At 52.0% G+C, this 270,961-nt stretch overlaps 21 protein-coding genes and 1 long non-coding RNA gene across 48 annotated transcripts in view; 15 read left to right on the top strand and 7 right to left on the bottom strand.

Moving 5' to 3' along the window:
• The window catches only part of MEX3D (mex-3 RNA binding family member D), a 9,520-nt gene extending 6,812 nt beyond the window's left edge, over positions 1–2,708 (top strand). The window contains exon 2 of the mRNA XM_030466433.1: positions 1,324–2,708. Within this exon, the coding sequence (XP_030322293.1) occupies positions 1,324–2,591 (1,268 nt within the window). The 3' untranslated portion in view covers positions 2,592–2,708. The remainder of the gene's footprint in view (positions 1–1,323) is intronic.
• A 2,498-nt stretch (positions 2,709–5,206) lies between these two features.
• On the top strand, positions 5,207–20,317 carry LOC103532643 (unconventional myosin-Vb). Its single transcript, XM_030466650.1, has 38 exons — positions 5,207–5,233; positions 6,976–7,086; positions 7,482–7,644; positions 7,712–7,856; positions 7,984–8,140; positions 8,324–8,464; positions 8,679–8,760; positions 8,924–9,031; positions 9,987–10,099; positions 10,212–10,477; positions 10,671–10,752; positions 11,031–11,171; positions 11,254–11,376; positions 11,729–11,812; positions 12,136–12,138; positions 12,410–12,559; positions 12,687–12,784; positions 12,914–13,000; positions 13,077–13,188; positions 13,407–13,618; positions 13,789–13,945; positions 14,024–14,263; positions 15,022–15,231; positions 15,368–15,461; positions 15,574–15,719; positions 15,901–16,083; positions 16,159–16,350; positions 16,427–16,524; positions 16,854–17,040; positions 17,242–17,335; positions 17,512–17,652; positions 17,798–17,949; positions 18,240–18,329; positions 18,489–18,639; positions 19,294–19,564; positions 19,646–19,820; positions 19,988–20,068; positions 20,159–20,317. The coding sequence occupies exons 1-38, from the start codon at positions 5,207–5,209 to the stop codon at positions 20,315–20,317; spliced, it is 5,226 nt and encodes a 1,741-aa protein (XP_030322510.1).
• Positions 20,318–21,266: 949 nt separating this feature from the next.
• Positions 21,267–23,716, bottom strand: LOC115599847 (DNA polymerase epsilon subunit 4-like). The gene is made up of 4 exons (XM_030466649.1): positions 23,480–23,716; positions 22,366–22,450; positions 22,028–22,069; positions 21,267–21,675 (listed from the first exon to the last, which is right to left on the bottom strand). The coding sequence occupies exons 1-4, from the start codon at positions 23,714–23,716 to the stop codon at positions 21,662–21,664; spliced, it is 378 nt and encodes a 125-aa protein (XP_030322509.1). The 3' UTR covers positions 21,267–21,661.
• Positions 23,717–23,789: 73 nt separating this feature from the next.
• Positions 23,790–31,917, top strand: PRAM1 (PML-RARA regulated adaptor molecule 1). 5 transcript variants are annotated; one of them, XM_030466589.1, is made up of 11 exons: positions 23,790–23,978; positions 24,566–24,991; positions 26,570–27,222; positions 27,995–28,066; positions 28,434–28,546; positions 28,866–28,920; positions 29,220–29,313; positions 29,569–29,731; positions 30,576–30,609; positions 31,217–31,251; positions 31,484–31,700. In XM_030466589.1, the coding sequence occupies exons 2-11, from the start codon at positions 24,989–24,991 to the stop codon at positions 31,522–31,524; spliced, it is 1,263 nt and encodes a 420-aa protein (XP_030322449.1). In that variant the 5' UTR covers positions 23,790–23,978; positions 24,566–24,988; the 3' UTR covers positions 31,525–31,700. The 5 variants fall into 5 exon arrangements, with proteins under 5 accessions (XP_030322449.1, XP_030322446.1, XP_030322448.1 ...); XM_030466586.1 differs by having other exon boundaries at positions 24,106–24,991; XM_030466588.1 differs by having other exon boundaries at positions 23,790–24,327.
• Positions 31,918–33,312: 1,395 nt separating this feature from the next.
• Positions 33,313–48,010, top strand: LOC103532618 (excitatory amino acid transporter 5). The gene is made up of 11 exons (XM_030466434.1): positions 33,313–33,489; positions 35,719–35,798; positions 37,715–37,927; positions 38,599–38,641; positions 39,495–39,720; positions 42,371–42,470; positions 42,678–42,911; positions 44,310–44,504; positions 45,469–45,603; positions 47,654–47,753; positions 47,876–48,010. The coding sequence occupies exons 1-11, from the start codon at positions 33,313–33,315 to the stop codon at positions 48,008–48,010; spliced, it is 1,638 nt and encodes a 545-aa protein (XP_030322294.1).
• Positions 48,011–64,248: 16,238 nt separating this feature from the next.
• On the bottom strand, positions 64,249–95,680 carry ELAVL1 (ELAV like RNA binding protein 1). Of its 2 annotated transcripts, none has more exons than XM_030466148.1 (6): positions 95,569–95,680; positions 85,769–85,952; positions 73,961–74,064; positions 73,361–73,514; positions 70,628–70,853; positions 64,249–65,821 (listed from the first exon to the last, which is right to left on the bottom strand). In XM_030466148.1, exons 2-6 carry the CDS (start codon positions 85,938–85,940, stop codon positions 65,497–65,499), a joined length of 981 nt encoding a protein of 326 aa, XP_030322008.1. In that variant the 5' UTR covers positions 85,941–85,952; positions 95,569–95,680; the 3' UTR covers positions 64,249–65,496. The 2 variants fall into 2 exon arrangements, with proteins under 2 accessions (XP_030322008.1, XP_030322009.1); XM_030466149.1 differs by lacking the exon at positions 64,249–65,821 and adding an exon at positions 66,982–67,181 and having other exon boundaries at positions 95,569–95,649.
• Positions 95,681–105,629: 9,949 nt separating this feature from the next.
• MATK (megakaryocyte-associated tyrosine kinase) lies at positions 105,630–112,501 on the top strand. Of its 6 annotated transcripts, none has more exons than XM_030466547.1 (14): positions 105,630–105,803; positions 107,331–107,427; positions 107,691–107,749; positions 107,950–108,063; positions 108,220–108,335; positions 108,686–108,905; positions 110,048–110,141; positions 110,242–110,307; positions 110,463–110,562; positions 110,655–110,739; positions 110,917–110,990; positions 111,107–111,302; positions 111,627–111,713; positions 111,839–112,501. In XM_030466547.1, the coding sequence occupies exons 3-14, from the start codon at positions 107,741–107,743 to the stop codon at positions 112,019–112,021; spliced, it is 1,344 nt and encodes a 447-aa protein (XP_030322407.1). In that variant the 5' UTR covers positions 105,630–105,803; positions 107,331–107,427; positions 107,691–107,740; the 3' UTR covers positions 112,022–112,501. The 6 variants fall into 6 exon arrangements, with proteins under 6 accessions (XP_030322407.1, XP_030322404.1, XP_008496619.1 ...); XM_030466544.1 differs by having other exon boundaries at positions 107,328–107,427; XM_008498397.2 differs by having other exon boundaries at positions 106,278–107,427.
• A 616-nt stretch (positions 112,502–113,117) lies between these two features.
• On the top strand, positions 113,118–114,704 carry LOC103532642 (complexin-3-like). The gene is made up of 3 exons (XM_008498428.2): positions 113,118–113,468; positions 114,097–114,184; positions 114,489–114,704. The coding sequence occupies exons 1-3, from the start codon at positions 113,314–113,316 to the stop codon at positions 114,702–114,704; spliced, it is 459 nt and encodes a 152-aa protein (XP_008496650.1). The 5' UTR covers positions 113,118–113,313.
• A 4,241-nt stretch (positions 114,705–118,945) lies between these two features.
• On the top strand, positions 118,946–124,364 carry RAX2 (retina and anterior neural fold homeobox 2). Of its 2 annotated transcripts, XM_008498396.1 has the most exons (4): positions 118,946–119,125; positions 120,454–120,480; positions 121,957–122,207; positions 123,823–124,297. In XM_008498396.1, exons 3-4 carry the CDS (start codon positions 121,965–121,967, stop codon positions 124,264–124,266), a joined length of 687 nt encoding a protein of 228 aa, XP_008496618.1. In that variant the 5' UTR covers positions 118,946–119,125; positions 120,454–120,480; positions 121,957–121,964; the 3' UTR covers positions 124,267–124,297. The 2 variants fall into 2 exon arrangements, with proteins under 2 accessions (XP_008496618.1, XP_030322327.1); XM_030466467.1 differs by lacking the exon at positions 118,946–119,125 and having other exon boundaries at positions 120,447–120,480; positions 123,823–124,364.
• A 4,188-nt stretch (positions 124,365–128,552) lies between these two features.
• MRPL54 (mitochondrial ribosomal protein L54) lies at positions 128,553–129,681 on the bottom strand. The gene is made up of 3 exons (XM_030466373.1): positions 129,571–129,681; positions 129,101–129,257; positions 128,553–128,811 (listed from the first exon to the last, which is right to left on the bottom strand). The coding sequence occupies exons 1-3, from the start codon at positions 129,644–129,646 to the stop codon at positions 128,679–128,681; spliced, it is 366 nt and encodes a 121-aa protein (XP_030322233.1). The 5' UTR covers positions 129,647–129,681; the 3' UTR covers positions 128,553–128,678.
• A 116-nt stretch (positions 129,682–129,797) lies between these two features.
• Positions 129,798–136,569, top strand: APBA3 (amyloid beta precursor protein binding family A member 3). Its single transcript, XM_030466372.1, has 10 exons — positions 129,798–130,931; positions 131,354–131,390; positions 131,838–131,983; positions 132,138–132,224; positions 132,792–132,950; positions 133,279–133,458; positions 133,667–133,879; positions 134,458–134,577; positions 135,371–135,511; positions 135,619–136,569. Exons 1-10 carry the CDS (start codon positions 129,867–129,869, stop codon positions 135,688–135,690), a joined length of 2,220 nt encoding a protein of 739 aa, XP_030322232.1. The 5' UTR covers positions 129,798–129,866; the 3' UTR covers positions 135,691–136,569.
• Positions 136,570–136,788: 219 nt separating this feature from the next.
• On the bottom strand, positions 136,789–147,554 carry TJP3 (tight junction protein 3). Of its 2 annotated transcripts, none has more exons than XM_030466370.1 (21): positions 147,268–147,554; positions 146,784–146,883; positions 144,036–144,224; positions 143,826–143,950; positions 143,520–143,622; positions 142,895–143,348; positions 142,513–142,616; positions 141,425–141,587; positions 141,257–141,335; positions 140,974–141,038; positions 140,729–140,789; positions 140,429–140,585; positions 139,922–140,030; positions 139,294–139,513; positions 138,768–138,964; positions 138,455–138,550; positions 138,108–138,178; positions 137,672–137,983; positions 137,354–137,590; positions 137,146–137,195; positions 136,789–137,051 (listed from the first exon to the last, which is right to left on the bottom strand). In XM_030466370.1, the coding sequence occupies exons 1-21, from the start codon at positions 147,477–147,479 to the stop codon at positions 136,952–136,954; spliced, it is 3,204 nt and encodes a 1,067-aa protein (XP_030322230.1). In that variant the 5' UTR covers positions 147,480–147,554; the 3' UTR covers positions 136,789–136,951. The 2 variants fall into 2 exon arrangements, with proteins under 2 accessions (XP_030322230.1, XP_030322231.1); XM_030466371.1 differs by having other exon boundaries at positions 137,354–137,554.
• Positions 147,555–148,279: 725 nt separating this feature from the next.
• On the top strand, positions 148,280–195,864 carry PIP5K1C (phosphatidylinositol-4-phosphate 5-kinase type 1 gamma). Of its 2 annotated transcripts, none has more exons than XM_030466153.1 (18): positions 148,280–148,654; positions 171,276–171,307; positions 173,593–173,661; positions 173,995–174,125; positions 174,708–174,825; positions 176,756–176,908; positions 178,930–179,229; positions 179,743–179,948; positions 180,621–180,704; positions 181,165–181,213; positions 182,208–182,292; positions 182,684–182,845; positions 183,804–183,945; positions 184,237–184,269; positions 186,633–186,737; positions 187,016–187,148; positions 191,337–191,420; positions 191,781–195,864. In XM_030466153.1, the coding sequence occupies exons 1-18, from the start codon at positions 148,555–148,557 to the stop codon at positions 191,781–191,783; spliced, it is 1,989 nt and encodes a 662-aa protein (XP_030322013.1). In that variant the 5' UTR covers positions 148,280–148,554; the 3' UTR covers positions 191,784–195,864. The 2 variants fall into 2 exon arrangements, with proteins under 2 accessions (XP_030322013.1, XP_030322014.1); XM_030466154.1 differs by lacking the exons at positions 148,280–148,654; positions 191,337–191,420 and adding exons at positions 152,714–152,780; positions 154,172–154,282 and having other exon boundaries at positions 191,781–192,187.
• Positions 195,865–196,404: 540 nt separating this feature from the next.
• On the top strand, positions 196,405–201,735 carry CACTIN (cactin, spliceosome C complex subunit). The gene is given in 17 exon segments (XM_030466481.1): positions 196,405–196,555; positions 197,077–197,557; positions 198,094–198,189; positions 198,608–198,753; positions 198,839–199,001; positions 199,133–199,250; positions 199,498–199,529; positions 199,531–199,569; positions 199,571–199,692; positions 200,031–200,154; positions 200,309–200,354; positions 200,357–200,377; positions 200,380–200,480; positions 200,482–200,575; positions 201,046–201,321; positions 201,324–201,440; positions 201,443–201,735. Coding segments are annotated over 17 exon segments (2,199 nt in total). The 5' UTR covers positions 196,405–196,418; the 3' UTR covers positions 201,529–201,735.
• Positions 201,736–204,521: 2,786 nt separating this feature from the next.
• Positions 204,522–210,977, top strand: TBXA2R (thromboxane A2 receptor). The gene is given in 7 exon segments (XM_008498422.2): positions 204,522–204,669; positions 209,140–209,648; positions 209,651–209,721; positions 209,723–209,881; positions 209,884–209,994; positions 209,996–210,037; positions 210,451–210,977. Coding segments are annotated over 6 exon segments (1,050 nt in total). The 5' UTR covers positions 204,522–204,669; positions 209,140–209,239; the 3' UTR covers positions 210,709–210,977.
• A 259-nt stretch (positions 210,978–211,236) lies between these two features.
• GIPC3 (GIPC PDZ domain containing family member 3) lies at positions 211,237–213,696 on the bottom strand. The gene is made up of 6 exons (XM_008498394.1): positions 213,439–213,696; positions 212,797–212,982; positions 212,298–212,478; positions 211,762–211,874; positions 211,470–211,551; positions 211,237–211,388 (listed from the first exon to the last, which is right to left on the bottom strand). The coding sequence occupies exons 1-6, from the start codon at positions 213,694–213,696 to the stop codon at positions 211,237–211,239; spliced, it is 972 nt and encodes a 323-aa protein (XP_008496616.1).
• Positions 213,697–214,957: 1,261 nt separating this feature from the next.
• On the bottom strand, positions 214,958–221,672 carry HMG20B (high mobility group 20B). Of its 5 annotated transcripts, none has more exons than XM_030466472.1 (10): positions 221,642–221,672; positions 220,066–220,152; positions 218,126–218,231; positions 217,671–217,874; positions 217,445–217,565; positions 217,275–217,327; positions 216,302–216,377; positions 215,824–216,039; positions 215,253–215,385; positions 214,958–215,063 (listed from the first exon to the last, which is right to left on the bottom strand). In XM_030466472.1, exons 2-10 carry the CDS (start codon positions 220,101–220,103, stop codon positions 215,051–215,053), a joined length of 960 nt encoding a protein of 319 aa, XP_030322332.1. In that variant the 5' UTR covers positions 220,104–220,152; positions 221,642–221,672; the 3' UTR covers positions 214,958–215,050. The 5 variants fall into 5 exon arrangements, with proteins under 5 accessions (XP_030322332.1, XP_030322330.1, XP_030322334.1 ...); XM_030466470.1 differs by lacking the exon at positions 221,642–221,672 and adding an exon at positions 220,712–220,790; XM_030466474.1 differs by lacking the exon at positions 221,642–221,672 and adding an exon at positions 220,712–220,740 and having other exon boundaries at positions 220,066–220,120.
• Positions 221,673–221,875: 203 nt separating this feature from the next.
• MFSD12 (major facilitator superfamily domain containing 12) lies at positions 221,876–232,307 on the top strand. 2 transcript variants are annotated; one of them, XM_030466469.1, is made up of 10 exons: positions 221,876–222,202; positions 225,899–226,109; positions 227,934–228,057; positions 228,296–228,493; positions 228,731–228,823; positions 228,932–229,024; positions 229,707–229,877; positions 230,111–230,205; positions 231,069–231,199; positions 231,806–232,264. In XM_030466469.1, the coding sequence occupies exons 1-10, from the start codon at positions 221,920–221,922 to the stop codon at positions 231,898–231,900; spliced, it is 1,494 nt and encodes a 497-aa protein (XP_030322329.1). In that variant the 5' UTR covers positions 221,876–221,919; the 3' UTR covers positions 231,901–232,264. The 2 variants fall into 2 exon arrangements, with proteins under 2 accessions (XP_030322329.1, XP_030322328.1); XM_030466468.1 differs by lacking the exon at positions 231,069–231,199 and having other exon boundaries at positions 231,806–232,307.
• Positions 232,308–234,908: 2,601 nt separating this feature from the next.
• On the bottom strand, positions 234,909–256,259 carry FZR1 (fizzy and cell division cycle 20 related 1). 6 transcript variants are annotated; one of them, XM_030466420.1, is made up of 15 exons: positions 253,559–253,737; positions 251,772–252,020; positions 245,342–245,487; positions 244,208–244,333; positions 243,902–243,965; positions 243,368–243,495; positions 242,826–242,908; positions 242,241–242,424; positions 241,998–242,063; positions 241,425–241,527; positions 240,660–240,844; positions 239,548–239,781; positions 239,362–239,466; positions 238,460–238,552; positions 234,909–237,653 (listed from the first exon to the last, which is right to left on the bottom strand). In XM_030466420.1, exons 3-15 carry the CDS (start codon positions 245,408–245,410, stop codon positions 237,612–237,614), a joined length of 1,482 nt encoding a protein of 493 aa, XP_030322280.1. In that variant the 5' UTR covers positions 245,411–245,487; positions 251,772–252,020; positions 253,559–253,737; the 3' UTR covers positions 234,909–237,611. The 6 variants fall into 6 exon arrangements, with proteins under 6 accessions (XP_030322280.1, XP_030322283.1, XP_030322282.1 ...); XM_030466423.1 differs by lacking the exons at positions 251,772–252,020; positions 253,559–253,737 and adding an exon at positions 256,242–256,259; XM_030466422.1 differs by lacking the exons at positions 251,772–252,020; positions 253,559–253,737 and adding an exon at positions 253,950–254,047.
• A 231-nt stretch (positions 256,260–256,490) lies between these two features.
• Positions 256,491–259,480, top strand: LOC103532633 (protein ANTAGONIST OF LIKE HETEROCHROMATIN PROTEIN 1). Its single transcript, XM_030466411.1, has 2 exons — positions 256,491–256,597; positions 258,144–259,480. Exons 1-2 carry the CDS (start codon positions 256,511–256,513, stop codon positions 259,260–259,262), a joined length of 1,206 nt encoding a protein of 401 aa, XP_030322271.1. The 5' UTR covers positions 256,491–256,510; the 3' UTR covers positions 259,263–259,480.
• Positions 259,481–259,893: 413 nt separating this feature from the next.
• On the top strand, positions 259,894–263,684 carry DOHH (deoxyhypusine hydroxylase). Of its 4 annotated transcripts, none has more exons than XM_030466413.1 (5): positions 259,894–259,986; positions 260,457–260,785; positions 261,160–261,236; positions 261,414–261,651; positions 262,560–263,684. In XM_030466413.1, the coding sequence occupies exons 2-5, from the start codon at positions 260,512–260,514 to the stop codon at positions 262,874–262,876; spliced, it is 906 nt and encodes a 301-aa protein (XP_030322273.1). In that variant the 5' UTR covers positions 259,894–259,986; positions 260,457–260,511; the 3' UTR covers positions 262,877–263,684. The 4 variants fall into 4 exon arrangements, with proteins under 4 accessions (XP_030322273.1, XP_008496640.2, XP_030322272.1 ...); XM_030466412.1 differs by lacking the exon at positions 259,894–259,986 and adding an exon at positions 260,149–260,231; XM_030466414.1 differs by lacking the exon at positions 259,894–259,986 and adding an exon at positions 260,150–260,235.
• A 4,521-nt stretch (positions 263,685–268,205) lies between these two features.
• Positions 268,206–269,007, top strand: LOC115599839. The gene is made up of 3 exons (XR_003988639.1): positions 268,206–268,300; positions 268,454–268,492; positions 268,685–269,007. It is a non-coding gene; the product is annotated as an uncharacterized LOC115599839 (long non-coding RNA).
• The last annotated feature ends 1,954 nt before the right edge of the window (positions 269,008–270,961 follow it).

Genomic DNA, 270,961 nt, shown 5'->3' with positions numbered 1-270,961 from the left:
GTGGGAGGAACATTTGTATGATTGCAACAAGTGCTTGGAGGTGTCCTTCAAACACCTCCAGCCTGGCTTGGATAAAATCCACAGGGTTTCTCCCCTTAGGATGAAGATACCAGCAGGTCTCCTGCCTCACAGCTCTGCTTGCTCCCCTCCCAGATTTCCCTCCAACCTGCCTGTCACAATCCTGGGATCTGTGTAGGGAGCAGGTAGGGCCTCCTGGAGCTGCCTGCACCTCGAGACAGCCTGGAGCTGGGCAGGGGCCATACTGGCCCATGGAAGCTGCTTCTGAGGGTTGGCTCCCTGGATGTGGCTATCAGAGGGGTTAGTGCTGCTGAAAAGTTGGGCTATGACACCCAGGACAGCTGCTACTTACTTGGACAGTTATTTGCTTGTTATTTGTGATGCTCAGTGGCCTGGTAAATGCCCTGTGCTCAGTTCTGCAGGAGCTGTAGAATCATGAAAAGTTTTGGGGGTGAAGAGACCTTAAAGCCTCCCCAGTGCCTCCCCTGCCATGGTCAGGGACACCTCCCCCAGCCCAGGGTGCTCCAAGCCCCATCCAACCTTCAACACTGCCAGGGATGGGGCAGCCACAGCTTCTGGGGGCAACCTGGGGCTCAGCACCCCCAAACCAATTGTGTTCCTGATGTGGGGCAAGCAGGTCTGTTCATAACGGGGAGAGCTGGGGCCCTGTGAGCACCCCAGGGGTGCATCCTCTTCCCTGGGGGCAGGGAGGCAGGGAGGTGTCAGTGCCACCTGGCCAGTAGCAGTCCCAGTTCCCCCAGTCCTCCAGGTCATTGCTGCTGCTCTTGGGGTGTAGCCATGGCTGTTTCGGGTTTAGCTGCTATCTGGGAGGTGCTGACAAACCTGCAGGATCCAAACCAGCCTTTTCCTTCCTTTCATCTTCAGTGTCTTTTTTTTTTTTTTTTTTTTTTCTTGCATCTCCTTGAACACCTCTCCAGCAACCCTCTAGCCCACGCCCCCAGAGCCCAGGAGGCCCCTCTCTGGCTGCCAGCCCCAGCCCCTCTCACCCCATGCCTTCTCCCAGCCCTCAGGAGCTGCCTGTGTCCTCAGGATCCCTGCTGTGTTGCACAGGAGGTGGTGGCAGAGGGTCCTGCTGGTGCCAAGGACCTGGTGTGTCTCAGACAAGCTGGGGCAACCCCCCAGCACCAGGCTCTGAGCCCCTGCCTGCCTTTGGGGTGGGAGAGCCCCTCCGAGGTCTGTGCTGCAGAACCCAAGGGACCTGCTGAGTCCCCATCCTGAGCAAGCAGAATGTCCCTAAAAGGTTCCAATTTGATATCTCATTTTTTTTTCCTCCTTGCTCTGCAGGCTGCAAAATCAAAGCCCTGCGTGCCAAGACCAACACGTACATCAAGACGCCAGTCAGGGGCGAGGAGCCCGTTTTCATTGTGACCGGGAGGAAGGAGGACGTGGAGATGGCAAAAAGGGAGATCCTCTCAGCTGCCGAACACTTCTCCATGATCCGGGCAACACGCAACAAGGTGAACGGGCTGACGGGAGCCATGCAGGGCCCCCCAAACCTGCCGGGACAGACCACCATCCAGGTGAGGGTCCCGTACCGGGTGGTGGGGCTGGTGGTGGGGCCCAAAGGAGCCACTATCAAGCGGATCCAGCAGCAGACACACACCTACATCGTGACCCCCAGCCGGGACAAGGAGCCTGTGTTTGAGGTGACGGGCATGCCTGAGAACGTGGACCGGGCTAGGGAGGAGATTGAGGCTCACATCACCATGAGGACAGGCTCCTTCATCGACATCAATGCCGACAACGACTTCCACTCCAACGGCACTGACGTCTGCCTGGACCTGCAGGGCAGCACGGCCAGCCTGTGGGCCAAGGCCCCCCACCCTGCTCGCCGCCCCTCGGGTGCCCTCCGCAACGACAGCATCAGCTCCTTGGGCAGCACCTCCACCGAGTCCTACTACAGCGGGCGGGTGCCCGACGCCAGCCCCACCAGTCCCTACAGCACCAGCAGCGGCTTCACCTTCAGCGAGCCCCCGGCCCCACTGGGCTCCGAGGAGTGCGACTTTGGCTTCGACTTCTTGGCCCTTGACCTGACGACGCCCACCACCATCTGGTCGCCCTTCGAGCGCTCGGGCAACCCCTTGCAAGCCTTCAGCAGCTGCTCCTCCTCCGTCAACAGCTCGCAGAGACGCAGCAGCGGCACGGCCACCCCGCGCCACTCACCCACCCTCCCCGAGAGCGGCGCTGGGGCCCTGGACCACCCCTTGGCCCGCCGCATCCAGAGCGACCCGGTCAGCACCTTGTCCTGGCTGCCCACCCAGGGCTCGCTGTCCTCCTTCTCCAACAGCACTGGCTACTCCTCCTCCTCCTCCCTGCCTGGCAGCATCTCGGCCACCTCGGGCTCGCCTACCGACTCCAGCAGCTCCGAGGGGCAGCGCAAGAGCTCCCGGGAGTGCATGGTGTGTTTTGAAAGCGAGGTGATCGCCGCCTTGGTGCCCTGTGGCCACAACCTCTTCTGCATGGAGTGCGCCATGCGCATCTGCGGCAAGGCCGAGCCCCAGTGCCCCGCTTGCCACGCTCCCGCCACGCAAGCCATCCACATCTTCTCCTAGCCGGGTCGCCAAGGTGGCTAATCCTCCCCTCCACCCCAACACACAGGCTTTTTAAGGATTTTAAACTGTTTAAATCGACATTTTTATTTAATAATGGATCCAATGGGTGCACGGGGTGGGGGGGGAGGAGAGGCTGCTGCTCGCTGGCCGGAGAGGAGGAGAGGGCAAGGACGGCGGAGCGGGAGGTGGCCAAAACACGGGGGTCGGGAGGGGTGGGTTAGAAGGGGCCAATGGAGATGAGGAGGAAGAGGGGCATGAAACTGCAGAGAGGAGGAAACTCTGATGTTTACAGAATAGCTTTAACTCTTCACCCGGCTGTGGCGGCTGGGAGGAGGAAGCCCAGCTGTTCTTCAACAGTCCTTCCCAAATAACAGTATTCAGTTTGCAAAATTAAATAAACAGAAAGAAAAGGTCCGGTTGCACTTTTTTATTTTAGGACATGCAAGGGTTGTCTTTTATTTTTTTAAAATCATTCTATTATTATTATAATTTTTTTTGTTGTCCTTTTTGTATGTAGTTATTTTTTTGGATGATTCTTGACAATTCTATATATATATATATATATATATAATTATTTTTTTTGTAACACAGGTCTATCTTCTATTTTGCCAATGTGAAAACTGCCCAAAATATGTGTGATGTGAAGTTGGGGGTCATGGCTGGAGGGGCCAGGCCGGGCGGGGGAGCTGGAAGGACAGAAGGGGCACAGTTAACACGCCACGTTGCAAAAAACAGACAGATTTCTATCTCTTTGTTTCATGGTTGTTTTTTTTGTTTGTTTGTTTTTTATTTTTATTTTTTTATTTTTTACCTCTTTATGTATATGTAGGGAATTTATAGGAAAATATGTACTTTATTGAATAAATTTTAAAAACTAAAATATATTTTATTTTAAAAAGAAAATAACGGACCTTTAACCTTACATGGCTAAAGTACTGATTATATATTTGCTGAGCTGACTTGACGGTTATGAAAATTGTATCAAGAGTTTTATTTTTTGACTTCAAAGCCTTCTTAATAAAGACTTTTTACTATATATGAATTCATGTGCTTCCCATGGTGTGTCACTGCCTGCAGTCTCTCAGTGCCCATGCCGGCATCCTCAGGAGCAATCGCCCTGCTCTCCATAACCCCCTGGGGCACCCTTGGCAAGTTTCTTGACAACATGAAGTTGGGTGGTGTGGTGAAAGCCTGGGGGGGGGGACAGGAGGAGCCCATCTGGGGGGATCTGGACAGGGTGGAGAGTTGGGACCATGCAGAATTCAGCAAGGTTGGGGCAATCACCAGCACAGGTCTGGGCTGAGCATGGAGGGCAGCCCTGAGGAGGAGGCCCTAAGGGTATTTATTGGTTGATGGGAAGCTCAGGATGAGCTGGCAGCCTAGAAACCAACCCTGTCCTTGCTCCTGTCCGTGTTGCACCAGCAGATTGGGGCAGAGGATTCTCCCCCTCAGCTCCACTCTGGTGAGACCCCCATCCCCTGCAATGCTGGGCCCAGCTCTGAGGTCCCCATCAGCAAAAGGACACGGAGCTGTTGGAGTGAATCCAGAGGAAGCTCTGGAAATGCTGGGAGGGCTGGAGCAGCTCTGGAGACAGGGGGAGAGAGTTGGGGGTGTTCAGGCTGGAGAAGAGAAGGCTGCAATGGGGAGACCTTGGGGCACCTTCCAGTGCCTGAAGGGGATCCAGGAAAGCTGGGGAGGGACTTGGGACAAGGGCCTGGAGGGATGGGATGAGGGGGAAGGGTTTCAAGCAGAAAGGGGAAATTGAGATGAGATGGGAGGGAAAAATTCTTTGGTGTGAGGGTTCTGAGCCCCAGGTTGTCCCCAGAAGCTGTGGCTGCCCCATCCCTGGCAGTGTTGAAGGATGGATGGGGCTTGGAGCACCCTGGGCTGGGGGAGGTGTCCCTGCCCATGGCAGGGGTGGCACTGGATGCATTTTAAGGTCCTTTTCAAACCAACTTATTCCTTGCAAACTCAACTCCCCACTCCCCCCGGGCCTTGCTGCATCCCCAGGTGCCATCACCCAGCATTAAGCACCTGCAGGACTTTTTCACTTGCTGTAACCTTCTGCTGCAACCCCCCAAGCATGGACCACATCCATGGCACTCTGTGCACCACTGCTCCATCTCTATGGCTGCACATGGCTCAGCCCCCTCTATGTGATTGTTAATTACCAATTCATTATTTTTTCATCAGAAAATGTCTTTGTGTATTCCCTGTTGCAGAATGTGCTCAGGTTTTTTTCGGTTTTTTTGTTTTTTTCCTGGGGGGTGGGTGTTGGCGGGGTGGGGGTGGGTAGGGAGGGGGACAGGGTGGCGGAATGGCAACTTTCATGACCCCCCTTGCCCTGATCTGCTGGAAATGGGACTCCCCAGAGCAGGTTTGGCCCCCCTAGAGTTAGGCGGGTGCCAGCTGGGGTGCCTGGGGCACGAACTGACATCTGCCACCTCCTGAAGGGGTTTGTCCCTGTCTCAGCACCCCGAGGAGCCCCCCAGGGCGGGAGGAGGAAGGGGCGGGAACCCATAACCCCTCCCTCTGCCTCCAATTAGCGGCAATTAGCAGCTATAAAGGGGCTGGGGTAGGGGCAGGGGGATACCGGCAGCAGCGGGGGTGGCACCATGGCCGCAGGGGGTCCGTACGTGCAGGTGAGGGAACCCGGGGGTTCTGGAGGGGCTTGAGCTCTGCCCGTGGGTCTGGGGGCTTCTGCCTCCCCGGAGGTTCAGAGCCCTGGCTGGATGCCGGTGGATGGCTCAGTGTCCCCCTGGGTCACCTTTCCACTGCTGCCTGGCTTAGTGGCACCTCGGGGGTGGGGGTCCCTCTGCCGTGGGGCGCAGTGCTGCTCATAGAACTCCGGGCCACACCGGCACCCATGGCCGGGCAGCACCACTCAGGGGTGCTCATTGAGGGTGGGCTGAAGGCGTTGGTGCTGCCCAAGCACCAACCTGTCCCGATACTTTGCTCCACCGGATCCTGCCCTGTGTCCTCCGGCCCCCAGCTCTGCCTGGGGTGGGTGCTCCTGGCTGCAGGCTGGGCTCCTGCTCCTCGTCTTTGCTGCGAAGTGGGAGAAGTGAGAGCTGCAGCTGGAGAGCAGACCCGAGCTGGGGCTGCTCCTCCTCTCCCTGGAGTCCTCAGGGATGGAGGTTCCGGTGGTGTTTCTGTAGAGATCAGAGGTGCAGTATCTGCCACTGTGGTGTGACTGAGGTGTCACCAGCAAAGCACGGGGTTTTCTGTGCGTTGCCGTGTCCCGTGTCACGGCCGGGCTGTGACCAAGGCAGGAAGGACAACGAGTGTCCCGGGTTTGTGCCGGCTTCAGGGCCAGCTTGGGAGCGCTGGGGAAGGCGGGCAGTGCTAGTGAGGATGCTCTTTTGTCCAGCTTTGATTTCAGACTAAAATCCCTCCGTGCCTTCCCGGGAAGCTGTAGATGGTGCAATTTTCGCTCCCCCCAGTGGTTACTGCTCATAGAAGATAATGGCTCCCTGCCTCTGCTCGGTCTCTGCAGCCCCATCTCTTTCCTTCCCTCTTCATTTCAGCTGAGAAGTCAAGACTTTCAGTCCTCTGATGGTTCCTTGGATGTGAACCCAAAGTTCAGCCCTCTCCTTCCCCCTCCCCAGCCTTCCAGCTCCTTCGCTGCTTGTCTGAGCAGCTCTAACAAGGCATGGACACCCGTGCTTCACACGTTGCAGAGATGGAAAGGTTTGCTATAAGCCAGGTTCCCTGGATTTGCAAACCCAGTGAAACCAGGATGATTTTCCAGACCCCAGTTTCTAGGGAGAGGCTGGTCCTGGCTCGCTGGGGTGGGAGCATAGGGATTTTGAGCACTGCTGCTGCTCCACAACAGCTCCCAGAGTTTGTGGCTACATCTACAGGCTCCTAGCTCAGCCTAAGTGTTAGGCTGTAGCTATTATATTTTCCACCCTCCCTTCCCTATTTTAGGCTTGCAATATGGCCTCATCTCTGCCTGCTGGGAGCTGCAGGAGGGAAGCAGCTCCTGGTCCCTGTGGCTGGGCAGTAGCTGGTGAGATGGTGGCTGGCAGAGCAGGGCTGTGGGTGCCTGTGCCTGGAGAAGGGGCACCAGGAGCTGCAGTTCCCTGGCCTACAGGTCCTCCTGTGCCAGCTGGGGATTCACCTGTTGACCTTAAGTTTGGTTTTTTGGCACAGGTTTTACCTCTACCCCCATGGTGCTGTGCTGTTTCAGCCATGCTGAGTGTGGCATCACACTCCCTGTGGCATGGCTCCAAAGAGGGATTTTGGGGCATGAGGAAGGTGCTGAGGCTCAGGTCTGAGAGGTGCAGAGGGAAGTCAGAGCTCTCACTTCATCAGCACCTGCTGTCTGCAGAGGGAAGCTGAGGCTCTCTCCAAGGGTCCCTTCCTTCCCATGTGCCTGCAGGGTGCCTGGGTGTGGATCCCTGATTGTGCTGAAGTCTGGAAGGTGGCAGAGATAACCAGAGGCTACAAGGAAGGAGATGCCATTCTCCATCTCCGGCTGGAAGATGGCTCGGTAAGGCTGGAGCTGTGCAGCCCAGGAGGTCCCTCCTGTGCTTGCCTTGTGGTCAGAAATCTCCAGGTGGGAGAGAGCTCTGCACCCCAGACCAGCCTGGGCTCCTCAGCAGGGTGCAGAGTGGCTCAAATGCTGCTTGGATGCATCTCCTCTGGTGTCTGAGCAGGAGCCCAGGATGCTGTGGCTGTGTCTGGCTCACGTGCCCTGTGTCCCCTGACTGATGAGCTGCTCCTTGCTGCCTGCTCCTGCCTGACCTCCCCAAAGGCCTCCAGCTCAGCTTGCCCTGACTGCTGGGCTGAGATTCCTGGAGATGAACAGCCCCAGCAGACAGCACCCCTCCCCCATCCTGCCTGACCCCGCTCAGAGCTTGTCCTGCTCCATCTCCATCCCTGCAGGCACTTGCCTACCCCATCGAGTCCCAGCTACCACCTCTCTGCAACCCCGAGTGCCTCTCAGGTGCTGATGATCTGGTGGCCCTGAGTTACCTGCATGAGCCCGCCGTGCTCCACTCGCTCCGATGCCGATTTCTGGAGGCCAAAGCCATCTACACCTACTGTGGTGAGCCCCCTCCCCTGGCTCCTCAGCCAGGTGCCCCACAGCCCTTTGCTCAGCCCTCTTCCTCCAGGTATCATCCTCATCGCTATCAACCCCTACGAGCCATTGCCCATCTATGAGGAGGAGGTGATCCATGCCTACAGCGGCCGTGAAATGGGGGACATGGATCCCCACATCTTTGCCTTGGCAGAGGAGGCCTACAAGCAGATGGTGAGGTGAGAACATCGCACAGGAATGCCCTCAGGGTTGCAGTAGGGAGGGGTTAAACCCTGCCTCTGGACCCTGTGGAGAGTGGTTCTGCTGAGGTACCAGCTGTCCTTAGCTCCTGTTCCTTTCTGGCAGGTTTGGGAAGAACCAGTCCCTCATCATCAGTGGTGAGTCAGGCGCAGGGAAGACTGCGACAGCCAAGTATGCCATGAGGTACTTCACCACTGTTGGGGGCTGCCTGGGCAACTCCAGCATAGAGGAGAAGGTGCTGGCTTCCAACCCTGTCATGGAGGTGAGTTCCCCTCAGTCCCTGAGACTCTGCATGGGGATGGCTGGGGTACCACTGCTGGCCCTGTATCCCTGAGGTGATGCTTTGTCTGTCTCCCTCTGTACGATGGGTGGCAGGGACTGAACTTCTCCAGAGCACCTGGAGATCTGGGGTCAGCTAAAATCTGCTGCTCTCCTTCCCCACCAGGCCTTTGGGAATGCAAAGACCACCAGGAATGACAACAGCAGCCGCTTTGGGAAGTACATAGAGATTGGCTTCAGCCATTCATGTGTCACTGGGGCCACCATCAAAACCTACCTGCTGGAGAAGTCCCGTGTCACCTTCCAGGTGGGTCCCCAGGATGACATGGGGACAGGGCTGAGTGGGAGGATGCTCCTTTAGGGCATCCCCCTGTGGAAGCAACCCCAGTGCTGCTGAGTTGAGCTGGGAGGGGAAGGTGTCCCTTGTCACCAAAATCTGGGGCTGCAGCCCTGCTGCAGGAGAGGGAGCAGGGTGGCCCGATGTGACCTGGCTCCTCAGGGATTTTCTTGCTCGTCTGCAGGCAAAAGCAGAGAGGAACTACCACATCTTCTACCAGCTCTGTGCCTCAGCTGCCCTGCCTGAGCTCCGGGGCCTGGGTCTCTGTGAGTGCAACCATGTCCTCCTGGTGGCACAGCTTGCTGCCAGCATATTCTGTGCTTGGCAGTGTCAGGACATCCAGCCCTCCCCAGCTGGAGAAGGTTCCTGGGGGTGGGATAAGGGGTGGGAGGGTGTGCTGGTTCACAGCCTGACAAGTCTTGCCCACAGGTGGGGCAGAATTCTTCCACTACACCCGTCAGGGTCAGTGCACTGCTGCCCACAGTACTGAGGATGAGGCTGACCTGGACAGCACCCGCCATGCCTGCTCACTCCTGGGTATGGGGCTGGGAGGGCAAGGGTGGGACCCAGGGCTGGTTGTTATAAAATCATCGAATTTTTTGGTTGGAAAAGACCTGTAAGATCATCAAGTCCAACCATTCCCCCCAACACTGCCAGGGCCACCACCAATCCATGTCCCTCAGCACCATATCTCCAGGGATGGGGACTCCACCCCTGCCCTGGGCAGATGGGGTCAAGGGCTGACAACCCAGGGAGAAATTGTTCCCAAGCTCCAATTTAATCCTCTCCTGGCACAATTTAAGGCTGGTTCCTCTTCTTCTATCTTGTCCCAGCTGGGGGGAGCCATGGGGTAGGAATTGGCTGCCTGTGTGTGTTAAGAGGAATGAGCCCTGGCTCCAACCTCCTCTCAGGGGGTTGCAGAGAGCCAGGTCTCCCCTCAGCCTCCTCTGCTCCAGGATCAACACCCCCAGGGCCCTCAGCTGCTCCTGGGCAGATCTGTGCTCCAGACCCTTCCCCAGCTCCATGCCCTTCTCTGGACACACTCCCTTTGAGGTGCCCAGCACAGGGGGATGATCCCTGCCCTGGTCCTGCTGGTCACACCAGTGCTGGTATCAGCCAGGATGCTGGTGGCCTTGTTGGCCACCTCGGCACACTCTGGCTCATATTCAGCTGCTGTTGATCAACACCCCCACGTCCTTTTCCACGGGGTACTTCCCTTCTGCTTTTCCCCAAGCCTGGAGCATTGTGTGAGGTTGTTGTGACCCAGGTGCAGGACCCAGCACTTGGTCATGTTGCACCTCATGCCATTGGCCTCTGCCATCTCTCCAGCACTTTGCTGTGGTGCTGGTGTAGGAGTGCAGACATCTGAGGGCTGGGTCACCTGGCTGTCTACTGACATTCCCATCCCTTGGGTTTATGCAATACAGGGGGTCAGACCAACCCAGGGTGGGGGGAATCTGGAGAGTCCCTCACACCTCTGCTGTGTCCCCAGGGGTCCCTGAGGCTGAGCAGCTGGAACTCTTCAGCATCCTGGCTGCCATCCTGCACCTGGGCAATGTTGTGGTCAGAGGGAGGGACCGTCGTGGTGACAGCTGCTTTGTGGAGGTGGGGGAGAGCTGCTGCCTGCAGCCTGTGTCCCAAACTGTCCCCTGAACTGTGCTGGCTGCAGGAGCCGTGTTGCAGGACCACTGCGGCGACAGGGGTTGTCCCTTTGCAGGCTGCTGATGAGGCCCTAGGGCTGTTCTGCACGTTGCTGGGGGTTGAGGCCTTACAGGTGACACGCTGGCTCTGTCACCGCAAGCTGGTCACTGCTGGGGAGACCTTCCTGAAGCCCCTGTCCAGGCAGCAGGCACTTGAATCCCGGGATGCGCTGGCCAAGTACATGTACGGGCAGGTCTTCAGGTGGATGGTGAGCAAGGTCAACCGTGCCCTGCGGTCACTGGAGGGACACTGTACCTCCATTGGCATCCTGGACATCTATGGGTAAGAGCTGCTCCCCTCTCCTGGGTTTCCTGGAAGAGCAGGGTCCTGCTCCTGCATCAGCTCTGCAGCCACCGACTGCTCCAGCTGGAGCATGGGAACATCACTGTCCCTGCAGGGGGGACACTTGGGTGCCTGTGGCTGGTGGGGTGGCTCTGCCCAGGAGGTGCCTCAGGCAGGTCTCTGCTCCCCACAGGTTTGAGATGTTTGAGCTCAACAGCTTCGAGCAGTTCTGCATCAATTATGCTAATGAGAAGCTGCAGCAGCTTTTCAACCTGGTGAGTGTCACCTAACTGTGTCCTCTTGTGAGCCCAACACATCCCTGTTCTGCTGGTCCTTTTGGAGCTCTCTGCCTTAAATGTGGTTGGTTTTCCTGTTCCCCAAACATGGGCTTGGGGAAGTTGCTGGAGCCTGGTGTGGTCTTTTCCTTCCCTCCCAAGTGCTCCTGCTCCAGAAGGGCTGCTCAGGTATCTTGTGTAAACCAAGCCACTGCCTGGTGTCTGGCCACCTTTGTCCCCTCCTGGCTCAGTCCTGCTCTTTTCTCCCTGCGTTCCAGCATGTCTTCAAGTGGGAGCAGGAGGAGTATGTGACTGAGGAGATCCCTTGGGTCTTTGTTGACTTCTGTGACAATCAGCCATGCATTGAGCTCATTGAGGGTCGGCTTGGCATCCTGGACCTGCTGAATGAGGAGTGCAAGGTGGGGTAAGGGGTTTCAGGAGCAGGCTGCTGTGGCCACCAGGAGCCCCCCTGCTTCCCCTTCTGACCTATTTGACTTTCAGATGCCCCAAGGCAATGATGGGAGCTGGGCCCAGAAGCTTTACCAGACCCATCTCACCAGCTCCCACTTCCAGAAGCCCAAGAGGCCCATGGATGCTTTCATTGTCTGCCACTTTGCTGGCAAGGTAGGGACAGCTGTGGCAGGGCAGCCCTGGGTGGGGAGGGCTTGGCAGGGGCTCTGCACTGATGGGCAGCCCGTACTAGAGCTGGTGGTGGCATCTCCTGCAGCCTCAGACTGGCAAGTGGATCCCGCTGGCTTTGCTTTTTCAGGGCTTGGCTGCAACTCTGAGTAAAAATATGGAAACTCTGTCTGTGATGGTTCCCATCAGTAGTCTTGCAGCAGGGCAGGAGTTAGCACTGTGGCCACCACTGGCTCCTCTGACTCTTGCAAAGACTTCTCCCAAAAGCCTTAAACCAGGAATCCCAGGATCTGGGAAGCTGCTGGCTATTGCTGATCCATGCCTTGTCTCCTGCCAGGTGGAGTACCAGTGTGATGGGTTTGTGGAGAAGAACAGAGATGCTGTCCCTGAGGAGCTGGTGGGGCTGCTGAGAGCCAGCAAGGTGAGAAACCAGCTCTGAGTAGGAGCTGTGTAGGACAGAGCCTGGCCAGCTTGTGGCCCCAGGAGCCTGGGGTTGGGAATAATGGGTGATGTAGGAGGTACAAACCATGCAGGGGCAATCCCTCTGCCTGCTGGTGCAGCCCCATGCAGTGCTGGCCATGGGCAGGGTGCCCTGAGGTGGGGGTATGCCCCACCCTGTTCCCCTGCCTTGAGCTTCCCCATCTTTGGGGTCACTTTGTCCATGTCCCTGCTGAGAGAGGGTCTTGCTGCTTCCTGGTCTGTAATGCTGTCACTTCTCCCTTCTACCCTGCATGGCCATGGCAGAAGGTAAGGGACATCATAGAGCATTCTCAAGCACACCTGGGAAGGTGCCCATGGCTTGCACTTTTTTCCTGGGAAGAGCAGCATGTAGGGCACAGCTGGATCTGGCACATCTGGATCTGTCACAGCTGATTTGCATTAGGGCAGAGGCCCATGCACTGGGCTGGCCTCTGGAGTCTGTGGTCTCTTGGGACTTTGCTGGTGGTTGTGGCTCTCTGGGTGCTGGGGGATGCTTGTGCTGAGGTGTGCCTGACTCTCATGGCTCTGCTCTGCACAGTCTGCCCTGCTCATGGAGCTTTTCCTGGAGGAAGGCTCTGGCCCCACATCCTTGCAGTCCCGCAGGTCCAGCGGGCACTGGGTCCCCGCTCGTCCCAGCCGCAGGTCGCTGCCGGGGAGCCAGAAGAGCAAGAAGTCCATCTCCAGCCAGGTATGGAGACATTCCTGGACAACCAGGGCTGGGAATAGCCCCAAGGGGAGGACCCTGGCCTGGGGGAGCCCCATCAGCCCCAGGATACTCCTGAGGGCCCTGACAACACTTGCCTTGTCCTCTGCAGTTCAAAACCTCCCTGCACCGTCTGATGGAGACGTTGGGCAGCACCACCCCCCACTACATCCGCTGCATCAAACCCAATGATGCCAAACTGCCCTTCATGTGAGTGCCTGCCTGGGGTGGGGACACTGCTGTCCCTCCCTTCTGTGTCCCTTCTGCCCTGACCCTTTGTAGCTTGGGGTGTGCCAAGCTGGCTGGGACCTGTTCTAGGTCAGCTCCTCTTTGCCCCAGGTTTGACTCCAGGAGAGCAGTGGAGCAGCTACGAGCCTGCGGGGTCCTGGAGACCATCCGGATCAGTGCCTCAGGATACCCTTCCAGGTACTCTCCTGCTTCAGCAGCACCCTGGGTGCTCCCAACTTTCCAGCACTTCTGATTCCCCCTTTGTCCCACTCAGGTGGACATATCAGGAGTTCTTGGAGAGGTATAGGGCTTTGCTGAGCAGAGAGGAGCTGATGGGAACTGATGAGAAGCAAATCTGCAGCCTTGCCCTTGAGAGACTGCTCCAAGTAAGGGTCTTGCTTGGGCAATGAATGCCTCAGCATGCCTTGCAGATGCTTCTCCCAATGTGTGGGTGCCCACTGGGATATAACAATGGCTCAGTTGGGAGATGGGAAGGAACCTGGCCTCCAGAGAGGCTCGGTGAGGAGATGGAGGCCACAAGGAGCACCATCCCTGGGGGGGATTCTGACTTTGTCCCAGGGACTGACTCTACCTTTGCCTGCAGGATCCCAGCAAGTACCGGTGTGGGAAGAGCAAGGTGTTTTTCCAGGCTGGCCAAGTGGCTCACCTGGAAGCACTGCAGTGCCAGCAGCTGAGGGCAGCCTGCACCTTGCTGCAGAGGCATCTGCGGGGGTGGCTGGCACGAAGGCACCTGGGACGGGCACGGGCAGCAGCTATCTGCCTGCAACGCCATGCCCGGGGCATGTTGGCCCGGAGGTGAGCAGGGAAAGGGGCTGGGCAGGACCTGCAATGAGCTGAGATGAAGCTCAGCCTTGGGAAGAGCTGGAAGTTTTCTGGGCTCTGGGCTGGGTTTTGACCTGCATGTCCCTATCCCTGGGCTGCTCTGCTTCGACACCCGCTGCCTGTTGTCTCTGCCCTCCCTGCAGCTTTGTCAGGATGCTGCGCAGGACCAGGGCTGCTGTGGTGCTGCAGAAGGCTCTGAGGATGGCTCTGGCCCGGCGCTCCTACCTACGGCTGCTCCAGGCTGTCATCACCATCCAAGCCTTCACCCGGGGCATGTTTGCCCGGCGCCTTCACCAACAGGTAGGAGCCTGGCAGGACACTGGGTGTCACCTGAAGGGGGGTGGCTGTGCTGCCATCGCCCCATCTCTCCCTCCACAGATGGTGTGGCAGCAGAAAGCTGTGGTGATCCAGGCTGCTGTCAGGGGCTGGCTGGCCCGGTCCCACTATGCCCGGCTGCGTAGGGCCATCATCCTCCTGCAGAGCTGCTACCGCCGGCTGCGGGCACACCGGGAGCTGCAGCGGCTGCGGGTCCAGGCCCGCTCAGTGGAGCACTACAAGCAGCTGCACAAGGGTCTGGAGATCAAGGTGATCCAGCTGCAGTGCAGGCTGGATGAGCAGGTGGGTGCTGGATTCAGTCCTTGGTGGCCCACATGGCAGTGGGGGGCAGCTGCCTTTCTGCTGGCTGCTTCTTATCAGCCCCTGGGCAGTCAAAGCCATCCCTGCCCTTGTCTTTGGGTTTCTCCTGGTCCTGGGGTGGGAGATAACCCTTCCTTATAGAGGTCATCTGGGTCTCATTCCTGGGTTCTCAGTGTTTCTGATGGATGTAGGGCTGGTAGCCCTGGGGATAGGTTGGGCACCCTTCTGGGTGCTTGGCTGGGGACAGCCTTGCAGCAGTGTCATGTTCTGGGGACATTTCTGGTGTGATGTGTTCTTCCACCATGATTCTGCTGGCAGTATCTGCTGTCACCTGCTGGATGAGTGCCTCTGCTTTGGCTGTCACCATTTCTGGGACTGTCTGTGGAGGGGTTGGGAAGTATTCTGTGGTGTGATCCTGTCTCTGGCCATTGAGGGAAGCAGGGATGGAAAATCCTGTGCTTGGGGCTGGCCAAGAGGTGGATATGGGGCTGTGGAGCATGAGCTCAAACCTGGCTCCATGCAGGATGGTGTGGCCTGGGGAGCTGCTCTTTGAGCTGAGCAGCTGAGCTTTGTTTGAGGTGACAGCCATGGCTCAGGGCTCCCAGCTGATGGGTGGGAGATGGATTATCCAGACTGGTTGCAGAGAAGAATCCTGAGCTGTGTGGGTTCTCAGAGAGGCAGGTGGGGATGTGCCCTTGCTCCCAGTTAGAGGCCTAACGTGCTCTGCCCATTGTCCCAAGGCCCAGGAGAAGCAGAGGTTGTTGGAGCAGCTCTCAGGGCTGAATGCTGCCCATGCTGAGGAGGTGCAGCACCTGCGGGATGAGATGCAGCAGCTGCGGGAGGACGTGGCCCGTGAGGCCCAGGTGCAGAAGCTGCAGGAGCAACTGGCTGAGCTGGAGAGGCAGCATGCAAAGAGCTACCTGGCCCAGGAGGTGGAGGAGCTCAGGCAGGTCAGTCAGCCCAGGGGATGCTCTCACTTTGCTGGGGCTTTCCAGAGAACTGGCAACACGCTGAGTGTCCTGCCCTGGGGTGGAGACCTCTGGCAGGCAGGGCTCTGCCTGTACCTTCCCCTCTGCTGTTCCGCAGCGCTTGGCAGAAGTGGAAGGCATGAAGCTGCAGCTGGGGAAGGAGAGGGATGCTCTGATCCAGCGCACCTTGGAGCAGTCGCAGGATCTCGAAGGTAAAGGGCTCGACTGGATCTCCTGACCTCCTTCCCTGAAGTGTGGGCTGGCCTTTGCAGGCTTTGCTCTGTTCCTGCCTGTCCCTCCTCCCTGCTGTGCCTGTCCCCACAGAGCAGCACCAGCGTTCAGCACGGGAGAGCCAGGGGCTGAGGCAGGAGCTGGAGGAGGAGCGGGTGCGTTACCAGAGCCTGGTGCAGGAGTACGCGCGCCTGGAGCAGGGCTACGAGAACCTGCAGGATGAGCTGGCCCTCCACAGGGTGAGGGGCTGGCAGGGACCCTCCTTTGGCTCCCTGTGGGCAGTGCCAGCTGGTCCAGGGCACTCTCCCAACCTCCAAGCTAAAGCATCCTCCTGGTGCTGTGTCTGCTCTGCTCCAGATGATGCACCAGTGGGTGCTTGGGGTGCAGGGGAACAACTTTTGTCTTTCTCTCCTTCCTCAGCAAAGCACCTTGAGACGGTCCCCTTCAACAGAGAGCTTCATGGGCTCTGAGAGCAGCTACTTGTCCTCCATGTCCACAGCTCCCTCCCGAGATGGCTCCGACAAGCAGGCAGAGGCTAGTGGTGACACTGGTGGGGCGGGGATGACAAGAGAACTGTCCCTTCCCCTGTCTGTGGGGACAGCTGTGCCCTGGGGCTCCTAGCTGGGTGTCTGCTTTGCCAAACCCTCTTCCTGCACCCAGGGGTCGGAGGAGCTGCAGCCCCAGCCCAGCAGTGAGGTGCTGCTGAATGGCGGTGTGGGCCAGGATCCCTTTGGGAAGGCGTACCTACTCCTCCTGGGACAGCTCAGTGCTGCCAACGAGGAGCTGGCCCGGACCCGAGAGGAGCTGAGGAGATCCAAGGAAACAGTGGAAAGGGAGGAGAGGAAACCCTTGGACTTCCTCAAGCGCAGGGTAAGCCCTTGCCCCGCAGCCATGAGCAGGTCCAGGCTGGTGGGGCCACCTTCACCCTGTGCTCCTCTCCCTACAGAACATTGTTGAGATGCTGGGGCTGGGCAGGAGCCCGGGGAAGGTGTCAGCAGAGGAGGACTTGAAGCATGCCTATGATGCTGTGCAGGTTGCCAACAGGTGAGTGTGGCCACAGAAGATGGTCCACAGCTGAGGCTGGGTTCCTCCCGATGGGATGTGGGGTCCATGCTACTGGTGGGGCTTTTCCTGGGCTCAAGAAGAGCCTCCAAAGTGGATGGTGCTAGTGTGGGCTGTGCTGGGAGTGCTGGAGCCCAGTGCAGCCAGATGGGAGATGGTCTGTCAGCAAAGCTGGGGCTGTGATGCTCCCAGGGTGCCTTGGGCTGGAGAAGAGTTGAGGGGAGAAATTCCTCTTCAGCAGCCTCCCCAGGGGCTGGGCTGTGGCAGCTAAAGGAGGTGGGTGCCTCAGTTTCCCTGGGTGCATTGTGCAGGCTGCTGGCCAGTCAGCTGCGGGAGGAGAAGCAGCAGCATGAGGAGGAGGTAGAAGGGCTGCAACTCGACATTCGCTCCCTCAAGCAGCTGAACCAGCAGCAGGCAGCCCTCATCCAGGACCTACAGCGGCAGCAGGGGCAAGAGGGGCTGCAGCACCATGTCCTGCAGCTCAAGGAGGAGAACTGGGTAAGGAGAGGAGATGGCAGAGCCAGGCTTGGGGCTGGCTTCCATGGCCGTGCCCTGGGGGGAGCTGCAGCAGCCCCTTAGGGAGAAATGTGGGGGAGCCTGCTGCAGCCCCCCAGCTCAGCTCCCCTTGGTGGGTGCTGGGGGGAGGTATGTCCAGCTGAGGGAGGCTGGCTGAGCCCTCCTGGGGCTGTTCCTGCCCAGGAGCTGGCCCAGAAGCTGGAAAAGCAGGAGAGGACCACACTGAAGCTCCAGAAGCAGCTGAGAGCCTATGCAAAGCAGATCCAGGAACTCACAGGCAAGTGCTGGCTATGGAGGGAGGTGTGGGGCTCACTAGCCTCATGGTTTGAGCTGTGGGGGGAGCAGAGTCCTGCCAGAGATGTTGGGGAGCATCTGCTTGGACTGATCTGAAGGGATCTGGTCAGATCAGATCCCCACAGAACACATCAGGATGTGACCTGTGTTTGTCTCCCACAGTCAAGAGAGATGCTGTTGGGCCAGTGCAAGAGCTGGCAGCAGCATCCCCTATGGTCCAGTCCCTGGCTGGGCTGTCCCAGGCTATGCTGGCATGGAGGATGGAGGATGAAGGGCGCATTATCAAGGCCATCATCACAGGTAGGGGTTGGAGAAATAGGGATTCCTTACCTCAGGTTTGTTCCCACTTGCCAGTCTGTGTGAGATCCTCCTTTCACTGTTGCTGGGGCTCAGGATCAGCTTTCTGTAGCTGCCTGGATCCCAACTGTCCTGCTTTTCCCTGCAGACTACAAACCACAAGGCAGTCCCTGGTCCCTCCCAGACCTGCCAGCCTACATCCTCTTCCTGTGCTTCCGTCATGCAGACCACTGCTGTGATGGGCGCCGGGCTCGCTCCCTCCTGGATGCAGCCATGGATGCCATCAAAAGGGTCATGAAGGTGCTGGGCTCTGTATTGGGTTGAGGGAACAGGAGCTTCACTATGAAAGGTGGGGGTGGCACTGGGACAGCAGCCTGGCCCCCAGGGCACAGCATATGCCTGGCTGCAGTCTTCAGCCTTGAACATCTTCTGGGGTGAAGGGTGCTCCTGGGTACTTGCAGAGCTCCTGTGAGAGGGTCCAGCAGCTCTGTACCCCCACAGCCCTCCTGAGGATCTGTGTGGCTCCTAGAACTGCCATTGGGGGGTGAGGGCTGTCTGCTGACCCCAGTGCTCTCTGTTGGTTCCTGCAGAAGCACAGTGACAACTTTGATGTGGTGGCACTCTGGCTGGCCAACACCTGCCGGCTCCTCAACTGCCTGCGCCAGTACGGCCAGGATGAGGTAGGGCTGGGATGCAGGGGCTCTGACACCTCCTGGGATGAGTGGGAGCTGGAGGGACAGGATTTGTCCTTACTGCTTGGGCTGATGCTGCTCTGTGCTTGCTGGGGGACCCCGCTGGCCTCCTGGTGCTTCTGTCTCTCACCCAGCCTGTGCCCACAGAGCTACGGGCAGGGGAACACGGCACGGCAGAACCAGCATCGCCTGCAGAACCTGGACCCCCAGAGCTCCTGCTGCAGCCTGGGTGCCCTGGCGGTCCAGCTCTACCAGCAGCTCATCTGCACTGCTGAGAAGCGCCTCAAACCCATGATTGGTATGGCCTGGGTGCAGGGTGCTCACAGGGTGCTGGTTTGGGGTGGAATCGCAGGGCTCAGCTCTGTGAACTGCTCACACTGTTAGAGGATACACCCAGGGGGGAAGCTGAGCTCTGAACTTGGGGTGGCTGGAGAGCTAAAATGGGCTCAGCACCATGGTGCACCACAAGGGAGCTCTATTCTGTCCCCTGCTTTGCAGCCTTGTGTGGCAGGGTCAACTATCCTGGAGGTGGCAGCAGCCTCTGCAGTCCCAACTGGGACACAGAATCCTAGGACAGACCAGCTTGGATTGGAAAGGACCTTAAAGACCTTCTACTGGCCCCTTCCTCCCTGCCATGGGCTGGGACACCTCCCACCAGCCTGAGTTGCTCCAAGCCCCATCCTTCAACACTGCTGAGGATGGCACAGCCACAGTTTCTCTGGGCAGCCTAGGCCAGGGTCTCACCACTCTTATAGTAAAGAATTTCTTCCTAATGTTCAACCTAAATCTCTCCTCTTCCAGTTTAAAATGATCACCGCTCATCCTATGACTCCATGCTCTTGTAAAATATCCCTCCCCAGTTTTCCTGTAGGCTCAGGAGCAGGGTAGTGGCTGCATGAGGCACAGCTCAGGGGCTCTGTCTGGTTCTGATGAGCCTTTACCTCCCCTTTAGTTGCTGCCATGCTGGAGAGTGAGCCCATCCAGGGCTTGTCCTCCTCCTGCCCTCCCGGCCCCCACCGCTCCTTGGCAGCCTCTGCTCACACTCTGCCCGAGCTGCTGCAGGTGCTGGGCTCCTTCCGTGCATCCCTGGATCACCACGGGCTGGCCCCCAGCGTGGGGCACCAGGCCCTGCGCCAGCTCCTCTTCCTCGTCAGTGGCACCACCCTCAACTACCTGCTGCTGAGAAAGGACACTTGCTCCTGGAGCTGTGGCATCCAGCTCAGGTCAGTCCCCACAGGAGCTGGGTGTCTCCAGGGATGCTGGGGCATGGCCCGTGCTCCCCCCCAACCCGGTGTCCCTGCCAGGTACAACATCAGCCAGCTGGAGCAGTGGCTGCGGGCAGAGGGGCTGCAGCAGAGTGGGGCCTGTGAGGTGCTGGAGCCCCTGGTCCAGGCTGCCCAACTGCTGCAGGTGAAGAAGGTGACAGAGGAGGATGCTGGAGCACTCTGCAGTCTGTGCACTGTGCTGTCACCCCAACAGGTATGGGGGGGGGGGAGGTTGCTGCCTGCCACACACTCATCCTCACCTAGGGCTCCTTGGCCTCCCACGTGCACCAGAGATGCCCTGGGGTGGGGACCACAGAACACCCAAGGGCATCTGGATGTGCCAAGCCCTTCCCTGTTCATGGTCCCCACTGTCTCCTCCAGGTTGTGAAGATCCTCCGGGCTTACACCCCAGCTGCTGGGCTGGAGGAACGCATCAGCCCCAGCTTCATCAGCAGGGTGGAGGTGAGCAGGACCTGGGGGGGTTGAGGTGCTGTGAGGGAGGGGTTGTCCTTTGGGCACCCTCCCTGAGCAGCCCAGGATGTGTCCCTACAGAAGCAGCTCCAGGAGCAGTATGGAGAGGGCCCCAGTCAGCTGCTGGTGGACACCAGCCACCTCTTCCCTGTGCACCTGCCCTTCACTGCCTCCCCCCTGCACCTGGATGAGCTCTGCATCCCTGATGCCCTCGACTTGGGCTTCCTTGTCCACCCCTGAGCCAGGTCTGTCCCTGCACCACTGCTGCTGCCTCCTCAAGGGGTGTCTGGACTTTCCTGTGGGGTGGTAATGTGGGGCTGCGGCACTTTGTGTGTGCTGTCCTTTAGGAAGTGATTTGTTTATTGAACTCGGGTGCTGTGTTCCTGGCACAAAGGCCCTGTGGCTGTCCTGTCTGAGGGGTATTGGTCAATTTTTAATTCTTTGGAGTTAATAAAAGTATCTTTGCATATAACTGCAAAGTGGAAAAAAGAGCACTTCCAATGGTAGGTTTCCAGAACTTCTCTGGAAGTGGTCTCACCACCTTCAGTGTGGGGTCCTTCAGTCCTCTCCCAAGCTAAAGTCTGATCTAAATGTTCTCTCATTTTCCAGTGAGGGGGCTGGGCCTGTGCAGTGCCTGGGGCTCTTTGGAGGGGATAAGGGTTCCAGCAAGCTGCTGGTGAGCTGCCCTACAGGCCAGAAGGAGAAATCTTCCCTGGGTTAGTGGTAGCCCTTGTCCTTCTGGGGCATTGCCACTTCCTCACCCTGCACCTTCTGCTGGTGCTGCAGCTTCCCCAGGGGCTGCACTGCCGTGGGGCTGTGATGGGAAAAAGTACTGGAGAGAGAGTAAGGTTCCAGGCACTTTAGGGCAAGGGCAGGGACTTTCATCAGTTGTTTGTTTTGTTTTTTTTTCACTAAGTGCTGGTCTTGCAGCTGGACAAGGGGCAGAGGGTCCATGCTGGTCCTGCAGCTCCCTCCCTCCCCCTTCTGGGGTGATCTGGGGCTCTCTTACAGTGGCAGTGAGGCAAGGTTGGGCTCCTGAGCAGAGGGTGGTGGCACCAGTGCAGGATTTTCTGGAGGTTTTGAAGCCCTGGGGGGATGCTGGTGATGGCCAAGCCCAAGGCTGTGCAGGAACAGCAGTGCTACAGGAATACCATCCCCTCAGTCCCAGCAGCAGAGGAATCAGGACAACTGTGCAACAACAACAGAAATTTTATTGTGTTTGGCCAATAAACAAGTACTTACAAAGAAAAACCCATTTCCATTTAAAAAACAAAAATTAAAAAATAACTATGCCTGGGAATGTGAGCCACACCACCCTCACAGCTCTGTGGCAGGGACTGCTCTCCTGAGCCACTGCCCTGCAACATGGGCAAAGCTGGAAAGCAGTCTGCAGCATGGCCCAGCTAAAGGACATACAAAGAATTTATGAAAAAATAGGCATTTTAAATAAGGAACTTAGAACAACTTAAAACATTTTATAAAATATTATGGTTGCCATTTCAGTGTCTCAATTCTAGGAACTATTTTTGAACCCACGTGCCTCTCTGCAGTCTCTTTTTCCAGGGAGCTCCATCTCTGTCCAGCTCAGTCTAAAGTACCTAAAAATGAAAAAAAAAGTACCATAAATAATATGCAGTTTCAGGACTCTGAGAAGTGCACTCTCAGAAGTGCAATTATGTCAACGAATGAAACTTGCTTATAAGCTGATAAAGGAACATGCAGTAACTTTTTGAAGTTTAAGCAAATCACAAGCAAGTAAAACGAAGTTTAGCTAAAAGGTATTGTAAGTGTCTCAGGGACCACTTGATTTGTGTTTCCCCTCTCAGAAAGGGGGAGAACAAGTTACGCTATTAATTATTAAAGATGTGAAAATGGAGAGTTCTGCAAATGAAGTCCTTTCTCCCTCAGGAAAGAGATTACACAAAATACTGAAACCAAATAGAAACTTACCTTCCAAAAAAGCAAATTCATCAATAGCTTCAATGGCATTATCTGCAGGAAAAATTGAAAATAATTAATGTAGATAAACCAACTCAATTTTTGCATCTGTTCCATACAGCAGCATTTGTAATTGCATCACAGTACAGTGACCAATTTTAAAAAGTTTTACTTGTTTAGGAGCTGGTGTGAGAAATTATTGATGTAATATCTGGTAGAAAAGAAGTTTTGCTCTCCCTTCTTCAGAGAAACAGAAGCACCTATGGTTGCTTCATAACAATGGGGCAGGTGGAAAAATCCTCCCTCCTAGCACCCCTTTGCTAAGGACAGCACAGAATATGCTCTCATACCGAGGTCTTTCCTCTGCAGAGTTTTCCTTTTTCCTTGCTGTGCGTACACATAGGCATCTTTAGCTATGGTCTCAACAAACAATTCCTGCAAAACAAAAACAAGACAGTTTCATACAGGGGATAAGAGAGAGAAGAGTGAATATCCTACGAGAGGGCAAGAGAAAACCAGAATTTCTTCTTGACATTTCCCCTATCTAATAAATAGCTCTGAAAATAAAATTGTTGGATGGTGATGGAGATGTGAAGCAACAATGGAGGAGAAAAGGCTGAGTGTACTGGATGGTGATGGTTCCTCGGAACACCTCTGGGAGAGCAGCTACAAACCAGCCGCTCCCGGGGCACCTTCTGAAGGAGGAAAGGTGTCTCATGCTCAGCAGATGAAGTGGATGGAGCAGGACAATCCTCAGCTGGCACCCAGCAGATACCTCAGCTGAGGAGTTACTGCAGGGGGGCACCAAAAAAGGAGAGAACACAGAGTCCACCCAGGTGCCACACGATGCCAAAGCCATCCCAACAAACACACCTCTCCTGAGACACGGGAGGCACTTTCCACAGGAGGAGAAAAAAACAAACAAACCCCAACCAAACCCTTTACAGGTTGCTCTGATCTCACATCGCAAACCTTGACGATGCAACCGGGGTAGGCAGAGAGCCCTCTGGAGGAAGCAAAGCCCCAGGGCACATTTCCACGCACACCCGTGTTCCGCCCCTCCCGGCGGGGATCCGTGCGGCCGCGCACCCCTCTCCTCCCGCGGCTTCCCGGCACTCCCGGGCCCTGCCGGGTGCTCCCGGGAGGATCCAGGGGCGGCCGGGCGAGGGCTGAGGGCACCGTCCCGTTTCCCGCCGGGAAAGCTCGGGAGCGGCTCACAGCCCTCCTCGCTGCGGCTCGACCTGCTGACCAGAGGACACCCCTCGAACCCTCCAGAACTCATTAAAACCAACCAAACAAAAAAACCCCACCCCACACTTATTAAAAACCCAAGCACCTCCTCCAGACACAGCGCAGCACCCGCCTGGAGCGGCCCGGAGGTTCGGCCTCCCCTCTGCTCAGGGCCGCCGTGATCCCCGCACCCACCGCACACCCCCGCGCCCACCGGCAGCCGCCGCCCCTCACCGTGGCCCGGGCCAGGACAAACACGGCCTCCTGGCTGGCCAGGGTGACGTCCGGGTCCGCCTTCACCAGCGCCTTCACCCGGGCCAGCGGCAGCCGGGCCAGGCGGCTCGCCCCGGCCGGCCCCGCGCCCGCCGCCGCCTCCTCCCCCGGACCCGCCGCCTCCGCGCCCGCCACCGGTACCGGTACTGGCACCGGTACCGCCACTGGCACTGGCAGCGCCCCCGCCACTGCCGCCATCCCGCGCCCAGCCCCGCGCCTGCGCCGGGCCGGAGGGCGGAGCGGGGCCGCCGCGGGTCAGGGGTGAGCCCGGCACCGTGGAGAGAGGGAGGAGGGGTACGGGAGGCGTCCGAACCGTAGAGGGGGTGAGCTGAGACCACCCCCGGCACAGGCCTCGGGATCTTCATCACCACCACATACGGCTTTTCATCCTCACCCCAAAGGTCCAAATGTGGCTCTTGAGCTTCCTGTCACCCTCACCCTGAGGGCTGTATTCCTGCAGGTGGGGTGTGGGACCTCTTGACAATCCCCTCTCTATCCTGCCTCCATCTGGTGGGGTCAACCCTCCAGTGCCCATCTAGGGCACTCAGCACCCTCCTGATGACCCTGGGGACTTCCTTCCCTGGCAGGTACGAGCCTGTCCCAGCCTTCCCCATCTCCTCGGTGTGCTGCCTTGTCCTTGAAACCATCCACAGGCAGGAGCCCCTGTGGGCATTGCTGGTGGGACATCTTCCCAGAGGCCAGGAGGGACAAGCAACCCTGGGACGGGGATATCAGCACCTGCCAGCCCATCCCTGCTTCACGCCGTGGCTCAGCCTCTCAGACCCTTCCTGCCTCTGAGGCAATAAACGGTAAAACCAGGAGATTTCAACACAGAGATGGCCCAACTTCACCCCACAGCATGCAGAGCACTTCCTCTGCTTTCTGGCAGGACTCTGTGCTTCAACAGAGCAAATGTCCCCTGGTTTTGGATACACTGGAAAGCCATAGCCCTCTCCCCAGCCCTCCCATGCTCCTGCAGAACCCACTGGTGTTGGGCCATGCTGGTTCTGCTGTGTGACCCTCACGAATTGTCTCTACCCTCTGCAGGTCCCATGGGGCTCTGAAGACCTGACCTACAGCAGGTTCTTGTTGGCCACCCTTGGACAAGAACATAACTCCCCCTCCTGATCCTCTCAGCAGCCCATCCCTCACATCCCAGAGCTGCTTCCTGAACCCCAGGTTCTTTTCTGGATGAGACTCTTATGGGGAGCAGGCTTTCGTGGGCTTCAAGTCCAAACAGCATTGCATCAGGAGCTCCACCTCCTCTTTCTCCTCCTGCTCTTTCACAGTCACTCTATAGCGACTTCCTGGCACTGCACACAACTTCTCATCAACCATTAGCAAAGAGCTTATGGTTTCAGCAGAGGAGGACTTTGGAGAGGTTTGCCTTGTACCAGTCCTTCTGCTTGGATGACTCTGGTGGCCTTCAGGAAGGAGGAGAGCACACAGGAAAGTGTCTGCTGATGGAAAATGGTGAGTAAGAACTGGACCTGGGCTGCTCTGCACCTTGGGGCAGAGTGCTGGGAGTGGAGCTGTGTGTCCTGCTTGGAAGATCCTTGCGAGGGATCCTTCTGGAAGAAAAAGTCTGCCTGTACATTTGAGGTGGTTGGAGCTTCGAAGGTTTCTGACCAGTTCTTGGTCAGAATATTTACTTGGTGATGTGGGATGAATATAAAATCTGTGGAAGAGGAGGAGGCCACACTCAGTCACTGAGCTCAGGAGAACGTCAAACAGTGCAAAACGTACTGCAAAAGCTGGGATTGATCCTGGTGACAGTGGTACTATATCCCACAGGTACACCTGGGGACTCTGCAAGTCTCTGGTCAAGGAACAGCTCCAGTGCAAAGGGACACTGTGGTCCAGGGACAAGGAGGTGGGAGAGAGATGGAGGAAGGCAAGATGATCATCCTCTCCCTCATCAGGTTATCTGAGCAGCTTAGGAAGATGTTGGGCCATACCTTGAGCTTGGCACTCTTCTTCCAGAAGTCGTCCACTCTCCTCCTGGCAGCCTTTGTCTGGAGGCTTCAGAAAAAGCTGTTTTTCAGTCATTCAGGAAGTCAGGGCAGCTCTGCACTGGGGTCAGCATGTCCCAGTTCACAGTGTGAGCAGCACAGGAAACCCCACTGGCCATGAAAGTAGGGCAGAGCTGCTGCCTCTGGGACTGGTTTTTCTGCACAGAGGCTTTGGCAGGATGAGTTTCAGTGGCTGCTGCATCTGAAAGTGGAAGGTCTTGAAGTCACTCAGAGAATCACCAATAAAGACATCAAGAAAAGGTGGTTCTAATATAGATTTATGAAAGTGTGACTTAACAGAACCTAGTGGCAAGGCTCCCTCTATTACTTTGTGGAAGGGATGTGTAGGGGTTGGAATTGGATAGGAATGACTTACATGGGGATCAGGGGAAATGATTTATGCAGTGAGGGGAGGCTGAGTCAGGTTGGAGTGATTTGCACAGGAATTAGGGAAAAGAATGAGGAAGGCCCTCCCGTTGAGTCAGGAGGGTCAGAGTGGATCCCCTTTTTTTCTAAAGTACTTCTCAGAAAGGAGTCTGGGTGCAGCTGGATCCTCTCCTGGTCCCAGACTTGATCAACATTTTACAGCTAAGGGGGTTGAGTGTAGAGATTTCAGTGTGGTGCTTTAAACAGGGAAGTGTGGGCCTGGTGTGATTTGCAATAGCAATAAACTAAGATTGGCAGACATTATTACAACAAATCACAAAATCTGATGATATGCTTTTCTGACAATCAATAATCAATACAGATTAATCAATACAGATGTGCAGCTGAAGATCTCATGAAGTTTCTAACCTAAAATGTGTATGTGCATGCACATGCAGACAGATGGAGAGGTTAAACACCTTGATGCCCCCATGGTGGTAGGACCTGTTCCTGATCTGGTGCAGCCCTGTATTTTTTTCTCAGGCATGTTCCAGGATCACATTTGATGGAAGAGGCTTAGTGTCAGCCCAAGCTGAAGAAATACTGCATTCTCAAGGGGACTCTGACTTGTTTTCCTCCATGGTGCTTTAACTGGAGCTTTTCTTGTTTGCAGACACATCTGGAGGGGAAAGAGGCCGTGGTGAGGCACCTTCGGGCAAAGTTCCAAGGGAACAGGATAGATCCTCCCAGAGGAAGTGGCTCTGCAGCATCCCCTGCACCAGGCTCCAAGGGTGAGCCACCTCCTGAGCCTGCCTGGGTCAGGAGGTTGGACTTCAGCAGAGCCTCTCCATCTCACAGTAAAGATCAGAGTGTGGGACAGCATTTGCCCCCTCCTGCTGTCAGTGAGACCCCGAGATGGCTGGTGCAACTGAAGAAGGGGATTGCTCAAGACACCAGTTCCCCCCCAACCCCTGCAAAGCCAGGAGGAGAAGACACATCAAGAAAGGAGGTGGCAGCCACCTCTGATCCTCCCCAGAGAAACCCAGCCCCACAGACATGGCCACTTGCCAAAGACAAGGGTCCTCCAGCAGTTCCTGCTAAAAGTGCAGCTGTTGCAGCCTCCTCAGACATTGTGAGAAGCTCTCCCAGGGCAGGGCACCCAGCTCTGCCTCGGAGGAAGCCTTTGCCCCATGCCAAGGTGCTGGGAGCAAGGCCAGGCAAGCCCAGGCGCCCTCCTGTCGTGGATCTGGAGAAGTTTTGTGTGGTTGCACATCCCAGGACAGCCATCTGGCCTGCCATGGAGCCACCAAGGAGAGCTTGTCCAGGTATGGCCTTGCACCTGCAAGTCCCTCAGAGAAGGATGCCACTTGTTCAGGAAGGAAAATCTCCCAAAATATCTCTCCAGTTAGAGTCTGAAGCTGCTGGGAGATGGAAATATTGTGGAGGGGGGGAAAGGAGGAGCTGATGGAGTGGTGGGGGCTGGTAATGCCAAAGGGGCTTTTATAGACAATGTGGAAAGGAAGGAGAAGGAGGGAAGAAGGTGAAGAAATGAAAGGGACTAAGTACCATGTCCCTGGCTGTTTAAGTGATTAACAGGAGGGATGCTGGCAAACTGGGCAGGGCACTGAGGTGGTTGGGAGCTGGAGCATGTGGGGAAAGAGAGGCTGAGGATGTGGTGGTTCTCTGTTCAACACGAGCCTCCACAGAATCACAGAAGTACTTTGGTTGGAAAAGACCTTTGAGTCCAACCATAACCTAACACTGACAAGACATTAACTAAGCCATATCCCTAAGCACTTAAATCTTCATTCATGAAGCCAAGCCATGATGATATCTATACCAGTCTTAAATCTCTCCAGGGATGGCAAGTCCACCACTGCCCTGGGCAGCCTGTTCCAATGCCTGATAACCCTTTCAGTGAAGAAATTCATCTAACATCCAATCCAAACCTCCCCTGGTGCCACTTGAGCCCATTGCCTCTTGTCCTGTCTTTTGTAACTTCATTGAACAGACCAATCCCCACCTCTTTAACCTCCTTTAAGCAGTAAGTTCTCCCCTCAGCCTCCTGAAATGTGAAATAATCCCTCCCTCTCCTCATTTCAGCCAAACCAGGCTGTGCTGCATCAGCTCCGGCACGGTTCCCCCCGCAGGATGCTCCAAGTGTGGTGGGGTAAGGATGAGGTGGCACTTTTATTCTAGGTGACTTTCAGGCTGTCCTCACCCAGTGGGAATGGCACAAGAGGAAACAGAAAGAAGGTCCTTGGGTTTTTCTGCCTGCTCTCAGAGCCCATGGTGGGACAGCACCTTGTGCAGGCAGCTCCATGTCCATTCCTGCACAGGTCTGGCTGCTGCCATCACACTCTGCTGCCCCTCCTTTGCCCCCCAGGATGTTGTTCTGCTCTGTCCCAGACCCAAGGCCAGACCACAGCCAGTCCAACCTCCTGTTGTCCACCACCCCCCTGCAGCCTCCATCCTACCCTTGGCCCCCACTGCTGCCACTGCAGTGGGGCTTCCTAATTGCTGTCTGCCTCATCCAGGGATGAAGATGAGATATATGATGATGTAGAGCCCATTGGTTTCCTCAGGAAAAGCCAAGATTTTCTGCTGCCCTCCATGTCCTGGCTGCCAGCACATCCCCACCCCAGAGGAGGTGGGTACAGGAGGGGCTGAGATGTTGGCTGGGGGGAGTGCTGCAGCTCAGAGAGCCTCAAGCCCCCATCCAGCCATGGGCAGCAGCGGAGCCCACGCTGAGGCCACTGCTCCCATGCACAGTGGGGTGAAGGATTTCTTTTCTGCCTTTTAAATGGGCATTGGAAGCCCTGATCCTCTCCATGCTCAATGTGCAAACTGAGGGTTTGGTCCCAGGAGGAAGCTCTTGCTGCTGTTTCAGCCTTGTGTCCTGTTTCAGTGGGTATCTGCACCTCACAGCAGCCTCACTGCAGGTTCTCTCTCTGGGTTTGGTTTTACAGGTGGTGGTGCTGGTCAAGCCTCTAACAGAGTTGCTTTCCTGGCAGCTGCACAGAGGTAAACAGGGGATTTTACTCTTTTTAAGAATCCCAAAATGGTCAGGGCTCTTTGCTGCTTTGACAAAGGTTGTGGTTTAATGGTGTCTGCAGAGCTTGCAGTAGAAAATCCCATGGTGAAGAACACACGTGGCAGGTTTAAACGTGGGCCAAGAGCTCCAGCAGCCCTGGAGGGAGGCATGGGGGGAGAGCTGGTGCAGGAAAATGTGATGGGGCAGGAGCCAGGGTGGGAGAAGGGGAAGGAAGGGAGCAGAACGTGGGGTCACCAGAGATTTCCTGAGACTCACAACAATTCTGCAGAGAAGCCCATGTCTCTCAGAAGATGAAGCCAATGACGCTCAAGGAATGCAAGAAGGAAGAGAAGGCAGACAGGGAATTTCAGAAGAAATTCAAGGTAAACACAACAAGCAATTGTTTATCCCTCTAATGTCCATCTCAGCTCCTGGAAAGGGTCCAAGGCAATAGCAAAGAGGAGCTCTGCTCCACAGAGATCAGCTGATACCCAGGTCAGACCTGAACCATCACCAGATCGGATCAGTTTGCCTACAGAGGGAGCTGCTGCTTCTAAGAAGGGAGAGAGGTAGGAGTGGCCCAGGTCACACTGCCCTGGGACAGGGGCTGAGCTGCAGCTCTTCTGTTTGTGTTTCAGTTTGAAGGAAGCATCAGTGTCCTGACTCGAATGATGGTCGACCCCGCAGCACCAGAGAAGAGGGGTGGAGGGAAGAACCTGCCACTGAGACGAGGAGAAATTCTTGATGTGATTCAGTTTACAAATCAAGAGCAAATCCTCTGTCGAAACAGCCAGAGGAGGTGTAAGTTGGTGGGGACTGAGGCTTTGCCCACAATGGGGATCACACAGCCCATGAAGAGTGCAGACACCCACTCCAGTAGACAGCAGGAGATGTTCCCTTGTTTTTAAGCAGAATTAACATGTACCTGGGTCTCAAATGTTCCCACTTCTCTCAGCACAAATAGAATGTCAGATTGGAAGGGACCTCAGGGATCATCAGATCCAACCCTTCTATGTAACACTGTAGTTTATATGAGATGTCTCAGCACCCTGTGGAGCTGAGACTTAAAATTCCTAAGTAGGGGAACCCAGCACTTTCCCTGGGAGATCATTCCAGTGTTTGACTGTCCTCATGGTGAAATATTTACCTCTTGTGCCCAATCAAAACCTCCCCAGGAGCAACTTGTGCCCATTGTTCCTGGTCTTATCCATGTCACTCCTTGGAAACAGGGAGTCTCCATCTTCTTTGGAGCCAACTTTTAAGTATGGAACATGGCAATAACATGTCCTGCTCTTCCTGCTGATCAGCACCAGCATTTCTGCTGGCAGCTGGGCTTCTCACTCCCCTCTGCTAAAAACCTTTGCAGTTCTCAGAGTCTCTCAGCCACCAGCCTGGCACATCAGCCTTTGTGTTAGGCACAGACTCCACAAGCTGTGTTGCACCAAAGGGAAACAAGGATCAGATCAAACCCCACCAGGCTCCTTCCCTGCTTGGCTCCCTAGAGCCCTGTCCCTCCTTGCTCCCAGTTCTCCCTGGGGATGTCAGACATTGCTAAACCTGCCTGTCCTGGGCAGGAGCAGGTGGTGATGTGAGACCCTGGCTCCTGGCACAACCTGACCAGTGTTTCCTCACTTTTGTGTTGCAGATGGCTACGTGCCCCGGGCTGTGATGCTTCACCTGTGAGTACCTCTTCTCCAGCCCCTTCCTCCTCACTCCGTAAGGTGTAGTAATTGCTCAGCAAGTGCCCAGAACTGAACCAGCCCTGCCACTGACTGTCAACTCAAAACCATCAAGCCCAGGCAGCGACCATAAGAATAACAGCAGCTAGTTACTCTGGGGTAATCCCAGGGTATGGGATGCCAATTCTAGTGCCTCCCACTGGGAGGAATTCCCAGGGTGCTGTAAGCCCTCCTCAAGCTGTGGTCCCTCACATGAGACCTGCCCAGACACTGTTCAGATGCTGCTGGTGGCACAGCACAATGGGCCAGCACTATCCCGCCACACAGCTGGGTCTGTGGCTCCCAGCAGCCTGAGATGGGGCCACCAAACATGTCCAAGGTGAGAGAGGCCAGAGCCCTGCTCAGAGGAGCTCATCTCATCTCTGTGGGGAGAGCACAAGGCTGGGAGGAGGTGAACAGGGGTGCCTGGAGGACAGCAAAGCCTGTAGACATGTTAGGAGAGATGGGACCTGCCCAGCAGCAGAAGTTGGGTCTTGTCTCAGTATTGAGATGTGGTGGGGACATGGGACACCAGACTGCTCACAGCACTCCCTCTTTTTCCTCTCAGGGACACTGACATCTATGATGACGTTGAGACTTATGGTAGGTGTAGCCCTTTCACCAAGTGCTGGGTTGTGCTCCCTGGCAGGGGCAGGCAGCAGCAATCCCCACACCAGCACCAAGGCCTTCCCTCCTACCCTCTTGCCCTTTTCCCACCTCCTGTCATTCCTCTCCCGCTCTCTGGGACATCCTTTCCTTTCTCTCAGTTCCTTACAGAGTCTCATGTTCCTCCATTCTCAATTATTTGGACTTACCCACACCCTTCCCTTCTCAGCTTGCTCCCTCCGTTTGCTGCCAGTCCCAGGGACCTTTTGATGTACTTGAGATGTCCCTGATCCCCCAGACAACTCAGGATGCCTTTTCCCAAGCAGTTTCTTACTCCTGGCATGCAAACTCCATCCCCTGGCTCTCAGATGACTCTGAAGATGGAGCTGAACAGACACCTGTATTTTATCTGTGCCAATAAGCAAATATTTTATCTGATTTCTGCCTGGCAGGTTGAGTGATCTGCACTAAAGGCAAAGGCACAAGATCGTTCCAACAGAGACCTCCCCAAGGGCTGAAACCTGAAAAGCACAATATGCCACACTCCTGCTTGGGAAGGAGCTCTGCTTCCTCTGAGATGACTGCAAAAGCCACCGTGTCCTTGGGCTGCAAGGACCCTGTCTCAGAGGGCAGGGGGGTGAAAAAGATCCTCAAGTCCAAATACTTCTCTGTGGCTTTGTTTTACCTGTGTAAAGTACGGCAATGGTCTGGGAGGGTTTCATGGTCTTATTTGTAGGTGGAAGATTTCAAATCTAAACCAGAGAGGTTTTAATTCATAGAGGTTTTAGTAGTTCCCCATTCCCAGAGCATCCTCAGCCAGGGAACAGTGCTGTAGCCCCAAGCCCACCCACCTTCTGCACTGTGTTTCTGACTCAGTGAGAGCCCTAGCCTGAGCTGGAGTCAAGCTGGACACAGAACTTCTCTCAAGTATTACGGGCAGCACTGGCTGCTGGCTGAGTATCCCACAGTGTCCCTGCCTTGGGGCAGCTTCCAAAGGTGAGCTGGTGCTGGAGGGGTGGATCTGTTCATAGGTTACAGAATCACAGATTGGTGGGGGTTGGAATCAGAGAATGGTTTGGGTTGGAAGGGACCTTAAATCTCATCCAGTGCCACCCCTGCCATGGGCAGGGACACCTCCCCCAGCCCAGGGTGCTCCAAGCCCCATCCAACCTTCAACACTGCCAGGGATGGGGCAGACACAGCTTCTGGGGGCAACCTGGGGCTCAGCACCCTCACACCAAAGAAGAATTTTTTCCTAATATCTGATCTAAATCTCCAAGTTTTAAACCATTGCTCCTTGTCCTCTCGCTACACACTGATGCAAAAAGCCCCACCCCAGCTTTCTTGTAGGACCCTTTCAGATACTGGAAGGGAGCTCAGGAGACTGGGTTTGAGATCATCAGTTCAAGCCCCTGCTCAAGCAGGTTTGCCCAGAGCAAGTGGCACAGGATGGTGTCCAGGTGGGCTCTGAATATCTCCAGAGAAGAAAACCACTACTCTCATCCTGTTCCAGTGCTCTGACATCCTCAAAAGCTTTACCTCATGTTCAGAGCAGGGTAGACACATCCTCATGGTGGATTCAGCATCAACTCCTGGTGCCTGAGGCTGGTGATCTGTGCACCGAAGATTACCCAACCAACATCCTCCCTTTGCCAGTGCTGCCCTGGGGAATTCATCTCAGATGTTGGGGTGGAGGGGGTTGTGCTCACAGCCGGTGGAAGCACAAATCCAGCAGTAGGACACTGATCCTTTTGGATCAGGAACTGTGATGGGAAGGGAGTTCTGGGGCTCCGTCCCTGCTCTCAGCACACGGCCATGATCTTGGGGGGTGGAGGGTTAACCTGGGAGGATTTGGCATCGATGCCAAGCCCAGATTAAGGAGTTGAAGACGTCACTTTCCATTATGGGAAAGGCTCCCAGATAGCCCTGAAGCTTTGGGTCCCAGGGATTAGCTCCCAGCAACTCAGCTCTGGCAAAGGGCAGGGCCTGTTAGCCCCAGGGTGATGAGGAGGGCTGGGAGCTGCAGCGAGGAACATCTCCTGGGCACAAGGGACCATCATGTGGGAGCAGGTCAGGAGAGCCATGCTGAGCCTGCTGTCCAGCACCTTTCTGCATTTCTGGAAATGGGTGCAGGCTTTCTGGGAGAAAAATGGCCTCTTGTCCATGTCGATGCTGTCAGTTGCTACTGGGTGCATCCTGGGATTCCTGCTGCGGGCACTGGAGCTGACGGATCTGGTAAGCCTGGCTGGGATGGGGATGGGAGTGAAGGGGATGGAAAGGGGCAGTCGGGGCATCCAGCTCTGGTGCTGGCAAGGTACCACGCCTTAGGGGCCCAGATGGGCAAAGATTCCAAAGGAAAGGTTCCTGGCCCAAAAAAACCTCCTCTCAGGGCAGGTTTCTCCTTATAGCTTTTTCTGTCTTTTTTTTTTTTTTTTTTTTTTTTTTTAAACCAAAAAGCTGCTAACAAATGCCAAAGCTGCAGGACAAATCTTGCCTCTCACCAGTGGGAGTGAGGGGCTCCAGGATGGACTGCATAGGGCTGAAGGAGCCTCCAGATGGGATGGGGATGGGAGAGGGGCAATGGATGCTTGGCTGCTGCATTCTGAGTAACTTCTGCTCCCAACACAGCCAGCAGCACTGAGGGCTGAGGGATGAATGAGCTCTTCCTGTCACTGTCCCCAGCTGCACGCAATGAGAGTTTCCACTCTCTGGAGAAGGCCCAGCAAACAAATATGGGGTTAATGGGGGGATGGAGGAGTTTCCAGAGGTCACTTTCCTCTGAGGACCCTTGGAGACCAACACAGTGGAGAAAACGCACCTAAGAGGTGTCTTGGCTCAGCACTCCCTAGGAGCACTGCACTGTGAAATGTCACCACATGGGAACCCACGTGGCTGTGGGGACATCTTGGCTGTGGCTCAGCCCTTGATCTTTGGCAGTGCTGACTGAGCCCAGGATGGGGAACACAGCCCCGGGGAGAGCTCAGCTGGAACACCCCGGTGTCACCCAAAAGGATGTCACAAAGTCATCCCTGGGATGTCATTTCAATTACCCCCCTCAGCATCACCCCCTGCTGCGGGGATGATCTCATTAATTAATTAAAAATGAGCTCAATCTCCCCGTGCCCTGTGCCCGTGAGCTCCTGGCAGCCTCCCACCCCAGGCTGGAGGCCACAGAGCTGGGGGCTCCTGCCCCAGTTCATCCATCCTGGGCCTCAGTCCCACCCTGCCCTCTTCCCACAGCCTTTCATGTGGTCCCCAGGAGCCACTTCTCCCCGTTAGAGATTTTTGTCCTGAAATCCCTGCTGCAGAAGAGGGGCTGAAGAAGCAGCTGGGAAGTGTCCCAGAGCTGAGAAACCCACTGACAAAAAATGCTCAGATTTCTTATTACTCCTTACACCCAGCTGGACCCATCACAGCTGCACTCCCCATGGGGAAATGGGCTGAGTTTAGGGCACATGGGTGAGTGAGCACAGAGACAGTGGTGTGGAGAACTTATTTTAATGGTATGCCTTGGCATCCCTTAGACGTTGGTGGTGTTGGTTACTTCAGAGTAACCAAAAGTACCTGCTTGGCTTGAGACCATCTCAGGTTCATTCCTTCCACCTCTACAGCAGCAACAGTGAAAGACTGAGGGAAGGTGGATGGATGGATGGATGGATGGATGGATGGAGGCATGGGTGGATGGTTGGGGGCATGGATGGAACTCAGCAGCCCAGAGTATGGTGGATGGAGAAATAGATGAGGGATGGATGTTGGGTGGAGGTAGGGATGGGTTGGAGGGAGAAGGGTGATGGATGAAGGGATGGAGGTGGATGGAGGGACACTTTCAGACTCCTCACTCCCTTGGTCCTGACTGTGGGATCTGGGCTTTGGGAGTCTCTCTCAGGGCAGTCCTTCCCCAAGCCCATGTGAGGAGTGTAAGGGGTGGATGGATGGATGGATGGATGACATGGGGTGAAAACTTCCTTCAGTGCACATGAGGCTGCACCACCAAGAGGCTGGAGGCCTGGGCACTCCCTGAGCTCAGCTTTGCCCTTTGCAGCCATGAGGTGTTCCCACTTCCTGCTGCTGGCACCAGCCTGCACCCAACAGCTCTGGAGAACTTCAGCACATGCAGCTGAGACTCTGCTCCCCAATAATGAGTGTAACAACATTCAGGAGAAGCCAGGAGTGGGGCTGTGGGAACTTCCCAAAGGAAGTTCTTGGGAGGGAACCAACCTCACACACCCCTCTCTGGTTCACAGCCAATTTTCCCTTGTGGACAGGATTTCCCATCCCTGCCTCAGCTCCTGGTGAGGGACAGGACCCTCTGAGTGCTGCAGGGGATGGCTGCCAGCTCCAAACCAAGATCAGAGCTGGGGCTTGTTGAGAAAAAAGCAAATTTATCATGTTTAAGCCCTTAACTCATGATCAGCAGCCACTTCTCAGCTCTCACCTAACACAATGGCTCTGCCTTATGTGCAGGCAAAGCAGTATTTTTCCTTTCCTGGGGAGCTCCTCATGAGGATGTTGAAGATGCTGATCCTGCCCTTGATCACTTCCAGGTAAGACACTGTCTTCTGTTTCTGAAATATCATCTCTCCATCACGCTGAGGTGATCACCTCAAAACTGCCTGGAAAATTACCCCAGCCCCAAGCAACCAGGAGCATTCTCTTGCTTGGTATCCATCTGATCCCATGATTTCCCAGCAATGGTCTGGGTCAAATCTTCATCTGGATTTGGTAGACACCTGCACCCAGGTCAGGTACCTGCACTGCTGGTGTCTTTCCCTTCTTTTTGGGTCCAGACATCTGGTGATGCCAGGACCATCCAGGGGAGGATGATGATGAGCAGCTGTTTAAATTCAAAGCAGATTTCCTTATTTAGAGGGTTTTAAGAAAGTTCAGGTAGAAACTGTAAATGTCTGTCAATGTTGTGTCCATGTTTGCAGCTCCCACTTTTATCAGCTCAGCCTGATCTAGAAATAAGAAACAGAGCCCAGAGAATCACACTCCAGTCTAAGCAAGGTCTTGAAAACCTGACACAGATTTATTTATTTTAAACAATTGCTGGCACATGCTCATTAGAAATACCCAAGCAGTTAGTTCTTCGTTCCTTTGAGGCCATGTAATTTCTCTATTGTTTTTCAGAGTTTTCTTGCTGTCCCATTTGCCTTTGGCTGGGTTTTGGGAGCAGTGTGGCCACAGTTGGCCTTTTCAGTATCAGCTCTTGTAGAGCTGCTTTCTTTACCCTTCCAGTATCTCACTCACCCTCCTTCCCTGATACACCACCTGGGTTTTATTTTGCTCTTGAGGTGCTCTCAGCCCTCCTCAATGATGCTGGGGCATCCCAGACTCTCCTGGTCATGAGGTCTGCACAGGGCTCCCAGAATTTTTCTTGCACATTGAATTGAACCAGGTTTTTTTCTTATTTCTTTATTGAATGACAGTGAAGTGGCATCTTCCATCTGTGCACCATCCCAGAGGGGACCAGGTGTGCTCTGGGGATGGATTTGTTCAGGTTTGGGTCAGCTCTGGAGCTCCCCAAGCCTCACATTGGAAAACATCACTCACTCCTGCATTGCCTTGGTGGCCTCTCTTGAGTTTCCCAGGAATCTTTGTCCTGCTGGACACCTGGCTGCTGGAGGCAATCTGTGGGCTGGCCACCACCTCAACCACCCGTCCCTTGTGTGTCCCCAGGGGTGGCATTCACCTTCACAGCCTCTCTTTCCATTCTGTCCCACCTGGGGGTCATCAGGACACTGCTGGACGCTGCCACCAGGCTTGGCCAGAGCTCTGCAGAGCCCTAGGGGATCTGGAGCAGTGAAAACCAGGAGCCAGCAGCTCAGTGGGGGGTCTACAGGCACAGGGGAGCCTACACCCTGCAGCCCCCGAACACTCCTGTTTGCCCCCAGTGGCAGCACTGCCACCGACCAGCTCTCTCCTGTAATACCCTCTCTATTTTTAGTCCAGTTTTGTTTAGAAGTAGCTTATGGGCTACTTCTTAAGGAACCTTACGTGTACATGAAATCTGAACCAGCAGCTCTCTCCTTGGGGGTGCCATTCATCCCCACCAGAGTTGTATAAACGTTATCAGTTCCTTCCTTGCTGTCCCCAGTGACTCCTGGCAGCAGGGTAGGGTGTAGAAGGTTTAAGAGAACAGGAGAGCACACACAAAAGAGAAGTGTTAGTCACCATAAAAATACGTGACAAATATTTACTTCTTATCCCTTGGAGAAAACAGAGAGCATGGCCAGACCTTGAACAGGGACTCAGAAAGGTGGCTCCTGCCTTTTGCAGCTCAGCCTGGGAGTGAGATCCTGCAGGCAGAGGAATATGCATGAGCTTGGTGATGCCCTTCAGCACTGGTTAAAAAGGTATCTTTGGAAAATTCTCTCCCACCTTGGAGATTTTGCCCATCAGATGCATCTTAGGCAGCTTTGGGAGCAGATGCTGACCATAATCATCTTTTCTGCTTCAGCCTCATGTCCGGGCTGGCCACCATGGACTCCAAGGCCTGTGGAAAGATGGGGTTAATCACCATCACCTACTACCTTTGGACAACCTTCTTGGCAGTGACCGTTGGGATCATCCTCGTGGTCATCATCCACCCTGGAGCAGCTGCCCAGAAGGATGACTACTCCGTGGGGAAAGTGGTGATGAGCTCTGCTGATGCTTTGCTGGATTTAATCCGGTAAGTCCCAGGATTTCAGGAGAAGTCAAGTTTGATGCCCTTTCACAGGGAAGACATGCCCATTCTCTTGGGTAATATCTCAAGGGAAATGGGCAAAATGTTGGCCAGGCTGAGCAGCCACCAGGGCCCCTTGAGCCCAGCAAGGGGGGTTCATTTCCCCCACCCATGTGCTCTGGCCATCCTCTTGCTCTCCTCCCAGATCCACCTGGGGTGCAGCAGCAGAGAGCAGAGGAAAATTTAAACTCCCTGCAAAGCTCCACGGTTCTCCCCCTGCAGCTCCTGGGACTTTGCAAGGTGAAAATGAGCAGGAACTGGGGCAGAGCGGGATTAAAGGGAGGGTTAACTGGGGAGGGGGTGCAGCAGGGACCCAAGGGCTGGGGGATAATGTCCATTTCTGGAGGTTGTTTGATTGCCTGGACGAGGCTCCAAGCATCCTGCTCCAGCTCTGCAGTCCAGCTCTGCAGTCCCTGCAGTCCTCTGAGCAGGGAGCTGGAGGTGGCAGATGCCTTCCCTGCCAGCCTGGTGTCACCCTCAGCTTGCACAGAGGACATCAACCTGGTGTTGGCTGTCACAGTCCCCCTCTTGACCTCTTCCTCACCAGAGGTGCTTCCCAGGTGGTTTCCTATATTCTCCTGACATGCTTTAACCCCTGCACCATTGCTCTCTTCCAGAAACATGTTTCCTTCCAACCTCATTGAAGCTTCCTTCCAGCAGGTGAGTTCCCCAGCTCCACCTCTCCGGGCACCCAGGTTGGTGCCCATCTCCAGCTCTCCCTCTCTGGGTGCTCTTTCCCATCCATGGCCTGGACATCAACCCCTTCCCTCCCCTCTGCCCCCCTCCCCATCCTGCCTGCTCCCTGCTCACCCCAGGGTGGGCACCCAAAGGTGGGAGGGTGCTGGTTGGGGGCACAACCTCCCGGGGTCACTCCTTCCTGCCTGGGTGGGTTCCTCTACAACATCTCAGCCCCTGCTCTGCTTCTGGTGGCTTCTCAGCCCCTGGGATTGGGGGGGGGCTGGAGACAGAGAGGTCTGGGCTGAGAGTTCTTGTGTCCAGTTCTGGGCCCCTCAGCTCAGGAAGGAGATTGAGGTGCTGGAGCAGGTCCAGAGAAGAGCAAGGAGGCTGTGAAGGGATCCAGCAGAATTCCTGTGAGGAAGGGCTGAGGGAGCTGGGGGTGTTGAGGCTGGAGAAGAGGAGGCTCAGGGGAGACCTCATCACTCTCTACAACTCCCTGAAAGGAGGTTGGAGCTGGGGGGGGTTGGGCTCTGCTCCATCAGTCAGACAAGAGGGCAGGGGCTGAAGCTCTGCCAGGGGAGGGTTAGGTTGGATATTGGGAAAAGATTCTTTGCAGAGGGGGTGCTCAGGCATTGGGATGGGCTGCCCAGGGAGGGGGTGGATTCTCCATCCCTGGAGGTTTTTAAGAGGAGATTGAATGTGGCACTGAGTGCCATGGGCTGGGAACCACGGGGGGAGTGGATCAAGCTCAGTGATGGCTTTGCCTCTGTGTTGAGGGCAGGATGGAGCCCCTTGCCAGCAGGACACTGACCTCACTGCTTTGCTTTTGTTCCAGTACCGAACGGTTATTGTCCCAGTGGTGAAGTCTCCCAAAGGCTTTCCAAAGATCCCAGGGAAAGCTTTCAGTTTTATTTACTTTGCACCTGATGATGAAAACCCTGAAATTCATCGACCTGTGTTCCTGGAGCTGACACCAGCACCTGAGATGACCTACAGGACCCTTCCTGGCAGCAGCAACGAGATGAACGTCTTGGGAATTGTCATCTTCTCAGCAACAATAGGTACCAGCTCAGGGCAATGATTGGTGCCTGCTCAGGGCAAGGATTGGTACCAGCTCACAGAGACCAGGGCACTCCTGGCCCAGCTGTGTGATGGTGATGCCAGCCCAGGGTAATCACTGCTGTGGCCACTGTGCTGTACCAGGAGGTAGGGATGCTCAGAGGAATGAAGTTATTTTTAGTGATTTTTAGTGATTTTAGCACTCCACAGAGTTTGTCCCTCCCCCCCTCATCGGTACCACCCATAGCAGAGTTCAGAGAAGGTGTCAGGCACTGAGCCAAATCACTGGTCCTGAGGGTTTTCAAATCATCCCATAAGCTGAAGGGTCCTTTTTGTGAATTCTACTGCGTCAGTTTTTGCTTTTGTCTAGACTACCTGGGTCACAGCTCGTTACAAATGGTCCAAACCCCTCAGGCCCTCAGTGTTCAAACTCCCTGAGCAGGCAGTGGGTGAACACTGGGTCAGGCTTAAGGACTGAGACAAAATGGATGGAAATTTATAACAGAACTTTCTGAGGAGGGTGAGAAAGCTTCCTGTGCTCAACAGGAGCAAACCCACAGGGACAAGGTGCCTGGCAGCAGTTTCAGGCAGAAAGAAGCAGCAGAAATTGGATGGAGAGCACATGGACAAGAGATGCAGAGGAAGGAGGTTTAAAGGTGAGAAAGTCACAGACTCACAGAATGCTTTGGGTTGGAGGACACCTTTAGAGGGCATCTTGTCCAAACCCCTGCAGTGAGCAGGGACATCTTCAATCAGATTAGGTCACTCAGAGCCCCATCCAAGCTGATGTGGAATGTTTCCAGGGATGGGATTATCTACCACCCCTCTGGGCAACCTGGGCCAGTGTTTCACCACCCTCATTGTAAAAAATGTCTTCCTTTGATCTGCTCTGAATGTCCCTTATTTTAGTTTCAAACCATCACCCTTTTTCCTATCACCTATCACCCCCTTACTGCTTGTAATGGGAAGGAGGAACTCAGAGCTGACCCCAAGTGGGAGGCAGAAGGACCCAGGGTGCAAGGCCAGGTGAGAAAGGGAGGGAGAGATCAAATGGGAGAGAAAAGAGTAGGAGGTGATGAGAATGGGGGCTGGATTATGTGCAGATTAAGAGATGAGGAAAAGAAGCTTGATTTTAGTGTACAAGGAACCGAAAAGCCAATTAGAGGATTTGGGGGGTGGAGGTGGTGTAGCCAGGACAGCCCTGGAGCTGCTGCCAGAGCCAGGGGAGTGCAAGAAGTTTTGGAGACTACAACACAGGGAGTGTCTGAGGGAGATGGGGCAGAGACAGAGCCACCCTGAGACCCTCACAGATCAAGGAGATGTCTATAGCACAGCCCTGTCCAGTGGCCACCACCACCCTCGGGGCAGATGCTCAGGGAACACACTGAGCTGCTGCCCCCAGGAAACCTCCTCCCCTCCAGCCCAGCCAAACCAGGGAGGAGAAGCTGCTTTTCTCCTCTGAGATTACCACCCCCTACCCTGCCAGCGTGGGTGTGAGGATCAGCACAGAGCCAGGACATGCTGGGAGGTCACCTGCACCCATCCTGGGCACCCAGCTGGCATTGCAGAGGGTGGGTGGGAGTTCCAGGGAGGCACAGACTGAGCACATCACCTGCCCCAGGGGCACATTCACCACCCACAGGGAGCATGACCCCTGAGGAGGGGCTGAAGGAATGGGACTGGACTGGCAGAGGACAGGATGGGGACAGGGAATGCTCTGCCCCATGCCTGGGAAAGGGGATCAGCTCCTCCTTCCATCCAGGCAGGCAGGGGTGGTGGGAGATGGTTGGGATCTCAGCAAAGGGGTTGTGTCCAATACCAAAATGAGGGACTTTGTGGGACTCAAGACCAAGGCATCCATGCAGCACCTGCTGACTACCCAGAGTGGCTCTGCTGGGGATGAAACCCTGCACAGACACCACAGTTCCAGAGATCACTGACACTGAGCATCTCCAGGTGTCTCCATTGCCTTTGATATCCAGAAAAGGGCAGAGATTTAAAGTTGCCTGAAGGAAGCTGGGGAATCTTTTCCGTATCATCTGTCTGTAGGACCTCAAGAGAAATTTATTTCTGTCAAAGCAGCTGTCGTGGCCACCAAATCTTGGATTAATATCCATGAAGCTGAGATTTAAGCATGTCAAGGCTCATCTAATTTCTAAAAGTCCTGGCAAAGATGACCACAGTTCATCTCTCTTCTGTGCAAGCCCAGAGATCCAACTACCTGTCAACGGTCTCTAGATGACAAGGCCAGATCCTGGCTACATTCTTCTTTTCTGAGATAAAGCAGCCAGTTTTACAGTGCTTCAGTTTAAATTTAGCTTAAATTCAGCTAAAATCAACCAAACAAACCCAATTTCATTTATGGAGCTTCATTATTATTGTAAGAGCAGAAAGACAGCTTATCCACCCCAAGAATCTTCCAGTACTGAGCAGCAGTTAAGAGTTTATCAGGTATCTGTGCAGTCCAAATCCTGGCTTTGGGCTTGGTGGGCTTTTTCTAAGGATAGATATTTGTAATTGCTCGGAGCAGAGAATTACTGTCACCTGTAAGAGCATGTGGAAAGCCTAAGGCTGTCCAGTGAAACCCACCCTGTGGCCTCAGGTGCCCCTCGAGGTGCTGATGAGTAACACAAACCCTGTGCTTGGTTTCAGGACTTCTCCTGGGAAAAATGGGTGAGCGAGGAGCTCCACTGGTTAACGTGTGCCAGTGTCTGAATGAAGCAGTCATGAAAATTGTCTCGATGGCAGTTTGGTAAATCTGTTTTTTGATTGATTCAGTTATTTTTCTTACCTGCTCTCTCGTGGCAATGCCAGCCACACATCTGCAAGTATCTGCTCTGAAGGCTGGGTTTATTTTTGTGTGGCTGTCCCACACAGGACAAACCCTGTCGTGAGTGTCCTGCAGTGCTGCAATGATTGCTGCATCCTCATAAATAATTTTTCTGCTGATTCTTTGCAGGTACTTCCCCTTTGGCATTGTGTTTCTCATTGCTGGAAAGATCCTGGAGATGGAAGATCCAGCGGTTATCGGGCAGAAGCTGGGGCTCTATGCCATTACAGTGGTATCAGGGCTTGCCATCCATGGACTTGTCCTCTTACCTCTGCTTTTTGTGCTCATCACCAGGAAAAACCCCTTTGCTTTCATCCAGGGAATACTGCAAGCCTTGCTGATTGCCTTGGCTACATCTTCCAGGTATGAAATGCACTGAAACAGCTCAGAAGGCAACTGGTGCCTTCAAGGGAAATGTGGCTGTGTGCACAGCTAGAAAAAGTACAATTCAGCCAAAGAAAACTTATATTCCAGCACTATTTGAAAGGAGATCACTTCCAGTTTTAGTAGGAAGTGGGATGCTGGGTACTGCCCTGGGCCTCAGCTGGGAGAGCATCCCTGGCTCTCCTGATCTCCATCTCCTGGGATTTTCCCAGAGTGAAGCAGCAATGTTTGGGCTTCTGTGTGCTTCTTTTAACTGCTGCAGTCTGTTTGCTTCCAAAGGATTCAAAACAAGACTGTTGTAGGTGCTTTATAAACAGCACAGGGTTATGATCCTGGGTTTCATTTGAAAACATCAAAAGTCTTTCTGAACACTTAACTGAAAATCTTAAATCAAATCCCACATATCCCAAATTCTTTCAAAGAAAAGCTTTGTCTACTTTGATAAGATTTTATAATTTTACATCATTTTAATCTGTTTTAATTTTAAAATTTTTCTTTATAACAATGAAGAAGGTTTCCATCAGGAAGTACAGCCCTCTGAAGACAAGCAAATTCAAACATTTTTCTTAAAAAAGCATTTGACTAGGCAAAGGGCTTTTCTGGCCCTTCTAATGTTGTTTCTTCACATTTAAACCACTTGGAACTGTCCTTCCCTCCCCCAGTGCCCACCAGTGCAAGTCTCTGCTGTTACTACCTGATCTCCTGCACTTTGGTTCTGGGCTCTGCCTCACCAGGCTTCAGCTGCAGAGATGTTTGCAGTGGGAGCCTCAGCTCCACCTCCCCAGCTCTGTGCAAAAAAGCCCCCCCTGGCCCCAAGGAACTATCACAATCCCACTGATTTCTTTTCCATGCTTGGTTCCTATCTTCCATTCAGTCTTCTTCCACATCTTTACCCCGACTCCTGCAGAGCAGCTCAGATCTTTGTGCTAGGCAGAAACAAGAGAGAAAGGTCACAGAACCACAGAACCATTCTGCTTGGAAAAGATCTTTAAGATCACTAAGTCCAACCATCACCTCAGCACTGCAGATGCTCCTCCTGTGTGCAGGGAGGAGGCCAACGGGGTCTGGCTGGACCTGGCCCCAGTCCTGATGTCTGAGGGGCTGCAGGACCCACGTGGGGCCAAAAAAGCTTTGTTGATTTTGGCCAACAAAGCTGGAACTATCACACAGAAGTGGTTTCTCCTCAGCCAGCAGCTAACTGACTCCTTGGCTAATTGTGTCTCTTTCCCAGGCAGTGCAAGCTAAAGCAGGACAGCAAAGCAATCTGTGGAATGCTGCTGATGCACTGACCTCTATTTCTGTCCCGTTAGGTTGGTTCCTGTTTATGAAGGTCAATGAAACAATGGAGGCAATTACTGACCATTTCTTGTTCTGCAGCTCAGCAACCTTGCCCATCACCCTGAAGTGTCTTCTGGAAAACAATGGGATAGACAGACGAGTGGCACGATTTGTCCTCCCCGTTGGTGCCACCATCAACATGGATGGCACAGCTCTGTACGAAGCAGTCGCTGCCATCTTCATCGCCCAGGTCAATGAGTATGACCTGGATTTGGGACAAATTATAACAATAAGGTAAATGTTTCTTTGCAGCATCTGAATTATTTCTCTCTATAGAATCGCAGAATGGTTCGGAAGGGACCTTAAAGATCATAAAGATCCAACACCCCTGCATGGGCAGGTACACCTTCCAGCAGCCCAGGTTGCACAAGGCTTCATCCAGCCTGGCCTTGGGATGGAGCATCAACAACCTCCCCAGGCAGCCTATTCCAGTGTCTCACTACCCTCACAGTGAAGAACTTTTTCCTAACCCTCTTTCAGTTTAAGACATTTACCCCTTTACCCTCTCTGGCAAAAATCCAAACCCCACCTTTCCTGTAGGCTCCCTTCATCCACTGGAAGGTGCTTGAAGGTCTCCCCAGAGCCTTTTCTTCTCCAGGCTGAACAGCCCCAACTCTCTCAGCCTATCATATTTGTAGACATCATAGCAATCTCTCATAGCAATCTCCCCTTTGGCAGAGATCTTGCTTCTGCACAGAATGAAGCCTGATGGAAAGCTGAGGAGCAGGGAAAAGTGGCTGTGCACTCACAAACCTGCTGCACAGTCACTGTCCTTGCCAGGGAAAAACCCAACAGCAAGGCATGAGGACAGCACCTGCAGTGCAGATCAATCACCATAGCACAGAAGGGGCTGTGCAGGTGTCATTTACTCCCTTTCAGGAATGGAACAGCCTCAGTTTACAAGCAGGGAAATAAAGCACCAATCCAGATAAATAAGTATAGTTGGAAATATTTAGCAATTTTATGCAGGGACCACTTGCACTGAAACAGAGGTTGTGTGCAAGCACAAAGCCAAGAGCAGCTGCTGCAAACCCCCAGCCATGGTGTGGATGGGCAGAGGTTCAGGAGAGCAGCAGGAGACAAAGATCCAATCCAATCCTCCCATACAGAAATAACCTCACCATGAAAACATGCTTAAGTTTTTTCTTTCCCCCCAAAAAACTTCCCCAGTAACTGTGCAGCCACCTTCTCTTTGCAGCATAACAGCCACAGCAGCAAGCATCGGGGCAGCTGGGATCCCCCAGTCCGGGCTGGTGACCATGGTCATTGTGCTGACTTCTGTGGGGCTGCCAACTGAAGACATCACCCTCATCGTTGCTGTGGACTGGGCTCTGTAAGTCCCTTCCAGACACAACGGCATGGGGAGAACCAAGGGAGAATTCCCAGTGCTGTGGGTGAAGCAGCTCTCAGAGAGGCAAACAGAGATTTAAGGATCATAGAACAAGTGTGAGATTGTTCATTTTCCAATGATTTGCTTGAAGTACCCCAGAACTATAGCAAACAGCCTCCTAAAGGAGGGTTTGGCTTGGCAGGTTTCTGTTGGGAGGTGCCCATCACTGCCTGGTGCCTCATTCAGGGCTGTACATGGAAAACGTGGTGCTTTACAGCCACTCTGCGAAGGTCCCCATTTTGAAATACCAGCTTGCCCTGATCTTTTATTTAAATGCCCACCCAATTGTAAAACATATTTCTCTCAAATAAGTAACAAAATCTATCTTTCTGAAAAATATATACATTTATGCTTTTAGGAGATCCAGAGGATGCTACTTTCCTCCATAGCAAGAGGTAGAAAAGGAGGAGAGCGGGTGCATAGTCTTGTTGTCATGAAGCATCACTGCCTAAGGCTGCTAATGCAATTTCTAGATACGCCTCAAGTCTTAATATTCTTCTCCAAGCTGTCACTCTTCATCACTCTGTGAACAAAGGAGGATGGACAGCATTAGAGTCAAAGCTAAGCAGTGGATGGTACAGTGGTTTTTTTGTGGAACGTTATCCCCAGAAGAGGATGAGGTTCGTAAGGTCAGGTGAAAGGTACCTCCCATCACACAAGGAGAAATTAAAATTAGCCACAAAAATGCTACAACAAGAGAGCAACAAAAGGAGTGGAAACTTTTAATTGTTTGGAGGGAAAAAAAGGTGATTTCCAGGGAACAAAACTCAAGTCTGAGAAACCAATAACAAAGCAGAAACCACCAGTGTTATTTACAATATATGCTCACCCAGTTTTTCTATTTCTGAAATGAGGGTGCTTTCACAATTAAAAAATAGAAAGTAGACAGAAATAATGTCACATCGAACCATCAGAACAATCATAGAATAAAGTGAGATGGTTCTTAGATGTAGCAATTGCAGCTTGCACGTAATGAGCAGCTTCTCTCTCACACCCACATCACTAGAACTAAAATATCACTGGAGTTTCTAAAAGTCAGGATGACATTCTCCAAGGACTGCACCCAACACCACAGAAATCTGTCATCCAATCAGACTGTTTTAATTTTGATGGATGAAGACCAGGTTGATCTGGAAACCAGATGAAGCTTGATTCCATTTGTCACCCAAAAAATGAAGTCAAGCATCTACAGCATGTGAAATGTGTTGTGCTAAAGTACTGAGATAAAAATGAAACAAATGAGCTAGGAGAAAAAAACCAGATGCTGACTGGTACATCACTGGCAGCTAGTTTGCTTATTTGTCCTTCCCAGACACCCTGGGCAGAGAGTAAACAGCATCACCTGCCCTGGCTGCTTTGTTCTCTTTCACAGAAAAGGAAGTTTAACTTTTCAGGTGAAACTTGTAAAATCAGAAGACGAGTCCCATCTTTGCAGGGTCCCCAGTCCCATCACCTGCCCCCTTGTGTGGGCACACTCACTGCTGTGAGAAGTATAGGATGAACAAGAGAAGTGCTGTGCCTGGGTAAAAAAAGATTTTCATAGAATCAGGCTGGGTTGGTTGGAAGGGACCCTAAAGCTCATCTCGTTCCAATGCTCCTGTGTGGGCAGGGACACCTCCCACCAGACCAGGTTGCTCTAAGCCCCACGATGCATCTCAAGGAGTTTCATGATTCAGTAAGGCAGCTCACTCCCACATGGAGCAAAAATGATGAGGCTGCATCAGTTTGGGAAGCAGCACAGGTCTGAGCACTGAGGAGACAAATACGAGGAGAGCAAAGCAGCCCTGTGGCCTTCATGGTGCTGGGCTCACACAGACATCACACCCACCATTTTCTCTGTTTTTGCAAGACCAATACTGCTCTTGTCTCCACCTGCAATTAGCACATTGGTAGCAATGTTAGGGATGGAGGCTGACATGTTTCAAAGCCCTAAAAAACCCAGGCATGTTGGCTCTGGCCAGCAACTGCATCCTCATGGCTCTCTCTCATCTAGGGATCGGTTTCGAACCATGACCAACGTCCTTGGGGATGCTCTGGCCGCTGGCATCATCGCCCATGTCTGTGAGAAAGACTTTGCCCCCAAGCCCCCCATGGTATGTACAGCTTGGGAGAATGGGGAAGGCAGGAGATCCAATGACTGCACAGGCACAATGCATCTGCTTGCTTAAGAAATTAAAATTGTATGGTTTGTTTGTTTTTTTTTCTTTTTTTGCAGCAAGATCCAGCAAGCAACACGGATAAATACCCTTCTGTGGAGACCTCTCATCTGCATCCCAAAGACAGCATGATTGAAATTATTGAAGAAAGTTTGTTGGAAACTGGAGCTCATTATAACATCTGTCAGGTGTAGATCACAGCATTCCTGCTCCCAGGAATGGGATCTTGGTGCTTACAGACACTGTGGATGTCGTATATGGATGCTCTGAGAGACAAAAGCCTTACTTGGCCCAAAAAGTGGAAAAATCCTCTCAATCCCTTTAAGCCTGTGGGACTTTCCAAGAAACACCCAACCAGCATGGGCAGGGGAAGGGACTCAACTCCTTGCAACCAGGGATGTGGCTGTGATCTGCTGCCCAGCCTGGAAAGTTTTATGCCTCATGTTTTTTCAAGCCTGGTTCTTTCCAAAGGTTAGGGAGGTCAAGAGGTATTAGAAAACTGGAACTGAAGTAGGTAAAAAAGCAGGAGAGATGGGACAAAAAGGCACCACATGAGCTCAGGCAGCCCCAACCTGCTGCCCAGGCTGCATGCAGTAAGGTTTTGTTCTCTTTATAAAAGAGATTAATTTTTTATAAAACCATTGCTTTATTTGTATTATTAGGTTTTCATCTAAAACCTAAAATTAAGTGAATTTTTGTCTAGATCTCTGAATCCAAGCTGGAGATAACTGGATTTCCCAGCTGTTACACAAGACAGAACAGCTGAATGAAGGCTTTTCCCCAGCGTGGGCAGTGAGGTTCAGGGAGGGCAGGACCAGCTCTGCTCCTGTTTTCAGGGGCTCTTTTATTACAGTGAACCCAACTGACCAGCCCAACTTGCAACTGTGTTGATTTTCCCAGCTATGGATCTGTCCCTAGGTTCAAATCCAGTTACAGCCTTAAAATCCAGGCTTCCCAGGGCAGCCTTCTCCACAGGAGCCTTTTATACCCAATATTCATGTCACTGAATTAATTTCCCTCTAGAAACCATATCTCACCCCCTTTCTCCCTCTTGCTTTGTCTTTACTGCCATGGTGTTGAGACTCACAGAAGCAGCTTAAGCTCCCACTAACGTAATTTAAATGCTCTCCAACTGCACATTCCTAAAAAAATTTCCTGTGCATAATCCTTCAGGCTGGAATCGGGGGTTTAAAAATATTTTCTAATTTAGAAGAAAGAGTAATTTCATTTTTGCTAAATGAAAAACAAGTTATTAAATGTCATAAACTGGCTTTGCAGTGGTCTACTCCCTACTGACTTCAAAAAGCTTGAGGTACTTCTACTTGAGGCTTAATACAGGCAAAAGGAGTCGTGGAAAAATTCAAGATTTACTGAATGCCCAAGTCACCTGGCCAGGAAGGCATCCACACTCTAAGCTGATGCACCAGCGATGGAACCATCCCAACCCGTTGTATTTCCAAAATCTGCTGCCAGAGGGAGCAGGAGCAGCAGTTTGTAACCTCTGCTCCATGGAAACAGCTGCCTCCAACTGCACAAACGGGAAACAGGCAAGAACCAACCCCCGCAACAGAATGTCAGTGTGATTTTATATAGGCAAAGAAATCTGATGTAGAGAAAGAACACAAGTCCACACCTAAGTCTCTTCCTTGGAAACGTTTTTTTATATTTGCAAGGCAAATATCTTGGCTGACATCAGGATCTGGATGTTACCTCAAGGGTGGATTGTGTGTATAACACTGTAATAAAGCTGAGAAGCAACTGGGGAGAGGAACTTGGTTGATATAAAAGGATTATTTTCACTGAGAAAACTATCACAGAAAGCTACCTTTGTAAACTAAAATCCTATTTATGGGTTTTGTGGTTACCAAACAATAGGAACAGCAGAAGCAGCCCCCAGCTTTATAGCACCTTGCAAGCACAGGCTAAGCTTTGATTTCACCAGTGGGTTTGGTGAATTTGAGAATGTGGTTCATCAGAAAAACTAAATTTAATCTGCATCAAACGCCCTTCAGCTCAACTTTAAGCTTTATACAGGAGACACCAGCTTGTTCCTACATTAGATGATTTAGTTGCCTTGAAGAACAAGCTCCTTTCTAGCTACTGAATGGCTTCCAGACATTATTTTCATGTATCTGAATTTGAAGAAGTGGTGAGTTTTGATGAGGGCACATTCACTTTATTATTTTCTACATCTTTTTAGGATTTACAGAGTGCCCAGAGCAGCAGTGTGGCACAGTAACATTTGAACTGTGTCAGCAGAGAGCGCTGCTGCCTTTCTGTCTTCTAGATCAAAGTGTATCTCGTTTGGGTTTTTACTGAAACTGAAAAAAAAAAATATAAAACAACAGAGGTGAAAACCAGCCCAAATCTCCCCCTTATTAATTTGAAATACCGTCAGTTTCAAAATCATTCCATGCGAGTTTTCTAGAACAACTTTTTGAAAATTCCATTCCACAAGTTTTGAATGTTTTATTTCAATCTGTTAAAATACCAGGTTTCTCTGTCAAGTCAGATTTCCAAAGCAGCTCTATGCAATACAAATGGCTTAACTACCTCTTTTTTTCTTGTTGCTTGTTTTTTAAATTATCAGCACAGAACCCACACTAAATGCTCCTTAGCGGAGCAAACGCCTCCCTCGTGAATGTGCACTAGGAGCTGTCAGCCTTTGCCTCTTCCTTTCTGATTCACTGTACATGCTTATTTCCTTAAGAAATTCCTTTTTTTGTCAGATGTGACAATAAAACTTTCTAGAAAATCTGAATACATGATGTCAGTCCTTCCTCTAGGCAGGTGCTGCTCACACACCACCCAACAGGATTCAGAAGCTTCTGCTGAAGATGTGGTGGCACGAGAGCAAAACCAGGCACCGCATGGCAACGCCTGTGCCTAAGGGTATCATTTGCAAACTGTTCCACAACAAAACTTCCAACCTACTTTGTAAACTCTGTGCAGTGTTTAAATACCCCTGGAATTCTGCTGGGCACCCAGGAGGCACGTTCAGACACACTTATCCCCATGCAGACACCAAGCAGAGCAGGGTCAACCTCAGCTAAGCACAAAGCACTGTGTTTGACATCCTCCATTTCCAAATTTCCCAGGTTTTCAGCACGGGGAAAAAGCCAAAACATCCCTGGCAAAGTTCCTCCAAATGCCATGTCAGGAGTCGACCAGTCCCTGTGGAAGCACAGACGTCCTGGGACCCCAGGGTGCAGAGTACACTTACCTTTGTTTTCTCCTTTCTCCTACAGAAATTAAGTTCCCTGTAGTCAGCAGTGAGACAGGCACCTTTAGGAGCAGGAAGTCTTTAGGAGCAGATGAATCACACTCTGAAGTCTCTGACTGATAGGCTTGGATGGAGCTATGATTTCCAATTGCTTGGGTCAGCAGGATGAACCCCACTCTGAATTACATGTCTGGGCAGAGAGATTTATTTTTAGAGTACCGAGCCTTCAAACTCAGTAGGACCAGATCTCAGCTTTTTAAGACACTAACAAACCAAACCACAGCTTGACACAGACAGGAAGGAATGACACAGTTGAAATATTACACCTGAGCCAAAACTTGCTGCTTCACTTACCTGCCCATCTCACCTCGGAGATACTCTGCTCACTGCCCAACTTTGAGCACTACCACAACAAAACAGGTATCTGGCCATTCTCCTCCTCCTTTCCTTTCAGTAAGTCTTCACTCATTTGCAAAGCATTACCTTAAATCACATTCTGGTGTTGAAGTATTAGTAAAAGCAGCAGCATGACCCCATCTTCAGGATACTGTGTCAGGGTATCTTAACTCCATCGTGCTGTATTTTTGTCTGCTCTCTGAATACCAAATCCCAACAGTAACTTGGCTGAAAAGGCTGCAGTCACTGGAGACAGAGTTACAAAAACAGAAATCCCTCTTTGCACTAAGCCATACCCTTGCTCTTCAACCGGGTACAAAAAATACATACAAGGACTGGTAAAAATGTTTCCAACCCTACAGACATGGGTGATTTCCCCTCCTGAATCTACAACCATAAAACCTCTTTCCCCTTGCACCTCACTGTGTGGCAGGAGCAGCAGCCCAGGGAAGAGGAGCCCTTCTGAGCCAGCCTGCTCCCCAGCTCCTCCAGCACCTGGACTGGAGCATTCCCAGTCTGCCAGTTCTTTGCTCACCAGGGTCAGAGGTGTACAGAGAAAGGTGCAAACCCCTGGTAACAGGCAGATCCAGACCAACCAAAGACAGAACCAGGCACATACAAAACAACCTGGTGCCTTCCTCCACCTTTCCCCACTCCCTCCTCTAAGCATCCAGCCACACAGCTCCTCACCAAAGTTGCCCCAGAACCCAAAAATCCAAAAAGCTCTTGTATCTCTTAAGTGATGTTCCATGTGAGATCTCCCTGCACAGCCCCTTGGCAGAAGCTGCTGCAGCCGTCATGCCCCAGGTTCAGGCAGGGGAAATGTCCCATTACTGAAACAGGTTACATACTACAGAGATCACATTAATGAGGTTCTACCTGCCCACACCACATCCCCTGATACACACTGTCTGGTATTTGCTTTTTGCCACTGCTACGACAACCCCAGGATGACAATTTCATGTATTTCCTACCAGAGCTCCATTGCTGATGATGCACTTGCACATCAGTCCCTTCTGCTCTACATCCATTAGCACAGCCCTTTCCTTGCAGGTACACAAACTCATACCACACATTCCTCTTTTGCCAAATTTGCACTTTCCCTTCAGCTGAAAATGAAGTCCCTATGGCACCTCACAGCATCACGGACAATTCCTTCCCTTCCTGGTTCTGTACACAAATCTTTTGTTGCTCACCACTACTCCCTCACCTCCACAACTCTTTTTTATTTTATTACTTTAGGTTAGGTTTTTTCCTGAGCAGTTTTATTTGCTATGGCCAGGAACACACCCTCATCATTGTACCAGCAATTTTAACCAAGCAGCAACGCCAGTTGTCCTTCACATCCATACAGCCACCTTCTGATCTAGCTGGTTTCCTACTGTTTCCTCATGCCACCAGCTGACACCAAGCACTCCAAGCATGTTTCAGTCCATCTTTCAACAGCAGTGCCACTTTACACAACCCCCAATTCAGCTGTTTGATCCCACCCTTTAATGGCCCCTCCAGCAGTGCTGTCATGTGTACCCTGAGGGATTACACAGAAAACAGCCCCAAGAGCTGATCTTGGTTTAAAGGAACTACTGATGAGGTTTATCTTTCATTTGAGTCCTACCAACAGCTTTATCAGCACAAGATGATGGTGGAGGGTTGGTATATAATGCTGGAGCATTTATAGCACCACCACCATAAACCCATATCCAGAACTCACCTTTGGAGTCTTACTTATGTCTACAATGCCATTCTACTACTGTTATTGGGTTGGTTTTTTTTTTAAATTTGAGCACCTAAAATAATTTCATAACACAAAAGAATTTCTGAAGCCAGATTAGATCATGTCATTTTAATAACCTATTAAGCTTACACAGCTTACATAGGAATGCCAACAGTATTTTTGGTGTGGAAGTGCAGCCATTGTATGGAATAACTCATTCAGGTGGCTCCAAGAAGGAGCAGAAGGCCAGGCCTTGGGTGACAGCACAGCTCCAGCAGCAGCACCGGCTGAGATGGGTGAGATGACCCCACTCTAACACATACACTACAAAAGATTAGAATGTTTCATCCTTGTTTGTATTAGGGCATCACACCTCTTCCCTCTCTTTGGTTTGTACAAGCAGCAGCTTGCTTAGGATGAGATGATGCTCAGGTGCCTCAGAGCTGGGTTCTCCCTACCCAGCACTGCTCACCCCCAGCACAGAAACCTTCCCCTTGCTGCCTCTGACACCCTGCAGCTACCAGACCAACCCCCAGTTATTCTTTGCAGAAGGAATGTTTCATTAATTTCATCAAGCTGCCTTGATGTCACCAATTCAAGACAAAGTCTGCCCTTTTCCCTTTGCATTCTTTCTTGGATCTGACCAGCTTGCATCATTCCCCCACCCAGACCCAGACAGGGACTGCCACAGGAATAGGGCAATCAGATTCCACGGAGTGGCTATCAGAGCTGTTCTTCTGCAATGTCAGCATTACTGAGATGAAGGTGGAGAGGCCAAAGGCAGTTCCTTCCCCAAGGCCACCAGCAGCACAGGAGGCTGAACCCTGCCCAGCTGAGCGTGCCCTGCACTGTGACAGGCAGGGAGCATCACAGCAAGCCTCCATCTTGTACTGTTATCTCTTGTGCTGCCTTTTGAGAATGACTGTGTTTATGTAATGTAAGATGCAAATGAGGACAGCCCCAAAGCTCCCCTAGGAACTATTACAGTGCTGCAGACATCACTGCCAGGAATAAAACAACTGGAGCAAGTCCAGATGAGCCAGCGACTGAGCAAGGCAAAGACAGCAAAGTGTGTCTCACTCAAAGCTTAATTTTGCCTTGTTCAGAAAAGAAACACTGAAGACATTCAGGCAAGGCTTTGGGATGGTTAGGCTAAGCTAGCAGGAGCAGCCAGGATGTCTATCCTGGAATCCAGAGAGAGGATGGGGGAGCAGGGCCCGGTGGTGCCCCCCAGGCCATCATGCTGTGTGCCAGGGCATGGCAGTCACTGCCAGGTCACTAGAACCACAGTCCTTCTTGAAGCTGAATTGTCTTCCTTCCTCCATCCCTGCAGCAAGAAAGGATTGAAACATTAGGGCCCGTGAAATATGATAAAAACAGAAAGGGGAAAAACATTGCAAAGGTGGAGTAAAACAAAATGAAAATAACTTTGCAACTCACTGAGTCTCAAAAAAGTGACAGCATTTTGTCTCGCAGGGAGAGGTGAATGGGAGGTGCTCCCTGAAAAGCAGTGGTACTGTGCATTGCAGGAGCACTGTTAAATATTAAGATACATCATACAGATGTGGTCATTCCCAGAGTTATTTCAAGAGAAACTTTTTAAAAATTTTGGTGTTAAAATTTTTACCCAGCTGAAAATTCATGTTCTTAAAAATTCAACAGCTTGCTCATAACATTATGAATTACTGTTAACAATACCTTGCATGTATAAAGTTTTCTATAAACCTGAATTTTTAAGGATATACATCTTTGTACTGTGCTGGCATGTGGAATAGCACATATGCAGGTACACAGCAGCTACACTGTGCTAACACAAAGAATCCATAGATACATGTATGTATTCTGAACAAAATGTCTACAAATACAGTTTACATATATTTTAGTACACCCACAGACACACAGGTACTGTGTGAGTGTCAGCACACACACACAAATGTCTACGTGTCCTGTGTCACTAGAAAAAGGCAAAGCTGAGGGAGCAATCTGGGAGAGGTGAAGTAGGATGCCTGGTCACAAGAATGCTTCACCTCAAATTCTGCAAGTCTGCTTTGGCCAAGACCAAAACCATTTGTGCCACAACCCTAGAGAAGCACAGGAGCTTACTTACCACAGGTGCTGGCAGGCTGCTACACAGCCCTGAACTCCTGAAAGTGCCACTGCCCACTCCTTCCACCATACCTGAGCTGGAGCCTACTGCAGTCTATGAGAGGGAAGCAGTTCAGCACTCTTGGTACTGACCCAGCACTGCTCCCAAGCCAAAATTTGGTCCATTATGATCTTTCTTTGTAGCATGCACAGGCTGGACTTGGGGGCAGAATCTGTTCCAACACATTTAAACAGAACTTCAGTTAAAGTAAGCTTAAGAGGTCCACTGATACCTACTAAGAGAGGAAGCCCTCAACTCTTTTTTAATAAACTTAGTGAAGCTGCTTGTAAGTTCTAGTTTAAATTGAGAATAGGCTCTTTAATAAGCACTCCAGCTCTACAGAGAGAAGTCAATCTATTTTGAGAAGTTCAACATTTAAACCATTATATACATTTACAATTCAAACAAATCAAATCTGTATTTTAGCTGTGACAAACTTTGCTTAAACTCACTTTACCGCAAAGAAAAAATATTTGCCAATAGGTGAGTAAAGTTCCATTCTGACAAACTAGCTTCACATTCCAGTTTTGCTAAATTCACTGCTTCTGTACCCGAATGCTTTAAAAAAAGGGGGGAGAAAAAAGGATGTATGTTGCAGTGCTGAGTGAAACATCACTGGTGAGAGCACTGAGGAAGCAGTAGAGGAATGAGGAGGGAGGGAGGGATCAGACCTAATGTGCTCAAATATCTGACCTTGCTGCCACTGCTGGAGCCCAAACCCTGAGCAAAATGCAGTGTTTGTAGGAACCAGGAGGACATTCCTTATATGAATTCTCTTCCATGTTTCTTGTTTGAATGATAGGAGATACAGAGAAAAAGACATATAAAGACAGGATGAAATGTTCTCCACCTTGTTTCCTGATGTACCAGTGAGATGGAAATCAGTGCAGTTTCACATCTTTTTTGGTTAGGGTTTGGTTTGTTGTTTTTTTTTCCCCCACAGTATCCTGGCAATACAGGGGGAGAAATTTAACAGCAGGATACCTCAGCAGTCCCAATAGCAAAGCAAGTGGAGGATGAGTCTAAACCCAGGGAGTCTATAAGGAATTCTGCAAAAAAAGAATCTCCAGCAAGGGGTTAATGAGTCTACACTGATTTTTTTGTTTGCTTTTGATAAAAAAGCCATTTCAAAGAGGAGCCCATACTTCCCATAGATGCATTTTGTTATTAAGCTCTTTGGTGGTTAATACATGTCTCCTTCATGATCCTTCATAGAAGAAAAACCTGGAAAATACAATGGTCAGAATTGAACCTGCACAAAATGAAGCACAGGGGACTAACACCTGGTGGAAGTAAGAATGTAGAAGCTGCCCTAGATCCATCCAAAGGACAACCTGGGAAAGTTCTGAAATTCTGTACTGGCAGCAGGCATCCCCAACTACAATGCATGCTGCACACTCAATAATCCATTACTGGCAGTAACAGAAAATGCTCATTTCTGTTCTTGACCAATTTAGTACAAATAATCCCAGCACGGTGAACATACTGAACTGAGCAATTCCCTTAGGAAGAAAACACAACTGGAAACAGTTTCCTACTGCATGAGATGCCTGAGCTGACAAAGCATCACCACCTCTTCCATGTTATCGTACACGAGACACTATTTTTGTCTTGTTTTACATCTTTTTTCACAGGTTAGTCATTAAGATGAAAGAAAAATCAGAGCCATGCCTCAGTGGTCTGACAATTACCCCAGCCGTGAAAGACAGAGAATTTCTGTGACTAAAGAACACAGCAAGGCACCTGCTGAACCTCAAGGCAGAGCTGACTTCAACAAAACTACAAATTCGTGTTAGTGAAAAAGGCTTGAACACAGCCTGTTCTGAGCCAACAGCAGGACAGAGTTTCATGACCATTTCTTCAAAATGTCACTTACAAAACCTCCCCTGGGCCACTCCACCAGATGCCTGCCCTGTCTCAGGGCTGCACCAGAGGAGCCCGAGTGCAGGGGAACTGATGGGAGTTCTTGTTCTCAAGAGCTCTCTTCAAAGGTTTCAGTACACATTTCTCTGTGTAGCTGGGCTTTGGTTTGATCAGGATATCGACACCGTAAGAGGAGAAAAGTACTTTTTTTTCCTGGAAATTAAAAAGGAAACCATGTTTCCGCTGCCTTTTAATTCCATCTTTCTAATACAATAAGTAACAAGATTCTTTACTGAGTAGGCTCAATTAACCTGTCCATAAAATCAGCTCAGATTCTTCTGAAAAAAACAAAAACAACAACACACCCCCCCTCAAAGAAATTCCAAATTGCACAATAATAATCCAATTCCTGCAGGGGAAAAAAGAATAATAATAATAATAATAAAAAGATATGACAAAGCATGAACAATTACATAAAAACCTAAATCTGTTTTGAAGTACATCACCTTTCATCATGGATCATTTAAAAAAATTAGTATGGTTCCAAACAAGTACTCAACAAAACCAGTAATGAACATGTGGCAAAAATCCAAAACTCCTGTGCAGTATTGACAGATTATTTCTTTTAAGTATTAACACTAGCAGAAAATATCTAGGGGTTGTTTCATTTAATTTTAAAAATACCATATAGAAAACATTGCTAATAATTCCACCCACAGGATTCTGCAAGGCTGCTGCTTCGTTCAACAAATCTTTGAAATGTTTCAAGATGAAAATTCCAATTTTTCAAATCACTCAAAAATCATTACAGTAAATTTCCTAGGACTTGTACTGAAGCACAATCAAAGTATGAACTTGGTGCATTTCTGCAGTTCTTTCTAAAATAAGTTAACTGAGTTTACAAAATCAGTCTCAAAATAACACAATGGGATTCAACTTCATTTTAGACATTTGGAAAGCAGTGTCATACTTTATTTAAAATAAACCCATGTAAAAACAAAGTTTAAATGAAAATGGTACCTGAAAAATAAATTATTTGATATAAAACAAATCAATAACTTAAAAACACACTAAATATACAAAATGTTTAACCATATACTGTACAGTATGGAAAACAATTGATAAAACCTTCTGTCCCACAAACAGATTAATTTATAAACAAAAGATTACATAAGTTAAGGGAAATTAAATCAGTAAAAAGACTAGAAGTACAGTATTATTCAAAATTACTGGTGAAATAAAGGTTTATCCCAACTTATGTTTCAAATGTCTCAAGTAATTTTCTTCTCAATGACCAAGTGAAAAAGTTCAGCTGTACCACTGAAAAGCTGGCTCAAAAATGTTTAAAAATAAGGAACAATGGTATGATAATAAAGACTGAAACGTGAACACAGTAGCAATTTTTCAAGGTTTCAGGTGGCAGTTCTACTACTGATTTTCCATCATAATCAACAAAAAAACCTAACTGAAGTGCTGATAATTCCACTCAACAGAAAAATATTTCTAGTTCAAACTTTGCAAATGTTTTACCAAGTGTGATACATAACAAATAACTGCAGCCAAACTGAAGAAAACATCAACAGGATTTAAAATCAAACGCACTCACTGGGTGTCGTGTTTTGCGTTAAGAGATCATAAAGGCTTCAACTGATTTGTAAATCATGCAGAAGGAGAAAGCAACACTTAAAAATGTTTTGTTTAGCTTTACTACGTAAGTATACTGCACAGAAAAAGCAATCACAAAAATGATGCTGTACCTGATTAACCTAAGAGTGGACACTTTAGAACTGAACTGCAAGTTCCAACTCTGCTGCTGCGTCACGGAGAAGTTGGGCGAAACGCGGGCACCGCCTCTCCCAAGCAAGAGGGAGGTAACTGCAACCCATTTTTATGAAATCTGGATGTTTTAAAATTAGGAAGGACAAAACAAATAAGCCATAACAAACGTAGAAAGAAACACTAGCCTTTTGATCTTCGTATTTAGCAGTTCTCTTGTGCTAAGAATCCACCACTGAGAAGTGCAGAGCTCTATCAGAGGAACTTGCCTACAGCACAGTAACTCTTCTGCTTCCAAATAGAGAGATTAAAGCATCTTGGGTGACAAATTCAGTTCATGAAAAAAAACAAGTGTAGTTCTACTAAGAGAGCTCAAAGGGAGCTGTGTTGTCTCAACTTAAATGTGAATTTGGTCCCTTCACTTTAAAGCTATTCTTAGGAGCCTAAAAGTAGAAACGTTACAGTAAGGTGCTTCACTGACAGTGTTATAAAGGACAAATTGCCTCATTATAGAAGCCAAAAATATGGTAACTTTATGATGGAGGTAGCATTAGGGCAAACTGCTCTGTATTTGACTTCTGTGATTGAACCATGAGATCACTGTCAGTAGTTAAAAATAAGCTGTATGTTAAAAAACTTCCCACAGACCCTAGCATTTCCACAGGTAGATAAATCAGCGGATCTACTTCAATAAATATTTCTTATAAGGCCTGTTTATTTGGTTAAAAAAGGTAAGTGTGGGGACATCCTCCCAAGTTTGTTGGTCTTTTTTTTTTTTTAAAGCACATATGTAATTATATCCAAACTGTAGTTATTACAGTTTCAAATAAGCTGAGAAAAAAAAAAATCTTCTGAAATATTTTAAGAATCTCTATTGACTTGACCAGAACAATAAAGCAACATAAAATTATAACAGATGTCTATGGACGCAGAGGCTGTCAATTCCAAAATCTGACATCCAAACTAATGGATCACCTAGAAGGTTATTTCATCATTTTGGTTTAACTGCTGAACATTTTTCCTAAGAATGCAGCTAGGCCAATTTTTTTATTTCTATATATTTTTTTAGAAGACTTTGAATTGCTTTGTGTAAACAACATCACTACAATGATGTTCAGTGCCCCTATAAAAGCAGGTGTCCTCTCCATAGTGACACCCTTTGGTCATCTGGACAAACTAAGTGATCATAAACTGACCAACTACTTACTGCAGTGAGAATTCTGTTCTACTTTAGTGACTTGTGTATCTCTGAATTTTCAGTGGTTTTCCTGCTCACTGATACAGGTGTACTGAAAAAAAACGTAGCAATCCAAAGGAAGGAAAAGGACGTGGGGACACACAGCACTACGGGGACGCTGTTCTGGGCAGTGGTGTTTCCTGACTCTCCTTCCTCCCTAAAAGCTGGATCCTCAAGGCTTTCTCAGTCCCAGATTTAGAGCAGAAGCGAAGGGGTTGCACAAGCTGGGCAGAGGAGGCACGTTAACTGCACTGCTCCGTTCCCCTCCCCTCTACACAGAGGAGTGCAGCACAGCAGCTCAAGTAAACCACACTTTATGGTGAAGCTTGAAGAACAAAATTCATTCAACACTTGAGTAGACATCATCTAAAACGGAGACACGAGAGAACTAAACACACTAAGCTGCTTTGATCCTGCTCATGTTTACAGCTTTGCTGATGTTGTCACCTCCTCATTTGAAGGAACTGTACTTGTCTCTGCCAGCTTACACAAAGCAAACAGCACCAGGAGTTTTCTGTATCTCCTGTGAAATGTCTCTATCTGCAAATGCTTAGCAGGTTTAACCTGGGATTAGGCTTGTGGCTGGCTTCCCACACAGGGGTGAATTCCATTCAGAGTGGATATCTGGGAGGCAAATGTAACTTACTGAGAAGGAATAAAAACTTCTTAATAAACCAACAGACTGGAAAAGACCAAGTCTGAATAAAGCCTTCAAGAAACTTTAATGTTGACAAAACTTAAATTATTTACATACTAAGAAAACTCATTTGATTTTTTTTTTCCCATTCTGTACAACACAACTAAAGCCCATCTTCAGAGAAGTTTGGAGGTGGTCTTCAACCACAATCAGGACAGTTTTACTATTAAGTAGGCATTGTCTCATTTTTAGAGTGAACCTCCACAGTCTTGCAGAGAATTAAGACTGCCCATGTGCAATTTTGGATGCAGCCTCATAACAAGCATGTTTAACAGCCATACCTTGACCTGGTAAGAGCCTTCTTGGAGTGCCAGATAAAAGCAAGAGAAAGAAAAAAAAGAGGAGAAAAGAATAGGTGTGAAGTACAGGCCACACAACTTCCCTTTCAGGAGAAAATACCACGAAAAACGAAAGTGATTCTAGAGCTAAAAGTGACAAACCAGTAATTAAAACAACACCAACCATCCACCAGCTGGTAAAATTTCCTGAAAAAAAAGATAATTGGCTTAACATTCAAAGTCCTGTAAGCTGATCAAGTCCTGATGTATCATCCTGCCCTCTCATAATGAGCCTTTTCAGAGCCCCAGCAGCCGAGGTGACTGATGTGCAGCCTGGCTTGGGCAGGAGGTGGCAAGGGGGGTGAGGTCACCACCGGAACAGCGGCAGAAGCAAAGGGCAGTTTCTGCTCAAGTGCTAAGGATTCACATACAAACAAGTTCTCTCTTATTTTGTGAAAATGAGTTGAGTTGGGGATGCCAGAGCCAACAGGTCCATTTGAAAAGAGAGCCCAGCTGAAGCCTGGCAACAGCATCACTGCTCCTGCTGTTCCTATTCCCAACTGGCGACTCAGCTCTGAGGCGAAGGGACCCTGACCACAAGGGGATCAATGAAATAGCTTTCTCTTCCTTTTTCTTTTTAAACACAGGCAGATAAACTTCTCATCTTGTCACTGTATTTGTCTCTGATCAAATAATGTAAAAAGGGAATGGTGTTGTCCAACCTGCACATTCACAAACCAGACTGAGCCCTTCAGAAACCCGACACACAGAACCGTGCCCTGTCCTGTCTCACAATCCTCTTCATCATCTCCCCACGAGACCCTGCAATAGCTCCATGTCCACCATCTGTTCTCATCAGGAATTATGCCTCATCCTTCAGAAGCAGGTACCTGGGCGTGTCCTCCAAGGTTTCTATCATATCCTAAAGGACCCAAAGCATTCCCACTGCAGCCACTCCCTGTAGCACATCTCCAATACAGGCCATCAAACCCAGGGGGTTTTAAATCCAAGCATCATGTCCTAATCCAGCAACCAAGACTTCCTAGTCCTCTCTACCTTACTGAACCTACTGCATCTCATAAAAAATGCAAGAGGCATCTGGTCTGAGACAGGCCTTTGGTTTTACAAGGATTTTGTAAGCACTGCCTGAGACACAAGTATCATCTGGAAGAAAAATCTGTATTTGAAGCAGAAGGTATCCATATCTTTTTCTAAACTTCCTGAGGACTAAGAAGCCAAAACCTCTCTCCAAACAGGTATTTTCGAGGGAGAACTTCTAATGAGTGTGTGCTTGATGACATGGTAAGAAAACTGTGTAGCTTTTGGGTAGAGAAACTGCTGGCAGATTACTTGGGTTTAGGATTTAGTTTCCATTGCCCTAAGTTTCCTTTTCGGTCTTTAAAAGACGGATGCGTAGGCTATTGTTTAGGACCAAAAGTATCAAGAATAGAGACACAATTTTTTCCTTACTTCAGCTATTTATGCCAAGTATTTACTGACTGCTGGAATGGTGCAGCCCATGCACTTTTTCTGGTATCAGCTCTTAATAATTTAGCAGGATTTCTCTTTTTCCTCTTTTCCTGACTCAAGCAGCAGTGCTTTGCTCGTGCAAAGCCCCTGGTAACTATTTTCATAGTAACCATCAAAGGAAGCTGAGATCAGAAGTTTCCTAAAAGAGAAGTTTTCACACCACTACTGAAACAATATCCTGCATCTCCTTCTTATTTAGTGAAGAATGGGAGAGGGAAAAATAGGGAAGCAGTTAGATGACAGCAATGCCAGAAAGCCTCCAAGAATTGATTTAATCAAGTGGAAGCCAGGGAGCTGACAGCTGTGCATGCCTGTAATGGTCACTGATGCAAACTCATATTTCTGGTGTCATTCATGGGAAGTCTGAACCCCCACCTAAATGTTGTGATAAAACTGCAGCTCCCATTTAGTTTGAAAATTAATCTTCTATGAAATCAGATTATGGAATGTATGAAATAACAGAATGACAGGAAATTGGAAATGCTTGCAGACCCACTCTAGAGAAACAGGGCAGTGTGAGGTTAGAGGTGATGGGACACACGAGAACTTCTCTATACCATACAGTTTTTAACTCAGGAGATATTCCTCAAATCCTTCTGAATTTCTCCTTGAACACAGAAGTAGTAATTGGTTGATTTGAGAAACTAATGATAAATCGGTGGAAACATCTGGAATAGACCTGGATAAAAAGAAGCACATTTTGTGGAGGTGGAAGCTGGTTTGCTTTGTCAACAGCCCACCTGTTTCAGAGACCATCATCTTCCCAGAAGAAAGGCCATGAAAAAGGACTGGTGGGAAAAGGCCAAGGCTGGATCTATTAATAACAAAAATCCCACTTACATTTACTACACCCAGCTCAAAACAGTGGGAGGCTGCTCAGTGTGCCAAGGCTTGTCTATAGGGTGTTAAATAGTGTGCCAGTTCTAGAAATCCCAGTAACAGCATTTTTTAGACAGTGCTGAAGGTAATTAATGGAGATGGGCAGCGTGCAGAGATGCTGATGCAGACTCCTTCAGGCTGTGCAAGACTGCAGAGCCTACTGCAGGAAAATAAGTAACGATTGTGAACACAAGGCAAGGGCATCCAGGGATGGCATGATACAAGGAGGTGGCATGGAACAGCATCTGTGATTTGGAAATAAACTCTGGGACTGGTAGAGGTTCACACAAAAAAAGGAGACACTGCCATCAAACTGCCAATCACCCCATTTTTGTGTTTGCTCTACACTCTGGCAACTGAATGTTCAACACTAGACCCCAAAGTTGCCCAGGCCAGGCATCTAGTCATGCACAGTCCTTACACAGCCTTTATCCCAAGAGAAATACTCTTCAGGTTTCCTACCCAAGAGCACCTGCAGGGTTACACCAGTCTGTGGCATACAGTCTCTATGCCACAGATTTATTGTAGTGCTCTTGTTTCACAACCCTTTTTCTTCTACTTGTCTGTCAAAAGGAGTAACTTAAAACTCTGAAAGAGGAGCTACCATTCTTTAAAACACTTGTTGAAAGCTGGACACCTTGTGCAATACTTAGCAAAAAAATAACAGAAAATAAAAAACAAAACAAAATTTGAGCAAAACAAAATCAAATTTAATGTTCTTAAATGCAAAAGTAAAAACAAACAAAAAACACAAAAAAGCAAAAGAAAATTAACAGAAACAGAACAACTCAAAGTTTCAAGGCAGTCTGCAGAAAACTTGGGGGATTAATCTTTAAATCTACAAATCAAAGGGGTTTTTTTTGTTAATATCTAACTTGCAAGTAGTAAGTACTTTTCTGCTGAGTGTTCAATAAGTAAAGCTAGTTGTCAAAACAAAATCCTATTAAAATAGAAAAATCTAGCACTCATTAGAAGGGATGCGAGAAATACAATGCTCAAATGTTTATAACTGTTTTTTCTTTACAAAACAGAACTACCAAAGGAATCCAAACTATAATGATCTTTGAAAATAAGTATCTTGCTGCATTATAATGTACCAGTAAGTAGTGCACCATGCATTAAATATTTGAACAGAAGAGATTCAGTTTGATAAAGTAGCAACATATATTCACACTCTCTTTTTGGAGTTTCATTTTGACTCTGAAATCTTCCCGGAGTTTCTTTGAAACTCTTTGGTCCATTCCTATTAGAAAGTGGGCTTTAAAAATAATGTTTCTAAAACCTTAGAATTTGACAGCTTGGCCACTGCTCAAGTGTGCAACTTACCTCATCAATGGTGTTAAAAGTTACGCTGGCATGCTACTACTTACAAGACCTTGACTTGAAAAAGCCTAATCCTCGACTATATACGTAGTAATGAATATTAATTGATCAAACAATTTACTGACAACTAAAACATTAGTATTTCTCAACTTTTCTTCCATACTACCAAGTCTGGGGTAGAGAAGTTCAGGGGAATGGGTAGGAAAAACATCAACAAAAAACAAGAAAATTAATTAATTCAGCCTGATATTTTTCAGAAAATTCCAGTTTTTGCAGACAACACTCAATGGAACAAATGTTAGTCTCATAAGTGAAAGCATGCTTCAATTTTACCACCATCCAGAGGGTCTAGTTAATGCAAACTACTTAAGATTTCAGGGAATTTTTAACATGTTTTAAATGAAATAACTTAAAGGAACTTAAAATTGGTCTAACATTGTGGGATTTCAAACATTTGAACATGTCAGTTGCATCCCAGAATATAAAACCTTTTTCACTTCTCATTTAGACTAAGACAAACACTTGTGAAAATTGGCGCAAAATGAGTTTTACACTAACAAAAATGTTTCAACTTCTGTCACTCAATTATCTATTTCATACAAAAAAAGCACGAGCAAGTTATTTGTGGGACTTGTTGGTTTTGAAGGAAACCTGCAAGATTTTGTCCCCCAGGCGGTAGCCATTAAGACTTGCTATGGCCATTGCAGCTTCTTCATAGTTTGTCATGGTCACAAAACCAAAACCTTTGCACTTGTTGGTGTTGAAATCTCGAATAACTTTCACATTGGTAACCGCACCAAAGGGGCCAAACATCTGCCAGAGGATTCCCTCATCAGCATCTTGACCAAGGTTGTAGATGAAGATACACCAGCCAGAAGATGCGTTTCCTGGAACATTTACACCAGAAAGCCCACTCATGTGATCTACACCCATAGGAGAGAACCTAGCAAATAAAAAGCACAACATTTCATGTAAAAGTTCAGTTCAATCAAGCAAAATAACTTGAATGGGAAGCAACTGAGAATGAATATTTTCTACATGGACATCCAAACTGCCAGAAAAAAAAAAATGTTTCCCCATTCAAATTGACAATCAAATTGACAGCTGCCAGGAAAAAAAAGTTAAATATTCCAACTGCTTTATTACTAGGGAACTATCCTTAGAAACAGGCAGGCAACAGAACAGTTGCAAGGCAAGATTAGGTGATCACCTCCACAGGGGACCTGGATTGATCTCTGAAATTCAGTTACACTGGTAAGTGCATTCTTGGGCACCTCCTTTTTATTTTGCTTAAGGAGGTTTGCATCCCATACCTTTCTTTTCTTGCCTCTAAAATAGCATGTTGGGCAATCTTAAGCTACGGCATTTCTTTGGGGTTTGCTGGGAGGGGAGAGGAGAGGAGAAATGTGTGTGTTTTAATTTGAGGTGTACTGATTGTGTCGTGGGTTTGTGGTTTTTTTGTGGAAGAGAAAAAAAAACTACTGTCTTTTCCACCATATGGCAAAAGATACAGGCAAAAATTCCCAATATCAACAGGCTACTAGAGAAGCCTTAATCATGCTGACTCATGGCTACTAAGCAGTTAATAAAATATCAGCAATTCTTCAGTAAGTGCTCAGTAGTGCAGTAGTTGGGATGTCCCACATCTCTGGCTAGAGAATTTGTATCTCAGATGTTTATTCCTTAATGTAAAGTATGCAGATATTCCAACTGCAGTAGCTTTCAAATATCAAAACAGTAAGCCACAGTGAAATACAGTTTTACAGCTTCACTATGAATGTATGGTTTTCTTCTTATGAATTTTACACCAACTTCATACTAGAAAACTTATCTGCATTTACTGAACTGCATTTTAAAAATTATCTACTCCCTGCCTCCTACATAGTATCCCAGCAGTATTTATGCATAACAAAAAGCAAAACTGCTCTCCCTTTTCATGTCTTGCTTTGTATTAATTTCTTTTCTCCTTAAACTCAAATCTCTAGTTCCCCTTTATTGTATTTTTGGTTTCCATCCTAGAAATTCAAAGCTTCAGAATATTTTAATGCAATGCTACAGTTGCACAGCTAAGCACTCAAAGGTCAGGGAATGTGAAAGTTAAGGTAAAAAAACTCAATTTGTTCCCTTGTGCTTATGTCCGATTTAAAAATGTGAGGTCATGTGATTGTAGAAATATAATGATACTATACCAGGGGTTCCCAAACTGTGGTGTACCACTGGTGATATGCAAACCACTTAAAAGCGGTACACGTGCTGCTCTCTGCCAAGAACATGGCGGTGGCAGTTCCTGATTCTCTGCTGACCTGGAGAAAACAGGGAATGGATGTCTGGGCAGTGAACGCTGCATTAAGTGCCAAACACCTCCCCACTGACTCCTTCTTGCCCTGCAGAAAGCTAGGAGCTGTCTTTATTTTGAAGGGAGAACTCGAGGCACTGTGTGTGGGCAGGGGGGGAACAGAGCTGCGGCAGCAGACAGCGGGCAGGGAAGGTGGCTCCTGGCAGAGTGGCCCTGGGGCTGATGCACTCACACAAGAGAACCACTCAGTCACCATCTCCCCCCAAAGCTCTCTGGTGCTCAGAGCTCATATCCTCAGCCACCTGAGCTACCTGAGCAGGGGGTGTCCTGGTGGCACAGCCCCCTTCCCCTCCATCACACCCTGCTGCCTGTGCCAGGGCCCAGCTGCCTCCCTGCACTGGTGGCTTCAGGGCAGAGGGTGTCACACCTGAACACAGGGTGACACACCTGAGTTCCCACTGTAGGGACCCACTGCTGGCCAGACCCAAGCCAATCCAAGTTTGGGAGTCCTTGTACTACAGTAAAACTGAAAAAGCTGTTAAGGACATGAGAATGTGGATGAGACGCACTAAGCCATGTGACCTGATGACTATTGTGACATTCCTAATATTTATTTTGCTTTTATAGAAAAATGTTCCTGTGTTTGCATACTTTATAGGCTTACTTTTTTCTGACAGGGACCTTCAGCTCTGTGGCTTCTTTCCATTTGAGTCATGATCTGGCAGAATGTATTTATCTCAATATCTGAGAAGTTTTCATCTCAACAGATCACCAGTCTTGGGGAGCAGAAAAATCACTGAGCTCAGAATTGCACGCTGTTGGTTCCAGCAGTCAGTGTAGCTCTGAACCTGCTTGCTATAAAACCTTGGGCTCTTCCCAGAAGCCCTGAGAAAAACACAAAGGACTGGAAACACTAGTAGAAGAACAGCTGGGGGTTGAACACAGTAAAGACAACAACCTAGTTGCACATTACAGGCAAAATGATACAAATAGAAAGTACCTATACTGCATGGATACACTAATTTCCAAAGAAATTCTCCTCTCTGCCTGTTACAATTCACAAAATGTTTATAAAAAAACCCCAAACCAACCAAACAAAAAAACCCCAAAAAACTAACAGAACAACAGGGTAAAAACATCCCTAGAAGACTTCAAAAAGTAATTTTGAAAAAAAAACCCCAAAACTATTACCTTACACACAGTATCCCTCGTACCCAGATTTAACCCAGTTCTTGAGTGAGGCTACACTTTACAAGTTTACAATTAAAAGAAACCTTTTACAAAAGTTTCTGGCTTGTTAAAAACAACCATCAAAAAAAGTAATTTGCCAAGTGTCAGTAAATGTGGTACAGGATTACACCTATGTGGAAGGTTAAATTTACATTTAGATTTGCATCCATCTGGAAGCACCACACAGCACATAAGCCATGAGTGAGAGCACTCCCAGGATAAGCAGAGTAGGCTCCTGCTGCACCCCCTGATCAATCCCTATGCTTACCTTGGGCTTAAGGTCTCCACAAGAGGGACACAAATCTCTTGGTCAGCTTGGGCCAACAGCCTGGATGCAGCCAGGCACAGAGCAGCTGACACATTACACCCCTTTGTCCTATAGGAAAAGACTTTGTTGACCATACAAATTTCAAAGGACTTGTAGGTAGGAAGGTATTGCTTATTAAGGATATTTAAGACTGATATGGGGAAACCACACTAAAGGCTTCAGAGACCCAAGATGTTTCAGAGAAAATAATTCCACTAATGCTATAATCTGTACCATCTCAGTCTCACCATGCTAACTGCTACCCTCTGAAATATAATGTGCCGGGGGATACTAGGAAAAATTCCTTCCCCAAAACAGTGTCCAAGACAACAGTGGAGTTGCCATCCTGGAGGGATTTCAAAGCCATGTACCATGTAGATGTGCTGAGGGAGATGGGATACTGGTGGCCTTGGCAGTGTTGGGTTAATGATGATCTTAAAGGTAGATTTAAGTTATGACATTCTTTAGTGTGAGGCTGGTGAGACCCAGGCCCAGGTTTCTCCCAGAAGCTGTGGCTGCCCCATCCCTGGCAGTGCTGAAGGCTGGATGGGGCTTGGAGCATCCTGGGCTGGTGGGAGGTGTCATGCAGGGGGTTTGGAGCTAGATGGTCTCTAAGGTCCTTTCCAACCCATAACACTCCAGGATGAATATATGAAGTTCTTTGACAGTTCACTTAACTGCCTACAACGTGGAATTTTGTTCCTTGGGTTGGCTTCTGAGGTTTGGTGTGGAGTGCTGCAGGGAAATGAAATCTCATTTGAGGAGCTGTCTCAATTTAAAAAATTAAATTTGCCTGGGCTACATCTGAAGAGAAACAGAGAATGACTGAGGTGGGCACAGACCTCTAGAAATTCTCTAGGAAACTTTCCTGATCAAAGCAGGAACACCCAGAGCAGGTTGCTCAGGCCCAGTCCAGACAGGTTTTGAGCATCTCCAAGGTTGAACACTCTGCAGCCTCTTTGGGCAAACTGATGAATCCTCTCTAGTGTAAAACTACAGATGAGTATATAGTACTAATTCTCATTGTAGACACATTACACCTCACTGTTCTCTAAAACACTGAACTAAAGCATTATGAAAAGGTCCCAGCAACACTGCCAACAGCAGCACAGCAAAACACGAGTTATCTCAGGAGAAAATAATTTGGTATCTCAGAGGAGAAAAAGAAAAAAAAGCAAATTCTCAGCAGGGAAACACCACTTTTAGAAGCTCTAACAAACATCTCTTAATAAAGCCAATTACATATCTGCAGTAATTATGACAGTAAATATAATGCATTTTCTAGAGTGCAGTCCAACTATCAACACCCTCCTGTAAACAACTAAGGTAAAACACACAGTAGCTTCCATGGCTCAGGAAGCAGACAGTATGCTGCAATTACTCAACAAATACTCTCACTGAACTTAAGAGGACTCAAAGAATGAGAGAACACTGCACAGCTTAAGATGTAGGAGGAAATGACACAAACTCTCCTCATCAGATATAAGGTTTTCCTATTTTGCTATGACACCTGCCTGCTGGAACCAAAGGCTCAGAACTTTAATTATTGCCAAATTACATCTGCATTCAGGTAATTAAGTTGTCAAATTATATCTCCATTCCAGTGTATGGACTTGTGAATGGGGATCTGTTGAGACAGACATCTACCACTACTCGTTTGGGATCTGCTAATTGTTATCATCTCACTACACAGAGATGGACACCGTAGTGTATGCAACTTCATCATTAACTTCAATATAAATATTACAATTAACTTTTTACTTTACTCATCTTTTAATTCAACGCTTTATTTACACAACACTGCAGGACACAGAGTGCACATGTTGCAATGAAGATATTACTGCAGAGCTGCAGGAGTACACTTTTCCCAGATGGACACGGGTACAGCCTTAAATGCATTTTTCTTCCTAACCTACCTGAATCTTTGCGCCTGGTGATGCACTGGCCCTCCAAACCGTCGAGCTGGTGAATGACACAGCTGCGACAACAGTGCCACATTTTTGTTCTGGTTAGGATTGGCTGCAAACTTCACTGTAATGGGTTCGGAGGAACCTGGGGGTTTGTGACCATTGAAATTTGTAATTGCCTCTTCTGCTTCTGACCTTTTGTCAAACCGGATAAATGCGACCCCTCTGGACAAACCTTTTAACCAAACCAAAAAAAAAAAAAAAAAAAAAAAGAAAAAAAATTGAAGTTCAGAATAAAACTCAAAATAATTTTGAAAGCAAATAAACAAAACGGTTAAATATCCCTATGGTCACAGCTTTCAAGTTGTCTACATTTATGAATGCTTCTTCAACAGCTAGAGGACTAGAGGACAGAAGACAAAATTAATAAAGAAAGGGCAAGTTAACACTAGCATTTCAGCTATAACAACCACAGTGACTAATAAAACAATTAAAGAAACACAGTGTGGTAGAATTCCACTAAATGCATCACCAACTGACATTTCCATTAATGAAAAACCTCACAACATTTAAAATAAATTCTATTTTAAAAATAAAGAATTAATTCAATTCAATTAAAAACAAAACAAAATGCTTACTTTGATTACTTTATCACTAAAAAGCATCTAGACACAAAATTGACACTGATTTTTTCCAAATGTTTTTCATGCTGAAGACTCATTGGTTTGTGGATGAGGGCATGAAGGTTCAACCTTCTGCAATGAAGAGATCAATTTCAACTGTATCATGACTATTATTTCTAACTGCCACATGCATGATTTTTAATTCATTAAAAACTAATTAAGAATTACCTCACTGTTAAACATTTTCAGCTGTTTTTTCTAGTTCCAGCCCCTGGATGCTGTTATCCTTCTAACTGAGGTAAAATTAATGCCTTAGAAAACACTCCCTCCTGCCAATCCACTTCTCATCTGTGACTTGACCATGGACCATGGACTGGAAATTCTGTTTAATCACAGCAAAGTTTTAAAGGGTACATTTTCTTTATATTTCATTCCAAAGCAGGTACTATGGCTGGAGTATTTCTAGGACTTCACCAGCTCTGTTTCAGAAAGGGCCATATCAAATACTTTCATATCAAATACTTTCAAAGAAATACAAGCTATCCATGCAATAAATTTTATCATGTAAGCAGAACATATTCTTCAAACAATACCTAATTAAGGTTATTTGAAAGCAAGTGGTATGTTCTGAGCTGACAGTGAACTGGACAGCATCTTGCCTCAGTATACACAATAAAAACTACACTATTTCTTGAGGGATTTAACTGTATGACTTCTGTCATCTCATTTGATAGCAATGCCACAGCCAGAGTTTGGCCATCTGGATTCCACTGGCAGAAGGTGCCTATTTTGGACATTTATATTTATCTGTGTCTCAGTTATCTTTTTTTTTGCTTCCACCTATAGCTGTCACCTAGAGAACTAGTTCTAGAGACAGAACCACAGAGAGACCAAAGTTGGACAAAAGAAATCCTCCTCTCTAGGAAAGAAGAGGATTTTCCTCACTCAGCACTGGAGTGTCTACAATGTCAGCATCCAGAACTTACCTACTCACCTTGGATTTCTTTCATGCACAGTCACATATTTACAGTGCAGTCTGACCAAACTGTTTTGATTAACTGAAAAGCAGCTGCCTACACAAGGAGCTAGCTCTGAAGGCAATACTTGACACTGTAGACTTTAGCATACAGTCAGATTAATCCCATCAAAAACTGCTGATGGCCTACTCTGAAGTACAGCAGATTCCTCACAGAGCAGAAAAGCTGCTGCTTAATTCATGTCTGTGGATAAATGCACATAGTACCATATGTAAATGTTAAATGTGGAACTGCTAGGATTAGATCTGCTCTATTCTAATGTTGCACATTTGTGATCAATGAAAAAGTGTATTTGTAGAAGTTCTCTCCAAATTCATACATGTCATACGAGCTACAGGAAAAAACACAACACACCTAAGGTTACTGGATAAGCCATGCTCTTCTGTTATACAGTCTGAAATAATTAGGTAGAACCTAAAACTGAAAACACTGTGACACTGAGTCAGAATTTACAATATAAAGGCAATCCTAAACTTTGTTCTCTCCTGAGTGCTTTACCAGGCAACTTCTCCCTTTTCTCTCATTTTTTTGTATAAACAAAAACACATTCAGAAAATTCAAGAGGGTGGTACTAAGTGTAGTAAGGTCATTCTTTGGTCAGCAGTAATGACTGTAAGATACCTCAAAGGTTTTAAAATATGAGGAAATTGTGTAAGCTCCAAGCTAGTATAAAAGACAAAACATATTATTGTTTTGCTTTTTAAATACAACTATGGCTAATAGTTGTGTTTTTGTAAAGGTAATATATTACTCCAGATTTCAAACAGTGCCCAGAAGCACGCTGCACTGCAGTAATACTGAGCATCACATGAGGAGAGGAGATCAGGCAGCTCAGCAGCTCAGCCTGATAAAACTGACGTGAGTAAGTTTAGCCTGTAAGCCAGCAAAGGAGGCATCAGAAGTCAGCCTGTGTTTTAAAAGTATCAGTGAAAAAAAATAGCCCATTAACATGATTTTGGTGGTTGACACCAGGTGTCATGGTTAGTTTATGACAGTCTAATTTAATTTAGGAGGACCAGTCACTGAAAAACATGAAACATTCTATACACTACTGTTTATGAAGCTAATGCAGCAGAACTCACCTGTAGTTTGATCCACAAGCACACGTGAGTTAATGATGCGTCCAAAACGTGAAAACATATCTTCTACATCTTTTTGTGTCATTGACCTTGGCAGTCCACTAATATATAAGTTAGCATCTTTGATTACTTCTGAACTTGGACGAGCGTAGGAAACCTTGAAAAAGAAGGTTTAATAAGAACAGTTTATTTTGTCATGCATTGTATTTCATTGTATAATGCATTGTATTTCTTATAAAGGGAAATTGTCACAAAAAGAGAAAGGTCTTGTCCCCATATCATTCCATTCATTTTGGGCTCTTCCAAGAGATAAAGAATATAGTGGCATTGATATAAAGAGACAGATGTGGACTAGGACCAGTGCTTCCAAGAGATGTATTTGCTTCATTGAAGAATTCCTGTCTGAAATTCTGACTCAGATACTGGACCTTCCAGTAGCCAGTAACTTGTGGTCCCAGTATATTTTTTAAAGCTTCATAAAAAGATTTCACCAGCTGGAGTGCAGTTTGTTACCTTAATTTCTACTACACACAAGCCTTGTCACAACAATGAAGCCCATTAGTGTCATTTTCATAGGAGACAAAAAAAATCTAGGCATCTTACCTTGATAGTTTTTGACTGAAGTCTGAGGCCATTCAGTGTGTTTATTGCTCTTTCAGCATCTTTTGCAGTAACGTAGTTCACAAAGCCATAGCCTAAGCTGTGTCCTACGTGGAAGAACATTTTTAAAAAATTAATCCTAACATAGAACTTATAAGCATCAAAAGTAAAAGGAAACACAAATGAGAAAAAATGAACTCCACATAAACATAATCCAAGAAGAAAATATTTTAAAAGGCCAAAGAAGTTCCTCAAGGCTGGCATACATCATATGAAGTAACTGAAAACTCTTTCATTTCCTACTTGGGACATCCCTGTTTTCAAGGACAGCGTGTGTCAGACAGCTGCAGATGATCCACCAGTAGTAAGATATTCAAGACTAAAACACTGATTCTGAACAAATCTTGTATACCTTGTGTACCTTGGCTCCTGGAGGCAAGAGGGGGAAAAAATGCTAATGAGCAGCAAGTCTCCCAAACAAGGGATGAAACTGAAGAGCAAAAATTCTCTGTAATGCAGACAACTGATATACTATTACTTTATGTAAGTTTAGTCTTAACTCTTACAAAAAGAATTTGATAATAATAATACCATAAATCTTTAAAACATTTAAGGCAAAGGATGTCTTTGGATGTCTTTGTTCTGCACAAAACCTCAGAGAAACTGAAGTGCAGTGTTGCAGGACACCACAGATTAACTCCATCTGCTGAAGGAACTGAGACCTACAAGTTTCAGAGGAAGAAGGAAGGCAAAGAACCCCCAGCCAGACCTCTGGGTTCCTCCTAACACCAGAGATGCAGACTGGCTGCAGGACAAATGCAACAAGCTCAACACCCTGACACGTCCTCTGCCTTTTGCTGGTTTGCTTGGATGTAATACACCAGTAACTCATCTAAACCTGAATAATGTCACTGCCTGTTTCCTAATACACTCCTTGTAGAAACAGTTCCAGTCAATTTTACTGTCTGCTAAAGCTCAGATCCCCTTTGTGTTCAACAGGAACAACACCTCACTCTCTTACTCACCCAGTGTTAAAATATCTCCAGTAGCACAGATCAGAATCTCATTATGTCAGATGCTTCTGCACAATTAGATTGGCAAATTCCTCTCTACTAGCCAAGTAGGACCTGAATCTCCATAGGAAACAAATACATGCAAGAAAGCAAGACCTCAAACACCACCTTCTGTACCTTTACAGATAATATTGTTCAGGATTGTGCATACCTTACATGTACCTTCAGCTTTGGGGTTTTTTTTTATTTCTTTATGATGTTAATTATCTGTTTTATTAGTCAGAGACAGGCAATCATTTAGATCAAATCTGGTTCCTTACCTACTGAGATTCTTTTCACCTAAGAAAACAAATAATGTAATATTAGAAAAATGCCTGAATCCTGACTTATTTCTCCAGAATTTGATGAAGAAAACAAAGATAAGTTTAAGAGGGAACAAACATCATGCAGACAGCAGGCAATTACTGTTTCACCTCTTATGAGGGCAGGAAGAGCCCATGGCCCTCACAGGTCTAGGATAGCAGCACCTGTACCAGCTGCCTTGTAAATACTTCCAGTCTGTCCCAAAAGCCACGTAAAAGTGAATATTTCATTAAACTGCTGAAAAGAGCCAAGTCCTAATCTAGTTTATGGAAACAGTTCCTTAGAGAGCAGGGAAACAGACCCCAGCAAGGTTAATTCCTCAAGTCTGAACCATGGAGCCCTGTCAGGTGGGGCCATTGCTCCCCAGGTGCCTGCAGCACTGGGGAGGGAGTGACTCTTCTCCTGGGAGAAGAGCAGGAAGATTCCACACTGTATGGATTTATAAAGCTATCTTTAGTACTCTGAATCATGGAGATCAGAGGCTCAGCCCATGACTAGTGCGAGTCATCATCCTTCCCTGTTTTCAGGCAACAAGCTCCCAGCCAAGGCAGTCAGCAGGTAACCAGTACTCACCCAGCAGCTCTCCTGCAAAGCACCAGACAGGTTATACATTTGTGCACTGTTTGAGCTCAGTGACAACGAAAATGAAGCTACTTTGGTTTTGGTTTATTCTGTATGTAACAGAACTCAGACACACTGAAGCAAAAGGGACCACACAGTCCCTGTAACTACAAAGTGTAAATACTCCCTTTCCCAAAAACACAAGCAGCTTCCCATTAAAAGCAATCAGATTTTCATCACAGCCTAAAAACACATTCCATAAGCCTCTTCCAATGCTCTTCTTTCCTAAATGCAGGTCTTCACACTTGATATCCACATGTTCTTGTGATTTACCTATCTCTCTCTACAAAAAACTAGACTATACATCTTCCCTTTTAGATTATACTTATTCCCTTTAAATTACATCAGTGTGACATGACTTCACAATCCATAAATGCTAAAAAAAGACCCCTAACCCACACAAAATTGACAACATATATTAACTTACCTTGTTCTAAACACTTAAGAGTCTCAGCCATCCTGCTATTACTAGTTTTCAGCTCTAAACAGGGTCCTACTGTTTCCTTGATAGATCATTGTTCAGGAACTCTCCCTGCTTCACAATTTTATTCCATATTCGTTCCTCCTAAGCAGTAAAAACCACCTTCCTTCTAGGGCATGCCAGAAAATATATAAGGAACCAGCATTCACATAGCATTATGATTTATGTCAACCATAGCTGCTTCCAGAAAGGAGACATTACCTGCTTTATTATGATAAGAACATATTATGCAAAAGGCAGTACTTCAGCTATTTTCACACTATTTTAGTGGATCGTAATTAAAATAAAAAAAACAAGCCAAACCACAAAGTTTGCATATACATAGATGCAAACGTAGACAAGCGATGAAGATGTAAAAAAAAAGAAACAAGTCAGCCCTTATCTGGATTAATAATTAACAAAGTGACCATAAAACCTAGCTTTAAACAAACTACTATACTCCTTCAGCAGAGAGAATCTTGTTTCGTTTCTGTGATAAAAAGCCCTTTCATGAAACAGGGGCACTCATTTTCTTTCTGTGCATCACTTGGTTTTCTGTCCATGTCCTTGCTTCCTTTCCCAGCTCCCTGAGATGCACTGCTTCAGTCACCAGCTTATTTCTTATTCTCCTCCCACCACTCATGGACAACTCTGCTTCCACAGAGGTGTGGAATACGAGACCAGAGCTCAGACTTAATTTCCACCTCACCACAGACTCTCTGCCTCCCCTGAAAGCAGCCACAGATTCTCCCCATTTTCTGCCCTTCAAGAAGATGTAAATTTAAACCTGGCTCCTACTGTGCCAGAGCCCCTCAGCATGATGGCATTTTAGTTTCGAATTTGTTTTCTGAACCAGGGAGTAGCGTTTTAAGATTAAAAAAGCCCACGTAGATAACACAGAAGGATGTAATGGATCTCAACAAACATCACTCAGGGCAGTGATTTGTTGTCTTGGAAAGGGTATTGAGTTTGTAGGATTTTTTCCTTTGGCTTTATGGAGCATGTTGTGAGTGGCAACCAGACAGCTTGGATGTTTGAATGCATGAAGAAATTCTATGTCCCAATACCTGGTATCAATATGCTGAAAAAGCAGAATTCAAAGCAGTGCCTCTGTAGTTTCAGAGGATGAGAACAAATTAAAAGTGCTCAGATGTGCCTTGTGTGGGCTTTCTTTAGTACAGTCACACTGCTGTACAGCTGGGGATCCAATCACATCAACCTTTAAAAAAAAATAAATTAAAAGCACCCTTGCTTCAAGCTTCAAAACAAAAAAGGGTTATGCCAATGCAGAAGAGCAGCAAGGTAGGATGAGCAGAGCCCTGGATGAAGAGGCTGTATTCTAACATCTTGAGATGAGTCAACATTATGCAGACAGCATCTTCTGTTTCCCAACATCCAGGAAACAAGCAGATGTGTCGACAGAGCAGCCTGGGAGTTGATGGCAGAGCTCCAGCAGGCAGCACACAGAAGAAGTGACAGCCTAAAAAAGGAGGAATTTCCAGTCCCAGGAAAATCAGAGGTCACCTGCAGCTGAGACTTCAAAGGAATGCAAACAAACAAAAAAATATATAACAAGGGTAGCAAGAAAAGTTTCCACTGCTGTCTCAGCAGCACAGGGCTTAAAAAGGGAAAATGTGGGAGAGGTGCTGAGGAAGGTGTGTGATTGGTGAGAGTGCTATGAGACAGACACCTTCTTTGCCTCGCTCTTCACCAAGGAACTCCAGCAGACCTCTGCACTTAGGGAAGTGTAGTGTAACAAGGCAACCAGGTGCTCCTAATTAGGCACAGGTGGGCTTAACACAAGCTCATGCCCACTCCCTGGCAATTAGGGGCACCTGGTTGCCTTGTTACACTACAGGGAAGGGTTCAAGAAGGACAGGTGGGTAAAGATCAAGGCTCAGACTGATTGGTTCTGAGAACTTGACCCATACAAATCCATGGAACAAGATCAGCTCTTCCTAAGGGTGCTGATCTTTGAATGAAAATTGGAAGTGGCCTCAATCAACCACAAGAAGACAAATGCCACATTCAGCTTTAAAAGACACCAAAACAAATTTTTAAAACCCTGTACTAATCAAGTGACTGCAACATGTGCAGTTCTGCAGGAATCTAACGTGGGACCTGCTGTTTCACTTCTTATCCCTGACCTGCGGGGAGAATGGGAGCTCATCAAGATTGGAGACACCAGGCAGGGAGGAACGTGTCAAAGCACTGGAGGGCAGAGCTGCCACCCAGAGGGACCTAAACATGACAGAGGAATGGACCAAGAGGCACGTTATCAAATGCAGCAAGGATAACCCAAAGACCTTATCATGGGAAGGAAGTAACCCTGGCAACACCACAGACTAGGCACTTACTGGCTGGAGAGCAGGTCTGTGGAAAAGCCCTGGGAACCGATGGTGTAGAGGAAGAGCTTGTGCCAGCAGCACAGTGTGACAAGGTTAGCAGCGTCCTGCCTTGGACTAAGACAAGTACTGCCAGAAGGAAAAAGTCACCCCCCTTTACTGAACACTCACTTGACCACACTGAGAATACTGCCTCCAATTTTTCATGTCCCCTAAATACAGGTAAGATATTGACAAGCTGGAGTGAGGTCAGCAAAGGGCCACCAAGATCCTCAGGGGATTTAGTCACACAAGCACCAAGAGAGTACTACAGAAATCCCACAAAACCATGCTTGGGTCAGGCTGAGGGCAAAGCTCATCCTACCTGGACAGGGAAACACTGCACTGCTGTGAGGATGGATGAGCTGGATCAATACTGCCCCAGGAATCATCACACCATGCTCCACTTGCACTTCAAACATATCCTTTTAGAGTACAAAACCAAAAGCTTAGGTTTGTATTTAAAGCACTTGCACAGGTTTTGTGCTTTAAACACCTCTGTGGTCAGTGTCAATGCAACAGCTACACACCTTTCTCCCACAGCCACAGAATTCATCTTTATTCCAATTTCCATGGCTAAGACACAGATTGCTACCTGAGCCAATTCCTGCTTCTGTTTAAGACTTAAACCCACCATGTCTCACGGGAAAACCTTTTGACTACAACAGAAGGGAGTCAGAACAAAATAATGTCCAGTTTTACAAATACAGAATGTGTTCCCACTGCTTCATTTGGTTTTATAAATCAAGACACCCTGTTCCATGGCCAAATGATAAACAGCTGCATTTATGGAAACTGAAGGGCAAAATTGCATTTAACAGGTTTGGAAAGCCTGACCTTCAAACAACTCAGGAAAACAATAGGAATGACAAATAAAGCAGCCATTCCTCCATTTGCAAAATAAATGGCATTTGTCCTGAAACAAAGATGACTACAAGCAATTCAGACAGTCACTTTTCAAAGAAGTCAAAATCTACAAAGCCAACTTGACAGAAGTCTGCTCTTTACCCCAGCTCAAAGAGACAGCTTCCAGGCATCTTACTGTCCCCACAATATTTAGCAAATTTAATCATATGCAGAGACAGCTTTAAACCCCCAAAACAAAAGGTTTTCATTAAATTAAATTAATTGCTGAAAAAAGTAATCTTCCATGTACTTATTTCTGTTCTCTTCACAGTTGTTCCTCTCTCTTTTCTAGAATATTTTTCTATTGAGATTTCATGCAAGTTGCTCCAGGGCTCTTTTTCTGGATGAACTGCCAGCATCTTAGATGCTTAAAGTGAAAAGGATATGTAAAGTGAACACAGAAAATACCAGGCCCAAAATTGTACATGAATACCACACAGGCTGATTTCTTGTGGAAGACTTTGGGAAGAAAATGCCTTACCCACTTACTGTAAAGATCTTATTTCTTTAAACATTAGGAGAGATTTCCTTAATCTGTGAATGGAACAGACACCTGACTATTCCAGACACTGAGTGAAAAATTCACTCCCCCATTCTGCTCCAGAATACATCCCAAATTTCACATAACGACACTTTTTAGCTGGAAACATTACAGTGCAAAACCCCACCATATGTTCAGTCAACACCACCATCAGTTAAGCTGAACTGAACCCTCATTCTGCAGAAACACACTGCTTCTCTGCTGGAAGAGAATGAAAAAATTGTAAAATGGTGGTTTTAGTGGGAATTATCCTTCTACATGCTGAGAAATACTAGAGTACAACTGAAGATTTTGCTACATGCCTCATTTTTATGGCATAAAAGAGCTCTAGGCCTGTCCAAAGCAATAGCTAAAAAAAGGTGTTTGAGTCCTGAACCAGGGGTCAACTGGAATAAAAGCTCCAACCTCCCTTTGATCAGGTAAACCTGACAGAGTTCAGAGCACCTTACCAGAAATCAAGGTCTCCTACTGGTATCCTTTCCTGTGAGCAGCAAGCACTCCAGATCCTCAAAGGTTTTCCAGAGTCTGTTGACAATCCCAAAGTTTCCAGAATATTTAGGAGCAAGCAGAGCCCAGGAACTGTTACAGCAGCTGCTGCTTCTGCTATCTGTGCTCTGAACCCACTTAAAGAACTCAAACAACCTTTATATTATGTGTACTCTCACACTCTCATCCCTTTAGTTATTAACTTCTGAGGTATTTATATGGCCAACCTTATGATACAGGAAATTAAGTGAAGCTGGAAAAAACTACAAGAGCATTAACATTTTCTGTACTTGGCCATTTCGTCTGCAAACCATTTGCACTTTTCATTAAGTTAACCATTGTTACTAAGCACTCTTGAATGCACATTGAAAGCAATTGCAAAGCACCAAATGTGATTAATAAGTAAGAAAAAACCCCTATGGGTTTTGATGTGTTCCAATTACACAGTTAACAGGAAAACTGTATAAGCAATGTCATGGCTGGTTTTCATGCAAAAGGAAAAAATTTCAGCCAATGAGAAAAACTTAAATACTTCCCACAAAACAAGAATTCTGTTTCTAGACTGGAGTCCACTGCACTAAGTGAATGAATGGTCACCCTGTCATGTGAGCTCGATTGCATCTGGAAGCAGCCCAGTAAAATCTTCCTTTCCTTTTTGCTTTCAAAGCTTACAAGCACACAGCCATTCATTTCTTCAATCCCATAATTTCTTTAAAAGCCTTCTAGAGAAGGCATCACAAAAAGGTAAAGACGAGGGAAATGCAAAGATGCACAGGGATCCCTGAGGAATTCCATTAAGTAGAAGTGAATTCTTTCTGGTCCTGTAAGCAACTTGCCACATGTACACCTGCCCTAACAACACTTTTTCAAAACAGATCTGTTTTCTGCACACAACCTTAGCAAGTCACCCCAAAATGTCCTTTCTGCTCCATATTTTTCAGCAACACTGAAGCAATACATCCCTGATAGCTGCTGGGCAAGGACTTGAACATCAGCAGGCTCCACCAGAGTTCAAACATACATAAACATGGGAGGAAGCCCAATGTCACAGTGTCTGCACAGAGATGGCCACATTTTGGTAGCTGACAGTCTTTGGCCCAGTCTGAAAGATCATATCCAAGATTTCCTAGAATAGAAAGCCATAAGCATTTTGCCCTGAGTATCTCAGAGATACCTTATTGCCTGGCCAAGCAATACTGAAGGTATGAGGGAAGGGAAAAACTTGTCACCAGGTACCCACAGCAGGCTTAAGGGTGTCAAGAGTAACAAACAGATCCCATAGCAGTCTGGGACCCTGAACACATGAGAGAAGTTGAACCCAACCTTTTCAGTGCTTTAGGACAGCTGGGTTTGAAAATGCCAAGATTTCAGCAGGGTAGGGAGACAGAGAAACTAAATACAATGTACATTCATGTCAGACTAACTTTCAGCTTTAGGTTTTTGTCTAGAAGGACTAAAAGTCTGTGCACACCTGCACAAGCAGCAGACTAAAAGACAAGCAGGTTCTCTCAGCAAATTCACATCTATTGAGTAGAAGCATCCACACCATGTAGTCAGACACCCTGACACAACACCTGTGCTTGGTGGTACCAAGGCTTGGAGTTCTGCACTAACAGAAACTAAAGAAGGAGAAACACTTTAAAAATGTTCACTTGTAAGAGTCCAGCACAGCAGATTGGCTGGAAACCCAGACTAGAGAATCTGGACATTACAGCCAAGTCAAGCAGCCCTAAAACAAAATATGGTACAGGACCTATTGCTGCTACTGAATCATCTATGGCAGGAGGCAGGGGCTCGAAGGACAAGAAGATTTAACACAATACACACTTCTGGGTAGGAAATCAGCACAGAGCAGGAGTTTGGTATCACTGTGTCTGAAGTTGGAGGGCTACAATTTAACCAGTGCTGACTCCTCAGCCAAACCCCCCTATTCTCCCTTACTCTCAGCCTCCTGAACCAGAGGCACAGGAAGAGAGGATTTCACCAACTGAACTGGGTCAGTGGCTACTCACAAGCCTCAAATTATCACAAAAGGCCAGGAGATATAACAGTGAAAAGTTAATCTCAGAGTGGCACTGTGCTGTACTATATTGGGAAGCAGCCTTAGTCTTAAAATCTGACAGAAAGAACAAAATCCAGCAGGAGTTCCACAGTTCTCTTACAAAAGTGCTGGATCTCCAAGACATACTCACCATAAACACAAGTACAGTGAGCAACAACAAGTCACACTATGCTTTGCTGCTACTTTCAACTTCCTATAGCATTCATCAGTAGCAAAATAAAGGATAAGTAGTCTAGTAGTTTCAAAGAGTCTCTCCAAATTTTATAAACATGATCTAATATATGGAACATGAGACTGTTCAGTGCCATACTGTATATGAAACAAACCCCAACGACAGAGATTTTGATGGTAATGAAATATTTCACTCAAACAAGACAAGTTTAGCTTTCAAAACTATTCTTGAATCAAAGCAATCAGTCTACAGAAAGCTAACACTAGTTCAATAAGTAATTAGAAACTGTGTTCTAATTCTTCTAATTAGAAGAACTGTGTTCTTCTAGTTCTTCCAGGCAGGAGACATTTTCTGTCCTACATGTTACATTAATAGAAAATTAAATTGAGAAAAATATACATATCAGACATTTTTAAAAATAAGCATTATCCAACAAACATTGACATTGAAACTCTGCAAATATAGTCAATAAAAGCAACTCCAACGACAAAATACTTTAACAGAATGTCATAGGGGCACCAAAGCTGTGATTTCAATGAAAAGAACTAAACTGACCTAAAAACGTCTAATTCCTACAAAAGGAGTGGTCACCACCCTCCTGTCCAACCCCACTTTGTCTCACATGCCAATATTCTGACTTATCTGACCTCACAGAAACCAAAGTCAGCAAGCTAAACAGGTTTTTCTGCAGCTCTTTTCCTTCAAGTCTGCCACAGGGTCAGAACAATACAAGTGGTGGCTCAAGGAAAGCAGAACTCTGTCACAAGACTGTTCTTTTCCAGGGCAGCTGAACATCAGATCTGCTTATAGGAGAGTTCCACAGTACAGAAATCTAAATGCCAACATGAAGGAGCAGAAAGAAGAGCAAAAGGAAGGAAAAAGCCCATGTTACTTATAGCAGGTTCCTGAAGATGATAATTCTTAAGTTACTGATAGTTCCCAACTGTCAGTGAGCACAAAGAACACTGGGAAATGCTCGTAACAGTGTTGCAAATGAATTAAAAATTAAGTAGCAACAAGATGAAATGGTCTGACCAACACAGCCATGCATAATTAAACACACACTGCGACTTCAAAGAAAGGGAGAATTTTATCCAAAGGCACTCAAAGAAATCACAAGCAGCATGACTGAGGAGGTCAAGGGAGGGGATTCTCCCCCTCTGGTGATGTCTCCCAGCAGTGCTGGGTCCAGTTCTGGGGTCCCCAACACCAGGAGGACACGGAGCTGTTGGAGCCAGTCCAGAGGAGGCCATGGAGATATCCATGGGCTGGAGCAGCTCTGTCTGGAGCCAGGCTGAGGGAGTTGGGGGTGTTCAGCCTGGAGATGACTGTGGGGAAACTTTATTGCAGCCTTTCACTACTTCAAGGATGCTTCAAACAAACTTTTTAGCTGGTCCTGTAGTGACAGGACGAGAGGTGATAGCTTTAAACTGAGAAAGGGGAGATTCAGACTTGATGGGAAGAAGAGAGTTTTTTCAGTTAGGGTGGTGAAATGGTGCCCCAGATTGCCCAGAAGTGGCAGATCCCTGGAAACGTTCCAGGTCAGGTTGGACAGGGCTCTGAGCAACCTGATCTGGTTGAAGATGTCCCTACTCACTGCATGGGGTTGGTGAGCTTTAAAGGCCCCTCCAGCCCGTTCTGTCAGTTTGTGACTGTTCAAAGCTAACAGGAATTTCACTTTGGATTTTTCAGAGGGTTATTAAAAATCCTGCAGCACACAAGTGTATGTTTTGGACTTTAAACTAGCCAGCACTGTCAAGTTCCAAGTTAAAGTTAACCAGACTTTACCAGAGTATTCAGTGCTACAGGGAACAGTGTGAAATAGATTCTCAAACTTTGGATAACAACAAGTCTTGCTTCCATTTTAAGATATCCTTACTATGCAAGTGATTTTGTGCTTATCTGAAAGTTCAAGGTGTGGATCAGCCATGACATTTCATAAATGCCTCGTTACTGTTAAAAAAAGTGATCTTCTCTCCTTGCAAAAGCAGCCTCTGGAGCAAAGCTCTACTTCTAATTATGACAATATCTAGGCTGAATACTCAACTAGCAAAATACTGAAAGACATACTTTATGTAGCTACTTTTATTTACAGAAACAACCATGCTCTCCCACTGAATCCAAGTGTCTGTGAATTCTGAGTAACAACCAGATTTTGTAGCTGATGGTTTTTACTTGTATAAGAATTAAAACATCTTCACAGAGCAGATAATCTCCTGCAACTAAAGAGATATAGCTTATGGAACTGGCTGCTCTACCAGCATGTGGTTGTTTTCAAGGAAACATTAAATTTCACAGATCTGAGCAATTCATTACTCTCATTTCAAAAGCTACTACTAACAATCCTATTTAAAGGATTCACAAGTTACATTCCTGAAGAGCGATAAGAACTACAACAGCTTCAAGACAACATTCCACACCTTTATTTGACTGATCAAAATCAGATCAGAAGGTTTGTTTGCATATTCAAAGCTCTGGTAAAGTAAAAAATGCTCAGTCTGGAGGAATAATTAAATTGGGGACCAAATTCAAACAAGTTTTAGAAATGGCTATTGCTATTGAAATTTAAGAACTGTACTAACTGAAATTCTTAACCATATACAAGGTAGTCATTATTTCCAGTATTCTGTTTTCCTAATGCTCAATATCTCATCTTAGCATTACTCCAGTCACAAACATATTTGCAATTAGTTTGATTACACACATACAGGTATTTATTATTTCACCATTAAACTGCATTCAATTGAGGATTTGCTTGAGCAGTCTACTAAAAAGTAAAAACTTCTTATGCAATAGCTGATACCTGCAACTTTGTCCCGGATAAGTTTTGCAGATTCAACTTCACCAATACTGCTGAACAGACTCCGTAATTCATCTTGTGTCATGTTCTGAGGGAGGTAGTTTACAATTAAATTTGTTCTACCAATGTCATCCCTGCAATCTTCAGCCATGTGATCTTCATAACCATTGGACATTTTATAATATATCTGCAAAGAGAAAAAATCGAGTAAGTTCTAGATCTTTGTATTTCAGTAAATCAAACTTCCTCCACCTAAGCTGGAATGTTTATTTCAAAAACCTGGGAGCAAGCAACTGTTTCAACTATGCATTTTTTTCCACTCACAAAGCAAAACATTATTTGTTGAAAATTCCAGAACAATTCATTCTTTCAAACTAGCAAGCATGACAACTTACAAAAATAAAAATACCACTAAAGAGCTCTTAAAGGGGTGGAGGTGCTAATAAAAAGCATCAAGACAGATTTTGAACACACTCCTGTCAACACCAAAGCATTCACAACAGCAGAGGTAAAAACTGGGGTCCCACATCCAAGCATCTGACTTGAATCAAAACTGACACCTCAACCTTAATTCCAGATGAGGTCTAGCAGATTCAGGACACAGAGACTGGTTTGTTTTTTCTGGATTTCAGGCAGCTGATTTCCTCTATGGTACCAGACTCTGATTCTGAAGTTTGATGTTGATTTGTTCATCCTCTTAGTCTGAGTTATACATCTTTACCTCCAAAACTTTTCACAGCTCTTAAAACAGCTGTTAAGCACACAAATAACAGAAAAGATGTTAAAAACCTGAAGTGAATTCATGGCTCCTGATGCTTGATGAACTCTCCTCCTCTAAAGCCATCACCATTTGTGCATTTTATTCAAACATTTTGGCCTATGAGCAGCATTTAGAATGTTAATTTACACCACAAAGTTGCAATAATGTTTAAGTATGAATGTATTTCCAATTCAGGCTCCACCATTAAGGGGCATAAGACCAAACACTTTTATATTTTAATGAAACTAAGGCTAAACCAAGAGGGTCAAGTTTTTTTCTTTAACCCAGAGGTTTCACTACAGAAATATCACCAGAAGCTTGGTTGGACAAAGCTAATTCAGCAGTGCCTGCCCAGCTAATAACCTTTCTTGCTATCCTCAGCTTACTCTGTAAATTCAGATTCACACCACTGTATTTCCAGAACAAAGGTAAATGAATGCTTCACCCAACATGAGAGCAGTCTAATGAAAAATTCAAGAACAGAAATTCAGCTTGCAACTCTTTAATTTCCTGCTTAAAGTTTAGTGTAAACTTTCCCAGTTCAACATGAAATCTGCTTCTCAATGAAGCTCTAAGTGCCATCCCATAAGAATGAATTACCACAGGTTCAAAGATTAGCTTGGTGTTTAATATTTTGGCCAACACACCCATTTGACCACAAGAGTAACATAAGATGCTGTACATGAGCAACTACCATTAAAATTCTTCTAGCTGCAGTTTGCTTGAGAACTGAGCAGATGAACTGAAGTAAGCACCAGTAGCAGAGTGATAATCCTGCCTGAGGGGATGATAAATTTGAGCTAAATCAGAACAGTTTAAGACACTGCTTCTCAGCCACCAGTAGAACATCAGGTGAGGCATCCAGAGGATGCCAAAGCTTCCAGCTCATCCCAAGGCTGTGAGCCAGCAAGCCTTGGATTACTTGGACTTCATACTGGCTCCATCTACCCAAGGTGGGTCAGAAGAACTCACATGACTACTTATGGATCTCAAACAGGGTGATTTTGAGATAAAACCATTAACACCACAAGACACCAGCTTACAGCTTTTTTTACAGACACTGCTGCCCTCTATGCTAAGGGCTGTGGCTTTATTTTATGGATTAGGATCTACTAAAGGATCAGCCTTTCCAGGGACTGCATTGCCACAACTGGAAGCTGAATCACGGAAAGAGTCCAGAACAGCAACTACAGTCCCTTCTCTAGCAGCTACTGTTAAGTCATGTTAGGTGCTTTTTTTCATATTTTCTTCTTGCAAAGGCCAGATTTTCATATTAAAAAAAAAAAAACAACAACAAAAACAGACCACACCATTTTAAAATAAACCATGACTACACTTAAGTTAACATTTAGCACATTAGAGATTTAAACTGAATCTTTTTTTTCATCTTTTTAATACTTGAAGTATTAACAGCTTGGAGAGAGAGGTCTTGCCCCACTTCACCTGGTGATTAATCTTCTACCCCTCATTTCTGTGTTTCAAATGGTAACTCAAGTCCCAGCACCCTTCTGCCCACGGGATAACCAACTTCTATCATGAAAGCAATGGAAAACTACACCAGAAGGGAAGCAACTTTTGTTGTGTCAGCAGTTTTAATCTGCTTTCCTTGCAGCACGATAAGCAGCAGAGCTAATGCCAGAGGATAGGAGTGCAAGATGAGAAACTGCAAAACCAGAAGCAGGAGAGGAGACTCTCCCACTGGGTGATTTTAAGCTGCAAGGCTGTCTCAGTTGTGCTGAGAAATTATGTCATTAAATACCTGTCTCTGTCACAGCTGATCAAGCTGTCTGAGAACAACCTCAGAAAAGCTTCTTTCTGCTAAACAACACTCAAAGCAGCTGAACCTTCTTTGTTCAACATACATGAGATATAAAACCAGACAATTTGTTTTCAAATTTGTTTTAATAAAAAGCAACTCTGCTTGTCCCATCCTGTAAAAATTCAAGTTCTACAAGCACAATGCAGCAGAACCTGGACAATTATGGAAGCTGTACAGTGCTATGAGAGTATTATAGTAAGCAAAGGAAGAAAACTTAAGATTCCTGTCAGGTTTACAAGACAAGTTCAAATTTCCTTCACTTTAACCACATTTGCCCAAGACATGGTACAAATCATTTCTGCTGCCACGATTCTCCTCCTGACAAGTTTATGAAGTTGCTATATATTTTTACACCTAAACCAACAAATAACAAAAAAAATTTTGTGTTTTCCATATCTGCCAACATGTATCTGCTGCATCACAACCAGATACCAAGCACAAAAACTCCCCAGCACACCATGACAACAGAGGAAAAGGAGCAGAGTGCTCAGAGAGATGTTCTTTCTTTTTCTTCCTGATCTTCCACTAAGCTCTTAAGCAACACGACTAACACTTGATGGCCATCCTGCAGGTTAGTGGGAAACCACTTCCCCCACTAGTGGTGAGAAGTTCTCATAGCGGTGAGAAGAAAAACAGCACTAACTTTCACATATTGAAAAGAATTCCAAAAGGGCACGGTGGTATAAGATGGTCAGTCTGGATAAAGTGAGAAATGCTACCTAAGAAAACATGGTTTTTGCTCTGTTCTAACTGATATATGTTGAATGAATCTCCTAATATTTCTTTATCAAAGAGGGAACAATCAAATTTCATCAGTAAATATTCCAGACTTGAGAACCAGACCTAGAAACTCACTTGCATCTATAATTTAATTAACTGATTTCCATCAGTCCACCTTGACATAAATCAGAAGCCTGAATGCAACTCAGTTCTGAGCAGGCAGGTCAAGGATGGAAAGAAAACTTAAGAGCTCCGTTTGGGAAGGCTACCAGTAATGAGTGGTACCTTGCAGCCTTTCTGTGAGGAAAAAAAAAAAGCCTTCAATGCTACGTCCCAAGAAAAGGTCATTTAAAGCCTAAATTCCATTGCAGGGCATTTCCTAAAATATTTGGGTTTGGTTGGTCAGTTGGTTTCTTTTTTTTTTTTTTTTTTTTAAATAAGCCACAGCTTGTTTGAAAAGGCAGCCTTGTTCTTCCTTGTGTGAGATGCCCTCAGACATATGATGCCAAGGATGCCTCACAGAGCCCCTTATTCTGAGGAAATCTCCTTGTTGGGGTCAATACTGATGAATGAACAGGGAACTTGCACCAGAAAAGGTGACTTTGGTAGAGCTCTGCCAGTGAGCTGCCCTGAGCAACTTCAGTCTCAAGGGTTCATTCTTAAATACACTGGTTGACTTCAGGAACCTTGGTGGGGTCCTTTAAGTAGAACTTCAGGGCTACACAGCACATGGATGAGATTTGTTAACATGTACCCTCCCCTGACTGACTCAGAGGCAAACAAATGCAGCGCTCTGTCCTAGACACTGCTCTACCACTCCATTTTAAAGCTGCTGAGCAGTCTTCCCTGGAGATCATACATGAAATACAAGAAAAAGGATACTGCTACATCAAGGGAAATGCCAAACCAATCCACACAGCTGCAAAAGGCAGATGCAGAGGTGCTGAGATGTTGAGGTTTGAATCCATGCCAAAAGCAACTCTGTACACACAGAAGGGCCTCAGGAGCCTGCAGAGCCTCTGCTCGTTGCAACCGTTTCAGGAAAACGGTTTTCAGGAATGATCCAGCACAGTAACACCAAGCAAAAAATTACTGTGGAGACAGGATTGAGAAGCCACAGAAGGGACAGTGACTGGGGGGAAAAAACAACCATGTTTTCTTTTCAGAATTCACTGTAAAATACAAAGTATGTTTAACTTTAGAAGCCACACCAGCAGAAAAACTTCCACCAGGCCTCTATGGCTCCCAGAAAAAATATTTCCCAATGCTCTACAGCCAGAATACAACTCTCCATTTTTTTAATCCAGACCTCCCTACACACAGCTGATTGTTACCCCATAACCTGCAAGAAAACTCTGTTTATTCCTTACACAAATTCCTTTCACATCCCAAACAACTCTCCACATTGCACCCCACAAGCACTGACCCCTCCATAAGCATCCGTACAGATTACAAGTCAACAACAGCACAGCACAAGACCCATTGCTATTGGACTCAAGCTGCATTCAATATTACTTCAAGTAACAGGACTTTCATCTTGATAAAACACTAAAAGCCAAGTGGGAGCAGGGGGGATGGGGGGAAAAAAAACCAGCACAAAATCCACACATTAGATCTCTAATTCAAGAATAACATTTCTACAGCACATGAGAAGACAAAAACCAAACCATGGAGTTTGACAAAAAAGGCTATCCTAGAGTGTGCAGATTAGGACACACACTTCAAATCTCAACTCAGATCTGCACTGCATGCTTAAGTCTTTCAACAGATTATTTCAATGTGTACTTGCAAAGGGAGGTGATATGCATAAGTTTTCCTAATGAATAAAAATAAATTACATACAAAGCAGTGTGCTTGTGTTTGAGAGATGCCTGATGCTGTTTCCAAAAAGCAAGTCCATAACCAGACAGTAGAATCCTGATCTCACCTTTTCTCCTTTATTGCACTTAAGCTGATTGGCAGCTGCTGGACCTCATGAGCATCAATCTTACCTTTCCTTGGCACAGCCCACAGTGTTTGGGTACACAGGAAAACTCAGGCAGAGAGTAAGGTGCCACAGATTCCATCCCACAAATTGGACTGCCACCCACTTCTCTTGTGATTGTCCCACAGTGATCAGTAAGGTCAGTATTCTCTCCCATAACTGCCTCAGCTGAGCTCTCCTCCACTGCCACAATATTTTAAGTCAGCAAACAGGAGAAATTTGATTCATTTGGCACGTGTACTCCTCCCAACTCCCATCCCCCAGAATACAGCAAACTGGTCTACTGAACCATGCTGTCATGGGGGTTTTGTCAAAAACGAACAAACAAAAAGATAGGAAGATTCTTTTGCAATCAAACTTTACCTGTTAAACACATGAGTTGCTTTACCTGTACAGGTATGTTCCTTCCACACTGATGTTTAACTTCTGTTTGTAAATCTGGCAACCAAATAGATCCTTTCTGCCTGACACTCCTTCAGATTTTTCAGAGTTAACAGATCTCACCTTTTCATAGAATCATAGAATCCTAGGGGTCGGAAGGGACCTCGAAAGATCATCTAGTCCAACCCCCCCTGCTAGAGCAGGGCCACCTAGAGTACCTCGCATTTTCATTGACTGTTTCCTTCTTCACAAACATAGAACAAAGACACTGCCCTCTTTCTCCTTAGCTTTGACTAAATTTAAGCTTCCAATATGTATGTCAGTTCTGACAATAAAAATATCACTGCACCAGAAGTGGCTAGTACTGAAATCTACTACTGAGTTTCAACAAACTTTATTTCCACATGCTAAACCATTCATTTCTAGTACAACACATTTTAAGCTTCTTTATTTTGTTTAGGTTTATAATAGGCATAAACAGTTCATATTACTAATGCAACACATCTCAACTAACAAAAATTTAATATTTCAAAGTGGGTTTATATGTACTGTAACAATCAGATTTTTCTAAATATTTTAAATCCTTCCCTTAGCTGGTTTTATTCATGTCCATATAATGATATCACCAAGGTAAATGTTTTTGTCAGTGCTTATACTGCCATTCAGAGACAAAAGTATTTCAGGTGAAAAAATTAACTGCACGCTTCAGAGGAATGACCTCACTTTGCCAGCAGTCTGATGAACTATACTCAGCTCATCAAAACAAAATTAATCATAGTTGGGATGCAGTCAGAAATCAGATTCAGACTTGGCCATGACTGCCATCCACTGCTGCTCCAACAGGAGGGAGGATCAGGGCCTCCCAACATCATCTCTGCTTGGAGTGTCCAAGCAAGGGCAACTGGAAACCATGAGGCTAAGACACTCCACATCTGTAGTGAGACTTCAGATTTCCACACCTGTAAAGGTTAATAGTTGTCCAGACAGAGAGCAGATTACAGACTACTCAGAGCTTCAAGTCAACACCTTCCAGAGTTATTTTGTAAAGATTCTGACAGTTAATATAACTGTGTTCTTACACAGAAGAGGCACCTGGACAACTTTTTGCATCTGAAGATTCTCACCTTCTGCACCGGTATTTTAAAAATTACAGGTTTATAATAAAAAGATATATTAAAAAAAAAAAAAAAAAGAATTTATCTTCCTTGTTCCAGACAGTGTCAGACTGTCCAGTAATTGCCTTCAGCAATTTTTTCACCTACAAAAAAAATATCTGGAGACAAAGAACTGTGCTTTGAGGGAACAACTCCTTTCCTACGCTCAGGATATTTGCTTTAGGTGAAGAGTAGATATAAGAACTTTGGGCTCCAGACACATCCTGACAGCAGCTGCCTCCACGCACTGATCCATCCTTGGATTAGCAGCTGGTACTTTCAATGTGATGGGACAGGAAGGCAAGTGCAGGAAGAGGAGGTGGCATCCAACTTGTTCACCAGCACAAACAAGTAACTGGAAAATAAACTCTGAAGGCTTCATGAGAAATCAAACTTACTACTGCCTATGGACATGATGGCTGAGAGGAATATTATACTTTACATGTACTATGCCATGCTACTAATATTAGGAATATAAAAAGTAGCAAAATCACACAGGTGAAGAACATCTGTGCCATCTCTGCATAGCTTACTTCCACCCAACCCCCTCAAAAAAAAAAAAACAAAACCCAACACCAAAAGAAGCTTAAAATCTATTTTTGCATACATCACCTACATATACCAAGGTTGTATAATCTAATGGATCATTTAGGCCAGCAGTTGGAAGCTTGCAGGTGCCTGGATTATGGAATCATCCATGAAAAATGAGAAGTGCCCTGATCAGTTCCCAACAGAAGGCAAAATTTAACACCTCTCATTTCCTGAACTATGTCACTCTTCCTAAATGCTTACATTTTCAGCAATCACCTGCAGCTGCCTTCCATGCTTTTTCAAAAGTACTGGCAAGTGATAAAAGAACAATTTACCTAAATATCTCTTTCAAGTCTGCAAATATAGCAATATATATGTGTGGTCAGTACAACTCTAATGAATAGAGTACAACTCTAATGAATTCACAGAGGGTTTGAAACAAACAAGCAACCAAAGCAACAACCAGGAAACTTTGGTTTTCCTGAACCAAAGCTTCAGGAAAAAAAGCAGGCTGGCCCAACAGCTTTAAGAAACAGATTCTGTAAGCAGAATGATTGTCTCTGACACATCAAGACATGGAAGGGTTTTCTTAAGGAAGAAGAAAGTAACAGAGCATTCAAGAACAGGCAAATAAAAAGAGTGTTTGGGTAAGGAGTGTGCAGCACGTTTCATGGCACACTAAGACACCGACCACATTCAGCAGACACGAAGTTAAGAAAAATGCTATGCACAATATTCATATTTATTTAGAATGTGCTTATTACTACTCTTGTTCCCTCAAACCTGGCACTGCATCAGACAACTCCCAGAGGAGAGCCATGCAGCCTCATCTACCTGCTGCAGAACCACCCACAGCAGGCCCAAATAATGAAGGCTATAAACTCACTATACAATATATTTAACAACGATACCAGTTTAAGAGGTTCCTGTTCACATTCCAATCCAACCAAGGGAAGAGCCTACTGCAAGAGGAGGCAGGAGTTCTGTAACTCAGGCTGCTCAACACTTTGAATCATGAAACCACAGACCCATTTGCATCACTATATAAATACAGTTATACTATTTCAAAACAGAAACGAAGACAATCACAGAGTAAAATATCATGCTGTGGATACTTACAAGCTCAGGAATCTAAATCCAGTTATCTATCATACAACATAGACATAACCCAAGAGTAAGCAGAAATCTAAGAACTGGCATCGACCACACAGGTTTTATAAAAGTCTATGGAATATGTGCATTGCCCCAAAGAGATACAGACACATCTAGAAAGACGAGTGGTTAACACATGAGTACTAGGGAACAGCAGGCTGGTAAAGAGGAAAGAGCTGAGCAATGTGATCAGTTAACATCCACATTCAGAGCAGAAAAAGGAACGGAAATCCAGAGACCACCAAAAAGTGATGAAATGCCAACAAGATTAATAAAGGGAATGAATCTCTACCCTTCCCATTTCTTTCCTCCTTTTATCCGCCTCACAGGTACCACAGGATCCCAGTGCAAGTTCTCCATGGCACAAAACATGCTTCCCTTCTCAGCAAGCCTCAGATACAACAAATAACTGCTCCACTACCCAGCACTACAGAACGCGGTAGCCTGCACACTGTTACACATATTTCCAACAGGGCTCGGTGGCCCTTTTTCTGCACTACCTCTACACACGTTCCTTTCACCCATGTCCTGCCACTGAATGGCTCCCTAACACATTCCTGCCTCTTCAATCGCTAAAAAATGGTAAGTGCCCTACTTTGAAAGGCCTCCCACGAGTACTAACAATAGTGGGCTGCTACTTTAGTCACGATTTCTTCCGGCCAAAAGCACTTAGCACAGGATTACTTAACCCTGTTTCTAGGCTTAGACCATATCAGCCAGACCATTTGAGCATTAATATCACCGCATATCGTCGACATTAGCCAGCGCACCCTCAGACGCGCCAATCAATAAAGACATACCAGTCTTAATCAAGGTGGGAGATTTAAAAGCTCTGTCAATGGCGACACAAGCTAAATAAATACGAAAGACAACAACGTTACCCTGAAGAACAAAGTCTCCGAACCAGGCGCAGGCCCAGGCCGCACACCTGCCGCCCGGGGCCGGCCCCCTCCGCGGCAGCCCCAGGCAGCGAGACCCACGGCCTTGTGGCCTACGAGCGCGAAGGCCTCGGGCCCCTCCTCCACCGCCCGTGCCCCATCCACTTCACAGAGGCCCCCGCAGTCCCGCACGCAGCAGGCCCCCGCAGTCCCGCAGGCCGCAGCCCCAGCTTGGCCGCCCCAGGCCCGCGCTCCCCCGCCGGCTGGCCCCTCCCCCCCGCAGGCCCAGCTCTCTCCGTGCAGGCCCAGGCCTCGGCCTCGCTAGCACGGCCCCAGCCAACCCGCTCCTGCCCGCGCCGGCCCCACGGGAAGCGCCAGGGGTTCTGCGGGCACCGCGCCGGAGCCCGGGGCTGCGCGGCCTCACCTGCGGCCGGCTCGGCGGGGCCTGTGCAGCGGGAGGTAACGGCTCCGCAGCGCGCACAACAAGCCGCTCGCAGCGCCTCCGGCCACACCCCCGGCCCGCCCACCGACTCCCATTGGCTGCTCCGAGCACGTGTCCTGCGCTCCATTGGCCCGGAGGCCCGTCCGTCAAGCGCGGGATGAGGGTGGCCCCTCGCCGCCCGCCGTGGGGAGGGGGCTGCGCGTGCGGCGGCGGCGGCCTGAAGCGGGGAGAGCGGGAAGGAGCCCGGGAACAGCGGGATGGGGGCCGGGAACAGCGAGAAGGAGCCCGGGAACAGCGAGAAGGGGGCCGGGAACAGCGGGATGGGGGCCTGGAACAGCGGGATGGGGGCCTGGAACAGCGGGATGGGGGCCTGGAACAGCGGGAAGGGGGCCTGGAACAGCGGGATGGGGGCCTGGAACACTAGAAGGGGGCCGGGAACAGCGGGGGGGCTCCAGGCACAGCTTCAGCCTCCCCTCCCTCAGTCTCTCAGGGTGTGCGCGGGGTCTGCGCCTCCTGCCTCGTCCTCGGGCCTGAGGGGAGCTCCCGGGGAGGCGGTGGGTGCAGAAGGCGGTGGGCAGCCTGGGCAGAGCCATCCCCGGTGCCAGGAGCACAGCCCGTGCTCTCCCGGGCTTGGCCTGCGCCGCTGCGGCCTGCTGGGGCCGGAGGAAGGAGATGAAGGAGAAGGTGTGTGCGACCCTCCGTGCTGCCTCTGTGGAAGCAGAAATGCAAGTTAACTGTCTGCAGCGATAGTGAAGCTCCCAAGCTCTGGGATGGTTGTGGTCACAGCCTCCCTGTTAGCTGAAGTCTTTCCAGGGGTGCAGAGTGCCAGCTGTAGCAAGCGGGAGCCTCCCTGAGCCGTGTGACAAAGGGACCTTGTGACTGATTAAAAGATCAAATTGTTCCTGTGTAAACGAGGTGTAAATGTTGATCTGCAGAAAGTGTGGTGGTCATGCCTTTGCTGAACTCCGAGAAGGGATCTGCTGGTAAAGAGTTTTCCCTCTGTCCACTGCCAGCTATTTTATTGGAATCTGTTTATTATCTAAACCTATTTCCACTGCCCAGGAGGGGTCTGTGAATATGAAGTTATCCCTACCTAGACATATAGTGAATTCTCAGTACTACTGCAGTGTTGGCATCAGGTTTATCTCCCCAGAAACCAACTTTGGAAACCCCTTTTAAGTGTTCCTGTAAATACTGGGTAATAACATACAGGTTTCTACTCTATACATTATGACCAGGAACAACGCGACCTCTGCCATAGTCCTAACAGCACAATATCAAAGAAAACATACTGGTCAACATCATTAAATGAAGAGCCTGCTGGGGAGGTTAATGATTCAAAAGAGATGTTGAAAACGTTGCCATTTTCCTTTATTCTTCATCATAGCTTTCCATGCCAGATGGGGAATCCTTGCATGTAAACTCCAAGCCTGACAGGTCTGGAAATACCCTTCAAGGCCTCATAAAACATTAAACATGTTTATACATCTGTTATTTGCTTATGCTGCTATGTATGCCAGCCACAATATCACAGTTTTGTCACTCGTATCAATAGCAGCTTTCTGTTACTGTGAATTTTGTATTTTCCTTGTATTATTCTCGTTTATTTAAGCAATCCCATTCTTGGATTTAAGGTGGGTCTCAAATCTCTGAAAATTGAGGCCAAGGACATTGAATAACACTGCACATAACTTTGATGCCTTTGTCTTCTGACAGCACATTTGCAATTTCATTTATCAGCATAAACAGTTATTCAAAACTGTGATGTCACAGAAGTTATCCTGTTAAAAGCCTATGTTAGTTTTTAAAGAAACTATCTCATTGCTTAATTGCAGTGTTTCAGTTCAATATGAGAACCCCTTGGTTTCACATTGAGGAATTTTAGGAATGTGGAGTTAGGTGTCCTGATGAAATTGTCTTATAATGATGCAATGTAAGTGATATCAAGCTCTTCACAGCTATGTTACACCATGCAGTTCCCTGAGGGAAGCTGAAGCATGGTAATTCAGGAAGCTGTTTGCCAACATGGTTCTCACATGGAAAAATTGTGAATTTCTGAAGGGGTTACCCCAAGAACAAACTCCCTTAACTGTCTATGAATAAAAACCAGCTACTAACTTCAGGTTACAGAAAGGAGGAGATATCTGCAGAGGTTCCTAACGGCGGGAATACAACAGAGGTGACAGGAAGGCTTTAGGAGCTGGTGTGCTCCTGGCCCAGAGCCGTGAGCAGCAGCAGCCCCCGGGCCCCTTGAGCCTCCGGACAGCACCTCACTCAATTAATTTCCCTATTTTTATGTTGTTTCCCCTATTCCCGCAGCTGTCACACAAGTTTCTCTTTTCCGGGGCTGCTGCGCTGTGCCCGCAGCCCCCGCGTCCTCCCGGGCTGTGCCTAAAATGGCGGCCGGGAGCGAGGGGCGTGGCCTGGGATCGCCCTGCCCCGCGCCGTGAGGCGCTAAGATGGCGGCCGCGCCGTCCCGCGCTGTGCTCTCTCGTGCCTCAGCGCGGTGCTGCCGCCGCAGGGAAGCTCCTGGCAGCCGATATGGGTGCCCTGTCCCCGGGGGTCTGCACTGCCCGCCCTGCAGCTGTCCCCTTCCCCTCGCTGCGGTGTCCTGGGAAGCTTCCCCCTTCCCTGATTTTCTGCCTGTTTAAGTATCTCGCCCTCTGAAAGATGTCCTGGCTCCTACACCGCATTCTCTGAATGGCCGCCTCGGTGCTGGAATTTCCTTCCTTCTTTCCTTTAGGGTCTCGTATTGGTCTATGAGTTCTCCCTGCCATTCAGAGATCACCTTTTTCACTCTCCCCTGTGGCTTTTTCCTTCTTAGGGAAGGGAAGGTTTATATAGGTACACTGTTTGAGAGACTCTAAAATATATTATTTGAGCTCCTGGACTTATGAATATGTTGAAAAACATGAGATAACGAGCTTTGTATGAAAGCTGGGGAATACATCTTCTGAGGTACCTTCAGTCCTGCAGCTCTTTATTTGTCTATTAACCCCTGAAATCGAGGCCAGCTGCCCCCAGCCTCCCCAGCTGGGAATTCCTCTGGGAGAAACAAAACTTCAGCAGGGATTATTTTTTTCCCCCCTTACCTTATTTGTTTCTCAGTTTGCCACTTGAACAGCAGCCTGCTTCTTATGATGGAAGAAAAGAAACTTAAAGTGATGTTTGCAAAGAGCTATAATGTCTTAGAAGCAGATACTTAACAACCTGCAAGTTACCACACCCAAAACTCTGATTTTTTTTTCTTTTTTTCTTTTTTTCTTTTTTTTTTTTTTTTTTTTTGAGAAGCCAGGATGTGATGTGGCTGTAGCTGTCCCTTTGAACTTCTGTCTGCATTAGTTATGATTCTTGGTCAGTACCTTCCTGGACACTCAAATGATGAAGTGGTTGGGGCAAAAGGGTCCTTAGGTCCTGGTATTTGGTGACATGCATCTCGCCAAGTGCATATGATACTGTCACATGTATGTAAACCATCTACAGGAGGTGTGCTTGACAATCAACAAAGAGCTCACCACTAGAATATGTTTGCTTGTGTTTAAGTGCTGCAGCTGAGACTGGGCTGAGTGCACAAGCAGCCTAAAATGAACAGGTTGTGTTAGTGCTTCAAGTAGTGCAAGGCAGTAAAGGAGAAATTCATTGAACTGGTAGTGTCTGGGAGCTTTTAATACATTGCATGTTTGAATGTGACTGCAAAGGGAGGGTTGTTTTTTTTTTGTTTGTTTTTATCTGAGTGTTTCAGGATATTTTCAGAGGATGTTTAGTGTTTTGGTAGAAAAACAGTACCATCATTGAAAAGGAGATGAATATGTTGCCCTGTTTGCAGACTTACCGGGAGCACTCAGACTGACAAAAACACAAAAAGAAAGACGTTGTTCAGAAGACAGGAAACCAAGGAAACCGAAGCCCCACAGGATTCAAAACCAGCTTCAGTGTGAGCTCTATGATGTCTCTTGCACAGGAGCAGGTGCATGTGCAGCACATATCCGGGGAGCCATCAGAAGGTGGGATAGGTTTGTAGAGTTATTAACGTGGCAGAGCTTGTTTATGTTCCAGAAGCAAGTACAGCAAGTAGAAGATCTTCCAGAAATAGTTCTGAAAGAAAAATTGTGATATAAGTATGTGCTTTAAGTCAGTTCACTGCAGTAAACAGGCTCCTGGGATAGCCAGGTACTAACTGAGCTTATGGATGTTGCTCAGGTTTGCCAAATGTCTCTTCCCTGCAGTTGTGGTCTGTGCTGAGAAACCTAACCATCTTAAAATGTGTTCTGTAACGTTTTTGTCTAAATTCATGTTGAAGTGGTCTTACAGTTCATTGCTTCAAAAATACCCCAACAACCTAGAGTAGCAGAATCAAATCTCAAGCATATTTCTTGAAATATTCCTTTAAAACTATTCTGTAGTTGAAGTAGGTTTTGACTGTTCATACCTGTATCTCTAAAAACCTTTTGCTCCAAGTGTTCAGACACCTTTAGACAAAGTCCTTTAAGTTTTATCTAAGTTATGGCTTAGAAAGTAACTAAGCACTAGAATTGTTAAAAGCTTTTTTGTTTGGCCTTGGGAAGAAGGTGTTCTTCTAAGAGATTAATTTGTGGTCCTTCAGAGTTTTCTTTACTGGAATTCTTTTCTAATGTCTACTTTTAAATACAGATTTTTTACAGCAGGGTGCCAGTGTTTAGTCCTCACTCTTAAATTGAGACAAATCTGTTTCATCTGTGAGATCAGTGGCGCACCTGAAGTTGCTCTGCACTGTTCTTTGTTGCACTTAGAAACTGTTGTATGAATAGGAGTACTTGGACACACTATGGACTCACAAAACTGCTACCAGAAACTCTTTTCTAGAAGATTATTGCAATTTCTTATGAGCTTTCTTATGAGCTCAATTTCTTATGAGCTTCCCTTATGTCCAGGGAAGTAGTGGATTCTGCGTCCCTGGAGATATTTAAAAAGAGACTGGATGTGGCACTGAGTGCCATGGTCTAGCAACCGCAACAGTGGTTCAAGGGTTGGACTTGATGATCTCAGAGGTCACTTCCAACCCAGCCAGTTCTATGATTCAAAATGAAGTCATATCCATTATGAAGACAAATTGAGTCTTGTCACTCAGTGAACGAATCATGTTCTAGTTCAGTTTCTACATGGGGTTTTCAGTTGTGTTGTGTAGAGCTGGATGCAATGTTGCTGTAAACTTTTAAAATAACTGTTTTACATTACTTAAATGGTTGGTGAAGCTTTAGTAAGGAATTGGTGTGTGTGTGTGTGTGTCTTGTGAAAGTACATTCTGGTGAGAAATTCCTAAGTGCAAAAGAGCTGCTAATGTCCTGGGCAGTTACCCTGAACAACGTGGTTTATGTCTAGAGTGGGAATGATGGAGGAGAAAACATCCAACTTTAATGTGAGCTCTGAGTGCAGTTTCAAGGGTTTTGTATTTCTCATTCAGAGAGTAGTTCTAGAATCCTCCCACCAAAATTAAAAATGGGGTAAGAAGTGGGGAAAAAGTTGTACTCTTGCATAGGCCCATAAAACTGCTGTAGGTGAGTGAGAGAAAAATGCCAGGAAGTGATAGCAAAGTCCATGGAGACCCCTCAAAGGCTTAGTCCAAATGACAGAGGTGATACATTCTGCTATTCTGTGCTTTGGAGGGAGAATTTCTTGTATGATTACTGCAGTTAAGAAGATTACCAGGCAGCTGTAAAATCCTGCATGAACTCAGTTGTCTCAGATCTTCAACATTTTTAGAAAGAAGCTCTGGACTGAGCTCTTCAGTCCCTTGACGTTCATCCCTAGGAAGCTGTTTATTGCAGAGTGGAGGTCAAGGGTTGTTTTGTGTGTGGTTGTTTGGGGAGGGCTGGGTGTGTCTGCTTGGTGGTAAAGTAACAAAGATCATTTCTTACTTAGCTTTTTTTATCTAAAAGATCAAAATTATTGCAGAAGTTCATAAATTCCTGGTGACTTTACCAGCCTGTGACAATGCAATCTAGAAACTAATTTCAGGCTGCTAAAAATAACCCAAAGTCCCAAGGAGGGGCACATGTCTAGAGAATTGGCAGGATTTAGTTAATGTTTGTTCACTTCTTGCTTCTAATATGTCACATTTATCTTCTCTGTAAGCAATGGGACTTGCTGGAGCAAAGGCTTGATTCAGGACACAGACTGCTAAATCCCAGCAGTAGTGTGAAGCACCTTCTTGAAGGTATGTCAGGGATACCATTGGTGGGTGGATATGACATTACTCAGGAGCCTCACTGGAACCTTTGGCACAGCAGCTCATGCTGTGAATGCTGTTTCTCAGTTCTGTTGCCTCTTGGTTGATAGATTAATAAAATGTGTAAACTGTGATGTTGTGACTCCTCTGCACTCCTGAGATGCTCTGCTAAAATAATATTGATAGCAATAATCTCTCCAGGAGTAAGAGACCTGTCTACCTTCTGATTCACAAGGCAAGACTAATACTTGAGTTTGTCAGAGATGTATTTCCAGCCCCCATACACTCACACTTGGCTTTTACCAAGCTCATGTTGCTTTTCTGAACACTTGCAGTCGTTATTTATAGAAAAGCTTTTAAGGGAAGTCTCAAATGCTGTAACTGTGTTCTCGTTCCAGAGAACTTAAAGCTTGACCAGTTTGTCACGTTTCCTTACTTAAGGTAAAGCAAAATTTAAGCAGGTTTTAAGCTTTAATTCTTTGCCTGCTGAGTTTTGCTGTTACAAAACTGACTTCAATGTATTTATTTTTGTGATGTGCTTTCTTTGTCATGTCTTGCATTGTCAGATGAACCTGGGCTGCAGGATCCCTGTTGAAAAGGTAAGTTGGATACTTTGGTGACTGTGAGATGTCAGGAGTGAGAAGGTGTCACAGCCCATGCATGGGTGGAAAAGAAGAGTAGTTAGAAACAGTTGAGGACAATTTTGTAAATGTTCCTGGCAGTAGTATCCTGGAGTTACCCACTGCAATTAACACTTTTTAACTGCTGAGAGATGTCATTTGCAGTTTATTTATTTTTATCCTGAGAAGAAGGACTTGGGGGTGTTGATGAAAAGGTCAACGTAAGCCAGGAACATGTGCTTGCAGCCCAGAAAGCCAACTGTGTCCTGGGCTGCATCAGAAAAAAACATGAGCTCTGCTCTGGTGAGACCCTTCTGCAGTGCTGGGTCCAGCTCTGGGGTCCCCAACACAAGAAGGACACAGAACTGTTGGAGTGAGTCTGGAGGAAGCTACAAAAATGATCTGAGGGCTGGAGCAGTGATGAACCCATTGCCATCCATCTCCAAAGGATACATTTAATGCACACAGTGAGACAGCTGGAAGAGGAGGGAGTGAAGGAGGTAGAAAAAAGGACAAAAAAGAAGATGCCGTTTAATAATACTTCATGTATGAAGTAACAATATGGTTCCAGCTTTTATCTATGAAAAGGTCCTGGTTTAGTCTCATATCTGTGACACAACTTTAGGTGTCATAATTGTACCTGAAACGAGGACAATGAGGAAAACCACAGCTGACTGCTTTGTTCTGTGTGATGCTGCCAGAGAGAGAATTTTGTCACAGGCTTCTGCCTCCTGCATGTGTTCTTCATTTGAACTTCAGCTTCAAATCACATTCCTTCAGGCTTTTTGGAGCATTTTGAACAATGGGTTTTTAGAACTTGCTGAAAAGCATTTTTGCATTGTTAATTGTCAAACAAAGCTGTTTCTTATTTAAGTTGGTTTGGTTTTGGGGTTTTTTTGGGGGGAGGGGAAGGGGATGGTAAAGAAGGTTCTGTTTAAGTATTCTGTGTTAAAAGTTATAAAGCCATTAAAAAATATGTATTTGAAGTGGGATACATTCCAGCACTTTTATAGTTGTTTAAACAGATGCATTATTGTATTTAATATAGTGCAGTGTGTTCTACACTAGAAGATGGTCACAGCTAGCTGGCTGTGCTGGAGCTGCTGCCATCTGTCTGCACATTCAGTGCCACCATAACCTCATGCTGAAGCCTTGACTCTGATCTTCTCTTTGCCATACAATTTTCCTCATCTGGTTTGGGTAATCCAGAAAGATTGGGAAGTGTTGAAATATTGTGAACAATTTCTAGCCTTTTAACTCAGTCAGGTCAAAAGAGGATGAAATGGTGCTTCCACTCCAAAAAGCTTCCCTCATTAGAAATTAGAAAGTAAAACCATTAGACACTGCCACAAGTGCTGCCAGAGGTGCAAGCCAAGTGACAGCACCAAATACCAGAGTTTAACTGTTCAGGAACTGACATGAATGTGATGTAAATGTCCATCAAGACCAAGAACCCAGATGTGGGACATGCCTCCAAGTGCTGCATGTCAAACACCCCTAACAGTCACAGGACACGAGCATGGACACTGCAGTGAAGGCCTGACATAGTCAGATAAAAAAGCTGCCACATCCGTGGGGTTTGGGTGCAGTGAGCTGAGGTCAATGGTAGCAGTGCATCTGCCACTCATCCACTTGGATGGCTTTCATCTTACCAAGAGTGGTACTGCTCAGTAATTTGTTCTGGAGGGCACTGCATGTATGACTGTGAGTCTGACCCTCCCTGACCCAAAAAGAGGATGTCAGGAGGATGATTGACAAGTAGGTAAAGCCTCAGCTTGGAACATGAGAAAAACATGATTGTATGTTTACCCAGTGACTCTGGAATTGACACAAAATCTTGGTGCTTTCACTACCTGGAGGCTGTTTTGGAGGGACCTGGGCACAGTAGTGATTCAGCTGCACCACACTGAACTGGGACATGCACTGCAGATATCTCCTTTGCTGCACCAGGGAAGGGAGGAAGGCAGTTCTGAGAATCAATGTATTAAAGATTGAGGCACTGACTGGGTGATAGATACTCGAATATGTAAAGGGGAGACCAGCTCCAACAGAAATGAGAGGGTTCTTTCTGGCCATACAGCAGGGCAGGAAAAACCCATTTATTAAGTCTGATCAAGTTGTTTCCTTTGTGTGATGCTGAGTTTTTGAGCTGTGGTCATGTCTGCGATGAAAGCAGATGTGGTAAAACCCTGGAGTATGAAACATTCCTGTTGCAGAACACTGTGGGGATCCCAGGAGCTGTGATGCTGAGCCCCAGGGGCATGGTGCTGGGCTGCAGGGATGCACTTGTGTTTATTCTCAAATTTGAGCAGACCTGGTATCTAAGGATCTGTCCTTACAAATCTAGAGGATAATGCAAGGAGTGCTCCTGGGGAAACCCATCCTGTGAACAGACCAGCTCACATGCCTTGGGGAAGTTGTTTGTTTATGGAAAAACAATGAGGAGCTGAAACTGCTGGCTGGTTTAGAAGAGTTTTCTTCTATTCTGCCTTTGTCTTTAGGTTTGGCTTAATGTACACATAGAAAAACCCCAAGACACTGGAATAAGATGTGGTGCTTGCCTGAAACTTCCTTTTCTTCTTTTTCACAGTTTTTCTCAGCATATTGGAAATGTTGAACATTAGTGCCAAATTGGGCTCTGGTTGTCTGGCTGGGATGAGGAGCTGTGGAGCCAATCATTCCCTCCCCACTAGCTGTGGGTGCTGGAGGATACAGATAAGCCACTGCCTTTTGCCAGTGGTGCTCATTTGAAGGTCTCTTCACAATTGTCTGTTCCAGCCTGGAATGTGTCTGTGTTTTCATCACCTGGAGAGCAGCAAGGTGCAGCGGTGCCCTTGGATCCATTTCCTCTGTGTCTCGGGGAAGTCAGTGCTGAGACTGGATAAACTTCAGGGACAAACCCTCTGGAGTCTTTGTCTCCCCAGAGAGCTGCTGCCACCATGGACACCCACTCCTCAGGTCTCTGCCTCATGATGGCACTCGAGGTGGCAGCAGCAAATCTCTGTTTCCAGTGGATCCTTAGTTTCCTGTGAGTGCTGCAGGATGTAGCATCTGATTATCTCCAGTTCATTTCTAGCAGGGGTGTGTGTTTGTGCCCTCCAAGGGTAAAAGTGGTTCTAAGTGTTGTCAAATAATGAGTCACCTCTGATTAATGTTTGACAGTGCAGGCAGCAGGCACTAGGACCTCAGGGGTGCTGCAGCCCTTACCACAAGAGAAATCAGGAAATAACGCAGTAGCTCTTGCTGGGAGCTTGCCCTTCAAAAGAAAACCCTGGTGCTCCATATTGAAGAGAATTTACCATCCAGGAATTCGGGAATCTGAGGCCAGGCTTGGCTGTGAGCTGCCTGAAGACATCGTTTCCCCCAAGGCCCTGCAGGGACAGTGCTGGGAGGTGAGTGCAAGGGTCTGTCAGAGGCACTGAGGGCGGGTGACATGTTGTCACCTCTGCTCTCTTGGTGGAGAGGGCAGCTGCACCTGGTGCTGCAGCGTTAAGAACTATATGGTCAGTGGGGAAAATGGGCAGATATTCCAGCAGAATTGCTTGCCGTTTGTCCAAGTGCCCCTTGGTGCCACCAGGTATTTGTATAAAATGTTCTCCAGGTCGTTACTGAAAGGTGTGTCCAGAGCTCCTGTGTCAGTGGGGAGGTGCAGTGTGTCCCCACTGTGCTGTTGTGTCCTTGCAGCTCCTCAGCTGGGGAAATTGTGCCCTGGAAACAAGCCTGAACTCTCAGGTTTGGGATGGCTCCACCAAACCCTCCCTTGCTTCTGTATTTCTCATCCTCATTGCAAATATTCAGGTTAACCAAATTTTTCGAAAGTGTAGAAGAGTTCCAAAACAAAGAGGAGGGCAAATATCTCCTCCCAGGCTTTCTGTCCACACATCCTGCCTGTGGGAGCGTTCATTCCAGGGATGGGAACTGCATGGAACAAACATCTCCAAGAACAAATGGTTGCTTTAGGAGAAGGTATGTCAGTGGCAGTGGGAGGAAGGTGATTCACCATGATTGCCCACTGGTGGCTGGGTGGAGGCACTGCCTGGTCACCAGGCTCTGCCAGCAGAGGTATCTGTGTGGGGATGCGTGTGCTGCCCTTCAAGTGCCAGCTGGACAGAAGAGAAATTGGGCCCTTGGGTGCTCAGGGTGGGTCTGTCTCTTCCAAACACCACCAGCTGTCTGCACCCAGGAGGAAGTCTCAGCAAGCAGTTGCTGCTTTCCAACAGAAATTACTGTCCTGGAGCAGCAGAACATGAAGCACCAGCTGTCAGAGCCACTGTTAACCCTTCGTGGCTCCAGCAGCCATCCCTCCTTGCAGCAGGAGCAGACCTGCTCCTTAAGTTCTGAGGTTCTCACCCATCCTGGAAGTGAGGTGAGCTGCACCCAGTCACACCACAGCAGGGGAATGGGCCCCGAGTGGCTGCCTCTGCATCTCTAAGGCCACTAAGATAATGTGTGTGGCACGGGTGGGTGAATGGTTGTCTCTGCTAGCTAATGATGGCTTCTGGAACACGTAAAACTGCTCCCTGCTAATAAATGTGCAACAGCTACAGGTTTTTTTATTGTTGGTCAGGTTAGGGACTGGCACAGTCAGTCCTCAGATCCTCGGCGTCATGGAGACGGAGTGGGATTTACCACTGGTGATGCAGAGGAGTGACCATGACTCACCTCCAAAAGAGGAATAGAGCACAGACTGTAATCTCTGCTCCAAGGAGCTGAGTGAGCCCCCACACCTCTCCCAGCAGAGCCAGGGAGACATCATCCTGCTCTGACTGGAAGTTTCCAAAAGCCAACAGTAGAGTTTCCAGTTGGGTCCCAGCTCTGCATTGCCCTGCCCAGGATCTTGTGTTCGCTGAGCACCAAAAAAACCAGTGCAGGAATGAAATCACCTCTCCCCCTCCTCAGATGTGTCTCTTTTCTAGAAGCTGGGTCTCCCCTGGATGTTCTGAGGTCTCGGAACCAGAGAGGAGCACCAAGCTGCTGGAGTAGCTTCCCAGTTTCTAGGTCTCTGGTACAAGCAAGGTGGGCACAAAGCAGCTTTACCTTTGTGGAACATGGGTGTCATGGGCTGGCATCATTGGCAAGGCTGAAAAGTGGGAGTTGTGAGCTCTGAGAAGTTCCACCTTTCTGTAGAAAAGGAAAGAAAGTGTCTGCTGTGAAGTGAGAGGGAAAAATCTCAGCAGCAAAACGGAGGGGGAAGAAAGGGGCTGAAATCCAGTGGTGACCTGGGAGGGGCCAGCTCAGCCCCATCCCTGCACAAGCTCCCTTGATTTCTTCTTCTGCAGGTGGCAGCAGGGGGGGACAGGAAGTGTCCTTGATGTTTTGACAGCCAACCATGTCCAGGGTGAGCAGGGCTGCCACAGGGGTGCTGACATCAGGGTGACATGCCCCCCCAGGAGCACTGGGGGGTGTGGGGGGGCTGGTGTCCAAGTGCCCCTTGTCACCAGCCAGGGCTTCAGCTGGGGCTGGGGGATGTCCTTGAGGGCTGGGGGAGGTGGAGGGAAGCCACCTCTCACCATCCCTGTCACTCTGCCTCCCTTGCAGAAACACTGGCCCCCAGGGACTCAGTGTGTCACCAAACATGACCACACCAAGCCCAAGGCCCAAGAGTTGGCTTTCCACAAGGGTGACGTGGTCACCATCATTGAGGCTGTGGAGGTGAGTCCATGGGTGCTTGGGGGATGTGATGCGCCAGGAGGGCACAGAGAGGAGGGGACCCTAAAGCCATCAGCTGAGCTGCAGGAGGCAGGTACCCTTGCTTCCCAGTGGGGTTCTGCCTTCCTCTCCTTGCTCTGAGAACTCTGTCATCCCCAGGGCAAGGGTTGGTACCGTGCCAGGCACAACGAGACAGGACAGGAGGGGCTGGTGGGGGGCAGCGCGGTGCGGGAGCGCGGAGCCATCCATATCGACCCCAAGCTGAGCCTCATGCCGTGAGTACAGAGAGGGGACCTGGGGGGACAGCAAGCCACTGGCTCATAGGATTGTTTTTATGGGACAAGACCTTTAAAATAAAGTCCAACTGTTCCCCCAGCACTGCCAAAGCCACCACCACCCCATCTGCCTTGGTGATGGAGGCATTTGCTGAGGCCAGGGCCTGGCTTTAAAGGCTCTCACCCATCTTGGATGGCCCTCACAGGAGGGGTTTTGTGCAATGGAGTTCACATAGCTCTGGTGGGGCCTCTGCTCTCCCCATCTTTCTGTTGGAGCTTGGGGAAATCCATGGGCACAGCCCTTCTCTGCAATGCCCCCACACCTCTCTCCCCAATGTCCCTCTCCTTAGCTGGTTCCATGGGAAGATCTCAGGGGTGGAGGCAGTGCAGGAGCTGCAGCCCCCTGAGGATGGGCTGTTCCTGGTGCGAGAGTCCGTCCGGCATCCTGGTGACTACGTGTTGTGTGTGAGCTTCAGCAGGGAGGTGATGCACTATCGTGTGCTGCACCAGGGGAACACGCTCAGCATCGACAGCCAGCAGTACTTCTCCAACCTCATTGACATGATCGAGGTGAGAACCACCCCCCTGGGCAGTGAGTCTGGACCAGTACTGGACAGAGGGCAGTGGTCATACAGAGCATGGCAGGTCCCTGTCCCTTTGTCCTCTGGTTTTCAATGGGTTTCTTTACCTGGTATAATTCTCCATCTCTGCCAAAGACTCATTCCTACTCATTTTAGGGTACAATGGACAGATCATAGGATAGTTTAGGTTGGAAATGACCTGCAACATAATCTACTTCCAACCCCCCTCCCACTTGATCAGGTTGCTCAAAGCCCCATCCAGCTTGGCCTTGTACACTTCCAGAGAGGGGACAGCCACCATCTCTCTGTGCACCCTGTGCCAGATCTGGGATGCCCTTGGGACATCCTCTGCCATGAATCAGCCATGCCAGCAGCAACCCCAGAACCCTGCTTAGAGCTAGGTTTCTCTCTGCCCCTGCTCATTTGGTGCTTCATGCCACAGCAAGGCTTCAAGCAGTTTGGAAAATGAAGATCTCAGCACCTTCTGTCACTCCTAAATGAGGTCTGTGCTCCACCAAGGCTTTGAGGCATTCTGCCACATTTCTCCCCCCTCTGAGAGTCCCTGTGCCTGCTCACCCTGCAGGGCTCCTGAGCAGTGAGCTCTTCCCCTCCCATGAACTCCTCCTCAAGGTCCATCTTTTCCCTGTCTTGCAGCTGCTCCTGTCTCCTCTCTGGGCAGTTGCACTCTCATATGTTTTCCTCATTTAGACACAACTTCTGCTTTCAAGTAGCTCTGTTGCCCTCTCAGCTGTCCCAGCCCCACTCTGTAACTCTGATGCCACCTCTGCTTCCTCCAAAACCACCCTCGACTGCTGCAGTTCCCCTCTGGGGCTTTTACCCCTGTTGGCTGATCAGCAGTGTCCCTTGTCACCTTGATCCATCATGGCCTTCCCCTGGCTGTGCACAGGGAGCAGCAGGGCTGAGATCTGGGCTGTGAATCACAGTGCTATGGAAAACATGGAAGCTTGTGCTGCCCAAGCTGCTGAGAGGCTCTGGGCCCCTGGAAGGTGGTGGTGGGTTCCTGGGGAGCATTCCTGTGGAGTGTTCTGTGGCCATTTCCCAGCTCCATGCCCTGAGCTTTTGGATAAGAGGTGGCATCACCACATTGCACATCTGTCCATCCCTCGACAGCACTACATGAAGGAGCAGGGAGCCATCTGCACCAAGCTGGTGAAGCCCAAACCAAAAACCGGGATGAAGTCAGCTGAGAAGGAGTTGGCCAAAGGTAGGGGATGGTGGGACAGGGTCATGGTCCAGGTTTTGGGGACAAGGCAGCATGGCCCAGCTGGTGGCCCCTTCTAACCTCCCTTTGTGCTGGTACCCAGCTGGCTGGTTGCTGAACCTGCAGAATCTCACACTGGGAGACCGCATTGGGCAAGGAGAGTTTGGAGGTAGGTGAGAAGATGGGCTTTGAGAGTAACTGGCTGGGGGCTTCCCCAAATGGCACCCCCTGATGTCCCCTCCCTGCCCTGTGGGATGGGGGGCTCAGCCTGGGACATAGGGGTCAGCTGTAAGGCTGATCCTGGCACCATGCATCCACTCCCAGATGTCCTACAGGGTGAGTATATGGGGCAGAAGGTGGCTGTGAAGAACATCAAGTGTGATGTGACTGCCCAGGCCTTCCTCAGTGAAACGGCTGCCATGACGTGAGTGCCCTGTGGGGGGATATGGCCCAGCCCTGCCCCATGACCCTGGGACAAGCAAGCACCCCCCTTCACCCCAACCCCTCCCATTTCAGGAAAGTCCAGCACAAAAACCTGGTGTGTTTACTTGGTGTGATCCTGCACAACGGCCTCTACATAGTCATGGAGTTCATGAGCAAGGTGAGAGCATCCAGCTGGTTCTCAGCCAGCAGGACCCATCACTGCTCAGATTTGGAGACAAAATCCCCACTACGGGTCTGAGTTGGAGGGATGAGGGTGCTGCAGCCCCTGCAGGAGGCAAAATCTCCGGGCAGCCTTTTCCACTTGGTCCTTACATGTTTTCTCCTCCTCCATCAGGGCAACTTGGTGAACTTCCTGCGCACACGGGGCCGGGCACTTGTCTCAACCCAGCAGCTTCTCCAGTTCGCACTGTAAGTCCATCTCCCTCCCTCTCTCCCTCCAGCTGGGGACCAGTGCCCCGTGTCCCATGGGGCAGCCCTGGGGGACACGTGGTGACCCTGTGTTCTGCCTCGCTCGGCTGTGGCAGGGATGTGGCCCAGGGCATGGACTACCTGGAGTCCAAGAAACTGGTGCACAGGGACCTGGCTGCCCGCAACATCCTCATCTCTGAGGAGAATGTGGCCAAAGTGAGTGATTTTGGCTTGGCCCAGGTCAATCCCAAGGGTTCTGATGCCACTTTGCTGCCTGTGAAGTGGACGGCCCCGGAGGCACTGAAACACAACGTGAGTGCTGGTGGGAAGCAGGGGAGTTCCTCCTGAAGCCCCTGGGTTCCTCCTGCTCATCCTGCCAACCCCCCCCTGCCCCATGGTGGCTTCTGGCATATTCAGCTCCAAATCCTGGGCCTTGACCAGTCCTGACCAGTGTCTGGTCCACAGCAGGAACTGGGGCAGCTCAGGCAGAATGGACCCAGAGCTGTGTGGGTGATGGGAAGGGAGGAGCTGGAGGTGGCAGGGGACTTGTGTGTCACCTGTCTTGTCCTCAAGGACAGATGGGGGCCCAGTGTGGACCCTGGCCAGCTTCAGTCTCCCCTCCTCTGTCCACCACAGAAATTCTCCTCCAAGTCTGACGTGTGGAGCTATGGGATCCTCCTGTGGGAAACTTTCTCCTTTGGCCGAGCACCCTATCCCAGGCTGGTGAGCTCTGTTGGGGGACACTGTGGGTCACTGTGCCTGCTGGCATGAGTGGGATGGGGATGTCCCACTGTCCCCTGGCCCAGGGCAGGGAAGGAGGGTCCCAGCTGGCTTCTCCATCCTGCCAGAGCCTGAAGGAGGTGACAGAACTTCTGGAGCAGGGGTACCGCATGGAGCCGCCCGAGGGCTGCCCACCCACTGTCTATGCCCTGATGAAGAGCTGTTGGGAGCTGGAGCCAGGCAAGAGGCCGTCCTTCAAGAAACTCACTGAGAAGCTGCAGAAGGAGCTGAAGCACCTGAGGGATGTTTAACCCCTGTCTTGCTCCTAGGACCCATGGCCAGAAGACCCCTGGGCTCCCCAAGGTTGGGAGGGCTGGGATATGGGTTGGCTGGGCAGCAGGTGGTCCATGGCACCACTCTCAGTGGAGATGGGGCAACAGCTGTGGGGGATCTGTCATCCCCCAGGGCACCCAGAGAGGAGGCAAAGGCCCCCTTCATCCTATAGTCTCCCTCCATCCTGGCACAGGTCCTTCTTACCACCACGCAGCCCAGACAAGGTTCCCATGGGGTGGGTGGAGCAGCCCCACACACCCCACACTCAGCCCCATCCCTTTGAGCTGCCACTCCTGGTGGCAGGGGACAGGATGGGACATCTCCATTCACTGGAGGATGAAACCCTGACACAGCCCTGCTCCAGCCACCCAGCCCTGCGTCGGGATGCCAGGCGGAGCCAGCTAAACCACACGGATTTGGGCTTTTTGATTAAACCAAAGAAATTAGTTCAACAGCATCCTTAAGCCTCTGGTCTCAAATTAGGCCTATCCCTCACTTGGGGGCTGTCAAAGCACAGGGAAAGGCCTTGGGGTGAGGGGGGAGGATGCTCCCACCCTGGGAGCCCCCAGCACACAGCCCGGCCCCTCTTCCCTCTGGGCTCTGTGCAGCCTGGGATTATTCTTTTAATCAGTCTGTATGGGAATTGCTTGCATATAGATTACAGGCGTGGGGCACGTCCTCCAGCAGCGGGAAGCCCTTGGCTCTGCCAGCTCCCAAGCAATCTCCATGTCTCAGAGGAGCTGGGATTAAAAGGGGCACAGGGCCACACGCATTCGTGTTTGTGCGTGTGCACCCACCCACCACCTCCTCTTCCTTCCAGTCCTTTGACCTTTGATTGGGTTTTTTTTGGCTAATTCGCTTGGGTCTCCTCTGCAGCAGCTTCTTGCACCTCCAACCCAGCTGTGTCGAAGGGGGTGGCTCCAGGTGCTCACAGGGACCTGACCCTTCCTCAGGGTCCGTGCAACCAGGGGATCTTTCAGCCTGATCTGGGATGTGCTGGGAGTGGCTCCTTCCGTCTCCCTTTCGCCCTTCCAGGACAGCACCCTGCTCTCCCCTTGCAGTGTCGTTCCCCCCCAAGCACCCTTGGGTGCAGTGAGTGGTGTGGGAAGGTCCTTCCACCCCGGTGGCTGTGGCCTCCCCTCCTAATGCCGTAATCCAGCCCTGATCCGCACCGCCCCTGGGCCACCGCTCCTGCTGACCTTGCAGATGCTGCCCCCAGGCAAGGACCCAGTGGTGACGGGCACCCAGGGGCTGCCCCAGTTGCCCACCCATGGCTTCATTCTTCACAACTGCCCTGAAGAGCTTTCGGAGGGGTGCGGAGGAGTCGCCCAAGGAGCCCCCCAAGGGTCACAAGGAGGCTGCGCTGCCCAACGCCATGGCCCATGAGGAGTTTGAGGAGTACCAGAGGCAGCTGGTGGAGGAGAAGTAAGGTTTTGCCTGAGCTGGGGTCTCACTGGGGTCCCCCATGGACCAGGACCAGCTTCCCCCCTACCATGGGCTTGTCTCCAAGGTGGGACAGGGAGGCATCTGGGGAAGGGACGGGGCAGAGTGGGCACTCTTGGGCACCTCTCCCCACAGCACAAGAGGTGGGTGTTGGCACAGGGCTAGGACAGCAGCTGGGTGCATCATAGGTGACAAGGGGCACCCCTGGGTGGCAGTGCCTGGGAGCAGGGGGCACCTGGTGCCAGACCAGCACCCAGGGAGCCGAGGGGCAGCAGGACTCAGCATGAGTTTGCATTAGGGTCCCACCTCCCTGGATTTGGGTGCTGTGGGGACCTGGCAGCCCAGCTTCTGGGAGCTGAGGTGAGCTGGAGGAGCAAGTTCCTCCAACAAGAACCTTCACTTAGCACCTCTGTTGAGTGCTGGGGCAGGATGTGGCCCCTGCCCCCAGGTCCCCATAGAAACCCTGCTGAGGACCTTTGCATCTCCTTCTCCAACTCCAGACCAGAGCTGACACGGGCACACTGCAGCGGGAGGACAGGGTGATGCTGGGGAGGGTGTAGGGGGGAACTTGTTGAGGTGGGGGTTGACAGTGAAGCACCCACTGCTGCAGGATCGAGCGGGACAAGAACTTTACTCAGAAGAAGGCAGAACGGGCTACAGTGCGGATGCACCTGCGAGACAAGTACCACCTGCCCCAGGTAAGGGGTGGAACCTCAGGGATCTTCCCCCAGCCCTCCTTCCTCCAGGACAGTCCCAGGCTTGGCGACTGCCCAGCTTCCCCTGGGACTGGAAATAATTCCTGAAGAGGGCAGCAAACGGCTGCTGTCTCCATCTGCACCATCCACCTGCCCGAGTGTCTGTCCAGTTGTCCGAATCCAGGACAGTGACAGCACCCCGGGCATCTGCAGTGTCCCCGCAGTGCCCGGCTGCCCCCAGGCTCCTGCTCCTTCCCCGTCCCCCAGCTCTGCCCATACCCCCAGCTCCATCTCCCACTCCACGCAGGATGAGCGGGACGAGGCTCAGCTGCACGTGGCCGGCAGGGCGGTGGAGCTGCCACAGGAGCTGGCGGCCGTAGTGCACAATGAGGAGGAGGAGGATGGTGATGCCGGAGCCTTTGGCTTCCTACCGAAGCTGGAACTGGAGCTGGACCTCCCAGCGCTGCGGGACCGCGCACTGGGCACTGTAGATGAGGTGAAGGAGAAGTGTGCCCTGATGTAGCATCACTGCCCACCCCGCTGGAGGGGGACAGCTAGGGGGATGTGGTTGTTGTGGGTGCCATTACAGGAGACTCCCCCCAAACCATTCCCTGTTGCTTTCCTGGGGCATGTTGGGTGGGTGGTGGGATGCAGGACACCTGGGTCTCCTCCAACTGTGTTTGCCAAGCCCCTGCTCGTAGTGCCCCTGGTGTGAGCCCCCAGACAGGGCAGGTGGTGGCCTCTGATGCTTCATCACCTCCAGGAACCACCCCCAAGGCCTCATGCACTGTTTGGTTCAATAAACGTGACATTGGCCAGCACCAGCCTGGTCTTCCTGCTGTACCCCTTACCTGAACCAGCCCTGTCCTGGGAGGAGGGGGAGGATCGGATGACCCCTCAGCAGGGCTGCCCCACCTGCACCCAAGCCAGCATCCGGACCCTTACACTTGGCCACCGGGTCTGTTCTCCCCAGCTGCAGCAGCCCCCAAGCACAGCTGCACTGCAGAGGCACGCAGGGCCCAGCAGGACCCTTTGTCCGCTCCCCTGGAGGCAACACCGGTGGGAGGTGTGGCAGCATTTCACACATTCCTCCGGCAGCACAGGCAGCCGAGGGGATGCCCCGCTGCCTCTTGCCCCTCCAGGGACTTGCTCCCAGGCGGTCAGCAGCAGCACTGGCTTAAACGCCGTTGTGCCGGAAGGCTGAGGGCTGCTGAGATCACTAATACCTGCCTATTTTAGTGAGGTCTAATCTGCCTGAGTCGCCTGTCCCCGAGGACTAAGCTAGCTGAACCCTCGTAAAATGACTGCCAGCTCCGGCCCCAGCGGCACCTCCCTGCCGGAGCAGGAGCGCCCGGAGTGTCCCGCTGTGTTTGCATGAAAGAAAGGACGCGCTGAGCCGCCTCGGTCCTCCCCACGCTGGGGCCATCTGCTCCGGAAAGGACTGAGGGATGGTCCTGCCCTGGGCTGCCCACGCCCAGGCCTGCAGGGCTGGGAGGAGGTGGTCAGATCCAGTGCAGGTGGGCTGGGAGCTGTGCCACCAAGCTTGTCACTGTCACAAGCGCCACAGGTCTCAGCCACCCCTGGCTGGAGTACCCAGAGCTGCAGGAGGCCCAGCAAGGAGATCTCTGTGTGTACAAGGTGCTGGGTGCCCACTCCAGGGATGTGATCCTCCAGGTACCAGGCAAGGGGCTGGTGACTGCTGTAGCATCCCATGGAGCATGTGCCAAGCACAAGGGCTTGGCATCTGGAAGCCTTGTCAAGTTTGGTGGCCTCATTGAAACTGCCATTCCCTCCATCCCTGCCATTCTTGTCATCTCCACCATCCCTGTCATCCCCACCTTCCCAGCCATCTCCCACCATGTCTTCCATCCCCACTGTTCCTCCTATCTCTGCCATCCCCACCATCCCTGCCATCCAACCGTTCTTGAGCACTCACAAAACCTCCTGTCTGAGCACAAAAATCCACCCCTGTTGAACGGGATGGGGCTGTCTGTGTCCCCACTGGTCCCACAGCCAGGTCCCCAATGGGGTGGCAGCAGCCATGGCACCCAGTGCAGCCCCATTCCTACCCCATGTCCTCACCTTTCCCAGAGCTGGGGTGTGACACCAAGTGCCAGCACTGAGACAGTGGCACCCAGGTCCCCAAGGAGCCTTGTCACAGCTGGCTCCTTCATCTCCTCTTTGCACCACAGTCCCACCCACCCTGACAGGCAACCTGGCTCCCAGTGCTCCCAGTGGGGCTGCATGGGGGCTCCCAGAGCCAACTGGGATTCGGGTCAGGACCCTCTGCCAGGTCTCCTTGGTTAATCATCCTGCCCCCCCCTACCCTTCCCACCCTGCCACCTGCCTCCCTCTCAGCACCCTTTTGGGTCACCCCTGCTGCCTCCCCGCCTGCCCAAGGCCTCTTAATGAACTAAAAAAGTGATAAATCCCCAGCCGAGCTGGTCACGTGATGCTGGTGGCCCCCGGCCGCCCCCCGCCCCGACCCCCGCCTCCGGCCCCACTGCCCCGGTAAGCTGACGCAGCGTCTCTAAGCGTTAGCAGCTTTGCCCACTAATAGGATTAGGGAGGTTTAAAACTGTCATTTGAGTGAACTAAACCCCCTGATACTCTGCATTGCACCTTCTTAACCAATTTGCCTTCAATTAGGGTAATTGGGAAACTAGCAAAGAAGTATAGCATTAATATTTTAAAGTGATGAAGTGATTACAGGCCTTGGACGAGGAAGCAAATCAATTTGCTATCTGCTCCTAAAAGGCAATTATAATTATTTGGCAAATAAGCCTGCTGACCCCCCCGCCCCTCCCAGGCGAGCCAACACCTTAAGGCAGTCAGCGGGCTCTGGGCACGCCACCGGCAATGCCAGAGCCAGGCAGCCCTTGCTCCTAACCACAGCCCTGGCACCTTGGCACTAGGGGTTCCATCCCCCCTAGCACCCTCTGTGTCCCCCAGGGATGAGGAGCCCCGGGAGATGCTGCCAAGGGCCACCCAAGCAGTGAGGCCACCCAAATCCTGTGCCTGCTGCAGTAGTCAGCATGGGCAGGAGTGAAACGGGCAGGTTCAGGTGCCCGTTTGCATCCCCAGCCCCACATGCTGTCTCTGCACCCAGGGATGTCCCTGAATCCCCCCTGAAGGGACTTGGCACACCCATGCTGTGGGGTGCTAGCAGTGCTGTATGGCCTTGGCGTGTCACCCCCTCCCCAGAAGTTGCACCGCCCCCAGGGGCATGTCACATCATCCCTGGTGTGAGCACAGCTTGTCCCTGGGTGATGGCATGCTGTCCCCCGGGGGGTGGCATTCCATCCCCGAGACAGTGTCACACTGTCCCCAGAACAACATCAGCAGGGAGGGACCCAAACCAGGCTGCAGAGTTGGCTTGGAGGTCCTACAGCAGCAGCTCTGGGGGGAGAGCACAGACCCACATGGGACCAGCAGCCACACGGCACGATTGGGATGGTCCCAAAACCTCAGTGACATTTGCCATCCAAAAGGGGAACTGTGGTGAGGGGAGGAAGGGAGTGGGAGGAAGCCAAGGTGGTGACAGGGGCTCCAGCAGTCGCAGGGTGCAGGAAGTGGCTTTTGGGTGAAAGTAAAAGTTAGCAAGGAAAGAAAAGGGCAAACCCCCCACAGTGTGACTGGGGGGAATCTGGGCACCCAGAGCACCCCAGGACTTCCACCGTGATGTTCCTGTGGTTCCCTAGGCCAGGGCTCCCAGGGCAGAAGTGGAAGGGGGAAGGAGAGGAATGGCAATCCTGCCCCCCAGGTCTGCTGCCCCACAGCTCCACAGCCAGGACCCACGGGCAGCCCCCAGGGATGGTCCCCCTGGCTGGACCCCACAGCTGGTCTCCACAGGGAGGAGGACCCATGACTGGTCCTTATGCCCAGACCCATGTCCAGGAATTCTCCCCACGTCTGATCTGATGGGGGGTGCCCAGTGCCTTCCCCATGGCTGCTCCACACTTCTGCTCTGTGTCCCCCTGCCTGGTCCCTACCCCTGATCCCCATGGGTGTTCCCCAGCAAGGTGTCCATACCAGGTCCCCAGGGCTGTTTAGAGTGCCTGATCCTCATGGCTGATCCCTCCATCCAGTCCTCACACCTGGTCCCCACACCCAGACCTCACAGCAGGTCCCCAGACCCCCTGCCCAGTCCCCATGCTTGCTCTTCACAGATGGACCCCATGGCTGGTCCCTACCCTTGTCCCCACTCCCCGTGCCCCTCACTGGCTGTCACACTTGTCCCCACACCCTGTCCCCATCCCTGGACTCTGCAGGCAGCATCACCAGGAGCCTGTAGAGCCACACACACCATCCCTGGGGCCACCTCCAGGCTCCCCATCCCCATCTGGGGGGATGACATCCACCCCTGCAGCATATCCATCCTGCCCAGGCTTGGGGTGCCCACCCCAGGACCCCATCCCCGGGGCAGAGCCTCTGCAGCCTAAGGAAATCCTCCCCCCTCCCCCTGCATCTCCCCAGCCTTTCTTCTCCGCTCCCCCTGTTTCTAATTCTTTTTCCTCACCCGTAATGAGGGGATTACAAGGCAAACTCCAGCAGGACGCCTTTGTGGGGAGACAATCTGAGTGGGGAAGGCAGTTCGGGGCTTTGTCCGCCGCCGCCCCCCCGGACCCGTGCTGGGGGGACATTTAGAGCAATTACTTGTCCAGAAAGTAACTGTCAATCATTCTTAAAGGGGAAGGCCTCCAATTAATAACCTCGTCTTAATCCTTTGGACTCATTTCCAATCTGCGGGGCCTTGGTGACATCTGCAACACTAAATAAAGATTCTCCCGAGCCTTAGCACGGCGATTCTGTGACAAATAAGAAGACTAGAGGCAACTTTGGCTGCCAAAGCTGCGAGATTGGTGAGGTTGAGCCGCTTGTTTGGTTCCCAGGAGGGACCGGCAAAGTTAAATACTCCTGGAAAAGCTGAGTTGGGCCCAGCAGGTAACAACGTTTTATTCTGATTCGGGAGGAAGAGCTGGGGGGAAGATGCTGAAAAAGGGAAGGGGTGTCCCTGGTGTGCACCTGGGGCTGGCACCCTTCCTTGGGGCTGGAGGACTGGGTGCCTGTCAGGATCACTGGTACCCATTTACAGTGGGGCTGAAGGGTTGGAGTCACCCATGCTCCCACCGCCCACCTCAGGCAGCCCACCCCAGGCTGCCGCAGCCCAGGAGCCACATCCTGGCACCCAGATGGGCTTTGGAAGGCAAAAAAATGGGACCCAGAAAAAGCCAGGGCTGTCCCTTGGCTGTCCCCCTGCATCCTCACTCATGCTCTGTTGCTTTCTGGCACCAGAGAAGTGATTTCCCACCCCTACCCCCAGCACAGAGCTGGACATGAGTTCTGTTGCCTTTTTGGGTGTCTTCAATGACATGCACCCCACCCACCCAGAGAGGGGCTGGCATCCCCCACAGGCAATCCACAGGCTGGGGAGTTGTGTGTCAGGGTTGGGGGAACCCTCCTGAGGTTTCAGTCCAGCAGTTTTAAAGCTTAAGGGCTTAAACCCAAAAATTGCTGCTGGGATGACAGCGGCCACAGGAGGATGCCGGAGAGGAGCAGGGAAGTGGGTCCCCCCCTGCACCCCCTTAGTGCTGCCCAGTTTTAGGGCAGGGGGTGCCCCCCTGCCCCCTCAGTGCTGTTTGGACCTGGGCAGGGTTCCCAAAATGCAGAAGCACAGGCTCAGGGCTCCACAGGGTCTGCCCTGGAGGACAGGGACTATCAGGTGGCTGGTGCTGATGTCCCCAGCCCAACCCTGCTGGGGTCCCCCCCATACATGTTCCCCCAGGGACAGTCATGACCCTGGCCAGGCCACGGTGGAGTAGGGTGGGGGCCTGATCCTTGCACCCCCTCCTGCTGCCGAATGGTTCCTGGTTATTTTGCTGTTCCTGCCCCACGCTCTGGTTTCCTCCCCAGGGGGTTTTACCCTCCTTTGCTGTCTGATGGGATCACAGGAGGGGTAGTGGGCGACTGGGGCTTTCCCAGCCCTGGCCCTGACCTCCATCACTGCACCTTGCCCCTGTTCCCCACCCCTGCCCCACCTTTTCTCTCCTCCTGTTTGCCCCATCTCATCCCCAGCCCCCCCAGTTCCCACCGCACCCACTTCCATCCCCGCAGCCCTTCACCCTCCCCAGGTCCCCGCTGCTCCATAGGGCCTGGACAAGACAGGGCAGCAAAGGGGCTCTGTTGGGGTGCTGCGTCCCCCAGGGGTCTGTGCCCCAGGTGGGGGCTCTGGGTGCTCCAGGTGCTCACCCCCCTCTCCCTTCTTCTTGTAGGTGCAGAACTGCGCAAATGAGAAGCGGGTGAGTGAGAGCGGGAGGACAGGGGGAACCCCATCCCCTCCCCATAACTCCAGGAGGTGCCACGAAACTCACATGGTGACAACGGGGCCCCTGCTCCTCCCAGCACCCCCCACCCTTGGGGCAGTACCCAGCCCCCCCCTCCGTAAAGCCCCCTCCCCACACATCCCAAGCTGCAGCCCCATCCCTGGCAGCAGAGCCCAAGCCCCCAGGGGGACAGAGCACCCCAGGACAGGACACAGGCACCCAGGGAGACCAGCAGCAACCAGCACCACACACACTGCACAGGCACAGCACACACTGCACACAGCCCTGTGCATGCACTGCGCCCACTGTGTGTGCAACACACCCTGCAAACAGCCTGCGCTGCACATGCTGTACATTAAGACACTGCACATGCTGCACGCCTGCACTGCCCTGCACTGCAAGGCCTGTTCACTGCACACACTGGGAGCACTCCGCGGGAGACTACTGCATGCACTGCACAGACACTGCACACACAGTGCTGGCACTGCATCCCCCCAGCTGCTGTGCACAGACTTGTGCTGTGCCTACACACCCTACACTCCTTGCAAACCTTCTGTGACCTGTGCATGCTGCACACACACTGCACACTGCAAACATTGCACTGCACACACTGCACACGTGGGACACAGCACACCGCCCCTGCACACCCCCCCCACCTCCTCTGCACACACTTCATGCGTCCCCCCGTGCCACACCACGACATGCACATCCTTGTGCCCACACAGACACATGCTGCACACACCAGTGCTGCCCCACTGTGTGCAGTCCCCTCTATACAGAACCTGAGCATCACCCACCCCCTGCCCCCCTTGGGACCCCTGGTTATTCCCTCCCAAAGTTAACCAATAATCCTTTTCCCACCCTGCACCCAATCCCAGCCTACATTGGCTGGATTTTTGCTGGTGGCACCAGGTGGCACCTTTCCTGCTGCAGAAGTGACCCAGGATTGTGCTTTTTGCTCCCATTCCATGTTTTCCCACATCCTTGTTGTAGAAAGGGGCCCTTAATCCCCAACAAACAATGCAGGAAGATTTCAGATGCCAGATAAAAAGCTTAAAGATGAAATGTTGCAAGGGTTGAAAGCACCTCTGAGCACGCAGAGAAAAGGTTATTAGCCAGGGGGTGGCACCAGGTCACACCTGGGGACCAACATTGGGTCCTTCAGCAGCTCAGGACTTGCAGACACTGGGGAAGAGGAGCTGAAGCTGGAGCTGGGCTGGAGGTGGAACTGAGCTGGATGGAGGGAGCTCTCCTGGCCTGATCCCCTTGGTGCTAGCCCCGTCAGCCCCCGGCCACGGCCCTGGGATAATGCAGGAGAGAGGATTACACCTTTGCATAACCTGTTTCTGGGGCCACCCTGTCCTCCCATCCATTGTCCATCCATCCCTGGCCAGGGATCACAGGGGGTTCTGGTGTTCTCCCCCACAGCTGATCCCCATGGTCCCCACGCAGGTGCCAACATGTTCCTGAATAAGTGCGAGGGGAACCTGGGGGAGCTGCGGAAGCTGGGGGACAGCGAGGACACCCCGGTGGCCACCCCCGAGGAGGAGCAGCCCAAGAAGAAGCACCGGAGGAACCGCACCACCTTCACCACCTACCAACTGCACGAGCTGGAGCGAGCCTTCGAGAAGTCCCACTACCCTGATGTCTACAGCCGTGAGGAGCTGGCCATGAAGGTCAACCTGCCGGAGGTCCGCGTGCAGGTAGGGAGTATGCCCAGTGGCACCAGCACCCTGGACTTGTCCCTTGGGTGGTGGCAGAGGGAACACACTGGGGCCGAAGAGTAAATATTGGAGAGCTTTTCAACTGCTCCCAGCTCCACTGCCACCGCCTCGCACCGTGCCTCGGTTCCCACACAGCCCAAGGCCAGAACAGCATCTCCACAGAAGCAGCTGTTCCTGTGAAAAACAGGGAGGGGATTTAATGGCTGAGCCTTGCTCCCCCTGAGGTTCCAGTCCACATGCTCTGTTTGGGCATGGAGATGTTTTTTAGAGATACTTCTTTTTCCCTGCTGCTGATCGCTGTTCCCATCCCTTCAGCTGATCCCATGGGAAAGCAGCCAAACTTCAGCCACTCGTGACCATTTCCAATGCTTCAGGGCCAGGAAAGCACAAGATCCTCATGGATTTGGGGGTTTTATGCATGCTAGAGCAGGGCAGTTCCAGGGGCGTGGTGGGGCTGGAAGGGTTAATCTCAATGGAATCTTCATATACTGATGCTGACCATTACATTTTCACAGACTCATAGAATGGTTTTGGTTGGAGAAGACCAAGTCAAGTCCAACCATTACCCCAGCACTGCCAAGGCCATCACTAACCCATGACCCTCAGCGGCTTGGAAACCCCTCCAGGGACGGGGACTCCAGCCCTGCCCTGGGCAGCCTGGGCCAGGCCCTGACAACCCTTTCCAGGCAGAAATTGTTCCCCAGCTCCAACAGAAACCTTCCCTGGTGCCGTTTCCTCTTGTCCCATCCCTTGTTCCTTGGGAGCGGGGCCCAACCCCCCCTGGCTCCAACCTCCTCTCAGGGGGTTGCAGAGAGCCACAAGGTCTCCCCTCAGCCTCCTCTGCTCCAGGATCAACACCCCCAGGGCCCTCAGCTGCTCCTGGGCAGACTTCTGCTCCAGACCCTTCCCCAGCTCAGTTGCCCTTCTCTGGACACAAAGTTTGCACCAGTATAGCTTAGTGTCCACCAGTGACTGTGACCATCCTAAGGAGGACATCCTCTTCTCAGCCCAGCAGCTCATCTTTACTCCTCCTTTGCATCCCCTGCTGCTGGGGGCTCTGGGGACACAGGGACCAATGAGATGTCACCACTGGCCTTGGATTGAAAGTCCCTCTTGCTTCTGCTGGCTTTTGGTGCAACCACAGCAATTTGGCTTTTAAAGGCTTTACCCAGGGGCTTTTGGAGACCAGATAACATAATACTGAGGCTGTATGGGTGCTGGCAGGTCTAGGGTGTGTCTTCCCATCAAGTATCAGGTGTTTGCAAGTGCACTGAGGCTGGGTGATGACACTTTCCATGCCTTCAGAGACGCCCTCGAGGTCTGAGGTTTGCAGGAGAGATTTGACAAAGGCGTACAATGTGTCAGGGACTGCTGGAGCCCTGTAAGGCACCTCTCATGGGACATGAGACACAGGGCATCCCACACAGGATGGGACACTCCATTTGGCATATTCCCCCTGAAGCACCCTGTGTGGTGATGAGGCATCCTTACAGGGCACAGCACAATGGGGACCCTGCATGGGGCACAGCATGTGGGCCATGCTGAGAGGGACAGGCTGGGCACAGTGGGGCTCACCCTGGCTCTCCCTTCACAGGTCTGGTTCCAGAACCGACGAGCTAAGTGGAGGCGGCAGGAGAAGATGGAAGCCAGCTCCATGAAGCTCCACGACACCCCCGTGCTCTCTTTCAACCGGCCCCCCATGACACCCAACGTGGGCCCCATGAGCAACTCCCTCCCGCTTGACCCGTGGCTGACGTCCCCCATCTCCGGTGCCACCACGGTCCACAGCATCCCTGGCTTCATGGGAGCCCCCCAGGCCCTGCAGCCCCCCTATGGTGGGCACTCCTTCCTCAACACTCCTCCACCAATGGGGCAGGGCATGCAGCCCATGGCCCCCGCACCCTACCAGTGTGGCACCACCTTTGTGGACAAGTATCCACTGGAGGAGGTGGACCAGAGGAGCTCCAGCATTGCCTCCCTCCGCATGAAGGCCAAGGAGCACATTCAGACCATCGACAAGACCTGGCAGCCCATTTGATGAACATCCCCCTCTGGCCCCGCTGGTCCCTGACTCTTGCCCCAGCATTGGCCCCGGGGCAGGTGAGGGGGTGATAGGTGGGATGCTCAGCAGGACCAAAGCTGGTGTGGGTCAGGGATGCTGGGCTGCATCTTCCCCCCATCAGGTGGCAGAGGAGTGAGCCAGGGTGCTGGTGAGACCCCATCGCCGGGGGGCACCCTGGCAGCCACCCACGGCCCCTCTGCCCTACTGAGGTATCATCCAAGGCTCAGGCATCTGTCTGTGCCATGGGGCCACCCACCACCCCTGGTCAGACACCTCCTTTCCCCATACCCCTTCCTATGGATTTTTGTTGGTTTTGGTTTTTTTTTTTAATGTTGCAGATTTACACAAAACTAAACAGGAAAGCTCTAGTTTTGTAGGGAGCACTCTGGGGGATTTTTGAGCTGCGTCGGGGCGCGTCGCCGGTTGTGCCGGTGGATGCGTCAGTGCGGAGAAGCCACCTGTACCGTGAGTAAAGAGATGAGCTGAACGGCTGCTGCCTGTTGGCATCGGGCCCTGCTGGGCCCTGCCTGCCATGCTGCTGCTCAGTGGAGCCGCTCGGTTGCATGCTGGGGCTGCAGAGCCTCTCCTGGGAAGGATTTTTCTGGGGCAGTGCAGGAGCGTTGTCCTCTTGCCCGGCTCCCTGGGGCTGTTGCGTGCGGGCGGTGTTGGATCCAGGCAGGGGTGACCCATGTGTCTCCAGCTGCGGGCTGGGAATGGCTTTGTGCCACACCTTGTCCTCGGCGTGGGTGGCTCAGCGAGGGGCATCTGCTCAGCCACCCCTCGGGGGCTGTGCCTTACACCCCCCCTGCCCTAATTGCTCCCCAGCAGTGCTCGCCTGGCCACATGTTGTCAGCACAAAGCTGCCAGTGGGAGGGTGGGCGGCAGTGGGACCCCCGTGGCCCCCGGGAGGGATTGAGAATAGGAGAGGCTGGTGGGGAGCCCAGGGGCAGAGGAGGGATGCCAAGGCCACTGCAGCCATTGCTGTTAGGTCCTGCCAGGTGGGAGCAGAGTGGTGGTCACAAAAGGTCACATCCCTGGGTTCCCAGCATGGCCCTGCAGCCCCAGGGGACTCCATCCTTCCCGCCTACCAGGACTCGGGATGCAGCCAGCAGCACCTTGATGGTGGCAGAGTCAGCACAGGCCTAGCTGAGGTGGTGGAGCCTGCGGTGGCTTTGAGGTGCTGGAGCACAGCCAAGATGGGGAGAGAGAGGGTTCATCCCTGGGTCAGCAGGTACCCTGGGACCCTGGAGTGTCCCGGAGTGCTCTGGGTCCCTGGGGTGACCCAGCCTCTGGGTTGCCCTGTGTCATTGAGGAAGTGAGGAGAACACTGACTCTCCCCCCACCAAAAGGAGATGTTTCCCCAGAATATTTTCCCCCTTTGGACCCAACAACTGTCACAAACTGGGGCTCTGCCCACCATGTGCCTGCAGGGGCCAGACCCCGCTCAGCACCGGCACATCCAGACATTGCCCCCACTCGGGGGGGCTCTCACCCCAATCCAGCAGCTCCAGGACTGGACACTGACGTCCTCCCAGCCCTGGGGTCAGGCAGGACTGGCCAGGCTGCCACCAGGCACTGACCCCAGCAAGACCCTTCTCCTTGTCCCTCGTTCCCCGGCTGCTGCTGCTGCTCGTCTGCTTCGTTAGTGACAATTAAACCTTTAACAACCCATTAAACGCATAATCGATGCTCCCCAGGCTCCCCAGCCTGGCTAATGGGCCGGGGTTGAGGTGAGGCGGCCCCGGCTGAGGCCTTCTCGGGCGGGGAAATAATGAAGCAAAGGCCGCGGAAGTAATGGGGTTTGATCCAGGGGACGGGACACGCTCAATGGGAGCTGCGCTTTTCACATGACATAATGGCCAAGGCTGGCGCCAGCCCGGGGCACCCCTCGGCCTCCCGAGCACCAACAAAGGCCGACTGGCGTGGAGAGCGGGGGGCTCGGCACCCCCTGGTCCCTTTGGTCAGAGCCTAATTGGGATGAGGATGCTCCCTCCCTCCCCTCCGATCCTGCAACCGCCGCCTGAAATCAAGGGCACGGAGAGGCTGTAGGAGGAGGATGCATCTCCCCTGCTGCCTGGGTTTGGGGGGGTTATGTGAGTTATTTAAACGAGCTAATTTGCATGGGCATCCCCGGAGTGGTGGCCGGGGATGTTGGGGTACCCTCACGGCAGGGATCTGTTGGCCCTTCCAACCTGTGGGTGCCACAGTGCCTCACGGCACTTCATGCAGAAACAGGCAACGTTTCTGGCCCCCAAAAAATGCAATTTAAACACAGGACTGCAAAGCCATGTGTCTGTCCTTCTTTAGTGGGGCTTTTCCCCCCCTGGTCCTGGTTGGGACCCAGTGGACCATGCCCTGCCTCATTTGCAGGCATCTGCAAATGGGGACATGCTGTGAGAAACCCAAGGAAAAAGGCATTTTTTCCCCGCTAAATAACAATTCTATACTGAAATCATTTGCTGCCCAAGTGGGCCAGCACAGCCCCATGCCTGGGGTTGTACTGGGAGGACTGGATGCTACTAGGACATGCTTAATGAACAAGGTGTTTCTCCCAGCCCCTCACAGCAGAGCAGAAGCCCTCAGGCTCTCCCCCCGCCCACCCCTTCTAATCCTCTCCTGTGGGATTTGCCCCTTAATCTGCTTATTTCTCTCTATTTCTCCTCGGCCTGAAGAAGCCCAACCCTGCCCCACTGCAACACCTTGTGCCACCTGAGCTGTGGGGTACAGGGCTGTCCTGGCATACGTGGCTGGCACTCAGCTGGGATGTGGGACTGGCAGCGCCCAGGGACACAGGGCATCCTGACAGTGTCCTGACATGTGGCACTGGTACCATCCCTCCTCTCTGGGGAGGTTCCTGCTGGGATCTGGCCAGGAATGACACATTCCCCCTCCATGCCTGGAGGACAAGAATGTGACAGAGGCACAGGAGGACCCACTCACCCCCTGATCACCTTGGATGAGGAGCAAGGGACACGCTAGTTTGGCCCCAGGACAGGGATGTGGGTGGGACATTGGAAAGAGGGGATATTCCCTGTCACCTTCCCTGTCCCTTTAGGGGACATGAAGAATAGGGCCCATCTTAGATGGCTGAGCCCATGGACACCTCTCCTTCTGGCAGAGACCCCGGGGACAGGCAGTAGCTCCCTCAACATCACATGGCCACCAGGCAGTGGCTCTGGAGCCAGGATGAACCTTGCCAGGTCACCAGCAGGAGACCTGCAGGTTTTAGGGGAGTGGAAATGGGGGTCTTGGGGCTGGGACCTGCCTCAGCTCCCCTTGTCCCCAGGAAAGGCTCTGGCAGTGAGGGAAGCATGGCAGGAATCACTCTGGGCAAGGGCTGCACCTGGGGATGGGTTCTCTCCTCCCCCTGGGTCCCACTCCACTGACACTCCCGGGTGCAATGCTCACCAGATCCGGGGGGCTCCAAGATGGAGGGCAGGGACTTGGGTGACCCTCTGCTCACTTGCTGCTGGTTCGGGGGGGTCTGGACTCATTAGGGGGTGGCAAGCTGCAGGACAGGCACAGTGGGTACAGCCCAGCATGAGCCCCATCAGCTCCTGGGTGTGTGCAGGTTTAGATTGGAGTTTGGGAACAATTTCTCCACTTACAATGGGTTGTCAGGCCCTGTCCCAGGCTGCCCATGGAAGTGGTGGAGTCCCATCCCTGGAGAGATTTCAAAGCCATGAAAATGTGGTGCCAGGGGACATGAGTTGGTAGTGCCCTTGGCAGTACTGGATTAACAATTGGACTCAGTGACTGAAAAGTCTTTTCCAACCAATTCTATAATTTACCATGCAGCCCAGGAAAGCTGGGATCCTGGCATCCCAGCAGCTGCCACTCCCCTGCTACTGGAGGAGGAACTAAAAGCATAGGGGTGATACTGCAAGGGGCCACATGCACGCCCTCACTTCACCCACTGCCCCCATGGCACCGCCAGAGCCTGGCCCCAACCTCCCACCCCCAGGCTCAGGCTGCTTGGTCCCCAGAGACCCCCAGGGGACACAGTGAAGTCATCCCTCACTCCAAACCCACCACACTCCCCTGTGGGTCCTCAAGCCTCAGCCATTGCAGTGTAGAGCAGAGAGTAGAAACCATTTGTGGTGCAGGCTCCCTCCACGAGGAAAAATCTGAGCTTCTCTTTTACCATATACATCAAGAATTTGTGGCCTGTGCTGCTTCAGTGTCTCACCAGCCCCCAACAGGAGGGGAGACCCACATCAAGCCTGCCAAGGGCCTGGACTTGCCACAGCCTCCATAACAGCTATCAGCCTCACCAGAGATTTATTACTTGTTTATAGCAAGAAGAAGAGACTGGAAGCCCAGAGCTTGTCCCAGTGTCACCCACACTGGCACTCAGGGTGGCCCCAACACCCCAAGTTCTGCAGCACCTACATCTTCCTGCCCTTCTTCAGCCTGTTGCGGTGCCAGGTGTTGTACTTCCGCAGGCGTCTCCAGTACTCGATGGAGTCAGGGTCCAGTTCCTCCAGCTTCTTAGGGGGCCCAAGGCGTATGTTAAAGAGCCTGGGGACAAAGGCAAAGGATGTGAGGCTGCAACAGGGAGAACAAAGGGACAAGCACAGGACAGAGAAATGGAATTGTGTGATCAAAATGTGCAGATCCCTCAACTGCCACATTCACGGTGCAGCCTGTCCTCCTCCCCTGGCCCTCAGGGAAGGTCTCTGGGCTGCAGAGTGGCATTTTTCCTCCTCACAGAACAGTTCCCGTTCTCTCCTACAGCAGACTGTTCTCCAGAACAGTATCTTCTGTCCCCACCTTCTGTCCATACCAAGGAGAGCTGGGCACCACCTACCAGTCCGGGTACTCTGAGTCCTCCTTCAGGACCACCTCTGGGCCATCCTTGAAGTAGTTGACCCCCATGGCATGGGTGGCAAGCATGACAGGGTCTGTGCACACCTCTGGCCCCTTCAGCTCCTCCTTCGACACGCTCTTGCCCTTGGACTTCATGGCTGAGGAAACAGCATACGGTAAAGACGGGGGATGTGACAAGGGGAGACAGTGGCAGGCAGGGGACGGGACAGGGGTTCAGTCCGGACAGGGGACAGGAACGCGGCCACGGCGCAGTGAGGCAGCCCTGGGGATGGGGAAGAGGACGAGGGGCAGAGGGCAGCCCAGGGGGCGAGGTCCCGGGAGAAAGGGACAAAGCTGTCACCAAGGAGAGCACGGGGACAAGGCCGGGGACAGTGGGACAGGGACGAGGGCGCGGGTGAGAGCCGCGGGACCGGCCTCGGGGCACCGGCGGGGGTCGGGGCCGAGGCTCACCCGGCTTCTTGGCATAGCCGCGGGACGGGACTGGCATGGCCGCTCCCAGCGCCCGCAGAAGCACCCGAGCGGCCATGCTGAACCGCCGGCGAGCCGGGAAGGGCTCGGACCGCGCATGGGCGGTGGCACCGCCCGGAAGCGGCACCGGGTCCGTTCCGTATCGTCCCCGGGCCGGCGGCCGCGACCAAGCCCGCACGGCCCGGTCCTGTCCGGCCCGGCCAGCAGCGGGGAGAGACGGCGCCGGCAGCCTCGCTGCGCTCCCCCGGGGCCGCCTCCGTAGCCCCCCGGCCCCCGCCATGGACAGCAGCATGGATTTCCAGGCGGCTGCGCCCTCCGCCCCGGATCCCTGCAGCGATGAGGCCCCGGAGCCGCCGGCCATGGAGACAGAGGAAGGGCTCACGGTGCAGCCGGGCGGCCCTGAGCTCCGTGCGGGCGGTGGGCAGCGGGACGGCCGCCCCCTCCTCACCCTGCTCCCTGGCTGTAGCCCCGGGCAGGACCTGCCCGTCCCTGAGGGGCAGCGGAGGAGCCTGGGACCCAGCTCGGGGCCAATTTCGGACCTCGATGGAGCTGGGGACGGACGAACGGAGCTTTGCCAGGACTCGGGAAGAGAGATGGAAGAGGAGGCGGTGACCGCGGGGCCGCAGGGCTCCGGCGGCTGGAAACCCGTGACCGAGAGCACCCCTCGGGACGAGGGACCCCCCCGAGCCCCCAGCAGAGGCGACCCGACAGGCATGGAGCTGGATGAGGCCGCCGGGGTCGGCGTCTGCCTGGGCAGGGCTGAGGATGCAGAGGACGAACCCTCAGAGATCCAGGGCCTGCTGGCCCAGCTGGAGACCCTCGACCCCAACCTCTGCGACCACTCGCCCCCCTCGGAGCGGGACCCGCTGCCCTCCCCCAGCGCCGGCACGGGCAGGCGAGCCCGGTTGAGCCACGGCGAGTGCCGGGGCAAGTGCCAGCCCTGCCCGCTACACGTGGCCATGGGCCGGGGCCTGCAGACACGGCCCTGCTGCTCCCAGCGCTCATCCTGCTCCCGGCCCTGCCACGGGCTGCTCTTTGCCGAGGCTGACCGTGAGGACTTGCTGAGCCTCCTGTGCTACGAGGGAGGATTGCCCGAGGCCAGTGCCCAGACGCACTTGGCCCGCTCTGATGTCCTGGCCGGGACCACCTTGGAGGTGCTGCAGGATGAAGAGAAAGCGGTCGCTGTGGAGAAGCCTGAAAGGCTGGAGAGGCCGGAGGGCGCAGGGGAAGGGCCTTCCAGCGGGTGGTATTATGGAGAGGGGCTCTGCAAAGCCGACTCTGCCTGCGAGGGCAATCGAGATAGTTCCCCGGAGGCAGAGCAGCCACCGCAAGGCAGCATGACCGTGAGTGCATCCTGCATGGGCTGTGGTGCTGCAGCAGAGAGCCAGGACGTGTCCCTTGGCTCTTCTCCCTCGTGGGGTTTTGGGTGGGGGCAGAGGGGAGACATCCTTCCCTTGGGTTGTACAGGGCCTTGTGCTGCTGGGGTGCCCAGACAAAGCTCTCTGTTCTGGCTTTGGCTGCTGCTGACCCGAACATGGGTGATACTTGCATGGCTGGCTGATCTATGCATGCCTGGGGAAGAGGCTGGTGGGTCTTCACAGCCCCCCAGCCTCAGGACACTGTGCCTCCCCAGCCCCATTATGCAGTGCCACTCATCCCCAGGAGACTGTGCCCCCTTGTCCTGGTGCTGAAGGCAGGCAGGGCAGGCAGGCTGAATCCCTGGCATCCCAACCATAGCCTGACCTGCTCTCTGGTTTCTTTGCAGAACAGGGAGCCCCCACCCTCCGTGACCTTCAAAGAAGGTGAGTAGTTTCTAAACTCGAGCAGCAAAAGCATCCAGGAGTCCTGACCCATGCCCTCCTGCTCTGACCCCCAGTGCAGGATGGCCAGGGGTCCCAGCTGTGGAGGGAGTGTCCAGCTCTGCACCCACACAGGGTGGGAACATGGCTGCAGATTCCAAGTGGCTTGTTCAGTCCCTGCTTGCTTTTCACTGAGCTAATGGGTGGGGGGGTGGGGAGAGGGAATACTGAGGCTTGGGAAGAGAAAGAGGGATGCCAGGGTGTGCCCAACAGAAGGGAGAAGCAGCTCTGGGGGCAGAGTTGATCCCCTGGGGATGCCAGGAGCCCATCTCCCAGCCATTGAGCTGCTTTGTCATGTGTAGGAAAGCAGCTAATGGGCGACAGGAGTTGGTCCCCCCTGTTTTCAGAGGTGGGGGGCCAGCCCCTGCTTAGCCCCTCCTGATGCCTCAGTTCCAGGCCCTTGTGACCCAGAGGATCTGCTGGATGGTGTGATATTTGGGGCCAAGTACCTGGGCTCCACACAGCTGGTGTCAGAGAGGAACCCCCCAACCAGCGTTCGCATGGCTCAGGCCCAGGAGGCGGTGGACAGGATCAAGGTGCAGGAGAGCAGGGGGGCATGATTGCTCCTGGTCTGGCCCCTCTTGGGTGGGGGGCTCAGGACCTGCCCAAGGGGACGTTCTGGCTGTGGGGCAGGGACCCAGAGGAGTCTTGGCGGCAGCACTGACATCTCCTGGGCATCTCATTTCACAGGCACCAGACGGAGAGTCCCAGCCCATGACAGAGGTGGATCTGTTTGTCTCTACACAAAGGATAAAGGTGCTCACGGCTGACACGCAGGTGAGTGGGAAACAGGACCACCTGCATGGCTTTGGGCATGATGAAACCACCCTGTGTGCCCTTGGGATCTCTACTTTGCAACCACACCAGTTGGGTTGTGCCTATGGGTGAGGAAGTGTGTCTGAGAGGAGATAAGTCACTCTCTGACCTTCCCACGCAGGCATGTCCCTCAGCTCTGTATGTGGCTCCATTAGACTTCTCATGCAAAATGCACCTGGCAGGAGCTGCTTAGTTCTCAAATGAAGCTCCAGGGAACATAGGCTTGACATTTCTGCATCTCTTTGCCTCAGGATTAGTTTCAGCTTTTGTAGTAAGACAGAGTAACTTGTCTTGTACCCCAGCAGCACCCAGAGACATAGATGGGTCCTTGATCAAAGGAGCTATTTGTACAGCTTTTAGCATAGACATGGTTCCTGCCCAGCATGTGCCAGGCACTTGGGCTGCATGGTGTTTGATGGTGTTTGAACCCATCTGGCTTGTGGTGGTTCCTGACTGCCTTGTGGGCTACCCACAGGATCCATCGGGCTGGGGAGGACTGAAAATCTCTGTTCGTGTTCCCCTTGGCAGGAGGCCATGATGGATCACTCCCTCCAGACCATCTCCTACATTGCTGACATTGGCTCTCTGGTGGTGCTCATGGCACGCCGCAAACTGCCGCGGCGGTCGGAGGTGGTGGAGGAAAAGCGGCTCTACAAGATGATCTGCCACGTCTTCCACTCAGCTGATGTGAGGCAACACTGTGCTTCCCTTAAGAGTGCAGGGTGTGAGGCCTGGGGTCCTGGGTCCCATCCCACTATAGTGACCTAGTGCGCTGCCCATGCTGGGGGGCCCTCCTGAGGAGCACATAGAGGGGAAAGGATCCCAGCTGGAGCCCCTCAGTGCCAGGGAGGTGCCCAGTGAGAAAAGCAGCAAGGATTGGCACTGTCAAGGGGCCCATTGGGGCAGGGAAGGAGCCAGGAGCATGGTGCCTGTGCTGGGCAGCTTTTGGCTCCCATTTGGCTGTGGGTCTGTTGGCCCTGAGCCATGGGCACAACCAGCCCCTCTCTTTCCCCAGGCTCAGATCATTGCTCGGGCTATCGGGCAGGCATTTGGTGTGGCTTACCAGCGCTTCCTGGAGGCCAACAGCATCGACCCCAGTGAGCTGAGCCCTTGCCAGTACAGCCATGCCCTGGAGGACCAGGAGCAGTACAACGCAGAGCTGAGCCACTTCTCCCGGCAGGAGAACTGCAAGGATGTAAGGGCTGACTTGGAGGGGTGAGGGCAGTGTGAGGTACCCACTGGCACCTCTGTGTTGTCCTCTCCATGGCTCCCTGAGCAGCTGAGGTGCTTCCTATGAAAGTGGGCCCCATCCCGGCTGGCTGCAAGCTCAAGACCTCTGTGCTGGGGCTGGGACACATGCCTCATGACTCTGGTGACTGTAACCTATCTGTGCCCCACCCCAGGTCTGCATCCGGAAGCAGAAGGGGGAGATCCTGGGCATTGCCATTGTGGAATCGGGCTGGGGTTCCATCCTGCCCACCGTGGTCATTGCCAACCTGATGCACGGGGGTCCTGCTGAGAGGTCAGGCGAGCTGAGCATCGGTGACCGCCTCATGTCTGTCAACGGGACGAGCCTGGTGGGGCTGCCCCTGCCCACCTGCCAGAGCATCATCCGGGTGAGCCAGGGCTGTGACAGGCTCCTGCCTCTGCCCTGGCAGGAGGGCCATTGCTAGCAGAGACAGGGATCTTCCCAAGTGAGGCTGGGAGTCTCTGTCACACCAGGGTGCCCCCCGATGCTCCTAACTGGGGGGTGGATGGGTGGTTGGAGGAGATTGTAGGGGAAGAGAGGGCAGGAATGTGGAAGGCCACACTGTCCTGTGGGCTGCAGCAGTCCCTGCTCCGAGTGCATGAGAGGAAGGGTTGTGACAAAGCTGGGGACTAAACTTGCTGCAATGGGATATGGGCAGGCACCTGCCCTGGGGGGAACCTCTTGCATCTTCTACCTCCCAGGCAGGAAGGAGCTGAAAACAAGGACAGTGTGGCCTCAGGGGTGGAGTGGGACATCTTGGACTGGATTTATAAGTTCTTCTCTCTGAATTTGAGCATGGCAGTATTCCTGTGTGTGCCTCAGTTTTCCCACTGAAAACAGGTTGCCTAATCCTCAGCCCTCCCATGAACGACATGGCTGTGTCACCCCTCTCAGCCATGGCAAATAGCTCTCCAAAGTCTGTCAAAGCCTCATCCCATCTTCCAGGAGCTGAAGCACCAGACAGAGGTGACGCTGAACATTGTGCACTGTCCCCCTGTCACCACAGCTGTCATCCGGCGCCCTGACTCCAAGTACCAGCTGGGCTTCTGTGTTGAGAACGGCGTGGTGAGTGCCCATGGGGACAGGAGCAGAGCTGGGCTGGGATCAGTCAAGGGCTTGAGCCACCCCTCTGGCAGACACACACATTTCGGCTGTGTCTGTACAGCTCTAGGGCTTCTTGGGCTTGCCAGGGTTGAGGTTTCACAGGGCTCTGCTGTGCCACAGCAAAAGGCCCTTTGCAGCCTTTCTGCAGCTCTGGCAATTGGATCCATCATCCTGATGATCCTTAGTTGCTTTCAGGGTGGTGATTTCCTCTTGGTTTTCTATGTGTGACCTTAGTGATGTGTTGCTGTCCCCAGCTACTCCTCATTCTAGGCTCTGCAGTGGCTGCACTGGAAAGGCAGAGAGGAGTATTTCCAGGAGTTGATGGGGTGGGTGGGCCATGGAGGGGATGGCATAGCTGCATCCTGCACCCACCAGTGCTCCCAAAAGTATTGGAGACACAGTTACCCCCCCCCCCCAGGTACACAGGAGCTGCTGCCCCTGGGAGAAGCTCCAGTTCTGCAGCCCAGGCTGGATGGAAGCACCAGAGGAGGACTGGGAGAGCTGAGTTCTCTCTCCATCATCCAAGAGAACAAAACCCTGCAGGCTGCCCTTGCCCCACAGCTCAGCACATGGCTCTGGTGGCAGCAATGCAAGGGACATCCCTGCCCTCCCTGCATGTCCATGGGCTGGAGGAGACAGTTCCAGAGCTCTTGCTGGGAGCCTGCATAGAGGGGAGGGCTTGAGAGGGTGATTTGCTTCTGGCCCTGAGCTGTGGGCATAGCTCTGATCTTACCAGCACTCCCTGCTCCCCCAGATCTGCAGCCTGATGCGTGGGGGCATCGCAGAGAGAGGTGGCATCCGCGTGGGACACCGCATCATCGAGATCAACGGGCAGAGTGTGGTGGCAACACCTCATGAGAAGATCATCCAGATCCTGACACAGGCAGTCAGTGAGGTGAGACAGGCCCGGGCTGGGTGACCCCAGGTACCCCACGCTGCGTGTGGAGCAGGCTGGGCTCAGCTCCCTCCAGCTCCCAGCTGATCTCTGCATCTCTGCCCTAGGTCCACATCAAGACCATGCCCGCCTCCACCTTCCGCTTGCTGACCGGGCAGGAGCAGCCCCTCTTCCTCTGAGCCACCAGCTATGCCCAGCTGTGGCTGCATGTGCCTGGGGCCAGGTAGGAGCAAGACCAGGACAGGCTTTGCCCTGGCAGTGCCTCCCAGTGCCCTCATTGGACTCCTCTGGCCCCCAGCAGGGCCTAATCCTGCACATCTTCTGTTGCACTCAGGGCACAGTGGGAAACTGGGGGCCTGATAGCCAGCTGGAGCAGTTGTCAGGGCTTATGGTGCCAGTGTGTGGGTACCGCCTCTCCCTCTATCCACCCCTCCCTGCCTCACAGTGCCTGTTCCACTGCTTCACAGGGTCCCTCACCTTGGCCTGCTGCTGGCAGGAAGAGAAGGGACCCATGTGAAAGGTCACCCCATCCAGTAACCACCGACAGTGCTTTTATACTCACCAATGGTGCCTTTCCTGGCTCCAGGGCACCAGCTCCAGGGCTTGCCCTCACACAGCCCCAGAGCAGCTTGGACCCTGCACACCAATGTGGGGTGCACAGTGGCACCCCTGAGGGAGACCCAGCAGCTCCCAGACTTGGTCTCAAGGGCAGCAGCACTTGCTGCTCCTCCCTGGCTTTGCCAAAGACCTGTTAGGGGTGCAAGTGAACTTTAGAGCTGTTGCACCATGCTGGGAAACTACCTCTGTGCTTTTCCCTGGTGCTGCCTTTACCCACTCTACACGCACAGCCTGGCCCCAGCCTCCCCAGGCACTGGGTCACAGCCCTTGGGGATGTCCCTCAACGTGGCAAAAGGGAACACAGCACTGGGGAGCTTGGGGTCATGAACCCTAAGGTTCTGTCCCTGGTGCTCTGTCTTCGTGAGTGAGTCTCTGCATCCCTATAGCTGAGGCAATGCTGACCTGACTTTGCCTGTGTGCTTGGTTGATGTAAAAATAAAAGCCTTGGGGAGCATGGGAGGCTATGTTTCAGGAGCCCTGATTGGGCTGCAGCAGGGGACTGCACCTTGAACCCACTGTAGTGCCAGCAGTGGCCTAACCCAAGCCTGATTCCTACACAGATGCCTCTTGGGGCATCTGGCCATGGAGGTGCTGAGGTCTCATCAAGGCCACCCTTGTGCACTGCCACCCAGCATATATGGGAACAGCCTGTCCTGGTAAAAACATCCCTTTTATTCCTGGTGAAAAATGGAGAGGAGGCACTTGGTGGTGGTGAGGGGTACACAGGATTAGGGCCAGCCCAGCCTGGTCATGGGGTGCTGCATAGCACTATCTGGACTGACATGGATCCAGTGGGGTGGGGCTGCTACAGCAGTGGTGCTGCTACACATCTGTAGCTGGGCCCCACTGGTAGCCATCATCCTGGTCTGAGTCATCCCTGGCCTGTAGGAACCTCTTCCTCACAGCATCATGCTCGTATTCCCTGTGGGATGAGAAGCCACAGGGTCAGCCAGGCTCTGCAGGCCCTTCCCAGGGCTGGCTGCTGTCACCTCAGCTGGCCCTGAAGTGCAGGGTACCTGATGCTGTCGAAGCTGTCGTAGTGCCAACCCTGCTGCTGCTCCATCACCTGCCAAAGGCCAGAGAGATGGGGGGTTTGGGGAAGGGGTAGGATTTGTGCCCTCATGGGGCACAACCAGAGCTAGACATGGCTGTGCCACAAGGGACAGTAATTAGCCCCTGTGCCACCCCAGCTCTGCCCCACCAGCCCCTCATAGAGGAACTCACCTGCCTACTCAGGCCGTGGTTTGGGAATGTCTGTGCTGGCTCAGAGGAGCGGGGCAGCCCGGGCTGGTCACAGGCATCCTCCACCTCACCATCTGTGTCATCGTAGTCACTGTTGGCGTGACTGTCACAGGTCAGGTACCCTGAGGCCGTCATGCTCGGCGGGTTGAGCAGATCCAGACTGTCCTCCAGTGCCACATCTGCCTGTGAGGTGGGGATGACAGAGACATGGGACCCCAGCTGTCAGGGGATGGGTGCTTGGCCCTGTCACCTTCCCATCTGCAGCCCCAGCAGCCTGAGCAGGGGCCCCATGCCTTGTACCTGCTCTGCTGCCGTCCAGACAGGCTGGCTCTGCTGTGTCCTGATGATGTCCTTGATCCTGTCATACCAAGCGTTGCCAATGCCACTGAGGCTGACAGTGGCAGTGAAGAGGTGGCTACAGTACTTCTTCATCTTGCTGGCCTGGGCGTAGAGGCGCCGGGAGCTCTTCCTGGAGTCGGGTGCCAGCCACTGGCGCATGGCCTTGATGCTCTGCCGGCTCTCAGGCTCACAGAACACCACCACGGGGTAGTACTGCACATAGTTGAGCCGCTCCACTGCCGAGGGCGTGATGTCCAGCAAGGCATGCTTGTCCTGGGACAGGGCACAGCCATCCATCAGCCACCAGCCCCGCTGGGGACAGGGACAGAGGCAGTGGGGCTCTCCCACCCCAGGCCCTGCCCCACCTGGCTCCAAGGTGAAGGGAGAGGTCGCTCACCTTTTCTGCAATCTGCCGTACGGAGTCCAACTTGATGACCTTGGACGATGCTCCATCTCGGGGCACGCTCGCTGCAGGGTATGGAGACATGGCAGAAGGGGCTGAGGGAGAGGTGTGGCATTTCTGGCAGCCCCAGGCTGGGTCTGGGGCTTGGGACTGTGTCTAGGTATGGCTGGTGTCATGGTGTGTGGGGAGAGGGTGCATGAGTCCAGGAGGGTGGTGGGGCGTCACAGGGAGGGGGCAATGAGGCAGGATCAGGACAGAGCCACAGGTAAAGGGCTCCACAGGTGCTGGACACTGAGGGTCTGGCTGCTTAACAGCTGTCCCCCAGCATGTGTGGCACTTACGGGCTATCTCAAACAGCTCAGGCAGCTCTGTGCTCAGCTTCTGCATGGCAATGTCTGCAACGGGGCCCAGGATCACCACCGGCCGCTTGAAGCTGGCTGTGAAGAGAAGATGGAGCAACTCGGGGAGGTTGGGCTGGGGGCAGAGTTTGTAGCACCCAGGCATCCAGCCCCATGCCTGAAGGTGCCCACGGGCCTGGGACTCACCCTGCACCTCCCAGGAGAGCAGAGCCCACCAGCACCCACAGCAGGGCAGCCGCAGGGCTGATGTGCCCTGGGTGGGTCTGGGTGATGGGGACACAGCCCTCATGCCCACCTTCCTTCAGGACCACCCTCTCGTAGGGTGGGTAGTGGCCCTGCTTTGTCAGGGCAGACAGGTCCTCACGGTTCTTCTGCAGAATCTTCTTAGCTCCCCGCAGGCCCCGCAGCTTCCAAAACTCAGCCCGTGCCCCAGAGGGGTTGGCACCAGACGTGGCTTTCAGCTCTGACTCCAGACTGGCAATCTGCTCAGCCCTGGGAAGGGAAAGGGCTCAGGACCTGGAGCCTCTGCAGTTAAACTCACTTTGTCTCTCCAGGCTCTGAGGAGTGAGGCAGGAGCAGCTGATGTCCCTGCTCAGTGGTGTAGCTAGAGGAGGCTGTGGTAGCCTCTTCCCTCCAGGACCTTGGGCAATGAGAAGCTGCCCCATCACCCCTGACAAGGGCATTCACCAGCTCATGCTTCCCAACACTGCTCCAGACCTTGCCCTGCCTCTTACTCGGCCCATCATCCATGTTTCCCATCTCACTGAGGAGCCATCTCCTGGCTCTGCTCATCTTGGGGCCATTCCTGGCTCCATTCCTACCTGCTCCGGCTGGGGATGATGCCCTTGTCCTGCTCCTGCAGGTCTCTGCCCATACGCACAGCCAGCCAGTTCCCCAGCCTGCCCCGGTACAGGGTGTCCAGCACATGGAACACATCCCCACGGATGAAGCTGAGCCCCGATGGTGTGTCCTTCTCAAAGTCAAAGTGTGTCCGGATGTAGAATGAGTCACCCACACTCGATGAGATCATCTTCCTGTAAACTGGAACCCAGGGTGAGAGGGACCATCAGCGTGGCCAAGGAGGAAGATGCTGGAGAGGAAGGTGCTGGAGGAATTTGGGAAGGAGCTGGGCTAGCCAGGAGCCTCTGCAGTAGCCCTTGTTGCTACATAGGGGACTGGGGACACCTTCCCATGCTGAAAACAGCAGGACCTTACCCCCCAGCACACACTGGCCTCTCCAGGCTGAGCCACAGTGCCAGAAAGCCCTGTGCTCCAAGATGCCAAGGCACAAATGACTGGGGTCTAGTCACTGCCCACCACCTCGAGCAGGAGAAGGGAGGTGCAGAGAAGGACCACCTTGTGGGCCAGAAAGGACCATGGCAGGTCCAGCAGCTCTGATGCTCAGAAGAGACAAAGGATGAAGAGAGGAGGAGTCTGGTTATCACTCACTGTCTTGTTTGCTCTGGGTCCACAGTGTGATGTCCTTGCCTGGTGGCAGGCTCATGAGATACTCCACAGCCTCCTCACGGGTCAGATTCTGGAAACTGGTGTCATTCACCTGCCATGAAAAAGCACTTAGACACAGCCCCACTGGTGGGACAGAGGCACAGGTACCAGCAGTGGTCCTAGGGACTGCAGTGCCGAGGGCAGGGTGGGAGAGGAAGCTGCTCCCTGTCACCCAACTGCCTGCCACAACCCCTTTTAGCCCTGGGGAGCACCTGCAGGCCAGTTGAGGTGGTGCCTGGCCCCCTTGGCTGTTAGCATGGTGCCAGAGATAAGACTGTCCCTTTGGGCAGTGTCCACAGAGCCCAGTCCACAGTGTTTTGGGCCATGGGCAGTAGCCCAAAACACTGACCAGCAGGAGAACTCCAAATCTTAGGGGGTCTGGGTCCCAGTCTGAGGGACTGGGTCAGTCTGGGTGCAACAGCACTGAGAGCTGCTCCCAGCCCTGTGTACCTGCAGGATCTGGTCCCCTTCCTGGATGCCCTGGCTGTCTGCTGGGCTTCCCTCCTGCACACTCGACACGAAGATGCCCACATCATTCCCACCAGCCAGACGCAGCCCCACACTCTTGCCCTTCACAAAGTGCACGACCTTGGAGTTGGCGCTGTACCTGCCACAGGGAGGAAGCTGTGGTCAGCCTGGCAGTGATGTGCCAGGGACAGCAGGAGGTGTCACCAGCCCAGTGACCCCAACCCAGCACCAGAGCAGTTCCGCATTTCCCTCAGCCCTTCCCCACCCCCCTGGCAGACGTACCCATCCCTGTGGACAGCTCGGGCAGCGGGGCTGCCATCCCTCCGCAGGTCTCTCCGCAGGTCTGCAGGGAAGGAGTGGCTGATCCCGGAGGCAGCGGTTGCTGCGCCGCTGCCAGGATGCTGAGGCATGGGGAGCCCTAGCGTAGTCCTGCCAGGTGTTTGGACAGCAGGGACACACGGGACACACGGGAGTCTGGAGCTCACTTAGTGCCCTTAGCTCCCCCAGTCCAATCTGAGCTCACTCACCAGGGCCTCGGGCATCAGCCCTGATCACATCAACTCCAGGTTCCACGTTCGATCGCCTTCTCTCCCTGGAACAAAGTTGGGAAGGATTTAGGCAGGTCACAGCAGAAGGTGCTGGGTGGGTACAGGCAGCAGGGACAGCAGAGCAAGCTAGGAACTAAATGGCAGTCCCACCTCCAAGGTGAACCAGGTCCAGAATGAAGGAGAAACAGCCCCTCCAGACAGGCAGAGAACACAGGGAGGGTTGAAGGGGGAAAGAAGGGCTCTGGGGACAGAGGGGGCTTACGGTGTTGAACACATCTCAGCAGAAGCTGGAGGTTGTGGGGATGGTGGATGGGACAGCTCGGAGTCAATGTCAGAGATATCTGCAGCAACAGGAAGGAAGACAAATTATTGACTACCCAGTCCCCATGTTGTGTGTTTGGCCCCTGGCCCTGTCACCGCATCCCCTCACCATCCATCCTGGAGCTGTCACTCTCTATGTCTTCTGCATCAGCGATGTTGATCAGGAACTGCCGGTGGTCCCGGAGGATGAGCAGGGTCAGGGTTCCCTCTGTCTGCTCAATGAGCTGCTGGGTGTCAGCCAGGGACATGTCCTCACTGGCCATCCCATTAATCTGGGGGGGGGCAGAACAGGAGGCCTCAGAGCTCTCACTCCTGGGAAAGCCACCCCTAGGAAGGCCCCATTCATGGGATGCTCCAACTGCTCTTCCCCATCCCTTCCCATCCCCTCCAGCCCAGCCCCAGCTCCCATCCTGGGCTGTGTCTTGGTTCCTGCTGCCTCCCCGTGGGGCCTCTCTCTGCACAGAGGAAGCAACTAAGTGAGGACAGTTCACTGCCACCTTTGGCTGCGGGGAGGTCAGAGCTGCAGAGTCCCACTCAGACACTGCCTGGAGCTCAGTTTCACTTTGACCTTGGCCCAGCACTGTCCTTCCATGCACTGGGCTGGTGCTGAGGAGTCAGGCCCCAAGCAAGCCATGGGGCTGTGGTCTCCCCGAGGTGCAGCAGCTTTTCCCACCAAATTGCTTGGGATGAAATCCCTTCCATTTGCCCTTAGATCCGCTTTGGCCCCAGTTTCTGGCAGCTATGGGTCTGCCTGGCCAGTGTGTACAAACGAAGCATATTCCTCCCTCTATTTTCTCATCCTCAAATACTTTAATAATTTTTTCATTTCACATGCCTTGAACACCTGAGCTCCTTGGGCCAACTGCTGCCCCAGCAGGTACACACACACACAGCAAGGAACTGTGAGCTGTGGGGACAGTGGGGCAGATGTAATCCCACTGTGGCAGTTGGACAAGCTAGATCCCCAGATGAACACCACAATGCTCCTCAGCATTGCAGGGAACTGGTCCCTGAGAGCAGAGCCCATGTGGTGTCCCTGGTGACAGCTGGGGAGCCAGGGCAAGGTGTGGGCAATGCCTTTGCAGCCAGCCAAGGGAAAAGCACTCTTGGCTTGTCCCTTTTGGTGACACTAGCCAGGGATGAGCCACCCCAGGTGGGGGACTTGAGATCCTCAGTAAGTGCTCTGCACCCCCATACCTTCAGGATGAGATCTCCCTCCTGCAAGGAGCCTCCCTTGGCCGCCAGCCCACTCTCCACGATGTGTTTGATGAAGAGCTGACTTCCCAGCTTCAGGCCATACTCTGCACCAGAGAGAGCCCAGGGCAGTGGTGGAACCAGGCAGATGCAGGAACACCTCAAGGTCCTTGCCACCATCTCCACAAACCCACCCCAGCTCCCCTTAGGGCACTAGTAAAGCACCAGAGCTAAGCCCTGCAACCTCAGACTGATGCCTGCCAGGTTTGGTGCTGCCAGCACCCTCACTGCATGCCAGACCCTAGCACCAGGCCTGCCACCACCACCTCCCCTGAGGGACACACAGCCACAGGTTAGGTGACAAGACAGAGCAGAAGGGACTCACCTTCATTCTGCTTCTGCTTCACCAAGACCGACGTGATGGGCTTCATTGGCACATCCTGGCGTGGCAACCGCTTGAAGCCTGACACCAAGGCCAGCCCATTGGGGTCCCACTCCTGACCAAAGCCATTGGTGGAGTGGTGTCGGCTGTAGCCCCTCTGATCCAAGCCACTGCCAGGGCTCTGCCTCCAGTGGCTGCTGTCCTGGCTTCGCCTCCAGCTCCGGGACACCAGCTTGTGTTGGCGACGGTCATCTCGGTGGTGACCAGAGCTCCTCTCACTGGATGAGTCTCCATCGTAGCCCTGGTTGTGGTCCAGGTCATCCCGTGAGCGGTGCAGGGCTGGATTCACACCATGTGGCCCATCATCTTCATCTGAGTCATAGCGCCGGGGCACGGTGGGGGTCCCAGGGCTGCTCTTGCTCGTGGGGAGGTAGACTTTCTTTGGTCTTTTCAGTGTCTGCAAATGGAAAGTGAGAAGGAGAGGATGATGGGCACAACTGCATCTGCCAGGAATACAGCAATTTCCAAGCCCCAAGTGGGAACAACCTCGGGGTATGTGGAACAGGGGCCCTGAGATAGGGACAGGCATGACAACTCCAACCCCTGTCCTGCCACTGGGCACACTCACAATGTTGGCAGTCTTGCCGCAGGTTTTAAGTGTCTGGATGGCAAAGGAGGATGAGACGTTCTCCATGGAAATGCCATTCACCATCACGATGAGATCCTTCTTCCTGGGAGGGAAAAGGCAGCTGTAGCTCTGCCCTAGCCACAGCCCCAGCCAGGGGAGCTGGTGGGGTGGCAAGGGCACCCATTGCCCCAGGGGACCCTACTGGGGCAGGGTGGCAGCACTGCTAGCCCTGTCCCAGCAGGAGAGATTTGCTGCCCTTCCCATTCCTGGTAACATTGAGACCCCCTCACATCCCTGCACACTCACTGGAGCCGTCCCACTGCAGGTCCTCCAGCCACCACATCCGAAATGACCACTGCTGTGTCCCCAGTCACCCTGTTGGGACGGTCCCGGCCTCCAGAGACAGCAAAGCCAAAGCCCCGTTGAGGGTCCTATCAGGGACGGGCAGAGAGGGGTCAGGCAGAGCCATCCCAACAGACCCTGTCCCCTCCTGCAGCCACCCCAGGCCATGCTCACCTTGCTCAGTGTCACCGTGTGCTGCTCCCAGATCACCATCTCCTCCATGGTGCCCATCCGCCAACACAAGCGAGGGACGGTGACCGCGGCAGCCGGGTGGTGTGGCTGCCCCTGCCCGGTGTCTGGGGGTACAGATTGGCTCCTGCTCCTCTTTGCAGCCACTGGCTCCTTCCTCAGTCCCGCTTCAGGCTGCAAAGAAGAGCAAAAGCAAAGCTGAGCTGGTGGCACCAGGGACAAGGAAGGTGCAGGGGACAGAGGCCCCATGGCACCCAGGCACCCACCAGGGGCACTGGGACTCACAGCTCTGTCACACCCCAGGTAATACCTGGGATGGACCCAGGGATTCTCCCCCCCAGCTCCTGGCTCTGCAAATGTCCGTGTGAAGCCAGAGAGATGCAGGATCTCTGCCTGGGATGGGGGACCATGACTTTCCCATGGACTGGGATGGGAAAGAGACAGTTTGATCAGGGCCTCAAAGGGTCCAGGTCCTCCTGTGCCATTGCAAGGAAACCCTGGTGAGACCATCAAGTGATTCTCCAGGGCAATGGGGACAGTGGGCCAACAGCCCAGCCACAAAGCCACCACCAGGTCCTCACCCCTCCAACTGGTGCAGAGACCAGGGAGGACAGCACAGACTCAGTCCTGCTGCCTGAGCACCCTGTCCCATGGCACCTGCATGGCCTGGGTGTTCCCTGAGGGCTCTGGAACAGTGGTGCTGGGGCTGTGCTGGCTCCCCAGTGCAGCTTGGCCAGCCTTGATGGCCATGTTGGTGCCATGGTGTCACGGTTTAACACTGGCCCGGCAATTAAACCAAATAACAGCTCTCTTATTAATCTCTCTCTCCTCCTTGATAAAGAAAGGACACATGGAAAGCTCAAAGTCTTCAGAGTCCCTGTGGGAACTGGCCATGGAGCACCTTCAGCAGGACAGGGACATCAGAGACACTTGATGCCCCGTGGGCAATGCCAAGCAGTGACCTCAAGGGGAAGGTGCCAGCAGTGGGCAGCCAGCCCTAGGGCAAGCTTGGCAGCTCAGCTCCAGCTGAGCCTCCATGGAGGCTTTTTCCCCAGGTCAGAGCCACAGGGAAGCAGACAGATGGATCCTCAAAAATGAGACAGAGCCCACGGCAGCCCCAGGGAGGTATGGGGTAAATCATTCACCCAGCGCTCAGCAACAGCCCCAGCAGCCAGGCTGTGACCCAGTGAGCCTGGAGGGCAGAGTCCAGGTTCCCACTCTGTCATCAGCTGCCGAAACCAGCCCGAGCTCCCACCCACCAGTGATCAACACACGTGTGACCAGGGGATGGCTGGGGCAGAGCAGGAGCCTGGGATGGTGGCACATGTGGTCCTGTTGTGGTGCTTGTAAGACCAGTAACATACAGCAGACCCCAGCTAGGGGGGTCCTGCTGGGTGGCTTCCATCAGGAGGGTGGTTTCCTGCTGCGTCAGGGAGCTGAGCTGGTGGGTCCCATCTCAGCCACTTCACCAGTGTCAGTTAGTGAGCGCTCACAAGTTCCCTGCATACCCGTGAGTGACACGGCATGAGCCACAAGACCCCAGAGCATCCCCCTCCCCGGGGTGATGGCCCAACAGCTGTGGGAGAGCCACCCCTCCTGCCAGCCACCACAGCTTCTGGCTGTCCCCAAGCAGCTCCCACTGCTGTCCCATCACCAGGGTGCTACCGAACAGCCACGCACCTGTGTCCTGCTGCCACCCGTGGCTCCCCGTGGGCAGCGACAGGCTGAGGCTGGGGACACAGCGTGGGGAAGGTGGCAACAGCTCCCACCTCCCCAACCGGGGACCTGGCGCAGTGCCGGCCCCGAGCCAAAGGCCGAGGTTGGCAGCCGGAGGAGCCGGCTCAGCCGGTTTCCGACAGAAACCACCCGCACCCGAAATGGCCCCGCCGGGAGAGGCCGTATCTGGGCACAGCTGCCCGCGGCCCAGCCCCTCGCACCCAGCTCCGGGCACCGCCAGCAATGGGAGCCCCCCGCACCCCGCCCTGCCCCCCGCACCTCACTCTGTCCCGCACATGCACCCTGACCCGCATCTCCCGTGGGGTTTTAATGCCAAACGGAGCCTGGGCTGCACCGGGACAGCTCGTTCCCCTGCAGGGTCCCTGACTGGGGTCTGTGCCCGGCCCCAGGTGACACTGCCTGCAGTGCCCACCCTGGGGACAGCAGTGGGTGAGGAGTGGTGTGGCAGCAACACAGTCTGCCCACCCAAGCCTTGCCCACAGCTATCCCCAGCACCCAAATCCTGTTTCCCGACCCTCCTGCTGATGGGGGCCCACAATCTAGAACCCCGAAGCCGTCCTGGGGTCAGCTGGGTCCCCCGGTCTCACTCAGTGCAGCCAAACCACCCAAACCTTGACAGGTCCTTCCCGTGTGGGGTCCCAGATCCCTCCGAAGCTCCTCTAACCCAACCTCACCCACATATCTAAAGACTGATCCGGACCCCCCACTTTGGGAAAAGGGTCTCTGGAAGGTCTGACCCAGTCGGGGTGTAAATCAAGAGGATGTAGGCCCGTCCTCCTGCTCGCGGGGTGCAGAGCTGTCTCAGAGGGATCCCCGGATTCCCCCCGGGATATGTCTCTTCCATCGGGGTAGGATTCCCGGAGGGTCACTCGTTCCTTGAGCCATTCAGAAGGGGAAAAGCATGGCGTGCTGCCCAGGTGAGAGCACGGCTGGCTCCCCGTCCCCAGCCGGGGAACGGTGCCGATAGATCCTGAGAAAATTGGTTTCAGCACTCACCGAGCCTCGGATCCGATCAGGAAGGAGCAGAGCTCCCGGGCTGGTGGCAGCAGTGTCACTACAGGGTGCCTTGCGTAACCCTTTGTGGCCCAGGTGCAGCCTGCAGGAGAGAAGGAGCAGGAAGGGGGTCCTGGGGCAGCTTCCTGCGCACCGCAGGAGCCACGGGAACGATCCCTACCGTCCTCCACTCTGATAGTGGCTCAGCCACATCAACTCACCCCCCAACCAGCCCTGGGCTGGGAGAGGCTCACAGGATGCTGGGGGTGGTGGTGCAACGGGGACCTGGGGGGACCTCTCCAAGGAGGTGGTAGGGAACCCGCGTTGTTCCGCACCCCTAACCCTCCCAGCAGCCCTGGTAGGGGGCCCCCAGGGGACCAAATCCCTTCACCCAGTCTCCCAAGAGGTGACAGTGACCAGTCTGGTCCTGGGGAGGGTGTCGGAAAAAAGGTGAGTCTGCTGCCCTCCCCTTCCCTCTGTCCCCCACCTAGGGACCAGCCCCACGTCATTCTTCCTTCCACGACGTCGCTTTCTTGCAGTGACAGCAAGCAGCTCCACTTCTCGGTTCTCCATCCAGGCCGCTGTCTCCAGCCGGGGTCGGTACCGTGGAAGGGGATGGTGCTGTGGCTGGGGGTCACGGGGGGACCAGTTCCTCCTGAACCCCCCGCCCATCAGCCGCCACCCCAGAGCCGGAGACATGGAGCCGACGCTTCCCTCCCCCGCTCCTCAGACCGGCAGCCCCCTCCTCCTGCCCGAAGGTCCCCGCCAGACCCGGGGGGAGGACGGAGCCGCTCCCGTCCAAGCGACCGCCGCTCCCCAGTCCCGGCCGCAGTCTCGCAGGGCCAGCGCCGGGACACGGCGGGCAGCGAGGGGACGGGGACGCCGTCGAGCAGCGTCATTAGAGCCGCCGGCACCTTCCCCGGCTCCGCCGAGGGCTGCGCGCTAAGGCCGAGCCTGTTTCCCGGCTGGGGCTGCCCCTGCCCGTGTCACGTTTGTCCCCTAGGGACCGGGCCACGCTGGCGCGAAGGGACCAGGCCGGGAGAACCGGCAGGGCCGGCCTGGGCTGCCCCGTGCCCCGCGGCTGACCCGCACCCCCAAGCCCGCCGGGCCGCGCGGTGCCACTAGAGGGTGCCACGGTGCGGGTTCGCCGAGGGGCGCAGCGGTGGCGCTGAGCGGGCCGGGCCGGGCCGGGTCTGGCGGCTTTGTCGCTCCGGGAGTTCGGCTCACGCACGGGGAGGGAGGGGAGGCAGCGCCCCGCACCAGGAGGAGCGCGGACTCGCGTGGGCACGGCGCGGACACGGCGGCCGGGGATGCCCCGGGCCCCGCCCCTGTTGCCATGGCAACCTCCTGGCACCGCCCCCGCCGCCGAGGGAAAGCCGCGACTCTACGGTCCCTCTGGCCGGCTAGAGAGGACGGAGGAGGAATTTCGTTTCGCCGCTCTGTCCTTCCCGCGCTTCCCAGCCAAGAGCGGTTCCGGTGCCGCAGCCCGTTGACTATCGCGACTATCGCGACAACCGGGCCTCTGTCGTAGAGATTAATCCCGCGGAAGTGGGCAGCTCTACTTCCGGCGCTGATCGCGGCCCCTTCCGTCCGTAGAGCCGGGGCTTGTCTAGCCGCGGGACCTCCCTCTCTATGGTCCGCGCTGTTCCCAGTCTCCTCAGCGGCCGCTGTCGAAGCCGGGAGGAGCGCAGCGGCGGCGGCAGCGGGTGCGGGCCTGGCCTGGCTACTCTGGTCCCGTCCCTTCCCTTCCCTGCCCGTGGCCCTCGTGTCGGCCATGGAGCTGGAGGTGCCTGAGGAGGCGGAAAGCTCGGCTGTGGCGGGTGCCGGTGCCATCACCCCGGAGGCCGGCGTGGGGGGACCGGACGCGGCAGGAGGTAACGGGCGGCGAGCACCGGGCTGCCGGCACCCTGGGCCGGGCTCCCTGGCGTGTTCCCCGGCGTGTCGCCGTGCCCCCGAGGGGCCTCTCCTAGCCAAACCCCCCGCAACCTGTGTCCTGTCCTCCCTGGGGCCCGGAGTGGTTGGGCCCAGCTGCACCCCAGTGGGGCGGGGGGTGAGTGGTCCCTCCCGGCTGGGTCCCCCGCGTTGTGTTTTGTGTCCCCCGAGAGAGCTCGGAGTGGTTCAGGCCCCCCCCCGGTACCGCGTGGTGCCGTCTAATTGCCGCTGCCCCCGGAGACCCAGAATGGTTCCGCCCCACCGGAGACCCCCGGGGCACCGCGGGCGGGGGCAGAGCTGGGGCTGCCCTTCCCTCCCGGGGGGTTTCGGGCCGGTGCCTGCTGGGACCATTGGAGCAAAGTGCGTAGCCCAGCCCCGCCGCTTCTCTCCGCACGGTACCGCTCCCCAAGCCGGTACCGGTCCCGGGGACGGCGGCGGGCGCTGCGGCAGCCTCGGGGCCGGGTCACTGCTCCCCCCGGCAGCTGCCCGCTTGCCCGAGCCGGGCTCCCCCAGCTCCTTCGGGGATGGCCGCGGGCATCGCCTCCCCTGGGGGGCTGGGTGGGCCCTGCCCGGATCCCGGGGATCCCTCGGGGGGGTCCGGCAGCTCTGGTACCCGCTCGGGAGAAGGACCGAACCTCCAGCAGCTCAGGTTTTGGGTTTCTGGGTTGATGCTCATGCATGTTGGTGGCTCTGTGAGTGCATCTGCCTCTGCCGCTTAATTACGGGTGGTTTGTTAACAGCCTCCCCGCTGCCACCTTTGGTTTTGTGGGGGCTCCACAGCCCCACTCTGGGCTCTCTGTGGGGCCGATGCGAAGCTCCTGAGCCTGAAGGCAGATGCCTGAGCCTGAAGTTGATTCAGAGCCTGCTCTGAGGCTTTGGTTGTGTGATGACAGCAGTCTCCTTGTCCTCCAGCTGTAAATGGGGATCCAAAAAACAGCAAATTGCAGCAGGAGCCACTATTATTTCTGAGATGTCATCTGCTACGTTGAAGGGGATGGCTGTATTATGTCATTTTTGGTAAGGTGCTGAGACTGAACAAGTGGCAATCTGTCCCCAGTGCTCCTGCTTCAGTTCCTTGGTGCTGCAGGGAAAATGGAGGGGCTGGCTGCCTGCAGCCTTTCCCTGGGTGCTCCTGGCTCTTCCCACCCACTGCTCGCACCTCTTTTTTAGGGAGGTGCTCCCAGAAGATTGTGGTGTGCCTGGTGGACTCCCATCTTGTGATTCAGAGGGAGCAAAAGGCAGAGTCTCTTGCTTATTAATTAAATATTGTTTATCCTTCTGATTTCTCTGTTTTTTGGGAGGTCGAGGGATGCTGCTCAGGGCAAGATCAGGTCTCCGTGAAGACTGTTGCTTTGGAGGGTGTTTAAGCAGGGACTGTGTGTTTTTCTTTCCTTTGCAAGTTAATCTGAATTTGCAAACCTGGAGGGTGTTTGACCTTATGCTGATAGTAAAAATAATGAAACAGAGACAGTAATCTCACCGGTGCTTTGATTTTTCGAGTCAAGTTGCTTACTCCTCACTTGGGTAGAGTCCAAATTATGTCATTCAGCCTCAGCTGCACTTGCACCTGAAGCTCCTGTGAGGGCTGAGGACGATGTGCAGGGTGGCTAACCAGGATTTTCTGGAAGAGAACAAACGTGGGGACCCTGGAGGTGGCTCCTGGTGGGTTGTGTGGGGAGGCAAAGCTCCAGCTGCAGGCAGGGTGTGCTGGGGTCAGGACTGTCCTCTGCTGGAGCAAGTCAACATGCTCTGTGGTCCTCGTTGCAGCAGATGGGAATGCTGCATGCCAGAGTGATGTGCCCGGAAGCAGGGGGGGTTGTGCTCTGTTTTGTTGTCATTCAAAGCTGATGGCAACAAACCCAATTTCTGTGTGCGGCGCTGATGCCTTCGCTTCTGTCTGGAGCAGTGGTGGAGGTGCTGAAGTGCTGGGGACCTGCCTGTGCTTTGTGCCACTCACCTTGCTGCTTGTGCTGTTGGTGGTGATTTATCAGCATAGCTGAAATCTGGCTCTTCATTGGAGAGCAAGGCTGGCTGGGGGCTGCACTCTTGCTGACCCAACACGGTGGGGTTAATGCAGAGTGGGGTTTGGGTCAGCAAGGACCTTCCCAAGTGCTCGGTAAATACCAAGAGATGAATGAGCTGGTTACAAGAGTAAAACTGGAGGCAGGGGAGAGGAGAGGCTGAATGTCAGGGAAACCTTGACAGTAGGTTGACTTGAGGTATGGAGAGTCTTCTGAAGGGAGTTCTTGGGAGTGTCGTAATATCCATTGAGGGAGAAAACCTCATTTAGTGCCAGCTGCTAGGCTGGTGCATGAACCCACAGACCATATTTGTCCCTTTCTGAGAACCCAACTTTGAGGTTTTAAAAGTTTTGTAATGACTGTTTCAGTAGGGAGTTTCAAAATGTGATGGGTGTAAATGGCTGCTGTGCCTTCTCCCCAAATCCCTATCCTCTTGCCCAGGGAAGAGGTGCAGGAAGTGTAAGGAACTGTTTTCCAGTTCTGTGTGAAGAGCAGAGCAGTCAGCAGGATGGGCAGCACCAGGGGTGTCAGGGTGATAGGTGAGCACTGGGATCATTCAGGCTGGGGTGTCCTGAAACAGCTGGATGAGCAGAGGGCACAATGCTGTCCCTCTGTCTGAGTGCTGTCTGGAGACAGAGTCTGGAAATTTCCTTTAGTCCAAGGTATTGGAGAAGTGTTAGTACAAAACTGGTAGCAGAGGTGGCCTCCATCTTGCAGAGGTGGAAATTTTCAGATGGGGAAGTCAAGTTGATGTACATTTTTCACATCTCCCATTCTGTGGTTGCAGTCTGCCCATTGTTTATGGCTCAGAGCCTGAGCAGAAGCCTCCAACATCTTCCTCAGGATTGATTTCTTCTGCTTTAGGGAGATGAAAAGATTTAACAAGTATGTATGCTCTTGTTCAACAGTTGTCTCACTTGTACTCAGAGCTGGACACAGCAAAGTGGAGATCCTGGCTCCAGGCAGTGGTGCTGAGCATGCTGGATGCTGGTAGCACCTGTAAGGCCATCTGCAAAAAGCTCTGAGAGAGCCTTGATTGTGACAGAGGAAGAACAGTATTGCAGCTCTTCCCACTTTGAAGTTACTTTTGAAGGGTGGCTGGAAGCAGGTTTGTTGTGGGGTTTTTTTTTCAGTGAGCAGATTAGAGATAAGAGAAGAATTCCAACCTCTGGGGCACACGCAGTTCAATCCAGTGATGGAGAGGGAAACTGGAGAGAGCTTATCTGTTTGAGGAAAAATCAAATGTAAACATCATCCCCAACATGATTATGGTTCACAGCCTCCTTGGATGTCACATGCCTCTTCCCTGTGAAATGGTGCTAGTGAAGATGATGACAGAGGGAGTCAGCTGGGCAAAAACACACAGAAAAACACCCTGAACTTTTAAGGACCCTGCAGCTACTTCACAGTCGATAAGTCACAGCTCAGCTGCAGGGAAGGAGGAAGTCAATGAAAATAGAATTCAGGCTACTCTGGCAAATTAATTATCCTTTAAGGTGTGAATGAGCTGGAAATGAATAGGGAAGCTGGAATTGAGGGGTCTGGGAGAGCTGGGCACTGCCCCAAAGGGTGCTGAGCCCATCTTGGTGTCAGGACAGGCTGGAGAAGGAATGCCCAAGAACCCAGGGTGAAGAATGATTAATCTGGTTTTCATTAACTAGCTTTTGGCATTGACCTGTATATAATAGCCCATTCTGCTGCTGCTGGGTCTGTGTCTGGCAGATCTGCTGCTGCATCTTCTACTTGGAAAGCTCAGTGGCCTCTCCAGGAAGGCTCCTCAGGGAATGACCCGAGTGGAGTGGTTCACTGGCATGACCATTATGGGCTCTAGTCAGTTGCGTATTATTAATTGCGATTAACTGGCTAGTTAATTGCATATTAAATATGATTTTTCCCTATAAGGTGGCTGCAGCCTGAAAAGCAGCAGCAGGAATTCCAGAATTTGCTTTCCTCACAAACACACATTCCATTCACAGTCAGCTGAATCCAGGTATGGGCCTGTGCTACACCCTACAGGAGCTTGGAGAGCCCTTCTCATCTCATGCTGGTAATGTTTCTGTCACATTTATTATTCCCATTCACTTTTTGGGGTTGCCAAGCATATTGCTCTGCAGGATGCTTCCACAGAGGTCTGGCAGGTGCCTCACTCCTGACATGGATGTGGTGTCCCTGCTTTGGCTGTGTGTAGGTGGGAGGGACCTTCAGCAGCCTGGGTGATGTTGGGGACAGAGCTGCTGGTTGTGTCCCTCAGAGGAGATGCTTCCTCTCCCAGCCTGGCTGTGGGAGAGCATGAGCCAAGGTGGGTCCTGCCCTCCCTGGCTGGTCTGATCCCATGTGTTTGCCCTCCCTGATTCCCCCCCCAGAGCTGGCAGGAGCAGAGGGGATCAGTTTTGAGGTATGCTCTGTGAATTTTGACACAGAGGCCTTGACACTTCCTTTTCTAAAAGATAGATGAGCATGGAGAGGAGTTTGAACTCATAAACAGCAGCAGAACAGTGGAAGGTGGCCTAGGTGGGTTTTTTTTGTTTCCCATGAAGTGTTTCCAGGTCTCTAATCCAATTTTCTGGTAGCTTCCTTTGAATTTAATTTGTTAAAAAGCCCAAGTTGACAGTGTCACTTTTTTTCAGCTATGTCCCATGCTGTTGCCCTCTAGGCCTGCAAGCTGGGTTGCCTTATGAACGTGCCCAAGTACAGAATTGCAGTCACATCAGACTGGATGCCTGTAGTCACATCCACGGGGCCAGGCAGAACCTGTTTTTTAAACCATTGTGCAGATGCAAAGCCCCAGATGGTTGTTGCAGGTTCCCAGAATGTAGCTTTGTGTGGTATTTCACCATTTCTAAATCCATCTGTGACTGGTACAGAAACTCAAAGAAACAAAATATCAGCATTTTCATAGAATCCCAGACTGGTTTGGGTGGGAAAGGACCGTAAAGATCATTCAGTCCCAACTCCGTGCCATGGTCAGGGACACCTCCCACCAGCCCAGGGTGCTCCAAGCCCCATCCAACCTTCAACACTGCCAGGGATGGGGCAGCCACAGCTTCTGGGGACAACCTGGGCAACCTGGGACTCAGCACCCTCACATCAAAGAATTTCTTCCTAATGTCCAACCTCAGTCTCCCCTCTTCCTGTTCAAAGCCATTCCCCCTCATCCCATGCCTCCAGGCCCTTGTCCCAAGTCCCTCCCCAGCTTTCCTGGAGCCCCTTCAGTCACTGGAAGGTGCTCTAAGGTGCTCTAAGGTCTCCCCATTGCAGCCAGGCTGAACAACCTGTTTATTTTCTATATGTCTTACTTTGTTTAAGCCTTTGGCAAAGCAGAATTCCAGACACAAGCACCCTCTCTGTGTGTGTTGCTTGCTGGTGATGCACCACACCATGTGGTGTGTTCATCCAACAAGCAAGTGCAGCCACGTGTGTTTTCCTCCATGTGGACAGATGCTGTGGTGAACACGTGCTGTGCTGAGCCCCTGCCCAACCAGGGCTGCCCATCCTTTCTGCTTCACGAGTGTGCTCATGGCAATGGACCAACAGGAGTGCAGTGGAAAGGTAAATCACTGTGAGGGACTGTAAACAAAAGGCTCAAAGGCTCTTTAATGCTGAGATGAAACAAGCATAAGAAAGTGAGGGTCATGTTAAAAAAAACCAGACTGATAGCCTGCATGAAGCCAGTTTTGTCTTGATCCTTATCAGCACTGACCTTCTCAGCAGAACAGCCTGGTGTGGCTCACCCACCTGCCTGGGAGCTGTGTGCCAAAAGGAGAAGCATCTGCTGGCTTTCCCAGGCTCCTCGCATCCTCTCTGGATCACCAGCAGACTGAGTCCCTGGCAGGGGAGAGGGGCCTCTCCAGGCAGCCCTACAAGAGACGGTGGTATAAAGGTAGTGTTGGGGAGTTTCTCTTCTTTAGGTAGGTCTTAGAAATACTCTATTCCTGGCACTTGTTTGAGTTTTTCAGTGTTGGCAGTAGTTGAGTTGATCTCAGGACTTTCTGGGAAACGTTTTCTGTAATTAAAAATCTAAAAGTAATCACTTCTTCTCTTCTCACCCACATATTTAAGCAGAAAATGCTGTCAACCCCTAATTAAGTGTCGTCGTCTTCCATCATGCGTTCTTGTGGCTTCCCCAGCTTACGTGTGGGTTTCTGCACTGGTTTGTGGTGAATAACCCAGGCTGAGTTAGAGGATGTGCTGACCTGGTGAGGAAATCTGGAGATTCAGTGGGTTAGGTTGCCCTGATGTTCACAGCCCATCAATGCTGTTGGTCACTGCTCACCAATGCTGTGGTCTTTTCACCCTATGAGTTGGCCTCTTTTCTTCTCTTCCATAATACAGCAGAACCACTGCTCCTCACCCACTCAGTTTACAAAATAGAAATGCAGACAGCCAGGGAGTCCACCTGTAATGTGAAAAGTTCTCTTAAATATTTACTGTATCCCAAAAACAAGTGGGAATAGTTGGTATTTGAAGAAGAGCAGCATTGGTTTATAGCACAGAGGTTGTGTATTCTGTAGAGAGCTGCATCTCTGACAAATGGCTGTCAGAACTCTCCCTCCAGGTAATTGCAGAGCTCTGCAGCCATTAGATCTGGAGTTGCAGAAACCAAACCTCACAATCTCCAATCACTGCCTGCACACTTTGCAATCAGTGCAAGGAGTGTAAAACGCTTTGCAGGCTCATTGAGGGGGCAGAGTCCTCATCTCCTCTGTAATTAGCCCAATCTGCATGTTCTCTTTGCAGAAATTGCTATTGGAGAGGAAGGGGAGGACTTCCTGGGAGTAAAGAGAAGTTGGAAACCGTCTGTTTGCTTATATGGGGTCTTCAGTGTGTCAGACCCACCTGCTGGATGGGCAGGCTGGGCTGGGTCCTGAGAGCACATCTCCTGCTGCACAAGGCACTGGTGGTGATCCAGCAAACGGAACCAGCTGGGTCACAGCCTGGTGTTTGTCACAAGATTGACCTGGGCAGATAGGCTGCTGCTTCTGAAAGGTCCTGGAGATTAGCTGAGCATGGGAACACCACAAGCTACAAGCTCGTGTCTTTGTTCTGTGTGAAATAGCTCCATGTCCTGAACCCGGAGGAATTAGTGGATTAGAGGCTGAGGGGAGCTTTGCCTTGTTTGCAGTCATTAAAACACAGCAGCACTGTTGGGTCGGGGCTGTTGGGGAGCTTGGTACCAGTCAGACTCCAAGTAGCTGAGAAGCTGACTGCATAACATTAAATCTCTTGCCAGCCATGCAGGGGGATGTTGTTTAATTCAGCTTCTGCCTTGTGCTCTGCTTGACATTGTTAAGACTTCAGTGCTTCTGTGTTCTGGATTTGCAGTGGTCCCATTGGTGCCTGTGGTAGCTGTTGCTGAGCAATGCTCTCAAATGGGGCTTGGTGGCTCCTGCAGAATTATCTCTGTGCTTTGAGAGTCCATGTAGCCAGACTGGTTAATAACTCTTCGTTTAAGCTTGGTGATGCTGTCTCTGATGAAGCTGTCAAACTGCTCTTCAAATTATTACTGTTTCTGTACCATGGTAGACTCCTCCTAATTCTCCTGAAGATCTTGGAGCACTTTGACCTCAGCCAGCATTGAGCTCCTGATAGAAAGGCAGCTCATCACCAGAGGAAGGAGCCAGTTGGGTCCCTACTTTTTCACTGAATTTAGTAATTTAGAGTAATTCCCTAGCTGCTCCATGTTGTTTTGTTTTGTTTTTTCCCCCAGGAGGATCCTGTGGGATCTGCTACATTTGAGACTGGGTAGCTGAGTACACGTGGTGGTTCAGTGGGGCTGGTGTTGGAAGCCAGTCCTTAGTGTAACTCAGTGGATGCACTGGGATGCTGCCCTTCAAAATAGGTGTCTTGAATGTGGAAGTCCATGCTGGTGACCACATTGGACAAGAGTAAAATTAGTCAAGATTTTTTGTTTTTTCATTTGCTGCCTGGCAAGATGTTGTTTGAATTATCAGTCAAACTTTTCCTTACCTTGGAGTTTGTAATTTTCAGTTGCTGCTTCATGTTCTGTCACCACAGGTAAATTAGGGCTGAGATATCCAGCGGCTGAGGCAGTCACCGAGAGTAGTGAAGCACAACCATGATGGAGTTGAGAACTGACATAAAAAACACATGTAATTCCCATTAAAAGAGCATCGTTTGCAAAGTCAGTCTCTAGTGAGTTCAAACATACTTTCTGCCTCCCTGGTTGAGACTGCCTCTGGGCCACCTGAGCAGACGCTGTCTTGCTCAAACCCTTCTGGGGCAGGAGGGGCAGGGAGGAATAAGGTAGGTAGCATAAAAGGTAGCATAAAACCTGATATTTAAAGCAGGACTTATGTAGGTCATCTTAACCTGCTCTCCCTCCTCCCCTTCTTGAAGGATGAGAGAAGGTCCTGGCCATGTTTCCTGCAGGGCAGCAGTGGGGTGGAACAACCTTTGCTCTCTGCTTTCTACCTTTGGAGCATTTTGTGATCTTTTCTACTAGCTTATCACCACCCCAGCCCCTAAAAATCATCTCTCCAACAGCAAAGCAGAATAATGTTTCTGTGCATGAAAGGAATGGCTTCAGCATGTTCTCAGCTATTTTTTAAGGTGGAATTCCTGATCTGTGGGTGTAACTGCATCTGTTTAAAGGGTAGGTTAATGGCCTCTTGAGCTCTGGGGCATTTACTCGTTTTTTCTCCAGTTGAAACTGGGCAGCAGTGCACGGTAGTGCCTCAGTTATTGTATATAAATATATAAACCCCTTTCTAACATGTGTCCTTTCAGCCCTCTGGCTCTGGAGTTTGGTTCAGAAGGGCTGTGTATTGATTTTCATTCCGGCCTGTACAAGCTCAGGTAATTAAGGGCACTTGGTACCAATTTGAGCAACTGGAGTCTTAGGAGCAATTTTGGTTGGTGCATCAATGCAGCACAGAAAGGGTTTGGAGCACTGGAGGAATATTTTTATGTCATTGGCAAGTTTTGAGAGATTTTGTGAAAACTTTCCAAAGCTCAAAGCCACATCTCCAAGGTACTTCAAGGCTCCCAGCAGGTGCCCTAAACCAGCTAATCACATCAGCAATGGAAGCATTGACAGCAGTGCCTCCTGCTTGTTTTGTTGACACCATTGATAAGATCTTGGGGGTTACAACAGCTGAGATGAGACACAGCTGTTTATCTCAGAGCCTATTCAGTTTCATTACTGCTTTGTCCAAAGTGGATCAGCTTCTGGCCACCCAAAAGCCCAACTTCAGTCCAGTGTCATCCTTGATGTCCACTGATTTTCGACTTGAGGTCCTAAAAATCTGTGGGATTGTACAAAAATCTTCAGGCTTGGCATAAGGCCTAGAAACACAAGTTTCCATCTTACAAAGTAAAACAATGGCAATGAGCTGGAGTCTCCCATTGCAGGTGGCCTGGTCTCTCCCTGCAGGATGCTCAGCTCTCTTCTCAGAGCTGGGGACTGAAGTTCATGCTGGGTTTGTGATGCAGATGGCATTTATTGGGATAGTTAATGTGTGGAGAGGGAAGGCTGCAATGTGGGGCAGAAGTGATGGTACTTCGACAACCAGATGACAGGGAAAATCTGCCCCTCTCTGGATTTTTGTTTGTTGTGTTTGGTGCTTTCTGTGAGCTGGGCAGTAAGGCAAGCAAAATATGATGGAAGCCTCAGTGTGGGCAGGATAAAGCAGCTGGTGACAAAGATTTCGCAGTCATTTTCTTACTATAGAATCTCTGCAAATCTGATGGACCAAATTTCATGGATTTTTCAAGGCAAAGTTGTCCTTTCTGCATTTTTCAAGGGAAGGCAGCTGGCTAAAGTCATGATCTGGCTTAGTGCTCTTTCCCTGAATGTCTGCCTGATGGCTCTTCATGCAGTCAGTTTGCTGATGCTGATGCTCCATTTAGATGCTGATGTGAAGCTTGGTTCTTGCTCCGATTTCTTCATTTCACAGTTCCTGTCTGTGCAGCCATTTCTGCAGTGTGTGTATCCCTGTGCCAACGGGTAATGTGATAAGATGTCCTATGTGCTGCTGAAAGGGTAGATGCAATACCTGAAACCACTTGTCTTCTCCTTAAATGTCACTTTTGAATGGGTGTTGTCTATAAAATGACAGTTTTCCTTTCTGTATGTATTCGGTGCTGCTCTCACCATCTGTCTGGATGCACATTGATGGGGGCAGCATACAAAACTGCATAGAATGTGCTGGCAGAAGAGATGCAAAATAGTCCTGAACTTCAGAGATGACAAAAACAGCAAAAAATTATGCTGTCTTTGTCAACATTAAGTGACGTCCTCTACATCCCATTCACTTACAAGGCAAAAACATGCCTAGGTGGCATCTAGAAACAAGGCAAAGTTTTTTAGTTTGGCCTATCAGGTGATTATTTGTGGGTTTAAATAACACATAGTATATTTTTGTGCTGGTGAGGACTGTTTGTTCAGTGATCCCAACTGAAATTTGGAAAGCTAACAATTGCTTTTGCTTAATTTACTACTTTTTTCCCCTGGAATGCTAGCTGATGTTACAGGTTTTTCTGTGGGGTGGATGTTGTGCTGCATTTTGTAGCTTTTGATATGCAGACTGTTTTTTTAAATTCCAGGATGCTTCCTTTCAAACCAGCGTCTCTCCAGGCTTAAGTTAACTTTAATGGAAGAGAAATGATGACAAAGTCTTTCTGCGCCTTAGTCTCAGAGGGCTGGATGTTTATTTTCATTTTGGTATTAAGTAGGAGTCACTGGTGGATTAACTATCTAGGACGCTCTTTTGAGAAAGAGGCTTCTAGGCTGGTAATGCCAGAAAATGCCTATTAAAGAAAAATGAGACAATGAAGGAATGAACATCATGAAACACCTAATTGCTTCTGCAGCTTTGTCACAAACAAACCCATGCGTTCCTATGGATAATTGCAGTCTTCACTGCAGCTCCCTTGCAGAGAGCCTTGAAGTCCTGATAAACATTGCTCTCTCTATAAAACAAAGCAAAAAGACCATGTACTTTGTCAGATAAGAGTTATTTCAGTTAAAGGCAATAATTGCCTTCCCTGTTTCATTTTGGTATAGTGAACTGGATTGCCCATTGGATACCAGATGCAGAGCTCGCCCATATAGGTATGAAATTAAAGACTCTTCTGAGGTGAAATGCTGGTGCTGGGTGGCTTGTCAGGTGTCAGCTGTGAAGAATGTGGTAGTTTAGGAGGAACTTAATACCTGGAAGCTCTGATTTTGTATTGGTAGGATGGCAAAGTTTTTGGGAGTTACTCTGGGGATAACCAGTGCCTCAGTTCTGCCTGCACGGTACTTTGGGAACCTAAGTGCTCTTTTTGAATTTTGCTTTTTGCTCTTTTGTGTCTTTAGCTGGGACAAGCACCTGTACGGACTCTGGAGCAGAGCTTGTTCCCAGGTGCATAAATAAATGTTCATAGATGCACTTGGTTAAAGAGAAGTAGTAAACACCTGGCTCAGCCTCCAACTGAAAATACTTAAGGCTGGGCTGGAGAACCTGCTTTAGTGACCTGGCTTTTGAGCAAGCTGCAGATCTGTGCCAGGAAGAACCTGTCCTTCAGCTGTGGTTACCTGTACAGGAGGAGACTGTCTGTGGTTGTCGGTGTAACACAACTGAAATGTTCTTGTAGGCAGGCATGTGCGCCAGGCTGCCCCTTCCTGCCATTTCTGCCTGTCTCACCTGTTTGTATTTCCTAAGACCTCTAGAAGTGTTTTTTTTAAAAATTATTATTTTGGGGGTAACTTATTTTCAGCTGATAGCTGAGTCACAAGCTGCCATGCTGCAGCCAGGATCCCAGGGAGGGAAGAGACTACTTGCTGAAACTTTGACTTACAGTTTTTGGCAGCACACTTCATCTTTTGGGCTTGTTCTGCTGTGACTTGTTTTGTTCCATCTGTTTAAGTTCCATTGTTAGAGCAGAGCACACTGGTCACAGAGAGCAGAAGTGCCCTTAACAAGACTGGTGGGAAAAGGACACGGTGGAGAGCAAGAATTTAAATTTATTCTTAACCTACAGCCCCCCCATACCTTGTGGCAGTACCTTTTTGTCCCAGAGGTCCTTCCTCAGCCCGACAAAATGGATGCAGGCTCTTTCTAGAGCTGCTTCTGCAGGGTTGCTTCTGCAACTACTCACAGAGCCCCAGGAGAGGAGGGGAGAGGAGAGGAGAGGAGAGGAGAGGAGAGGAGGAGAGAGGGGAGAGGAGGAGAGAGGGGAGAGGAGGAGAGAGAAGAGGAGGAGAGAGAAGAGGAGGGGAGCGAAGAGGAGGGGAGAGGGGAGAGGGGGGGAGAGGGGAGAGGAGAGGAGAGAGGAGAGGAGAGAGGAGGAGAGGAGAAGGGAGGAGAGAGGAGGGGAGGGGAGGAGGACTGGAGGCTTGGTGCCTTCCTGGGTGCCAACCTCCTCAGTCTGAAGGAGCGAGTAGGTATTGGCACGTGCAGGGAGGGACAGATCCATCTGGAGGAAAGAATTTGCAGTATCTGGGAGGGACTAAGCAGTTTGCTGCCAGTCCTCGCCATGGCTTGCTGTAGGGCTGTGCAAAATCTGTGTTGGCTGTGCAGGAAGAGCGTGCAGGCACCACAGGTGGCAGGCTGGTGGCGAGGGCACAGGAGACACTGGTGAGAAGCAGATCTGGTCTTCTGCCCCATGTGAGTCAGGGTAGTTGATTTTGAGTAAGGCCAAGAAATCTCTGATAACTTGGTGCCTGGGGAGCTCAGTGGGACATGGATGCAGCTGGAGAGCTTGCATTTGGGGTTGCAAATGCTGACTCTTATAGAATTAGGTCTCTGAAAGATGTATCACTGGTCCGCATTTCCTATCGTGTCTTTGTTAACTGATGGGTTTTAGTGGGACCTTGTCAACTTCAAAACTAATCTGAATCATGTAGAGGCTGTGCTCTTCAAGGGGCAGTTTCACAAACCCATGCTCTAAAAACAGGTCCAGAAATTCAACCTGATGCTTTTTTGCCTTGATATCTTCTTCTGAAACAGGTGAAGTTACAGATGTCTCCCACCTCCTCTCCCACCTGACCTTATCCTCACCATTGCAGTCCAGATCTGTAGGTACATTGTGTGTTCCAGAGTTGTCAGCAGCACCCATGGCAACCTGGGAGTGTTTTGTGAAGGGGACTTCATTCAGCCTAATGTGAGCAGCCTTGCAAAAGGACTTTATATCCAGTGACGCAAATTGGACACGACCCCGTCCTGAAATCCCCTTTCAGGTCTTCAGTGTTTGAGCACCCTTCGAAAATCTCTGTCAAGTGACATTAGCAAGAGCAGAATTAAATCTTAGAGGATTTCGCCGAGCAGCTTTGGCTACTGAGTAAATCAGGAAATACTCCACTCATAAAAAATCCAGGTGCATCTTCAGGATGGGTTGTGAAGGATGGCCTGCAGGCAAAAGAGCTCATTTTTTTCCCTTTGGGGTTTGCTTCTGGGTGGGATGCTGAGCTCCCAGTTTTCAAGCTGTGCTTGCTGTGGTAGCTACTGTGTGCCCTGCTATTGTGGGATGTGGTTATTGGGAAACTTCAGGGAGATTTCCTTCCCTGTTGTGACTGTAGTAACTGGACTTGAACTCATCTTTTAGAAGGTCAGAAAATGGAAAATTTGGGGTGGCAGATAGCTTTCTTCAGTTGTATTCTATTTAAATGTAATTTAGTCTGCGAATAATTCTTGACTGTGAGTGAGCATAGAGGGTAATCTTTCTGTTGAACAACATCTGTAGGAAAGCAACAGTGGAAGCAATAAATGTTCTGACCCCCCTCTCCTGGATTGGAGGTTATGATTTTGTTCAGTTGCAGAACCCTCTGTGAGAAAGGGCTGAGAGAAAATAGGGGGAATATTATTGTCACTGTCTCATATAATTTGCAGTCCACCATCATGTCTGCTGTGCTGCTGCAAAGAGCAGTTTGAATGATTGCTTTGACTTGCCAGTGCTCTCCCAAGATAGGCTGAGATTCTTTGGAGGAACAGCCAGGGGAGTAATACTGTAAGGGGAACAAAGCTGATGCTGTGCAAAGGCATCCTCCTGCTCTCTGGTTGAAGGGGTTTTGCCTTCTCAGTACCAATATGCTGTGTTATATATCAGCTTAAGAAGTTTTGGGACTTGCTGCAGTGAAGTTATCCTTTTTCCAGACACCAATTGCTTTTTCCTTGCCTGGTACTCTCCTTGCAGGAAGGATGATGAGTTGCAAAGGTGGCTCCCAAAGGTCATGGTGGACAAGGGCCTCCAGCAGTGCTAATCCCTACCTGGCCAGGGGTTGCTGAGGTCTGATGTTAAGCTTCTTGCAGCTGAAGCACTGAGGTAACCTCTCACTGCAAACCCTGTGTATTTGGGACAGAATAACTGCTCTGGTTCTGGCAAGGAGTGTGTAACCAGGGATTAGTCAGCTTGTGCTTCTTCCCCTTTATTAGTGGCACTTGGAGAACAGCATGATGGAGGATATGGCTGAGCATCCTTTCCCTGCACAGGGGTAAGGCTGCAGAGTTAAAAGTGCTGAATCCTGTTCCTAGGCAGGAGCTGTCTGCAGGCAGGGAGACAGATATTTAGAAAACAAAGGAGGGAACTGAATTCTGGACTTTGACAAGCTGTCTTGTGCTTCTCTGACCTGGGGTTGGGAAACTCTCTGGGGCCTTGTGACAGCTGAAAACTCCACCTGAACACACAAAAAAGAGTCCCCCAGGCTGCCAAGGATTACACACTCCTGTCAAGTCCCCAGTGTTTTTGCAGCACATCTAGAAAAGGCAACAGGAGCTGCTGTACTACAGCTCTCCCAGCAGTCAGGAGATGCTCCAGTGCGGTGGTTGGGACCTGTAAGTAGGAGATGGGAAGCTTATCCTACCCCTGAGCAAAGGTAAGGGGACAACTGGATGAACTGGCTCTTCTGGATGATTGTAAGGAACATGACTTCAAAGTCCTTCAGACTTTTATGGCCTTTCTCTAAATCAGAATCATGGTTTTAATGGTCCATTGAGCCTGGATGGTGTCACACGTGCAGAGAGCCGACTCCGTCCTGCAGAGGTTACACTTCCTACTGTGATGAATGCTGTCTCTAATTAATCCTAATCAAGCTTTGCTGCAAGTTCTGGTAGAGAGATTTGGACTTGCAGGTTATAATAGAGAAGCCAGAGGCTAGGAGGAGGCTGGTTCCCCAGCACCACTGCGGGGTCTCTGACCTTGGGGGGTCTCATTTTTCTCCCTCCATGTGAGCAGCAGGGAGAGGGCTCAGCCACTCTGGACGTGCCAGGGAGCGTGTGTTGTTCCACTCTGCAATCCTCCTGTGAGTGGTGGTGTGGAAGGGAGCAGGAACACTGTGTTCAGATAAAGCTGCACCTTTCCCATCTATCAGATGTTCTTCTGAACATCCCACTGGATTGTGTAATTGCAGAGTTGAATGTGGAGCCGAACGGCTGCAGCCTTTTCCACTACCGAGTGTCAGCTATTGTGTGCTCCTCTTGATGAGACTTTTGTTTTGCTTTTTTGTCAGCTGTGTCACACAGTTCAGGCTCTACAAAATTGTCCTTTTTTTTAAAATTTTTTTTTCACTACACGCAGCTGATCTGAGACAAGAAAACAAATCAATCCTTTTTACATTTCATTTCCCTGGTCTTGTCCTGCTCATTCCCTGCTGTAATTTGACTTCCGAGCTGTGAGTGCTTTTCTGGTGAGTCGTCAAGGAAACGTTTTAGCATGGTATGTCCTGGCTCCCCAAGGAGGGCTGCACCCAGGACACCATCCTGCACCCACAGCCAAGGGAACGTGTTCACCCCTGCCTGCCTGCATCTTCAGTTCTGCTCTGCCTCCTGAGGTGGGGGAAACACAGAAAGAGTTTCTGCAGAAAAACAAAAATAAAATAGGTTGGTAGGTGCCTTTACTGCAGAATCACCCCTGTGTGGCAGCCCCTTGCAGTGGTGATACTCCAGAAGTTGGATGCTTTGTTTCAAGTGACCCTGGCCAGGTGATACAAAGCTCAAAGTGCTTGGTCCTGGGGTAGCACTGACAGTGGAACAGAAAGAGTGTTTTGGGCTTTGGGGTTCAAAATCTCTGGGGCAGGAATGGGTGTGGGGCTTGGAACAGGCTGGGGGGCTTCGTGCTGCCCGCCCATCCCAGATTAATTGGGGAGGGAGGGAGGGAGGGAGGGAGGGAGGGAGGGAGGGAGGGAAGGAGCTGTGTCACTGCTATGGAGTGGGTATCAAACAATGCCTGAGGCCCCATCCTACCTAGCCAGTACATTAAGCTCTTTCTCTTAATTTGTACAAAGCATGCTGTTCCTTTCCCTAACAAGTTTATGCTCAAATAAACAAGACAAAAGGCATGGGAAAAGAGTGCAGCACATAGAGTTGGTGCAGCAAATCATGGGTTGCAAATGTCATCTTCCCTTCATGAAGTGGAGGTGGTTCCTGTGTGCTTGTAGCAGTGAAATGAAGCAGGGAGTTGGTGTGGGTGGGGAATGGGAGCTGAGGACAGGGAGGAGAGCAGGGCAGCCAAGGTGGGATTAAAGGGGTTTACTTCTCTCCGGCTGCCCCTGGAAACCCAGCTTCAATACTGCCCAATGCTGCTAGCATTTTTATCTGTCTGCAGATAACTGCTGGACTTTGAATGGTGACTAAACTGTCTTGAGGAATGTGGAACTGCAGCTGCCTTTGAACAGGGGCTCTCCTCCTAACTTCCATTCTGGTCCATAGGGATGGAGAAACCTTTGCCTAAGGACCAGGCTGGATGAGGGGACACAGTGGGGACACAGAGTTTGTTTGTATTCACACAGCATGAGTTTTGTGTAGAAGATCTTGAAAATCATTCAGTCATCAAATGCTCCATAGAAAAATTAATACATTTTGTTCTCTGAGCTATATGTGGATTCTATATAAAAGGCAGGATTTATCTCAGCTCATTTTATTTCCATGTTATTTCAACAAGCTCTTGAAAGGCAGAAGCAGCTCTGGGCCCAGGGTGCAGAGCAGTCGGCTGCAGCTCATCCTGCTGAGAGATGCTGCATTTCAAGGGGAAAGAAACCCCAACCTTTTTATTTAGTATTATGACTTACTTGATATTTCTCATCCTAGTCAAGCTGTGTTGTTTCATGGAAAGAAAATATGTTTAATGATCAGAAATAGGTCATCCTTGGGCTCCTAGTATGGAATAAGTTCACCATGAGCCAGCATTTTGCCCTTGTGGCCAAAAAGGCCAATGGGATCCTGGAATGCATTAGAGAGAATGTGGCCAGTAGGTTGAGGGAGGTCATCCTCCCACTCTGCTCTGCCCTAGTGAGACCACGTTTGGAGAACTGTGTTGAATTCTGGTCTCCCTAGTTCAAGAGAGACACAGGGAACTGCTGGAGAGAGTCCAGTGGAGGGCAGCAAAGGTGATGGGGGAGCTGGAGCATCTTACAAGGAAAGACTGAGAGAGATGGGACTGTTTAGCCTGGAAATAAAACTGAGGGTGGAACTTATCAATGTTCATAAATATCAAAAGGGCAAGGAGGATGGAACCAGACTCTTTTCAGCAGTGCTCAGCAACAGGACAAGGGACAGAGGGCACAGGGCACAAACTGCAACTCTGGAAGCTCAATGTAAACGTGAGGAAAAACTTCTATACCGTGAGAGTGATGGAGAACTGGAACAGGCTGCCCAGGGAGGTTGTGGAGGCTCCATCTATGGAGACATTCAAAACCCATCTGGATGCAGTCCTATGTAACATGCTCTAGGCAGTCCTTTAGCAGAGGTTGGACTCTAGAGGTTCCTTCCAACTCCAATGATTCTGTGATCCTGGACACCTGGAAAGGGCAGGTTGTAAATAGCTGCTTTTTCCCAGATGTTGCTGAGTCCAGCTTCTGCTCCCTGTTGTGCCTTCTCTAGTGACCACCCTGGGGTGCCACTTCACCCTGCTGAAAGCCAAAGCCTCATGTTTCAAGTGCAAGAATAAATCAGGAGGTGGCTTTCTGCCATCCCTTTTGACAGGGGCTGAGTCTGGCACTGGCTCCTCGGAAAGCCCTGGCTGTCTCATGCATTACTTCATTGTACTACAGCAGAGGGAATAGTGACAGGACAAGGGGTAGTGGTTTTATACTGAAAGAGGGTAGATTTAGGATAGACATTAAGAAAAAACTATTCACTGTGAGGGTAGTGAGACACTGGAATAGATTGCCTAGGGAGGCTGTTGATGCTCCATCCCTGGAAGTGTTTAAGGCCAGGTTGGATGAAGCCTTGTGCAACCTGGGCTGGTGGGAGGTATCCCTGCCCATGCAGGGGGGTTGGATTTTACGGTCTTTAAGGTCCCTTCCGACCCAAACCATTCAGTGATTCACATGCTGCTCCTCAGCTGAGGTGATTTTTGGCGTTTTCTCTGAATTCCTTCCCCCGTGCCCCGCTTTTGATTTAATTTCTTTTTACCAGCAGTCCCTTATGGGAAGTAACAGCTGCCTCTTTTGATGGATGCATTTCATTCCTTGCCTTTCTGCATTTCAGCTGCAACGCATTTGCTACATGAGTGTAGACTTTAATTTGTGCAGCTCAGGCCAGGACTGTGTTCTTTGATGCTTTTGCACATCATGCATTGGTCAGATGGGATGAAGCTGCATCTCAGGTGGTCTGATGGAACAGTAACTCGCAGCCTCCTGACTGCAGGCTTCACTTCCTCTTGTCAGCTTAATGGGTTACTTGAGTGTCTCACCTTGTCTTGTTTTCAGTCAAATAAATGTACAATTAAATCCAAACCTCCTTTGGGTTGGGGTGCAGCTTGTCAGAATTTCAGTGCTTTCTAGCTGATTACAGCTGGGTTAGTATTAAATGTCAATTTTGCAAAGGTTGCTGTCAGCTCAGTAGTTAAAAAGTAAAGAACAAATTCAAAAAAACCCAACAACAAGGAATGCATACTGCTGGGTCAGCACTTTTAGAGAGCTGTGCTTTGAAAACTATCTGTGTGTGATAGCAATTGCTACTGCCTGATTGAGAGTGAGTGGCAAGTTGCAAGTCTGGTGCCTTCCATTTTTGGAGGGGTCATGTTGGTACATTCTCCAGCTGAAGAGCTTACATGGCATTTCTATTCCAACATATTTTCAGTTGCAGTCACATTGTATAGCTCCTGGTAAACACTTACATAAAGTGAAGTTTCTGTTGGAGACGCAGCACAGTCTCTGGCTGGGGAAAGGGGTACAGATAAATCAGTTACTCAAATTTGCTTTGACTTCTCTAAAGCATCATAAATCATCAAATACTTACAATACGTATGTCTGTGTGTATGCATCTGTCTTATAGAGGCCTCTGTTGAGTGTTTGTAAACTTTCACAAGAAATTGCTTTTCAGTGGATAGAAGCATCTTGTGGCCCTTCCTGGGTTTATAAGCATCTTGTGGCCCTTCTTGGGTTTATAACAAAGGGGGATTTGCTGGTAGTTTGCCTTACCTGGTTTGGAGAGATCCAAGTGACCTTTTTTTCACCCTGATGAGATTTTAAAATTTATTGAGAATTGCTGAATGTTACAATTGAAGCACTTGTTTCTGGGGCTCTGGAGGAGCTCGAGGGTTGGGATGGGGTGAAGCAGGGCAAAACACTGGGGTTTCATCCCAGGGTTCCCCTTCCAAAGCTCCTCCTCACACTTCTGCCTACACCTTCACTAAGCTGTGCCAAATCCAATAAGAATCATTTCAGTCAGCTTGGGAAATGTTGGAAATTCCCGCAGCAGAGCTCCTGTTCCCTGCAAACTTGAGTGCTGTCTCTCATGGCTTTGTAACCCCTAAAGCTGGAGTTAAATCAGTTCTTGCAAGGCCATCTGTCAGCTTGTTTGGGATGAGCACAGCCAAGTGCCACACACTGAGTAGCAAGTGGAGGAAGATTTTTTAAATTTTCTGCATAGACAAACTGATTTTATCAATCTGATTTTATTATTTTTTGTAAGGGAGGTAGGGGGAAAGGGGTGGAGGTTTTACTCGTAATCTTCTTGTCCATGTGAAGAATCATTTCTCCTGGATATCTGCAGTTCCTTGCCTCTAGTACCTTCCTTTTGCATGGGTGGTTGGTGTTGATTCCACATTTGGTAGGTATACAGCAGCAGACACTTAAAATCTGGGAATTAAAGTGGCTTGTGGTGATTATCGCAAAACTAAAGATAATCTCCTGCTCTGGAATTGTGACAAAGTGCATAAAAGAGATTAATGCAGTAGGAGAGTGGTCTAGGCTGTGGCAGGGAAAGCATCATCTCCCTGGCCTGAGGACCTCTTGGCCATGTGGTGTTCCCAACCTGGACCAGCATTTGTCTCTTAAGGTTCCTTTGTGCTCTTGAGTTGCTGTTCCAGATCATTCCCTGAAGTTCATTAGCCAGCTGCTCGCTAAGTGCCACATCTCCTGCTCTCTTGGCCATTGTCTTGGGTTTTGAGACATCATAAAATTGTGTTGCTTTAGGCCAAAGAAATATTTTTTCAGAACAAAAACTGGGGTGGAGTTTGAACTAGTGAGGGTCCTTTGAGCTGCTGTGGTCCCAAGGAACTGGAGGGGGTCAGGTGGGGGTCAGGCTCTTCTCCCAAGAGACAGGATGAGAGAGCATGGCCTGAAGCTGCACCAGGGAAGGGTTAGGTTGGACATCAGGAAGCACTTCCTCATGGAGAGGGTGATCAGACATTGGAATGGACTGCTCACGGAAGTGGTGGAGTCACCATCCCTGAAGGTGTTCAAAGAGAGGCTGATGTGGTGGTGTTGGGTCGTAGGTTGGACTTGATCTCAAGAGGTCCTTTCCAGCCTCAGTAATTCTGTGATACTGTGGGTGATAGGGTCTCACACGTTGGTGATGTCCCCTTGGCTGAGGACCTGTAGCCTAGGGGGTAATGGAGTGGCTCCATTCTGAGAAGGGGTTCCCCTCCTCATGTTTGAGATGGGATTGTGCAGCTGGCACTGGGGGTCTGGGATTTTAGACCTTTACTGCTGTCCTGTGACTGTGTCCTTGCTGTGAAACCTGGGCACTAAAGAGCACACCTCAAATCAAGAAGTGAATCTTCCTGGGCTGCTCTGGCTTTGCAAGCAGTGGCCGAGCTGTCAGACCAGGAGATTGTATTGCAACTGGTTCAGAGTGCCCCGCTGACCAGACCTGGTTTGCACCAGAGGATGCCCAGTTTGCTGAAACCAACAGATTGAGTGATTTCGTCTCCTTTGTGACCACCAAGGGCCTTCTGTTGGATTTGTGGGGGGTTTTGCTTCCCGGTCTCTGAAATATTTACTGAAATATAACTGAATCACACATTCTGCTAGCACTGTTGTCATCTGCAGAGCATCATGCTCCTGAAATGCTGAACTTCTTACTCAGGCTCCTGTAGAAGCAAGCTCCAAAGCATCACTGCTCGTGTTTGAGGAGGTCAAGGGGTTAGTTCAGTTAGACAATTGTATTTTCTCCTTGGCCAAACAGGGGAGATGCTGAACATGTTGGGGTGGATCCTCAGGAGTTTTCCTGCTCATTCCAACTCCCCCTGGAGAGCCGCCACCCTCCCCAGCTTAAGATGAGCCTCTTCAGTTGGATGATTTGTGGTTGTGTAATCCACCTTCAAGTGGGGAGAAACTGTGAGCTTGGAAGACCCTTTTCTCCTAACAGCCAAAACTCTCAAGCTCCACTTGATGATCTCTTGTGAAATTAAGCCCTTCATAAAGGATTGTGGGTTGCTTAATGGTCTGTGCTCACAGGAACACTTCAGACAGGAGCAGGGAGCACCAGTCTCTGGCTTGGGTTGGTGTTCTTTGGAAGCAGGGTCCTCTCCTGATAACTGGATATGCAGAGGTGGAAAGTGAGGCTGGGGAGGGGCCTTGGCAGGGGACATTGTGCTGCCAGGATGGGGTGGAGAGCTCTTTTAAGCAGCTCTTAATCCTTGTTGATGGTGGCTCTCCAGAGTCAGCTGGGCTGGAGCTTGTGGTCCTACACCCGAGGTAGGTTGGCAAACACCTTGTGTTTGTCACTGTTGCCTAAAAATAAGCTCATTGCAGACTTGGGCCCATGCTATGAAGTGGAAAGATTGCATCATGTTAGAGGAGGTTTCAGGCCTGTGTCCAACCCCAATGATCTATGTAAAAGCTTTAGGCAAAATCCCGAATTTTTTTTTTTTTTTAACTGTTCACTGTAATGGAGTAGTGATGGCTTCTCCCAAAGGCAGTGGTAGAGATAAATGATGTGTTCATTTTTTGTGATATTTTTTGACATTGGATTCTATAAATAGATTCAATTATCAATATAGTTTGTCAAGTGCCTTCTGAGTGGCTGGAAAGCAGCTTCGTAAGTGTTTCTTTGGGCTTCTGTATGTAACCAACACTTCAGTGGAATGTGGACCAATTATTTACGGTGCATCAGGGATTTACAAGAACTCTCACTATTGAAGGCTCTAGGAAAAAAATATTACTTGGAAAAATTGTGCATCTTTGTGCTTCTGAATATGAAATTGGGTGACCTCTATAGCTTCAGACTCCTGCACGAGTGAAACTGAAAACTGAGCAAAACCAGCTGCTTTTAAAGGCTTTCCAGCTTGCTTGAAAGAACAAAGCAGTGGGGTATTTTATCAGTGGGGGGTTCTTTATGTCCCTACTTTTACTGATGCCCTTCTCTTCTTTCCTCAGGTCTGGCACTGAAGAAGGCAGCAGTCACTGAGGTGAGACACGTAAAGCTGGCATTGAAAAACCCATGTTGGGAAATGAGAACACAGAGCTCTAGAAAATGCTTCTGCGTGACTTCTTTGAGCAAAGCTGGATTTCTGAACACATTTAAGATGACTGAAAAATCTGTTATTTGAGCAAAAGAAAATTATTTACAGGTCTATGGAGTCCCTGTATTGGCATCATTACAATCACAAAGGGGATATAAAGGGATTCTAGCTGTGTGATCCATGATGTCTGTAAGTAAGTTGCTGAGGGCACCTCTTCCACACCAGAACTTGAAGGTGATAAATAGACAATCCATATATTCGGGCATCTCCAGAGCTCTGCATTGGGTCTCACCTGCATTTCATGGAGCACATCAAGAAGGCTGTTCTTTGTGTAGCCAGCAAGCAAGGAAACACCTTGAGAGGACTGATCTCCCACACATGATCCACATTGCAGGTAGCTGAATCACTGTCACCTTCTGGAGGAAAACTCTTCACAGTTGGCAGCATGGAATCTAGTAGGAGGATCTCTGTCTGAAAGCTGTTCCCCTGAAGCCCACACTCTTGGTGTAGAGCACCGTGTTCAAATGATTTTCATTTGATCTAACTTTCTGACATAGCTCTTTACCTTACTCACCTGGGATAATGAGCATTTACGTACATGAACAGCAGAAGCTTCCTGTAAAACTGCCAGGAATATGACACTTGATTCTTTCTGCCTCCCCTGAAACATGCATAGTAGAAGCTCAGGTTCTGTGAAAGTTGATTACTTTATTCAATGCATGAATAGTCTCACTCTTTCATGCCCTGGAAACACAGTCATCAGTGGAGCAAGGGGCTGTGGAATAGACTTCTGTTGCTGCTTTTCATATAATGGTAATCTCTTAACCAATACCTGTGCCTGTTAATTGCTTTGAGAGGATGATGGTGAGCCATGTGGTGAGGCAGGACAATGCAGCTTTGAGCTTGGGTGTAATAGGATGCAGTTTGTTGGTCAGAAGCTATATGGGAAGGATAAGCTGTACTGCTAATCACATCTGCTTTCAGAAGGAGCTCTCAGAAGCAAGCCTGGCTGTGCTAAATGTTTGAGACAGAGTTAGGAAATAGATTTTTTGAAGGAGACATCAGACTGCCCCTAAGTACCAGAAGTACAGGCAGTTTGACCAAAAATAGCTTTTAATCTCTTGATTAAAAGCTAAAACACAAAGAATTTCTGTAGTCTGAAGAAAATAGTACATTGTCAAATTGACATTGGGTCTGAGAGCTGGGTCTGTGTTGCACTTGAGAGAGACAGTCATAATCTTGTTTTTTGAGAAATGACCTTGGATCTCTCTGCATGCTGCTAAGAGGAAAGCCTTTGCTTTTCTTTAATGGAAATAATCCCTGAAAATTTCTGACTCACCAGTAGTTTTGGGTGGGTGGTGGGGTGTCAGGAGAGCTGGGGAGTAGAGGAAACAGTGCCCCAGTGTAGAGGCCCTATGCCTGGGGTTGCAAGAGGAGTTGTGTCCTACTTCACAAAACATGGTTATGTTGGCTTGTTGAAGAGTGCAGCCACAAGCTGCTTCCTCCTGAATCAGTAAAAAAAAAAAAAAAAAAAGGCCAAGGCAGACTTGGAGGTAAAGAAGGAGAAGGAGAATGGGATAGGAGGAGGTTTGCTCTCACTCTACAATGCTCACAGTCCTATAGTATTTCTGTAAACTGTTTGCAAAACTTCAAGAAGAGCTGTTACTGCAGTTCACCCTGTGTGGGCTTGTCCTTTGGATTGTAAACAAATGAAATCTTGCTTAAATGGATTATCTCCATGTGAACACAGGAGCAGGCTTGTGTTCTTCCTCTTATCTGTCTCTTTTTTCTCCAGTGAAGCACGAGGTATTGGTGTGACACCTGAGGGCATGGGGTTTTTAAGAATAAACTTATCACAATGATTAATGCATCATTATTTTAAGTCAGTGAGAATCTGCAGTCAAACAAGTGCTGCAGAATCTCAGCAGCTGGGAGGTGAGTGGATCTTTCCTGAACTCAGCATCTTTGCTGAGAGCTCTGCCCATTTAGTATGGAGGGTGTCAGATGAGTGGTTAACTTCTTGTCTTGAGGGGTGGATGTATAGCTCAAACAGCGTTGTTTAAGGCTTGCTGGTGCAGATTACATCTGTTGGCACTTCACAGATTTTTCTCTAGCTGTAAAGAGTGATCCCTCTTGCCCTTCCGAGCCATGATAGTCTGGTTGTGCCTGTGCTGCTCTGCTTGTTCTTGTCAGCTACTACTCTGGGCTTTAGCCATGTTCTTTCTTTGCAGGGACCATCACAGGGAAAGAAGATAGGCCATCGAGGTGTTGATGCTTCTGGTGAAACCACTTACAAAAAGGTTTGGTTTTGTCAAGTGGGGATGGGTACTGAGGAGAGAAGCTGGGGCCCAAGGTCAGCAAGAACCCAACCCAGCTTCCCTGGTTCAGATTGTTAATAGCCACCAAACTGATGTAGCTTTTATGCAGCATCCTTGTACTGCATAATCTTGCAATGGCAAACCTGCTTGGAAGCTTTAACCCGTCTCTTCAGCAGCTGGCTGAACCTGTTTAGCAGTGTGTAGTGTTCAAGACAACTCATAGAAGTCAGAGACAGGACTGTTTTGTAGTATAGGGGATGTTACCGTTATGATCTGTTGTGAAATGCTCACTGACTGCTCTTTTCTTTCTGCTAGACCACCTCATCCACTCTGAAGGGGGCCATCCAGCTAGGGATTGGATATACTGTTGGCAATCTGAGCTCCAAGCCAGAGAGAGATGTCCTGATGCAGGACTTCTACGTGGTAGAGAGCATTTTTTTCCCAAGGTAAAGGAGACAAAGTGAATTATTTCTTCTCCACTCGCTGATTTTTCAAGAGAGATTCTGTTTGTCATTAGATCACAGGGCTGGATGCTTTGAATGTTTTGAATATGCATCCATTACATACAAACATAACAGTGGAAAGTATTAGATTCTTCAGTGCACTGCTTGCAGGGAAGTCCAGTGTCAGATGCCGTATTGGTTTTTTAGCCTTCCTATATGCTTTTCCTTCTACCTTTCTACATAGAATTTCTTCCACAAAATTATACCACGTTTGAGATGGAAGAAGCTTGTTTTGTGAGCTCTTTAACTTTGAATAAACCAAGCTCATAAAAGCTATATTCTCTGTGGAAACACATTCTGCTTGGCAAGTGGTGGTTCCTTGTGCTCTTTGGAAATAGATTTTGGCAGATAATTTAAAGCTTATTTTTCTCTTGTCCTGCCAGAGAAGAAAGATTGTTGTTGTTCCTAAGACATCTTTTTGCAAGGCTCAGTTCATCTTCAGTATGCAGGAGCCTTGATGTGACTGTAGGTATCTGGGGGATGGTAACACAGAGGCCCTGCTCACCTAGTGTCTGTTCTGTGCAGTGAAGGCAGCAATCTCACCCCTGCCCATCACTACGCTGACTTCAGGTTCAAGACCTATGCACCAGTGGCTTTCCGGTACTTCAGAGAACTCTTTGGGATTCGTCCAGATGATTATTTGGTATGGATATCTTTGTGGATTTCTCTCTCGTATGTGAAATGATTGAGAGCTACACAAAAAAATTGCCCCTAAATCAAGGCTGTTGCCAATTCTTGCCTGAAATCAGGCAGAAAAGAGTTGAGGAATCATTATCATCCCAACAAGGAGTGGGAACAGGCTGTGGTTTCACAGACACTGCTCAGTTTTGGAGGAGATCCAGTGACAGTCCCAGCAAGACCAGCACCACTTAGTTCAAGTCATTGTTTGCTAAGAGGTAGTTGCTGGTTTACACTGGAGGGAAAGGAAATGATCTGCACAGAGTGAGTGCTGTTTAAACTATGCACTGGGGTTCCCTCTCTGCTGCTTGTGGTGACAGTAACCTACTGTGTTTACAAGCAAAAGGAGTTGTGTTCTGCTGGATGCAACCCTGTAATGTCCCTTGGGGCTCTGAGGACAAGGCCGGGGATTTTTCCCTGTATACTCACTTGAGAGCTATGTGAGTGTAGTTATTTTAATAATCTTACTAAGACAGAATAAAATACAGCTTGTTCTTTTGCTCAGAAAGCTTCTCATAGCTGGAAAAAATACCTATAAATACATAATAGTTTTTAAAATGCTTAATAGTATTTTTAATGACCCTAATAGTCTTGGGTTGGATGTGGTTCCTTGCATATATGTGATGTCCTGCTCTCTAGAAAAAGGACATTTGTTGTACCAGAGAGGGGAACACATTCATACAAGTGTTCCTCCCTCCCTCTTTTTTAATAGCCCTTTTATTTTATTTTTTTTTACTTCACCTGTAGGTAGGGGCAATTGTAGATGAAATCCTACAAGTAGAAACAAATCTGTGCCATTGCACAGCTTGACAGTAACAGTGGTCCCCATCTGTGCCATCCAAGACAGTGCTGACTGATTTGATGAACGATTCAAAACTTGGGTGAGGCAAAGAGACTGCCTCAGTTGCAAAGGTCATAGCTCTGATTTGTTGCTTCTGCTTCTCCTGATTCTCTCTAGCCTGCCACAGCAGCAAATGCCTTTAATTATGCATGAGATAATTAACTTGATAAAGTCTTGGATCATGAATCTGTGCACTGCTGAAAGCTGTTTTCAGTATGTAATGATGAGTATTTAATTTATTGCTCTGATTATGTCCATTACATACCTTACCTCCCTCTCCCCATCTTACTTCTTGCTGTGGCAGCTCTCCCCTGATGCTGCCCTGACCCCACTTCATCTACGCAGCTCCTTGGGGTTGGTACCTGGGATTGGTACCATATGCCTGTTTGCTCCTTTTGTTTTATTTCCTGTTGCTAGCCACATCATGGACCTGCTGTTTGTACATTGATGTCTCAAAATGTCCTCCCAGTGCAGTTCCCTTTGCAGTGCCCCTTGCTGTGCACACACGGTGCTGATGCCTCTCTTCTCCCATGGGCACAATACTTTTGGTGTGTTTGTGGCAGGATTTGGGGGGTGACATGTAACTGTAACAGGGGAGCACAAGGCCAGAGGAGGCTGCAGAGAACAGCCAGTGCATTCTGTTCCCTCCAGCATGGTGATATGTGGTATTCTGAGCAGAATGTTACAGCTCTTAAAATCCTGTCTTTCCATCTGCACTTGCACTGAAAGGAGGCTGAATGTGCTGCACACACAATGGGAAAAGAGAAGATGTCATTATAAAGCCTGGAGGTTACTGAAAGCAGATTATTAACTTGATTTTGAGCAGTTGGGATGCTCTGAACTGCAATCTCTGTCTCTAATTGCAAATTGTCCATCAGCTTTGACCTAACCTATAATGAAAATAGTTCTCACTTAAGCTTTGCTACCCCTTAATCTCACAAGGCAACAGTGTGCTGGGGAAAGCCCTCTGTGGGGTAGAACTCCGTGTACAATAAGTTGGGTCTAAAAGCATTATCTCTTTTTTTTTGTTTTTTTTTTTTTTTTTCCTCCCTAGTACTCCCTGTGTAATGAGCCTCTCATAGAGCTGTCAAACCCTGGTGCCAGTGGCTCCCTCTTCTACGTTACCAGTGATGATGAATTCATCATAAAAACTGTGATGCACAAGGAAGCTGAATTCCTACAAAAGCTCCTTCCTGGCTACTACATGGTGGGTATCACCCAGCACCTCAGACCTGACTTGGGTTTGTCATGGCAGCTTTTCTATCCAAAGCAAGGCACAGGGCAGGTCCTCCACCTGGACCTCTTGTGGCCTGCCCACCCTGTGCTAGGGACACTTAACACAAAGCCAGGCACAGAAACACAAATCCTGCCAGTTATTTGCAAACTCCATGGCACTTGTGGCAGATAATTGTGCCATAGCTTGTGGGCATATTCTGGCCTGAAAGTGGCTTCCTAGATGTGTGTTTCTGGGTGTCCATTCCCCAGAGGTCAGTCATTCTTTGCTTGGCATTGTACATCTGCCTGGGCCTGGCTTTGGGGATGGCTGTTGACTGCAATAACACAACCACCATGGGGTTATGGGGAAAACACTGCTGTCCCTGGGTTGAACAGAGTTCTCTCTGTTGAGCAGAGTTGCTCTGAAAGCAGTTGCTGATTGTCCTGTACAAGGCTAAAAGCTACTGCCAGTCTGCCAGTAGTTGTTGCCTAAATCTTCAGGCTAGCAAGGCAATATAGTGAGATCCAGAGGACTTCCTTGTGGTGACAAATAGTAAATCAAAACCAAACCAATATTTTGGCATGTAAACCAGGACTTGTCTTCCTGCATAACGGGTCAATGGTTCCAGCTCTGTAAATGAGCTGAATTTCAGTTCAAACCAACCAAGGGTTTGTTTGCTGTGGAGAAGCTGAGGAGAAGGTAATGGCAGGCAGTGTTAACACTGCCCCACCTGCATGCATGTTGCAATGGATTTGATTTATGTGGTCAGACACTGGTTTTATGAATATATTTGCTCGGTGTTTATCAGGGAAAATTTGCCAAAGAAAGGCAGTGTCTAAGTGTCTGTATATAACTCACAGCCAGTCGCTTGCTTTTGCAAGTGTCAGCCAAGTTCCTGGACAGAATGAGCTTTCAAAAAGTGTTGCCTGTTGCCTAATCTATGTAGTATATCAGGTGTAGGGGTTTGAGTAAGAATGGAGCTGCAGTGTGTCCTGAACTCTGCAGTTATCCTGGCTAGCAGCCAGTGTAATGAATTATACTGAACTTAACCTGGCTGGTGCAGAGGATGTGCTGCTTGTTGTAGCATTCCAGTGTTTGTGGGTTACACATTATCTCTCTGATAGTCTTGAGAAACCCATTCCATGTAAAAGGAGTCAGAGTGTAGTGTCATGAGTTACTTAGGAGCTGGGCAAGTGCTGTTTGCATTTAGTCTTGTCTGCCAGTTGGTTTTTGCTTGCACCATGTTGATAAGAACACTCAAAGAGGGCTCACCTGTATAGGTGAGATGAGGAGGGGCATGAAACTGTGATAGTGGTTGGGCTACTGCATTCTGTCAGAGAATGTCAGCTCTGTCTTTTGTTTCATAGCATGAAGAGATGCTCTTTTTCCTTTCCAAATTTTCCCACAGCTGGACAAGCAAATCATGCCTGTCATGTCATTCCTAATAATACTGCTGCCTAAAAAAGGACATGATAGCTGAGCAGGATATCCGTGCTCTCTGACCAACTGTGTTTTATAAAGCAATTCTGGAAAAGGAAGAGAAAATTGATGTTGTTTTGTATAAAAAAAATACCATGTCCCTGGTTTATTCTGGGCCAGAGAACAGCTCTTCATTTCTGACTCTTGTGAAGAGATGAAGATTGCTGTTATTTTTAAACTTGAAGTTCCCACTCAGGGTGTTTATTTCTCTTCCAGTTTGGTTTCCCTTTTTTAGCTGCTGTTGATGGGGAAAGCAGGGAATTTCCGGACTTGAATATTTGCCCAGAGAGTTATGTACATCTCATCCCCTGTATTCAAGGCAGAGTGGTATTCACAGGCCCTAATGCCACTGAAATGCCAGAGTTTGTCAAATGTGTACAGTAAGCGCTCATATCAAGTTCAGAAAATCTCTAGATGAAGAAACGCCAGTCTGACTGCTTCAGGATCTGTGAACATGCTTTGTGTTGAACACAGCAGGAGTCTTCTGCCAAAATGACCTTTCCCCATACTTTTTTCCCCTCACCCTGCTGCAGAATCTAAACCAGAACCCACGGACACTGCTGCCAAAGTTTTATGGACTGTACTGTGTGCAATCAGGAGGGAAAAACATCCGTGTGGTTGTAATGAACAACATTCTGCCTCGTGTGGTGAAAATGCATCTGAAGTTCGACCTGAAAGGCTCAACTTATAAACGCCGGGCATCCAAGAAGGAGAAAGAGAAGTCCAGCCCTACATACAAGGATCTAGACTTCATACAAGACATGCCTGAGGGCCTGATGTTGGATGTAGACACCTTCAATGCATTGACAAAAACATTGCAACGAGACTGTCTGGTAAGAAGGGGAGCAGGTTAATGAAGTTCTGTGGCTCTTCAGTATGAGGAAGAGCAAATGGTTGAGACCTCTACTAATCAGCTGACACCAAAGCAGGGTAAATCCCTTCTACTGCCCTTTTTCCTGAAAGCAAAGCAGTGGAGTTAGACCTGGTGACAGCCTCTGAGGACTAAGGTTGCGTTCCTTTGCCTGGTGCATCAAATTGTGTCAGCCTGCTGCACATGTAGCTAGGCTTTGGGGACTAAAGACCTTTTTTCTATACAATGTGCAGCCAATACATGATATAACAGTGTTATTTGCAAGCCTTCATCCCTTTGGGTCGATTGTGGGATGGCCACACTCTGTATGTAATCAAGTCCAGAGTTGAGCATTGATTCAGAAATGTTCAGGTTCTGGTGAAGGAGCTGTTAGTGGGAATGTGCATGGGCTGTTCCATGCTTTGGGATTTGTGCTATATTTGAGGTGCTGGCCTGATGTTTTGTCTTTGTTCTTAAACTCAACACTAACCTATAGGTATTGGAAAGTTTTAAAATCATGGACTACAGCCTCCTGCTTGGGGTTCATAATATAGACCAGCAAGAACGGGAGCGACTGTCAGAGGGAGCGCACAGCACATCGGATGAGAAGCGTCCCGTGGGGCAGAAGGCACTTTATTCCACAGCCATGGAGTCCATCCAGGGTGGGGCTGCCCGGGGGGAGTCCATAGACACAGATGACACGTAGGTGCACACCTGGTTCTCTTGGGCTGCTGGGAGAGGCAAAGGTGGAGGCTGGAGTAGAAAATCCCTAGTGAGACCCTTAGGGACTGTCAGAGTGAGCTCTGATGTCGCTCCTGCAGGTGATGACACTGGTGTAAAGCAGCATGGTGGGAAAGGGGAAACGTGGTAAGAAATAATTCTGTAAGACTCCATCCTCACAGTGATCTCTCAGGCCAGGCTGTAGTAACAGGAGGTAACAGCCTCTGAACATCCACCCATGCTCTGGGGAGTCCAAACTAGCTCAGTTCTAGCTCAGCATCCAAATGCTGGAGTGGAAGCAGGGATCAGCCTGTCCCTAGGAGCTTGGAGTTTGTTCTCCATTGCTCCATCTTTGGAGTCCCTGACAGCATCCTGAGGTCGTTCCAGTGCAATTAACAAACAGCAATGTAGCCAAGCACTGGCGTAAGTGGTGTTGCTGTAGGTTGGGGGTTCTGCTGAAAGCCTGTCCTGTGCCCAGTCTGTGACTCTTGGGCTGCAGGTTGCTCTTGTGACTGTCTCTCTTGCTCTGTGGACCAAGATTGGGAGGGTGTTTCTTAATGTTTTAGTGCTGCTGTCCACCCTTCTGCAGGTCTCAGGGGTGTTACAACTGCTCTTTTTGAGGCTGCATTCACTGAGGTTTTGTTTTACCTGCAGGATGGGAGGAATCCCAGCAGTGAATGGCAAAGGAGAGCGTCTCCTGCTGCATGTAGGAATAATAGATATCTTGCAGTCATACAGGTAGGTAACTTAGCACTCATCTGTCCTTTAAGTTTGCTAACACCTGGTTTAATACTGAATGAAAGCAGGAAGGGGCTGTGGGTTTTTATCCTGTCCTTAGAACAGCTGGTGACACAAAGCCATTTTTGTAAGATCTAATAGGTTGCTGATAAAGAAGCTTCCTGTCTCTTTGCCTAGGGTGGGTAGCATATCTCCAAGGATGGAAAGTGATTTTCTGCCCCTCTTCCAGCCCAGCTTCTCCTTCTCTGTGGGGTTTCCAGGCAGTCCTGACCTACAGGCAAAAATGTGGGTGTGCTCAGGTGACCTCTCTTGGCTGGAGGAAAGCTGCACTCCAGATAGAGGAGGAGCCGCTAGCAGCTTAGTGACTTGTCCTGGGTGGAGTATGAAAGGTGGCTTAGATACAGAGTACATGCCTGAATCTGTTTCTTTCTTTTTCTCTCCACTTCTCCCCTGGAATTAGGTTCATTAAGAAGCTAGAACATACCTGGAAGGCCCTTGTCCATGATGGGGTGAGTGTCTGTACATCTGTAGGTAGGAATTGCCCAAGCCTCAACAGGATTACCTGCCTTGGCTTCATTTATGCTAGTTGGTGCTGATTACCTGGCTATTTATAGTTCCTGAACTGGCACAGTTGAAGCTGATGAAGGGAATAGTTCTTGCCTCTTGTGTCCTCCACAGCGGTGTAGCGCTGCTTGTTCCCAATCAGATTGTTTTGCTCACTCCACCTCCTCACATGTTTAGCTGTCATGCTACCAGCTTTCCTCCTCTACTCCCATCTGGCATCTTCCTCCTCCCCATGACACTAGGATCTGTACACACCAGGCGTGTGTATTCGTGTGTGTGTCGGGGAACCTTTGCCTTTGCTCTCTTTGGTGATTGAGTGTGTTTCCACTTCAGTAAGCTGATAATAAATCTCTCCATACTTCCTTGTCTGCTGCAGCAGCCAGGTGCATGTTTATGAAAGAACAACCTTGGATGTGGAAACTCTTTCAGCATCATGTATTGAATACCAGGGCAAAGGAAATGTGTAGATGCCTACTCGTGGTAGCAGTCAAACCTCAGAAGCAGAGACAGCTTCAGTTTTAGCATTTTAAATAAAAAGTGCAAAACGTTTTTAGTGTAAGGAGCCTCTTGGTTGAATTTTGGTGTCCATGTTGTATGCAAAGGTATCCCAGTGTGCTATGAATGTCAGCCAGCAAAGCCAGAAGAAATTTCATGTATGTAATCAGGCCAATATTTGAAAGATCCAGGAAGTTGCCAAAGGGATCAAATCACCAAAATCCATTATAAAATTATAGCAAGAATATAATCAAATGCATTCAAATCAAAGGCAATGCTTCAGGCTTATTTATAGCATTAATCAGATCATTTGAGTTAAGCCTTTCCATTTATAAGGCTCTGTCAGTGCGAAATGTTGGAATAAAAAAGACTGCATTGCTTGTTAGGGAAAATCAGCCTTGAGGGATAATTTTAAAATTAAACAATTGCTCCTTGCCTTTGTAGGACACGGTGTCAGTACACAGACCTAGCTTTTATGCAGAGAGATTCTTCAAATTCATGACCAACACGGTGTTTAGAAAAAATTCCTGTAAGTACCTAGTCCAAGAGCTGTTGCCCTTGTGATGTGGGAGAGGCAGAGCCTTGTCTCCGTCCTGCTGCTTCAGTCCACATGGAAAGCTTCTGGGTCACAGTTGGAGCAGGCTTTTCTGCTGTGTTGTGGACCAATGCTGGGGAGCTGCAAAGCCCTTGGGTTGTCGCTGCAAAGCCCTTGTGTTGCCATGGCTTGCTTTAGTCTGCTCATGCTCCACCCAGCAGCTCTCCCTGCAGCCTGACTCAGGCTCAGCCCTTTGGAGGTGGCACTTGCAGAGTGTGTGTGTGTCTGTGTCAGAGTGCAGAGGTCTCTCCCTATGAAGGGAAGAGTGCCTTTGGTGGGGCAATAGTTGTTGGTGGTAATTTCATCTTTTTCACTTCTCATCCAGCTCTGAAGTCCTCTCCCTCAAAGAAAGGGCGCAGTGCCTTGCTGGCTGTCAAAACGGTTGGTCCAACAGCTGCATTTTCAGCCAGCCAGCTTCCCTCTGAAAAGGATGACACCCAGTATGATCTTCGTGCAGCCAGGAGTTACCCTACGCTTGATGATGAAGGTAATGCTCTTGTTTGGTGGCTGATGGCTGTGTGATTACCCTCACTTTCCTTAGCACTTCCTTAGGATCCTCCCCTGTTCTTGTTAAGTTCCCACTGTGCACCAACCACATCTTCTGTGATAGATACCTCTTCATTGCATGTCTTGCTGTACTTTGCAGGTGCTAAACTTAACCAGGACAGGGGAGAAGGTAAGGGGTTACTGTTCTGTCACAGCACTAGCAGGTAGTTGGCTAGGAAAGCAGCACCCCTGCATTGAAGAAGACCAAATCCCTTCTTTGCATCACTCTGTGGGTCTGCAGTAAACATGGTCACTTGAGTCACTGCTGCAAGGCAGCTGCTGCCAACAGGTACCAGCAGTCATAGCCCAAACATGGTCAGAAAGTTGAATTTTCTATCCTTTAAAAAAATATGGGGGGGAATGGGACTGGGACATGCAGGGCTCTAATGACAGTGTTTGGACAGTTATAAGGGGCAAGATCTTTCCAATGAAAAAAATGAATGGATTGGTTCTGTGCTGCCTTTTCATCACATCCCTGGACAAGACTTACAGAGCAGTGGTGAAGGACAGGCTCCTCTAGTGCATAGGTGTTAGATCTCTACCTGTGCAAAACAGTGAGCACTTGATTCATCCCTTAATTCACTTGGATATTCATCTCTGGCAATCCAAGCCTTTAATCCAGCTTTGGTAAGCAGTGAGATGTCTTCACTTAGCCCCATGTTTCCTGCTGGAAATGGTGTTTACTGGCTCTCTCTAGAGGTTGCTGTGGAAGAAATTGTTGTGTTTATGAACTCAGTGAAACTTGTTGCCTCTTTGTGCTTTGAAGTGACCAGTCCCAGTGAGGGTGTGCAAGGTGATGGTGGAACAACTTCTCAGAGTGCTGGTGTAGGTGAGGTGTTGGTGTTTGACCTACTCATCCTTTTCTTCCTGCATCTCTCTTGCCCTCCACTCTGGGCCAGCAGGGAGACCAGACCTGCTACCCTGCACACCTCCTTCCTTTGAAGAAGCTACCACAGCCTCCATAGCCACAACACTATCTTCAACATCCCTCTCTGTTCCTGAGCGATCCCCTTCGGAAACCTCTGAGCAGCCCAGGTACAGGTGAGGACACTCATCCCCTGCTCCCACTGGAACCCAGCAGCTTCCCCCCCTCTTTGTGCCACAGATCTCAGCGGGCTGCCCTGAGCTCTGGAATGCAAATGACTGATTTTAATTAAATGTCTCCTAGAAGCAAGCAGACACAGCTTTGATGGGATTAATTATTGCTGGGAGAAGTGTCAGCTTTTAAGTAGAACATCTCCCTCATGGGGTGGGGAGTTAAATTTAGGGGCAGTGTAAGATTTCTGGCTTAAATCACTCCTCAAACTCAACTGTTCTGATTTCTGTCTGCAGGAGGCGCACGCAGTCCTCGGGGCAGGATGGCAGGTGAGAAAGTGTCTTCTGTCTTCTTAGAGATCACATCTTCGTCCCTTTGCAATAGCTTCTTGGATGGGGATCTTGACAACCCCAAGATTTTTGTGTGGTCCTCTTCAGGGTGATGAGCTACCTCAAACTCTGAGCTGAGTCAAACTCTCCCCATTTCTGACACAGAAGTTTCCTTATGATCAGATCTCTTGGTGCTTTGCAAAGAATCTTAAATATCACCCTTGTTACTTGATGGGAAAGCAGACAACCAAGCTGCCCAAATTTACCCACTCAACCAGCACCAGAATCAAGAAAGGTCATTTTATGTCCCCTTCTGGGTAAGCAAGCCTTACAGCCCAAAGATTTCTACCCTGTGCGTCTTCCTGCCACCTGGTGTGCTGGGTGTGAATATGGGAAAGGACTTTGAGTTCGTGAGGTTCTAAGCACCCTTAGTCCTAGAGACTTCTTAGTTGCCAGTGTTTTTAGAAACTCAGGTACTTGCAGGGTTTTTTCCCCTCCTGTGGTGATGGGTGGCTCAGAGCCAAGGGCAAGGTAGGACAGAAATTCCCTAGTGCACAGGAATGTCTGGATTTAGAGGCTCGTTTCATATAATTATCTTGCATATATTTGCACCAGTAAAAGTGACCCTATTGTCTGTGTTAGTGGGATCTGCATGAGGACCCTGTGTTTGCTGCTGACTCTGCTCTAGCTTTCCAGGATGTCTTGTAAGTGTTGTAAGTTGCAGACTTTGAAATGCAGAGACTCAGTCTTAGGATATGCCATAGCCAGAGGAGCTGCTGAACAGGCTGATGTCCTCTCTCCCTGCAGTCAGCTGCTGCAGAGGAAAGCAAGGACTTAGGAGGATGAGGGTTTGCACCATCTTACAGACATTTTTCTACCTTTGATGATTTGCTGAGCTTCAGACCACATGCACTGTGGAAAAAAAGTCCTTTTCCATGGTGTTTCTTAATGAAAGTACCTCTGGATGCTGCATATCACTGAATCTTGGTAAATTCCTGTCACTTGGTAGGGAGGATCTGCTTGCTTTTGATTGACAGAAACTGTTCAAGTGTCAGGTATCTTAAAAAGACCTCACCTTCTGCAGAATGGATTGTACAAAACTACTGAAAACTGAAGACTGACTCGGGCAATATTTTTGCAAAATGCGGTGACTTCATCCAGGTTACTCCAAACTCCCTTGGTACCTAAGAGAGGGAGTTGCTCTAGGATGTGACTGCTCATCCAGAAATAGGTCAGGTGAATCAAAGAATGTCCCTGAGCCATAAAGGGAGCTTTAGCCTCTTGGTCAGTGGTAAATCTCTGTCACAGAACTGCCACAGCTACAACCACCCCACACAAATGTGGCTGCCTTTGCTGTTTTTTGCCTAGTTTCCCTATTTCTGGTGCTGCCCTTTGTAGGGGAGCCAGAATTTGTGTGCTTGTAGTGCATTCTGTCTTCCCTGGCAAAAACCAGAACAAAGTTATTAAAGCATGAATTTACATTCCTGAGCTAAAATGAAAAAGACCTTATCCAATTTGCTCAAGAACGTGTCACACCTCTCGTTATTCTAATCTGCTGGGGAATTCCCTCTGGGTTTCCAGGATCCACCCCTGTGAGGACATGAGAAGCAAGTTCCCCAGCCCTGAGCTGGCCAGGAGTGCTGCCTGTTGGCTCCTGCTCCAGCTCCCTGCAGCTCACCCTGCCCTGAGACTGTGCCCTCAGCTTGGCAAGTGCCTGCTCTTCCTTTCCAGGAGGAGTATGGAGCCTGCCCTGCTAGCACAAGCAATTATTTTAATAGCATGAGGTATTAAACTGGAGACTCACAGACAGCTCCTGTGCATGCAGATAAATTTGCTGTTAACCCTGGAATGTGCTCAAGCAGTTTTGGTCATCTGGGAGCCTTGGAAAAGGTCAGAGGCTTTGGCCCTTGTACAGTTGATAGCTAATGCCAGGCTAACTCTGGACAGAGGTTTTCCCTGGAGGCCAGTTCTTCTCTTTCCTCCTGTATTCCATGTGACACTGCCTGTCTTTTCTGCAGCACTGGCTCATTAATCCCTTTCTTCTTGTCCTCTTTTCCCACCTCATTAGTCTTGAGCACTGTGATCTGACAGCACGGGCTCTTTTGCCTGGGAGTTTTGGTTATCCAAATCCTCACTCCTGGAAGGTCTAATGGCTCCCTCTGGTTACTCTGTGCTGGGAGCTCAGTGCCACGAGTGGGTGACAGCCACATGCTGGGGCAGACCAGCACAGCTCACTCCTCTGGGTCTTTGTGGTGTGAGGAGGCTGAGCTGACTCAGGACTGCTTCAGGCTGACCTAAAATTGAGGACTCTGCATAACTAGTGCCCAGCCAAGCCTTTGGGCATGTCTCTTTTTGGTTTCCAGGTCACATGAGGAGGTGCGGGTTGAGGAGGAACTTCAGCAGATCAGTGTCGAGCTGGAACCCAAATGTGATGTTGAGATCGTAGCTCCTGAAGAAGATGACAAAGAGTGAGTGTTTTGGAGTGCTGGGCAGCTTTGCTGAGCCCTACCTGGTGTCCTTGCTCCAGGGCAGCTTGTGCTGCAGACTGGCTGTGGGTCACCAGCTTTCCTGGAGAGAGAGGTGCTCCCCCAGACAGCTCAGTGAAGCTGAGTGATGTTACTTCTGACCTGATCTTTCTGGATGTGACAGGGGAGCTATCTTCACCTCCTCTGTAATAAATGATACAGTCTTGCTTGTTATTTTTCTGGTCACAGTGACTAAACTTGTTGTTCCTTCTCCCCTCTAGAGAGGCAGCTTCATCAGCCTGTGCCATTGTAACATCCACAGCTACAATAGAGGTGGAAACAGCCAGCCAGGCCTCCGAACCAGCCAGCCAGGCCTCGGATGAAGATGATGTGCCAGTCACAGACATATACTTTGTAAGATACCTTCTCCAGCTGGCCTGTTAGGGGTCTGACAGGAAAGGTTGAACAAAGTCAAATTAGTTGGGTACAGTGCTGTGTCTGCCTCATGCTTCCTGTTGAGCAGCTTGGGATCTAAATGCTGGATGGGTTTCTGAATGCAGGAAACTGGATTATCCTTTGGAGGACTCTAAACAGCACTTAGTGGGGCTCAGATGGGTGGCAGTGCTGCTGTGGGTGTTGCCATGGGTGTGCTGCTCCAGTTCCCAGCACAAGCACTGAAGGACTTGCCTAGGCTGGAGTGTTCACTCCTGGGACAAATGAAGGTGTCTGTAGGTGCAACTGAGAGGTTCTTCCTTCCTCAGCCAGCAAGCCCAGCGGCTTTCCTGAACACAAATGTGCTGCAGTGGCCTAAGACAGAAGGGAGGTGGTTGCAGTGGGGCTGACCTTGGGCTCTGGTGAACTCTGACTTTTCCTTTCCCTGCAGGTAGAGGCATTAGTTGATGCAGTGGAAATCTAGTGCTGAGACAGGGAGTAAGTGAGGTGATTGCTGGTTGGCAGCAGAGTGCCATGGAGCCTGATGCTGTGTGCCTCAGTCAGCTCTCACAATGTCTGAGCAGCCTCTGCAGACCAGGGGAGAGTTTTTAGCAACATGTACCTACCCCATGGATTCTGAGGCAGACCTGAGTGTCTGACCCATCAGAGCTCTCCCTGTGCTTGGGCACTGGAACCTTCTCGTTAGAAAAGGTGCCCAGGTCCTCCCTGCTCCAACTCCGTGCTGTCAGTTACATGGCAATGGAGATGAGCTGAGCCCTTGTGATGAGCTCCTCCAGGCTAACCTAAAAATGGCAACGTTTGCCTTTCCCTGTGCTTGCGTGACTGCTGCAGAGCTGCTCACTCGTTGCCGAGTCATTCCGAGGCTCGTGGGAGCTGTGGAAGGAATCAGCTCCATTTTAAAAGCTTTTCTGTTTGGGTTTTTTGGATTTTGTGCATGCTGTTCGAAATGCAAACAGCTCCCTCTAACACCGGCTGCTCTTTCTTTGCCTGTGGATGGCAGCTGTGTGCAAACTGCGTGCAGATACTGTCTGCTCCACTGGCAAGTGTCTTCTGGCAAGAGTCAGCTCCTCTTGCTCCCTGTCCCTGGGCATATGGTACCCGCTGCAACTTGAGGGGCACCTCTGTCCAGAGGAAACCATCTGTGTGCTGTGTGTGCTCACAGAGAGCGTGACTGACTGCTCATCAGCATTTCATACTTCATCCGAGTCCTTGAGTTTTGCATTAAATGTGTGTTGTGGAGTGTTTGTCACTGCTGGGATGAAGGGAAAAGCTGATCTGGGTTCCTATGGGCGCTCTCTTTGAAAAACCACTTAGTTGGAGTACAAGCAAGGCCGCAGCAGAGTGCGGCAGGGCTTGGACCACAGCTGATCTGCAGGAGTGCTCCAGGGGTGATGGGTGGTGAAGGCATGCTGTGTGCACAAGGTGATTTGTCCAAGTCCCAGGGGACTGTTATGTGGTTTTTGGAAGTCTGCTCTGGAAAGGAGAGCACTTTATCCTCCTGTTCACTCACAGGGGAATAAAAGTGTGGCAGGGGAAAAAAGATTATGGCAAAGCATGGGTACTGCTCTTCCCACGCATGCACAGCTTTCCTGCCCACTGATCCCTTCAGGCCTGGAGCTGCTCAACCCCTTGGTTTTTTTGCTTTCTCTTTCATCCTTTCTTTCACATCATCCTTTTTTTCCTGTTTCCTTTCTCACTTCACTTGCCCTGGGGCCATCCAGTTCACAGATGGGAGGTACTGGATTTACTCTCCCCGCCAGCGCAGACTCCGAACCACTTCGCGTTCCGCTGGGATTGTAAGTGAACCTCTTAGCACGCAGGAGAGCAGAGCTGCAGCTTTGAAACACTGGGGCCAGCACTCCGTTTCCCTTGGATGTCGTGGGTGGCTGTTAGGAACCAGGAGCACCTACAGAAACCACACAAATGGATCTCCCTTTGGGATCTTGCAGAATCATCTACTCTGTCCTGCTTTTCCCTAGGCTGGTGACACAGCTCCTGCTATGGGATGTGTTGCAGTGTCACCCAGCCCTTGGGAAAACTTGCAAGCACCAAAGTTGACCAGAGAGGCACCACAGCCTTTGTAGGCAGTGTTGGTCGTGGTACCATTGGCCCAGGAAGCCAGAAGGGGGTTTCAAAGGACCATTAGGATGCTTTAAAGCTACTAAAAGAACAGTTGCAAATATAAGCTTTTAGGCTTGTAGCTGGTTATTTTCACAGAATGGTAAGGGTTGGAACAGGCCTCTGGAGATCACCTGGTCTTCCTGCTGGCTGGGATGGTGAGCAGCTCAGAGAGCCAAATGAGTTAGGAGCTGCTGCTGGGTCAGAAATGGTTTCTGCTTGCCAGCCCTTCTCTACAGGATGCTGAAACATCTCACATAAAAAATAATATATTAGAAGCATTGGAGCAGATGATCCTTGAGGTCTCTTCCAGCCTGACATTCTATGATTCTGTGAACATCACCAGTGTGCTCCCTTTTCAGTGCAGGTTTCCTGTGAGCTGTGAGGGTTTTCCTGTATTTTCCAAAAGATGCAGGGAGGCAGCTGAGCATCTAGGGGATGAGAGCTGCCTCAGAGGGTAGTGACAGTGCTGCCAGAGCCTGGGCACAAGCATTTGTGTAGCATGGACCTCCCAGTGCCTGCCTTTTTGGTACAGGGCAGGGGAGAAGGCATCAGGCAGGGTGCATGGGGAAGCAGGGGTAGAAAGGTGCTCCTGGCCTTGCCTGATGGCATGAGGACAGTGCTGCACCTCTGTGGGCAAATGAGAAACCCCTCCTGGCAGCTTCTCCTGGCTGGGTTTGTCCGCCCCAGCGCTGGGAAGGTTAATACCAAGCTCTGGATGCTCCTTTACATCCTCGCTGGGCTTGCAGCTCCCTGCATGCAGCTGAGCTCCTAAAAGGTTCTAAAAGAGGCTGGCTGTAGCATGCAGTTCAGTCAGAATGGATGAAAAACAGGATGTGGGGCAGGCTTTATGCAGTGTTGAGCTTTCCTGCACCTCTAGCAGAGCCCTGTAAGAAGCTCCAGGCAAGTTTTTTTCTTCCCTCCTTCCTCCCAACAGTCTCTGCAAACGAAGCTGCAATTATTGACGGGGCTCAGCACACAGAGCCCAGTGCTTCAAAGCTCCTCTGGCTTCTTGTAGTTCCTTGTGTATCATAGATGTTAACAGTTGATTCTCAGGCTGGGAACCCCCACAGGCTTCTTCCAAGTTCATTTCTCTTCTGCTGCAAACCCCAGGCTGAGTCAAAGGGAGCAGTTTCCTCTCTCTTGGAGCAGCTCTGGAACCAAAAGAGCCCGTTTACAGTGGAAGCAAGTTCCCCCTGGGAACACTGGAAGCAGACACCTGTCCTTGAACCTGCCTGGGCTTCTCTGTGCTGTCAGCAGCAGAAGCATGTTTTGTCCCACCAATGCCTGGTGCTGTGATAGCTTCCTCAGTACACATCCCCTTCCCCCTCATTCTTTCCAAGATCTAGTTGTGTTTTCCTCCTTTATCGTACTCATTCCTGTTACCCCACTGTCTCTGTGACTCACTGATAACTGTTTCCTTTCTGTGGCCATCATCCACCATGGTCTAACCCACCCATCTGCTGCCTTGCTTGGCCTGCAGGGAAGGGAGGAGGCACAGCAAAACAGCACAGGCTGTAAAAGCCCTTATGGACACCAGAGGTGCCAGCCTGTAACATGCACAGGGCTTGGGAAGTGGGATGTGGAGAGCTGGGAGTGGGCAGCAGGGACCAAGAGCTCTGTCACCACCCTTAGGTGAGTCACTTCTGATGTCTGTGGAGCCAAAGTGATGCCATGGCAAGGAGCTGAGGTCTCCCTGGCATCTCAAGAGCTCTAACAATCTGTCCCTGCAAGAGGAGAGGTGGTGCCATCCCTCACTTCAGCTGGAGCAGGGTCCAGTGTGAGCTGCTGGTGGGCTGTCCCATGTCCTAGCTGGTAGGGAGCAGGTATGTACTGAGGATGAGAAAGGCTCTTCTGCTGAGAGCTGGCACTGAGCTCAGTTCTCTCCCTCCAGGTGGACAGCTGTTCTTACTGTATTGTTTCCTACTTTTTTTTATTTTCTCCTTTTATTTTTTCCTCTTTTCTCCTTTGCTCCCTGCTCTGCTGCTGCTCTCCTTGCATTCTCCCTGCCGTCTCTGGCCACTCTGGCAGCCGACAGACGAGAGGAGTTGGGTTTACTCCCCGCTCCACTATAGTGCTCAGCTCCACTCTGTCTCCGATGAGGAGAGCGATACAGTAAGTGTACAAGAAACGTGTGCCCGGTGGGTGGAGGTCGGAGCTCCCTCTGCACAGCTCAGGGCTCCTGCAGGCCTGTAGCAGAGCTCTGCTGCCTCTGGGATCAGCTCTGTGGCAGCAGGAAAGATCTTGCAGAGACCCACTCTGCTCAACAAGGGTCATGGCTTGTTCCAAATTGTTTGGTGCAGAGAAAGGTTTGGGGCGCTGACGTTCTCCAGTCATGTTGTCATTGCTGGAGGATGAGAAGCAAACAGCCTGCACTCTTCATGCTTGTTTTGGACCTGGGGAGTTGGCTGGGCTCAGACTTAAGGGAGCTCAGGGCAGGTGCTGGGTGTTGACTCTTTTCTCTGCTTCTTGCAGTAATCTCTATGCAGACACAGAAGCCCCAGAGAGCAGCAATTCCCTCTGCAGGTCGATGTGTTCCCTTTTCGTTGATGCAGCTGTTCCAGTGGGATGGGGAAGAGCTTGCTGAGACCAGTATTGCTGCACTGCAGGATCCCAGGCACTGCATTTCAGAATGGAGCAAAACTATAACCATGTATTTCTACTTATCCCAGATGTGGGCAGCAAAGAAACCACCCGCTCACCCGCAGCTCCCAACGGAGACATCCAGCTGGGTGTAGAGAATCCTGGGTAGTAACACAGTGTTTTCCAGACGTTCACTACTGTAGCTACCTATCCATGTGTGATACTGTGAACCTTTTTAATTTTTTAATCATATATTTATTTCTTTCATCTTTGCACAGAGGCAGCACAAATGTGCTTTTTTAAACATTTAGTTTACTGCACTTTTTTCTTTTTTTTTTTTTTTTTTTTGTTGTTGTCATATATTTGTGCATCAGAAAGGAGTGTGAGATTTCACTGGAGAATTAGTATGAGCACGTTGCTGGGGAGGGCAGGGACCAGAGTGGCTTCATGTGAGGCAGCGGTGTGATCTGACCAACTGATGGAGTCAGGAAGTTGTTTAAGGCTGTCCAGACTCTTTCATGGTTTTTCCGAGTTACCTAAGGCAAGTCACTTAACCACTCTGTGCCTCGGTTTCCCCCATGCTAATGGGTGTATAGTACCCACTTCTGTTAAAGCACTTAAACCCTGGGATGAAAGGTGCTATGTAAATGCAATGTATTAAAGGCCATTGAATAGAATTGCTCCCATGTTAGTTGTCCAGAGTAGCCATGCCAATTTACTTGGAATCAAAAATCACTAGTGACTTCTCTCTATCTGTAACACCACGCGGGGGAAGCAAACAACTCCTGGCGACAGTGACGTGGTCACCTCGGCTCTCCTCCGGACGTCGCGATGGGTTCTGCCTTCACCATGTGCTGCACTGCTGCCTCACCCCATCCCTCTCTATGCTTGGAGTCCATGCTTCATCTTACCAGCTGCCACACCACCACCTGCTCCAGCCACAGGCAGGGACAGACAAGGACTCGGCACCCCAGGGACCCACTGCGCTGGAGTGCGAGCTCCCTGCTCTGCTTGTCTGGATGCCACTGGGTCCTGCTGGAGCCACTTAGCACCTCGCATGCTCTTGGGTGTATCCCACCCCTTAGTACTCGGGGGCGGTTATGAATGTTGGGTTCACACGTATCCTCTGTACCTCAGGGCAATCTGGGAGGCACATGCACGTCTGCACACACTGGAGGCAGAAAGGAGAAGCCTGGCTCTGCCACTTCATCACTCTGGGAGGCGGTGTGTTCGTTCTTGGACTCTGTTGGACAAAAAGCTGGGTGACTGAGGTGTTGCCTGTGGTATTGGAAATCTCTGCTGCAGATGTCTGAGACAATTTGCATTTTCAGGGCTGCAAGCTTTAGGTGAGAGGATTTGGTGTCACTCGGTAGTTTTCATACTAGGCTTGTCTACCTGCCAGCAGGACATATGCCACAGCTTTGTCCTGAACTCTGGCAGTTCCATCCTCAGCTCCCAGAGAGAAAGGATATCCTTTAAATCAGAGGGAGCCAAGTCTTATTCATGTGTTTTAGGAGCCTCACTTGAGGAAGAGGGTCAAAAAATCTCTATTCTCATTACAATCTTCAGACTGTCTTTGGAATTTCCTGTGGAGGAGTGAGGAAGTGAGACCCTTCTCTCGGGATCCATCCCCCCAGTCTGTCTTCAGAGCAGCACTCAGGATGGGTTAATTCATGTCCCAGAAGGTAACTGGACTGGTGGGAAGCTTTTCCCCTCTGCAAAGTATGGAACTTAGTGAGGATCTTCATGAAATGACATTTTCTTGCCTAGAAGTACAGGACCTAGACTTCTCTACTTGCCTGCAGATGCTGAAGGCTGTAAGCTGTGCTTCTCTCCAGAGCACAGGCCCAGGGAACTTGCAAGCTGCTGCCATTAGATGTATTCACATATTTACCAAATAAGCTATCAAAAAAGTCTTTAAAAAAGAGACGCTCCCCGTCCAGTCGCCACTTGACAGTTTGTTCACCCAGCTCATAGCATTCCCTGCAGGAAGGCTGGGAAGTGTTTCCCAACCCATCCCACTGCTTGTGGCAGTGCCCTGGGCTCCACAGGCTGCGTGGCCGTACCACGAGGGGCTCAGGAGCTCGGCAGAGGTGAGCCAGGAGTGCAGTACCTACAGCCTGACCTCTGTGCTGAAAGCAAGAGGCTTCACAGTGCTAAAAATTCAGCATTTGGTGGTTTTTTTTTTTTCCTCCATGTAGAGTGGCCAAGAGGGACCTACATCCCTTGTGCATCTCAACTGTTGCTCCTGGGTGCTTGTGCTGGAGGAACCCAGGAGGCTGGGTTCGAGCTGTTCAACCTGAGGCCCAACTGCTCTGGTACCACCTTGTTCATGGGCTGGTGGGTTTAGCCTCATCAGGACTTCCCAGCTAACATTAAATTAAGCATCTTGTTTAAGATGGTTTAAGTATCGTTGATGGAGACTTTATTCCCTTCCCCTCATTTTGGGGTCTCTAAAGCTGCTTAGCCGCTGTGCAAGGTGCAGCTGAGTCCCACCTCCATGGAGTATCTCAGTGAATGAACTTTGCAAGCTGGAGCCGCACTTGGTCCCAAGAGATGTGGAGAAACCCACACCTTTTGCAGCATGTTCATTCTAAGCATAGTCTTTCCTCAAGCTTTCTAGCTTTTTTGAACCAATCCTTGTGTAGTTCTGTATCGCTGAATCTTTTGAAGCGAGCAGGCCTGGATGTGGAGGGTTGGGCTTGTGAGAAGATGTGCAAAGGGCTTAGAGCAACTTTGTCAACATGATGGGACAAAAGAAACTTCCTGTAGGGAAATGCTGATCTGAAATGGAAACTGCTCCTTCCCAGGCTCGCACACAGTGAGTGCTGAAGAGCTTCTCAGCCTCTGCTTCTCATGGAGGCTAAAAGGGCCTGTGAGTTTCAGCCTTGCTGTTAGTTCACCACTGCACTGTGCTGAAACAGAACATCAGGGAGTTCAGGAGCGTTTCCCAAGGGTGGTCAGTGCTGCCATGTCAGGACGTTTAGAGTCAGAGGAGGGCAGGACTAAGTTGCACCTATGAGAAGGAGCACTGACCTTTTTTGGTGGAAGGCAACCAACACCAGTCCTTGGGCTGAATGTCACTCCAGCTGTATTTCCAGCTCATCCAGGATGTAAGTTGCCCACACTTTCAGCGCCCTTGTCAGGGCTTTCTCTAGTGATCTGGCAGGTCACTGGTGAGTGCTGTGCTGTATCCCTGCTCTCTTGCTAAAAGCATTTCTTTTACTCTGAGATTTGAGCAGAGCAGCCCAGCCAGTCAGCCAGTTCCCATGTAGCCCTGTTCTCCTTTATCCCCATCATCCCCACTGGGGTTCCCAGCTGTGTGGGACATGCCCTGAACCTTGCCTGGTGCTGAGGCTGCTGGTGAGCTTTCAGCTCAGGCTCTTAGGTTTGACAAGTGAAAACTGGCGTCCCTCTCTCTGTGCTTGTCATCAAGCTGTAAAGGCTCTGCCCATCGCAGGCACATACAGAGCAGAGCAGGTGTGTAAGGAAGCCAAGGAGCTGGTACAGAGAGCCCTGGATGCTCACACCAAGGGTCCAGCTCATGGCTGCTTTTGTCCCTGCAGAGAGCAGCTCAGCCACAGATGCTGAAATTGCACTTTGGGGAAGCTTTTGAGTGAAGCCAGAATGCTCACAGGTCTTGGTCCAGGGGTGGCACAGGAACGGTGGAGTTTGCATGGGCTCCCAAAGCAGGGCACAGCCCAGCACTCTCACCCTCTCTCATTCTAAGCCACTCTTGTGCTCCAGCTCTTTCAGAAAAGGACAAGGTGAAAGCCACGGCTCAGGCGTACCAGGTCATGTCTGATTTTTCTTTCTGCTGATGTCTACATTAGACTCAAGTATGTTCTATTGGAAGTTCATATCCCCACTCATTTCCCATGGCCACTCTGTGTGCACCATGTAATGAATGTATGTGAATACGGGGGTGTGGGGGCTGGCGGCCCAAATGTGGTGCCAACCCGTAGGTGTTGTCACGTTTCTCTCTTTTTCTTTTCTTTTTTTTTTTTTTTTTTTTTTTTTTTTTTTTTTTTTTTTGGGTGGTGGGAGGGAGCTAAGTCATGATGGCATTTTTTCTTGTTCTTGGTTGTTTTGGGTTCTTTCCCCTCTCCCTCTCTGGGGAGGACCTTTTTCCAGAGAACTGTAACTCGATGCTATCTGTCCTCGGCTCTGTGATAAAGCAAACTGTAGTCTGTGCTGTGCTCACCCCGGACGGCTCTGCCTCCTCTCTCTTGCGCTCCCGGCCGGGCCTGGGACCACGTTTTGGGGGGGGAGAAAGAAAAAAAAAAAAAAAAAAAAAAAAAAAAAAAGAAGAAGAAGAAAGAAAAAGTGAAGGGGAGGGGCGGGCATGGGAAGGCCGCGCTCCGCCTCCCGCGGGGGCCTCACTCGGAGCTGCCCCGGCAGCGCCTGCCCCAGGCCCGGTACTGCGCGGAGCGGCTGAAGCCGCCGCCGCCGTCGGCCGGGGACGGGGCCGGGGCCGGGGCCGGGGCGGGCTCAGGCTCCGTTCGGGCGCGGCGGGTGCTGCCGAGGCCCATGGGCTCGGGGTCGCGCAGCCCGGCACGGCGGCTAAGGTCCCGCTCGTCTCGGCGAGAGCGGGGCCGGGAGCGCTCCCGTAGCCGGGAGAAGCGGCGGAGCCGGAGCCGGGAGTGGCGCCGGGAGCCCAGCTCGGGGTAAGCGGGGAGCGGGCCCAGAGCGGCCGGGCCGCGGGTGACGTGGGAGTGGGTCCGGTGGAGTGGGCAGCCGGGCCTCGGCGTGCTGGGAACAGGGGACAGTGGCCCCGCTGTGGTCGGGCGGGCTGAGCCAGGCCCCGGTGCCCCGGCGGGACAGGAAGACCCCGGGAAGAGGCCGCAGCGGGGCCGGGTCGGGTTGGGTCGGGTCGGGCGGTCTCGTTGTGCTACGGGGCAGCCGCAGGCCCGGGCAGGGCCCAGGGGAGGCCGGAGCAGGCCCGGGATGAGGGGTGTTGTGATATCGCTGTTTGTGACACCAAACCCGCGCGTGTAGAGCTTTTTGGGGAGTACAGGGGAGCAGATGCCGCCTCGAAAGCGCATTCGAGTTTCCCCGGCCCTGCCGGTAGCTGTGGCCGCGTCTCGGTGCCTCCTGCCCGCAGCCGGGAAACGCCTGGAGCGCCCGTTTGCCAATGCGGAACCAGTGAGCACCTCCTAGCTGAAACACAGCTTTCCCCTCACCCCAGCTCCAGCTCTGGCGATGAGAGGCAGAAATGGAAGAAGAAAAGCAAAAGCAGGGACCAGCACCATAAGAGCCAGAAAAAACACCGCTCACGATCCCGGGGCCGCTCCTCCAGCTCGGGGCGTGAGGAAGGCAAGAGGAGAGTCCGGAGCAGAGAGCGGCGGAGGAAGAGAGATGGTTCCAAGTCTTCGATGTCCTCTGTCAGCTCTCCTTCCCCACCGCCTTCCCGGGACAGGGCGGAGACAGGGCAGCAGCTGAGCCTCCAGGAGCGCTTGAGGCTGAAGGAGGAGAAGAAGAAGCACTCTGCACTCATGAAAGCCTTGGAGACACCCGAGGAGAAGCGGGCTCGCCGGCTGGCCAAGAAGGAGGCCAAGGAGAGGAAGAAGCGGGAGAAGATGGGATGGGGAGAGGAGTACATGGGTTACACCAACACTGACAATCCCTTTGGGGACAACAACCTGCTGGGCACCTTCATCTGGAGCAAGGTGAGCTCTCCTCTACACTATGTTGTATAAGGCTGCTAGAAGGAGATTGTGCCCCTGCAGCTGCTATGGAACAGGACGGAGGAGTAGCGGGGTGTCGGGAGAGGTGATGTTTGGTAGGGGAAGGAACATCTGTAACGTGAAAGGCAGCAAAATGCTTGTCTAGGGCAGCAACTGGGTTTTTCTGACAAGCCCAGTGGGGTTTTACCCCTTTTCTTCTGAAGACCAATGTGTGTAGACAGGGATGTGGGATGAAGAGATGGTTAAGGTGCAGGAGAGGGACCCAGACCTGCTGGGAGCTGAGTGCTGGGCAGTATTTACAGCTGTGTTCATGCCCTACCAGGTCAGGTGGCCTCCCTGAGCTGAGCCTGAGTTTTGCTGAGGTGCTTCAGTAGTATTTGGGGGATTTTTGGGACCTTCAATAGGATCAGAGCTTACTAGAACAGCAGAAACAGGTGGATATGGTGGCATTTGATGGCTGATGAGAGGCTGTAGAGACTGCTGGGTTTCATGCCTTCCCTGGATCACTCTGTTTCCAGGCTCTGGAAAAGAAAGGGATCAGCCACCTAGATGAGAAAGACCTGAAGGAGAGGAACAAGCGAATCCAAGAGGACAATCGGCTGGAGTTGCAGAAGGTGGGATCAAATGTCCTCTTCCCTCTCACCATCAGAGGGAGAACCCTGTGGACAGCCCAGTTCTCCCAGTCATCTCAAACTTCCCTTGTTTGTCTCACTGGAGGTTCCTGTAGGACTGGGGGGGCACAGTATACCAACTTTCCAGGGAGAGGAGAATTCTATCGTGGGGTTGAATCTAGTTCAGCAGGTGCTGAGAGGGACAAGTGCCATATGAACAGGACTGAGGCACTCAACTGTGCCCATGTCCCCTGTCCTCGAGCGGGCTGGCAGTGAGCAGCCTGGCACACCCTGGTCCTTCTCCTGTGTGGCTCTTGGCTCCCTGGAACTAATCACAGGAGCTGAAGCAGCTCTGAGTGGGGTTACAGCTGTGTCCTGAGTGGCTGCCCTGTCCCTGGTGCTCTCACATCTCTCTCCACAGGTGAAACAGTTGCGCTTGGAGCGGGAGCGGGAGAAGGCCATGCGTGAGCAGGAGCTGGAGATGCTGCAGCGGGAGAAGGAGGCAGAGCACTTCAAAACCTGGGAGGAGCAGGAGGACAACTTCCACCTGCAGCAGGCCAAGCTGCGGTAGGGATGTGGCTTCACGGGGAGGGGCCTGCCTAGGGAGCAGAGGATGGCAGACACCCCTCACTGGCCTTCCCTTCTCACTCAGGTCTAAGATACGGATTCGGGATGGCAGGGCAAAACCTATTGACCTTCTGGCCAAGTACATCAGTGCTGAGGATGATGATCTGGCTGTGGAGATGCACGAGCCCTACACCTTCCTGAACGGCCTGACTGTCTCTGACATGGAGGATCTGGTGGAGGACATCCAGGTGCCAGCTCTGCTGCTCCTGTGCCAGGGCTGGCTGAGAGGCAGCAGCTCAGGGCTTCCCTTTCTCAGCTCTGTTCCCCTGCCCATGATGTAGAGCAGGTGCCTGATGTCCTGCTTGCCTCTGGCCTGCAGGTTTACATGGAGCTGGAGCAAGGGAAGAATGTGGACTTCTGGAGGGACATGACCATCATCACAGAGGATGAGATAGCCAAGCTCCGCAAACTGGAGGCCTCTGGGAAAGGAGGACCAGGTAAGCAGGAGGGCAGAGCCTGGTGTGGGTGTCAAGGGAAGTATGAGCAGTGGAGAAAGTAGGTGTAGGATCTGTGAGTGGGCTCAGGCTCAAAGGGGTTCTCTGGGGTCTTCTAGGTGGGGAGTCTGTGGGTCTAGCAGCCATGTGCTCCTGAGGCCCAGCCTTCTGCTGTCAGTGCAGCCCAGGAGAGCCTGGGTGAAGGCAAACTGAGCACTTGGGGACTGAGTGGCCACCTTTGTCTGTTCAGGGGAGCGTCGTGATGGCGTCAATGCCTCTGTCCAGCTCAGACGTGCAGTCTGTGTTCAAGGGGAAGACGTACAAACCAGCTGCAAGTGCTGTACCAGGGCATCGAGAGCAAGATCCGGGCAGGAGGACCCAACCTTGATATTGGGTACTGGGAGAGCCTGCTGCAGCAGCTGAAGGCTTACATGGCTCGGGCCAGGTGAGAGCAGAGACCATCCCCTGGCCAGGGCTGTGGAAAGGGGCAGGGCAGACCCTGCCATGAGCAGAACTGGGATACAACCCCAAAGTCAACGTTGGAGAGGATTTATATCCTTTCCAAGGTGGTTGGTTCTCCCAGGAGGGAAGAAGGATGGACATTAAGCCCCTTCTCCAAATTCAATGTCTTGAAGAGAGGTCTCCAAGAGAGAACTTGAACTGGAGGGCTATTCAGCTCAAAACTGTACAAAACCCAGCCCAGTGTGGTGGGTGTCACAACGCTGGGCAGTGTGAGCAGAAAATGGTTCTGCTGTCTGGAGCTGATGGCTCATCTCTTCACAGGCTGCGGGAGCGGCACCAGGATGTGCTGCGGCAGAAGCTGTACAAGCTGAAGCAGGAGCAGGGTGTGGAGAGTGAACCGCTCTTCCCCATCATCAACACGGAGCCCAACTTCCCCCAGTGACAGGTATAACAGCCTTTTCTTGGGGAGAGCAGCCATCCAGGCCCTCTCCTGGGAGCACTTGGGACAGGAACATCAGCCTGGTACTCCTGTTTTCCATGGACACACTTCAGGTGAACAGAGAACAAGGGTACCATCCCTCTTCTCTTCTTCCTGGTAGGCTTGACCAGAGGAAAGCATTGTGGCACAGCCAGGGCCATCCTCAGAGCGGAGGCTGAGCAGGATGCAGAGACAAAGGAGAGGCAGAGGGGGAAGCTGTGCTGGATGGAGGAGGACCTGATCAGCAGAGCCTGGATGACTACGATGCAGGGAAGTACAGCCCCCGGCTGCTGGGGCACCAACGAGCTGCCCTTCGACGCCCACGTGCTGGAGGCTGAGGAGGACACGCATCGGCTGCTGCTCCTGCGGCAGCAGCTCCAGGTCACAGGTAGGAGACCCATGGGCAGGCCCTGTGCCCACCAGCCTCACAGCCAGCCTGGACAGAGGGCTGTGCTTTTGGGGCACAGGCAGGAATGGGGACACTGCCTCTGCAGAAAAGGGATCTGGAGCACACATCCTGGCTGCCTGGCTGAGGGATGTGCCTGGGCAGCCAAGGCGCTGACAAGCAAAGAGATGGGGGTTCAGACCACTGGTATTCCCTGCAGGTGCCTGCATCAGGTCCTTCGCCACTCCCAGCTGCATTCACCAAGCTGTTTGGGCTGTGACAGTGGAGGTGTTTTGGATGAGTTTCCAAGCACAGCCAGCCTGGTGCCCACCCAGTGTTTGCAGGGCGCACCTCCACATCTTCCGTGTCCGCTCCATATCCCCTGCCCAGCATCTGCTGCTGCTTCCCTCTGCAGTCTCTCACAGCCTGGGCCTGGCTGGTACTGCAGGAGCTGATGTCACTTCTCCCTGCAGGTGATGGCCACTGAAAGCACCGATGACATCTTCTTCGTAAGGCCAAGGAGGGCATGGGTGCAGATGAGGCACAGTTCAGTGTGGAAATGCCCCTCACAGGCAAGGCCTATCTCTGGGCTGACAAGTACCGCCCCGCAAAGCCCGCTTTTCAACCGGGTGCACACAGGCTCGAGTGGAACAAGTACAACCAGGACCCCACTACGACTTCGACACCTCCCCCAAGATTGTGCAGGCTACAGTTCAACATCTTCTACCCCGACCTCATCGACAAGCGCTCAACCCCGAGTACTTCCTGGAGGCCTGCCAGGACAACAAGGACTTTGCCATCCTGCGCTTCCACGCTGGGCCACCCTACGGGACATCGCCTTCAAGATACGTCAACCGCGAGTGGGAGTATTCCACCGCCACGGCTTCCGCTGCCAGTTTGCCAATGGGATCTTTCAGCTCTGGTTCCACTTCAAGCGGTACCGTTACCGCAGATGAGGGGCTGCTTAGCTCCCCCTCTGGACGCCGTGGCACAAGAGAGTGGGCAGCGGGGCTCTCATCTTCCCTCACAGACACTGTCCCATGAGATCTGCCGTGGCCTGGCCACAGACAGGGCCTAGTTCTGAGCATTATCCCTTACTGTCTTTGTTGGTTATCCTGAGGGACCTGATACTTTGGTACAAATAAATAGGGGTTATGTTTAAAGCTGTGCCAGCCTGTGGCATGGGCTTTCCCACAGCTGGCTCCAATGCCCTGTCATTCTCCTGACATCATGAACCCAACCAGGCAGCACACTGGGCCAGCGCTGGCAGCAAAACTCTGCTTCTCGGGGGGTATTGGGTTCTGCGTAGGGGCAGGTGTCTCTGGAACACCCCATCCCACGGCTGTCAGCTCCATCTCTTCCTTTGCTTTTCCAGGCCACATCTTCCGATCTCCCGGTCCCACACCCTGCCAGCCTCAGCACCAGACCTGCCCCATCCCGGAATCCTTCTTCCCCTGGTTGCTGCCTGCGCTCCGTCCAGCCCCATTCTTGGCACGTTTTCCTGGGAGCATTGGCACCTCCCTGACCCCAGCTGCGGGGCAGAAGGGTTCAATGGCTGCCAGGCGGCTGCTCTTGGCGAGGAGGAGCAGGGCTGTCAGACCAGGATGTTTCCTTACAGGGGAAAATCCGGTTTGCATGGCCCCGCAGTGCCTCACACTGGGTGCCTGAGCTTCCTCTCGCTGTCTGGGCCTGCGCCTCTTCAGCACCCTGGTGCTGAGATGGAGGGGTCCTAGGGAGCTCGAGTGAGGTTCAGTGGGTTTTGGGGAGCATTTCAGGCTGAGCTAGAACTCGCTATGTCGGTCCTTCTGGGTGGTGGCCATGGGCAGAGCCACCCTTGCCTGTGCCCCAACACCCCCATCCCCGATAGCTCCAGAACCAGCAGGGGGGTCAGGCTCTGCCGAAGCGGCGGTGGGGGAATGCTGTGCCTCCCTCGGCCGTGAACGTGTCACAGCAAGGTTTTTTCCTCCCTGCTGGCCCTGCAGTATCCTGCCTCCTGGTCCAGCCCCATGGCAGGGGGGCTCTCGGCTGCCCAGTCCCCTCACAACACAGCAGCAGAGCCAACCCTGCTGGGGGGTGACATCCTGGCTTTGGGGGCTGCCCCATGGTCACAATATTCCCCGCAGAGCTCAGGAGGGTCCCCTGTCCTGCTGCTCTCCTCCCCGCTGGCAGGGTCCGGAACTGCCACAGCTTCCCCGGGGGTGCCAGGGCTTCAGCCTGCGGCGGGAGGGGACAGGGGATACGCCAGACACTTCATTTCCGCACACCCTCGTCCCGCTCCCTGCCCTGGCAGACGTCCCCAGGCTGTCGGCTGCACCCCGGACGCATCCCCCGGCCTCTTCCTTCCTGTGCATTATTTAAAGCCCTCGAGCGGCTGCTGGGGGCAGGTCTGGGGGCCCGGGTGCACTGCAGGAAGCGTTTGAAGGCTGGGCCAGGGATGGGAAACAAGGAAAAAAAAAAAAACAGAACCCTAAAGCCAGTGGTTGGTTGGGTGCCCTCCCTGATGAAGGGGATGAGCCCCCCTGTCCAGAGCCCCTCTCCCTCCTGGGCACACACAGATGGGGGAGGAGTCCCACGAAATCGTCCCACTGTGTCACCAGCCTGGACAGGGTCCGTGTCCCCTACCAGGACAAAGCCAGTGAGCGGCCTTTTCCTCACCACCACCTGACTTGCAGCCCTGGACAGAGCCACTGACAAGACAGAAAGCCCACACCCTTGCACTGAGCCTAGGCACCCACCCTGGCTACTCCGGGGCCTGCATCCAGCGAGAGTCCAGATGATTTTCTCTTCTCTGCACCTCCCTTGCATTTTTGGGTGACCCAGTTCCATTCCTCTGCCGCGCTGGTTCTCCCTGGTGCAGCCACCAGGCTGGGTTTTGGGAGGCAGAACTCCTTTCCACTGATGGGGGCTGCAGCAGCAGCTTGGATGCGTTTATGTTACGGTGGTGGCAGGTCAGTGAGGAAGCTGCTCCCAGTACTGCTGTGCCACATCCTCTGCGTGCACAGCTGCACCAGGGTGGCAGGAGAGTTGGCACACCATGGCAGCATCAAGGGCCCAGCAGCAGATGCTGAGCTAGGTTCTGCTCTGGCTCCTGGCACGTTCCCCATGGCAGTATCAAGCCAAATCCTGTCCCCTCCTCCCAGGCTTTTGTTGTGCCACTCTTTGCTCTGCACCAAGAGGTTGAGGGATGGGGTCTGCAGCCTGGTAGTGCCAAGGTGGTGGCAGGAAAACCTCACAGTCAGGAGTCAACCTCCTTGAAGCATCTCTGGGCTGCCCACAGAACACAGGGTGGGGTGATGGGTGCACAGGACACCCCAGCATCACCCATGGGCTCAGATGTTCCCCAGTGCTTTGTAGCTGAAAGCACCAGTGGTCCCGGGGCTTGCTGCAGGGGACAGTAGAGATGTCCCCATCCCAGGCTGGAGGACATCCCCCACTCCATGCCCAATGCAGCTGTGCCATGAGTTGTGCCATGGACCATGTGGCTCCCACAGGGACAGCAGCAGTGGCAGCTCAGGCAGGACTGACAACCCCCCCTCCAGACTAAGGAATCCTGCTGGGGTAAACAAGGTGAGTAACTAGATAAGACTCAGCCCCGCTAATTATAGCCGGGCTGGCAGGGTGGGGTGCCTCAGCACCCATCCCCTTCCCACAGCCATGAAGGGACAGATTGAGCCCAGGGCATGCAGCCCCTGTTCCACCCATGAGTGCTGGCACAGTCAAGGCAACCTCATGCTCTGGGTTGCCAGGCTGGAGGGCTCAGCACCGGGGGACCGATGCGGGGCTTTGGGGCACAGCCGGTGCGTCCCGACCAAAGGTGGGAGGTGAGGGATGGGGGAGGGGGTGTCGGAGAGCCCCGTGCGGAGCCGGGGAAGCAACCGACGCGGGCCTCATCCGGACCCTCTTCCGAGGGCGTGGGGCGGGGCCGGGGGGAGCGCTGCGGGACCGGCCCTTCCCCTCCCCTGCCCCGTGGATGGCTGAGCCAGGCTGAGTCGGGCTGAGCTGAGCCGAGCCGAACCGGACTGGGTTGGGCTCGGCTAAGTTGAACCAGGCTGAGAGGAGCTGAGCCGAGCCAGGATCGGCCGCCCTGGGGCGTCCAGGTAGGGCCGGGATCGGCGAGGGAGGAGGGCGGATGGAGGGTCTGGGGGGGCTCATGGACAAGGAGTTGGGAGGGGGTGGGAGCCGCGAGAGGGGCTAAGAAGGACAGAGGACCCTCAGGGTTGGGACGGACTTCGGAGGGAGATGGACAGAGAGCAGAGCTGAGATGAACAGATTGGAGCGGATGGATGGACGGACAAACTGCAGAGCTGGGACGGAGGGAGGAAGGGAAGGAAGAGAGCTGTGAGGAGCCTTGGGATTGTGGGGCTGTGCGGGGTCGGAGGACCGTTCCGGGGGCTGTGGGGATGTGTGTGTATGGGGGGGGGGGGGATGGGGTGTTTAGCCGCCCGTTTGCCAGGACACCCCGAAGAGCTAGTGAGGTTCTGGGCGGGAGAGGGGGGGAAGCGTGACCACCCACGGGGTGGGGGACGAGGCCGTGGTGCCTCTCCTCCCCCCGGCTGTCTGGTCCCCCGTGTTGGCTGCCCAGGGCTAGGCAGGTCTCGGGTCCCATCCCCCAAGCCCAGGGGATTTGCTTTCGGGGCTCCCCCCGCCGGGCGGGTCCTGCAGCAGCCCCAACCACCCCCCCTCTCGCTGCCCTCCCGGGCAAAGTGCGCCGACTGTTCGCGCTGATGGGAAGGGCCGGGAGGAAAGGACCCGGGAAAGGAAAGGGCGGGGAAAAGAAAGGGGCAGGAAAGGCCCATTTCGGGAGACCGGAAGTGGGTGGCCGAAGCGGGGGGTTCCTTTTGTGCCGTCCCCCCCCAGTCTGTCCCCTCGGGGCCACAGCGCCGCGCTGCTCCGGCCCTGATCCGGCAGGGGCGATCCCCCTCCGCCACCTCTGCTCCGGGATCTCAGGTCAGGCTGGGACCAGAAGGGGACCGTCCTCGAGGACAGCCCGAGGGCGTGCGGGTTGGGGACCTCAGCCACGGGTCACCAGCGGGGACAGATGAGGACAGCTACTGTACCTGGCAGGGACCACCCCTGCTGGTGTGGCGTTGATTCACTTGAATGTCCTCTGTCTTGAGTGTCATAGGGACTGCCTCTGCTGTAGACAAGGCCAGCTCCCACGCAGCAGGTCCCTTTGATGGCAGTAAGTCCAGGGAGATACGTGGGACTCTGGCAGGCCCTTCCCCTCAGACGTGCATGTGGCCTTGAGCTGAGCTGCTGCCCAGAGAGCCCCAGGCCGGGAGAGGACATTGGCCGTGAGATCATGTCCATCCCTGGCAGGAACAGCTGTGCCCAACAGTGTCCCATGGACCACCTGCACAAAGGACATCAGGCTGGAGAGGCAGAAGGGACACTGCAGAGAAAGTCCTTGTCCCTTCAGGATGGTACTGTCCCCAGCAGGCTGAGCCAGCAAAGAAGAGGGACTGGACCCAGGAAGGAGAAATGCAAAGACCCTGCAGCATTTTTTGCACAACCAACCCTGTACCAAGTACAATGGCCCAAGTGCAGAGCCTAAGCCCAGGGGACAGAGGGTGCAGGGGGAGTGCTGTAGAACCCAACTGATGCCCAGTTTTGGGTTCTCTTTGCAGACGTGCTCCCCCCACTGCCCAGCAAACCTCCTTTCCCAGCCTCCCTCCAACCCCTACCACGCCCCATGCCCAGCCCTGCCTAAAGAAGCTATGGGAAGCAACAGGCTGGTCAGGCGGGCAGCAGAAGCTGATAAGGAACAACCTCCTGCACTCCCCATTTGCCTTTTGCCTTTCCCTTGATAACCTCGGATGTGGGCATTGCAGGAAGCAGTGCCGGGCAGCACAGGGAGCATCTGCAACCTCTGGGCTTGAGTGGTTGCCCAAGAACCCCATTATTGCCCACAGCCTTCAGTAGCCTGGGCCTGAGGCAGCTTCTCTCCTTCTCCTGGGATTTTCCTCCCAGCACCATTGCACCTTTACCCACAGCCCAAACCATTGCTCCCACAGACCTCCTGTGGAAGAGTTTTGCCCAGATCCAGTGACCCCAGACCTGAGCTCTTGGGTTGATTGGGACGGGCGGTGAGCTCCAGGGTCTTCTCCAGGGCAGGACCTTGTGTCCCCCAAAGCCAAACTCCCTGTGGTTGGGGAAGATGGGAGTGGGGATCCCCTACCATAAGCCCCTTCCTGTAGAGTGCCTTCTAGTTTGCTTTGGCATATGCAGGGTTCCTCTCATCCGCAGCCATGCTGGCATAAAATGGTCCCTCTTTAATATTTGATTCCCCCTAAGTGATGCAGGGATCCTCTGGTTGCAGCAGGCTCTGTGAAGGGCATGCACCCAGCTGTTGGCCCCACGGAGCCCACCCTGAGGCAGGAACCTCCCCGGGTGTCCCAGCTCTGCTGTCAGGCCAAGTACTGGGTAGAGGGTCCAGGCTTGCAGTTGCACTGGGGCAAGAGGTGACATGGGTGATGGGCGGTTGAGGTGTGTGGTGTGGAACTGCCCGAGCTGGTGCGTTTCCTGTGCAGCCACGGTGCCACCGCAGGGAGATCCCTCCTCCAGACGCTGTCGGGAGAAGAGACACATCCAGTCAAGAGCATCCCATGGCCATAGGTCCATGGGTGAGGGGGCAACAGGACAGTGGGTCCTGATCCCACACTGGAGTAAGGGTGGACAGATGTTTGGGGACAGTGCACTGAGAGTAAGGGCAGGCATGTGGCCAGGACAGTCAGAGCAGGACCCCAAGCCTTGGGATCTCCAAACCATGGGACTCCTGTGCTGTGGGATCCCTGAGCTACAGGACTTCCAATCCCTGGCACCCACCTGGCATCACCATGGGGCCAGGGGATGGAATTTTCCAGTTCCCATGGAGGGGAAACCCAGGGGACATGGGAAAATCTGGTGGTTCCTCAGTTACCTGGAATCATCACACCAAGTCCTGACCCACTTCTCAAGGCGACTGACGCCTCCAGGGCTGCCACTGCTATCCCTAAGGTACTGAAGTAAACAAACAGCAGCAACTTTTCACTCTTGTCTCATGGAAAAAAGCCAAGACTGGCCCTCACACTGCAAGCAGTGAATCACCACCACGTTCTGCAGCTGCCCACACAAGGAATGGGGATGGGGACAGGGTTGGGGACATGTCCCTGCCACCTTCCCCAGCCCCTCCCCACTGCACAGCATCTGGAGGCTGGGGACAGAGCTGGGGATGAAGGACGGGGGGTGCTGCCATGGTGGATGGGTACTGGCACCCTCAGCCTCCTAGCTGTGGCCCAGAGGAGGGTGTTAGCAATGCCTGGCCCCAACCCAAGCCCGGTGCGCGCTGCGGTTTGCGCACCAGATCATGGGCTACCCTTGTGCTAGGGGCCAAAAAGGGGATGGGGGGTTCCAGGCTGTGAGAACATGGACTGGGTCCAGATGCAGGACCAGCTGTGAGGTTGGGTGCCTATCAGGGCTAGCTTGGGGTTTGATATGGGGACAGAGGGCAGGTGGCAGTGCAAGGAGGCCAGGGGCACCAGGACCCCCAGCGCTGCAGGAATCATAGTGGGGGCTTGGGAGAGGCAGTGGGGTCAGGAGCAGCCAGGCATCCCACAGGAGCCACCAGGCCCATGGACAGTGTCAGCCAGCAGTGTGGGGACAAGGCAGATGGAGTGACATACCCACAGCCTGGAGAAATAGGTCCCAGGAGAGGTCTAGTCCTGGGGGTCTGGTCCCTGTAGGGGGTCTGGTCCCCACTGTTGCCTCTGCCCCATCCCCATCACCCCCATTTGCAGCCTGGGCTCATTAGTGACGGTGGCAGTGGCCCTCAAGCTTCCCAGAAGTTGGATGCTTCCTGGCTCCAAGTCTCAGCTCAGCCAGTGTAGCATTGACCAGGCTGACCATGGCTGCAGCCATCCTTGTGAACACTGACACAGCCCCTGGGCCATCACCCTGGTGACAAACTCTTGGTTCCATCTGCAGTAGGGCTGTGAGGAGAATGGGGACATCACAAGTGTGAGCCCCATGTCTCATGGCTGTGGGTTGATCATGGTGCCATGGCTCAGGAGTGGCCATCCCATCCTGTACCTCAGTTTCCCCCACCATGATGTGGTAATGGGGCCTCTGCCAATAGAGGCAGGGGTTGTGGAGGGGATAATGCAGGGATGGGGGTGTCAGGGCAAGGCTCAGCACAGCTGCCACTGTGCCTTCAATCTCCTGTCCTTCAGAGCAGGTCCTCCTGCCACTACAGAGGGCATATGTCCATCCCCAGGAGTATCTGGCCATGTTCTGTGGCTGCAGGGAGCTGGTGCTGACAGAGCTAAGCTGTTGTGTGCTGTGCTTCTCCAAACACTTTGCATTACAGCCTCGTGGCAACAGCTCCGTGCAGCTCATAGCCAGGGACAGTTAATCCCAGCCAGCTGTGGGGCTGGGGCCCTCCACACCCAGCCTGTGCTGTGGTCCCAGTGTGTGCTCCCCACAGCCCATTGGGCTGCCCTTCATGCCCCCTGTTCACAGGCTCAGAGTGGGTGAGGGGGTGGGTTTGGCCATGGGGAACTGGCCCTGAACCTCCCTCCTTGTCCCCACAGGGATCAGTGCTGGCCCTGGTGGGGTGGGACACACGCCATGGAGCTCAGCCAGCAGGGAGCCTGAAGCTGTCGGGAGGAGCAGGACGGGGTTGGGGGGGACATGGAGCCCCCCAACAGCAGCACAAGTGGCCGGTCGGACGTGTGCTTCGGGGTGTTCAACGCCAGTGGCAATGCTCAGAACAGCATCACTTCACCCTGGTTCTCCACTGCCTTTGGCCTCATCGGCCTCTGCTTCCAACGCTCTTCGCTCTTCTGTGTCCTGCTCAGCTCGTCCCGCAAGCTGTCCAGCCGGGCCCGCTCCTCCTTCCTCATCTTCCTCAGTGGGCTGGTGGTCACAGACTTCATGGGGCTGCTGGTGACAGCCTCGGTCATTATCCCCTACCACTTCATCAAGTTCACCTGGACTGAGGTGGACCCTGGCTGCCACCTCTGCAATTTCCTTGGTTTCTCATGGTCTTTCTTTGGGCAGTGCCCGTGCTGCTGGGGGCTACCCATGGCTGGTGAACTTTGGACAACCACCCCTTCTCCCGCTCCACCAACATCTCCAAGCACCGTGCCTGCTCCATTGTGGGGCTGGTGTGGGGCTTTCTCCTGCCTGCTGGGGCTGCTGCCAGTGCTGGGGTGGGGGCGGTACACACTGCAGTACCCCGGATCCTGGTGCTTCCTCACCCTCCTGCCTGACACCGGCAATGTCATCTTCTGCCTGCTCTTTGCCCTGCTGGGCATCTTCTGTGTGCTGCTTCTCCATTCATCTTCAACACAATCAGTGTGGTGACGCTCTGCCGCGTCTACCATGACCGCGAGTCAGTGCAGCGGCGCCGGGACAGCGAGGTGGAAATGATGGTGCAGCTTGTGGGGCATCATGATCATTGCCACCATCTGCTGGATGCCACTCCTGGTGAGGGCTTTGGTCTTGGTGTGCTCCTCCCTCCCCCCTCCCTGCTTCTAGTGAAGGCCTCAGGTCTTGTTATTCTCCCAGCTCCAAGTCCTCTCTGGGTCTTGGTGTCACTCCTTGTGAGGTCCCAGGTCTGGGTGCGTTACCCACCTCTCCATGTCCCTCCTGGTCATGCCCTGAGTCTCAGTGTCCTCCCACCACCCCTCTTCAGCCTGAGCTGACAGCTGGGTGCTGGGTTTTGTGCAGACAGAGCAGGTGTTCCCTGGCAGCAGATACCCCAACCCAGCCTGGGACCTCTGTCCCACAGGCTCAATGACCATCTTGACTCTCATCATCTACCCCCACCCCAGGGCAGCTCATGTGCTCTGCTTGCCCCTCCCCGCTGACTCCTCGTCCCCTTTCTGTCCCTCCCCCAGATCTTCATTGTCCAGATGGTCCTGCAGCAGCTGCCGGCCAGTGGCCAGATCCAGATGTTGCCCATGGAGACACAGAAGATGCTGCTCATCTACATCCGCATGGTCACCTGGAATCAGATCCTGGACCCCTGGGTCTACATCCTCCTCCGAAGGGCAGTGCTGCACCGCGTCTACCCCAGCCTGCGTCCTCGCCCCTCCATCCTCTCCCTCAACCCCTCCCTGCACCGCAAGCTCACCGCCGGCTCTGTCCTGCAGTAATGGCCCCAGGGAACAGGCACCAAGCTCGGGGATGGGGAAAGACAAACCACCCAACCCACCGTGTTAAGTGATTGCCCCCATCACCCACCCGAGCACGCACCCCCCCCCCCCCCCCCGCCCTGAGCCTGGTACCTACTGGGGTCGCAGAGTACACAGAGCTGCTCCCCTGTCCCCATCTGTCCCTTCCCCCAATAAAACTCAGCTTGTGCAGCTCTCCGTGCCTGCGCACAGGGGATACTGGGGGCCTCCAGCCTGGCTGTCAGCCCAAAGCAAGAGCCCTTCTCCTCCAATCTCTCCTTTAATGAGCCGCAGCCGCTTCCCAATGTGTTTTGGGGGTGCACGAAAGGGGGGCTGGGGATGAGGGTGCTGGGTGCCCCACTGCCCACCCCCAATCCATGGGACACAGGGGTGCAGCTCAGGGAGGTGTAGGGGGCAGGATGGGGACCCTCATCAGCACCACCAGCCCCAAGTATTGGGGGAATATAGGGAGGGGATAGGGGCGAGGGACTCTGTTGCCCCCACCCACACCTACTCCTTATTCCCCTTGGGGTGACAGACGGCTGCCCACACCTCAGCCACAAATTCCTGGGGGAAGGCGAATTCTCCCAGCACTGAGTCCAAGTCGTGGGCGAGCTGGGCCACACCAGGGCTCCCCTTCGCTGCCTCCACCATTGTCGAGGCTGTGGGGCACAGGAGAGGCAGGGTCAGGGGTGGGTAAGGGTCCAGGGTGGGCACCCTGCCTGCCCTCCCAGCTTGCTCACCCAGCTCGCTGTCCCGGATGCCCATGTAGCTCTCCAGCAGGTCATCCACCCTCCGAGCGGCTTCTTCCTCAAAGGGGCTGGGCTGGGGGTAAGAAGCCCCAGGGGTGGGGGCATGGCCCAGGGACACCCCCCCTGGCTCCAATGGGGCTGTGCCCATGGATGCTGCATGCATAGGCACCCAGAAATGCCCCCAGTGTGGAGGGTGAGGATTGACCCAGGGGGCTCAACCCCAACCCTGGGCAGGGTGGGAGAAGCTGTGGGCTCTGCGTGGGGGTCTCAAGATGCATCTTACCCCCTCCTCCAGCATGGCAGGGCCCTGTGCCCGCAGCCGCAGCGTTTCCTTCCCGCTGGCCACTCTGCCCTCACACAGGCTCTTGCTGCTCCGTGTCCTCTGCCCGATCATGTCTACACCCCAAAGGCTGGGAGTGAGGGCACAGGCAGGGGCTGGTGTCCCCTGAATGTACCATCACCCAGCCCACACCTGTCCTAGCACCCCCAGAGGAACCCCAAGTTGAGCCATGCATGAGGAGGGGGGCTCCTGAGCAGGTGCAGGGTGGGGATGCACATGGTGACAGGGTGTGCCTGGGTGTCCAGGACAGGGCATGCAGAGGGGTGGGAATGCCCACGGGGAGCACAAGCCAGTGTGGGGGCTCCTCAAAGGGACCATGCAAGGGTGGCCCACGTCTGCAGCGAATAAATAGGGATGGTGAAGCCTGGGGGGCACCTGGTCCTTGGGATGGTGCTGCAGGGTAGGAGGGCCACAGGGTACCCATCTCCCTAGGGTCCTCCCAGGGTTCCCCCAGTCCCCAGGAGGACTCTCCAACTCACCAAAGGCCTTTTTGGGCTGCACAAGGCGGAGGGTGAAGGGCTGAGCCCGGGGCAGCTCCCGCAGCATTCGGGCCACCTCATAGTGCCGGCAGCCCACGATGGTCTGATCGTTGATGGCCTCAATGCTGTCACCCACACACACTGTCTGCAGGCGATTGATGATGCTCCCTTCCTTGATTCTCTGGTGACCACAGCGGGGAACAGGGAGGACACAGTAACAAGGTGGCACCAGGACAGATAGACATGACAGCCCCCATCCCACCCCTCAAACAAAAAAACCCGATCTCTATGGTTCCATGTCCTTCAGCAACCAGGTCAGGCAAAAAGGGTCTCCCTCCCCCCAAACTACACCATGGCAGGGAGCTCTCCAGAGCCAGAGGGGAGCACTGATGGGGGGAATCTAGGCAGGAGCACAGTCCCAGGAAGCCAGCAGGGGGATGCCACCCTGCAGAGACACAGCACCCAGGCTGTCCCCAACCCCATGGAAGGGGGAGTTCACCTTGATGAAAGCGTAGCCAGCCCCGTTGTCCGTGATAGTGAGGCCAAGCGCGTCTTCTGTCTTGGTCACCTCCACTTCCTTTGTCTCCCCCCGCACATGGGCAAAGATGAAGTCCTCCAGGCCAATCTGTCCCCCCAGCAGCTTCTGCATGTCGACTTTGTGTGTGTTGAGTGTGCAAAAGAGGATCTGCCCCAGGGGAACCTGCCATCAGGGGCTGGGGATGCCCCAGCATTGACTCTGCCAGGGCAGGAGCCATGGACAGAGATGGCCAGGCCTGGGCACAGCTGGAACAGAGGGATATTGGGGACACCATGCCTCCCCAGGGACCCAGCACTGCACCACCCACTGGGTGCCCTTCCCTCAGCTCCAGGCTATGTGGCATCAGCCGGGGACCAGGCAGCCCTGGCTTCTTGCCTGCATGCCAGGGGAAACTGAGGCACAGAGCCACCCAACCACTCCCCAGAGTAGATTGAGGCAGCCCTGAGTTAAAAACAATCTTTTCCAGGACATATTGGATGTCTGCATTTCCAAGCAGTTGGGGACCCACAGGAGGGCTGGCCACGGATAGTGCCACTGGTTCAGAGTCCCCCTGCTTTGTGCGCAAACCCCCTCCCCACACCCCAGCAACCACAGCCCCCTCACCTCCGTGGGCGAGATGCCAAAGACCTCAGCAATTTTGGCATAGAGCTCCTTGACGTTGGTGAAGCCTTCGATGCGCCCTGTGGGGCTGCCGTGGGCCAACTGCGTGTGAAACACCAACCGGGGGCGGGCACGGGGCGCTCGGGGGGCAGAGATGCCCTCAGCTGGGGGAGGCTCAGGGGTCCCCGGCTCCTGCCCCACACCGTTCTCCATGGGGCTGCCCTCCTGGGGCTGCCTGCTGCGCCTGCCCACCCGCCGCATCTCGCTGCCACTGCTGCTGAATTATAGATGGGTGCTGGCTCCCAGCTGGGCCGTAAGGTGATCGCTGGGCTTTGGAACCTGATCCGAGGGTGCAGGTCACCCACCAGGGATCGAGTGAGCTCTGCCACACGGAACAGCTGCGAGCAGGCTGGAGAAAGTGGGAGAGCAGCTTGAAGTGGCTCTGCCAAACCCTCCACAGCTGGAGTTGGGGACTGCAGCATTGAGCACAGGGCAGCCACCCCTCTTCCACACTTCAAATCCCCTAGGATTAGGGCCAGGAGAAGCTCTGACACCACCTCTGAGGAAGAACACACAGAGCCCAGGCTGGTTCTTTATCCTGCATTTATTTGTTCCCACCTCCATCCCGAGTCAAGTGGGCACCAGGAGATGGCAACCAGCAGACTCAGCTACAGAGTTCAGACCTCGCAGGTGAGAAACAAGCAGTAACACAACAGCCCCAGCTTAAACCCAGGGTCACAGTAACATAGTGCTAGTAAGAAAATAAGACACTCTCTAATTACACAGTCTGAGATTAGTGACAGGCAGTCATGGGGAGAGACGACCCCAGCACAGCTCAGCCAGGACACAGCTGCTGTCACGGTGGTCCCGTGGTGGTCCTACAGTACAGGATGGGCGTGGCTGGGAGGCAGGAGCCAAAAGCCTGAGCCCCTCACTGTGGGGAGGAGGGGGTTAGGCCAAGGTCCCCCCCTCCAGCATGAAGATTTTTGCCTTCCCTGCTGCAGAGGGCAGGAGGTGTCCTGCCTGGTCCCAGAGCCATGAGGGAAGGTGCCAGGCAGGGTGACATGGGCAGGGAGCTAAAGTCACCCACAGGGAAGGGGGATGATTAAATAGAGCAAGCAGTGGGGGGAAGGAAGGCACCTCACCTGCTGCAGGATGGGGCTCAAGAGGCTCCCTGGGCTGATATTAGGGCCTGGAGGCAGCACTAGGGCACCCATCTGGCTCCCCTCCCATGCAGGCCTCCAGGTCACCTGCAGGCTCCCATGTCACCCATGGCCTGTGGGGATGCTCTGCTCTGGCAAGGGTGGCAGGAGCTGGGAGGCTTGCAGAAGAGCAGGGGGATGCTTACACCCATCACCAAGCACCTCACCCAGCACTGCCCAGGCTGGGACCCTCAGCCCGGTCACCACTTGGTCCACAGAAACTCAAGGCCCTCAGAGGGTGCAGCTGCAGGGCTCAGCTACACCAGGGAACGTCCCAGTTCACTTCTCCAGTGAGGTGTGTGGGGTGGAGGGGAAAACAGCCGGACCACCAGCATTGACTGTCCCTTGTGTGAGCCCTAAGGGACAGGGCTGTGGTCCGGCCGGCCCTGGGCTCTGAGAGGGACTGTTCCTCTTCACAAGTGTTCGCTGAAGAGGGAGGAAAGCAAGGCTGTATTACAGGGGTTTGGTTTCTCTCTACCCCAACAGAAGCAGCTCCAAAGCCCTTCCCTGTCCTGACCTTCCCAGCTCAGTTACTGGTCACCCACCCTGCCACAGGCTGAGCCCATGGTTCCAGTGCTCCCCAGGCCAGGAGGGTCCCATCCAGCCCTGGCTCACCTGGCTATCCGGGACAGGATCTCCTTGATGCGCACCACCAGCTTCTCGTGCTGCAGGGGGTTGCTCTCGATGGCACTGTGCAGTTTGGCCATGTAAAAGTCAAGGGTGCTCAGTGTGGGAGTTTCCCCAGTGCCTGTGAGGTGACAGCCCAGTTAGCAGAGCCAACAAGTCCCCCCTCAGCCCCACCCATCACACTGGGGAAGGGGCCCTGAACAGTAGGTGCCATCGCCTGCAGGACAGCACCTGCAACAGCACCAGCCCTGAAACCAAGTTGTGGTGATTGGAGTTTAATCCAGCTGGTGGCCATTGGTGTCATCCAGGGCTCAGGATTGGGGATAGCTATAGATATGTAATATCTTCACTCATGATCTGGACAAGGGGATCAAGGGTACCCTCAGTCAGTTTGCAGATTACACCAAGTTGGGTTGGAGTTGATCTGGTAGGAAGGCTCTGCAGAGGGATCTGGACAGGCTGGATCCATCAACCAAGGCCAATTGCATGAGGTTCAACAAAACCAAGCGTCAGGTCCTGCACTTGGGTAACAACAACCCCAAAGCTGCCCCCAGCTCACCAGGGATGGGGAGGGAGGCAAAGCTGGCGGTCAGGGCCTGCCGCACGGACTGGAGCTGCTGCTGCAAGGCCAGGGTCTGCCTCTCCTCCTGGGCCAGCTCCTGCTCCAGCTTCTCCTTGGCACAGTTCATGCTCTCCGTGTGTTTCTGCAGGATGGCATTCTGCTCCTCAAACTCCGTGTTCATCTTCCGCAGGCGCCGCAGCTCAGCTTCCCGGGCTGCCAGGACAGGGCAGGGTTGGGCCCTCACCCCAAACCCAATCTCTTCCCCAGCCATGACTTTTCCAAGATTCCAAGAAGCCCCCAGGCTCCAGCCAGCCTTACACCCTCTTATCCAGACCCACTGGGGACCTTTCCCAGCCTGGATCTCACACCCAGTGCCACTGTGGGACATAGGCTGCTCTCCGGCCACAGCCGTGTCCCCCCGCCCCCCAGGATGCTGCAGAGCTGGCAGCCCTCACCCCACAGCCCAGCCCCTCACCTTTGTTTTGGTCCAAGAACTCCTCTGTGAAGATGGGCACGTCAAAAGTGGAGAAATTGTCGCTGCACTCACCAGCCTGGGGGACAGGGGGGAATGGATCAGGCAGGGGTGAGCCCACCAAAGGTGTCCCCATCTGCTGTAGGCTGGGCAGACAGGAGGGCAAAGGGACAAATGGCTGCTGAACATATGTATATCACCAACTCTCCACCAGGACAACTGAATGCAGATTGAGAGATGGTGGTTGCTGAGCACCATGGGCAGACCCTGGAGGAGCAGGAAGCTCTGTTCACAGGGCTCAGATTTCTGCAAGGAAACTGCATACACCAGGGAGTCCAAGTGTGAGTCACACCACTCATAACACAAAAAAATTAATGGTGAGAGAAAGGCAATAAAACAAAAAACAAGAAACAAAACAATCATTATGAGAAAAAGGCAATTTAATAGATCAAACGTATTCCAATCAGCTTGTTTCAGGTCACGGTTCTAAGAATCACTTTTTAAAAGTGTTTTGATGTTTTTCAATTGCATTCACTTAATGTTACTTTCAGAAAACTTGGGTTACACTGAGTTGCTTTGATGTCATTATTCATTTCTCCTGTTACCAGTGGTGTGACTCATACTTGGACTCCCTGATATATAGTTTCCTTGCAAAAATCCGAGCCCCTTGAGCAGTGCTCCTGCTCCCCAAGTCCTGAGCAAGCACCATCTGACAATTGGTGGCCAGTTGTCCCATTGGAGACTTGGTGGTCTACAAGAGTCTGGCAGCCAGTTGTCCTAGACCCAACAGGAGGCACAGGTCAGAGCAGAAGGCCATCTGTGCTCTGCCTCCTGCCACTCCAGGCTCTGCTTCAAGGGCAAGCTGGTGCCTGAAGGCCTGACCATGAGTCTTCTTCAGATAAAACCTGCACTCAGACCCATTCCCACAGACCATAACCAGCAGTCCCACATGTAAGCAGACCTCCCACATACTTACCTTGTGTGGGTGCCCGTTCAGCAGGGTGTTCACTGCTGCAGAACCCGTGTCCTCTGGAAAGGAGGAAGGAGGTCACTCCTGGGAGCCTGCCCAGGGTCCCATGAGAGGCTCTGGCAGCATGTGGCCAGATCCTGGCAGCAATGACACCAGCCACTGCTCCCCCAACCCACCTTTTTTGATCTTTTTCTCCTGGATCTTCTCTGTACACATTTTGTAAGCCTCTGACTGCTGATACTCCCTCAGCTCCTTCATGTACTGCTGCTTCTCCCGCTCTGCTTCATCCAGGTACCGCTACGGTCACAGAGGGTCCTCAGCCCCAGGCTGCCTAGGGAGCTGTTGACCCCTTCCCAGCTCCTGCTACCCAGTCCACCAGCACTAGGACAAGCTTCTTTGTACCTGCTTCTCTGAAAGCTGCAGTTTGCTCCACTCAGCCCCCAGCATCTTGGTGATCTCTGGGAAGGGCAGGTCAGGATGCTGGGTGCGGATCTGCTCACGCCGCTCATTCAGAAAGCGCACGTAGCCCGTCACGGGGGCTTTAGGGCCATTGGGAAGGATCTTCTTCCTCTTCTTGCCCTTGGGCCAGCCCCTCTTCTTCACCGGCTGACACCCAGCAAAAGGAAAGGGACAATACATCACAGGTCAGGGTGCACAGTGCCATGGAGCCAACAGGACACAGGAGCAGCCAGCAGACCCGACTGGGCCTCCCAGCCCTCAGGGAAGGCTCAGGCTGTGGCTGCAGCCATGGGTTCGCCTGGCTGGGCCTGAAGAACAAGTACAGGGACAGCCCCAAGCTGGGCAACACAGACCCCACTCCCAGGCACTGCAGGAGGGATGTGAACAACAGAGCTCACCTCCTCCTCGCCGTGTGGCTTCTCGCTGCTTGTCCGTGCTGACTCTCCCTTCTCCTGCTTGATGGCCACCAGGAAGTTTCCATGCTGAGCTTTGCTCACAGCATGTCTGCAGGGAGAGAGCACCCTTCAGAAAGGGCTGGGAAATTTCTGGGACCAATGGCAACACAACCCTGGCAGCATGGCCTCACACTTGCCAGACCCCCCCCGAGCTCTAACCCACCCTAACAGTCCCCAAACTCAGTGCCAGCCCTGGAGTACCTGTTCCGCAGGGACAGGCCACAGTTGAGGGATGGGGCTCCAGCAGAGCCCAGCAGTGGGTGAGCAGTGTAGTCCTGGGCACAAAAAAGCTGCCCCAAGGTCCAGTAACATTTGGAAGAGGGCTGGGAGCTGCTGGTGCTGCTCTTAGGGTCAGGTAACAATGGTCACATCTCTGTGTGCCACCAAGGCTGGGGCACACCCCTCAGCAAGGAGTCCAGAGTGGCACAAACTGATCCTCCTCTACAGAGGAAGAGGAGCCATAGGGGTTTGGAATCTGGCTCTAGGGGCACCGTCTAGAATCATCACCCACATGCAGCACAAGCTGATGGATAATGAGAATCCTGGAGGCAGAGGCTTAGGGCAGGGCGCCTGTCAGACCCGCTCCAGCCACTACCACTCCATCAGGTTCCTGCCGCCACCAAGACACAAAAACCCCAACCCTAATGGCAACTTCGACGCCAGGCTGGCGGCCCCGACTCCTGCTCTCCAACTCACTGCCTCATCCTTACAGATAAACAACTGCCTGCAGCAGAGGATGAAGGTCCAGCCCGAGGTTGGCAGAGCCTCCCTGCCCCAGCCAAGCACACACAACCTCACTCCAGCATCATGCGGGGCCTCCCCAAGCTGCCCCGGCCTGCTTCGCTGGGCCCCTCGTGTGGAGGGAGCCAGGAAAGGTTCCCGGGTTGCAGCAAATGGTGCTGGCTTGGGTTCCATCCAAGTCACAAGACTTGATCACTAGTGCAGGGCGAGCACAAGCCCCAGCAAGGAAAGAAAAAGCCAACGTGTACCAAAAAGCCAGATGGATCCCAACCTGTTCAGGATGTGGCCCAGAGTTTCTGTCTGTCACATCACATACCTGGTGTAAACCCAAACCCCCTCAGAGACTCCAACCTACGCTATAAGCTCACTGTTTGAGCCCCCCTTGCAGATAATTCAGCTTTCTGTCAGCCCTTGGGGACACAACCTGGATCTACCCTGGTGCTGTGGATGGGGGGGTGGCCCAGCACAAGCTCTTCCAACAGGATCCTGGCCAGCCCTGCACCCCCACACTCATGCAAAAGCCCACAGAAAGCTGAGACCATCTCTTCTTTCATCTCCCAGAGGGGAAAACACACAGGCAGAGCCAGCCTTAGGCTTCCTTTCTCAACTCTAACAGAAACATTCCTGGTGATGTCCATCATTGAGCATCAGGAACATGCTGACACCCTGCCACCACCACCAGACACCAGATCTCTACCTCCCCCCACTGAGATCTGGATTCCTGGCATGCCAAAGGATTCTTAAAAAAGTTATTTCAGGCAAGATTCCTCCTCTTATCAGAGCCTCCCTCGGTTCACACCAGCACCCACCTCCCTCCACCTCAGTAGGTCCGCAGCCCCCATGCTCTCTGCTGGAAGGGAGGTTGGACAGCCCAGGAATTACAACCTGACTGGTGCTAATCTCTGGAGACACTTCTCTGGCCCCAGGCTCATCAGCCAGGCTGGAGAGAAGCACAAGCTCATGAAGGCAGTGGGTGAGGGGAGAAATGTGCCACCCATAGCAGGGGACAGGGGTCCCAAAAACATGCAGCAGACCCCAAAGGCAAGAGTAGCCACTATTTATCAAGGGACAAAGGACCAGGCCCTGGCAGGGAGAGGATGATGTGGAGTGGCTGGTGGCACAGAGGACACGGTGGAACTTACAGCATCCCGGCTGGTGGCTGCTTGGCGCTGTGGGCCATGGCTCTGGTCAACAGTTCTGAGGGACAGGGACAGCACCCGTGTCCAGCTCTGAGGGGGCAGTTCAGCAGTAATCCCCCTGCCCATCCACACCCCCTGACCTATCCCCCTGCCAAAGCCCCTGTCAGAGAGGTCCTGCCCGTGGGGATAACAGATACCCCAGCAAATAGTGCCTCCTTCGCCACTAGACCCCAAAGACCCCCGAATCCCACGGGATCCCCCTCCCCGCCAGCCTCCCACCCCATAAGAACCCCCAGCTCCCCCACCGGCCCCTCTGCTGTGTCCCCCCTCCCTGCTCATCAAAAGGCTCAGCCCTATACACGGCCCCACTCGACCCCTGGGACCTCCCGGGGACCCCCACTGACCCCACTCTGTTGTGCCCCCCCTCCCTCACACTGAGCCCTCTCCGCTGTGCCCCCCCGCCCCCACCGTTGCCCCCCAACAGACCCACCCCAGGACACCCCCCCACATCCTCCACCCCCCCAACCCTTCCCCGGCCCCCTCCCCGGTGCCCCACAGCAGCCTCACCCCGTGCACCCCCAGCCCCCCCCCCCTGTTCCTACCCCTCGGTCCCTCCACTGACCCCGACCCCCGCCCGGGCCGCCCCCACCTCCCGCTCCGCTCCGCGGCGCTTCCTCCCCTGGCCCCACCCCGCTATTATTATGCAAATGAGCCGCCCGCCTCCGGGCTTCCTTTTGGCCGCTCGCGCCCACCCGCGGAACACGCAGCCGCAAGCGGATTGGCTGGGGCTGTTAACGTCAGAAGGAAGAGGAGGGGAAAGAGGCGGGGCGAGCACTGCGCGTGCGCGCAGGGTGAGGTAGGCGCGCGCACCGGGCTCCTCGCTAATCAGCGATCGCCGCGGGGAGGACAGAGCCTTAAAGGGGCAATGGCGGCCGAGGGAATTAGGGGGCGTCCCATCGCAACCCGCCCCCCGCGGGTCCCCCAGTCCCACCCTGGCGTCCAGAGAGAGAACCTCCGAGACGTCCCGGGAGGAACTCCAGGGTGCTCCAACTGGTCCCAATGCTACCGTGCCAGCATTCCCAGTATCCTCCCATTATTCCCAGTAACTCAAATGCCCACCTCAGTGCTGCCTCAGTGAATGCAGTTATCTTCCCCACGGCTCCCAGTCCCTCGTGCCCCACGGCTCCTCCCAGTGGCCCCAGTACTGCCCATAATGGTACCAGTCACACCGTTACTCACACAAGTGGAGGTCTCCACCAACCCAGTATCCCCACACTGCTCCCAGTGACCCCAGTATCCACCCAAGGTCCGCACAGATACTGGAAGACTCCCCTACATTTCTCCCAGTGACCATGGTACTGCTCGTACTGGTCCCAGTCCAGTACACCCCAGTACCCCACACTGCTCCCAGTGACCTCAATACCGTCCCAGCTGGTGCTCCCCATGATGCCAGTAGTCACCTCGGAGCCCCTGTGACCCCAGCACTGCTCATACTGGACCCCATCACCAGTACCTACTCACGAGGGTCCCCAGTCATCCCAATACCCCCCATCCCCACTGCTCCCAGTCACCCCATTACCAAGAGGAGGTCCCAGTCAACCCAGTACGCCCCCCCACACTGCTCCAGATCCCCAACACCATCTGTCATCTCGACACCAGTGCCCCCCCCTCCGGCCCCTCCCTGTTGGAGATCCCCGCGCTCCCGGCCCCGCTGGGACCCTCCTCTCGGGCACGGAGGCCGGCCCCGGGGATGGGGGTGGGGGGACAGAGCCAGCCCATGGGGGGGAGCCCCGTCCCGCCGGGCCACCCCCGTCCCCGCCCCGTCCTGTCCCGCTGTGGCGGTGGCTGCGGCGCGGCATGGCGGAGGCCCCGGCGGGAGTGGGATCGGGGGCTCTGCCCCTGCGAGCTCGGTTGAGCTTCGCTGCGGGGCATTTCCTGAACGATCTCTGCGCTTCGCTGTGGTTCACCTACCTCCTGCTCTACCTGCACGCCGTGCTGGGCTACGGGCACCGCCTGGCCGGGGCCCTGCTGCTGGCCGGTCAGGCGGCTGACGGGTTCTGCACCCCGCTGCTGGGCTACGAAGCCGATCGCTCCACCGGGTGCGGCCGCTACGGGCGGAGGAAATCCTGGCACCTCGCCGGTGGGTGCTGGGGGGCCGCTCTGGGGTGGGGGTGAAGGGGGTTCAGCCTACGGAAGCCTTGATGGGGTGTCCTGGGTAGGGTGGGATGGAGGCGGGGGGGATTTCTGAGGTGCCCTGGATGGGGGAACCGAGGATGCTCTTCCAGGGTGAGGTGGGTCGAGATGGGTGGCCCCGGGGGAGCTTTTTTGGGGTGCTCTGGTTGAGGCAAGCAAGGATGCTTTTCCAGGGTTCCCCGCGTAGAGGTCGATGGCCCCAGGGGAAACTTTCTGAGATACGGGGTAGGTCGGGGGGTGCCCTAGGTGGAGGGTGGGATACCCAGGGTGTCTTTCTGGAGTGTCCCGGGTAGAGAGGGATGGCACCTGGGGAGTGTCTCTGGAGTGCTCTGAGTGGAGATATGTGGCCCTAGGGAGTCTCCCTGGGGGTGCCTTTCTGGCTGCCCCAGGGAGAGAGGGGAGCTCCTGGGGGAGCTTTCTGGCGTGTCTTGTGTGGGAGAACCAGAGGTTCCTATCCAGGGTGGAGGTGGGTGGTGCTGATGATGTCTTTCTGGAGTGGGGGTCAGCCCCAGGGAAGCCTTCCTGGAACCCCAGTCTGGAGGGGGGAACAGCCACCCTGGCAGTGAGGACAGGACAGGGGTGCCCCATGTGAAGGAAACTGTGAGGTGCTTCGGAGTTCCTCAAGCATGAACCTGGGTAGGAAAGGGGCACTGCAGTGTTCCTGTCCTGCCTGTGCTGTCTCCATCCCAGTGGCCCATGCCACAGCAGCCTGAGTACTCACAGCCCAGGGGCTCCCTGCTGTCCCTCAGGCCATACCTGTGTGACAGTGAGAGGCTCAGGGTGTCCCGCTGAGGGGGGTGCAAGGGGTTGGCATTGAGTCAGAGCAAGAGCCAGCTGATGGTACAGCAAAAATGTGTCAGTAAAATCTGGGCAGTCCTAGGAGCCTGGTGGACCAGGGACTTGCCTGGGGCTGGGCACACACATGGGTGACCTTGGGGCATGGGGCTCTTGAGGGCGCTGGGGCTGGGCACCCCATGTGCAATGTTTGCAGCTGAGGAAGGCAGCCAGTGCCTGGTGAGGGTCCTGGGGGGGGAGGCCAAGGAGACAGCAACTTGGTGTGGATTAGTAACAGGAGCTCATCTTGCATCAGAAAATGCACTGAAGTGCAGGGGCAGGCAAGCACTCCTGTGTCAGGGTCCCTCTCTGACAGGACAGCATGAGCTGGAGAAGGGGCCTTGGTGCAGGAGGCTGCTCCATCCCTGCCCAGAGGGCGATGTGGTATGGGACAGTCAGAGTGAAGAAATGTCCATTGAAGGCTAGATATAAAGACTCTAAATGATTCTTCCTGGTCCCAGCACAGTAACGGCCGAGTGCTGGCTTAGTGGAGGGAGGATGGTTGTGGTGTGGGTGTTCTTATCTTGATCCTAAATGTATATTGGCCAATTGCAATAGCCTGATAAGGTGGCTGATCTGCCTGGAGTTTTCTTGGAAGAATCAGGGTGCTGAGGGAGGGGGAAGGAAGCTTCACACACACTGCCCCCTGCCCCGCTGTGGTGTCAGCTAGTTTTGCACCCTGGGTCTGGGGAAGTGGCTAGAGCTGTGCTTTCCCCCTCCCTGGCAGGTCAGCTTCAGATGGGTGCACTGAAGGGGAAGTTCTGAATCATGAGGCAGTCCTGAATCATGCCTTGCAGAGGGGCTGCAGCCACCCTGCATTCTTCCAGGCCCTGCCTGCTCCAGGATGGAGGGTTTGGGATGGAAGCAGAGATCAGGGGTTTGGGATGGAAACAGGGATGAAGGGTTTGGGATGGAAGCAGGGATATAGGGTTTGAGATGGAAGCAGGGATGGAGGTCTTGGGATGGAAACAGGGAAGGGGGGTTTGAGATGAAAGCAGGGATGGAGGCTGTATTTCTCTGTCATATCATGGCCTATTCCTAGAAAGTGGGGGCTACTTCTCCATCTCCCTTGGCTGACCCTGGTGGTGTGACTCAGCAAACCCACTGGACCCAGCTGTGCTGGTACCACGTTGGGCTCACTCAGTCACGCTGGAGTGAGACGCTTTGCTTAGGATCCACCGGAGGAACTGTTGGCAACCCGTGCTAAGATCAGAGGAAATGCTGTGAAACCGCAGCCTCGGGGAAGCTACCACGAGTTACTATCAGTGGCATCGCCCCACCACAGTGATCCTGGGTGGTTCACCCCTCACGCCAGCTTGCCGACTTGGCCAGCTCTTTTTGGGGGTGGCTTCCTACCACAGGGAGCCAAGACACATGAGCAGCTCTTTGCTGCCTGTCTGAACCAGTCTGAACCCCATCCCAAATTCCCTGCCCCGGGCGCCTGTGCCGTGCAAATCCTGTGATCCTGTCCCACAGGGCCAGGAGATGAGAGGCTGGAGCTCAGGGTGCTGCAGGGGTGGGCAGGATGGTCTTGAGGGGCTCTCAGTGCTTGCGAGAGCCCTGCAACAGGGAGCAAAGTGGGGGTCTGGTCTGGTTTGAACCATCTTGGACCCTTACCCGTGATGGCTTGTCTGGGGCAGAGGTGTCTGAGCCCCCTGTCCTTTGGAGAGCTCCTGAAGCACCAGAGCTGGCTGTGAGCCAGCACAGAGCAGTGCCCTGAAGGGATCCTGGCTCAGGATGGATCTGAGCTGGGCTGGAAGTCACTGCCTGCCTTCACTGCAGGGAAATATGCTTTGTCCCAGTCCTGCAGCAGCTGCAGTGGCTGTGCCACACAGAAGCGATGATGATGTGGAGGAATTGCTCTTGAGGAGGTTGATCTTGCAAAGTCACCCAGAGAGGGGACCTTGGGACCTGCAGCTGCATGTTCCCCTCAGCTATTGGAAGAGGTTCCTGCAGCTCCTTGGCAGCACCCAGTGAAGCTGGGAACACATTGGACAGCACACATGGCTGTCTGCATCACCGCAATGGAGCATCTCATCAGATTTGCTCCGTAACCTTGTGGAAGGGAAGGAGAAACCAACCTGTCCCTGCCTGCTCCACACAGGCGTCCCCACGCCATCAGGAAGGACCCTGGGTCACCGCGTTCCTGGCTCTGCTGTCCCTGACTCAACTGGGACCTTCCCATGGCTCAGAGCCTGGCATGGGAGACACATCTACTCCTGTCCCCCACCTCACACTGGGGGTGTCTGTGGCCATTGCTCTGGAAGTGACTGCTGCAGGCATGAAGGGAGTGTGGCTCCCTCTGCCAGCCCCATGGGAGAAGGTACAAGGGGACAGGACAGCCCAGAGCCTTCCTGTCCCTTGGGAAGGTGGCAGGACTGTGGCTGTCCTTGGGGCTGGTTACCTGCAGGCTGGTGATGGGGCGAGAAGCTCCTGCATGGCGTGACAGAATGAAAGCCGTGTCATTCTCTGGCATTTTGAGGCGGACAGAGCAGGTAGGAGTTGCTGCTGCACTTTGTGCAGGGAACTTGATCAAGGAAAATTCTGCTGACAAGTGTCAGTCTGTCTGTCTCACTGCTGAGGGGGTGGGAGTGCATCACCCTCTGCAGGAGGGAATCAGGGGGGTCTGGGGCTCCATATATCTCACCCGTCTGGGAGAGGGGGGCACCTCCCTCCCCAGCCCTGTGGGGTGGAACCCGTCCTAGCAGAGGTCTATCTGTGTCTGTCTATTTGTGTCTGGGTCTCTGCAGGCTGTTGGGGTCCCAGGGAAACCAGGGAGCAGCCTCTCACTGCTCTGCTCTCTTCCCAGGCACCACCTGCGTCCTTGTGTCCTTCCCCTTCATCTTCAACCCCTGCCTGGGTTGCAAGGAGAACACTCCACAGTGGGCAGCCTTCATCTACTACCTCCCCTTCATCATCATCTTCCAATTTGGCTGGGCAGCCACACAGATCTCCCACCTCTCCCTCATCCCTGAGATGGTGACCAGTGACCATGAGAAGGTGGAGCTCACAGCTTTCAGGTGAGCACAGCCAGACCCACGTGTCCCCTGAACACAGAGCAACTCTGCCACCAACAGGTCCCATTGCTGGTGTGATGCAAAGTCCCCTGGGTGCCATGGGTCTGGTGTCCCAGGGGTGCCATTGCACACTTAAGCCCTTGGCATGGCAGGACTAGGACTGTGGGTGTCCCGCAGGATGTGCACAAGTGACACTGGTCCTCTGGGTTGGTGGCCCAAAACCTTTGGTACCAAAAGGGAATGTCCTGATGCCAGGGATGTTAGTGACACAGTCGATGGGGCACTTCTCAAGCTGGGGACACTTCTCCTTTGAGCTTGGAGGGTGACAGATCCCCCCCTGGATGCCCCCGGGGAGCACTGTGTGAATTGTCCCACAGGTGGGGGTGGCCCCAGGGCCAGGCTGGGCAGCAGGGGCAGAGCTGCTTATTTGGCAGTATCTGACTGCTGGAAGGACTGTTTATCAGCCAGAACAGAACAGGGCTGGGTTATTTGTCCCGGTGGGAGGAAGTTCCCCTTCTGGCAGCCAGGCAGGGAGAATGTGGGACAGTGCTAGGGTAACCGGAGGGCTCTGGGGACACTGGGCTGGGTGGTTCAGGGCATCTTTGGGGCAGAGGTGTGCTATGAGTGGAGCAGAGCCAGGCTGACCCAGAGGGATCTTGGTTTTCTCACAGTCTTGGTGGATGGAGTTCAATGCAGCTCAGTTGATGGCTGTTCACCGGTAGTGTTACCCAGGATTGAAGCTGATTCTCTGTAATATCTTGATCCATGAGCTGGATGAGGGGATCAAGGGTACCCTCAGTCGGTTTGCAGATTACACCAAGTTGGGTTGGAGTTGATCTGGTAGGAATCAACTACCAGATGTTGATCTAGAGGGATCTGGACAGGCTGAATCCATGAGCCAAGGCCAATTGGATGAAGTTCAACAAGACCAAGTGCTGGCTCCTGCACTTGGGTCACAACAACCTCACACAATGCTCCAGGCTTGGGGAAAAGCAGAAGGGAAGTACCCCATGGAAAAGGACGTGGGGGTGTTGATCAACAGCAGCTGAATATGAGCCAGAGTGTGCCGAGGTGGCCAACAAGGCCACCAGCATCCTGGCTGATACCAGCACTGGTGTGGCCAGCAGGACCAGGGCAGGGATCATCCCCCTGTGCTGGGCACCTCAAAGGGAGTGTGTCCAGAGAAGGGCATGGAGCTGGGGAAGGGTCTGGAGCACAGATCTGCCCAGGAGCAGCTGAGGGCCCTGGGGGTGTTGATCCTGGAGCAGAGGAGGCTGAGGGGAGACCTTCTGGCTCTCTGCAACCCCCTGAGAGGGGGTTGGAGCCAGGGGGTCCTCTTTTCCCAAATGATGGGACATGAGGAAACAGCCTCAGGTTGTGCCAGGATAGGTTTCGATTGGAGCTTGGAAACGAGTGGAGCTTGGAAACAATTTATTTCCCACAAGGGTTGTTAGGCCCTTGTCAGGCAGGGGTGGAGTCCCCATCCCTGGAGAGGTTTCAGAGCCCTGGAGATGTGGTACTGAGGGACATGGGGTAATGCTGGGATAATGGTTGGGCTTGATTTCAAAGGTGTTAAAATTATATGATTCTGTTCTATGATTCTCTGCCCTGAGGCTTGCATTGTGCATGCTGGGAGGAGCACCTGTAAGACTTACATCTCGCCAGATGCCGTGTGCTCTTGGAGGTGTCACCTCAGCAGTGACACTGGGGTGCAAAGCTGGCTGTAGCATGCCTGGCTTGGAGGGCAGCCTTGGGTCAAGCTGTCCCTGCTGTACTTTGGCCTGTGTTTGTCCATCTGTATCACCCTGAGCTGCTGTCTCTCCCTAGGTATGCCTTTACTGTCATGGCCAATATCACTGTCTACGGCCTGGCCTGGCTCCTATTGAACTTCCAGGTGGATCAGCCTGACCGCACGGAGCACCTTGGCATCCAGGATGTCCCTATATTTCGGGTAAGTGGCAGGGCTCAGTCCCTGGGGTCCTCTCTTCTCTGAGTGGGACATAGTTCTACTGGGAGGCACCAGAGGGAGTGACATAGCAGTGCTCTTGTAGCATTATCTATCACAGGGGTTGCAATGAGCTCTCTCGGGGTTTTTGGGAACCCTTCTTTATCCACCAGGCTGCTGGGGCTGTACAGGCAAAGTCTCATCCCCACCCCCCAGCTATGCTCACCACCTCTGCCTCACCCAGGACCTGTCCCTCCTTGTGGTGGCACTGGGGGCTCTGTTCTCCCTCATCTTCCACCTGGGCACCAAAGAGAATCCATACCCACCGGGCTCCCAGCCCCAGATGGAGGAGAGCACCCCCCTGCTGCTGAAGGAGCCAGTGAGTCCCCCACGCCCACTGCTGATCTGGAAAGACTGGCTGCTGGAGCCTGCCTTCTACCAGGTACAACTTGCCAGGTCTGTCCCCTGTCTCCTGGGGGCATCCTCTGGCAGTGGGATGTTCCCCTGGTGCAGATGAGGATGGACTCATGTGCTGTCCTGGGCACCTATCTACCACATCATGGGGCTGTTCCCTTCTCTGTGGGCATCTGTACCATGCTTGGGTGTGGAAGGCATTGGCCCTCCCTACCTCCAGTGTGCACAGGTTGAGTAGTGCTGCCCTGTCACTGTCCCCTCACAGGTGGCGATGCTCTACATGGCCACCAGGCTCATTGTCAACCTATCCCAGACCTACATTGGCATGTTCCTGACCAATTCGCTGCTGCTGCCCAAGGTGGGTGCAGAGCAGGTCCCTGCCTGCCTGATGACGTGGCATTAGAAGAGTCCTGTGTGTGAGCAGGGTCTAGAGCTCATGCTCTCTCCCTGTCCTTGTCTTTTCCAGAAATACATTGCCACCACCCCCCTGGTGATGTACATCAGTGGCTTCCTCTCCTCCTTCCTCATGAAGCCCGTGAATAAGTGGATAGGTCGAAATGTGAGTCCTGGGGGCCTGGTGAGGTTTGAGTTGGACCCAAAGTTAGACCCAGATCCTTAACCACACCAGTGAGCAGAGCACTGAGCACGCTGGAGCCTGGCTGGAGAGTGGGGGCTCCCCGTGCATCCTCTGTGGGCAGTCCTCTGCTGCAGTGTGGGTCCTGCTGGGACACAGCAGGTGGTGGGCATAGGAGAGGACATGGGGACTGTCCTGGACATCTCTGGGGACAGCAAAGCAATGCTGGTCCAGGGTCAACCTGTCCTGGTCAGCACTTACAGAGGTGGGACAGCCCCGTGGTGCCTGTGAGAGGCAGAGGAAGGGTTTGGCTGGGCAGACACATGGTGGGGGAGTCTGCAGTGCTGGCAGGAGGGGGCTGTCCCCCTAGAGTAACCCCAGTGCACTGTCACTCAGTGAGCAAGCTCCCAGCTCTCCTGGCTGGGTATCCCCATGCCCTACACAGGCATGGGGATACCCCATGCTCAGGGCTCCCCACCTCTACCCCTGCTCAGGGCTCAGCTCAGCTCTCCAGAACACCCTGGACAGTCCCTGGGGCCTCTGTGTTCACACCCAGCCGGGGCTGTCCCCAGAAGGTCCCCAGGCTGGCCCCTGCACCCTGTCACGGTAGCCAGGGTGCTGAGCTGTCCCCTCTCCTTCTCCCTGTCCCCACGCTGTCCTGGAGCAGCTCACCTACTTCATGGGCATCCTGGTGATCTTGGCCTTCGCCTCCTGGGTGACTCTGGCCGGGCAGATGGGAGCTGAGATCTACGGGGCAGCTGCTCTACTTGGGGCTGGCTCTGCCACCGTCCTGGTCACCTCTCTCTCCATGACAGCAGACCTCATAGGCACCAACACGGTACGTGTGCTCCTCTTGGACAGGGTGCTGCAGGGTGTCCCTGTGGGGTGTTCCTGCGGAGTGTTCCTGTAGGGTGACCCTGCAGGGTGTTCCTGCGGGGTGTTCTGTGAGGTGTTCCTGTGGGATGTTGGGGGATGGAGACCCCGACGAGGGCTGTGCTGCAATGCGGGCTGTGCCCATCAGAGGGCACACGACTCTCGCAGCAGCCTATGAGGTTTCCTCTCCCCTGGCAGCTCAGCAGTGCCTTCGTCTATGGGGCCATGAGCTTCACCGACAAGATGGCCAACGGCCTGGCTGTGATGGTGATCCAGAACCTGCATCCCTGCCCGTAAGTGTCCCTGGAGTGGGAACCCTTCAGTGGTGGCTCCAGAGATATCACCTGGGGTCTGGCAGCAAGCACAGAATCCCAGAATGGTTTGTGTTGGAAGGGACCTTAAAAATCATTTCATTCCTACCCCATCATGGGCAGGGACACCTCCCACCAGCCCAGGGTGCTCCAAGCCCCATCCAACCTTCAACACTGCCAGGGATGGGGCAGCCACAGCTTCTGGGGGCAACCTGGGCCAGAGGCTCAGCACTCTCACACCAAAGAATTTCTTCCTCAGATCTCATCTCAATCTCCACTCTTTCAGCATGAAACTATTCCCCATCATACCATCCCTCCAGGCCCTTATCCAGAGCACCTCCCCAGCTTTCCTGGAGTCCCTCCAGGCATTGAAAGGTGCTCTAAGGTCTCCTCACAGCCTCCTCTTCTCTAGACCACCTCCTTCAACCTGCTGGCCATGTGTCTTTTGATGCAGCTCAGGACACAGAGCAGACACCCCAAAGTCCCCCTCAGGGTTGCTCTCAATCCATTCTGCAACCAGCATGTGTTTGTGCTTGGGGTTGCCCTGACCATGATTCAGAGTGGGAGACATGGATGGAAACCAGCTCTGATTTGTCTTAAATCCTTCCTTGACTTCTCTTTGGCCCTAGACTAACATTCCTGGGACACACAAAGGGGCTGGGGATCTCAGTGTCCAGGGTGGTGCTCTCTCTCCTTGTCCTAGACATTTCTCTCACATCCTAATGTTGAACTCATTCTGACACTGAACGTGTGGGACTTCTGCCAGCAGCCTCAGGTCACTTGGGGAGCACTGCGCAAGGCTTTGGTCTTGGCCACCAAGCCATGTGCCTGCCCTCTCCCTGCAGGACTGAGCTCTGCTGCCCTGCCTGCATCAGTTTCTACCACTGGGTGATGGTGTTGGTCACCGGAGGTATTGCCATCGCTGCCATCATCTCTCTGTGCTGCATCATGATCTGGCCCATCCGTATCCGCTACAGTGAGTGGTACTGGAGGCACCAGGGGCAAACAGGCTGAGGGCACTGGGAGTCCCATGTCTTATGCCAGCCTGGATTAAAGCAAAAGTGTCATTACAGATGTCCCCAGCTGCCCTGTCCTGGCCAGAGGTGCTGTGTCACGGCTGGCTGCGATGGGAGCCTCCTGGGGGACACATGGGGCAGGGCCAACATTCTGCTTCTGCCACTCTCAACTTCGGAGCCTGAGGCTGAGCCTGCTTGCTCTGCCTCCTGGGGGGCAGGATATGGCCCTGCCATGGCTGTGCTGACCCTGGCACCCATGGCTCACTGGGGGGTGGCAGGGGCTGCTCCACGTGCTATGGGGGGCAGGGGTTGGGGTGCCCTTTGCCAGGCCAGGGACCCAGGCACCAGTGCTCTGTGCCAGCTCAGCAGCTGCCTCTGCCTTGCTGGGTGCAGTTCATGGGTTTCTGCTCTGGGGTGGGGGAAATGATGGGCCACTCAGTGTTGCCCTGTGCTCAGGGTCCTTTGTACCAGAGGCAGGAGAGTCCAGAAGTTCCAGACCAGCACATGGTGGGTCATCCCAGCAGCTGCCATGGCTCCTAACCTGTCCCTTCTCCCTGTTCCCACAGATGCTGTCAATCTGCAGGGGCTGAGCACCATGGGAACCTCCTACAGCGAGGCAGACAACTTGGAGGAAAGCAACCAGAACAGCACTGTCAACTGAGGAGGGGCCATGTCCTTGGCCACTGTGATGTCCACGCTGCTCAACTCTGCCTGGAGGGACCTCCCCCCCTGTCAAGGGATAACATTGGGGCAGGGGCACTGGGCTCTGGGGTGGTGTTGGCCTCTGTCCTGTCTCCCTGTTACCTTGCACTGGACTCATGTCCCCCCAGCCTCCCATGCCCTGCCTGGGGACTCGTGAAGGATGTCACCCTGTGCTTGCACAAGTGTAACACTAGAAGGTCCTGGGCATGGGGGATGGGTGCCCAGCCCTCGTTTTTAACCTGCTTTTGTAAGGTCAGTATGTACAAACAGCACTTTTTAAAAGAGGTGAAAAAGGAGAGAAAAAAAAAAAAAAACAAACCAAAAAAATCCAACATAACTAATCACCTCTAAGCAGGGCCGAATGCCCCTGATGTCTTCCCAGGGGCTCTCCCGGCTCAGGCTGGAACCTCAGGCTCTGAGGGCAGCTGGGGCAAGGTCAGTGGCTTGGGGAGTGCTCAAGGGCTGAGGCTCCCCTAAGGGTGCTCCCCCGTTCCCTTTACTCCCCAAAGCAGAAGCAGGCCCCAGCACCTGGAGGGTGGCTGGGGTGGAAGGAGGCAGACAGAGAGCCCAAGATGGCATCGTCAACAGCAATGGCGGCCGCAGCGGTGGAGCGCAGTGATTGGTTGTGGTGCTGTTGCCCCACCCTTTCACGACAGGGCAGCCAATGGGGGCTCTCGGTGCCTTAGCGGCGCGGGGTGCAGCGGCTGCGCTGACACCGGAGGCGTTCGGTGCAGTTCGGGAGGCCCGCGGGGGAGCTGTCGGTGGGCGCTGTCAGCGCTGATCCCGGCACCGGAGGCTGCGGTCGGGCCCTCCGCAGCCCTGCTGAAGTGGCGGGGTGACCGCTGTCCCACAGCCAGGCACCGCCTCTCTCGGGGTCCCTGCGCGTCCTCGAGCAGCGCGGAGATCCCGGGGGCTCCGCCGCATCCCTGCGTGCTGCTGGCGGGGGGGGAGCCGGTGGGATGCAGTTTTTCGCCCTTCTACAATAAGCCCCTCGCTAAAGAAACTTTTCCTTGCTCCTGCCTCCCGGGGTGTGGGCACCGTGGGAAGCAGGAGGGCTCGGCAGTCGGGTGACTGCTGTGTGACTGGGAATCACCCCGTGTCACCCGGGGACAAAGGAACTCTGCGGCTGTGACCTGTCTGGCAGCATCTTCGGGCGGATCAGAGCCGAGACACGAGGCCACCCCAGTCCAGCAGCCTGGGAGGCAATGCCGGCTTGCAGGGCGTTCTGGCGAACACTGCTCACCCCGGACTCCTGGCCCTGCTGGTCAATGCCAGCCCCACGGAATCTCTGGGGGGATCTTCCTGGGACCACCCCACGCCCACCTCGTTCTCCTAAGTCCCCTGCCCTGCCTGACCGCTTGGCACTGTGCTGGCGGTCAGGCAACAGGGACTGAGGGCATGGGTGAGGCAGGTCTGGGGGAACACGGGCTGAGTGTGTGTCTGCATGTCCAGGGTGGGAAGGACACAAGGGCATCGGGCTATGAGGGGGGGTCAGGACCTTAGAGGGGTTGGAGCATCCTCCCCGGGGGAGCTGGGGTGGGTCGTTAGGGCAGGGTGTAGCTGGGGTGCAAGGGCTGCAGGAACCCCTGCTGCACAGTCAGCCCCGGCCAGGCTGTACACGGGATTTATGGCTGTTAACCACAGCCAGCTGGGGCAACGGGAAAGGTTTTATCAGTCCCAGTTCGGAGAACAAGGACTGAGCCAGGGCAGGAGCCAGGGGGTGGCCTTGGCACATGCCCCAGCACCCCATGGCGAGAGAAGGCCTCCCCCCACCCACTGCCTGGACCTTGGCTCTGTGCAGTGATCCCAGCCCTGTCTTGCCCCCTCACCAGTTTCCTCAGCACTCTGCTGGCACCAGGGCTCATTCTCTGGGAGCCACCTTATCTCCCACAGCAGAGGCACCCCTGAGGGGGGTGGTGGGGGCAGTAGCCAAATCTGCCCCACAGAGCTTCCTAGGGAGGGGATGGGGAGTGGGAGAGCTGCTGCTCGTGGGGCTGGAGGTGGGGAATAGGCACTGGGTGCTGCTGTGGTGTGCCCAAAGCATCTCTCTCTGCCTAGGGTGAGGGAAAAGGCATCGGCAGCTTGTTCGGGGGGGGCAGCTTAGTTCCCCTGCCGACGGCTATCTGCAGAGCACTTTTCACCCACTGGGTGCTTGTTTGGGTGGATGCACATCCCTAGTTTGTTGCAGGAGATGCTGGACAGGCAGCTCTGCCCACTGCAGACACACACGGGTGTTTTTAAACACCCTCCCTGATCAGGGTCCTACCTCAAACTGATCCAGAGGATGCAGAAGGCCATGGCCAGGGACTCCCCAGGGGGTAGGCAGCTCTGTGGTGTGAGGGTGCTCTGTGCCCCTCTCCTCCCCTTTGGTTGCCCTGGGGCCCCCAGTGCTGGGGGGCTGGTGTCAGTGTCACTGTGCCAGCCCTTGGGCCCTAGGCCCAGTGACATGGCCATGGTGGCAGGGCAGCTCCCCACATCCCACTGGGAGCCATGCTTACTTACCCCTTTGTGGTTCCCAGCTGAGGGGGGAGCCCTGGCCAGCTCAGGGCTGGTATTTGCCCCAGCACCACCCTGCAAACATCCTGCCGCCCCTCCAGCCCTGCCTGCCACCCTTCTTGGCTGGAGGCCCCAGGTGGTGAGGGGGGGGGGCTGAGCTGCCCCCCAGTGCCCGGGGGGCTCAGTCCCCCCCCAGCTTCTTCCCCTGGATGGTTCTCTCGTGCCAGAGGAAGGATCCCAGGTGCATGGTGGGAGCACCGGGTCACCTCCCACAGGCACCAGGGGAGAACAGAGGTGGGGCAGGGCAGAACCTGCACCCAGCCATAGGGCACTCTTAGTCCAAAGTCCTTGAGCTCAACCCTACCCTGAGCATCCCCCCCCCAGAGGGACCAGGGCCTTACTGCACCCCACTGCACTTTCACCTTGCTGTAGAAACAAAGGGAAGCCACCAAACAGAAGAGACATAAATTCACAACTTGTTTAATGCCAGTTAGATTGTTTCACATGGAAAAGTTACAATGCTCTCTCTATTTTTTTCCCCCACCATATGATGCCTTAAATGTCACAATGCCACGAGGTCCCAGACTTTATCACACAGTCTTCTGGAGGGCCCTTTGCTCAACCTGCCTGCCTGGCTTAGAGCTTACAGGTCACACACTGAAAACACAACCTTACATTAGCTTTGCTCTTTTCTACATTTCACAGGCCACAGCACACTCCAGCCCCTACTCCCCTGCATGAGTCAGGACGGGGACACTGGGACACAGACACACAGACACTCTCTCTCTCTCTCTCAGGCAGGTCTGTGGCCTGGCAGCCACAGTGAGGTGGTGAAAGGTGAAGTCAATCTCCCAGCTGGTTCCCAGCCATGACTTGGCTCTCCCTCCCTCTCAAGTCAGGACGAGCCAGCCTGCTCTCAAGGCAGCTCCAAAGAGAGAAAAGCAAGAAATGACATTTGTGAAAGACCCTGGCAAGAAAGGAGCTGGATGTAGGAATAGAGTAACAAGGGGCTGTGTCCTCTGAGGTGCAGCTGTGAATGCAGCCTCGACCACCCATATCCAACAGGGTAAGAACTCTCAGAACAGACCTGGTGACAGACCAGGCCTTTCACTTCAGCCCTGCTTGCCAGCTTAAGCTTAAAGATCCCACTTAATTTTAACAACACTTCAGTGCTCTGTGGTAGCCCTTCAACATCAGCTCCAACAGTGACTGTGACACACAACAGGAGGCCACTGGATGATTTATAAACCAAACCCACACTCTTGCAGCAAGAACTGTGATAGAATAGCTGTGCTGAAACAGTGTTTCAGGAATTACATTGAAAATTCATTTCAGAAGCAGGCAAGGCTGTAAGATGAGCATGTGGCTGCCATTTTGGGCTTCGGAGACTCAGTGCTAAGGAGCAGCGACCTCCCAGCACCCAAGTTCCTCACCAGTGACTCCCAGTACCTGTGACACCCAGAAGCAGCGCCAGCACCCCAATGCAGGCACTGGTGTGATGGCACATGTGGTCATACACGTGGTCAAGGCTGTAGCGAACAGAACAGCACCTCACCATCCTTCTCTGTCCCAGTCTTCCCTATGGATCCTGATGGCAATGGGGAGAGACAATCGTATTCCTACCACCACCTCTATGGTCTTGGTTCAGGAAAGAAAAAAAAAAAAAAGAGACAGAAAAGTATTGCCTACACACACACACTACGGAGAACAGATCAAGGTCTATATACACAGCCAGGAAAATCCAAATGAGAACTGGAAAGAGCACTTGCATCCCAGCACACTCGGGAGGGCAGGAGGCATGAAGAGCCTTGGCACAGGCACAGAGACAGACAGGAACTGGCTGCTGCAGGCAAGACAGCTTCTCTTTAAATTAAAAGCATCACATATACACAAGTGCTTTGCATCACATCCCACAGCACTCGGCACACAGGCTCCAAACACACAAACATTCTTTTCCCATACAATTTAAAAAAAAAAACCAAAACAAAAGCTCAAAAAAGAAAAAAAAACAAAATAAAACAAAAACACCCCAACAGGTCCCTGGCTTTGACTTGGAGATTAAAAACAAAACAAAAAAAACCCCAAAAACACAAGACTCTTCCTTGCTTTAGAAAAGAACCCCACCTCTCACCCAGACGTGGTGTTTCCCCCCTTCCAGCCAGAAGAGGCCATGCTCGCTCCAAAAAACAGATCTGAGTTTTGCTTCTCAAACACATCTCAACTGCTTTTGTCCTCAGGAAGACTCCAGAGCAACCAGCTGGCCACAAACAGCACTGTGGAAGCTCCACAGGCATGGTGGTTGGTTTTCTCTTTTAGCCAGTGTTTTTCCTCTCTGTTAACTAAAAGGATCAGCCCAGAACATGCCATAGCAATTTCAGAACTTTTGAATGTGCTCTGAGGCAGAGCCTCTTCAAGTCTCCTCCAAAGTTTAGAGCCCCAAAATACATCTGTTTAAAGACAGCTGTCAAGCATGGCCCCCCCCCCAAAAAAAATTAGGAAAAATTAAAAAATAAAAAAATCAAGCCGTCTTTTGGGAATGATTGTATCAAGTACTATAGTACCTGCTGGGGGAGAATAAAAAAGGAAAAATAAGCAGTTCTCCAGTTTCTTCAGTTAGTAGGGATGCCAGGCTATGAAAAGTGCCCTTAGATAAGCAGAGAGGTGAACACCCAGCCTGGAGTTCAGCTGCCTTGCACCAGTTGTACTGAACAAATCTGGCTGGCTCCTACCTCCAATGATGACCATCTGATAGAGGGACACCTGCTCCCACAGAGGCAAGGATACTCTCAACTCTCCCAAGAAAGGACAAGAGAGCAGCTGGGATGGCCTTGGTCCGGTCTCAATGGTCCATGTCATACATGCTTCCTCCAGGATACAACAGGAGGGGTGGAAGATGCTGGTTTAACATTTCTCCTGTACCCGTTTCCCTTTATGAAGGATGAATCTGTAAACCTTTTGCAGTTCCCTCCCCAACCCCATCCCAAATACTGCCTGGCGTGGTTCACTAACACTTATTTAATTAGCATTTCTTGGATTCTTAAGACTTTCCTGTCCTCCAGTCCCAGCAGCACTCCCTCCCTGTCTGGCTGATCATTTGGGGTTCCATGCACACCAAGGTAGTGGTTTGATCCTGGTATGTCAGGCTGTGGATTCCTGGGTCACATGAGATGGGATTTATCGTATCCTGGTGAAGAGGTTGAGAACGGATACAGACTCCTAACAAGAAAAGACAAAGCAGGTGCTAAGTACTCCACAGCTATGCTGCTGTGTCACTCCCTGGGCTTTTGCTCAGGAATGTTTGGTTTTTTTTAAAATAAAAAAAAACCCCAACTGTTAATCTGGTATTTCCAGATCAGGGCATGATCTGACCTCACTGTTCAAAGTCTAGTATCATAAATATTCTCATGGGCTTCTTCCAGCTGATAACAAGGAGCACAACAGGCCAGCATGCCTTTCCAAGAGCCCCGAGCAGCCAAAGGACAGCCAGCAGCAAGGACCACCAGCTGCCTGTACCCAGTCCTGAGGATTTCTCTGCCAACCCCCATGGCCTCTGCCAGGAACCCAGAAATGCTCTCAGAGCATCTGGCACAACCTGGTGGCAAGTTGTCAGTGGCAGCAACCACAAACCCATTTCCAGCCAAACCACCATTTTAAAGAGTTTCCTAAGGAGCTTGAGGACAATCACAGGCCACTCCACAGAAGCAGGCTAGAGGGGAAGAAGGTGGGCACAGAGGGAGTTCCTCAAGATGTTGCTGTGCTTAGCAGCCCTGTAACAGCCAGAGGAAGGCTGTTCTGCCACACTGCCTTAGGCAAAGAGAGACAACCTTTTACTTCATCTGATGACTACAAATCCCTTTTTATCTCAGCAAAGTTTAACCTTTCACTGCATCTGCCCCCGTCTGTAGGATACAGTGAAGAGATCAGAAACAAGGCAGAACAGAGCTAGATTGGACTGGATCCACCCCCAGAGGTTTAGCTTCCTTCTGGACATGGCTGCAGCCACCCACCCCAGGCAGCCTCACCTTTGTTGAGCGAGTTTTACTGAAGACATTCCAGAAGCGCAAGGTTTCATCTCCAGCTCCTGTGACTATGGCCTCTCCATCAGGGGACATTGCCTAGGGCCAAGAGAAAGCAGTCTTTAGGATGTTACATTTTTGAGGTTGAAAACAAACCTTCATTGGAATAGAGGAGAGGGTTTTTATCTCCTTCCTACCTGGCTGGCAGTGAGAAACGAAACAAATACGTCTGTTTTCCTGTGCCTAACACCGTCTCAGAGGTGCCAATTTGAGCACCTGCATCATACTTAGACAGCTATGGAACACATAGGTACAATTACCATAAAAAGGATTTTTGTGTTAAGAAGTCCAAGCCAACTGGGAATAGTCCTCCCAGGATTACAAATGGCATTAATTCAGGAAGTACAATCTGTGACTGGCCTGTGCCAGCTCTGTTAGTCACCTACACTGGAATGTACCTCACAAAACTGTATCAGCATTATTTACCATCTCTGCTGTGAATCTGTTGAAAGTCCTATGTAACAGTAACAAAGCAGGGATGAGATCAATGGGGATTAATTGCACCAAGCATTTTAATGACTGAAAGCATCAAATTCTTCCTCTGCTGGCAGTCAACTGTGAAAAAGCGTACAGGTCTTGCAGGAAAAAGCAGAGGTGCTTGTGCTTCCTCAGAAGAGCATTTTGGCAATGTTTGCTATTCATTAACAAAGCCTCACATTTCCATAGCAGCAATTCAAAGTGTCCCTTGCAGGCAAGGAAACCAGACAACATTTTCCATTGCTTGTAGGGCAGCATTCATATCTCTACCCAGACTACAGGCAGCTCACTGTCACACAGGGTCTCATCTGGGCACGTGTGCAGACAGACAGGCAGCTGTAGAAGTTTTCAGAGATGTGGCCAACACTTACCAGATATAAGACTCTGTAGGAGTGCCCTGTTAGCTTTGCTACTTGAGTTAATGAGGGGTATTTCCAGACAAGGATTTGGTTCTGCGAATATCCGTGGGTACTCACCTGGAAAGAGAAAAGGAAATGTGGGTCAGGCTTTCTAACAGGAGAGGGCTCAGCAGCAGGGCTGCACAGGCAGGAACCTACCAGCTCGTTGGCATGTTTTGACCAGGCCAGGTTGCAGACTTGGGACCCAGTGTCAATGCATTGCAGAGGTTGCCCAGTGAGCGTGTTCCAGAAGCGTATGCAGCGGTCGGCTGTGCCCCCACCAGAGGCCAGGAGCCCGTGCTGGTGTGGAGACCAAGCAATAGCTTTGACTGCTGCAAGATGCTCTGTGTACTGCTGGACAGGACTCAGGCTGGAGTGATTCCAGACAAGGAGCTGGCAGAGAGGAGAAACGTGATTAAACTTGTGCTGCAACCATGTGTCTGAAACACCCACAAGCCACAGCATTGCACTGGGGCTGATGAGGGCAGTTGGGCAACAACATGATTTTCCACAGCTCTGCCCAAGCACGTGCATCTCCACTTGGCACTTGCAGCCCATCCCACCACACTCAGCTGAGCTGTGTTCTACCACTGGGCCACAAGGAAGCTAACAGACTTTCAGTTTGCCTTATGAAGCCAAAGACATAGTGTCACTGAACATGAACTCAAGCTCTTCTTTGGTCTCTATCACTGTATTATTTCAGAACACATTTAGGAAGATGCTGAAGTTCATTTGCAGCTATTCTGAGCAGAAGGAACTCTGTACAACCAGGCTGTCACACAGACACTAGGCAAATTCAGTACCTTGCAACCTGCTCCAGGGGACTGAACACTGCTTTTCTACAGCAGATGCTTCTTCCATATGGTGTTCAGTGAACTACCAGCCTGCATTATAGGTATTAGAACTTCTCCAGCTCTAAACTCAATTTCCTTCTGCATACATAAACATTACTGCACAAACTTGACTACATGCTGCCTAAACAAAGCCAAAAAGCACAGCTTAGCAGCAGCTTTGCTGAACTCCAACCCTGGAGTCAAGCTATAGCTTTAATTACCCAAATGCAGAAGCAAAATTAAATTTACATTTTTAATTTTATTAGAGAGAGAAGACTGAATAGAAGCTCAGTATGACTTATGCTTGGACACAGTCCAACAACTGAAATAAAAGCCTTTTTCAAAAGAGAGGCTGAATATCCTTAAAAGAAAGGTGGTCTGACATTTCTTGGTGAAGATCTAGAGATGCTGAAATGTCACATGATTCTTTGGAAGTACCTTGTTATCATTTCCTCCTGAGGCCAGGAGCTGGTGGTCTGTAGACCATTTGAGCCCACAGACCTCCTGCCTGTGGCCCTGGAGCCGCCGCTCGGACTGGAGGGGTGGGGTGCGGATGTCCCTCTGGAGGATCATCCTGTCTCTGCTCCCAGAAGACAGCTGGTCTGCATTCCATGCCAAGGCACCTGTAATGCAAGCAGAGCAGACGAGAATATTGATGTAGAGAACGCAGAACACACCACCACATTTGGCAAGGCTTAAGAAAAAAAAAAAAAAAAATTAAAAATCAGTGTGCACAGATCTTCTTTATAGCCACTGATGCCCTGAGACAGTGTGCTAAGAAAGATTAACATGTACAAATTCACTGGAAGTAGAGAGAGAGAATTCAAAACACCTCTGAGAAAAAAAATAATTTAAAAATGTTCCCACAGAATAATGGAACTGGAAATCTCAGTGTGAAGCAGACTGCCTGCAGTGCTGAAACCGGAAGCCACTGGGAGTGAAAAAGATGATGTAACCAAAGCCAAAATGCCTCAGACACAGAGGAAACACCTGCTGCAGTCCACACCCACCACCACACCCAAGATTAGAACATGACAGTTACTAGAAGATAATATTTTGAAGACTGCCCAAGGCATAGCAGGAGATAAATATCAATTCTGGTACTTTGAGTTCTGCTATTTCAAGCAGATCCCTCGCTTGCAAGGCAGAAGTTCCATCACAAAGAAACAAACCATGTGAAACCTCTGCCTCCCACCTCCTTACCAACTCTGGCTGTGTGCCCCTCTAGCATGGAGAGTTTTTTTCCTGCAGCTGCATCCCAGATCTGTACAAAGCCCTTGTGAGTGCCAACAGCCACCAAGTTCCCCTAGACAAAGAAAACCATGATCAGCAAAGCCAGTAAGTACAGACAGATGTAACACAAAAGATAGAAGCTGAGGACGACTTGAAATAATTCCCACAAGATGGAAAGCACTCAGTTCTTCCATCTTACAGCCTTTCCCTACCAAGTGGGCCAAGCAGCTTGGCTGGAATATATTGATTGTAACATTTTATTGTCAAAAGCAGGAAGAAGGAAGTGTCTCTTTCTCCCTCCCACACCTCTTAGCAAATGCCTTGAGAACCAAAAGATACAAGAGGCTGCAATCCATCCCCTCTCATTTAGCGGAGAAATAGTGCAGACCAGAAAATGCATTTGATTTATGATGCATACAGGGAGTTTGGGGAATACAGGAAAACAACTCAAGAAGTTAAAACCAGCAAGGAAAAGTTATATAGCTATGACGGTGTCTAAATTACACATATTTCAGCTATGACTATTGTCAGTGTTGTACTGACCCGTTCTGACCAGCCCACAGATGTTACAGAATCTCCTTCCACAGAGAGATCACAGAGTCGGGTTACCTTGAAAGCAGGAGAGAATGCAGTAAGAAACACTTGTTACTGTCACACTGGCACCCAGTTTGGGACAGCACTACAAATTCTGAATCCCTCACACAGCATGTTCATAGCTCTGAAAGATGCTACGGCTGGAAACCCTCCAGCAACAGGTATCTCAGTCTGTCACAGAAGATCACTTACCTGGCTAGTGCAAGCACTCCATAGGTAAACACAAGTCCCAAGGCCAACACTGAGGACATTAAGAGAGGACCAATCCACCAGGTTCAGGTAGAAATCATCCTGCAGTTCTGGGGCATCCAACACTTTGAAAGGAATCTTTGAGATTTTTCGAGTTGGTTTTCGAGGTGATCTTAGCAGCTTCTGACTGTTTACAAAAAAGAGATATAAAACCAGCTAGAGGATCTCACACAGCACAGCAGGTGGTAGAGACAGATGCAGCCACTCCTTGAGGGATACCTGCATTTCTAAAGAAATGCCGGCAGGTAAGACTGAAATGAATTTGGTTCCACTTCTATAAAGGAACCAGGGAGCAAAGAGGTAAACTGACTACTGAAAGATAGTCAAGACATAGTAAGTATTAGGCATGTTGGGCACCTGCAGAACTTCTTAGAACTTGACTGTCCCTATTCATTATCTCTCTAGATTTCCAAAATCATGTCACATGGCAATTTGAGGTACTTTAGAAGGAAGCCCAAGAGAATCTCACTGAATCCTCTGTCCCACCTACCCCCTCCTTCTTACAGTCTGTGGACAAACCAGCATTACCTTTTGTTGCTGACAGGAGACAGGGAATATGGTGAGACCTCATTGCCATCATCCGGACTAGAGCGTTTTGTGCTGAGTGAATACTGCAGAAGGAAAACACATCCAATAAAAACCCCAGCATGCCCCAGACCTACAGAATGGCTTACAACACAACAACTGGTCCCTGATGCCTAGCTTACTCTGACACCCACAGTCAGATTTTCTAGACTTTTCAGTCCCTCCCTTTCCCAGGGGCTGGTCAGAAGCCAAAAGATTCTTATCTCCACTAAAGTCCAAAAGCTTAAGTTGGTAATTTACCACTCTGTCCAAACCAGCTTGGTTCAACCTCTCCTTCCCTTGACCAGCACAGGTATAGGAAGTACACAGCTTGCTGCAGATACTTATGTTCTTCTTATAAGCCACCAAATTTTGTTACCAAAGCTTATCTCAGACAAGCCATAACAGTAACTTGCTTGCACCAGCAGACTGGAGAGCTGTGTGCTTTGTTTCTGTGACATAGATGTGCAGCTCCCATTGGCTTTAATGCAAAGTAAACAACTTACAGTGAAAAGAGACTTCTTCTCTGGGGTGGATGGCTGCAGCCTCCTATCTTCTGTCTGTGGGTCTTGCACTTTCTCAATCCCTGCTCCTAAGAGTTCATTCTTCAGCAAGGCAGAGTAAGCAAGGCCATCTGTGAACCCAAACAAGCACTTAGAGAACTTGAAAACAGCAAACAGCTCTGCAGGGAGTGGTGGGATCACACCTGACTTTTACAGTCAAGGAGACTTTAATAAAGCTGAGGCCACAGTCTGGAATCAAGGTTAGCAGCAAGCTTCCTCTCCTTCCACTCCATCAGGAAAGTGCTTTCAAGGCACAACAGATCAAGGGACACAAATAGGTTCTCACTTCCCAGATGCCCATCAGATGTCTTGTGAGGTGACCTGGTATCATTCTCATGGTGTGGGCATTTTCACACACACCAGTGTGAGGATTTGTATAGGCATGTAAGTGTTCCCTTGATTACTTTTTTTTAAATTTGCCAAGATTTTGAAATAAAAGCTGTAGGCATGGCACAGGCAGTACAAAGGTGGTCTCACCTTTGCCATTGTCTGATGTAGCATCTTTTGCTTTTCTGTTTTGACTCGGTGATTTTTCATTTTCCTGAAAAGGAGAAACACACTGTCACCATACAGAGACCTCACAGTATGTGGTAAATTAATAAATGAAGAAGTCTCCTAGACCACATGGGCAGCCTGGTTGAAAACATGCATTCCAAGGGACACTTTTGGGACAGCAGAAGCCCATGGTGCAGAAGATAACCAGAGCAATTATGTCAACCACAACAAAATGCACCAATTCTTCAGTTCCAGGACTGGAATTTAAAAGAGGGCAGCAGAACTTACATTTATTCTGTGGAAGTTGATGCTCCAGTTGGCCCCAGCTCTTGAGGGAATGAATCTGTCACCATGCTTACTAGGAGAAGACATTGGAGAATTGGAAGGTGTCAGGGTTCTTCTCATCTCTGCTACCTGAATTAAAGATTAAACGACACACACAAGAACAAGCGTTATTCACAGCAGAGGCTTGAAAAACATCAATGAGGTCTTGTCAAAGCTGAACACACCTAAGTGTAAGAGCAAAGCTCTTAGTTTATCACCTTAACAAAACTAGTAAGCACATCAGAGTCCAACTGTCATAAGAACGTCTCTGAAAACAAGGAACTAAACAGCCTCTTTCTCACTACTCCTTCTCAAGCACACATTGTAAAGGCAAACACATAGAAGGCTGGAGAGGAGCAGACTACTTGTGGGGTTTGCAGCAGACTCCTCAACTGCAGTCACATTCTTTTCCGTAATAATTTATGTTGGAAAGCACCCCTGCTCAGAACAGGGTAAATTTCAAAATTACATTGAAGGTCACAGCCTCAGTCAGTTGAATTTTCAGCATCTCCACAGACAATGACCCCATAAGCTCCCTGTTGCAGTCTGCAGATGCTCTCACTGTGCATGTTTTTTCCTAGTATCTAACTGGAATTCCTCCTCCTGCTGTATGCTTCTATTCCTTCCACTATGGACCTCTGAAGCAAGTCAGACACCATTTTTCCATAAGAACCCAGCAGGTAGTTGAAAGCTGAGCAACACAGATTTCAGCATCTTATGCTTCCAGCCCTCCAACCATCTCGGTGACCCCTGTTGGACTTGCTCTATCCTATCAAGACCTACAGCTGGTTTGTTTGTGTTCCAACCCCCATTTTTTACATTCCATGTGTACTTACCAAGACTATTTAGTAAAATGGCATTACCGAGCTACATATAACTTAACTGCTTTTTGAATCCTGAACTGAGTGTCTATACTCAAAAGCTTTGTTGAAATCAAGTTATTTGGTTATTCCTAGAACAGCTCAGGAACTCGTACACGCTCCCAGCCCAACAAAAGACTAAGGTTTGCTTCAAGAAAGTCCTGTATCTTTCAAAAGCTCAAGTGGTCAAAGGCAAGAAAGACACCAATTCTGACTAGCACAGCCCATTTGTACTCACACAGGGCATTGTGTTTTCATTCTGTATGTTGATTTGGCGTAGGAGGCGTCTCTCGTAATCCTGGTCCATGGTGCGAAGTTTTGGGGCTGGGGAGTTCAGCAGGCTCAGGAACTGAAGGTCATGAAGTCCAATCAGTAATTAGTTTGCTGCAACAGACAAGGAAAGGAAACCACCAAAATATTACAACACTTCTTCCAGGAGCAGCCACTGCAGAATTGCCTAAGCCTGTTCTTCAAATGCAAGACTGATTTTCCTCTCTCAAGCACTGGTATCAAACCTGTGTGATACAGCACAGGGAAACCAAGAAGTCTTTTCTGTATTATTGCCCTTGACTGATGGTTCACATGAGCAGGCAACCAGCATTTTGTGTCTGACAGGCCCTCAGCAGGCAGCTACCACAACTGGAGCTATGACTGTGATGCTGGAAGCCAGTGCAGCTCAGAAAACCTTCAGAACTCTGGCATGGAAAAAACAGGTGCCTACCACCTGCAGCACCTGAGTCAGCTCCTCCCCTCAGCCCAGAGGCCAGGCAGCAGCACACACCACTGTGCTGAAGCTACCTGAGATACTTTTAGCCATGTTAGAAGTATTGTGGACTTTCAGCACCACACACTGCAAGAACACAGACAGTGATGGGCTGGGTAGCGCCTAAGGTCACTATTCCCTGTCTGATGCCTATGCTGTCCCAAATACACAGTGTTAGCAGTTGGAAGGGACCTCCAGAGATCATCCAGTCCAACTCCCCTGATAAAGCAGGATCACCCAGGGCAGCCCACACAGGAGCACATCCAGGTGGGTTTAGAAAGTGTCCAGAGAAGAAGACTCCACAACCACTCTGAGCAGCCTGGGCCAGGGCTCCCTCACCCTCAGAGTAAAGAAGTTTTCTCCTCACAGTGAGGTGGAACTTCTTATGTTCTAGCTTATACCCATTGTTCCTTGTCCTATTACTGTGCACCACTGAAAAGAGGTTGGCCCCTTCCTCTTGACACCCACCCCTCAGATACTGATGGACATTTATAAGATCCCCTCTCAGCAGTCTTTTCTCAAGGCTGAACAGCCCCAGCTTTCTCAGTCTTTTTTCACAGGAGAGGTATTCAAGTCCCTTTTCATCCTCATAGTTCCCCCTTGGACTCTCTCCAGCAGATCTCTGTCTCTCTTGAACTGGGGAGCCCAAAACTGGATCCAGTATTCCAGGTGAGGTCTCACCAGGTCAGAGTGGAGAGGGAGGAGGATCTCCCTAAATCTGCTAGACACACTTCTCCTGATGCACCGGAGGATACCACTGGCCCTCTTGGCCACAAGGGCACACTGCTGTCCCATAAACCTACCTCATTTATGGCTATAAAGTCTATAAGCAATGTTAAGCATCTTTCAAGCAAACATTTCAGGAGAGGGCTGCTTCATAGCCTAGATTTAGCCTGGCTAAATTAAAACATGTGTCAGTAAAAAAAATTACCCAATGCTTCTGCAAGGATATGAAGTTCCAGCCTTTCTCTGAGCTCTGAAGGGCACAGACCATCAGCCTTAGTGCCCAGCCTCCCTCATACACCCCCACATTGACACAAAAATGCTAACACCAGAAGAGAACACCAGGTTGATCTCTCAACCCAAGATTAACACCTCCAGAGGGAAAGGAGAAACCTAACACAAACACACCACAAAAAAACCCATAATACCCAGGCACCCAGAGCCTGTGCAGAATGTAAAGGGATTTTCCTTCACTGTTACTGTACACATATTTACTGCAGAGTCCCAGCTACACAAAGGGCATCACCTCCAGATACAAACATGTGGCAAAGTCCAAGGGGCAACCGCACACAGGGCTGTGCTGGGAGAAGGCTGACAGGGACAAACTACATCCACACTGCCATACTCAGGGCTTGCCACAAACTGCTTTCATCTTCCTGAGCCAGTGGGGAAGGCTGCCAGGTAGAGGTTTACCTCCAAGAACAGAAAACCTACCCAGGGTTTGCCATTGGAGGCAAGTTACCAAACTAAGAGTACAGGAGCACACACTGGAATCCAATGAGATGATCTCCAGAGGTGCCTTCCAGCTCCTACAGTCTGTGGTTACAAAATTCTATGAAATCCCCTGAATACTAAGATCAGGTACACAAACTCTGGACCACGGTTACCTAACAGCCAGCAGAGATGCTTTCCTTCTGTCTACATGGTTTGTTAGTACTGAAACTTGGACTTCTTATGATACTGAAATCTTTTCTTCCTAGCCATGCCACTAAGCATGCCAACACTTTTACAGGAGCATCCTTGAAACAGCGCCAAACTGTTTCTGAGCACATCTGCTTGGCTCTGCAAGCTCTTCCCCCAAGCTTTTTTCTTCTTTCATTTAATACATTTCTCCCATATGTTATTTCAGAGGCAAAACTGAAGAAAGCTACCAAATTTAACAGTAATCGGCTTCCACCAAATGAAGAGAGTCAGATAATATTATTGTGAGTGAAAAGCTAGGAATAAAATAAAATAAAATAAAATAAAATAAAATAAAATAAAATAAAATAAAATAAAATAATGTGTGCAGCCCTTGTCAGACACTTCCTAATTTTATGGTTTACTTCCTCTATCCTTACCTACCTGAGATCTTCCAAACCTACCTTAGAGGTTAACAAGACCTCTCAAATCAAGCATTTCAACAAAATGTCCCCTTCACTTTTTTTTTTAACACCACAAATAAGGATCAGCTTGCAGAACCCACATCATCACCAAGTGTCATCAGCTGGGCAACGCTCCACATTTGAAACAGCCTCCCAAAATGGCTCAGCACAGCATTACTGAGAGCTCCAGATCCTGCTACATAGCATTGTCATGGTTTTAATTCTGTATCTGAAATACATTCACTTTCAGAGCTTTTCATTTGAGTTCCTATCTGCACAAATTTCAACTCTAACTTCTAACAAGAAAGACAACATACACAGTGTGAGCAACATAGGCACTAACATTAATAAACCCCAAACAACTCTTTCCAGGCTTCAGATGCTTCAAAATAAAGCATCAACAAAACACTAATTATATCTGAATTATGAAGACAACATCTACCCTTTGGCCCTGTCTGAATTTGGAAATATGTTCAATTTTCTATATTTAACAGTTCTCCTGCCTTTGGGATTCTCATAAGCACTTTCATCAGCACCTCTCAGGTTTAACACTCACTCACCCCATGACGTTCCCATTTAAGAAGGACAAAAACAATTCCCAGCACAAAAAAAAATGGATCAGGGATTGTCCAGGTCAGGTAGGCCACATCTTAAATTCACAGAGCCAACAAAGCCTGTGCTTGTTTCCCAACTTCAACACTTGCTAAAAAAATTTTAAAAATAAAAAAAAAATAATTAAAAACAGGTACAAGCTGCCTCTCAAATGACAGAGAAAATTTTGCAAATAACTGCATTCATTTCCCTGACAACCTCGGCATTCTGCATGCTGGCTTATTAAAAACAGATCCATACCAAGAAAACAAAACAGTGAAGTACTTGGATAAATTAGGGTTGGGTCAATAAAATAAGAACAAAATGCACTTGTTCAGCATCCTAACTTTGCCTAGAAGCATTGTTCTGAAAATAATTTGAACCATGATAAAATTCAGCCAAGTCAATGACAGGACACAAGGTACATGAAGAAAATAAAGTGAGTCAGAATATAAATTTTCCTAGTAATAAAACAAAAAAACAAACCAAAATAACTCAACCAAACCTCATCATTCTCCAAGCATAAACTTAGTAATAAAATGGTGTATAAAAAGAATATTTAACACATATAGCTCCTCAAGATTTTATATCTTCAACTGAAAGAGAAGTTACAGTCCATTTACTCCCAGCCCTCATGGCAAAGCCTTTCCAACTTGCTTCACGGGAAATGTAAACCCCCCACATACTTGCTACAGATGAATTTAGAGTTAGCAAGATGCTACCTTCTCTTTGAGCCTGTATTTAATGGCACAGGTTTTGAGGTAAAAACATTACTGAGGTAATGTTTACAATTAATATTTACAATCTCTCAGTAAAAACAACATAATTTACCAAGGGGAAAAGGATGGAGTAAACAAGTACTTAATCTTCTAACTCATAAGCAGCAGGATTTGAAATCAAACCCAGATGTCCTGCTTCCCCACAGCCACAGTTTTCATCTTCCAATGATTTATCTCGAACCCATTACCAGGCAACACTTGCAAATCAACAAGATAAACCTCTCAGTTGGCAACAGAAATAATAGTCCATCTCTCCCTATTCCTGCTTTGTGCCATCTCCAGCCCTTGCCTGACCACATCACATGCTGGTTTGGCTCACCAAGATGACAAAAAACTACCCTGGCCCCAAAGGGCCAACCCTTTCCTGCTGGTTTAGTAAGCAGCACCTCCACCTCAGCCTGGAGTATTGTAAGAGCTCCAACTACAGATTGTTCTATTTCTCAGACTTTTGAATAAGCTGTAAGGGAAAAAAAAAAGCTAAGCCATAGCATTTGTGCTATTTAATAGCCATGCCTGTTACAAATGCATCCAATAAGCTAATGCCATCTTCACAGCACAGAAACTGATAGCAACAAGGAACAAGATAGAGCTTGTCCACACTTAACCCAGAGGAACAGTTTACACCCTGTGCCAAATAACCAAGCCTTTTAAGTAATTCACCTCTGTTCAAAAACAACAGCAGTACAAAAAGGCAGAGCTTAGTGTAAGTTCTCTCAACATTTCATTTTTTAAAGCTACAAGTCTGTAACTTCCTATCCAACAATTTACTATGGTATTAGTGTAAAAAGCATTTATAAAATGAACCATTTACGAAAGTAAACCCTAAGCACTAGAAGCTGGTAACACCTTATTTCAAAACAAAACAAAACAAAACCTTTGTTGCCTTACACTTGTGAATTGTTCAGTCAGGCATTGCAGAGACCATGACAAAAATCACTGCAGTGTTATGGTGACAGACAAGATCTCTATGCTTAAGCCTCACTCTTGAAGGCTGCAGAGATTCAATACTCCACTAATAAAAAGCACATTGCATCACTGTATTTCAGACCACAATGTGAAGGTGATTACTCTTCACCAAAGATCCTGTAAGATCCATGTTATTTCTGACTTTGCATCCTGAAAACAAGCACCTCATGTCCAGGGAGCTGACAGATCCTTTGTACATTTGCAACATCAGCTCTAGAATTCCCCTATTCAAGATACTTGGCTTCATGCAGCTCACTGCACCCTCACCTGCATTCAAGACAAGCCACAAGACCTTCCTCCAAGTCAGCTTCTGAAGCTAATTTAAGGCTTTGTGTCTGTCTCTCCAAAGTAATGTACAGTCCTACCAAGATGACAGAGGAACTCTGACCAGCAAACCACAGAGCAACAGTGCTAATTCAGGACACTCACATCCCAGAGTACTGCAGGAAGCTTGTGGGAGCCAAGGATGAAGTATTCAAGACAAAGTGCTCTGGACATGGCATGGACTTTCATTCACCAGTGGAAATTCAAGATTGCAACACCTTTAGGAAACGGCAAAATCTGACTTTGGAACAGCCTTTACTGAAAATAAACACCCCCGTTCCACTAATCAATCTACTCAGTACACCATTACAAGCCCACAGGTTTTTCACCAGGATTTTTATACACAAAACAGCTGTTCTTAGATGCAAGCCCTCATCTGAGGGGAGGACTCCAGGCAGCCTACAGAAAAACCCAACACAGGTGATGCTCAGATATGACCATGGCTTTCAGCACAGAGTTTTTCCTAGTATCCCCCTTCTCTCCACTACTGGAAGAAGACAAAGGGAAGCCAACAGAGTCAAGTCTGCCACACTGCACTCAAAAGACAAGAACATTTTCAGCCATTCAACTCAAGACTCAAACACAAGTCAGTTAAGGACATAAGCCTGCCGAGTCAGCAGCCCCCTCCACTGCTGTCCCCAGGCAACAACCAGGCCCCAGCTGAGGAGTTTCCAAGTTTGTTTCAGGCAGCATTTACTAAGGTAGGAGACTTGTAGGCTTATTACTTCATCTTCATGCACAACATTTTCATCCATTACACATCTCACTGCAGCATGCTGTAGTCTGCCAAGAGCACAGGGTTTACCTCAGCAGACATGACAATCATGTACCCAGAAGGGGATTTCTCAAAAAAAAAAAAAAATCATCACCTTTAACACTCTTTTTATTGCCTGCAGTTAATTACAATTTCATCCTCTGACCACGCTGCTCCATAAACAAGAGGGCTATGCCTCCTTCCAGGGAATACAAAACAAAGTTTTCAGTGTGCAGGAAACAGTGTGAAATCTGTCACCTCTTATCCTGGGATAAGGGGCAACCTCTGCATCCAATTAACAGGAAGTCTCATGAGAGGTTCATCAATTATGAATGCAAAATAAAGAAGAGGCAGCTGAAAAATAAAGTCCCTGGTTTTACAGATGCAATAATTAGCAGAAGTACCTGGATTAAGCAGCAATTGAACACCTCTTCCTTCCTGGCTCTTACAAAGGCTCAATTAAAGCTCCAAAGGATGAGTTGGAGATCAAGTTCAGCTCTGGCAGATCATGCTTGAGAAAGAAATTGCTGAACAAGTTCTGCTACTCCCATTTGCTCCGCTGCTGTTCCTGTGGCTGTAGCACCATCCCTTCCAGCAGGTACCAGTGGGTAACACACATGTTGGGGAAGGAGTGAGGCAGTTTCCTCAAGTTCCTGCTTGACAAAGAGGGGATACACATTGACCTTGCCATGTTCTGCCTTGAGATTTCACCCCAGTCCATGACACAACCTGTGCCAAACCAACTGGCCTGGATGCTGCCACTCTTTCCAACTTTGGATGCAGAGGGAGCGGTCCAAAAAACACACAGGCTTCTCCATGCTACCTCACCACCCAAGTTTCCTGGGACAGAAGAGCAGGGCTGCTGGCAGTCACTGACCTCCCTGGAGGCAGTTGGCTGAGGAAGCAGAGGACAAGTTACAGCAACAAGCACTTTGTTTCCATTCTCACCTAAGGGCAGTTTTCTCCACACAAACACACATTTTGGACAAGACCCTGGACAAGCAGGAGAAACTGCCTTCAGCTGCTCATCAGCCAGCACAGGATGACACTCATTTTGGTGATTACCTACAAAATATTTTCCCATTTATTCACTTTGCATACCAGGAAGTGTTCAATAAGAAGGAAGTAGAGATGGGTGAAGTACTTGGACCTTAGGGATACAGGGTCTTTATAAGGTGGAGAGATGACTCAAACATGACCCGAGACCTCACAGTGTTCTAGTGACTCCTCCATCAGAACATCTCCTCTCTCACCACACATAAAGAATGCTCAGTGAAGACAAAATTTTCAGACCTCAAAATTGTAACCTGCAGAATATCCATACTATTTCCATTTGCAAAACATCAACAAACCATTAAAAAAAATCCTAATTTAGCTGCCTCCAAATTCCCACAGAGCTATGAGGTGAGCAGTGGTACATCACACATTTATTTGCATTGCATATAAACAAGTGGCTTCCAACAAAAGTTTCTATCTGTCACTGGCTGGTAGTTCTCTATAGTAGCAGAGTCCATGCCACAAAAATCTCAGCTACTATTCAGGTTATCAGTCTGATGGAGAACTCAAGAACTGGTGATGACACAGCAGCTGGAGAAGCCTCTGGCTCCCATCACACCTTTCCAAAATGAGTCAGGGTACATTGACTGAATCAGGGGTCTACAGCAATAGCTTCACTAAAAAATCATTTTTGCTGAAAAAGACCAGCAAGATAATCAAGACCAACCATCAACCCACCTCTAATCCATGTCCCTCAGCACCACATCCACACAGCTTTGAAATCCCTCCCGGCATGGGAACTCCAGGTGCCCAGGGCATGACAACCATTCTGGGGAAAAAACCTGTTCCCAATCTTCAATCCAAACGTCCCCTGACACAACTTGATACCATTTCCTCTTGTTATGTCGCCCATTACTTGGGAAACTGACTCCCCTCTCACTACACCCTTTTTTCAGGGAGTTGGAGGGACCGAGGAGCTCTCCCCTCAGCCACCTTCTCTCCTTCCAGCCGGTTTGCACAGACACAGACTGCACCCCCCGGGATGCAGACGCACGATGTCGGTTAACAAACCCGTCCGATCGTTACGGCCCTCGGCCCCCGCAGGCCGCTGCGGCAGCAGCCGAGCCCGAGCCCGACCAGACCCGCTCCCAACCCTCGGCCAAGAGCCCGGCGGGGCGCAGGGCCTCCGAGTTACCTGGCAGAGCCCGGGGCCCCTCCGGCCAGGTCTCACCACAGTAAAACCGGGGACGCGGTAGTGCCGAGCAGCGCGGTCACTGCGGGCAGGGAGCACCGGCACTGCCGGGAGACACCACCCCCCGCCACGGGCAGGCTCAAAGGCCAGGAGGCCGCCACCCCAGCCCGCCCGAGATCAGGCCGGGACCCCCGGCACTGCTCGCGGAGGAACGGCACTCCAGGCCGAACTCCGAGCCGCAACCGGACCCGCCCGGCCCTGCCCGACCCCTCCGTCCGGCCCGGCAGGGCCCCCGAGAGCAGGGGCCGGGGTGAGGCTGTGCCACCAGCCCTAACGCCTCCGTGACACGAGCCCCGCCGCCCACCACACCCACCCACCTCCCTCCCTCACCTACCTGGCCCTGGCCCCACACCCCCTCCTGTCACTCTCCGCCGGCCCCAGCGCTCCCCAATATGGCGGCGGCCGCGCGCGGCAGGACGGGAGCGCCCGCCCCCCCCGTTCGAATCAATACAGGAAGCGGCGCCATGGCAACGACCCGGCCCCCCCTCCCCAGCGGCCCGAGGGCAGAGTGGCGTCAGCGCTCAGCACGATGACGTCATGGAAGTGACGAACTTCCGGAGGGGGGGAACATGATCTGCCCTCACCCCCCCCTGACCGAAAGGCTCCAAGCGGAGGGCTGAGGGGGGGCCATGGCCGATGAGTGCCCTGCGGGATGCCCCGGGCACAGCTGCCCCGGCCCGGGCGGTGGGCTCCAGGGGCTGATGAGGTGAGGTAGCCCACTAGCCAGGGTTCCGCTGGCTGGGTAGCCCAGTGGGTCGGTAGCCCACTGACCGGGTAGCCCAGCAGCAGCGCAGGGCTGGGTTTGGGGGGAGGCAGCAAGCATTCCCCAGGAAGCTGTAGCCACCTGCCCAGCTGCCTCCTGAGCCCCTTGCAGCCACCGCTACTGCTCCTCGGCAGGGGCTGCGGATAAACCTCCAAGCGCTCTCGTCTCAGCTCCTCCAGCAGGAGCTGGCACCTAAGCTTGGGTGGCAGGCACGGCTTGGAGAGGGGAGTGAGGGCACCAACCTGAGGAGTCATTCCCAGACTGGGGCTGATGCCAGCCCAGGGGACATGCTCCCCTGAGCCATTCCCAACACCTGCACAAGAGTCAGCCTAAGCTGCAAACCTTCCCTCTGCCTGCTCCTTTCCCTTCTGCTTACTGGCTCTGTTGGGGCAGAGGACTCCATCTCCACAGGCTGGGACAGAAGCCAATGCCAGCATTCCACTAACAGCCCTTTACCAACCACCCATCCTGCTGGGACTGGTGGGTCTATAGCTTGAATCCTGGGGTCCGTTCTGGGCCCCAGAACAAGAAGGACATTGAGGGGTAGGAGCGTGTCCAGAGAAGAGCAACAGAGCTAGGGAAGGGACTAGAGCACAAGTCTGCCCGGGAGTACCTGAGGGAGCTGGGGGTGTTGATCCTGGAGCAGAGGAGGATGAGGGGAGACCTTGTGGCTCTGCAACCCCCTGAGAGGAGGTTGGAGCCAGGGGGGGGTTGGGCTCTGCTCCCAAGGAACGACTGATAGAGCAAGAGGAAACGGCCTCAAATTGCACCAGCAGAGGTTTTAATTGCATATTGGGAACAATTTCTCCACTGAAAGGGTTGTGGAATCACCATCCCTGGAAGGATTTAAAATACATGGTATGTTACAGTTCAGGACACAGGTTAGTGGTGGACTTGGCAGTGCTACATTTAGGGTTGGACTTGATGATCTTAAAGGTCTTTTCTAACCAAAATGATTCTATTACTCTACTGTGGCAATGCAACAAAATGCAGGTATGCAACTCCCCTATTATTAAAGTAGCTTGATCTGCTGTGATTGAGGAATTCATGGAGGAACAATGAAGTATGTTATTTACAACAACAATCTAATAACTGGCAACCTGAGAAGGACCTGAATCTTCCCTTTGATAAAAACCCTGGAGTCAGGACATGAGACACCCTGGAGCAATACCCCTATTGTCACATGGGACCTTGGGAAGAACTAAATCCCACCATGGTAAATCATAGAATCATAGACTGTTTTAGGTGTGAAGGGGCCTTAAAGATCATCGAATCCCAACCTCCTGCCATGGGCAGGGACACTTCCCACGAGCCCAGGTTGCTCCAAGCTCCATCCAACCTTCAACACTGCCAGGGATGAGGCAGCCACAGCTTCTGGGGGCAACTTGGGCCAGCATTTCACCACATTCTTACAGTGAAGAATTTCTTCCTTATATCTCACCTAATTCTCCCCTCTTTCAGCTTTAAACTGTTCCACCTCATCCCATCACTCCCTGAGCTTGTCCTTCCCAGCTTTACTGGAGCCCTTTCAGCACTGAAGGTGCTCCAGGGTCTCCCCATTGCAGCTTTCTCTTCTCCAGGCTTAACACCCCCAACTCTCTCATCCTGGCTCCAGAGCAAAGCTGCTCCAGCCCATGGGTCATCTGCATGGCCTCCTCTGAACAGTTCCGTGTCCTTCTTGTGTTAGGAACCCCAGCCTTGGACACTGAAGGGGTTCTCAGCAGAGCAGAGGGGTAGAACCCCATCCCTGGACCTGCTGCCCATGCTGCGTGTGCAGCAGCCCAGGACAGATTCTGATCCCCAGGCATTCGGGTTTTTTTCTGGTACGAGTCCCTCCTCGATCCTGCCTTCCTGCGGGCTCACGCGTGTGTCGATGGAGACGAACTGCTCTGTTCTGGGGGCTGACTCGCAACCCTTGCTGTGCGGGGCGGGACCGGGGCCGGGGCAAACGGAAGGGGTGGCAGCGAAGCCGAGATCTCCGGCAGGGCCTCCCCGTCCTGTCCCGCCTCCCCGGCCCCGCCGTGACCCCCCGGCCGATCACTTCCAGGGCGTCCCCGGCTCCCGATTTGAAAATGCAGGAGAGGCTGCTGGTGTTGCTGTGCGCGCTGGCGCGGCGGCGGCGGGGGGCGGCCATGGCCGGGGCTGGCGGCTGGGACGGGCCGCAGCGGCGAGCCTGGCTCCAGCACTACTACAGCCAGCGGCAGAAACGCCTCATGACGGTGACCGGGGTCTGGGGAAGGGAAACACAGGGGGGGCACCGAGAGATGGGGTGCGATCGGCGAGGGACGAGAAGGACGCGGGGACTTGGGGACAGAGCGTGCAGGGGCGGGGAGGATGGGGATGAGGCGGGATGGGGGACAAGGAGGTGATGGGAACCCAAAGAATGGGGCATGTAAGGGACATGAAAGACGGGGACAGGGAGGATATGGGACGCTGGAATACACAGGTCAAGGGGACAAAAAATGGGGAATGGGATGATGTGCAGGATGAGGGGACACAGGACACGAAGGATGGGGGATGTAGGGGACATGTGAGACATAAAACAGAGACAAGAAGAATGAGGGTCATGAAGGACACAGGGGGGACACAGACGTGATGGGGACACAAAGGATGGGGGGTGCAGGGGACAGGAAGGATGTGGAACATGGAGGACATGGGAGTGTACAAGTCCTGGGCATGAAAACTGGTGAATGGGAGGATGCGCAGGACACAACGTACAGAGATGGGAAGGATGGGGGGCACGGTGTGGAGACAGAGATAATGGGGACACAAAGAATGGGGTGCGTAAAGGACAAATGTGACATGAAGCAGACAGGAAGTATGAAGGACATAGGATTACACAAGTCTGGGGACACAAATGATGGGGATGTAGGGGACATGTGGGACATGAAACTGGATTGGGGAGGATATGGATCTCAAAGAACATGGGGGGACACACACAGGTGATGGGCACACAAAGGATTGGGGTGTGTAGAGGACATGGGGACAAGAAATACAGGGACAGGAAGGACATGGGACACAGAAGACATGGAAGTGGACAGATCCTGGGGACAAAAAATGGGGAATGAGGATACAAAGTACTGGGATGGGAAGCATGGGGACATGGGGGAGCCACAAAGGTCACATAGGGATCACAGGTTGCAGGGACACAAAAGGTGGTTGACTGTGGGACATAAAGCACAGGAACAGGAAGATTGCAGGACACAGGACATGAATGGGACACAGGTGACAAAGGTTGGGGAAGAGGAGGATATGTAGGCTACAAAGGATACCCCCTACAAAGGGGACATGAAGGACAAGGGACTTGAAGGATGTGGAGTGGTAATTCAGAATCAAAGGATAGGGGATGCAGAGGACATTGGGACATCAAAGGTGGGAGACGTGAAAGGTGGGGGATACAAAGGGCCTGGGAACACATGGCAATGAGGACAAGGTGTTGGGGGGGGACATGGGTAACCCACTTCCCTGGACAGTTGCCAAGGAAGGTGAGAAAAGCCTCTTTTCAGCTTACAGATGTTTTTTAGAATTTAGTAACAGAAATGTGATTCCTGTGGAGGGGCCGGGCACACAGGTGCTTGCTTCCCCTTCCAAACTATGCCCAAGCCTGCTGTCCATTCAGCTGCAGGAAAGCAAATAACACTGGTTAAAAAATAAAACCACAGAGTAAGTGGCCACCCCAAAAAGGGGATTTTTCTAGAAGGCTCCTCATCTGCAGCATGTGGGCATCTTGTTCTCAACCCCTCTTCTCTCTTCACCGTGCTGCAGCTCCTGATTGCTCGCCGAAGGAGAACCAGCTGCTACTTCTATCCCCGTGCCTGGCCCAACCTCAGAAGTGAGGACTGGTGGGAGCGGGTGGTCCTGAAGGAGTTTGGTCCTCAGGACTGGCTGGAGAAGTTTCGGATGTCCAAGGAGACCTTTTTTTATGTCTGCAGCCGGCTGCAGCCTGGGCTGGCTCCACACAGCACCCATTTCCACCCTGCCCTGCCTGTGGAGAAGAGGGTGGCTGTGGCCCTGTGGCACTTGGCCACCAACGTGGAGTACCAGACTCTCAGCCCGCTCTTTGGTGTGGGGCCCTCCACAGTGCAGACGTGTGTCCGGGAGGTCAGCTATGCCATCGTCTTGCTGCTGAAGCCCCTCTACCTCCGGCTGCCCAGTGAGAAGGAGCTGGAGAACATGGTGCGTATCTTCCGCACCCGCTGGGGCTTCCCACACTGCATCGGTGCCCTGGACTGCCTGCACATCCCCATCCACCCACCTCTGCGCCTCAGTGCCGACTACTACAATGGTCAGGGCTGGCACTCCATCCTGACACAGGCCACCGTGGATGGGCTAGGGCAGTTCTGGGATGTCTCCACTGCCTTCCCTGGCAGCATGGAGAACAGCGCGGTCCTGGAGAGCTCCAGCTTGTGGGTGCTGGCCAAGGAGGGCCGGCTCTGCCCCAACCCTCCCAAGCACTTCATGGGAAAGGCACAGAAGTATGTGCTACTGGGTGATGCCACCTACCCCTTGCAAGACTGGATCCTCAAGCCCTACCAGGAGGATGAGAACCTCACCCAGCGGCAGCTGCAGTTCAACTACCGCCTGAAGCGGGCACACAGCGTGATAGAGAACGCCTTCCTGCGCCTGAAGGCACGCTGGCAGATCCTCCTCAAGTGCGATGACTGCAGCCTGGAGCTGCTGCCCACCCTTGTCCTCGCTTGCTGCATCCTGCACAACATCTGTGAAGCCCACGACAACCCCTTCAATGAGGAGTGGCTGGAGGGCACTGAGCCCATGGAACTGCCCAAGCCTTGCCAGCCCGCGCCCGCTGCCATGGAGGATGGGCAAGCTGAGCAAGTGCGTGAGCTGATGTGCCAGTACTTTGAGAGCTGCGGGGAGGGCTGACAGGGCTGGGGAGGGTGGGGGAAGAAGCAGCTCTGCATATCCTTGCTCACAGACTTTCTGTGGACTCTCGCGATTCCAGGCTGTTGGGTAAAGGATTGTGCCCTCTCCTCTCTGCCGAAGGTTGCACCAGACATTCCCAGGGTGGGGAAGGGGCCAGCTGCATCATGCTTGTGGGGTGGTTTCAGCCAGTGGAATGTATTTTGTGCCCTTGCTCTCTTCCTGGGTTTGAGGTGTCTGGTGGTGTGTTGGGTACTCTGAGGGGACCGGGGCTGGGGCAGAGCTGCTGGGTCTCCCTTTCCCTGGGAGCACATCTCTGCCCTGAGGCTCCTCTGTCAGGCCTGAACCAGCAGGAGGCTTGAAATCAGAAGGTGAAACCCCTTCGAAGGTACAAAACTTGCTGTGTAAACACACTTAGAAGGGGAGGGGAAGGGAAGGAAGAGGCAGAGCTGACACCGGCCTGGAACGACACTGCCTCTTCACACTGAGGCTCTCCTGGTGCCTGGGTGGGAGCGGGCTGAGCCCGATGCCCGTCCTCGACCCTCCCCATCGGTGTTTGTCGGCGGGGGAAGGCGTGTCCGTGGCTGAGCCCCCAAGGTCCCTCCCCACCTCACCGGCCAGCGCGTTCTGGCACTTCCGATGGCTGCTGCCAGCCCGGAGGAGGCAGCGGGAGCACAAACGCGGCTCTGCCCCCGCATCGCTATGGTTAATTTCCCGCCGGAGCCAGGTGGGACCCCCACGCAGGACTGTGGATATAGGGCAGCTCCGGGGTGCACCCGCAGGCACCGCCCCCCCTTCCCGTCTCGTGCGCATGCGCGGTGCGCGTGCTTGGACTCTTCCACTGCCGGAGTGGGGGCGGGGGGGTCACAGCTCCCGCCGCCCCACGGAGACGGCGCTGGGGGCGGCCCCACCGGAAGTGTGGGGGTGGGAAGGGCTGCGCGGTCCTGTCAGGGAGCAGCGTGGAGGCACACGGTGGGTACGGGACGGACCGGACCGGACCGTGTGTAGGGCCCGGGTTTTCGATCCAGCCTGGAACGCCACTTCCCGAGGGATCAAGCCGGGGCCTGGTGCTGCCCGGCTCACCGGCACGGAGCCGCGGCTCTCCCCCATTCCTCCCGCGGCAGCTGCCGTGCCGCGGAGGCGCCCCCGGCCTCGGGGGTATCGCCCAGCGCCCCCTGACCTGTTCCCATTGCTCAGGAGTGTGACCGGAGGGAGCCTCACCAGATCCCTGCGAGCGACCGGACCCAGCGCCATGGTGACAGAGGAGGAGGTGGCGGCCATCGGCCGCACTCTGGTGGACGCGTCCCAGCCCCTGCCTGCCCGGTTCCGGGCGCTTTTCACTCTGCGGAACCTGGGCGGGCGAGCGGCCGTGGACTGGATTAGCCGGGCCTTCGGGGACGGCTCCGCACTGCTGAAGCATGAGCTGGCCTATTGCCTGGGCCAGATGGGTGATGAGGCGGCCATCCCTGTCCTCATCCGAGTGCTGCAGGACACCAGCCAGGAGCCCATGGTCAGGCACGAGGCGGGTACGGCAGCAGCTCCTGCTGGGGCAGGGGGAGGGTTCAGCCTGCAATGGGTCTTGTGGGTGCTTCCCCATGCTCTGAACAACTTATGATGGGATGATGCAGCTTGGGTGTCATGGCTTGGAAAGCCATGAGGCGTGTAACCTCCTCACCACAGCCCCTGGCCAGCACTGGCTGGACTAGTTGGCCCAACCTTCTCCTTCCTGGTGGCCAAGCCTGGCTCCTGCTATGTTTATTCCCCTGGCTGTCTCCTTGAGGATCTGTCAGAGCCAGGTCTTTGTCCTCATGTCACAACGGGGTGAAGCTTTACTGGAGGACATGGCAGGGTACTTCTGATGTAGATGTCTTGGTCACATCCTGACATGTCCTCCCCTCAGGTGAAGCCCTGGGTGCTATTGGGAATCCTGATGTGCTAGATATCCTGAAGTGCTATTCAGAGGATCCTGTGGTTGAGGTGAGGCTCTTAGGGGAGTAATTTCCCCTGGGGCACAGCACTGCTGCTCTGGGAGGTCTCTCCTGGGCAGCTCTGGCTGTGGACATTGAGTAGTGTCTTGCTGTGTGCTGCTTCCCAGCTGTCCTCTGGGAGCCCTGGGTGCCTCCCCACAGCCAGGGCTGTGTTCCCATCCCACAGGTGGCAGAGACTTGTCAGCTGGCAGTGAGGAGGCTGGAGTGGCTGAAGGAGAACAAGCAGGAGCTGGGCACCAGCCCCTACCTCTCAGTGGATCCTGCTCCACCTGCCGAGGAGTCAGACGTGGCTGAGCTCCACAGAACCCTCCTGGATGAGTCCCGCTCTCTGTTCGACCGCTACAGGGCCATGTTTGCCCTGAGGAACCTGGGGAGCCAGGATGCTGTGCTGGCACTGGCAGATGGTAAGGATTGGTGTTAGGCTGCCTGCAGTCTCCTCATTGTAGGCCTGTACAGGTTAATACACGACTGGCCCTTCCCAGACCCAGGGCTGCCAGGCTCCTCTTAGGCTTTTCATTCCTTTGCTTCCAGAGCCACTGTCTCTCTTGCTTGTGTGCAAGAGCCATGTGGCAAAGCACTCTCTGGGGTTTCACAGCCCTCTTGCCCTCCTCCAGGCACCCTTTCTCCATGGGTCCAGGTAGGAGAGGGCAGCCTGTAGTGTTGGCTTGGGACCAGCCCCTCTGAGCTGGTGGGAAATTGTCCCAGGGTGTTGGGGTCCTGTTTTCCCATCTTGAAAAAATCAGAGGCTGTCAGCCTCATCCTGTTGCTTGGGAATAGCTTTCAAGAGGAGAGTGATTGTTTCCTCAGTGGGAAAAGGGACAGCCTCTGCCCAGAACGTGGTTGGGCCCAGCCCAAGGGAAGTGGCTAAAGCTCTGCAGCCATGTGGGATGAGTTGCAGATGAGGACATGTCTGCACTGGGAGACAAGGCATGAAGGAGTCTGTAAGCTGTGGCTGCTGGTCCTGCAGCGTGGGAGGGCTGGAGGCTGTGGCTCGGCTGCCAGTCTGCCCCAGCTGCGCGGTGGGACAGGGCCGTTGGGCAGTGCTGGCTCCCTGGGGGAGGTGAAAGTGCTGGGGCTCTGCTGGGAGGGTGTCCTTACACCCCTGGGGTGTGGGTGTGGGGAGCTGGGGCTGCCCTGGCTGTATGGGCTCAGAGAGCAGGCTCAGGGTGGGACAGCTCTTCCCTTAGATGTTTTGTCTCTTTCCACGGGTCTGGGATATCGACGCCCCAGATTCAATCAGGTGGAGGGCATCTGGCCAAGCTTTCCCCCCATTTTGAGTGCAGCAGCAGCTGACTCTCCCTTCCTCCTGCAGGGCTGGGCTGTGGCAGCGCTCTCTTCCGCCACGAGATTGGGTTCGTGCTGGGTCAGATGCAGCAGGAGGTCTGTGTCCCGCAGCTGACGGCTGCACTGCGCAGCCCCACCGAGAGCCCCATGGTGCGACACGAGTGCGCTGAGGCCCTGGGCTCCATTGCCCACCCCTCCTGCCTGGAGACCCTGCGTGCCTTCACCCAGGATAAGGAGCGGGTAGTGCGGGAGAGCTGCCAGGTGGCTCTGGACATGTATGAGTATGAGAACAGTGCTCAGTTTCAGTATGCTGATGGGCTCTGCAAGCTGCAGGCCTCTGCCTGAGGGGGGCACAGGCTGAGCTGGCTGCCTCCCACTCCGCTCTGCTTTCACTCCTGGCTCTGTTGAGGTAGATCCGTGCCTTGTGGAGGCGGAGGAGGAAGTGGATTTACTCTCTGGCACAATTACAGCCACCTTCTCCCTCCAAACCAGGCTGAGCTACTACTTGCCCCCCTCCTCACCACCCCCAGTTCCCTGGATCTGCCCCTTTCTCCCTGCCAGGATCAGCACTGCCTACCCGCAGCCTGGCTCAGGGCTTGGACCAGGTGGGCTCTGTTCTGCACGTCGGAACCTGTCATGGCTGTGTGGGGCCCAGGGCTCCTCTGGGATTGTGTTGCTGTGGTGGGTGGCTCAGTGTGTGAAGATGCTTCACTTGCTCCAGCTGGGCTTTGCTGGGGGCCAGGGCTGGCTTTGGGCATTCACTCCTGTAGGCGTGATGCCTCAAAATCACCGTTGGTGCTGAGCCGGGTTCCTCCTCACCTCTGCAGTAGAGGAGCTGGGGTGGGTTTGGCCTCTCCTGTTAGGGCAGGCCAGGGCTGTGCTCACAGCAGCCTCTGCACTGGGATGGAGGTTGTTTTATGGCAAAGTTTGGAAGGCTTGGCTGCACTTTTTCTTTCTGCAGGGAATGGGGCTGCCATTAGGGCTCCCAGGATGAGACCGGGCCTGTCTGGACTTTCCCTGCTTTTAACCAGATTGGGGGGGGGCTGAGGGTGCTGTCTGCTGCCCTGGCCAAGCACCCACTGCCCCCAGACAGCCCAACCTGGGCACAGTGAGGAGCTGGCAGGCAATAAAGTGCTGGTGGAGGGAGCTCCCACCCAAGTCGAGCTGTGTTTTAGCCTTTTCCTGGTGCACCCAGAGCTGCAGGGTCAGGTCCCAGCGGGAGTCCTGGGCTGCTGTTGTAGAATCATAAACGGGAATAATTTAGGTTGGAAAAGACTTGGAGGACCAAGTCCAACTGTAATGGGAGGTAAGAGAACATGGAGTGGGGTCCCTGGTGGCACAGCAGGCTGGGGGAGGAGGGCAGGCACCTGTGCCCCATGGTGCTGCCCAGTGGAGGGGTGAGTGGGGTCCTCCTGCACCGTGGGGGCTGCTGATCGGGCTTTTCCTACTGGCCAAGGTATGCCACTGCTACTACTGGTTCAGTGTCCCTGGGACTCCAGTGTCTGGGGACACTGATGGGTGGGGAGCACCAGCCAGTCTGACCCAGCTCAGGACCCATGGAAGGTTCTACTGGAGACATGACCAGTTCTGGTCACCTGCACATGCTTACTGCAAGTCAGCTCCTGGTGCTGTGGTTGGGGTCACTTGTGTGTGATGGGGAGGCCACTCCCCTCTGTCCCTCAGCAGGAGAGACAAAGACATGGTGTTTTCACACCGTTTTGGAGTCAGCAGCTCCTTTCCCCCATCCCTCACCCTCTGTGGCCTGTGGCTGATGAGCAGGACCCAAGTGGCACCAGAGGCTCTGCGAGGTCTCTGCCTACCTAAGTTCCCACAGGCGTTGGGGCAGGGTGGTGACATGTGCCATGTCTCCTTTGCCACGTTATCAATGTAAGGTGGCTGCCAGCTCTTCACCAGGACCTTGTCAGGCTCTGGGCTTCCAGCTCTGGGGCCAGCGTGTCCCCAGTGCTTGTAACTCAGTTTCTGCCTCTTGCCCCAGCTGCTGCCCTTCCTCTGCTCTTCCCCAGCGTTTCCATGGGTGATTCACTTGGACCACGCAGGCTTGTTTCCAAATCTCTGTGCCAGTGTTTTCCTCCACTTCCCCAAATACCTTTTAAGCCCAAGTTGGAATGAAATTGACATTTTTGTGGATAGGATCTGGCCGGGGGTGACCGGGGTGCAGCAGGGCAGAGCTGTGAGCTGGGCTGGAGGAGGACCAGAGTGCTGAGGCGCCTTCAGTCCCTCCCTGGCCAACCGCCAACCTACCCTGGAAAGGGTTTGGAGTTTGCTGTTTTTTGTTTTGGTTTGGGTTTGTTTTGTTTGTTTGTGGGTTGGTTTGGTTTTTTTTTTTTTTAAGGCTGGTGCTGGTCTGGGCCAACCCCCTGTGAGGGTCCTGGGGCAGAGGGCACTGTGCTGGGGTGGTGTATGGAACCCTCACCAGTCTCTGCTACTCCTCCTCGGAAGAGCAATGCAGGTGCTGCAGACGGTGACCAACTCCGAGCTCCAGGATGGTGACAGCTTCTTGCTGTGGGTTGGATTCAGCACAGCAAAGGGGACCCCGCAGGAGACACCTGTTCCCACCCAGCTGTTCCCTCATGTCTCGAAGGCCAGCACGTCCCCCAGGGCAGGGCAGGACAGTGATGCTGAGATTGCACACCATCTGCTCGGAGATCCAGGGCCTCACCGAAGGTTTTAACCAGGCTGGGGGGAGGGGAGAGGGGTCCCTCAGGGCGTCTCTTCCCACCCCTGCTTTTGAGTGTTCAGCTGCGGATGGTTCCCCGGCTCCCAGGCAGATGGGGGTCCCTGCGCTGCTGCCAGGGGGACAGATCTGGAGAGCTTGAGCCCCGTCAGCACCTGATGGTGACCCCCGGGCTCACCCGCGGGGCCGTTCCCGGATTAGCCGCCGCTAAGCTCCTTCCCACGGTGCTCCATCCCGCAGCAGGCAAGTGGCTCTGCCACTCTGCCGCCAGACCCTGCTGTCCCCGTCAGCTGCTGCCACCGAGGGCCCCGGCCCTGATGCCTCTTCTCCCCTGTGGCCCCCCAGGCGACAGAGACTTCAGCGGCTCGGGGCTGCGGTGCAGGGAGAGCTGGCAATGGTCCTGGCAGGAGGCACCCTGCTCCCCAGCACTGGAGGGGAGTGGGGGTCCCGGCACTTGCTGCAGTCTCCCCCCGAGGAAGATGGGGTTCTGTACGTGGACTACAAACCCCCTGCCCTGGACACCATCCGTCTGCCCCGCTATGTCCTGTATCTGCTGATGGCAGCCAGCCTGGTGCTGATGGTGGCTTACGCCATCGTGGGCCACCTCATTAAGGACCTGATGCATGACTTTGCAGGTGAGTGCACCCAGAGCTGGGCAGGGGACGAGGGTTGGGGGTCCAACCCCAGAGTCTTTGCTGTGGTGGGAGTGTGCGGCTGATGGCTCCATCTCTGGCCCTGCAGACTGGGCGTTTGGGCCCAAGCTGGAGGAGGAGGAGGAGGAGGTGATGGCCAGGGGGACGATGCCGAAGGTGGAGTGGCTGGAGGAGAACTCAGTGCTGGCAGAGAGGAAACCAGAGAGTGAAGGCAGTGGCACCCTGCCTGGCATGGACATCCCGCTGGGGCTGCTCACCGCCCCCCGCACCTCCATCTCCTTTGCTGACTCCCAGAAGAAGGGGTTTTTCTAGGGCTGGGGGAGTTGGACCTCCCGACAGCCATGCCTGGCCCTCAGGTCACAGCATGGTCCCCAGCCCCAGGTGTGGCAGTGACACGGCCCAGTGCTGGCACACAGCTTCTCTCTCTCAGCACAACCTCCATCTTGACCTTGGGGCTGCTGTTACAGTCCCCCAATAAAGGAACCAGGCATGGGCTGGGACTCCCTGACCTTTGCCTGGGGACAGTGGAGCCACACCAGGTGCACGTGCATGGGGAAGGACACGTGGGTGTACACGTTTGGGTATGTGTGGGTGCTCAGGGTTGCAAACCCCGGGCATGGGTGCAGGGTACACAGGCATGCACACACGTGTACAGGGACACACATGCCCATGGGGAGGCCCACGTCAGCCCAGTCTCATGGGGGGGGACACAGACATATGGATGCTGCACACTGATGGCATATGTCCCTGCCAGCCCCGTTGGTGCCAGACCCCCAGGCGCTGCCTTGAACCTCCCCATCCCCACTGATCCAGTGTAGACCCTGTCCCCATGTCCCCTGGCTCCATCTTCACCCCCTGGGGAATCACCATGGGCAGAGTGGCCCTGCTGAAGCCTTTGGTCTGTCCCTAGGGTGCTGATGGCCATCTTGTGCCTCAGTTTCCCCTTTGCCCTGGTCAGTGGGGGCTGTGAGGTGAAGCCAAGCCACTGTCACTGCCCCGCTGGTGACATTGATCACGTTTCACTCTTCACAGTACCCAGGCATGCCCTGGACATGTGGTGAGATCCCACCAGCACCAGCCCCTGCAGCTGTGGCCCAGCTGGCCTGGGTGAGGGTCAGGGGATGGGCAGGCACTGACCCCCACCCTCTCCTGCTTCCGCATCCCAAGGTGGCAGGGCAGGGGCTGTGTCTGCTGGGTCTGCCCCATCAAGGACAGGATGTGGTGCCCCATGGGCAGAGCGGATGGGGCAACAGGCAGGGTGGGTGCTCTTCCACATGGCTGTCTGTCCCCCACCACTCATCTCTCCATCCATCCACCCACCCACTCACACATCCATCTGTCTGTCCCTCCTTCCATCTGTCCTTCCCTCCATCCTACCATCCTTCCATTCACACACCCACCCATCTGTCTGTTCCTTCAGTCACCCCCTCAACTATCTGTCCATCCATCCATCCATGCATCCATGCATCCATCCCCCCTGCCCTTCCACCCCAGGGGTAGACCCTAGCCCTGGGCACAGGGTGCTGCTGTGGTCCCCAAGATGGTGGCCTTTGGGTGCCGCACCATGCTGGTTGCTGGGCCGGGGAAGAGGTGCCACCTCTGCAGGGTTATGGGAGCAGCGTTGCCATGGTGTTTAGTGGCACGTGTCCTCTTGAGCCCAATAAAAGCTGCCCCTTGGCCCTGGGTGCAGGGAGCAGTCTCTGCCCTTGGCTCAGAGGTGGAAAGGAGCAGAGCAGAACCCACCTCAGGGTGCAGGACTCAGCTGTGCCCTAGCCTGCTCCCAGCCTGTCCCAAAATGGCGAGATGCTCGCAGCCCTTCTCACTCCTGGTCCTGCTCATCCTTGCCACGACCACCCAGGGACAGACCGGTAGGTTCCTCTGCCCCCTTCCCCCTTTCTGTACCCCCATGCCCCAGGGAGTCAGAGCAGCTCCTGGGAGAACTTCCCAGGAGGACCAGTCCGTCCCAGTGCCATGGCAGCAACCATTCTGGGGCCAGAGCGGAAAGATTTGGGGGCATCTACCTGCTGTCCCATGTGCCCCCCACCCTGATAGGACCCCCCACGCTCCCCTGGGTATGGACTGGCTGTGCTGGGGGTGGCTTCCTCGGAACCCAAGGGACAGCAGGAAAGGGGTGGTGATGAGCACCTGGTGATGTATCTGGTGTCCTCAGTGTCCCCTGGTGCTGGGTGCAGCAGTACTGGAAACCTGTGCCATGGGATGCAGGGTCCTGTCCCTTTCAGGATGGGGTTTCCCTGAAGCTGCCCCCATCACTCTTCCCACCCTCCCCTCACTCTGTTGTGCAGTCACTGGTGCCAAGGAGCTGCAGCCCTGGCTCCTTGGCCTCACGGCCGTCGTGGTTTTCCTCTTCATCGTCTTGGTGCTCCTGTTGGCCAACCGGCTGTGGCGGGTCAGGATGGGCAGGTGGGACAGCGACAGGGGATGTGTCCTGCGCCCACCTGGGGAGCCGCGGGGGCGGCTGTGCCCCTGGTTGGGAGCGGGACACTGCGGGGTGGGGGAAGGGATGGGGAGGGGGCTGCTCCCGGGCACTTCTCAACCCCCCTCTCCCCTCCCCAGGAAGCAGGATGACCTCCAGGAGAGCCCCGGGAGCAGCAGGTACCACATGGGCACTGCGAGGCTGGCACTACGGCCGCCAGCCAGGCCTTGCTTGTCCCTTGGGGGTGGCCACAAGCCGGGCATGGCTCGGGGGTGCCGTGTGAGCTCGGCATGGCCGAAGGTGAAGGTGACGCCCAGAGCGGTGTGCCGGGGGTGTCCCCTTGTCCCACCGCCACCCCTCTTCCCCCGCAGACTGGAGCGCATTGGCCACGTCAACCCGGGGGCTGAGAACGAGAGCGACCACGAGGGCGACAAAGAGAAGGGGAACAGTGCCACGTCCCTCTGAGTGGTGGCCATCCCGTGCTCCTCCGGTGCCCGGCCCTGGGAACGCCGCGCCCTAAGACCGCTCCACGGGCGCGGATCCGCGCCGGGTTTTGCGGCGCGGGAGGGGACGTGGCTGCCACCAACACCCGGCGTGGAGCGGGCACCCGCCGGAGCACGCTGAGGAGAGCACCAGGTCTGGGAGGAGGTGTACCCCGGGAGTCCCGCACCTGCCTGTGCCCCAGTAAATGTCCCCAGCCTGCCCTGGAGTCACGTGTCTGGTGTCACAGTGCCGAGGTGGAGGCTGTCCTCTGGGCTCTGCACCCCCAGGATAGGTCTCCCGGCGCTGCCTCCTAGTGTGCGGGGTGGGGGGGCATTCCTAGGGGGCAGGGCCAATGACAGGCTCCTGGCATGAGATGAGCTGCCAGGCCTCAGCGACTTCAGCACGGCTGGGAGCCAACCTGCAGTCATGCCCGTGGGCCCAGACACCCCTCAGCCCCAGGGTCCTGCTCCACAGTGGGGACCCAACACTGCAGACCCCACACTGAGAGCCCATGGGTGTCACAAAGGGTGAGGACTGCCTGGGGGGTTGTGTGTCCAGCCCGGGCACTGGCATCATTCTGAGCAGCTCTTCGGGACAGGCACAATGGGGACTGTCATACGATGGGGAGGGCATGTCATACGGGGCAGGAAAATGATGTCACACAGGAAAGGCAATGATGTCATGTGCACGAGATGACAAGGTTTTGAAACAGGAGGCAGCAACAGCCCACGGCTGCACCCACTTGTGACCCCATACCCTCATGCTCCCTTTGTGCCACCCCAGCCCAGCCCACCACCCCCTCGTCCCCTGAGCAGGGTATGGGTCCCCCCCTGGGTGCTGCTCAGCCACCTCCCCCTCCGGGCCAAGAGCACTCTTGGGTGGGCATCCTCCTCTGGGGGATGATGGGCACCCATGTCCTGGCAAGGCTCTGTTCCAGTACACCCAGTCTCCCCTCAGCTGGAACACCTGAATGCTCCCCAGGCTGGGTGCTGTGCCTCAGTTCCCCCCGAGGGCAGCAAAGAAAGGGCAGAGGCGGGCTGGAGTTGAAGCATAGCTTGTTTAATTTTTATACATTTTTTTTTTGTCTTTTTTTTTTCCTTTTCTTTTTTAATCTTTTTTTTGTGTGTGTCAGTTTTTTCTTTTTTGTTTTTTTCTTCTTTTTTGTCTCTTTTTTCTCTTTTTTGCATAGGGGAGGGGGGAGAGAAAAAAAAACACAAAAAAAAAAAAGGAAAAAAAACAACCCAAGACCCCAACAACAATAACAAAAAATAAAACAACCCCCAAACAAAACAAACAAACGAACAAAAAAAAAAAAAAAAACCAACAAAAAAAACAAAACAAACCAAAACCCCCAAAATCCGTAGTCACGGTCAGTAACTGGTATGTAGGCAGGAGCGGCGGCTATCGGTAATGGCTGCGTAAATGGTATAATCAAATATTGTGAAGCACCAGGGAGGCGAGCAGAGGGTTCTGGGGGGTCATGCAGGGCCCGGTGGGTGGGTGGGTGGTGGGAACGGGAGGGCATGGCCTGGGGAGGAGGGGATCCCAGCCCCAGCTCACGGCCCTGGTGCGCTCTGCGGATGTGTAACGGCTGCGGCAAGCGAGAAGCGAGAATCCGGCTAAACTAGTAAAAAATATAACTGCGAGGGAGGGGACAACCCCCCCCGCACCCCGTGTTGGGTGGTTGTGGAGGGGGGGGACACACCACCCAAAAAGGCGTGCGAGGGCAGCCGGCGGCGCGGAGGCACTGCGGCGGGATTTTTTTTTGGTATGGGTCTGAGTCATGGTCCCACCGGCTGCTGCCTCGACGACTTTTTGGGGCGGTTTCTCTCCTTTTGCCACTCTTTGCCCGGAGGGGTCGGAGGGGGTGTCCCCCCATCTCCACCTTGGCTCCCGCGGAGGCATTCATGAGTGCTGCTGCAGGGGTAGGGGGGCACCCATGGGTGCCCTCCCAGCCCAACTGGCAGCAGGAGCCCGGGGGACACAAAGCAGCAATTCTAAACTCAGGGTACAAAACAGAACAAACAAACAAACAAAAATCCAGAAACCAGAAACAAAACAACAAGAAACAGACATATATATATATATATATATATGGGAATATATATATATAAATATATATATATATCTTTGCGCTTTAAAGTACCTTAACTGTGTGTCGGCCT

The sequence above is a fragment of the Calypte anna genome, chromosome 28 (genome assembly GCF_003957555.1).
Source record: "Calypte anna isolate BGI_N300 chromosome 28, bCalAnn1_v1.p, whole genome shotgun sequence".
NCBI classification, from domain to species: domain Eukaryota; kingdom Metazoa; phylum Chordata; class Aves; order Apodiformes; family Trochilidae; genus Calypte; species Calypte anna.
Note: the sequence above shows the minus strand (reverse complement) of the source record. Positions and strands in the feature narration are given on the sequence as shown.

Bases quoted from the DNA above. Each gene is read 5' to 3' on its own strand.
- LOC103532643 (XM_030466650.1), top strand. From the start codon at position 5,207: ATGGCCGCAGGGGGTCCGTACGTGCAG. The intron at 7,087-7,481 runs GTAAGGCTGGAG...CCATCCCTGCAG, and splicing joins TCCGGCTGGAAGATGGCTCG to GCACTTGCCTACCCCATCGA. The intron at 8,141-8,323 runs GTGAGTTCCCCT...CTTCCCCACCAG, and splicing joins CTTCCAACCCTGTCATGGAG to GCCTTTGGGAATGCAAAGAC.
- LOC115599847 (XM_030466649.1), bottom strand. From the start codon at position 23,716: ATGGCGGCAGTGGCGGGGGCGCTGCCAGTGCCAGTGGCGGTACCGGTG. The intron at 22,451-23,479 runs GTGAGGGGCGGC...TTTGTTTTGCAG, and splicing joins TTGTCCTGGCCCGGGCCACG to GAATTGTTTGTTGAGACCAT. The intron at 22,070-22,365 runs GTATGAGAGCAT...TTTTTCCTGCAG, and splicing joins TCTGCAGAGGAAAGACCTCG to ATAATGCCATTGAAGCTATT.
- PRAM1 (XM_030466589.1), top strand. The intron at 28,067-28,433 runs GTAAGGATGAGG...TGCCTCATCCAG, and splicing joins GATGCTCCAAGTGTGGTGGG to GGATGAAGATGAGATATATG. The intron at 31,252-31,483 runs GTAGGTGTAGCC...TTCCCTTCTCAG, and splicing joins TGATGACGTTGAGACTTATG to CTTGCTCCCTCCGTTTGCTG.
- LOC103532618 (XM_030466434.1), top strand. From the start codon at position 33,313: ATGTGGGAGCAGGTCAGGAGAGCCATGCTGAGCCTGCTGTCCAGCACC. The intron at 42,912-44,309 runs GTATGAAATGCA...CTTGTTCTGCAG, and splicing joins GCCTTGGCTACATCTTCCAG to CTCAGCAACCTTGCCCATCA. The intron at 47,754-47,875 runs GTATGTACAGCT...CTTTTTTTGCAG, and splicing joins TTGCCCCCAAGCCCCCCATG to CAAGATCCAGCAAGCAACAC.
- ELAVL1 (XM_030466148.1), bottom strand. From the start codon at position 85,940: ATGTCCAATGGTTATGAAGATCACATGGCTGAAGATTGCAGGGATGAC. The intron at 73,515-73,960 runs GTAAGATGCCTA...TTCTTTTTCAAG, and splicing joins TTCAGTCAAAAACTATCAAG to GTTTCCTACGCTCGTCCAAG. The intron at 70,854-73,360 runs GTGAGTTCTGCT...TTTGGTTAAAAG, and splicing joins GCTTGTGGATCAAACTACAG to GTTTGTCCAGAGGGGTCGCA.
- MATK (XM_030466547.1), top strand. The intron at 110,142-110,241 runs GTAGGGGATGGT...GCTGGTACCCAG, and splicing joins TGAGAAGGAGTTGGCCAAAG to CTGGCTGGTTGCTGAACCTG. The intron at 111,714-111,838 runs GTGAGCTCTGTT...CCATCCTGCCAG, and splicing joins GAGCACCCTATCCCAGGCTG to AGCCTGAAGGAGGTGACAGA.
- LOC103532642 (XM_008498428.2), top strand. From the start codon at position 113,314: ATGGCTTCATTCTTCACAACTGCCCTGAAGAGCTTTCGGAGGGGTGCG. The intron at 113,469-114,096 runs GTAAGGTTTTGC...CCACTGCTGCAG, and splicing joins AGGCAGCTGGTGGAGGAGAA to GATCGAGCGGGACAAGAACT. The intron at 114,185-114,488 runs GTAAGGGGTGGA...CACTCCACGCAG, and splicing joins ACAAGTACCACCTGCCCCAG to GATGAGCGGGACGAGGCTCA.
- RAX2 (XM_030466467.1), top strand. From the start codon at position 121,965: ATGTTCCTGAATAAGTGCGAGGGGAACCTGGGGGAGCTGCGGAAGCTG. The intron at 122,208-123,822 runs GTAGGGAGTATG...CTCCCTTCACAG, and splicing joins TGCCGGAGGTCCGCGTGCAG to GTCTGGTTCCAGAACCGACG.
- MRPL54 (XM_030466373.1), bottom strand. From the start codon at position 129,646: ATGGCCGCTCGGGTGCTTCTGCGGGCGCTGGGAGCGGCCATGCCAGTC. The intron at 129,258-129,570 runs GTGAGCCTCGGC...CTGTTTCCTCAG, and splicing joins CGGCTATGCCAAGAAGCCGG to CCATGAAGTCCAAGGGCAAG. The intron at 128,812-129,100 runs GTAGGTGGTGCC...CTTTGTCCCCAG, and splicing joins GACTCAGAGTACCCGGACTG to GCTCTTTAACATACGCCTTG.
- APBA3 (XM_030466372.1), top strand. From the start codon at position 129,867: ATGGACAGCAGCATGGATTTCCAGGCGGCTGCGCCCTCCGCCCCGGAT. The intron at 130,932-131,353 runs GTGAGTGCATCC...GTTTCTTTGCAG, and splicing joins CACCGCAAGGCAGCATGACC to AACAGGGAGCCCCCACCCTC. The intron at 133,880-134,457 runs GTGAGCCAGGGC...CCCATCTTCCAG, and splicing joins CCTGCCAGAGCATCATCCGG to GAGCTGAAGCACCAGACAGA.
- TJP3 (XM_030466370.1), bottom strand. From the start codon at position 147,479: ATGTCTCCGGCTCTGGGGTGGCGGCTGATGGGCGGGGGGTTCAGGAGG. The intron at 138,179-138,454 runs GTAAGTGCCACA...CATACCCTGCAG, and splicing joins TGAGCTGTTTGAGATAGCCC to CGAGCGTGCCCCGAGATGGA. The intron at 137,052-137,145 runs GTACCCTGCACT...CTCATCCCACAG, and splicing joins GACAGCTTCGACAGCATCAG to GGAATACGAGCATGATGCTG.
- PIP5K1C (XM_030466153.1), top strand. From the start codon at position 148,555: ATGGAGCTGGAGGTGCCTGAGGAGGCGGAAAGCTCGGCTGTGGCGGGT. The intron at 176,909-178,929 runs GTGGGTATCACC...ACCCTGCTGCAG, and splicing joins TCCTTCCTGGCTACTACATG to AATCTAAACCAGAACCCACG. The intron at 180,705-181,164 runs GTAGGTAACTTA...CCCTGGAATTAG, and splicing joins GATATCTTGCAGTCATACAG to GTTCATTAAGAAGCTAGAAC.
- GIPC3 (XM_008498394.1), bottom strand. From the start codon at position 213,696: ATGCGGCGGGTGGGCAGGCGCAGCAGGCAGCCCCAGGAGGGCAGCCCC. The intron at 212,983-213,438 runs GTGAGGGGGCTG...CCCCTGGGGCAG, and splicing joins TTGGCATCTCGCCCACGGAG to ATCCTCTTTTGCACACTCAA. The intron at 212,479-212,796 runs GTGAACTCCCCC...TGTGGTCACCAG, and splicing joins CTGGCTACGCTTTCATCAAG to AGAATCAAGGAAGGGAGCAT.
- HMG20B (XM_030466472.1), bottom strand. From the start codon at position 220,103: ATGGCCCACAGCGCCAAGCAGCCACCAGCCGGGATGCT. The intron at 218,232-220,065 runs GTAAGTTCCACC...CTCTCCCTGCAG, and splicing joins CAGCCACCAGCCGGGATGCT to ACATGCTGTGAGCAAAGCTC. The intron at 216,040-216,301 runs GTGAGGGGCTGG...CTGTCCTGGCAG, and splicing joins GTTCTTGGACCAAAACAAAG to CCCGGGAAGCTGAGCTGCGG.
- MFSD12 (XM_030466468.1), top strand. From the start codon at position 221,920: ATGGCGGAGGCCCCGGCGGGAGTGGGATCGGGGGCTCTGCCCCTGCGA. The intron at 222,203-225,898 runs GTGGGTGCTGGG...CTCTCTTCCCAG, and splicing joins GAAATCCTGGCACCTCGCCG to GCACCACCTGCGTCCTTGTG. The intron at 229,878-230,110 runs GTACGTGTGCTC...CTCCCCTGGCAG, and splicing joins ACCTCATAGGCACCAACACG to CTCAGCAGTGCCTTCGTCTA.
- FZR1 (XM_030466423.1), bottom strand. From the start codon at position 245,410: ATGGACCAGGATTACGAGAGACGCCTCCTACGCCAAATCAACATACAG. The intron at 240,845-241,424 runs GTAAGGAGGTGG...CTTGCATTACAG, and splicing joins GGGGCACACAGCCAGAGTTG to GTGCCTTGGCATGGAATGCA. The intron at 238,553-239,361 runs GTAAGTGTTGGC...TCTTGGCCCTAG, and splicing joins CCTACAGAGTCTTATATCTG to GCAATGTCCCCTGATGGAGA.
- LOC103532633 (XM_030466411.1), top strand. From the start codon at position 256,511: ATGGCCGGGGCTGGCGGCTGGGACGGGCCGCAGCGGCGAGCCTGGCTC. The intron at 256,598-258,143 runs GTGACCGGGGTC...ACCGTGCTGCAG, and splicing joins GGCAGAAACGCCTCATGACG to CTCCTGATTGCTCGCCGAAG.
- DOHH (XM_030466413.1), top strand. From the start codon at position 260,512: ATGGTGACAGAGGAGGAGGTGGCGGCCATCGGCCGCACTCTGGTGGAC. The intron at 260,786-261,159 runs GTACGGCAGCAG...TCCTCCCCTCAG, and splicing joins CATGGTCAGGCACGAGGCGG to GTGAAGCCCTGGGTGCTATT. The intron at 261,237-261,413 runs GTGAGGCTCTTA...CCCATCCCACAG, and splicing joins CAGAGGATCCTGTGGTTGAG to GTGGCAGAGACTTGTCAGCT.